This window comes from Anomalospiza imberbis, chromosome 6 (genome assembly GCF_031753505.1).
Source record: "Anomalospiza imberbis isolate Cuckoo-Finch-1a 21T00152 chromosome 6, ASM3175350v1, whole genome shotgun sequence".
In the NCBI taxonomy this organism is placed as follows: Eukaryota; Metazoa; Chordata; class Aves; order Passeriformes; family Viduidae; genus Anomalospiza; species Anomalospiza imberbis.
In genome coordinates, this window is record NC_089686.1 from 25,037,246 (window position 1) to 25,287,885 (window position 250,640).

At 39.6% G+C, this 250,640-nt stretch overlaps 4 protein-coding genes and 1 long non-coding RNA gene across 8 annotated transcripts; 3 read left to right on the forward strand and 2 right to left on the reverse strand.

The window, feature by feature from the left end:
* Window positions 1–23,994: 23,994 nt before the first annotated feature.
* On the reverse strand, window positions 23,995–44,528 carry BRMS1L (BRMS1 like transcriptional repressor). The gene is made up of 10 exons (XM_068192908.1): window positions 44,315–44,528; window positions 39,638–39,728; window positions 36,166–36,293; window positions 33,469–33,548; window positions 30,340–30,436; window positions 29,868–29,951; window positions 28,454–28,518; window positions 26,954–26,993; window positions 26,110–26,236; window positions 23,995–24,458 (listed from the first exon to the last, which is right to left on the reverse strand). Exons 1-10 carry the CDS (start codon window positions 44,448–44,450, stop codon window positions 24,335–24,337), a joined length of 972 nt encoding a protein of 323 aa, XP_068049009.1. The 5' UTR covers window positions 44,451–44,528; the 3' UTR covers window positions 23,995–24,334.
* An 8,714-nt stretch (window positions 44,529–53,242) lies between these two features.
* On the forward strand, window positions 53,243–183,471 carry RALGAPA1 (Ral GTPase activating protein catalytic subunit alpha 1). Of its 4 annotated transcripts, XM_068192910.1 has the most exons (42): window positions 53,243–53,568; window positions 64,561–64,671; window positions 65,156–65,205; window positions 66,591–66,648; window positions 67,307–67,350; window positions 68,231–68,408; window positions 69,951–70,066; window positions 71,273–71,411; window positions 77,499–77,707; window positions 78,054–78,293; window positions 80,454–80,642; window positions 81,110–81,250; window positions 82,606–82,754; window positions 83,953–84,082; window positions 84,793–85,030; window positions 87,258–87,419; window positions 91,546–91,686; window positions 97,875–99,446; window positions 101,357–101,481; window positions 103,577–103,793; window positions 104,950–105,126; window positions 108,373–108,525; window positions 110,030–110,223; window positions 110,345–110,443; window positions 110,599–110,754; window positions 112,171–112,299; window positions 113,287–113,412; window positions 114,603–114,661; window positions 116,663–116,771; window positions 121,957–122,067; window positions 123,023–123,091; window positions 124,345–124,479; window positions 125,211–125,394; window positions 133,094–133,958; window positions 135,337–135,408; window positions 136,361–136,484; window positions 138,164–138,319; window positions 148,623–148,781; window positions 150,671–150,798; window positions 170,273–170,397; window positions 180,430–180,544; window positions 182,121–183,471. In XM_068192910.1, exons 1-42 carry the CDS (start codon window positions 53,463–53,465, stop codon window positions 182,215–182,217), a joined length of 7,857 nt encoding a protein of 2,618 aa, XP_068049011.1. In that variant the 5' UTR covers window positions 53,243–53,462; the 3' UTR covers window positions 182,218–183,471. The 4 variants fall into 4 exon arrangements, with proteins under 4 accessions (XP_068049011.1, XP_068049012.1, XP_068049013.1 ...); XM_068192911.1 differs by lacking the exon at window positions 180,430–180,544 and having other exon boundaries at window positions 53,244–53,568; XM_068192912.1 differs by lacking the exon at window positions 180,430–180,544 and having other exon boundaries at window positions 53,247–53,568; window positions 97,875–98,042.
* Window positions 183,472–183,924: 453 nt separating this feature from the next.
* Window positions 183,925–187,082, reverse strand: INSM2 (INSM transcriptional repressor 2). Its single transcript, XM_068192909.1, has one exon. It carries the CDS (start codon window positions 186,935–186,937, stop codon window positions 185,537–185,539), a length of 1,401 nt encoding a protein of 466 aa, XP_068049010.1. The 5' UTR covers window positions 186,938–187,082; the 3' UTR covers window positions 183,925–185,536.
* Window positions 187,083–220,965: 33,883 nt separating this feature from the next.
* Window positions 220,966–222,304, forward strand: LOC137475536 (uncharacterized). The gene is made up of 2 exons (XR_010999941.1): window positions 220,966–221,269; window positions 221,440–222,304. It is a non-coding gene; the product is annotated as an uncharacterized lncRNA (long non-coding RNA).
* Window positions 222,305–228,785: 6,481 nt separating this feature from the next.
* On the forward strand, window positions 228,786–232,614 carry NFKBIA (NFKB inhibitor alpha). Its single transcript, XM_068192914.1, has 6 exons — window positions 228,786–229,253; window positions 229,571–229,679; window positions 230,193–230,403; window positions 230,891–230,979; window positions 231,120–231,380; window positions 231,870–232,614. The coding sequence occupies exons 1-6, from the start codon at window positions 229,030–229,032 to the stop codon at window positions 231,915–231,917; spliced, it is 942 nt and encodes a 313-aa protein (XP_068049015.1). The 5' UTR covers window positions 228,786–229,029; the 3' UTR covers window positions 231,918–232,614.
* The last annotated feature ends 18,026 nt before the right edge of the window (window positions 232,615–250,640 follow it).

A 250,640-nucleotide genomic window follows, 5' to 3' on the forward strand; every position in this document is an offset into this window, starting at 1 on the left:
CAAAATATCCTACGCAACTTTTATTATTTGCACCTTCAAAACCTGGGCCAAGCTGTGACCATGAGCCACAGCTGAGCTGGAACCCAAACTAGTCAGGCTCACCAAGTCTCCATTTGGAAAAAAACCCTGCAACTACCACACTAAGACATCTGAATCTTTTATGCTCATTCTCTGGGACTCTCCCTACTGGCAGGCTGCCTGTTAAAACCAGCCTTTGTGGGTTACACAAAGCAGCAGTTTGAGGTGACTGGGAAATTTTGTCTTGTGGGTTTGTTAAAAATAATTGCCTTTAGCAGCTATTTAATATTCATAGGGATTTTTGTTTCATGAATTGTGGGGTTTAGTGTTTGAAAAGTTGCTAGTTCAATAACAAATTCATTTGCTGTCTTCCTATTTTAACCAAAATAACTTCTGAGTTAGCCTGCTTCCTGCAGTTTCCACTGTGACAGAACCTGGCATCATAATCTTTCCCCAGTATAGATACATATAGATACTCCTCCCAAATTAATGCAATACTGAGTGCTGCCTGTCCCTCTCTGCAAACCCTCTCTAGTCTTACTTTCATGCTTTCCTCACATTGCTAGTCTTATGCATCCTTCTTCTCTGGAACATTCTACAAATGTCTTCTTTACCATATGTCTGCTCTCACAATGCTAAGTCCCACCTCAACGTGCTCTTAAAGATGAAGTCTTGGCTTGAAACCCTAGAACATATATGTAAAATTACTTCTGGACAGTGCCAGTTCCATACTCAAGATTGATGGTGAGCAACAAAGAGTTGGCACAGTCTAATTTATAAAAACCTTTCATGTAATTGTGTTTGTCTTAATTTCTTTGCTGTGTTTGAACATAGGGTTTCATGTTGCAAGTTAATACATAAACCAACATGTATTGCACCTCCCTCTGAAGCAGAGATCAGTGCTTATTGACAGATAAAAACTCCAGGAAGATGGAGCTGAAGTTAAGATGCCTGATGCAATGACGTGAGGTAAAATCATTACAGGGCTGAATTGTAACCATTCTAAAAACCAGATTTTTAAACCTGGTAAAATCAGGGTAAATCACATTTGAAATAAATCCAAATATGTGAAAATAGCTAGGGTAGTGTTATAAGCCTTTTTTTCATATTGAAGGGCCAGAAGTAACACTAGCTAATGCATGTGATGAGCATTGTTATGAGATTCTGATTTGGCAAATGTGGTTGTTGAGGGCAAGTTAAGAGACCTGCAGCTATTCCATGGAGTTATATTGAAGGTTAGAGTTTTAGCATAGCCTTTTGAGAACTTGTTCTTAAAAGTGTAATAGGAGATGCTATAGCAGACCATGAAAAAATGAAAAACTTCCACAAATGAAAAGGGGCTCGTTGATGATGAGGGATTTAGTGCTTCTATGCCCAGATAAAATCAATTTTTTTAAAAATAATTAATTTTTTATGTCTTCTTGATCTCACAAAAAAAAAAGGGTATTCTTACAGTCATTCACAGAAAAATAAAAGATGCAGGAATTATTTACATTACTAATTTTATAATTATTTTCAAATTAATTTGCATATTGAAATGCAATATTTTTGGGAAGAAAAGTGCAATCCTGAGTCCATCACATTTTCTGAAGAAAAATCTCTGTAGCATTCATATGTGCCAGAGGAATATTTTTCATGTATTAAAGAGCTCTCCAGTGGAGGAGATCTGGGTTGCTACCTCTTTCCTAAATCAAGCAACATGGCGATAGAAATGCAGGTTTCTACATTCTTGGTGCGAGTCCTGGTTACTGATTATAAATAGTTTTAGGAGTTTTCTCCTTATTCTTCCTGTGAATGCCCCCTAACACCTTAAAATTTGTATTCAACCAAAATCAATGGATCAAATTTCACTGGAATGTGCAAAGCTTTTCCTTTCACTTGAAACTTCCTACTGAGAAAATATCCTATTGGGCATATGAATTATTAATCAAATTAGAGACAGCACCGTCATGTTCATTTTCAGCTTTGAGAACCATGGTTAATAACGAAAGAAACATCTTCAGTTAGAAAGAGAGTTCAATGGTTTTATAGGAGGATGCTTTACTGTAGAAAGTACTAAAGGATGAAGAATTCTCCTCCTTAGTCTCCTGTCCTTTTCAGTTATAGCTGAAAATAAAAAAAAAAATAAACTGACTTAAGTCAGTCCCTAGATCCTTCCTTATTCATTGCACAGTTCTAGATTACCAATAACACCATAAGAACAAATACATGCTGGGAATCCCATAGGCCCATTTGATTCTAACTAGGTTTATGGAGTGTCAAGCAGATAAACTGCCCCTCTGGGATTCCAGTAATGTGTGCAGAAGAGATCTCATAACACCCAATACAGAAACCACTTGGCAAGAATAGAAAAAAACCCCATCCTTTATAAAGGACTGGTTTTCCATGTGTCAGGACCCTTATGGAAAAAATCTGTCAGGAAGCAGGGAAAAAATGACCAGAAACATTTTTGACAGGTAATTTTATACCAGAGGGGTTACAAGAGGCAAGAGCGGAACAGAACTAAACCGATACTGCTGCATGCGTAAAACTAGTAATATTTGTAAAGTCACTAGATTTTAAGTAACAAAGTCCTATAATCAATGTATAAAAATAAATTCAAATTATTTATTGTAGGAAGTCTGGTGAAATCAAAGCCAAGTTTTCAGAAGACTTAGCAGTGGAAGCGATGATTCCTCTAAGGTGGTGTGTGCAGTTGAAGTGCTGTAAGATCCAGGCACAGGAGGTGGTAGTGTGCTGCCCCCCAGAGACTGCACTGCTTCTCTTAACATCGACTTTTTTTAGTACAGACAGCAAAATCTTGCGTCCTTGCTTTGCCCTTGGCCCAAACAGCTCTGATCCAGTCAGTTCTGAGCTTTGTATGCTTCAATAGCCATTTGAGGGAAAGAAATAATTTTCTTTATTGCTGCTGCTGAAATTTGATTCTAAAGTCAATAGATAGATGCAGGGTCCTCTGCTTTTGTTATTCTATATCTGAAGGTGCCAATTTACCTACAGTCATAACAAAAAAAAAATTATATTTAACGTTTTCTCATACAGAATCACATGCTACCCATACTTTTCTGTTTGTGTTTAAAATAACAGCACGAGAGATTTGATGGCACTTTATCTTATCTTCTTAGCAATCATCAAAACATACCAAGGTGAGGAAGACTTCCCACTCATTCTTCCAAAGCTTCTCTTGCTAAGTTCTTCTTTGGTCTTGAAAAAGTAGTAAATGTTTTTTGCACAACTGCAATGGCACCAAAAGGTATACAAAGTCGCGAATGTTTATGTAATATAGGAAATAGTTTTATCACTAAAAAAACAGGGCTAGGATGTAAGTCCTCTAGGTTCAAACACTCACAGCTGACATACTGGCTGAGCCATTCCTGCCATTCTACATATATTTGTTTTTTCATTAGATCTCTCTAATTTCCTCTGAGAAAATAAGTCTCAAGTATCTCCTCCTCTGTTTTATCTGTCTCATTCTCTTTATTTTGGTCCCCTTTTCCCTTTGTCTTTTTCAGAATTCTGAAAGGACTTCTATCCAATTCTTGTCTTTTCTTCCTAGAACTCTCTTCTCATATTGCTGATTTCAACTGTACATTTCACAATCTAGAAGCCAAAGTCTATTCAAAGTTAATGAACTGTGGAGTTAAGATGCCCACAGTATTTTTCAACTAGGTTTTACCACTTCAGCATCCTTTTTCCACCTCTATATCCACATTCCTCCCTTTTTCTCTCTGAGGTCTTTAAGGCTAGATCTGTTTTGGTAAAAATTCAAAAGTAGAAGAAAACCCTAGCAGAGAACATTTGGTGTAAGTCATTATAGTATCAAGGAATGAAAATTACTCATTCCTTTCCTGTCCTTCATCTTCAATCCAAATGGAAATTTGATACTTACAGGAGGCTGAGAGCTTGTCCTATTATCTGCTGCTGCAGAAAACTCACATGCACCTTGAAGGCAGAAGTGATCTAGAAAAGGCAAGGTTAGTTCCATGGGAGATGGATTACCAAGGAAACACACATCATCTGGGTAACAGCTCAGTCCTAAGAGCTTTTCCTACAGCAAGTGGGAAATGAGATGCAGGATATGTAACATGAAGTGGCATGTACATGGCTTCCCCTAGCTGCAAGACATACAAATTCTTGAGGGGATATTTTCACAACATTGAAAGCAAAGATACACAGAGATAAATAGTAGAGGTGTATCCCTAACCAGTTCATGAAATGAGCAGATTTGAACTTGCAACCCTACTTGGAGTTCAGGATGTTTCTCACAGCTCTGTTATCTGCTCTAACACAGCTCTGTTAATCTTCAAGGAAAACCATTATCCCTTGTCCAAAGGACAACAGGAAGAGCCCACAAAGATGAAAGGACAGGTGTAGTCTTGCATGCTATCCCTATTCTAAACCAAGGAACAGTTCTCAAGCCACTGATCCAGATCAGACCATCTGAGATGTAGGCCAATACAGAGCTCAGAGCTGCTAACTCCCACCTCCAACTTTTTTCCTTAATTGCTGGATGAAAAGCTCTTGCTACCTGCTGTCCAACTAATTTAACAGAGTAGTTTTAGCTGTTAATTTCAGCAGACATAGGCTAGAAGTAAAACAACCACAAAATTTTTTAAAGCGTGGTTTTTAATCACCAGCAAAATGCAATAAAACCCCTCCTTCAACAGAAGGAATTTTTATATTGAACATATTGTTTATTTAAGGGAGTGAGAGCTACAACACAGTATCTGCCACTTTCCATCTTGAATTCTCCAGTCTTGGGTCAACATTTGAAAAAGATTGCTACCTTTATCAAAATCATATGCAAAAACAGCCAGATGAGAGAAGTTTTGTCCTACACTTAACTCAGCTGCCTCTGACATTCCATGTAAGAACAAGGACGTGTGCGCTGTATAGGTGAACAAACAAGAGGGCTATATGCATGCTTAGAAGCAAACTGCAGCGATAATTACATTGATTGCAAGCTTTAGGAGAATGCAAAGCCTGCTGTGAGCAGAGCAAGAGCTCAGGTAGGTGCCCAGAGCTGCCGTGCCACGGCAGCCCCGAGGCCCAGGTGATGGGCAGAGGGGAGCGCACAGCGCAGCCCCTGCGGGAACGGTGGTCCGTGCTGGTAGGTGTCCCCTTTTAGCGGAGCAATCAAACTGGTTTGATTGTCACTATCTGCTTTTGTCCAGCCCTGACCTACACATTGCGCTGAGGGGCATCTTTGTCTCACTTCTCTTTGGTCACGGAGTTCATGGAGCTCAATGGGCTGCGGCCGGCAGTCCATTAACGGGGGTGCTGGGCTCAGCCCCAGGCCACCCAGGAGCCCCGCTGCATGTTCTCACTGAATGGCTTCACTGGTGGCCCATTCAAATGCGATAATGTCAGAAAAAAGGGTTGAATGGAGGAGCCAATGTACACCATTGCTCAGGCGAAGTGACTGCAGTCTCCAACAAAGCCTCCCCTGTGGCGATGTTAAGCAGAGTTATCAATAGTGCTAAGGCAGAGCAAGAACTAATGCTCCAATCATGTCATCCACAGGTGGCACAGATGGAGCCACTTCAATACAGAAACCACAGGGCAACATTTCCTGGTAATTCTATCCTCTTTCCAGTGCTAACGTACAGACAAATGTGCAGATGTCATGTGGATCTCTTGTAGTCTGTCAGACCCCCTTCAACCAGCTCCAAAGGACTTTTTTGTTTCCTGTTCCTTTTACTATTCACACCAACTGTAGGCAATGTTAAATTCTCATTTGTGGGAAGCAGAAAACTTGGGTTTTAATGTACACATAAATAAATTCCCTTACTTTTTCTGAGCTGCAAGATTGGACCTTGTGAGCAAGAATGGAAACTGCTTTAGTATTCACAACAGTACAGGACACATTATTACACCATTCCACTCATTCTTAGAGGGCACACTAAGTTATTTTGATTATGTAAAAAAAATTAAATCAAAACATAGTTTGACTCACATCCACTATGAGCACGAATATATTTTCTTCTCAGTTGAGTACAATGTTCATCTCTAAAGTTTCAGAGACAAAACAGAAGACAATAAAAACAGGGCTCCTAACAATTCTGAATGCAGCATCTATACAAAGTGAATTTGCAAAGCACATCTGAGGCAAAGAACTGCCACAGTTTCTGCTCAAATTAACAACTCATAACTTTGTCTATGAATTCCCATAAATGTGCAGCAGAAGGGAAGTAAACATCTCCATAAAACACATTACTTCTGAACAAGATAGACACCTTCCTTGCTTAGGCCTAAAGTCTTGCATTCATTTTCAAATCCTTCATATGAGACAGAAGGGGAGAAAACAAAAACACTAAAGAAAATTCCTCTGCCTAGGGAAATTCCATCACTCAAAGAGTCTGAGATAGGATTCATTCCAAAAGGGGTTCCCACAATTACAGACAATCAGTCAGGACAGGCCACAGGTCATGGATGCAGACCATTCACCAGAAAGCTTTGCTCAACTCTGAAACTAACCAAAAACCAAAACCCAGGACCCCGAGTCATACAAAGACACAGAAGAACACACCAGTGTTCTAGGTCTTTATGCTACAGTGAATTGGTGAAGTACAATTCCCAGATAATTTTAGGAAGAGAATTAAGCACAGCACTACAAAGGTGAGAGGAAAACTTCCCTAGCAGTCCAACCTGGGTGAAAAAGAAAATCTCTTATTTAGACTTTGGCTCTTGTTTGAATCCCTTGATTACTTGCAGGGGACATCTTCCACTCTAAAGAGACAGAAGAGAAATTATGGGCCAGAAACATGAAGTAGGGAGTAGATAGTTCTACACAAGAAACAGATTCAACATTTCTCTGCTCCAATGCAAAGCAAATCCACTATAATGACAGAATTGAGAAAGAGTGCTGAGATTAATGAGATACAGGTAAGATATTCCCATTGATATCATGTGGTCTGGTGCATAGATTTACCATCAGAAGGTGGGTTATTTCCTGAGCTGCTGTAACTATTTTCAAAATCTATTATTCTGAACACAGAATTCTTTATATCAATACAATCACTGAACTAATATTTTATTTTAGTTCCATATTTGACAGTCTGGATATGATTTGCATTACTTACTGAATATGTTCTTCACTTATGGATAACTAAGCTATTACAATCTCAGGCAGATAACATTAAAAATTGTGATACAGAGAGATAACATTTTAAAATAATCATTAAATCAACCTGGGTGTGGGGTATATGTTTACCTATTGAAAGCAGTAGGAAGGTATACTGTAGAAAAAGAAGTTTTACTTTAAATTCCAAAAATATATAGAGAAATTACCATAAGACACATATGAGCCCTATATAGACATTTATCCATTTACATCAGGTTTTCTATGGCACTTTGCATGAAACTTTATACATTTGCTTGCTTTCTCTAAGCATTTAAAAGATATAAGGAAATGGAAAATATATCCTGATGAAATTAATGTTTTCCCTAGTACCTTACTGTTAGCTAATTGATAATAATTTTTTTCCACTTCACATCCAGCATACAGAGGTTCCAGAGAATTTAACAGAAATTTTGTCTAAGAAGATGTCTAACCTGCAGACTTCAAGAACACTTAAAGCAGTGTTAATCATCATTACACATTCTGTAATAACTTCCATTACAGTTGGAACTTCTTAGAGGTTTTCAATCCAGATTTTTTTGTGTGTGTGTTTTGACCTTAAATGCTGCTATACAATTTCAAAGGGATGTCATAAAAGATTCTACCAGAATAACACAACAAGAAACTTTTTCAAACTCACTTTCCCCAAGGAAAACTACATTCACTTAGTGCAGAATCACCTGCTTTTCATTATTTCTGACTTATTTTTCTCTCTATGCCTATGACCATGAAGGCTCAGCAGACCTCTGTGGAACTTTAAATCAGGAAAGAAACTCCTGCTGTTTTGTATGACTTAGTCTTCGATGCCTTTATAAATGTGTACAAAACCACAAACTGCAATAATTTACAGCTGGCCTTCTCCTTCCATGTCTCCAATTCAACAGTTCTAAGAATTTCCCTTTCGTGTTGCTGTCCCTCATGGCCAGCAAACTGAGGAACCTGATGCCTCTCCCAGAGGAATGAGCAGGAAGCTTCAGTACTAGCTGGCACAGCAGTTCTTTTCACACAATTTTTGCCCTTAATGTGTATGCCAAAGTGGTTTACAGGACGACATTTATTTTCTTTTTTTTTTAATCTTTCTGAAATTCACAATTAATAGCTCCTACTTGATTTTCAGAACATTAGGATTTACAATCCTGGTTTCTTCGGTTCAGCCAGGTCTTCTCACTACATTATATGGTAATGGAACATAAAGTGAGGACTGGAAGGGTGTATCGTCTCACCTCTACAAACATGCTTAACACTGTCTGTTTACACTTAAAGGAGTAATTAATTTAACTAAAGCAGGCTTTGGCTAGAATAATTTTTCTTACATTTTTTAATATATTTGTTATATATCCAACTATAAAGCAGTATCACTTTCTTCAGTACTGGTGGGTATCGTGAGGAGATGAGAAAAAAAATCAAGATTTAATTCTTTCTATTTTAATGAAAAAGCAAAAAATATCTGTATTTAAAATATTACAGTTGGCTTACAAGTAGTTTCATTCCTACTGGGAAGCAGTATCTTCAGTTCTCCATAGTGTGACATTTATTGCTGTGTAATAAAAAATTCTGTGCCTTACAAATTCTATGATAGGCAGGTCAACCACTTAATATCACATCATTCATGTAAACATACACAGCACTTGAGCTTTACATGGATCTCAGATGTTGTCACTACAAAGGAATTCAGAATAGAAGTAGTAAAAGAAATTAAGCAGTAAGAGAAAATGTGCTCTTTGTTTAATGCAAATGGGCTCCTTTAAAAGATGTGTTTTTAAAAACCATCATATCACATAAAATAAGTTGCATTTTGGCTACTTGAATTAAATGTCTTTACAACTGTCTGATAATTTAAAAATTAAACTCAAAGAGATTGCTCATAAATTGAAAATGATGACTAGTATTGGCGCCGAAACAACTCCATTAGAATAGTTACAGTGACGGAGTTCAGTTCTGTTCCACTGCATTTGCAGGTTGTCTGTGTGTCCTAAGGATTCAGTCAGCCCACCAGAGTTACAGAGCAAGAAAATAAGCCCTGCCCCAGCATTTGACAATGCAATGTACATTGTACAGTGGTGTACAACAATTTCTGCGTTCAATGGGAAAGAAAACAAAACAAAACAAACAATCCCCCTGCTCCAACCATAAAACAGTTGTATCCAACTAGACAGTGCCTGGAACACAGAAGTTTTTTTGGCCTTCCAGGATACAAACATGCTGCAGACTGGGGGGAAGGTGCAGTTATCCCATCAGGATAGATCAGTTAAATCAGGGCTGAGCACATTCTTGAACATTCTGTAATACAAAGGCATGAACAATAACAAAAAAAAATCCCGTTGCAAAGAATGTCTATGGACAACGTGTAGGAAAAACATGTGTGGATTTCTATCATGCACCAATACTTAAGAAAATGAGCAGACTTTTAAATGGTGACAGATCCCATGACCAGAGGACTTTTCCATGTTCTTAATTAACTGTGAACTACTAGTATTTTCAGATTCTAATTCCAGTGCAAACTTGAAACAGAGAGAAGTATTTGACTCCAGCTACTCTGTCCTACAAGAACTAAATCTGGGAGTGAGTAAGAGCTTTTCCACCAATACTAGAAGCAAGCAAGCTCTGCCTTAGCTTAGTAAGCTGTTGACCCAATTTCCAGCCAGGCAAGAGGAGAGAGCCTTTCACTGCCTCTATAATCTACCAACAATTCACATAAAACCAGAGAGTGGGAGAATCCTACAGGGATCAAAATTCAGATCAGCATGTATTAGCAGAGGTCTAAGCCCACAGAGAAGCCACCCTCATCTCTTTTCTCCCACTCGTGCATAAGAGACGCTCAAAATATTCTTCACTAGGCAGGCCAAGAGACAGCCAGTAAAGGGAAGGAAACACTGTGGCTGGGGAACTCTTTTTGCAGTGTGAAGCTTTTTTCTTTTTATTCCACTTCATCCTAAGGCGTCCTGCAACTGCTGTGCTACCTTCTGCTTCGTGTGCAAAATTCCCTCCATCATTTCCTCCCGTAGCGCTCAGTGCAGCATTGGGGTTCTTGGTGATGCTACCTTTTCCTCCTTGTTGGGCAAGGATCTCTTTTTCTGCCACCTCATTCTCCATCCACACCAGACAGGAACACAGATGTGCTCCCATAATCTTTCTTCTTGCAGAGTGCACCAGTAGTCTCTGCTTTTAAGGAAAAGGAACTTGAATCAAACCTCTTTTTCTGTCCTACAATATTTTGTTCTTGACAATATAGAGCAGAGAAAGGAGAAAGACCAGGACTTCAGGTAACAAACAAAATACTGAGAAACTGAAATCATCAAATCAAATAATGAAATCAAATCACTGAAGTCATGAAATCATAAAAATTCTGAGCTGAAATAGTTTTCAAGAGATCATTTATCTCAGTAGGGTACATTAAGGAAGAAATCTCTCTGACAATATTAGTGGTGAGCCGTTAATATTACCATTCCAGCCCTGCAACTTCTCATCAGAGTATTTGGTTCTTCATATTCACTTTTTTCTCTTTCCCCCTTTTAAATCATACATGGTTTGTGCTATCATTCAGCAAAGACCCAGACTAATTCATATCTCAGAACATGCCACTGGCTTCAGACATGCTTTTCCCCCGTGGTGCATTTTGATTGGTTCTGAAGACACCTTTGCTCAAGGAATGTCTTGTTCCTGCAAGTCACTCACTGAAGGGAAAGGTTAAGTGAAAAAGTAGATGTTCTACTAAGCCCATTGAAATTGCATTTGTTACATCCAACTGGACTTTTTTCAAGCAGTGCACTGGGTCGACAAGAAAGCAGTTGCTCTGCAGCAAAAGAGTGAAAATTCATAGGAGACCAAGGCAAAAGAAAGACTGTGGGCTTTGCTCACCACCATCAAATTGATGGGATTTAGAAGAGTACCCTTTGATCTCTCCCAGATTAATTACTGCCCTGAGTTTGACTGCTTAGTACATTAGCTGTCCTTCATAGAAAAATGTAACCATTGTAATACAAATCTGTACTGCAAATAAAAGTGAAAATACAGCATCTGATAACAAAAAATAGCAAAAGTCATCCGTCAGAACACCCAGGTCACACAACTTTTTTCAAGTGTTCCTTTAGCCGAGCAGCAGCACATGCACTGGCTGTTAAAATGAAACAGTTCTAAAAAGGAAAAGCATGTGACTAAGAGCAAAACTGATCAACACATGCAGAGCTCTATCATGCATATTGCATTTCTTCATATTTTCCAATATGAAGTTGCCACATACTGTTGTTCTAAACTATAAATTGCCAATATAAATCCTATGTATGTGGGTTTTTTTCCATGATAAATTAATCTACTGCACCCAGGAGTGGGATGCTCATAGAACACATGACCTTTGCTGCCAACAAATGATGAGTAAATTTCAGATACATAGGCTGTACCTTTAGCTTGTACAGGTAAGGCAAAGGAGGGAGTAAGTTAAAACTTTCTTAAGGTAAGAGGGAATAAAACTGTGAGATCAACACAACATACATAAATACCCTTTACCACATTGTACAGCAATGCTGTTGAAAATAGCCCCTTTCACAGCCTGAGCCTTTGCCTGTGAGTCTAGAGCTGGGCAAGGATGGCTACAGCTGTGTCCAGCTCAGGGTTACTTCCTTTACAAGATCTGGATTTCTGAGCAGTATGTTTACTGTGCACAAGCAGCCTGGTACAATGGTGGCACCTCTAGTGTGGATTCATTTAAGAGCAGCATGTCACCAGCAGGCTCCTGGGTTCCTGCTGTAGCCATTAGCGAGGGCACAGACCTGCTGCCCCCTTGGAGCTGAGCACCATGCCATTCCTCATCTGCCACAGCATCCACTAGCACACCTGTGACAAATTCAGCAGCAAAAAGCTCATCATTCCCATTGCCCATGCTCGAGGTGGGGGCTCAGCAAAGGCCTGTCTGACAGGCCAAGCACCATGAGGCACCTATGGGAAGAGAGCTTGGATTCTGCCATGGAGTCATCAAGAAGCATCCAAGCTTTTGATTCTACAGGCAAGCACATCCTGCACCAAGTAACTCTGCCTATGAAATAGGCTTCAAAATAAGGTACTAAACCATCATGCTCTCACAGAAAGAATTCTTCATTCCTTAAAAAAGATTATTTTTGAGCTGTGATAAATCTGACCAAATAAACATTTTAGGGGATCTGTTACATGGATGTAGCGTAGTAGGTTCGTAGTCTCCCTTTGAGGAGACTGGCTATATTTGCATATAAATGCATATTTACTTGGGTGCGTAAGTCTGTGTGGATATATCGTGAGCTCAATGCCAATTAGACCAAAAAGACTGAGAAGCTTGAATACCACCCCAAAAAGGCTTTTTTTTTTTTTTGTAATAGTACTCAAAACCATGTGTTTATAATAGACATGTATAAACATGTGTTATAATACACATGTACGTTTTCTCTGCTATTAGAAAAAGAAAATCCTGCTATACCATAAAATAATTTGCATAGACAAGAATCACAGCACGTCAAAAGCCATCTCTTCAACTTCTATGGAAACTCAAAGGTAACATCTCTTTGGTGGATTGGGGTTTTTTTCAGCTTTGGTTCTGCAAATACAATGTGCTTTTTATACTTGAGACAAAAATACAGAGGCGTAATTTACAGTTTCTGTGTATAAAATTCCAGAAATACCTGGTGTCACTGTAGTGATGCAAATCTTACACACCTCTGTTTTTTTTAGCTTTCCCTCCCATTAAGACTACACTACACTTACAGCTGCCTTTAAAACAAGGCTGTTACACTGTACTGAACATCTGAGGATTTACTAACAAACACTGGTAGACATTTATCACTTACATAACGCAACAGCACAGCAAGGAAATTACCAACTTTTGGTATTGTTTGCAGCTCAAGGAAATTGCACAATGACAGTATCAGATTTTCTTATATTAACCAAACAATCCTGTGTCCATTTGTGCTCAAAATATTAGAAGTCCACTATTCTTTCTTACCTTAAGGGAGTCCACAGCCACATTTATTCCAAAAATAGCAAAGTTTGTGTTTACATTACAGGTCATTAATATTATGAAGTTAGTGGCAGATAAAAGCTGCTTAAAAGTGGCTATTCACTGAACACAAATTAAGATTGAAAAATAAATACTTTTAAAAGGACAATAAGCAAATGCTAATGTACCAATTGCATGTGTATTCTCACTTTTTATTCAATAATTTAAATGAAGTTGCCGTAACACTTCCATCATTTCACAAAATCAAGAACTTAAAAAGGAGTTGAATCCAACCTAGTATGCAGCTTTTAAAAATGCACCCTCACAGCTTCCTCCAAAATCGTTAGCTAAGGACCACCAAGCTCAGCCACCTCAGGCTGTCCTCTGAGGCACACTGAAGCAAGCATTAGCCACTGAGGAGCTGGCTTCCCATTTCCCTCACTGCACTAATCCAGCATTAACAAGACAGAGACAAACTGCAAAGAGCAATTGATTTAAGAGAAAAATAAATCAGAGAAGGAAATGTGGTCCTGTGGCCACCACGCTGCAGGACTCTGCACTCTTCTAGGTTCTGATAGCCAACCCTGAATTTACAGAAGTGATCTTGAGCACTCTTTATAGCTAATCCAATTGTTCCACATTTTCTGTTTGCATGTGTAAAACTGCATGTATAATACTTTTTGTTTTAATTTGCATACCACTAAGAAAAAATGCCTATAGCTTTCCTACACAGATCTTATGCAAAGCATTAAAATATAAATTATATCTTATAAAGTCAACAGACATTTTGATTTATGCCACAGCTCACACCAGTACCTACCAGCATCCAGGGGATATTACCAATAACACAAAGAGTAGCTTTGGTGTTACAGAAGTACACAAGTTCCAAATATAAAATCAGAGAGATGACAGATTATTCTCCCTCTTTCCTAAACATCAAAAGCCTAATCCTCCAGAACTTGTACATCTACAAAAGCCAGTTTTATACCTCTGCACTTCTACTTCCATGTAAGCAATGCCTTGCAAGAATGCAAAGCTCATGCACAGTATTCTCAGGTATGAAAGAATAGGCCTCCTATTTTGAGAATACCTAATATGTACAGAGCTGAAATAACATCAATAGACTTATCTACAGCATAAAAGAATAAAAGCTAAATGGCTGGAATTTAATACCAGGCATTCAAAACAACTAGAGTAGTACTCTTCTCTTTACATTTACCCTCTGCAAGTCATACCAGCAATACAGACTCGTATCCTTTGGGTTTACATATCTTTCTCAAAATTAGTGTACTGCTGCTCTGCACCAAGAGGTTCTGGTTTCTTATGATCCCAGTAAGAGAAGCACTCGGACACTCTGAATTATCACTTAAAATACCACTCAGTGGAACTAATATCATAAAAAAAAGCTGAGGATAGTATATGGGATTTTACTTCTCTTCAGCTACTGGGAATCCTGAGCTGCACAGCATCACATGGGGATCCAATCAGTGCTCAGCATGCTGCACTGATCTCTACCCCATTTGGGGCTTTTAAGCTTTTATGGGATTTCCCTCAAACACTTCTATTCATTTCTACTGTCAAACAAAAAGAGCATTCACAGGAGAACTTGTTGCCACAGTTTCAGGTAGAGACACGACAAGCAGGTGCTGTGATCACTGGTACCGCCTGGGAGCTGCCTGCACAGTCCATCATCACCGCTCACTGGCAACATTTATCCTGTGGCCAAGCTGTACATGCAGCTCTGAAAGCAAAGCTATAGATGCAGTATATAAGCTGCTAAAGTGCAGCACAGGCCTGCAGCTCCTCAGGCAAACTTCCATCACTTGGTCAAGTATCACTAAACCATATTTATTTTTCTGCTTTATTAAAGAATTATTCACAGCACTCAAAAAAACTCAAAAAGAAAACAATTGTCTATTATACATATTAAAACTTGTTGCACCAACCATAAAAATCAAATTTCTAAATACACTGATATACACAGAAAACCCTAAAATATGGCCATAGTATTCTTTTACTATTCCTTTTGCAATTATATTAGATTATATCCTATCAGTTTAGAAAATAATTGACATATCTGTAGACCATAGGATATCTACAAAATAGCAGTACTATGAGTATTTAGGATTAAATTTATAATTAATGTATAAAGCATTATAAAAGTTATGAAAAAAAAAAAAGTAAAAGGAACAAAATCCTATTCTTCGCTTAGGTTTCCTTGCTCACTATTTTAGATATTAAATACACATATCTAGTGTATCTAACTATACATATCTAGTATAGTTTTCCAAGCAAACGAGACTGATACAGCTATACCAGCTGTTTGTCCATCAGTCCTTCCACTCTAAAATGTTCTTTGTCAGCTTTAATTACATCAGACAAGGCAGAAGGGGATTCAGAGAAAGCACTTTGCTACAGCGAGAGTTTGTGGGTGGGAGGTAACAGCCTGTGTTATTGTTCCCTTTGGAGGGAGTTAGAGGAGACCTGAGGGCTGAGGCTAATGTCATTCTTGCTCCTCTTCCACCAACTACAACATCTTCTACTTCTTGCCTTTAAAGCATCAGGAATGCTTCTGCTGCCCAGTCCTGGCTGGAGGGTTTTAACCTTAAGGCCAGGGAAGTGGCTTTCCACTCACATTGGAATAGCTCCTTCCAAGGAAGGGATGCCAGATCCCAAAAGCTGGTGATGTTGAAAATTTTTCCAAGTTATTATTACCAGATGTGATTGCTAACATTCTGGTTCTGAATGTTTCCAAAGTTAAAACTGAGATAATGAGATTAGCCTGATACTAGGTATTGGGAGATAGCCTTTGCTGTGATAGCCTTCTTCATAAAATATGAGTGGGATATGGTCAGTCCTCTGTGACAAAAATATTTCTTGTATTATAGCGTAAAATAATAAAGCAACCAACACCCTGAATCCTACATAGCAAGGAAAAAAGATTATTCTGTACATTTCCAACAATACTGGGTTATTTATATCCCAGGAAGGGAAAAAAACAACCACCACCACCAACAAACCAATCAACCAACCAGCAGCCCACAAAGAATGAGCATTATTTAAAATGAGAAACAATAAGCTTTCTCCAAGTTTGTGTGTGAAATTTTTATGATAGAACCCCATTCAGATGAAGCCTGATTAAAAATGTTCATTTGTAGGCAAGTTGGAGTTGGCTGACTACTGCCTAATCATTAGGAATATTTATATGCATCTCAAACTATTTAAAATACAAACACTGGAAGAATTAAAAAAAAAAAAATGAAACCAAACCAAAAATGCATTTAATCCCAAAAAGCTTTCCTTTGGTTTCTATTTAGAGATATAATGAATACTCTAGTCATACAAGCAGCAAGACCACACAATCACAGAATAAAAGACCCTGGACAAAGATGAGAATTTAGTAAATGTTGTGCAACTAACAATACATTTTATCACGTGATCTCACAACTTTTTCCATAGGTGCTGAGTTTTAGGCTATTCATCAAAAGTGAGTTTTGGAGACAGAAATTATATACTCACAAAACTGATTTGTGATTTGACTCGTAAAAAACTTGAAAAGGTCAGCTAGTGTTTACATACCATGCACAGATTTTGCCTAACTGCAGTTATTCTTGTTCTTCAATCCAATGATCATTCCAATAAAATAATCCTTTGAATGACTAGAAACTGGATCCTGCTTCACAGTTTTAAATGCAAAATGACTTCTTTATTGTGTCGTGCTCAAAATACATTCTGTGTAACATAACTGCCTAATTTTGTTAGTTCTAGGGTTCCGACAACCAAATAATCTGATAAATCAATGTCAAACACCTTAAACCTTATGGCTTCCCCTCAAGGAAGTGCTATTTTACAAGTGGGGACAGATGAGTTCAGGGATTAAGAGCCAAACTCTCAGTAGTACCTAAGAACCGAGTAGCAAAGCTTTGCCTAATTTTGAGGCAAGAGCAAACACATACAGACATCACCTGCAGCTGGCTACAACTTCTCTGACTCAAACACACATCCATTTCTGGACAGGCACTGAAGCTGTGTATCCCAGACCTGCAGGGAGTGTCCTCAGCACCAAATCTCAGGGACTTGCCCTTTCACTAGTTGAAGTTGTTGCCCATGCTATCATCAATGTTTTCTGGAAGCACTTCAGTATGTGGTTACCACCACCGTGTAGGGCTTTTCCATATTGAATAATTTTGCCACTAGACAGCACCCAATGCCTTCTGCTGGCTGCCTCCAACTTCAGAAAGCCTGGCAACAGATGTAAGAAACAAGCCATGTGGGATTAGGCAGAAAATAAACAAGCAAACAAAAAACCAAACCAACCACACACGTTTCAGGGATCAGGCTCACTCTAAATTTTTCATTTTTAGGGTACCACCAGTATTCAGGCCACTACGCAGGGCAGCAGCCACACTGAGAAAAGATTGAGCTGTTCAACTGCTTGAGGCTTGAAAACCAGGCTGAAAAGAGGCCTGAAAAGGACCTTCAGCTTTGATCCCCCAAGGTTTTGGGCATGTGCCCTTCCCTACCTCTCATTTTATAAGAAAGGCTGGAAACTATTTGGTTGGTTAAAACAAAGTCAGGGATGAAAAGAACATTGAATTGACTCAGCCTTCAGGAAGTTGTAGACGGTTTAGGAGTCAAGAAATTTGTAATAACATTAGTAAGTATAAGAACATCAGCGCAGTGTTAGCTACAGAAAATTAGGAATTTGGTATTTTACAGATCCTGAGCACAGTGTTGGAGCACAGCATGGAGTTAATTTAAGGCAAGAGGTAAATTGTGAGTTTTTTGTTACCGTGAGATAATACAAAATTTCTACTGATAACACTTAAGAAAGAGTTTATTAGTTGCAGTAGGCTTTGTAGTTACAAGAAACTCCAAGCAACTTTGTCTGTTGAAAAATTAAAAATTTGTGTCTTCAGAAGTCTTACCAGTGGCAGGTATCCTAAAATATTGAGGATTTAAATGTGTTTTAACATCCCCGGCCTAATCCTAGCCTTGCTTCCCCCTCCCCCCAAAAGGGGGGGAAATCAATGCACTTTTCTAGGGTTTGAGGGATTTTTTTTTTAAGACACTTACACTGATATAGTTTGTTAGCTAGACTAACGCTTCAGATGCTTTAGAAATCCGTGTAAATACAGCCAAACATAACACACGCAGACACACCTGGGGATGAGGCAACTGGTTGCTTGAGGAATAAAAAGCAGGCAGATCTCAAATTCCTACCTCAGAAAATTCTATGAATCAGTCTTTTTCTCCATTTTCCTTTTAGTTTTGAGTGAGGAGGGATGTTGGACACACTTTGCCTCTGCAGCAGAACTGGTTCTCTGTGTCCATTCAGGGTTTCCTTCAGTTTGTTTCCACCCCAAGGTGCAGAGCCCTAGGATACGTGTTAAATCAAGGCTGCTATGTCCTCAGCAGGACTGTAAGAAATTATTCATTCCACATAGGAGCCTGGCAAGCAAATGCAGATGTGCCACATGAAGTACTTCCAAGGTCAATATTGTCTGCATAAGGTAGATTCTGGTATTTTAGCCATGTTTTGGCATAATCATCTGAACTTGAAGTCACACATTGAACTGAGTGCAGGATTTCTTTTGACTTTTCCTTTACTCTGAAGGAAATAAAGAATCATATACTAGAATTCTTTTTTTTTTTTTTTGAAGAATAATGTTGGTCATGTGATATACAAAGCCAGCCAATTTCCATCCACCTCCCAGGGCCACACACTGAGATGTGCTAAATAAGAGATCTTACCATGGAAATAAGTCTCCTCAATTTATAAATAGCAGAATGTAGTCACCTTCAGGGTTAAGCTAACAAAGAGAAGTAACAATCACTGCTACATTTCTGAACTTTAAGTCGTGAAATTTTATGCCAGAAGAATGAGGAAGAAAAGTCTGAGAACATGACTTAAACTTCTTTAAAAGTAAATAGTGTTTCAAGAGAAACCCCAAAGTGCCCTCTCCTGGCACCTGGCACCAACTGTGGGCTCTGAAACATCCTAAATCCACAGTACTTACTATCTGGTTAAAAAGAAATTCTTTTGACACACATTTTTTGTTAAGTTATTGTCTTTATTAGCTATAGAGCAAGGGTAAGAAACTGTCTGCGTAATTTTACAGATTAAGAAACATTGAAGTGATATGTTAAAAATTATTTTAAATTGCAATTAAACTGTTCATACTGTTTAGCTTTTTTCCAAATAAGGCATGTGCTTAAGATCCATTTAATTGTATTATTAGTATCACATAATATTAATGTTATTAACCTACAACAGTATTGACATAAATTTGCACGGCATTACTTACTGCTGATTATTATTGACACTCCTTTTTATAGATTTACCCTAGGAAGCAAAGCATTTTTGGTTTTAGTTAACCAAGCACAAAAAGTGCAGTAAGTGAAAATTGCATTAGAAAAATAAACCTGAACCCTCCTTTTATTTCTGGGTTTGGTGTTGCAGGTTAAAACACTCATTGCCTTGTCCCACCTTTCCTTAACACTTTCATCAGTGTAAGAGATGTATTTCATTTTGTTTAATTACATATTTTGTTTCTATGGCAACTAGACAGAATCTAATCCATTTCTGTTCCTTCCTAAGCCTTTACATAGTGATTTTCTTTCACAGTATAGTAGCAGAAGATAATCCTCCTTTAGAACTCTGAGTACTGTTCTTTCCAAATATCCCTTAATTAGTATGCATTAGGATTAAAACCAGTAGTTGTACTATAACTAAGAGAAACTGTGAAAAAAAATCTCACAGGATCGAGACAGAAAATTTGAAACTACCATCAAGTAGCTTCAGCATAAATTTACTGCCACCTGCAGGCAGGCTTTCACCGTCATGGATCTCCAGAGCATGGGAGCAGGGGGATGAAGAAAAGCAAATTCAGTGTTCCAACTCTGGCCAATTGATTCAGATTTATTTTACTTATCAGAAAAGCAGAATCCACTTATGTTGCCCTATTTAATCAAATAATGCCGATTATTTTAATTTCTGTTGTCCTATTCCAGCTTGTCTTTGTGAAGACAGTGGTGATGTCTGAAGATATTCCTTCCATAATAAAGGACACAAATTTTACTGCTGCTAACCACCTCTTGAACTGTGTGCTTTCTGTATTCTTCTGTTTTTCAAAGAAATTACTATGTTCTAAAACTTAAGCCAGATTTTTAAAAAATCTAGCAAGTCAAATCTTATAAAAAATACCATGTCTGTGGTTAAAATACCTGTTCTAGGAAAATTTGGAGATTACTGCCTTACTAAAATGGCCTGAGTCCTATACATTCATATTCTTTCATACAGAGAAGCCAAACTGAAAGAGTAACATTGACACTTGTGAAGCTTACAAATACCAAACATAAAGTTTACCTACAAGGCTTTTTTTTGAACCCATTGCCATCTGAAACAATTCTAACTTACAAAATCATACAGTATTTTCTCCCATCAGAAAGTGATACTGTCTCAGTCAGAGCCTAGGGTAACTAAGGCTAAATTAATCTAGCCCTAGACTAGGGCTTAAATTAATCTAGCCCTAGACTAGCCCTAGCTAGTGAATCTGTCAGATTATTTTCAGCCTTCAGACCTTTCATGCAACATCTGGAAAAGTTAAATTTCTGTAAGTGAGGTCTGCAGGGCTGCCAGCACACTGAAATAGGAGTCAGCTCAAAATATCAATTTTCAGCTTCCCACTGGTAGTTCCAGAAAAACACAGTACTGGAGTCTTAAATGGTAGAAGTCACATCTGATCCATCAGGACCATTTTCCATGTAGAGAAACAAAAGCCTACATAATGCCATACAAGTACATTTAGGCTGGCATTTTCAGGAAATGTCAAGTTTACTGAATACATGCTGTGCTTTTGTTGCAATTATAGACTGCAAATTCCATTCCAGAGGTAATATACTGTCTACCTGGTCTTAATTCCAGCAGCAACCGTGTTTCTGCCTGGGAATAGCATATTTAGGATATTTTTTAGGAATGATCACATATCCTCAGAATAGAGCTAACTTTGCCACATGTAAAAGGCTGTGTGGACAGGGCTGTCATCTGCCAATCTCTTATCGTAGATTTATAGAAAGGTTTGGGTTGAAAGGGACCTTAAAGATCATCCAAGTGTCATCCCCTCTGCCATGGGCAGAGACACCTTCCACTAGACCAGGTTGCTTAAAGCCTCACTAAAGCACTGAAGATTTTAGCTATTTAAATGCAAAGTCTATTGGACACACGGTTTCTTTCTCCTTATCTCTCTCCCTTGTCCTCTTAAAAAAGGGGGGAGGAGGGGAAAGGCTGTTCTTTTCCAACAGTAATAATTGAAGAATTTCTCCAGGAGATGGGAAGCTGTATTAGCATGTCTCTCTTTTGATAAAAGCCTATTTTTTTCTTTCTACTTAAAAGACAACAAAACCTCACACAGAACAAATTGAACCTATTGTTGGAAGACAGCACAGGTTTCAAAATGAGTGAAAATGTCAGTATTTAATCATCTCTTACCACTTGATGGGGGTGGTGAGCTACTTACACAGGCCTTGACTTACAAATAGAAAGTAAGATGATCATGGACTATAAATAGCCCATTTTTATAGTTTAAAAACAAACACTACGGTAAAGTGCCAAAATTCAAATGCATTTGGAAAGTTTAAGACCTGCTTATTATGAAATACCCAAGCTAAACTCCACATGATACTTAGTATTTTCAGGTTAAATCAATCACATTCCAACTAAATATATCAGATACTTCATTGTGGGAAAGATGAGCAGATCAATTTACTCTGTGTGTTTGGCAAAAACCAAACTGCATCTCCTCTGAAACATAACTATTGATAAAGAAGCCTTTTCTATACATGTACAGAAAGTTATTTTTGTCACTCAGTGCCTCTTGTTCTTCACTTACTTACTTTTTCCACATTACAGAATTCCTTTCAGCACTTCACAGATCTAAATCCAATTTGTAGGTTAAAACAAGGCTACCAAATCTTGAAAAATTTTAATGTAGGGGTGTAAAAAATAAAACAGATGGACAAGATGCTAACGATGTCTCTACTTCAAAGGACTAAAATCTGAGGAAGACCTCTTTTACCTCTTATGTAGGATCAAGTGAAACATTAACTGTTCAAATATTAAAAAGATACAAAGCATGTACCAAATATGATTCACCTAAGCATGAAACAATTAACCAGTTACAAACAAAAACCAACCTTACAGCTCTCCCATCAGATAGGCAGAAATGGTGACATGTCAAAAAGGAAAGCCGCAGCTCAGTTTCCTGTACTCCTAGAAATGGAACGAGTAGGTCCCAGCTGTCTGATCCCTAATGCACACTGCTATGATTATTACCCCTCACGTTGATATGAAATATGTTTATTCTGACTTAAGAAACCATAGTTACAAATCGTCAGTCCAAAGGCTCATTGCAAGGCTCTATGAAGGAAAGTTTTGCTTTGTAGAAGAGAAGAAGCTATAGGAATAATCAACTGCAGCTAGAGAGATGCAAAATACAGGAGAGGTAAAAGGGGTGAATCACAAAAGCAGTTTAGAGTACCCAGCATGGCCTAAATACAAATGATTTCCAGCATGTCTACAGTTATGAGATTCTTAACAGTGCTTATGTTTGATTTATAAGTGTCACAAAATAAAGCTTCCATAAAATATTTTCTAAAAGTTTGTAAAAACAAACAAAATGCAAACATACAAACTCTCAAAAATGGAAAGAAAAAGGTGCAAGTCAAAAGTTTTTTTAAAAAGCTTTAGGCCTGATGATTTAAAAATATTTCCCTTTGCCATTTGGTAGATCAACAATTCCAACAAGACTAGAAAATCAAAGAGCAAAACAACAGAAAAGATGTCCACTAACACAGATCATTTATTTATATACTAATTTAAAAAATGCAAATATTACAAAACGTTTATCAAACAACTGTATACATACAGTTCATATTGTTAAAAGCCAACATGTCAATTGATACTTTATGTACATTTGATTTATAATGTCATACAATTGTAGAAAAGCATCACTCAGCAGAAACTGATTTGGCATTTGGAAAGTACTTACCACCCTGCACTAAAAGAGACGATTAATTTATATGTTACAATAAAAATATTTATTTGCTGTGATCATTTAAAGCAAACGGATGCTTTATATTCTCCAAGAAGAATCATCATAAGTGGAGATTAAAGTGCACATAACCAATGCATTCACAATTCTTCAACAATCCCATCTATCATTCTAGTTGCTCAAAGCACATCACAGTAACATCAAGGATTTAGGACTTTTCTCTGTGGCTAAAAGAGCAAGATTTTTCAGCTTCCTAAGCTGCATGAAATACTTCTGGTGTACAGTAAGATGAAATGGGGTACAGAAATTTTGAGAATAGTGTTTGGTGAAAAACTCAGTGTAAATTCTCCCAGATATATGACTTCTGGGGAAATATTTTCCTTTCCTAACAAAAATTAATCGTATTTCATACAACTGTGGACCAAACATGCAGGCCATGCAACAGCATTTATGTAACCATCCCCCCAGTTGTTCTTTGTGGGCTACATATAATACAGGTTGGAGCAACACGGTCCACCTTATGCATAAATTTTGCTGGCAATCAAGAAAAACATCACCAATGATTTGTCTGCTATAGAATAGGGTCCTACACGAGAAAAGTGCTCTTCAAAAACATAGTTCAAAATATTGGCTTTGTCTCATTACAAGCAATTAGTAAACCTTACAAAACATAACACAGTTGGTACTAGCAGAGCAGGTGAGGACAATAATTTAAATAAATCAGTACACTTTGGATAAAAGGATGCTTGTGCATGTTACAATCTATTCAAAAGCAACAGCTGAGCAGGCTAAATTTACATCCACAAGACAAGCATGACACAGTCACTGAAAATTAAGTGAGTTGCTGGTAATTATGGTTATCACATTTTTCACACCAACTGGTCACCAATGGAAAAATAATTTTTCTTTTTAAATTACAAATATGTTAAATTTTGAAGCGTTATACTTGAAGAGCATACTTCACATCTTAGGCACCGGACCCAATTTAGAGGCAAAATGTCTGTTAACAGGATTTACCCTCCTCAGGTTTCTGAAGGCCGTCCATATGAAGTTTACATACAGCACGACCAATACACATTAGATACTGCTGTAAATATATAAGGAATACAAAACACTATTAAATACAATTTCACCCCATGGCACATCACGCATGGCAATACCACTTGTTTCATATGCGGTGAGCAACGGTCAATTGTGGTTATGCTTTATTGAATATTTTCCTTTCTGCAGCTGAGAAATATACAGTTTAGACTTGCTTCCATCCGGTCTTTTAAACCAAACTTCATCATGGTTAATTGTTGTAATTATGGCACTACAGAAAATGAGGGAAGAAGGGTCGGGAAAAAAAAAACAAGAAGAATTTAGAAAGCTTATAAGCTAAAAATAACCTCAAAACTGCAGCTGTATTTCCACACAGTAAATGAAAATATGCATTAGTTGTAAATGCTAGGCCCAGAAGATACTAGCACCACTCTAATGATAGTTTTTAGGTAATTCCTTGGGAACTGCATGTGTCTTTAGTGAAGGTAGCTAATATTTCAGCCATCTATTTTTTTCTCTTACAAGAAAACCCTAACAGGTACAAATACTTCAATTGTTTATAAGAACAATAGTCACACAGAGAAAACACAACAATAATAAACTACCCACAGTAAAAAACCAAGAAAAGCCTTGAAATTACATTGAATATGAAGTACTTGAAAAAAAGCCAAACAACCTGAAGCCACGATTTAAAGCACAAAATGTATTAAACTCTTACTCATTAATGCCAAGATGACAAGAAAAAAACTGAAAACTGACTTACTGATTCACTGTTAAGTGAGCCCTGCTTTTATGCTCCTTGTGGTAACCTTTAACACAAATAGTGAACAAAACTCCCTTCTCATACCCACAGAAAAAATATCATTTCAAGTACATTGATGGGGAAAACAGAAAGTACAAAACCAAAGATCAAAACAGTTAACAGAACAAAGATCTATTGCATACTAAATGTGACAACTCCCTCTAGTCTTAGAAGTTGTGAGGGTCTTGAAAGCCCAGGAAAGTTCCACTGCATGACTGCCCTATTAAGCTACAGCTTTTAGCTTTTGTCAGACACTGGATACTAAGATCTTTACTTGGCCCAGTACAAGTGCTGTGTTCTGCTACATTAATCCAGAGGTTTTTTTAATTTCAGACACAATCTGTAGTTTACTAAAATACCTTCCTGTTTCAGCCCTGAAGAAACACCAAAATCACCAAAATTTGTTCCTCTTCACCATACATAAGGAAGAAAAATACCAGCCAGTTCTACAGTAAACTACTGACATATAAAATTAAAGTCAATTTTACTGAGTAAATGTGCATATTTAATCAACACTGGGTTTAGACTTATTTGCCACATTCAGTAAAAGTTAAGATACAAATTTAATTTTAAATACACTCAGACTTTTAGAATTTACAAATATTATCCATAAAGAGAAAACACATTTATAGATCTTAAACATTCAACCAAATTTGCACTCTAATATTTAGACTGTTCCAAGGTAGAACCTTTCTTAAGAGAAGAAAATACCATTAAAAAGTTCCTCTGTTCTTTCAGAGCACTAATCAATGGAAAACAAAGCTTATCCTCAACAGCATATAGTGTTTTTCCACAATTAAGTATTTCTGGGTGGGCCAATAGGTCAAATTCTCAAAGCAACAAACTCCCAAGATACTAGAAAATTACTCCAAGGCTATCAGAAACTAGTAACAGCTGAAATTGTTAAGAGAGATGCTAACTTGACAATCCTTCTGTCAACTCCAACCTTTACTAGCCTCTTTCGCAAGTCAGCACCCATCTTAATACCTGCCTTCCAATGTGAACTAGTAAATGTCACTGAGGTGGCAGTATTTCCTCACAGGCCTTACTCTTCAATGCCATCATCCTAGTTATTGCTTAACATGAATGTACAGAGCTGCATAAACTAAATAATCTTTACCTTGTAGGACATTCATCTTTCTTATCAATGCATATTGTCTGCCCTCGTCCATACCATTCGCCATCATAGTAGAGTCTTCCTTCTTCAGATCTAGCACTATGTAGATGCTTTTCTAATTTGACAGGTGCTAAATTAAGTAATAAAAGTGATTTAATATTAACTTTACAGAAATCAGTTAGGTGGTTAAATACGCTTTCACCAAATTATTTGCACAGAATACACATTTTTTCCAACAGTAGTCTGTCTCTTATAATTACATTGGAAAATTTGAAGCAATATACCTGTTTATTTCCAGTCAGATAATTAAAAGTTATATTTTCATTTTCAAATAGAAGCTATCACCTATATGCCTACTGTCCCGTATCCTCCTCACCTCCAAATATGTAATTTTACTTAGCAAGAACATGCTTCTCACTTCAGTGCCAAATGTGAATACCACTCCTTTCCCACAGACTGCAGCAGGGTTGTAGCTGCAGTCAATGTGAGCAAACTTTGAAATGCACCTGAAAGGTCCAGATGCTCTCAGCTTTCTGCCTAATCTTGTGCAAACACAGACATAGCTTGCTAATATGAACTGCTGTAAACCACTGTTAGAAGCATGATTTTTGTTTTTTATAATTTTCTAGAATTTGTGTCAACAGAAGCAACAGCAATCAAGCTACAGGTATCAGCACCTCAGAGAGGAAAAAGACAAAAGCCACATCTTCCAGCTACTTCACCCATCCTCCATCACTATACCAGTACTATAATAAATACAATTTGCCTGGATGCAGTTTACATCATGCAGTTTACATCACTGGACACAGCAAGTTCTGTCTTGTGAAACTAGACCATGCTTACTTACGTTCTGGCTTTACCCTGTGTGGTCCCAGCGTAGCCATTGCCTTGAAACACAAAAGAAAATTAAAGTTAGTCAGCAGGCAGAGTCATTTTGTCTTAACTGCCAGCTTTAGTTGTGGAGCAGCATGCAGTGGTATTTGCTTTTATATGCAAGTATATACTTGCATTTACGCACAAAAAATACAATGAGAATTCTAAAACAAAAGTGTGTTCAATGGTGACTCAGTAGCTAAATAAAAAAGCATTTTGACAGTGAAAAAGTCACCTTCTTTATTGATTTCAATAACTCAACCTTTTCTAAATTAAGTCCTCAAAATTGCTCTTATGTAATTCTGTCAAGAAAACACAAAATTACATTAACTCATTCTGAAAAACAAAATGCTATATGAACAACCTAGTCTTTTAATTTATATGTTATAAGCTCACAAATATTACTTCATGTAAACTCCAGACCACACATAACCTTGGGAAAAAAAAAAAAAAAGCACTGAAGAGTTTTTGGGGGTTAATTTGTTTGCTTTTTGGGGATTTTAAAAATTATTTCCAGAAAAGGCAAAACCCTAGTAGATCCTGGGTTTGTTGCTATTGTTTAAAACTATGAAAAACAACAGAAAGAGAACTCTAGGGTAAGATATTTTGTGCATGTTTCTCTGATGCGACAGAAAGAGAAAAGTCAGACAAGTTCTCATATAAAGGTCATATTTTACGTCTTGTTCAGGAAAGAGGTACAGGGAAAAAAACAGGCTAGAAAGTGACTCAGAGCCAACTCCCCACCAAGATTACGACTTCACCTAAGTGGATTGCTATTCCATAAGCTGGGATGCACTAGGATACTAAGGGAAGCTTTCTGACAGCAGATGCAAGGCAAGGATAGCATTTCATTACAGCAAGATCCTTCAACTGTCTTACAATCTAAAAAAGGCATTATGCAATTAAAAGCTGGATTTATTTTTTCAAATACATCAATTGACTAAACAAATTTCTCTTCCTATAAACCAGGATTCCCTTGTAATCTGAAAAAAACACAGCTCCCCGTTTTTATGTAAAAAAAGTACAAAGAGAGGTCAAAGCACAGAAATCTTCTTAAAATAAAAACCTTACTATATGAAAACATGCCATATGAGATTTTAAAAAACCTTCACATAAAGCAAAATCCTTTCAGATCATCCTATCATAATTTCTACCCAATTAGCCTAAATTATGAGAAAGCAGATCCACTTAACACAGGTTTTAGGCTCACTTTTACAAGGAAAATTATGGACTTCCCATTTTAGAGATATCCTCTTGCACCCCTTTAAATGATTCCTCTCTATGATTTGGGTAGAATTAAAAGAAATAGCAGTAACAGCTTGAAGTGAAAGGATTAACTGACTACTGAAAAAATAAGAATCTATTTAGTGTTTTGATCATGTAAGAAATCCAGTTTCATATTTTTAAGTAGCAAAAGGACTAGACATGAACCCAACTAAATCCACAGTCATTGGCATTCATCCTTTCATCTTACCTTCCTTATTGTTGTCCAGTCTTCAAGTATATCAAGGTCTTGTAACATATAAACTATATAAGGGCGTGGAAATGTTAGGGAAAACTCTTTTAAACACAAATAATAAAAATATTCTAATGTTTGTAGAAAGATATTAATAGTTCTGTTCTGCAGATCTTCCACAAAAAGTATACAAACACGAAGTAAAAACTCAGTGCAAACACATCCATCTTTGAATTATGCAACCTAGAAGTACACTTTAAGAATTATTAAAAGAGGTAGTAATACTATGTAGATACTCAGGGTACTGGAGTTCAACATAAGGATAGGATAAACAGCTGAGATACAACCATTCCATTCCTAAAAGTTCAAAAATTATTCTCTTTGCAGTAATTCAAATTACAATTAAAATTCATTGCAATTTCAATGTACCACTGCAAAATAGCACTTACACCTAGCACCAGCTTAAATAAAATAATTATTTTTACAATATTCCGCATCATGTATCTTCAAGAGAAAAGCATGGTCAGCATGACATATCTGAATATCAAATATCTAAAAAACAGGAGGCAGAAAGACAAAGCTCCCTTCCTTAAACTATCAACTGCAAATCAAAAAATGTGTATTAGAACAATACATGAACTTCAGAACATAATTCCATATATTACAGCTATTCCTTTACAATAGTCTTCACTTTTTACTTTGTTTCTACCCATTTCATCTCTGAAAAATAAGTTTAGCAAAAGGTGCTATGGATGTTTTAAAAAAAAAATCTCCTAAAATGGAGAGAAAGCTTAAACTTAAAATTCTATTTGAAATTTTAAAAATCTTTAACTACTTTCAAATTTCTTTTTATCTAAATAGCAAAAAATTAAAAATGAAAAGCCGGGTAAAATTTCTAGTATTTCCTTTGCACATATCTGACACGTTCACAACTATTTCCAAACTACAATCAAAAAGAGCAAATTCATTTACTTTAAAACAAAGGATTTTTAGCTTTATAAACAGCCTGAAACTGCTGAGATTTTATACAGAATACTATATTAGTATTTATTGTTTGGAACATACTCTAAAATGGCAAGGTAACTCACAATTCACATATTTATATGGTCAGTTAGTGAAGTTCAAGTGGCCTAACTTGATTCTGCTTTTGCCTTGTAAATCTTTTTCTTTAAGAGTTAGAAAAATCAACTTTTGGAAATATTTTCTACATTAAACTAGTCGCTAGGTAAGAGAATCTTAATTTCAGTTTTCATGATGGGATGGATGTGTCAACATGGCTTCCGTAATCTGAATGAGAACAATGTCTGCTATGCAAAAATCAGTTTTGATAATGCATTATCACTTCAACTTGATATTAATGACACATGTAATAAAATTAGCTATAAAACTGCAAACACTACTAAAAAGAACAATGATTTCAGTAAAAGGATATCTGATACAACAACAGGTTTCTTCTTATCTGGGCTAAATGGATCCTTCCTTTTCTTCCTGGACTGGAGCTCATCATTCCATAATTCTGAAAAAGTATAATAAGAACATGCTATGAATAAGAAACATTTACATGTTTAGCTCTTTTTATAGCAGAAAACATTGCCCAAAACCAAAAAATAACATTTTCAGGCGAGATGCTGTTTCTGAACAAAATAAAGGTGTTTATTCAAGATTCAAAGAATTACAAGATTATGTAGACATAGATTAATACTCTCAAACACACAAGGGATGCTGACAACTATTAAACCAAAGCTGAAGTTTAAATTCAACCCCCTGCCTAAAGTCTACAGCTGAATAGCATTCTACCAGATAATCTAAAACTCATCAGATATATTATGTGTACAGTCAACTAATCAGTACCCAGCAGAAGACTGAAAACAAATAATAAAAAAGCAAACTGAATTTCTATCCACCTGAGGTAATGTCAATGCTATGTCTGTCCTCTTCAAGTCTTCTAATCTTCTCTTCTAGTTCACTTTGTACAGTATCATACAAGAGAAGCTTCTCACTCTGTAAAAGCAAAGTTACAGATTTTTACATTCATGAGTTCAATAACCTAAATATTGACAATTTAAGGCATCAGTGGAAGGAACATAAGAATAGCTTTTTCAGAAGCCACAAAGCATATGACATCTCCCTCTATCAACGTTCTTAGCATGAGATCCTAGCTCCTTAAAGACGGCACACTCACTTAGCACAAGTGAAAATATAACTGTGTACTTATAAACTACTGGTACCAAGAGTAATTAAAAGCATGCAGCTATCCCTCCAGAATAACTCTCTGCATCTTCACACACAGTATTTTTGTGGATAGAAAAGATTTATTCACAATGGGTAACTGTGAAGTAGTAACCTCTAAGCCACCTTTAATTACAAATCACAAAAGCTAATGTTTTCATGGAAAGCTTTTTATAAAGCTACCTCCCACACTAAATTACACAGTTTCTTACAGATTAGTTACTCTTTAGCATGAAAACCCACTAAATTCTCTAAAAGAGTAACTTGGAATTAAGGTGAGTTCCAAGCCTTAAAGAAATAACTGCTCTTTCATAAGCTTGCACATTTCCAAAACTGTGAGTAGAAAATATAGCCAATTGTTCAATTTTAACATTCACCTTCAGTGAGCAATGTCTTCAACAACTCTGGAAAACAGAGAGCTTGGACTTACTGAAAAAACAGTGTAAGCAGCTCAAGTCAACGCATCCAGCTATCTGCTACCATGTCTCTGGAAGAAGCTGCAGTTCCCTACAGCCAAATGAGCAGATGTCTGCACCTCAACTGCTCTTGCCCACTGCACAGCAACAGAAACTTCCCTTTATCAGTGTTCAGTCTAGTTTCCTGGAGTGAAGCAAATCAGTCGACCAATGGACAAAGAACCCTATTCCACTAAATGACTGTCATGCTTACCATTCCCTCAAGTTACAAAGTATTCAAATTCTAAAGACCTCCTTTCACATATTTTTCAACCCATCATTATAAAAAACATTTCCCAGGTAAATTTAAAAGGCAGAAGCCTCTTTACATATATCTGAAGTGACAATTGAGTGTTATCTGTTCTGAGACCATTTTAAAACTGCATTTTAAAATTAAATAGTGTTTGTGTTTAGATATGTGTTCTGCTTCACATAGCTGGTAACAAATAAGGTGTGAAAAGCTATTACAAGCATCAAAGGCATTCTTCGTGAATAGTTATATTCCAGAGCAACAGTAATTCTACAAGCAGCATTTCTGATTTAATAGAGCTTTTCCCCCCAAGAGACTTGTACTGGATGGTGAATTCTGAATGTTTCACATAACAGCAAAACAAGGGACAAAGACCACCTCAAAGAGGAATAATACACAGCCAAAGCAAATCATTCAATCATGGATAAGAGACCTTGCAAGTCTTACAGGACTCTGTCCAGCCTCAGGATTGTTTACAGGAGCAAAGACAGACAGTAATGAGTCATCCTTCATAATACCTAATTCTTTCCCAAGGCATCAAGAAAATGGAAAACTTTTCTAAAGTACACATGCATATTCTTGCTTTATTGGTATACTAGGAATCAGGAAGTCTGGAATATAGTGAACCGCTCAGAAAAAAACACCTTTAAGCAACTGTAAGAGGGCTGAGAAGTACTATGATGAAAAGCTCAGGATCTAAGCAGCTACGTACAGCATTGGACATACATGTACTTCAGTGTTTGTACTACAGTATCCAGTATTTAAATACGCAAACCGGAACCTTTATGTTCAAGGCAATATATTTTTCTTGGAACTGCTTTTGAAATGACAACTCTATCAGTAGCTGTATAATGCATCTCAAAAAGACTTTGGTTTTGTTATTAAAATGTAAGGCATTTTTCGTTAAAATTATGTCAGATATTTTAGTTACTTTCTTGGTAACCTTTTTGTAAAAAAGGTAAAAAATCATGCGGGAACACATATATGCAAAGCCAAACTAATAAAAAGCTCTTTTACATCTTCATTAACAACTCAGACATGGGACTTGAAGGAATAGTAAGTTTGCCAACAACACTAAATTGGGAGGGGCTGCTTACTCCCTCAAGGGCAGAGAGGCCCTGCAGAGAGACTTTGACAAATTAGAAGGCTGGGCAATTGCCAACCAAATGAATTTAAAAAATAACAAGTGCTGGATTCTGCATCTGGGACAGGGTAATCCTGGATGTACAGACAGAATGGGGAATGAGAGGCTGGAGAGCAGCACCATAGAAAGGGACCTGGGGGCTCTGGTTGACAGAAAGCTGAATATGAGCCAGCAGTGCCCTGGCAGCCAGGAGGGACAACTGTGTTCTGGGGTGCATCAGGCACAGCATCACAGCCTGGCAAGGGAGGGGACTGTCCTGCTCTGCACTGCACTGGGGCAGCCTCACCTTGAGTGCTGGGGGCAGGTTGGGTGCCACAATATCAGAAAGCTATTAAGCTAATAGAATGTCCAGAGGAGGGCCAGGAGAATGGCAAAGGTTCTGGAGGGGAAGCCATATGAGGAGTAGCTGAGGTCACTTAGTCTGCTCAGTCTGAGGAGACTGAAGGGAAACCTCATCTTGGTCTTCAATATCCTCACAAGGGGAAGCAGAAGGGCAGGTACCAATTTCTTTACTCTTGTGACCAGAGACAAGATTTGAGGAAAAGGCATGAAGCTGAGCCAGGGCAGATTTAGGTTGAGTATAAGGAAAAGGCTCTTCACCCAGAGGGTGGTTGAGCACTAGAACAGGCTCCCCAGTAAAGTGGTCCCAGCTTGTCCGAGTTCAAGAAGTGTTTGGACAACACTCCTAGGCACATGGTTTGATTCTTCGGTGTCCTGCACAAGGCCAGGAATTGGACTCTAGATGATCTTGATGGGTCCCTTCTAACTCAGCACATTCTATGATTCTAATTTTTAGATGTTTCAAATAACCTCTTGCATGGGCTTAAATATCACACAGCAGTTGCATTCAAATAGCAATTAACAGCAATAATAAAAACATGCACTGAACCTGAAAAGCATGACAGACAGTACAGTTAGAGGAGATTAGCTATCAGTGTGAAACAGCTGGCACAACCTCACAGTGCTGTCGAGAGGCTTGAATTTCACATTCATATTTGTTCTTCACAGATTCCAGACAAAGCTCTCTATAGATACCTGTAATCAGACAAATTACAGCAATATTACTTTTTTTAGCAAATATCCAACTTCAGAATTCTATTTTAAGACTGCTTGCAAGTCCCAACACATGCACACAGTGGAAAACACAGATATATTACATTAGGTGCTTAGAGTGGCTGGCTGCTTAAAAGAGTAAAAATAAGTAAATCCTTAATTCTGAAGATCTGAGAAAAATAAAATGCTATTTTAACTCCTCCTGTCAGTCAATAAATTACATCAGTGGGTCACACTAACTTTAGAAAATATATCTATTTCACATTTCTGATCAAACTATCCTGAATATTATCAGTTTCCAAACTTTAGTACTGAATGGCCTCGTCTATTTTCTAATTAGAGTTTGAAATAAGGTTTTGGGGTTTTAAAACAGCTGGAAAACTGGTTGAAAGAAAAAGGTTTTACAAATTAATATTTGGAATAACACTTACTTTATAATGCATGATCTTATTAAATTACAATAATTAACATGACTGTTCCATTCTTAAAAACAGTCACCTTGTGATTAAGGGTAACCCTTCTAAGTATTAGGAGCATTTTTAGACATTTCTGGAAATGTGTCCACAAAGCAGCTGAAAAAAACTGAGAGGTACCTGAATGTAATATCTGGCAAGCATCTATAGAACCTGATTTAAAATGCAACGCATTCAACAGAAAACACTTATATTGCTTCAGATTAGAAACTTGAGGAGTTACGTTTGCACACACAGTGGTGGTGTCTTGCAACTAAAGAACTTTCAAAATCACCTTCCCTTATACTTCAACTTATTATAAATGAACACTACTAGAGGAACAGAACTACTAGCAGCTATCTCTCTGATAAACAAACCAGTAAGTATTGCGTCAATCATCTTTCCACACTGAAGCTATTCTAGAATTCAAAATGTTCTTTTCTTACATTGCTATGTTATGCTGGCTTTTATTTTCTTAGTATTTATGGCTGACTGGCATAATTAGGTCACTGTTTATTTGCCCAAATTGAAAAATATAGGTATGAACTGTCCTGGAAGAAACAGTTGTTTTTCTGACTTGCTATTTTGTGTGAATAGCACCCTAGAGAGCTGAGGAACACAAGTTTCTTTTCTAACACAGATGCAATTATATCCTAAGTTTAGCTAAATACAGTTTAGTTTAGGGTTTTTTGTCACCACTTCCTCCTCCTTAGGTAACCACAGGTCCTTATGGGTTACTTACTGGAACTCAAGTCCTGCTATTACCCACTTCTGTCAAGGCTCTCAAACAGTAAGAGCAAATAAGGCAGTTCTGCAGTCTCTTGCTTTCTCTGGAATAATTTTAACAAGGTCATTCAGTTGGGGACAAATGGAAAAAAAGTCTATTTTCTATTCTCAGCTTCAAGGAAACTGCTGTTTTTAAGCTGGGCTTTTTTTACATTGAAACATGGCTCTTCAATGGTGCTGAAGACCCATCAGGAGAATGTGCTGCATACCCCATACCTACCTACATGAAAGCACTGATGGACAGCCACATTTAAAACTTAAAGGCCTGGATTAAGGTTGCTTTCATATCAAAGCTTTTGCAAGTTCAACTGAGATCCTCCTGCAAAGCCTAGGACTAGTCATGTACGTAAATTTGGGCTAAGAACTTAAAACCCAGTAATGCTGGGTCAGCAGCTGAGAAAAAGCATGACAGATAAGACCTGGAGGGAGAGAAATGCAATGGATCAAAAGATTTCAAATTCTCAAAGTCAGAAGTACCAATGAAGACATACTGGGTAGTACTGAAACAGCACTAGTGTTATAAAAAATACAAGGTGGCTTGCCATTTTTCAGTTAGCCTGCACCATGTTTCGGCTAAATTTCTTAGAAAAGACACTGGTATAGCTTCTCTGCCTAGAGAGATCACAGGTGTCTGTCTTTTGGCTCTCTGACAGACTATGTTAGGTAACCCTTAGACAGCTGAATCCTCCTAACAGAATCAAGCTGTAACATGAAACAAATTTACAATAGGGAAGTACAGAACTTTGTCTTCCTATAATATTAGCATTTCATATGAATATATGGTTGTATACAAGAAGAAAAACGTTCTTGCTTTCTTCTATGAGCACAAGAACCTGTATAAACATCAGTTCTAAAAACTAAAATTCAGCCTAGAGAAAAGCACCAAGGACATGAGTTTTTCCTTCTTCCCTAGACAGAACAGAAGAACAGGAGCAGAGGAGAAGAGACACAAACTAGAAGAGCAGGAAAAAATATCATATTAGATAGCAAACATTTCATGACATAGCACCAACATATCTCTTCAAAAGTGACCATTGTGTAAACTTGATCCCAAACCTTCTGACTAAAAAAATTATTAGCTTTTACTCAGTAATTTTGTTCTTACTACACAAAGATAGGCAGCTATTAAGTGAAACATTAAAAAAAGCCATATTTTAGTGGGATATTATCAGGCAACTTATGCATGGAGGTAAGCAACATATTCATTTTTACTTAAAAACTACTTCATATTTAAAATTATGCTACAATATTTCTAACTTTAAAACACACTCTTGCAACATGCTAAAGAAAACAGAAGATTGACCTTAAAATGCATAGCAAGTTTATACTTTAAAACAGCAATACTCATTTTACATGCCTACCTGCCACCTTGGTTCGGATTTGCATATTTTCTTGTAAAGCTGCCAATGGTTCTAAATATTCTGGTGCTTTTCCAGCTATGACCTCTTGTAGCTTTGCATCCACTTGGCTTAATCTTTCTTTGTAAAGTCTTAAAGTAATAGAAATAAAAATATATATTTTATTTAAAATAAAACACAAGTTAGAAGAAATATTTTTAAAGTAACTATTTGTCATCCCTTTGTTAATGTTATGGAACACTGAAACAAAATGAGGATTTGCTAGCATTTGAATTTTCCAATATATATTTTCTTTTTGAACAACAGTATCCATGTCTACCAAGCCTTTCTGAAAAGCAAATGCAAACAATCAGAAGTGCAGAAAGGATAAAATTAAATGCATCTCCATCTCTAAGGAAGAAAAAAAATTGCACATATGTTAATAACAGGACATGAATCAATATGGAAGAGAAGATGAAAAGGTAATACAGTGCATAAGAACAAACTGGGTTATGGCATGTCAGAGAAAGAGTTTGTCAACAGAAATATCATTCACATTTGTGTTCACATATCTGTTCCCACACTACCATAAACCAAGGAAAAAGAGCTGCGGGTGTTTAATAAAGCAACCCTCAATTCATCTCCTGTGAAAATCTACATGTTGCGAACTATTAGAAATATCATGAGATAGTTTCTGACTTATTACATTCCTGCCAAAAGAAAGTGTAATTAAAATATTTTTATTTTACCTGAAATTCAGTCATTCCATAAAAGCTGATATTTTCTGGCAGACAATTAATAAATCTGCTTGCACTTTGAAGAATTTATGTAATACCAATTACAAACATTTCAATCTCAATAAAGCTCCACTTACTTGTAACTGTTAGTGTTCCATGTTAGAATCATCAATATAACTAACTTCTCCTGATCTCATTTTTCACCTTGCACCCCACAATCAAAAGGTGTAAAATTAAAGCAAACATGTACAAACTCTCTAAGTGTTACAAACACATCAGGTGCTACTTGTTTACACAGACATAACAGATGTCCCTGGGACAAGGATGCCACTTTTAACTTATTTAAAGCACACAGGTTAAGTAATTAATTAGACAAAATAAAGTTCATGTATACTGATGTATCAAGACCTCTGAGAAATAACTGCCTGCTCACCTTGTCACCAGGATTTGTCCTGCAGTCAGTTAACACAGCCTGCAGCTGATCAAACCCCAGTTTGCTGGGCTTAACCCCTGATGAGCATGCTCTGCACATGGTGGTTAGCCCAGAGCCACAGCAGAATTATTTAGCCAGACCATAAGCCTGGGTGCACAGTGCACCTGACTGGGTCAGTCACTAACATTTGATTACACAGCACCAAGTACCAGCTACATAAGAGCAAGCAGCTATGGACTGGGTGCCGTCAGCACTTGGTACCATGAAATAGTTGATGGACTACAACTATTTATCCAGTACTTTCAAACAATGATTTTTCTAAAATGAATAAATGCTACCGAAGCACTGTAAATGCTACTTATTTCACAACATCAGATTTCAGTTTCCCTGAAATGGATGAGGAGGCAGACCCAATCATTACACCACCTCTGCTGTTGGTTGTTGGACAAAAATCCCCTTGTTTATGCATCTTTTTCTATCTTCCCAATGTCATCATTTCCCTATTCACAGCTGCTTCTCCCTACAATCCCTCTTCCATCATTCTAATGCTCTGTTTCTGGTATTCCCACCATCACTGCTCTTCCAGCCCACACAAATACCTCTATCTCTCAACCAACCAATGTGTCCCTACAATGCCATCCTCCATATAACTCAGCCTTACCACTTCTCAAACCATTTATAAGCCTTACCCCCCAAAAGTACTTGCTTCCTTCCTCTCAGGACCACCCTCTTTTATATCCACTTCTTAAAGATCAATTTCCATAAATTGTTTTCAGTCATCCAAGCTGTTGAACAGATGGAAGAGTAACACTGAACTCAAAAGCTGACAGTTTTCCAAATGCCAAACCAATCAGTACTGACTGGCTCCAGTACTCCTCAGCTGGCTGCATTTCTCAGGTTCTTCCATGCTCAGCCTAAAGTACAGCAGGACAAACAGTCTTCTCTAGACACTGCAGCAAGTAAGTTCCTGTTGGGCAATTCTTTCCAGACCCTGTTATTTCCAGACCTCACAGTGTCCTGTTATGCAAAGAAAGTTGTATGTCTCAGTTCTGTAGCAGAAAGAACTATCTCACAAGATAAATATGCATCTGAACCATAAGAAAAACTGACTAAGTTTTCAATTAAAGCATATGGCCCAAGAACAGACCAGGTCTTCTAAAGTTTCACTTACCAAGTACCTTATTAAGTTAGTTGCCAAAATGCCACCAATTTTAAACTAGAACAGATGCATCTAACTTGAAGTTAAAACAAATTTAACTTAACATACACTGCTGGGGCTTATCCAAAGATAATGAATGAAGCTGGTGAAGAGTCTTGAGCACAAGTCCTGTGAGCAGCAGCTGAGGGACCTGGGGTTATTCAGCTTGGGGAAAAGGAGGCTCAAGGAGATCTTACTGCTGTCTACAACTACCTGAAAGAAGCTTGTAGTGAGATGAAGCTAGCCTGTGCTACCTGATAACAAGAGGCAGAGCTAGAGAAAATGGTTGCAGGGGAGGCTTAGATTGGGTATTAGGAAAAATTTCTTCACTGAGTGTTCAAGCATTGGAACGGGCTGCCAAAGGAAATGGTGGAATCCTTGAAAGTGTTCAAAAATATGCACAGATGTGGTGCTTAGAGACATGGTTTATTAGTGGACCCAGCACTGTCAGGTAAATGGTTGGACTTCATGATTTTAGAGGTCTTTTCCAACTTGAATGATTCTATGATACAAATGATAGGCTGTAATACAAATGACAATCACTTTTGAATAACTGTGGCTATTAAGTTTATCTCCTCTATTAAGTAGGTTTTTACTAGCTATTTATGTAGGTATTATGGCAGACAGAGATAACAGTATTTTCATTTTATCTTGTACTGGTACCTGGTTTGCAGTAATCACAAGAAACTTTCGTTGGTACCAACTATAAAAACTACTGCTGTAAAAAAAACCCCAACCTAATTACTTACTTAGTAAAGACAATGCACTTAGGTCTGCCCCACATATATAAAAGCATGAGAATTATATTGAATGAATAAGTAATTAAACAAAATCTCAAATATCCCTAAAATCCCAATTCCTTGGTTCTACTAGGGAGGTTCAAGCAACAGACCCAGACTAGCCCTTCACAGGAACATTTCAAAGCCATCCTTACAGTAAAACAAAAAAATACATGAATACACAGAAGCATTCTAGAGCAACTGCCTGCAAGTAATTTCAGAATTTCCAGTCCTTACTCTCCTCCAAAAGTAGCATCCACATATATGATAGACAAGAAATACCAGATGCATACAGTATTTTCATGGAATGGATCCCCAAACGAGGCACTTGAAACATTAAAATACTTACTGATCTTTAAGGTCTGTAAATTGTTTTTCAAGATTGGACATTTCATCTAAACATTCCATTCTTCTTCTTTCACAGTCCTCATCATCCATTTCTAAGAATAATAAAAAAATTAACAATGTAATATAAACCAAATAAACGGGATATTTTGTTTCTAGTGAATGGAGCAGAAGGGCGCCTGAATTATAGCCATGAACAGTTTCCCTCCTATATTATTACTGTCATAAAGCAGAATACGAGAAATCACTTGGCATATAAACTACAAAGAAAGAAACCTAGATCTAATTCTAGAATAAATTCAATAAACAACAATTCTTCTTCCTCAAAACAGGAAGTAACAGCACTGTAAGACCTCAGGAGGGTAATTTCATGACTGAAATACAAAGAATACGTAAGAATGCATGAAACAGAAAAACTAAACAATGAATATCACACCAAATGAAAGACAACATTAAGCATGAGCAGTTATAAGCCACCACTGAAAATTCAAGTGTATCTTGGGTTAGTACAAAAAAAAAACAATCCCTGGAATTCAAGCACAGTTCAGTGTTACATTTGTCAGATAAAATTCAAGATTTATTTTATTCATATTCCTAAAAGAAAAAGTAACATATAATTTTGAAACAAGTTTCAACCTGTCCAATTGGAAGAGTTCTTTGAAGTTGAAATATTAATGCAAAAATATCTGCAGTTAATTTTAATGAGCATTTGAAATCACTCCAATGAAACATTTCTTAATCTGAGAAATCTATAACACTGCACTTGACTTTATATGCTTTTATGCAGCAAGAGTAGTTAGTATTAAACACTTTTCACAGATTTTATTTTATATTCCTGATTATTTTTCGCAGTTTACCTAGGGAATATAAAACAACATAAATACAAATTTTTTTGCCAAAACTTTTGACACTGCTAATTGAGACAACCAATGTTACTAAACATCAGTTGTTACCTCCATTGGCCTTTCTTAGACTAGAAAACTGAGAAACTAAGATACAAAATTCTTGACTCTTTCCCAACCTTCCCAGAAAAAAAAAAGAAAAAAGGTTTTGTTAAGGCATATTCAAAAGTCAGATAAGTGAAACTGCTTTATAACAGCAGTATCTGCAGGAATTAGCCCTCTACAGTTACACTACAGCTGACCACTATCAACCAGTAGCAGGCATGCAGAAGGGATGGCCATGCACTCAGGAACTGTAACTGAACTGGCCAGATGCTTGAGGGAAGGCACTGTCCTAAGGAGCCCTTACTTATGTAAGCAGTTACTCTGGCAAGAAAAATCCTACCTCCTGACAGAGAGGAAAAGTAGGATCCTGAACCCAGCAGGGATCACTCTCTTAGGCTATAAACAACTCCGACCTTTTTGCTTCTTCCTCACTTTTCCAACAAACATGTTCAACTGCTTTATGCTGTCTCCTACACAAACTACAGAATGCAGCATTCTTTATTCTTATTGTTTTGCAAACCAGTGTGGCAATTTGTAAAGCTGACGAGGTGAAAAGCAGTAGCTTCAGGGCCACTAGCTACTTAGTAAATCAAATTGTCTACTCAGACCTCTCAGCACTTAACTTCTTCCTGAAATCACCACAAGCTTTTAAGACTAAAAAACTATGCTAACCTTCTCTGCCTGGACATGAAAACCAGCAGTCAGCACAGCAATACCGATCAGTATTACAATGGCAACTAGGAGTCCCAATTAAAGACCTAGTACAGTCTGTCATGCTACTGTTAGTACAGTCAAAAAGGAAGTTTTAAAACACAATATAACCTGAAGTACTTGAAAGCAGAGCAAGAAAATTTGAAGACAGAACTTAAAACAAATGCAATGAATGGGGAGAGTGGGGGAAGAACATATCAGGCTGTTAAGAGATACTATTTATATTAAAACATTGTTCTCAAAAGTAAGGCAAAACCATAATCCCAGAATAAGGCTGAAAATCATATGAAAGAACAAAGTTTTATGTGACTGTTTGGCACAATATCCAAGCCAAAATCGATGTAGCAATTTAAAATTTGGCCAGATTTAAGGAATGAGACAATCATATTACTCAGAGTTGCCCAAAGCATTTCTGTGCTACAAAAATAAAGCGTCTTTAAAATGTGAAGGCACGTCCCAGTGAAACCAAACAGGAACAAGCACTGGGATACCCACAGTTTTCCCCTTTATTCTCAAATATGTTTCAAATGTGTTCTGCTATGCTTTCAATTCTAAGTATGTTTTAGTAAGGAGTTCACTCAGAAGCTCTTCTTAAATTAACATGGATGTTATTGTTTGCGTCTGTTTACAGAATACAAAGCAAAGAAAACTAGAACTGTAATCCTGGCTGAGGATCAGAGCACACCCACTGTTGGAGGGGAAAGGGACTGCATCTTACATTTTAAACTTGTGTTGCAAGGAAATTGCTATTCACTGGTATCTGAGGGTATAGCTGACTTCCTTGTAGATAAAAAAATAACACATAGCTATCTCCAATCTCCTCTCAGCTACAAATACTCTCAAAAATCTTTGACTTTCTGCCTAGAAGTCTTCATTTTCCCTTATCATTCATACTAAATGTCAATTCACATGCCAAGTTGCTCTTCAATTGTTTCATCTGTATTCTTCCTTCAATAAGATTCATAAAATGATGAAGATTTTCAGAGTCCTGAAATATATTTAATTCCCCACTTATGGAATTTCTTCCTCAAGGCCTTTAAACAACACACAGACTATGGAATATGCACTGCTGGAAAAAGTATAATGTAAAATCAAATCTCATGGCTTTCCAATTGAAAATTTACATTACAGAAGGTGGAAGATTGCTCATTCCATATTAAAACAGTTGCTGATAGGCCCATCCTGTCTCAAAACTTCATATTTACCATAGAGTGTCACACTGCAGAAAGTATTTAGGGTACTTTAAAACCCTAAATACTAAAAGTTGTTTTTTCCTACTATACTCAAGCAGTCTAACATAGTAATTAGGACAACTTGGTTTAAAGATAAAAAAATCCACACAGCATTTAAAATGTAACAGCACTTAAAATAGCTTTTTTTAATAAGCTGTGGCCTATATAAAGTGCTTCAAAAAATAGCCAAATTCTCCTCTGGGATAGCAAGCATAACTTGTTGCTTTTTAAATTCATTCCTAACAAACTATTCTATATCCAAGTCAATAAAACACCTGTACTAAATACATAACATCAAAATGAACAAGATAGAAAGAGTGCCAGCTCTCAAGGACGACTCATGCTTCCTCTAACAGCACCTTCTGTATTCTCAGGCATCTAGTGGAGACAGAAAAAAAAAGAAGGCTGAATGCAAGTAAAGCAAATGACAAATTTGACAAAAAATTCATTACTAATTTCAATTGAGACTTATTTCTTGGGGTGCTAATCATTTTAAGTCTGTACGAACAATATGCTTACAAGGAGCATGTTGATATTGGTCAAGACACTGAGGCAAGTATGTAATTTTCTGTAATCACCACACTTTAGGCACTCCCTTAAAAGCACTTCTCTGTGGAATGCAACAAAAATTATCTGGAGACCTTCTTGTATTGTTTTAAAGAAACACAAACAAACTACACTCACTTAAAACATGCTTCCTTCTTCCGAATCCCAGACTCTCAAGCACATGGTGTGATTCTTGGAGTGTCCTGTGCAGAGTCAGGTGTCAGTCTTAATGATCCTTCTGGGTCCCTTTCAACGCAGCATATGCTATGGTTTTAATTTGGTGATATAGGGGCCTCAGCACTAAATCACTTAAGCTGCCAGAACCACATGTCAGGACTAGACCTGGTCCAGGTCCACATCGGCATCCGGACTTTTCTCAATTTACTAACCCTGTCCAACTTCCTTTCCGTCCACTGTCTTGTATCTCATCATTAGTCAAATAAGGCACCGCAAACTCCTATCAGTTATCACCTGGAAACATGTTTTAAAATCAAACACAGAAAGTAGTAATCACAAGGAAACTTCGAACAGATAATAATAACCTTCTTAATGACAACTGTAAATGAAGCATAGAAAAAGCGATCCTTTTAAAGCTAGATTTCAGCTACTAATGTAATTCAAAATCTACAGTCCAGGTGGGAAATATGGAAAAAAGATGGGACCTTCAACTGAGCAGAGGCTGAAGTGATTTGCAAAAGAGGCCAGTGGTATTGACAGGGCTTCCAACATCTCCCCAAAGACAGGTCTTAAAACACCTGGTTGAACTTCATGAGCTTGCATGGAAATACGTACTTACACACGTGTTCATGTATGCACACGTATGAATATAAGCCCTTAAGTGCAGACCTCAGCGAGGAGTCCCTCTGCGAGGACGCGCTCAAGCCCAGCAGGGCACAACCCACGGCTCCTCCACGGAGCGGAGCAGCGCGGCCCAGTCCGCCATAGCCGGGTACCGGCCTGCTCCGGAGCCGGCGGCTCGGGGCTCAGCGGGGCTCCCTGCCCGTGCGCCCCGCCCCTGCGCGCTGGCCGGCGGCCCGAAGAGGAGCCGCTGAGCCGAAGCAGAGGCTGGGCCGGGGCGGGGTCACGGGGGGAGGGGAAGGGGGGGGAACACCGACAGCCACCAGAGCCGGGGCGGGACCGGTGTGTCCCCGGGGCAGCACCGAGCGCTGAGGGGGCAGCACCGAGCGCTGAGGGAGCCGCCGCGGCGCTCTCACAGCGGCGCTGCCTTGCGGGCGGCTGCGCTACCTGAGCTGTCCCCCTCCTCGGAGACGGACGAGCTCTCGGTCTCCTCCTCCTCAGAGCTGCTGCCCTCGTTCTCTCCGTAGTCCACCTCCATCTCATCGTGATTATTCTCCTTCTTCTCCCGGGAATGGACCGGCATCGTCCCCGCCGCTGCTGTGGAGCTCCGAGCCCGCCCTTCCCGCCGCCGCTCCGCCGCTGCCACCGGCCGCTCCGCTCCGCCCCGCCCGGCCCCGCCCGGTGCCTGCGCGCCCGCCCATTGGCCGAGTCCCGCTGCCGTCTAGCGTCACCACGCGCGCGGTGTTCTGGGAATTGTGGTCCGCCCTGAGAGGGCCGGCGGGGCGCTGTGCGGGGCCGGGCGCGTAGCGGCGGCTTTTCGCGTCCCTGTCCTGTCCCGGGACACTCACGGGACTGCTCGGCGCCGAGAGAGGCTTCATCGCGGCCGGGCAGAGTTTCGTACCTGCCCGCGTCTCCCGCAGGACGCCGAGCGAGGCTGTGGCCCTGTGCGGTGGGAGTTCGATCGTGGCCGTTCCCTGCCTCACGTGCGGCCCCACCATCCTCCTGCCGAGGAGTTTTGCATCCTGGCAAGGCGTCCCTTAAGGCTCGGATCTCAGAGGGAGGAGGTCCTCGTGGTTATTGAGAGGAAATTCTTTACTGTGAGAGTGGTGAGGGAACTGGAAAAGGTTGCCCAGAGAGGCTGTGGATGGCTCATCCCTGGAGGTGTTCCAGGAGCTTTTGGAACAAGGTGATCTTTAAGGTCCCTTCCAATTCAAACCATTTTATGATTCTGTGAATAGTGGCCTCCCCAACAGAACTTGCTTCTTTCCTAGTGTCATACGCTGTCCTGTACGTGTGATATGTTTTAATCTAAGTCAGAGTTAACTGAAAGTGGCAGCTGTCCACTGAGACTGGGTATGAGAACTGACTGAAGAGATAATACTGCAATCTGTGCAGGTTTGGGATAATTTTTTTGGCTTTGAGTATCAGTACTTGTCTGTTCAATCACCAATTGCTGTTAATTGTGGTACATAAGATGTACTGAATAGAAGTGACACTTCCTGGAAAAAGCTGTCCGAACTGTCCCCTTGTTCTGAGGGACTGATTAGCTTCACCTCCGGACATACGCGCATACAAGGGAGTCTGGCAGAGATCCTCAAGAGTCCCGAAATACAGAGCTGCTTGTGGCCTGCAGGTCATGTGGGTGGTATCTGTGGGCCGAAGGTGAGCTCACGTGTACTGCACAGGCTCAGTCTTGAAATCTGGGCCAGCTGAAAGAGCAGTAGAAAGGCACAGTGTGTCTCAGTGATGTGATGTGCCACTTCAAAGGAGTTAAAAGTTGTGTGTGCCTGGCAGGAGCAGTTCTTCATATTGAGAACCAAATTTAGTCCCTCTCAGCTTTCTCGATGGATGTTATGGAAGCTATATTGTGAGGCAAATAATAACTTCTGCATTTCCCTATGGATTTCCACCTCCACAATAACCATTGCTGCACATTAGTCACTTCTTTTCTCCCACATCTCTATATCCAGTGCAAGTAATTTCCCTGTATCTCCCCCAAGAGGAGTGTATTAAGGTGTGCCACCTCTTCTCCAAGAGCACTGAGAGAAAAATTAGGCATAACTGACCTCCCACCCTTCAGTGTGCAAACTCCATCCCTTCCCTTCTTGTTGTCTCTGGCTTTGTAGTCACCCAGGGACACAACACAACTTGGCATGCTTTCTCCATACCCATTACAATTTTCATCTTTTCTTCATAGATCCATAGAATGGTTTCAGATGGAAATGGCTTTAAAGATAATCTAGCTCCAACCCCCCTGCCATGGGCAGGGACACTTTCCACTAGTTCCTCAGGGCCCCATCCAACCTGGCCTTGAACACTTCAGGGATGGGGTATCCACAGCTTCTCTGGATAACCCACTCTAGCTCCTCATCACCTTCAGAGTAAAGAATGTCTTCCTAACAGCTAATACAAACCTACGATTTGTAAAAGAACGGGAATCCCGAGCGCTTTCCTAGATCCGCAGCAGTGGGCAGCTGCAGCTGCCGAAGGCACCTCTCTCTTCCTCCTGCCTGCGCTGCCGGCACCGGCCGTGCGGAGGGAAGGGGCGGCCGTGCGGAGGGAAGGGGCGGCCGTGCGGGGTGGGGCACGCTCCGGCCGGCCGGACCTCGGCCTAAGGCACCGGGCTGGCCTGGCCCAGCGTTTTAAAGTGTGGCTCTGGGTGTTTAATGGAGCAACAGCAGCTGCACTTGTCCCCAGGTTTTTCCCAGGAAACTTGTGAATCCCTGAAGCCTGGCCAAGTGCTGGTTCACACAGCTTTAAAAACTGACCGAAGTAGTTACCAAGGTACTTTTTTTTTTTTTTTTTCCAATCTGGTATTCTTTTGAGGTAGCCTGATTAAAGTGTTAGTAGTTATGACTGATAGTCAGATGGCCAAAAGGAGCTAGGAGATGGCCTGAAACAACACCAGGAGGAATCCCAGAAGAATACCTAGAAATTTCACCATCTGGATCTGAATTTTTTTTAAGATATCCATAGGGATTCAGAAAGGAAAAAAAAAAAAAACCCAGAAGTAAAAATGTCTAACAATCCCCAATTCAAGTGTTGCATTTTGGTCTAGCAAGATAAAAAGACTAGAAATCAAACGGTTTGGACTAGGGAAAAAAAGAAAACAAACTAGTGGAAATAGTTGCAGGGAAAGGAATGGCAGGAAAACAGGAAACCTTTGGCTTGATTGTAATTTCCTATTCAAACAGTTGGAACTAGGTCTAAAGGAGCTAAAAATAAACCCCAGAAGAAAATCAAAGTTCTCATGCCCTGGTGGAAATAAGCAACCAAGATGAGGAGTTAAGACAGAAACTTTTTGTAATAACATACAACTCTACATGGTTCTATTCTGTTTATAGCCAGGAGAGGGAGGGATTACCAAGCTAAAGCAGTCTGTTGTGTGGAGAAAAAAAAAAGTAGTGGTTGAAGTTAACTTGACTGTCCAAATGGAGTGCTAGAAAACATAAAGAGCAAAGGGTACTTCTGGGCACTACATATGGGCACAGAGCTTATGGGAGCTTTTAGTTTATTTCCAGACTATAAAGCTAATTTATCTGATCACTTATAAGTCCTTAACATATAAAGTGGCAACACCTATCTTAATCAGCTCTCTAGAGGCAAATGCTAGAAGGAGTGAGGAAAGAAGAAATTCTATCTGGCCTGTTAGAGGACTTGCAAAGATTGTTGTTTAGTGTGTATAAATACACCTATGAATCCAGCCAACTACCAGAGGACCAGTCTCTGGAATGACCATTTCATCAATATAAGCAAATGCAAGTGTTATGTGCCTATAAAGGTGTGATTTTTTTTTCCCGGATCATGACTTATGCCCTTCATTAGAGTAAAATAACTATTAAGAAGGTGATTGTCATCATCCTCATCTGCTCGGCTCTGCATTTAATGGGGAGGTAGGGATTAACAGCTGGGGGTTTTTTTGTGGTATTTTCTAACAATCAGAAAGAGACCATTAGCAGGCACAGTTGGCAACCATGTAAAAATTCAAAACTGGAAAACTGGTATTGAAAAAAATTGGATGCAATAACTATTATTATAAATAAAATGCTGGCTAGTACAGATGTTGGCATCTCCTTTCCCAATTTGAGAAACCTTTAGAAAAAGCTAGGAAGGAAAGCTGTAATTTTACACCTAATTTATGGAATGGAGTCAGTGAGTATGTATCACTTTAGATTGTGAAAAGCAGTTCCTAACTTTCTGATTATAAACCTGATTGCCAGCTTTTGTTGTAGTGAGTAATTGCATAGTGACTGAGTATTTCTGACAAGAAGATTGTAAAGGGAGAAACCAGAAATATATATATATAATGTGAGTCATTAGGATACTGGTATAGATGAAACCTTGAAGGAGAAGCAGGGATGAAAGAACTTTTACCATGTATACAATAAAGTGCACTATATCTTAATGAGATGGAAATAACTTCTCATTAGGACTCTCTCCCATTTCAAAGATGTAGCATGTCTTGGACTGATCATCACAAGTCTGGTTGTTGGGGTGAGGTCCTCCCAAGGTGACAGAAGAGCAACCTATTAGCCAGAAAGAAGTGATTGCCCTGGGGTGTCTGGACTCTAGCAAACAAAATTATTTCACTTTCTATCACTAAAAAATTATACACTGGATACTTTATTAAATCTAATTCTTCACCCTCGGTTTGAAAGTGCAGTATTTGGAGGTAGGTCACAAGAACTCTGAAAAGACTAATTGCATGCAGGTCAAGATCAGCAGCAATTTAAAGTAGCAGTCATGGAGTACTGGTTATGAGCTATGTTTGAAGGCTATTGGATGATGTTCATTCCTCAGATCATGGGTTTTTTTTAGGCAAAATACTTTGATATATGCTGCAAAAGGTGTAAAGTTGTACCAATCAAAATAAACACAGAGAGTTATGACCTATTTCTAAAATACCCATTTTCCTCCTGTGGATGACATAACAGGAGAGATCGGGGCAAAATATTTCCTTTGATAGAAAGGACATAATCTGTACAAAATTCTCTCTCCCCTAGAGGCTGGCAGACATGCACAGGGTTTCTTTTGTGCATTTGTCAATATTGCAAAGCTATTCAGAAGTTGGGAAAGAAAAATAAAATATCTCAGTGGTTGAGTGTTTGAGTATATTTGGTTAAAAGAAAAGTTGTTGCAACTTCCACTGTATCAGAGTATTCACATTTCAAAAGCTCTTTCCTATCAGATATGGGTGCTAGTGCTTACATTAGAACTCAAACATTGTGAGTTGGAGGTGACTTTGCATAGCAAAAGTCTAAGTTCTCTGGCACTGCTGGCCAGGAACTAGTAATGATTACACCAGTTTTAAATAACTTGCACATGTATGAAAGTTTCTGGTCATGACAGACCCTTTACGCCTTCTGTTCTTTGAGCATGGCTGGCACAGTCCTAGTATGCTAAGGAAACAAAATTTAGGTAATGGTTGTCTGTTGGTTCTGGTGGTTTATTTGGTTGGTTTGAGGTTTGTTGTTTTTTTTTTTTTTTCAATTGCACTCTCCCTGCTACTTTTGAAGCCACTGTCTGATTTTGATCTTATATTACATGAAAGCATGAGTATTAAAGATACCAAGTTTCTGCATATCTTGTGAAACAGCATTTGGAACAAAAACCTAGTAATGTCCCAGAGAGGGATATGTGTTCACTTAGCTTTTGTCCAAGGGACAGTGTCTTGTTTTGAAAAGACAGGTGTCTGCTAAGGAAGGCAGGAGCCACTCTTGAAATGGAAAATGTAAACCCCCTCCCTCTGAATTATTATAATTTTGAAATTAAGGGACTCTCGGGCAAAGATATGGGAATAGGAATAACAGTTCTTTACTAGGAAAATTAAAATAAAAATGCAGTAATACAAAAAAACCACTGACAGAGTCAGAATACAACCTGACACCCTATAGGTCAGGGTGTTAGCAGCAGTCCCATTAAATGGTGGCCTGCAGTCCTCCTGGAGTGACAGACATGGTTCTGTTGAAGCAGTGATCCTGTAGAAGGGTGTAGTTTTCCTCTGAAGATCCAGTGCTGGTGTAGATGGGCCTGGTCCTTCTCTGGGAATCCAGTGGAAAAAAGCTCTCCTGGCGTTCCAAATCTCAGATTTTTATCCAGGTAGGAATGCTTGGCTCCTCCCGCTGGGCAGAGCTTCTCACAATGGGATGATGTAATTTCATCGGTCTTGCGGGAGACTCAATGGCCCATTGACAGAAGGTATCTCCCTGGGCTGAGGATGGGATAAACTACACATGTAGTTAAGACTTAACTGCAGTCCAGCCTCTTGCCCATCCCGAACAGGTAGGGGAGGACTAAACAAAGAAAGGCTTATGGTTGTGAAGGGAGGTGACTCATGGCTTTCAGTGGCTAGAATACAAATTTGGAGGAAATCTGGCTTCATGAGTTCTGTAGTTCCTGGAAAAATTTTTTCAAACTTGTGATCTTCAGTGCTTGGAAAGACTGCAGAGTTCTGGCTATGTATAACAGAGCTATTAATGCTGACATACTGCTAACGACACAAAAGCAGAGTATAAATTCTGAAAATCTCCTTCCCTTAAACACAGAAGTATATAAATTACAGATTTTATCTGTGAGCTACAGAGTTCTGCGAATGCAATGGGAAATCATGGGAACCGTCATCTTCATAGGAAGAGGATTTTGTTGAAGGGACAGCTAACTGTTCCATTATTATTATACTAGAAATATATTAGACTATCCTGATATTTGACTGCTTAGGTGAAAGTAGCAAACATCTTTGGTATCAATATGTTACACTAGAGTATTAAATTGTACAGAACTGTGGTTTTGACTACTCAAACTTAAATATCTAGTTTTGGGGGCATTTTTCATAAAGAAAAGAGTTGCCAATTAAATAAAAATTTGTTACTCACAATGAACAGGAATACTGCTGCACGGGCAAAGCCACATACTCAGAGGTCCACAGCACAATTTAAAGAATCTTCTTTCTCAAAAGCAAGACAACACTCATACTGACAATCTGAGTAATTTTAACGCACTTTTAATCACGTACCCTTATGTGATGTAAATATTAGTAAGGCAAGAATTCCAGAAACTTAGATATCTGTAGGTGTATCCAAGAATTCAAAACATAATCTATCCATTTGGCATGTTGAACTGCTGAGTTAGGTCACAACTGAAGGGTGTTTGCTCTCGAGGATATATTAAAAAATATGTATATGTTTTCTGAAGTATTTGGCAACAGCTGAAATCTTAGGAAATCATAAATCCTAGATAAACTGGGAGAAGTTTTTTGATGGTATGAATGTGATCCATTTGCCCCCTACTACTTTAAATGTCCTATGGGGCCCTGTAGAGATCACAGAATCTGCTGAGTTGGAAGGGACCCACCAGGATCATCGAGTCCAACTCCTGGCCCTGCTCAGGACCATTCCCAAGAGGCACACCATGTGCCTGAGAGTATTATCTAAATGCTTTCTGAACTCTGTGAGGCTTGATGACAGCTCATAGAAGGAGGGAATAAAGTTCTGAGCATTTAATTGTCTACAGTACTCCTCTAAAAGTTCAGTTACACTTAGTTATGACAGTCCCCTTGCATCTGGACAGAAATATTTTAAAAGTTCTTTCTTCAGAGTGGAAATGTGAAGAATTGGGCAGAGTAATAGCAGCCTGGAATGCAGCAGAACCTAACCTCTGCCTAACTAATCCTGCTCTTTTCTAAACTTGTCCTTCATGCATATTCAAAGAACCGAAGTCACATGCTTCAAAGTCAAGCCTTTGCAAGATCGTGGCTTTTCCAGTGCACAGAACATGCCCTTCCTGCCCGGTGTGCCTGCACAGGGAGGTTATCTATAGAAGCCATTATTATCTTGGTTAACACTACTCCCTCCTGCCATTTAATATTTTAGTGATGTCTTACTCTATTATTTTTAATCTTCTCTTGAGTTAAAGAGCTACAAATTAATGGAAAAGCAAGCAATTATCCAAAGAAAAGATATCTCAAAGATTTTCAATATGCAGAATTGAGTTTAGAATTAATGAAATTTAGAAAACAAAGCACATAAATCAAGGTATCATTGTCAAATCTTAGCTAAAATGTAGTTACTGTGTTATAGTAAACTAAATAATTGTAATACTAGCTATTACCTAACATTGCTAATCTTCAGATCTCATTTACAGAGATGGTAGAATATTTTAAATGCTTTGGGGCAGACCACATAAGCAGGCAGACAACACTGTCCCTCACTGATGCCCTGCTGACTGTGTTCCCACTGCCCTTGTGCTTATAACATTTACTGTTATTCATCATTATTTTAAACACTTGGGTTATGCTATTTATGTGACAGGTCTGTAAATGTTGACAATTCTTGGATTTTTAAAACAAGTCTCAAATAATGAAATATTTCCAATATTAAAAACTCCAGCTGTTCCAATCAGACTCTTAGCTCACAGAAGTGATCCTCAATCCAAGACAGAGAACCAGTGACTGTTTAAAAATGTCCAAGCAAAGAGATACTGGAAAGAATCTTAAATGATGCTACAGCAGATGTCTTTTGGAAAGTCCAAGAATTCTCTGTCTCTTGAATGCAAACAAACTTTTAGGAGAAACTTGGGACTTTTTCAATGCTACTACCTCAATCCTCAGCAAGAGTTGATATGGCACCTCATCCATTTTCCTGGCTATTGTTGGCCTCGCTGTGAGGTTGTGCATGGTGCAACTGAGCCAAACGTGTTCTTTGAGCTCATATGGCTTTGCTGTAGGAGCAGAAGGGCCATGACCATCCTAACAGAGCGCAGAAGAAATGAGGATGCCTCAGCCCTTCGCGCTGGACCCAGACGTGCCCGATGGTTCGGTCTCGATGCCGGCACTGCAGCTGAAGGCGTAGGCAGCGCAATCGGGGAGAAGCAACCTCGGGCAGGAGCTCGGCATGAAGAGTTGCAGCACTTTGAGGATCAGCGTGGAAAGAGGAACTATGAGACACATCACTGCTGGTTGCACAACTGAGGCTTGAGTAAAAGGTTTGGAGTCGCTGCCGTGGTGAATACGATCCTCACCTGGATTTTGTTTCCTTACTGCCTCCTCACGCTGCAGTGTCTCTGTACAGCCAGAGGTGCTGTGTAATGGGATAACTTCACACTTTACTTCAGCAGAAGTACAGTTTCCTACACCAGTTACTGTTGCCGAGCTGCGCAGAGGATCCTGCAGCGGGTCCCCAGATGTCCTGCTCCGACGCCTGCTCCCATCCTCGTCCAGGGCTGCGGGGCAGCGCGGCCGCTGCGGCCCCGCCCGGCGCGCCTCGGAGGTGCGCGGGGCCGCGCCGCCGTGACGTCGCGACGCGGTTGCCATGGGGACGCCTGGGGTCGTACCTGACGGCTGTCGTGAAGCAGCGGGAGGAAAGCGAGGGAGGAAGAAGGGGGAGTCCAGGCCCAGCCCGGCCCCCGGCCCGCGGGGAGTTGGCTCCGCGCCGCGCCCCGCCGCCCTCGCCGCATCGCAGTCGGAGTCAGGAGGAGGAGGAGGTAGAGGCGGCGCTGCCGCCTCTGGCTATGTAGGGGCCCCAGAGCGGGCAGATCCGGAGGCCGCTGTCCGCCTCTGGAGCTCGGCGCCAGGGCCGGGCCCGAGGCCGGGCCCGGCGGGATGTTTTCCAAGAAGCCGCACGGGGACGTGCGGAAATCCACGCAGAAGGTGTTGGACACCCGCAAGGACCCACTTACCCGACTCAAGCACCTCCGCGTCCTTATCGGTGAGGCGGCCGGGAGGGGGGAAGGGAGCGGGTCAGCGGGGGCCGCGGGTCCCGGCGTGGGAAAGACCGGGAATTTGGAATTCTCAGCTGGGCGCTGGGGCAGGAGGCGGACTCGGGGCTCAGCCCCGGCGAGAGAACCCACCCGGCGAGCGGGGGAAGACCCCTGCCCGGCATGGCGGGGCCGGAGTGCAGCAATGTGCCGGGGGCTGCAGCACCCCGCGGGATGCTTCGCTCGGCGCTTTTGTCCTGAGACGCCGACGTTTCCTTCTGAAGGTGGAATTGCTTTGGGAGCTGTGGAGGGAGGCGAAAAAGTGGTGTTCTTCCCATGTGAATTATGCTGTAGAATACACAAAGTGCTAAGTTGCTGCGCATGAATAAAAGTGGCTGGCGAACGCAAATGGTGCCTGTAACTCCTGAATCCATTTCCTTTACGTTCTTACAGTAACAATTTATATTTGTGTATATTTTCAAGGTAAGAGCTACCGTAGTAAGTGCTCACTAGCGTAGATGTGAATGAGCTTCTATACAGACAGATTTAAAACACTTTTGGTTTGCTAGTTGGTAAAGGAGGACACACAAGCCCTGAAGGGCGGCCGCAGTTCCATGTGAACTGCCATTTAACCTGACCAGTGAATTAGAAATTGTGATTATACGGCATAATTGCCTAATGAAAAAAACCAGGGGGAAACAAAACCAAACCTAGTTAACCATTCCAAGATATCTGTTAGTTGCATGTGTTTGTAAAAATCTAAGTCATTGTCATCAAGCTGTCCTTGAAAAAAGAAGCTTGCTCTGGAGTATCTTTTGGGTGCTTCAGTCCTGTAAATGCGTGTGTTGCTTCTGACAGTTTATCAACACGTGAACAGGGCTGGGTCAAGGGCAACTGCATTCCGTGTTTAGCACAGAATGCTGAATGGATTATTTTGGGTTCTGCGCACAGTCTGGTGGTATTTATGTATCTTGTCCTCCAAAGCTGGATTCTTTCCTTTCAAAGGAAAACGGCTATTGCTCTCTTGTTTTGTATTGGTGTTTAAAGGAACAGGTGTTCCCATGTTGCACCATCTGCTGCTTCATGAGTTATTTTCTGCAACATAGTAATTATCTAGACTTGAAATGGAGAATAGTTGTGTAACTATCTAAGCGACTTCAGAAGTCAGATGCATCCCCTTGCCTCACTCAGAATGTACCACTCTTCCTAACTAGCTGTATTGGGCCAGCTGTGGCTTGCTCTGTGTTGGCTTTTATCTACTTCCTCAGTTGAAACATAAGAGGGAAAAACATTCTAAAGAAACTAAGTACCTCTCTGAATTCAGATTTCCTGGCTAAAGTATGTTGAATATTTCTAGTTTTGCTTTAGTCTGCAGAACATTCTGAATTATTTTGATCTGATCTGTTCTAGATTTTGAATTTATGTTGCTTGCAATTTATTTACAACGTTTTTTTCCTTAAGCTTTCTTAATAATTGGATGACTTCTGTAAGTTGCAAGCCATAAGCTATGTCAAGCAGACATTCTTATCTAATCTAAAATTTCTGTTTACTGGCTGTAGGACAGACTAAATTTGCTGGAGATGTTTTCATGTCGTCGTCCCCTCCTATTGTTTGTATCTCAGCTGTTGAAGCACAGCTCCCACACATCCGTTCTCCAAGTTTGGGAGAACACTGTGTGAGTGACTGTGTAATTAGGGAAAGGTGTAACAATACTCTTCAGCTTGTCTGTTTCGGATACATCCACAAGATTTTGTCATTATGCAGATATTCTTAGGTGCATGAGATACAAAAACAAGGCCCTTTTTTAGGGTAGAAGAATAAGGTATTTCCGCACATATTCCCACTGTAGAGCATGAGGAATATACAGCAGATTATTTGAAGTCTGTCTTCTGGTGTGGTCACCTCCTTGCCTTAATCCTTTTTCTGCTGCCTGAAGTGGCTTCCAAAACATAAGTTCTATGCCCTTTCTTCTGCAGGTCTTTCTTTGACTAATCTTCAGAACCAGATTTGAAAAAATTAAGGTGCCCACGTAAGACAGACTGGTTGCTGAGGTGGCTTCTCATGCAGGCACCAGCCCACAGCTTGAGCAATGAAGTACTGCACATGGTTTTGTCCTCAGTGACCATTCTCCCAGAATAATAATTGCCATATTTCCCATGTGTTCAGGGGAGCTGTGTTAGCTATTGCCAACAAACTATCTGAGGGGATAGGGCAGGAAATCTCAGGTCAGATATGTTCAGCACCTTCCTGAAGGAAAAATTATTTATTTTGTTTATTGCTCTTAGCCTCTGCACTCTGGAGACTGAAAGACTGTCTGGAAGAGAATTTTCTGCAGTTTCACGTCCAGGAGAAGGAGAGAATTTTCTCTTGTTCTTTAGATTAGAGTACTTTCAGTAGGCCTTCAAGGTGTATTGGACCAGGTTTTTTTTTTGTTGGGGTTTTTTTGGTTTTTTTGTGGGGTTTGTTTTTTTGTTGTTTTTTTTTTTTTTCTGTACATTTTAGTCTTTGGTCAACAACATACAGGTATGGCCTTGGTTTCATGCTTACAACTTGAGGCAAGGAAAGGGAGTATTAGTTCATTTTCCTGCTATTTTACCAAGGCATCCAAAGCAGCAGTTCTCCAGTAAGCCAAAATAATAGAATAGTCATGAATAGAGGTGCCTGCTTGTGAAGTATAGACTGCTGGCTGTCTACTAGCCAAAGAGAAATGTCAAAAATTTAATTATGGTACAAGACTGAGAGTTGCATCCTCCAAGGCAATAGTTTAAGTCAGGCACCATATAGTCTAAAAATATTTAAATTAGTATAATGCCGCTTTTAGTAAGGATCAGAAGATACTGAACGATATAAAGCATCTAATATGAAGCTAAATGGATCGATAGCACAAAGGCTTGTGACTTTTATTTTTAACAAATTAAGAGTAGTGTACATTAGATGGAATCTTTTAAATGTATTTTACAAAACAGCTTAGAGTGCAGTGGTTTGTATTCTTTTAGGAAAGTATCCTGCCATTGGTGACAACTCAGGTTAAATTTAGAAAAAAATGCAAATGAGTCTGCATAAGAATATATAAAAAAAATTGTGTCTTTTGTGAAGCAGTGACATACCATTTTATCAAATACCACTGCAGCTTTAGGAGTCTCATTGCTATAGTCATTGTATAGAAGATTTAGATATTGGAATGACTTAGATGAGAGTAAAACTTTAATGTGGAAAGACACTGAAAGCTTTACAATTCCTTTGTATAGGGACAGAGGGTGAAAAAGATGTAAACATATATGAAAAAGTCTAGGAAATAACATCTATTAAGGCCTACCAAATTTGAAGTTACAAGAAATGATTTTTTTCTTGGGAAGCTCATGAATGCTAGGCTAGTGATCAGTTATAGGAATGCTGGGGGGAAATGCATTTCTTGTGGTTTGGGTTTTGTTTTTGGTTTTTCTGTTTTATTTTTTTCTGAAACTCTTTAGTAGATAACTGCTCTTTGCCACTTCAGTCCAGTGTCCTGTCTCTGGTTCTCTGATCTGCTTCAGTTTGGCTCCATTCAGCCTTTTTTTGTAATTCGAGGACCAGAGAAAATTCTGTGAAATTCAGGTGACTAAATCGGAATTGATTACATTATTTGTTAAAGTAAATACAATATATGACACATTTATGCATGTCACAAGTATAAGGTTTTTTAAGTAGAGGTTAAAGCCTTTAGGAGACCTCTAAGTAGTAAGAAATATTATTCTTAATTAGAAATGCTGAGAAGAATTGTAAAGATTGAAGTCTCATATCTTGAGATTTAGCAGTGTGTGAGCAAAGGTAATCTGCTTTTCATCATTATGTTGCTGCAGTATATATCTTGAAGCAAACGTAACTATCTGGTTTCATAGAGTTTATTCTTTTGAGCTGTATTCCTTTCTTCCCCTAGGAAGTGTTTACCCCACCCCGCTCCATTTGGTTTTTTCTTCTCAGTTCTGGGAAGTGCCTGAGAGTCTCATACAATTCCCTGGTGCTAATTTGGTAAATGTCTGAGTTTTTAGCAAACTGCTTTGCTGCCTTGTCTTCCTGTATGCTGGAAATGCTGTGACAGTTGTGTTTAGTGTGTGTGACTGTGGTAGCTGGAGCATCCAAGCCTTGAGCGAACCTTGAGCGGCAGTGTCAAACAGGATTCCCTTGGGGTCTGTGTGGCAGCAGCAGGGCCTTGCTGGAAGGAAGGCTGCAATGGTGCAGGTGTGATCCCTGAGGCTTCTCTAGCTGATGGAAGGGAGGGAGGCACATTGCGTACCTTACAGAGTCAGGTATTGCCTGTACAATGATTTTCCAGAAAAAATACCTGTACACACACACACACATATATATATACATAATCCGTGATTTTTAAATGGTAATTTATAAAAGTTTGTGCTAGTAATCTTTCAAACATCAGATCTTGGTTTATATGTCCTTTTGCTAAAACAGTGCTTTGAGCATTCTATATATAATTAAGACAGCTAAGTATGTTACCCTTCATAATGTCCTACTTTAACAATATTGACTTTTCATTTTTATATTAAATATGTTGGTGTTTGACTAAACCTGTTGAATTTGAAGGTTGAGTCAATTGGTTGAGTCAATATATAGATTTTGAAATGTATATATTTTTTTAAAAGCTAAAATCTCTAAGTATTTAATGATTTCTGTAACATACTGCGGTATGCAAGTAAATCAAATGAATCTATGGGTTCAAAATTTTCTTATAGGGCTGAATTCTTAAGATACTTGCTTTGTTGTTGGGTTGGGTTTTTTTCCTCTCACCATCTTCGCTTTTTTGTAGAGTAGAAGTTACAGGTTTGTAATCTGTTAATCCAGCGTAAAGAAAAAAGGAAATACATTGTTTCTCATGAATTATTTTATTTGCATCTGATATCTAAAACTATACTTCTTTTATCTCTGTAACCATGGAGAGAATACTTGTAAAATGCAAGAAAACAGAGTATCTAAAGTGTAGGGTGCTTATGTTATTATTTTGTTTTGTTATTCTTGGTGATTGGTTAGCATTGGACATCTCATGTAATTAGTCTTAAGGGAAAAGTCAAATTACATGGGACAGAATGAAATGGACTGCATTGGACATCCATTCTGATATATTGTTTAGTATTAAACAATTCACTTAAACAGAGATTGCATTCGTTTAAAGGGATTTTAATTTAAGAAATCTATTTCACTGGCAGTTAGCCCTAATGCCTCAGCTGGATGGCATTCATTGGGGTTGCACATCATCAGCTTCAGTCATAAATGAAAAATGTTTTATCATTGTTAAAGTGACAGCAAATGAAGAGCTACAACAAAAGTAGCCTGGAGTTTTGGTGGATGTGCAACCAAAGATTTTGTTTTGTTTTTTTGGCAAGAGTTGTAGATTTTTTTTTTCTTTCCTGGTTAGTCTAACTGCAGAGAACATGTCATTGCTCATGTAACTCAGGGATCTGGATGTGGATTGCATGCAGTGTAAGGACTCCATGTTCTGTCACTTTTGACTTAACCCTGAACAAGTTATGTTTTGGTCAGGAGCAGAGGGGGAAGATTTACTCTGCTTTAGTATTTTGACTAATGCTACACTCGACTTGCAGAGTTCAGCAGTGGCCAGGGCTGCTGAGTTGCAAGGCTGAGGGCTGGAGCCAGATCAAAGCCCCAGGCTAGACAAAAGGGAGGCTCTGACCACTTGGTTGCAAAGGAATGGTCTGTGTGGGTTTAGTTTTGACAGTTCGGAATGAAAATATGTGCATTACTATGGAAGTGTTTGAAGTTGCTTAAATAAAAGCTTAAGTTCTGGAACACGTGTGAATTGTTGTGGAAGTCTTTCTTAAGAGTTTACGAGTGTAACTCTGAGTCTGCAAGCGCCCATAGAGAATTCCCTTGGAAAGCTGGCAGCTGCTTCTGCTCATTCCTGTAGGGCACTGGTGTTGTCCCAGTCTGTATGCAGATGATGTTCATTGGTTCTGTTAACCTACTTATTCATTATTCATTTGTGATTTTTTTTTCCATTTGTATCTAAAAGATTGTGATCAGGAGTTCAGACTTGTCTGATGCAAAATAGAAGTCCATTAGAAGATTTCTTTAAGTTATAGTCCTTTTTCAGTACCAAAACCTTCAAGAATATTTTCTTTGACAAAATTACCTATTTAAAAAAAAATGGTTTTGCTAAATGGATGTTGATTAGATCTGAAACAGTAAGGGCTAATGTGAAGCCTTTGTGTAAAAGATTTGCATTTGTGGTCTGTTATCAGGGCTCTTTCACTTTGACAGTCTGTTAACTATGCCAGAGCCACCAGTTAATTCCCGAGGTTTTCCACTTAACCTTTCTCAGTTACATTCTTTTCTATTCGAGACAGTCCCTATGTAACCAAAACTCTCTACTGTTTTGCTGTAAAGAAACCCTTAAATTTTTCAGCATGGAGAATTAAGAATTAATAAGTTTGATTATCCCTTGAGGACGTGGAAACCTTTGCTTTCTAGTGGTACCAGTTTGTTACAGGGGTTGATACTTACCGTGTCAGTCCATAGCAGGCCTCTGCTTTACAGAAATAGATCCAGAATTCTGGCCATCTTCCAGGTCATTGTTTGCTGCAGTTGTCGGTTTGGGTTTTGGTAAGGGCGAGGGAAAGTGACTTAAGAGCCAGCAAGTCTTGCAATAAGACAAGGATAATGTTTTCATAAGTGCTCTGACAGTTTTACATATAAACATAGTATTACATTCTAAAACTCTTAAAATAGAACATAAAATTAGCCACAACTTAATCTGTAATGATACAGACTATTTTCTTAAATTTCAGCAATGCAGTATGAACTGATGAAAGTTCTTTTGAGAAGAGTTAAAATATATGTCTAAAATCTGTTTTGGCAGGGGTTTTTTTTGTTTTAAAGAGAAGATGATATGTAAGCACAGAGACACAATACTGTGTGAAATTAAAATATTGTAAAGGAAGTAAGCTAGAACTTTTCTGCAAAGGACAGAACTTTAAAGGTAAACAATCAAACTTAAAACAAACCCCGCCAAAACAAAACAAAATTTAAAAAAGCACCCTTGAACACAGAGTTAGTATGGAGATCAGATTTGTACCAGTTTTTAAATTACAAAAAATTATTAAGGAAAAAACAGCAAAGATCCATGTTTCCTTCTGTTGTAAAGCGTGAAGAAAACTGCATTTTCTTGACAAAACAGCTTTCATGAAGTGCTGAAAATCAGGATTTTAGTGTACTGAAACTATGCTTTGTACAGTAGAAACTTCAGTTTTTACCTCCCTTTGGAATACAGTAGTATTCCGTTTTTCCCTTTCACGTTCTGAGGAACTTTTCCAACTACTTCATATGGTGCCAGATCTATTTCTGAGTCCTTCCCTCCTCCCAGTCTGGACATAGAAGCAAGAACATAAGGAGTACATTAGTTTGTGTTAGTTACATGATCTGTGGTAGAAGAATATAAAGTTCTTCTGTTTAAAATTAAAAAATAGGAATGCACTGGAAGTTGTAGAGGAAAGCCTGTTTCTGTTTAATCCCACTTCACATAACAAAAAGGCTATGTCTTTCTTCTTAAAAAGACAAAATACTTAAGTAGCCAAAGCAGAGGAACAACTTCCTGCAATTCTCAGTTCAGGGCTGTCTGAAAAGGATATGCTGCTTGTAGAGGAAATGACTTTTACCTCCATGCAACATGCATGATACTTTGAGAGAGCATAGAGAAGAGACAGTGAGATGGTGTTGGAGAAAATGGTTATGACATGAAAATTGAGAAGCTGTTTGTTTAGCTGATGACAAGGATAGAGGTAAACTGAATATTTTAGAGACATTAGGAAAAAAACCCAAATCCTTAATTAAGGAAGAAAGCTATTACAGCAGTATATAACTGGAAGTTTTAATGGTACAGCAATTAAGGAGAGCAGTATTCTCTCCGTGCATTACTCGTGTAATTGTGTTCAGCACAGAGGTAGCTGTGAAATGGAATGATGTGTACAGGTGGCCAGATCAAGCCCTCTTAAGGTCTACATAATTATCTCCATGCTGTATCTGCTATTTTTGCCCTTCTCCTTCTTGCCATAATTCATGTCAGGGTATTCCTAATGAATTTCAAACTTCTCAACAAATGCAAGGTTCCATATTTCTGCACCAGCAGCTTTCTGAATCACTATAGGTGTCCTTTGATGATGAGCAGGTGTTCCCTTTTGCTGCAGGTGGCAAACCTGTCAGATGAACAACTGTTTTCCCTCCCTTAGGAGGAAAGCTGGTTTTCAGCATTAACAAAAGGAGTTAGTGGGTTGTAAAAAAAGTATTATTTTCACATAATAAAAGAATAAAATTCCCATTAAATAAAATGTTATATTTTCTTCCATCTGAAGCAATAGTATTTATTACAGAATATAGTAGTTGTTAACTGGTTTCAATTTTAAAAACTTGCTTTTGATTTTGCTATCAAGTGGGATCTTGGAAAGGAATCAGAGTGAAATGCATTTGCTATAGAAATTGCAAAGTCAAGGAATTTTTTATTCTCCTCCTACTCTTGCAAGCTATAACTGTATTTTGAAGGTATGCTTTTAATGTTAATTGGGTGTTAGTGGCAATAATACAGGCCTACCACTGCTCCTTCAAGCATTTTTTGAGATATTTGACACATTTTTCTTAAATAAATACAAAACAAACTAACAAAAAATTTAAAAAAGGACAAACTTCTGAAATTCCGCTTCACCTTCCACTGAAAGGCAGAGTGTCTTTGCCACAATGGCTGTTGTGCATTTGCAATTATGTGGTAAAATGACGGTCACTGTTCAGCTGGTTATGTAGACAAGCCTTCAGTTTGTTGCCTGAAGAATTTAGGAATATTATCTCCAAAAATTACTGACTGTTTGTTAAGATTGAGTGTTTAAAAGAATACATTTGGTTTAGGCATTTGGGGTTTTTTCTGTTGGTCTGCTTCAGAGTTGACCCATGTATGAGGAAAGAATGAGGGCCTGTTTCAGGAAACAAAACATTTAACATGCCTGCAAAAATGCAACATTCCTGTGTTTTGATTGGAAGAGACCCTGTGTAACTGCTTCCTATCCCTTTAGTATTTGGAACTAGTATTTTCTGCACCTTTGCATTGAGTGAACCATTCCACTACAGCCTACATGCAATCCCTATAGAGTCCTATAAACATATGGACTACAAGATATCTTCTGTCATCATTCATTCTCATGAAAGCCTCAATCCCTGCTTTCTTCTTTTTCTTTAATCCTTCCATCTCAAACTCTTGATTTTTCTTCCAGTATTTTCTTGGCCCTAGTCTAGGACTCACTTAGGGCTCTGTCCATGAGTGGAAGTGGTTGTAATGGTTGTGCCTGTGCTCTAGTCACAGCTCCATTTCGTGTGCATTTCCCTGATCAACTGAAAATCATCATTCATCCTGTTTGAAGTGGAATTCGTTTTTGTTGTCCTTTAACATTTGCATTTCTAAACTGTAGCAGTTCAGCTGCTGATCTGTAGGTGGTGTGGCAGTTTCTGCAAACTCGGGGGTTTGGTCAGGCAGATGCTTGCTGCTCTGGACCACTGTTTATTCCTGCTGAGCTGTCTTGCTTAAGTGTTGATACTGGATGCTGATATCGCACTATCTGCTCCAAGAGCACCCTGGCTCTACTACACTCATTATGCAAGATTTTGGCAGAATGCTGTGATACAGCAAAAATTAAATCTGTGTTGGAAACTTTTTTAGCAAAATTTGTGTCAAAATTGAGTTAATAGTCTTCTAGAGCTATATAAGAAAGCATAACTGAAAATACATCATACTTTTGGCCATTCTTTCAGTTCATTGTTTCTGACTTTATACTCTATATGAGTATAAAGTCATGTGAGATGATAAAGATTGATGTCATTCTAAGAAGGGTTAAAACCTCTGGTCCAATACAGAATTAGAAGGAGTTTTTAGAAGATGTATCTATAGTGAAAGAGGGTGTTTCAGTGTATACAGCTGGTGAATGAATGTATAGGTTTTGTTTGCCTCACCTTTCTTCATGTTTTGCTTTTGTTCGTTACACATCAGTATTCTGAAAGTGGAGCGTTTTGTCATTTAAAATGCTGTCTTCCTGTTCCTCTGTGCTTCCATGGTATTGTTTTGTCCACCTAGTTTCTCAAGTCTTATGTAGTTGAATAACAGGACAGGGAGTGTCTAGACAGTGTGTACTAAGGCTTGATTGTTTAAAGTGATCACTTTAAAATTAATCTAAATAAATCACTGTGTATTTCTTAATCGGGAATGTGCAGAAAACCATCTAGAGGGTTGTGGAAAGAGAGTCTGGAAAGCTTCCTGGGGTCCACAAGAAAGCAATTCCGCTATACTTACAGTGATGTTTCTGCCTCAGGGTATCCCTGAGATCCCATCTTCTGATTTCCCTAGACCACACAATCAAAGGAGTGTCAGGGACCGAGCCAGACTAGAAAGTAAAGTGCGTCTTGGAACTTGGAGGGAGTAAGAAGGCAACAGTGGGAATCCAGTGCTGCTGTTTGCATCCTCCCAGCTTATCTATCTACAGAGCAGATGTGTTCCTCACTTAACATCCTTCTTCCACTTTCTTTAGTAAGCTTTGTTGTGCTTAGTAATTACAGTTGGAGATTGTGATGTTCTTTCTGTTATAGGGTTTGGGCAGTGTCACAAGCTTTATTTCTATTAAATAAACGATTGAAACCAGATTAATCTGTACAATGCTAGTCCTGATGGAATTAGGGTTTGTGACTGGCATTTGTTGGCATTACTGTCATGCAAACAATGGGTATGCAAGAAGATGCTGCTTCCCGTTTTAAAATTCACTAGGCACTTATGCATGCCATACTGAATTTCATTAGCCTCAGTGTAAAGAGTGAAAACTTCAGTAGTTTCTTTAATTAGTTATTTATTTAAAAACCAATAATTTTTCTTCTAAATATGTTTAGTTCTTACTGCTGGATAATGGTATGTAGTGGTTGACTCTGAATATTTGAAATAAACATAAACAGTGTTTTGTTCTGTTTTTCAGACAATGCAGAATCAATTGATCTCAAACAGTTTTTCGACCTACATTTTTCACATATATATTATGTGTTCTTTGAAAACTTTGTGACTATTGAAGTGGGCCTTAAACAAAAAGGTAAGTATTTCAGACAGAACTCTTTTTGTCTTAATGCTTGTGCCTTTGTTATGAAATAAAGCAAGGTGCTATAAATAAAGCTCTGTGTGGTAACAAGTGACAGCATTAGCCGTGCAGAAATACGTCTAAGGACTAACTTTGCAAATGAAGGGAGAGCAGTGAGATGCATTCAACTGGAGATGAGGAAAAAGTGTTTGCTCTCCAATGACTGTGTTTGCCCTTTTGCAAAGTGAGGATTCTTAAGGTGTTATACTTTGTATTCTGTAGAATTAGTCTTTAACAAGATACTGTCTCTCCCTGTTGTGGATGCCATAATAGGAAATTATGCGAATTGTAGCTGCTATAAACTGTATTTGTGGAGTATAATTTTTATTTGCAGAAGCAGTGCAAAGTTATGGTTGTATAAAGACATTAAGGATCTTTGTTTTGATAATAAAAGTGCATTTTATATTTAACTGTTTTAACTATTTATTTTTGCAACTAGGTCACAAGTCTCAGAGAGAAGAATTAGATTCTATTCTTTTTATTTTTGAGGTAAGATATTTTCAATTTTTTTTTGCTTTAAGTCCTATTATTCTACAATCATCTGTAAATACACTTTGCATTAAACTGCATTCCGTCTTACTTTTGCATAAAGCTGAATTTATGTGTTTTGTTTTAGAAATAAAAATTTGACTTGTGGTTTTGCAAGAAGATGTCTAAACTGGAAAAGATGTTTCTGTATCTCTAGATAGTTGATTACTCTTTGGTAGTGGTATTTCCCCATCATGTGTTATACACATTGAAATTTGTAGAAAGGTGATCTCTGTTTAGTCATGATATTTTTGACCTTTGGATTGCATGTTATCTCTGATTTTTCTCATAATAGATTGCTACTGCAGATTGTTTTTTATAGATCCTTTTAAAAAAAATTCTTTATTTGAAAATTGCATTTCACAATATTCTTTCCGAAAGCATATCTTGACTTAATTAAAATGAATTAGACACTAATGAAATAATTAAATAAAATCAGAACATTTATAAGCAGATACTATAGTTTAGAAATAGCTTAGAATGTCAAGTTTTTACCTCTCCTTTTTGATGGAGGTTTCTAATTATAGAACAAGGATTGTGTTTCTTAAAAATATGCAAGACCAAAAGCTGATCAATGCTTATCACATGGTTGAATACAAATTCAGTTGTTATTTATTTATTGGTGAGTTATGTTGGTGAATGTGAAAGAGAGTCAGTTTATTTATTCACTAGTTCCAGCATAAAAGAATATTAGGTGATCTGTGCTTTGGAAGCAGTTGCACGTGTGCTGGAGGGCCACAGCCAGGAAAAATCAGTTATTTACAAGTTGCAAATGCCTCTAGTGTAAATGTTGCAAGTCTTACGTGGCAGATTTGGAATTGCTAACTTGTTTCTTGTTTCTGGAGACGATCATGCTATTTGTAGAGGTCTTGTCTTCACTGTTTTGCTATAGTTCATTACCCCTTGGTTGAGAAGGCTGAAGCACATGTTTGCTTGTGCCACAGAGGCAACTTGACAGCTGAACATCCTAACTGAATCCATTAGAAAGGTGGAATAACTTAATGCAATCTGTTGTGAACCAGAGCAACCGAGACAGACACTGGTCCCATTCCATTCCCTATTCTGTGAGCGGCAGTGTCTGTGAGAGAGCTAGTGGAGCCAGATGGCCTGCAGTAACATCTGAAGTCTCCAGTGCAGGACTTAAGACAGGGTCTCAGAGCCTTTGGGCTTCTTAGCATTAGGAGTGGGGTCACCTTGAAAGGACAACAATGCTTCTAAAAGAAAGCATTGTGGGAATTTTCTAAGTTGATACTTCAGCTTCTGATCTGTGGCCTTTGTGAAAGGGCTGTTTGGTCTTTCAAGAGCAATATCTGCAACAAACATCCTTGGGTTCTGGTTTTTTATAGAAAATTTTACAGCTCCTTCCTGAAAGGATTCATCAGAGGTGGCAATTTCATAGTATTGGTAAGTTGATTTTCTTTCCCTCTCCCTTTCCCTTTCCCTCTCCCTTTCATTTTACTTTTTATTAGTAGCTACCAATTAGTGGCTACTATGCCACTCATTTCCTTAAAGTTTAAGTGGCTTAAACTTGGTCTAGAGAATTTTCCAAGCTAGGCAAAGGAAAATAAAAAAGAAAATAAAAGAAACAGACAAAAAGCCCCTCCAACGTAATGAATACTCTTTTGTATAGATTTATATCTGGGATTATAGAAATAGAAGAGTGGCTGAGAAAGAACAAGGACAGATGAAAAGTTTGGAGTTTTAAATATTTTTTCCTTATTTTCTTTCTCCTAGTAATACATTTCAAAACTGACATGAGATATTTGTAAATAGGGAATGCTGATTTTTATGCATTGTGATGACTCGATTTACTTTTAATGTACACACCTCAAAAGGCTTTGGAGAAAAATATTCTGTGAGTAGGCTATGAAAGGTGATATTTGATTTTTTTTTTCCTTCTCGCATTGAGTCAGTTGCTTGAAGGTATCAAGGTCACCAAGATTAAATTGGAGATTGCCAAGGACTTGTTTAAAAGTGGCTATCAAGTCTGACCGAGAACTCTGACATTTTACTTAATATAAAAAGAACAAAAGCAAACAATTTTTTTCTCCTTTTTTTTTAGGGTTGATTTTAAAGAAGCTTCTTCACACTGGAAATTCATTAAAGGTACTGCAAAAAGTTGCATGCAATTTTGTCAACAATACTTAAAAGTACAAATAAGAACATAAGGGCAAATTTTTACAGTAAAAACCCAGGAATGAGAACCAGATTGTGACTTGTGTGTCATAAAAGAATGACTTCAAATCATCAGTTTTATTTCAGTAAAACTACTCACAGTACTAATGTGTTTATGTAGTGTAGCCAGCAGTTTAAAGGATTTTGCATTAACAAAGTAGTAAGCATTAACTGTTCATTGTTAGGGCAAGGAAGCCAATTTTGGGGCTCAGGCTACCTTAGAAGTGGAAGATAATCTGTGCCAGGGAGGCCTGCTGGTGGGTAATTTAAATGGTTGGGACAAAACAGCTGCACCACTCCTCTGTAAACCGCCTGCAGGCTTCTCTGGTACTGAAATTCTCCAGTATGAGAGCTGGGAAGGGAGTGCTCTAGGACTCTATTACCTTTTTTTGAAGGAGAAATAGAAGGTAGAATTGGTCCTCTGATACAGAAAGCTCACTCACTCTGTTGTTATAGTTAATGAACATATTTAGAAATTGTATGTTGATCTTTGTATTTTCTGAAAAATTCATGGGACATCTTGCAGTGGTGTAGTCAAGCAAGTGATTAGACGTGTTGGTTTTCTTCCTCCTCTTTCAGAGAAACCCCTGTGAGAAATTCTTTGAGGCAAACAGCAGTGAAGGTGCCAGGCTTGCCCTTGCATTTCAGCAGGAGCAACAGATGTGTTAGTTTCGCTCTGCTGATTGCTGGGGGTCATACTGTCTGTCCTCTTTTTTATCTCTCCCCTCCTCCTTCTCCCTCCAGGACAAATAGAAATGCTTTTTTGTTTGTTCTGGCACAAGATAACTTATTCCATGTTTTTTCCTTTAAGATACGTCGAGAGGGTGTGCGTCTCTTTCTTTTGTGGCTGCAAGCACTTCAAAATAACTGTAGTAGAGAACAATTATGGATGTTCTCTTGCTTGATTCCTGGATTTTCATCACCACAGTCTGAATATGGCCCCCGAACACTAGATAATCTCATTAATCCTCCCCTTAATGTCCAAGAAAGTAAGTATTTTGGTGATATTACTCAATTCTCGACGTAATTCAAATCTTGTCACAGACAAGGCAAGTAACTGACATACATACATACCCAGGGAGATAATGGAGCTGAGATGAGTTTCTTAGCAGTTTGTCAGGTCTTCTTCTGTAGCAATTTCTGTCTTGTTTTGTTGTTTTTCAGAATTAGTTGTTTTTTGTGGTTGTTGGGGCTTTTCCCTCCAAATAGGTTATTGTAGCTTAATGCATAGGGGTGAAAATAAACTGACCAATTGTGTGTAATTCTTAATAATTGCAAGATGATCCCGCATCTACTGCAAACTTGCACAGGTGAATTCTGCTTGTGTCGAACACTTGCGCTGGCTTTGTTCATAGTCCAGGGAGCCAGCTGTGCAAAGATCTTTCTGGTGTAGCCTTCAAGAGAATGCGTGGTTGTTAGGCTAATGTGTAAGGACAAATGTGACCAGGCAATTAAGGCTGTGGTATTCTTGCAACTTGGAATCTTCAAAAAGAAAGAGACCTTGAAAATTGCAAAACTTGAGATCTTAAAGGTTTGCATGAGCTTGAGCATTCTGAGATGAGGTTTTTGTTTGTTTTTGTTTTTTTTTTTAATGATAAGGTCATTATCTTGGCCCTAATCAATAGAGTGAGGATGATTTTTCTCTTAAGATGATTCTTAGGACAGTTTTTCCTTTGTACACTTTAGTATTAAGTGCCTCTTAACTCAATTTATTCTTGATAGTGGGATTTGAAGCTCATTTATTAATGATTTGCAGTTGGGTGGGGTCTTTGAATGTAAGTGCAAACTGTGCATTCACATAAATGGGACTGAAAACTTGAACACTTTTTCCCCTGAAGGTTGTACTTCTTTCCATCTTCTCTTAGTATTTGAGTATTTTATTGCGTGTAGAGGAGAGCAGTGTCTCCATGGCTAGTAATGAAATTTGCTGGAACACAGCAGATGAATTTCATGGCAGAATAGCTCTGCAAGTAAAATTTTGCTACCTACTTAAACCCTTTTTTGGAGTTATCTTTTGAAATTCAGAGTGCAAAGAAATTCAGAGTGCAAAGACTGACATGTGAACATCTAACTACAGGAACAAGAGAAAAATCAACTCTGATCTAGCTTCACTGTTGAGGCAAAGAAGGATATAGATAGTAAAACTTAAAGGAAATGTAACTGATCAACTGCTAAATGGAAAATGGTGAAAGATATAAATAAAGATTTGGCATTTGTGTAGCGTGTTATACTATTGTTTGCATAAATTCCAAAAGAAATTTAAAAAAATTTGGATTTGGCAGGTAGGTTCCAAAAGTGCATAGAGAAAACCTACTTGCTGTCTCCTGTGCTTTTTATATGTGTAAGAAATTAGCTCTATGGCAGTTTAGAAGTTAAAATTTCCTGATTTTCATTAATCTATGGGTGGACTGTTTAACCTGTAACTGTCTCTGCTTGCTGCAGTGCATTTCTACTTTCATAATTTTTTAGATGTTTACGCATGAGGAGAAATAATCTAAATGTTAGATGTAATTCTGTTTTTCTTTAAATAGCTCAAGTGACTCTAGAAGAAATCACTCCCCTTGTTCCTCCACAATCAGGAGATAAAGGACAAGAAGATTTAACAAGCTATTTTTTAGAAGCACTTTTGAAATACATGGTAATTCAGGTACGTTCCATACTTTTCAAGCAAACAAGTGTGAAACAATTAACACCTCTTTGTCCTTTACAGTAAGTTTTTTATTTGTAGCTCTGCAAATGCATATAAAAATATTTTGAAGAATCCTTCCTTGCCACTCCCTTTTTTGTAAAAAGCAAATTTTTCCAGAAAAATGTTCCCTTGTCTTCTGTGTGAAGATTCCTAAATCTTTTACCACAGGATCTTCCATCAGATTGTGGCAAATGGAGACAAAACAAGACTTGTCAGTCACTTCTAGCAATACTGATTTCAGCTCCCTTCTCATTTTCATCCTCCCTTCCCTGTCCTGTTGTCTTCAACCAGTGGATCAGCTGTGTGCAGAAAATGAAGAGTTGAATGAGTATTTAGTATGTGGTGTGCAACTCAGACACACCATGTTCTTCCCTTTGAAGTTTGATGATTCCATGATCTCAGCCTTTGAGTAAGAAATGGAGAAGTAGAGGGAAAAGAAAAAAAAAAAAAGAGGGGGGAGTCTTCCTTTATGTTATTTATGATAGACTTGGTAGATTACCTAGCTCTGCAGGCAGATGGATTCTCAGGAACAAAGATGGAAACTGCATGTTGTATTTCTGGAGGGGCACTTACCATGCTTGGTACTACTTACCATGTAGGAAAACGTTTCAGAAAGGGGAATGCTTAGCACTCATGATCCATGAAAGTACATTTGCATAACTCACTTCAAAGTTGTATCTTCTGCTGCTTGCAGTTGAAAAATTTGTTTGTTTCGTGTTGCCAATTACACAAATGAATCCAAGTACCTATTATAAAGACTGTATGGACACTTGTTAGTCAAAATGTCTTAAAAGATTTTGTCAAAGAAATATTTTGGGTAGTTACTCTTTTTTTATTAGACATTTTGAAATATAAAAACAGTTTCATTAAAAACAGTCAGTTTGGCCATACTCTGTGAATTGGCAAGATGACTGCAAAATCAAGTGTATTTCAGTTGGTTTCAGTATTTTATGTGTTCAAATTTATTTTGAAACAATATTTTGGAAGAGAACGGTCTTGGTTTCATTGACATTTCCCAGCTAGTTTCTGTTTTGTCTTTTTAAAACTATTTATTAAATTATATATAATTTTGTTTCAAAGGAATAACTTAAAAAGAGGACATTTCATCAGTTACCTGTCTCTTCTACTTGTAGGTATTTACTTTGTCCAAATTCTTGTTTTAAGGTTAAGAGTTTAGAATGGAAGAACAAGGAAAACCAGGAAAAGGGATTTTCATTTTTATTCTCAAATTTTAAGAAATACTACTTACCTTCTATTTTCCCAAACATCTGTAAGGAGACCAGCTTGTATAACCCTATACTTGGTAAGTGTTAAAACAGCTGATAAAATCATTGCATATTATCTAGTAGCAATGTTATGGTCTGATTAGTGAGAGATGCCTCTGCCCAAATTAAGGTGACAGCAAGACCAAATGCTGGTTCAAAAGTACTGACTTTTTTTTGTAGCATTGACTACATGGGGAAAGAAAAGACAGAAGGAGAGGGAGAGGGAGAAGAGGAGAGAGAGAGAGTGGAAGCAGAAGCTGGTCACCACCCGTAGATCCAGTGGTGTCTTGTTGGGTCTTCTTCACCCTGGGCTTGGTGCAGGTCCTAGTTTGTTCGTCTGTTAATAAGTTCTGTGCTGAAAGGGGTGCTGTGTCCACAAGGTCTGCTGCTGACAATAAAATCTTTTCAATATTTATACATTTTAGAAGCAAAGGAATTATTGCTTATTGGTTACAAGTAATATAGTTCTCTTATTAATTAGTATTCCATCTTCTATTGGTTAAAGGCATCATATGCTAATTAGTCTGTTTGTTCAGTCTTTCTCTTCTTTTGGGATGGTGGGTTTCTTAGGTTGGTGATTCAGTGGTCGCAGATCTCCCCTGTGGAATTAACTTTTACCCAGCTGGAACTGATTTCATCAGAATTGCTGAGATGGTTTTAATAATTTCTTCCTTATCTTCTGCCAAATGTTCTTATGGCCCCTAAACTCTGCATTCTTTGTATCCACTATTAGTAATACATCGCTCTTCCTACGTATTGTTAACCTCCCCCTAGGTCCTAACACCTGGACAGCAGTACTGCCTTTAGACTGTCCAGGTTCCAGGTGTCCACAGAGGTGTATTTGGGGGAGCTTTGGTGGCCATTGGTGGCCACAGATGCCACCTGTCCCATAACTTGGGATGTTACTTCTTTGACCGGTGATATGCGTATAAACAGGTGCTTCTTGTCACACAGTCTGTCACAGAGGGAGTGTGATAACCAGGATGTGCTAACCAGATCTTGCCTCTGTCAGGCCTGGAATTAGCACCTTCCTGTCACAAATTCCTCCCTTCTGTGGTCTTAGCAATGTTTGAGACAGGTAATTGTGCTTTCTAACTCTTAACAAGACAATATAGCAAATAAGTTTTTAGCTTGAGTCGTTTTGCTCATGAAGGGCATTCTCCAAAAGTATTTATCATGAAAGAACATGTTAAGATTCCTGTATATGATTTTCACTTCTTTGTTTGTGGAAGCCTCTGACCCTCTCATTAGAGTCAGTCTTGCTCTGTTAACCGGAATGAGGTAAATTAAATGTTCTTGTAAAACATTTCTTCAATGTAACCATTGCTGATCTCAGTTGTGCTCTGAAGAGAAACTACTGTTGCCAAAATAAAAGGTGTTAGTGTGCTGTTCTTTGGGTGTGTTGGTTTTATCTGTACAGAATCACAGCGTTTGGATGATACAGTGCTTGTTCACATTTGACAGGGCAAAGTTAGGTTTTTGTGCCAACTACATTTTATCAAGAGTTTGCAGTAGGAAAAAGGAAGCTAGGGTTTAGCACAGTCTTCAAAGTTGATGGTGCTGGAATGTATCTTTCCATATAGAGAGTGGAATGTTAGGTGTTTTCTAAGTTAACCTGAGTTTTACTCAGAGTTTTTAGCCCATTTTAAACCAGAATGTTGTTTGCAAATTTTGATTTTGTTCTCTCAGGTTTGCATGCACCCATACACATGTTGGTTGTAGGCCAGCAGAGTCCAAGACTCCTCTTTGCAAAGCAATACCTTGTACACAGGCTTTAAGTTACTATTTCATCACTTGAGTCACCATTCCTCTTATCTGTTGATGCAGCATCTTAGAAGGACTCTGCAGAGTAGTAATCTCCAGACACAATTCCATATTCTAAAATTAGACTGTCAGGGAAGTTTGTTGAAAAGGTCTTAGCTTCTTCTGGTCCATTTATATTTATTTAGATTTGAGAGATGGTTGTGTCAAAGCCATGTTCTCTTGGGAAAGACAAACACTGGACTTTCTCATCTACAGGAGAAGAACGAGTATAAATACAGCCATAAGTAAAGTAGAATAAGAGTTATTGTGCAGATGCTGAAGAGATTGAGTGATAAAATAGCTACAAGAGGGACAGTAAGCAGTGCTGAGAAAGCAAACCTACTGTTGCTTGATGCTCCAGAACAAGAAATATGGAAATGCGATTTTTCTCTTTTTGTAAAGATCTTGATTGAGTCTTCCATAGAAGTGTTACTGTAGTCCTCTGTTTTTCTGTGAATGGTAAACAAGAAACATCCAAGGCCTTAGTAAAGAAGAGGACAATGGAAAACAAGAAGAAATGTGCACAGATCCCAAGAATTACTGTGAGTGCCTTAGACTGTGCACAGTGAGCAACGATAATGAGGATTTTTGGAACAATACAGTGATGAAAACAACATAAGCATTGGTAAGTTGAGTAATTTTTTCTCCAGATGTTCTTCTCTGGCATGCATCTTCACAACCTATTTGAAAATAATCCTGTGCTTGTTCTTCATTTACAGCCTTGAGGCAGAAGGCAGGGTAAACTTGGGCACTGAGCCTGCTACTAAGAACAGTTCTCATGCTACTGGTGTAATGTTTAATTTAAGAGAAATCATGAGGTACAAATCAGAGCAGTAGTTTTAGTAAGCCAGCATTGATACAGGGCTTTACTGGAGACAGTATACTGGACTGAGATTTCTTTCCTGATAAGTATGTTGCCTACAGCAACAAGCACCAAGCAGTCCAGTTACGAGAAGGCTAAATATTGTGGCTCCTTCAAATTCTGGCTTTGGTATTACAGACTTAGAAGAGGAATACAGCATTAGAAAAGCCCATGAGATTGTTTTCTTTTTTTTTTTTAGTTTGGTTTGGTTTTGTTTAGAGTAGGTTTTTTTTGGGTTTTTTTTTTTTTTGCTTTTTTATGGTTTGGGTTTTTTTTTTTTGCCTTAGTGTTTATTTTGTTTGTAAAGTCTTTGTTAAATATCTGTTGAGATTGAGTTGGAAGTTGTTTAGTAAGAGCTACAGATACGGCAGCACGGCAGTAATATTCCAGTAGTATTGCTTCTTTCGTCACGGTAATGTGCCTTTCTGTGCCATTTCCAAGCCATTTAGATAGGCTCTTTCATTTACAGGGAAACACTAATGTGGGCTTTTTTACAACTGTCTTTAGCTCTTCATTCCTTATGAACCCTTTATTGTGTTAAAAATTAAGCATGGTCAAAGTTTACAGGTGTGCAAGTGTGTTTTTGCTAGCCTGTTCACTTTCTACCCTATGTATGTCTTCCACCACCTTCAGCTTCCTTTTCTTTTGGTGATCAGCTCACATCAGGTTCCCAGAGGGGGAAGGGCAGGGGGTGGGGAAAGCCCAAAACACAATGGAAAGAAAAAATAGAAAGTTGGGGTAAGGGAATATTTACTCTTGTTCTGTGTGAGTCCATCTAACAAGCTCTGTTTTGCTTTGGTTTCATGTCTGTGTTCGCATATGAAGCCTTGGTATCTTCTTCCAAGATGGACAGAATTTGAAAATACACGAAGCAGCTGGAAGGAGGATACATTTGAGAAGCAGCTGGAAGAAGGATACATTTGAGAAGGCAGCTGCAGCACATAATGCAGTTGAAACAAGTTATAAAATGAGGATGTTCTGAGAGGTTATCATGAAACAAGAAGGACACAGTGTGCTGCAAAAACATATTTACTGCATGTTTAGTCCTTCTGAAAATACTGCCAGTATTGCAGCCTTTGTGCTCTGCTGAATGCTAGTAGATACCAGAGAGAACTGACTTTTCCATCTTTAAATGCTGTACTACCAGGCATTTGCTTCATTTTTCACAGATTGTACTGTTACACATGCTTGTTTAAGATACCTTAATTTTTAATTTTCTTACTAACCTGCTGCTTTCTACAGAATGAAAACAACGTACTGGGGTTTCATTATTTGCAGTAAATAAACCATTTGTAAACTTGTCAAAGAGTATTCTGTGCATTTATTATGTACTTTGGTAGATGGTATGCAAGGATCATGTTTTTTTCCCTCCAAAAATAATGCTTCCATTGAAAAGTGTGGATGTTGTTTTGAAGTTTGTACGGGAAAATATTCCTCAGTTTAGCAGCATCATGATGGCTCTATCACTACTTTTGTTTGTGGCTTTTAAAAAGACACTGAGATACACCAGCATGGATATCCTCAGTGCAGGTGCTGGATTTTGTGTATTTGTAATGATAACTAGGAAATCTTTACATCAGTCTGGCAGACACACTGGTTGCACTTTAGATGCCTTAAAAAGGCTGTCATAATAATAATAATAATAATAATAATAATGTCATACTGCTAAGACAGTAGTTGATTATTTCTTCACTGCTGTCCAGATTTGTCCCTCTTGCATTCTAACATCATAAACTGGCAAAGTTACGCAGGATCCTTTAAAACAACTCTTGACTTTGCTTTAGGAAGATACAATCAGGGAATACCTTCATATTGTTCAGTGTGACTTTAAAATCTTTGACTTTCACCATTAGTATCCTTTAACTGCTTTCTGGTTGGCCTGTAAAACCATGGAAAAATTTCTGTCTTGCTCATGTAATGCAGGCTACAGAAAAGTTAAGGCAGCGCTGACATAACCGTCTCTGTTCAATCTGTCACTCTCTGGATATGGATAGGACCATGATTTTTCCATGCTTCTGTCTTTTTGTTAGTTGTTTTTTTGTTTTGGATTTTTGTTTTATTTTGTGTTTGTTTTGGTTTGAGTTTCCTGGGGTTTTTTTGCTGTCACTAGATGGAAATCATGATACTGAAACACTAGCATCAGGGTGTCCTGACTGCACATATTATAATCAGTCCTCACACAAATATTTGGCTTCTTGTTTTGGAGTATATCTCATAATTGCCCTTATAGGACTAGGACTATGGTGGGTTGGCATACCACTTTCAGATAAATGTCATTTGCACATGGAAGTATCGTTTCTGCTTCATGTTGATGATGGTAATGCAGAAATATTCTGCACCATGTCTTGGGCTGTAAAACCCAGAAATGACATTTTGCAATGTTAAGTCACAGAAAAATGCACAATTAAAAAATGTTTTCCGTGTGTCCCCCATCTTTGTAGTGCTTTAACTGCATATGTTCATTCCATCCGCATTGAGTTAATTACTGTCATGGTTTTTTTCTGAAGCAGATTCAGGAGTACCAATGGCTCTAGCACAATAGAGAACCAGAAAAGCTAAACAGTTCTGAACCATCATGGGATGGCAAAAATGGAATTGTCAGTTCTAGTCCCCAAACAGTCACAGTTCCTGCCAGCTGATGTGTCCCTGAGCATCCTTCATTACATTCCCTACAAGCCAGTATAGAAGCTATTGCCTCAGAGTCATCTTGCAGCTAAGTCATAGGAAAATGTACGTGCCTGTGGTCTGGCAGCAAAGTCCAGCAAAATTAGCCACAGTGAATGGGGCCCTAGGTGAAGCTGCAAAGCTCATGTGGCTTTGGAGCAGGGTTTCTCTGTTCTATTAATCTTTCACCTTTTGCAGGGCCAGAAAAGGCTGTGTTTATTGCATTTGCATTTTGGAATTACATATCTCCCATTGTAGCCATGATTAGATTTCTCAGTATATTAGTTTTATATGAAAATAGTCTTCTTGTATAGGTCAGAGCCTAGTTGACAGTTATTTTGCTACTTGGAACTTTGTAGTTTTCAATGAAAATTTGAAGTAGTGAGTTTGCTGAAGTTTATCTTTAAATATTGAATATATCATAGTTTGAAAGAACCTGAAGATAATGAAATGTGTTTACTTATGTAGAAAAAAAATGTAAGCAAAACTGTAAGGCTATATAAATCACTTTCAGATAAAAAATGAATGGTTCCACATAGCAGAAATAATTTCTGTCTTTTGGGCCAACAGTGTTGTCTCCCTTCAGGAGAAAATTCAAGTGTTTTGATGTCTTACAATTCTTGACATTTTCTCTGTTGCATCCATTCCAGCGCATCTTGGAATGAGCGGTGCAACAGTGAATGCAACAAAACTACACTTCTGAAAGTTCATGTGTGTTGGTTACGGTTCTAGGACTTCTTTCTTATGCAGATCTTTCTCTCTGCATGTATTATTAAGATGTTGTATTTTCATACAGATATACCACAAATGAGACCAAAGCCACACTACGTAATAGTTAAGAAAGATGCTGAAACCAATGAGGCAATCTATTGCACAAAGGAACCTTTCATTAAGGCTCGTGTTATTGTCATTCGATGGTTGGTGTCTTTCTGGCTTGAGCCAAAACCTCATACAGGACCTCATATTCCTGGGATGGAAGGTGAAAATGTGCCAAAGAATATTCAGGTAAAACCAAATACACAAAAATCTATTTTTTACATGTTTTTGGTTTAATTGTTATGTCAGCAGTATGCTCCCCTCCAATAATTATGACTAATGAAAAGTTTTAAAAAAGTAATTTTCTAAACAAATTGTATGTTTATTAATTCAGTTTGAAAGGACCTGCAATGCTACTTTTTTCAAATTGTGTGATTTGTTTTTAATCAACTGGACATTAGAAGCCTTGAAATGCAGAAGTAATTTTATTTGTTTGTTTGTTTCTTGTTTAATTGTTTGTGCTGTTTAAGTTATACTTAAGTTATATTGATTTATTGCTGTACTAAAAATGAATTATCTAAATTTTTTTTTTCAGAGAGCAGCTGCTAGCATGGCTTCAAGGGAGGACAGCAAAAATGAAAGTACTGATAAGCAGGATAGAAATGCAGAACCAGAACAATCTCATTCTAATACAAGTACTCTAACAGAGAGAGAACCAAGTTCTTCCAGCCTCTGCAGTATTGATGAAGAGCATTTAACTGATATTGAAATTGTCCGGAAAGTCTTCTCTTCTAAAAGAAGCAATGTTAACTTTCTAACTGAGATTTTTCGACAGGTAAAAAACTCTCTTTAGAATGCAAGAATCTTGATTATTTTTTTGTATAGTTTCATTATGTCGTGGCTTTCTTTCAAGAGCACTTGTTAAGCAGAACATTATACCAAGTTACAGGTTTTTTCTGTCATCCTGTCTTCAAAAATCAAGAAGCTAACATTCTGAAATACCCCTAGTTCATGATTTTTCTAATTTTATATCTTTAATAACCAGTTTAGCAACATTTAACTTGGACTTCACATTTCCCCATAGACAGGAATATTTAATGTTTTCATACATCAACACTGTAGGTATTAGAACTCACAGCCAACCATATTAACATAAGCCTTCTGTGGGAGTCTGCAGCTGTTACAGAGCTGTTTTAGAAGCATCTGAATATCCTTTCCGTGATAGTGTTCATCAGAAGAGTAGGACAGATGGCTATAAAAGTAGCAGCTTCTGTTTCTGACTTCACTGCAACCAGAAATGTTAGCTGAGCATACTCAGAATAGTATTTCTCTACTGGAAACTAATCAAACAAATTTAAACTGAGAACATATGCCAGAATATGGAGTCTTCATTAATAGTAACTTAGAGTTCAGTGTGGGAGAATAGAATAAGATAAACTTTCTTTATGCCCCATGCTATAGATCAAAAGAGGAATAAAGTTTTCTGAATAATAGTAAAGAAAGATACACTACGTTTCAAGTTAAATGCACAACACTAATTGCTTTAAACAGCAGAAAGCTGAACATCTTAAAACTTACCTGGATGAAGTAAAAATTCTTGAATGAGGCAAATACATGTCAGAAGCTTATCCGCCTCCCTTGTATTCAAGAGCTTGGAGGAGCTCATTACTGAAGGACATAGCAGAGTTACCCAAATTCAGCTGACACTCAAGGGTTTACAGAGTCTGAGAATGTAGAGTATAAATTATCATTGGTCTACTTTTCAATGTCTCCACAGGGAAAAGAAGTAAAGGCAATTTTCTTCATTCTTTTTACAAGTCACTCTGTGAGTTCATGTAGATTATTTGGATTTCATGTGCAAGTATGAAATCTTATTTACATCATTATTTAGCTAGGAGTTTTCAGTGTAAATTAATTTCTAATACACAAGATGTTTGTAATGTTTCTAAAACATGAGGACTAAGTTATTCCTGTCAAGAGGAGGTTTCAGTGGTACTGAGTGGTGGGAAGATTGTCTGTAGAAAATAATTTTTATGCATTTTAGACTTGAGGGTACAAAAAACATATATGGACTTGCAGGAGAATGTTAGACTTGATGAGCAAGTTTATGACTGAACTTGTCAGTTTAATCCTGCAATACACAGCTGAATTCTTTTTAGTGTGATAATGGTATGAAATCTCTGTTTCCAGAGTGAACATACTACCTGTGTTAAGTGGGCCCTCCTTAAAGACATGGGCAACTAGATTTCAACACTCAGAGCACAGACCCTGTAAAACTGTGTGTTAGTGTAGTTTATCTGTTCTTCTGACTATATAATTAAGGCATCATGGTCTTTGGTAAGTGTATTTGTAGTTAAAATCTGACTAATGTTAAAAGTTTCTGGTCTATGACTAATTGTTGCCAACACAGCCAATACAGAAAATCTTCTGAAGAGGTCACTGATCAGCCATCACACCAACTCAAATGCATGATTTTTAGAAACAATAATACTGAAATCTTTTCAGGGAGTAATTCGCTTTAAGGATACTGTTTTGTAGAATCTTAATTAGCTAAAAATAAGATAGAAGACTACCAGTATTGTGTGTCACTTGAATTTTTCTTAGTCATTTAGAGCTGGTTTAACTCCACTTGTCCAAATCCTTTGAATGGAAGATGTTGTAATAGAAACCTCTGCTCATTAGTTTTACATATTTTCATGTGTGTTTGGGTCTTAATTTCAGCAGCCTAGGTGCTAACTAGATATGCCCACATGGATTCTTATGTCTTTTGAAGTATTTCTTGATAAGCTTTTTTGTTTAATTGTGGGTTTTTTTCATGTTTTAAGTTTACATATGAAGAAAGTGAGCAAACATTTAGGTTTGGCAATAGTTTGTGTGCTGGGATCCAACAGTGGCTATCTTTTCCACCTTTATCTCTTAGAACTTGTACATTATGGAGCCCAACTTATTTCAAATATTGTAACAGTGTTTTGTTTCTTTCTTTTTCTACTTGAAGGCATTTCTGTTGCCAATATGTGAAGCAGCTGCCATGAGGAAGGTGGTGAAGGTGTATCAAGAATGGATTCAACAAGAAGACAAACCTTTATTTATGAAAGAACCTGAAGAAGTAATGCAGTGCACAGCTGTAGATTGTGATGAAAATGTTGACCATAATTCATCAGAGAAAGGAAAAGAAAGAGAAGAGGTAAAAATATTATTGGTTAATATTTGTGCGTTAGTCTGCCAATAGACAGAGAAGTTGCTTCCTTGCTAGTTTATTTGTGGTTTTCTTTGGTGTCAGGGCATTTATTGGGGAAAATCAATGGTAAAACACTGTATGGACAAGCTACCAATTTTATCCATTATCTGTAGTTTTTTAATGTGCTTAGTTCAATTTAAAATTTCATATCATTTTATGAACTGTTTTCAAGATGTGAATTATACAACTATCAACTGTGTAAAAATTATATACTAATAAAAGGGTGACAAAAATAGTTACTTCATTCAGGTACTTCAAGATAATTGCTACAAGCCTCATGAAATATTGTTGTGTCTCAGGTGCATTTGCCTGTTGTTGTTTATTATTTAGTACCTATTATATCCTTTTTCCTATAGTATAATGCCAAAATACTTGTCTAAAACTGTGGAATTTTAAGAAAAAATTTATTTCAGGAAAAAGGGATGAACTCCAGTCATGGAGTTAGAAATTCAAACTGGACAAGAAATGGCTGTTATGAAGATGCTTTGCATAAAACATCTGAAATTGATTCTGAAGAACAAAATGTACGAGCTGGAGTGCAATCAGTATTGCAGGTATGAAACAGACTTGGTATTTAATTTTATCAAAATTGTCTATCTGAAATTACCTAAAATTCTTGTTATCAGCACATAAAGAGTGGATTGTAGTGCAATACTTCTGCCAGGGAATCCCATGCATCTCTAGAGCATCTCTAAATTTTAAAATTATTTTATATGCAACAAGTATGATGATAAATGTTAGACAAATGTCACTGGTTCACTATATCTTTATGGACCTGAAGTAGGATAATGTATAGACCCACGTTGGGTAACACAATAAAAAAAAAAATCTTTTAATTTTGCATCAGAACGTGCATTCTCCTGTGCATTTTATTAGAGAAAAAATAATCCTCATGCTACTGCAACATCTTCAAATAATTATAATTAAGTTTTTTATGAGACTATTTAGAGGATTTTTGCTTTTACGTTGTTGGTCACAAAAACCAAAACATCCAATCCTGTAGTTTTTCTAGTTTGATTAATAAAGTGTACAGGGATATTTTTTCATCTTTTTCTGAATTTACATTATGTTTGAAAAGTTTGATGAGGTGCCACAATTCTCTGATGATATCATTAAGGAAAGCAAGAGTTGCAGTTGTACCCTAACAGAAGTTTTTTAATAGCTTCTAGGCAGTTTGACAGGGTAGAAATCATCTTAATTTCAAATGATTAATTTCATGTTAATTTAGCAAAATGCTTCACTGAAGGTGAGGCTGTGGAAAATTGGGAGGGTATAGTTTGAAGGTCTTTGAAATGCTCTTATGGTTATAAAGTGTGTGCATTTTATGAATATGTGTGTGCACATGCATTCATACAGGTGGGTATATGATTAGCCTCCATGGCATTCTTATATCCAGCAGAAAATTGATTCTGAACAAAATAAAATAATGTGCATTTGCCACTTTACTGTGTGCACTTCTACTGTGTGTGACCATGCTAACTAAATAAAACTCATTTTTACTACAGCTTGGATAATTTTATAAATAGGGTTTTCTTTTGTGCTGTACACTGTTATACATATAAATAAACTTTGTAATTGAAATCACTTTTAAATTCAAATACAATAAAATAATTTACGCTTCATGATCTTTGTTTTCAACAACTTTTTAGAATATGAAGTGTTACTGAGAAAACAAATACAAAGTATCTGTATCTGTTTGCAATATACTACTAAGGCTTACACATCTGACAGTGTCTTGAAGACTATTCGTGTTGAAGTCTTTTAGACAAAGGTTCATTTGACTACCAATATATTTTTTTTTTAGCCTGAAACAGAGTCAAGACATCATCATTCCTGGTTCTACCAACTGAATTGCTGAAAACATCAAAAGTGTTTCAGGATCATGACATCCTCTCTTTTCTGCTTACAGGTTTTTATAATAAATTCTTCAAATATATTTTTTCTTGAACCTGCAAATGAATTTAAAGCTCTGCTGGATGAACACACTGATATGTGCAAACGCGTTCTCAATATCTACCGCCACATGGTAGTCCAAGTCACTATGGACAAGAAGACATGGTAAAATGCCAATACTTTTATCTTAGATTATTAGTTCACAACACAGATCTGAAAATTTACTTGGTAGTAAACACTAGAGAGGTATTGGTTATATGAACCAGTTCCTCTAAATCAGTAAATACACAAACTTCAACACTACAGACAAGTTAGCACAGGGGAAGTTAGCTGCTTTCTTAAAGCTTCTAGTAAGCCCCTAGTTAATTAGTGACAGCTTAGACCTCAGTGCAAAAAGGACTGAGCTGGGATGTACAGACTGTTACTAAGGAGCTACTGATGATTTTTTGCAGGGCATTTTGCTCATGTATCAAAGTGTTAAAATATTGAAACATATGAAGCTTCACAGCCTTATTTAAAAATAAACACAAAAGCCCCAGACAAGCATGAATAATTATTAGAGTCAGATGTTTGTTGTTCTTGACCTGTAATTGTATACAGGAGTCTGTGTACTGTGTAACTGTGTTGTGCTTTTCCAGTTCTTACGGTGCCTCGCAGTTACAAGAGGTCCTGCTTTAAAAGAATTTCTATTATTTCCCACTCTTTTAAATAGTAGTCTGTAATCAGGTACTATATTGCCACCATTCTCCATTACAAGGAAGAAGTAGCAAGGGGATTTCAAATGTCTGATTTATTAAATTTTAACTTGACTTGCATTTCATCTGTCCTGAACTCTGGGTAAGTAAAGCTAGCACTACGTGTCATGTGAAGCTTTTCTTCTCTTCTGAGGAGCCAATTTAGCTGGCCACTGGGAAATTTGGGAATGATAATAGTAGATTCTACTAGATTGGTATTTTCTTTCCCACTTTCACATCAATGTAAAGAAGTGACTCTAGACCACAATGGCAAAGATTGTGCCACACAAAATAACTGGTGAAGTATGTTAATGATAATGTAAAATTACCAAAATCTGTAATTCATAGAAAAAGAAAAAGCTCAGATTGAAAATACAGTTAAAACTTTGCCTCTAATTTCAGGCCATTGAAGGTGATAGCAGTTGAATTACTTAGAAGAAGTACTCACTCTTAAGTGTGAAAAAAGACTGGAATAATTTCTTTTGTAATAACAAAGTTAGGTTCTTTGTAATCATTATGACATTTTTGGAATGTGAGCAAATAAGACTCGATTATTACCTTTAAAAATACCTTGGTATATACAGAGGTATAACAAAATTGTAACTCTTAAGTTTAATACTGTTTTGCAGGGAGCAGATGCTACTTGTGCTGCTCAGGGTAACTGAATCTGTGCTGAAAATACCACCCCAAACTTTCTTGCAGTATCAAGGAAGAAAAAACTCCACTTTAGCTGGAAGACTTGCAGGACCTCTTTTCCAGGCAAGTAAACATAAATTCACTGTAATTAATTCAGCCTAATTTTCATTAATAGATTGGATAATAGCAACCACTGTTGGCTAGTTTGTCATCTTATATCACTGGTATGTTACCCAGGTAATGTGAATGGTGTGGGTCAAAGAGCTGGTTACATTTGTTACTTTCTGTCTTATACTTTCTGTCTTCTGTCACTGACACTGTGACAAAAGTATTTCAGGTACTGTAAAATTCAAGAATTTTACAGTGTCAAAGATAACTGGCAGTGTGTGTGGTTTTATCCTGCTGCCATAGCAAAATAAGTTCAAGTCAGCATGAAATCTTCTGTGTTATCCATGACTAACTGATGGATTTTTTTATTTCTTAGAGAATTCTGTAATTACTTACAGAAAGCTGTAGCAAATCCTTTCAAAGTTGATAGCTGCAAAGTGCTGTTGTGGTGAGTTCTCAGTGTCTAGGATCTGTAGAGTCTCCAGTTACTTTAGCAGAACAAAGAAGAATATACAAGATAATGGGTCAATCCAGTTGTTCCTGTATCTAAGTCAGAACTCTGTGTTAACACTTGATAATTCATTAAAAATCTGTATGTATTGGTGAGGGAAAGAATGTCAGGACTACACAGAGATTTCTGTGGCAATTTGAAGTTTTCTTCGGAACAGTAATATTTGAATTTTGTCAGCTTATGCTCACAATGCAACTCTTCTCTGTTCTTTTAGACTCTAATAGTAGCTTGGATCAAAGCAAATCTAAATGTGTACATTTCTCGAGAACTTTGGGATGACTTGTTGTCTGTAATGTCATCACTGACATACTGGGAAGAGCTGGCCACTGAGTGGTCACTGACAATGGAGACACTTACTAAAGTATTAGCTAGAAACTTGTATAGCCTGGACCTCAGTGACTTACCACTGGATAAATTAAGTGAGCAGAAGCAGAAAAAACACAAAGGCAAAGGTAAGACAACACTGTGTTGACATCATTTGAATTTGAACTTCTGTTGGGCACAGGATAATTTTGGTCTCACCTTTTTTTGTATACCTAATTAGGCATCTCTATCACCTGAAATAACCCTGTTTCTTTAAGGTAAATCTGCTTTTTAGAACTGCCACACCATGATCATGTTATTTCTGCAAATAGGCACATATGGAATGTAGTTCTTAAAAGTGTGTTGAATTTCATCTAAAATGTTACAGTGGGTTATGCCTTTCTCCTTTTATCAAAGCAATTAAATAGTTGAGTCCCAATCATAACTTCTTGAAAATAACAAACACTACTCAGCTGGTGAAAACTAAGCTGTTGCAAGCACAATTGGAATATGGATCCTGAAATGTTAAAGGATGAAATGTAAGATGAGCATAGTTTTGTTTGGTACTAATTGATCACTAGCCCATTGTGAATATAGGTTTGGTTACGATGAGACCTTGTGGTCTACTTAAGAGAGAGTATAGTTTAATAATTCATGAGTGCTACCTGGTTTTAAACTGATTTTAAAATGCATAAAATACTCTGTAAGACATATGGGGAGAGGAAGTAGCTGCTTACAATGGCACAGTTCTGGAATTGGTAAGGCACTGGAAGTTTGTCCTCCTGGATAGAAAGTTGCAAAACCTGGATTCTTTTCTCAGTTTGGAGACAGACCTTCTGTGTATGACTATTGGAAATCACTTCATTTCCACTCTTGTAAAACATGGATAATGATAATATTCTCCTTTAAAAAGTGCATTGTGATCTAATAGTGAGAAGCAGGATTATATTTAGGGTGTGTAAGTAACAAAGATGTAAAAACATGTTCTTTTTAGGCTACTTTTTATCTCTTCAGTCAAACCTGAGGGAAGGTCTTCCTAGTACTATCTTAGGGTTTGTCAGTGAGAAGGAGCCTATGTGGGTTCCCTCTCTTAAAGAGGACATTGCTATAGGCTTTTTTCTTTTTTGCTAAAAACATTTCACATGCTTCTGTGCCTTGTCTTAAGCAGAGTCATTATTCACCATTTTGTTTTGGTTTCTGCTGTGTGATAACTGTGCAGAAATACATCTCTCTGTAGTTGCCCTTGAGAGGTCATTCCAGACCATTCATTTTTTGTTTTCTTATACTACATAGCTTTCTTCTTTTTCTTACTAAAAAAAAAACACAGGTTAAACAAAACAAAATAAACAAAAACAAACAACAAGAAAACTCAAAACTAACAAAAAAAAAGCCCCAAACAAAACAAAAACAAAAAACCACCCAAAAAACCAAACAGAGAAAAAAAAAAGAGTATGTAAGAGCTGGTATAGGATGAGAATGTGTACAGTTATCTGAATATATGCTTAAAAAGCATTTTGAATCATCTGAGCAACATGAGGAGAATTTATGTTAACTGTCAGTGACAGAGTTTCAGAGAAAACCTCCATTGCTCAATGTGAGTTGCAGAGTCAAGTCCAGCCTTAGAATTAATAGATATCTTACAAATTATACCAAATTTCTGTGCCCAGTTTGATTGCTAATAATAATGAACATGTTGGACTAGAACTCACTTTTTCCAAAGAGATGGCCCTTTAGTGGTTGTAATTATGTCAGTTTGGATTATTAATGAGCTCAATCTGGATAAGGAAATACATTGCAAATATTCCTTACTTCAATTTTTTTTTTTTTTTTACATCTAGCTCTTTTTGATAGCTCCTCATATGAGCTTTATTTACTTCAATATAAATTTAAATCTGAATTCGTTCCATCTTAATATTACTATAGGATTTTCTGTCAATTTCCAAAGTCCTCTGAGCCCATCCTCCATTTTTTTTTGCTTTTGCATTTTGTGTAAAATTATGTTATCCTTATTTCATATCCCTCAATGTTGCAAAATTATTTGGAAACCTGCCGCCCTAGTATTAATGTTTTGAAATGTATGACTTTGTGTATCTTATCTGGTAGGAGCAGCAAAGGAAAAGCTACATGTAGTGTCAGACTACAACCTGTGTAAGTCCATTTTTTCAGAAAAGAAAATTACAGTACTTTAATAGTACCAACATTTCTGAAAAAGTTTGAGTATCCCTCAGAGTTAGTGCTGGCTGAGCTTTGGAATTCATGATTGCTTTGGTAACTTAATTTGTTCCATCCAGCTTTAAATTTTTTTGAAAGAACACATCTACAGTCATCTGGTGATAACAGAAAGAAGTGAATAGATTTGCAATTTTACTTTTGCAGGAGTTGGGCATGAATTCCCAAAGTCTTCTGTTGATAAGTCCTTTTCTAGAGGCTGGAGCCGTGACCAGCCTGGACAGGCACCCATGAGACAGCGCAGTGCTACAACCACCGGCTCTCCAGGAACAGAAAAGGCAAGAAGCATAGTACGGCAGAAAACAGTGGGTAAGTACCTGTAAAAGCTGATAAAAGTGACATTTGAGAAAGGGTAAGGAATTAATAACTGACTTCTCTAGCAATGTGGATAGCTTCTTTCCACAAAGGTGTACTATCTATAATGATTTACACATTACTTAAAGCATAAATTATGCAGCCTTATGTGCTTTGAGGGTAGCTGAATAGATTGTGTTTACTAGAATTACAGTTATTGCAAATGAAGGTAATGCAGTTGCTATATTAATTCTTAATGAATTTGATCACATGCTTAAGCTGGATTGGAAAATAATACTATGTATATGAAGGAGAAAAAAGCTGGAGTGTTTTGAGCTATGGTGCTGATAGGTGGGTAAGGCAAGATTTCTTAAGTGTGTGTTTTCATACACTGCACAAGATGGGTTGAGTATTTTCAAACAGTACAAAGGGAAGTGGGTAAAAATATTTGAAAGCCTGCATAGTTTATAAAATGTGCTCTCTTTTACTATACCCTGAATATTGCGATAATGAAAGATTGACAGATGTGTGCAATTCTCCATTTCTGGTCACCTATTTCTGAATTTTATTACTTGCAGATACTCTTTGCTGTGTTATAAATGACTTATACTGAACAGTGCTTTAGGCGACCTCCTCACAAGGCTCGTTTGTGTTCATATGATTTTCTTATACTATGTTAACAGGAACTGGACTACAAATTTCTTTACTCTGTTGTCTCATCTTGATGATCTCAGTACTATCGCTTACGTGAAGGAAAGTTAAGCTGGTTCTAATTTTGTATTTAAAGAAGAACCTTTTAAGGAATATCTCTTACTTTTTTTGCTGTCTTTATCGTAGTAATGGCTTTGGTCATTGTGTTTTTTTGCTTCACTGATACTTCTTGGAAGCAGGTACATTCCGGCACAGTTTTAAAAATTTGGGATGCATATCAGCAGTTGAATATATAATTGTGCTAGCTTTTCAAAAATTAACATTTTCTTTCTTTTTCCAAAAATATTTGAAGTTAATTTTTTAAAGTCACAGAGGTAATTTAGAAAAAGTTTCTATTTGACTATTCCTCAAAATTCTCCATTTAAAATTTTTTTCTCTTCTAAGGCTCTTATGTGGGAGAATTAATTGTGCTGTAAGGCATACAGAAATGAGAGAAAATGAAATCCCTACTCCAAAATTTCCTGTCTTTTTTTGCACATTCAAATGCTACACAGCTTTTCCTGTATCTCATGCTGACAGCACCTAGTTTTCCTCATGGATCACAGATACTTAAAATGTAATTTCTGCTTCTCTGTAGTCTGTGATTAAGTGTTATGGTGATTTTGTTTTAAATCTTAATTGTCTTAACAAGATAAAGCTCATGTTAAAATTTCTCCTTCACAAATTGTTAATATTTCAGATATTCTGTCAGAAGCTTATGTTGTTTGGTCAATTTATTAATGCTTTTGTTTTGCTGCAATTTGAAAGATGGCTATTTATATGATGTTAGCCTTGAAATGACTGGAATTTATCCTAATCAAGCTATATATTGACCTGGTTAGCAGCAAAGTAATCTGATTTTTGTTTCACTGCACTTTAGCTTCCATGGTTTTGTTCCTTTCCTCCAATTATCTTACATATTTGATATTAATAAGCCAAGTTTGCATTACTGCAACCAGTCAAAATTTCAACTCTATTCATGATGCAGAATACCAACTGCGGACAAGCATCCCAGCACTGCTAGAATGATTTTAAAAGACGATAAATCCAAAAAGAGTTGCCAGAACCAGAATCCCAAACTCCTCGGTTTTTTTAGATGTTAATGAGGAAAATATTACCAAATGTTACATATATCTGAACTGCCTGAAAATAGTTGTTTGTTACTGCCTTTCTGGTCTGCAAAGAGAGATGTTCAGCTGCTTCTTAACCTGTGCCGTAATTTCAGGGTCAAATAATAAAAAAATAATCACAATAAATAAAATCTAGAACACTTTGCTGGTCAGATCTTCTCCTTCAGTTTATCATTAGGTTTGCAAATTAAGTCTGGAATCGAGTCACCCCATAAATATGTTGCATGATATGTGATTTGTATTACATTCTTGTTGATTGTGAGTAATCTATACTCTTAATATCTGAGTAGGGGGGATGTGCATGTTGAATATTTTATGGTAAGAAAAAGCTGGAGTTTCTTTTTCATCTGTTTTATGTTGTACACATTTTTGTGTACATCTTTGCACCTCTTTTTTGAGCCATCATCATGCCAGCACACATTTATTGCTGCACCAAATATGTGTGTGTGCCTGTTACTCGAGTAAAAATCAATGCTGTTTTGATATGCAGTGTGTACATTTTTAGCTTGAACTTATTTAAAATAATTTTTTGAAAGGGCCTTTAAGCATAGTATGCATATGGGTTGAAAAATCTGTAAGGTTAGATACAGGAGTTTTGGCTTAGGCATCAGGTTCTAGTCCTATAAAAATATCATGTCAGAAAGAATTTGCTTACCTATTGTTCTGCTTTTGTCTAGACAATAGTGGAATGTTATAAACTATCTAATATCTACATGTTCTGATATTGTCTGCCTCCACCTAACTATTTAATTGAATGTAATATGGTGGAAAAAAATCCAGTCAAATTAAAAGGAACACTTTAAGTTAAAATTTGTAATCAACACAGAATCCAATATTAAAAGCTTGATTTATTTAGAGTAATTTAGCCTGGAAAAGATCCTTAATATTTACTGTGTGTTTTTTTTTTCTCTTGCCTACATTCATAGTAGGGTTCACAGTGATGAATGTAATGCATCTAACTATAACTATATCCTGAATTTTATTACTGTATCTCTTAATCAAAATTATACTAAAGCCTTACACATAATCTCCTTTTTGCAAAAAATAGTTTTTGTCGTACAAAGCTTACTAGAGCATTCAGTCTTAAAAGCTCTGTCTTTTAAATTGTTTTCTCAAACTGAATTTAAGACTCCACTTAAGTTGTACTGCATTTGTCAAATATATTTTCTGCTCAATGTGACCTACCCAGGTTATCTGTCTGTTGTTATTAGCGGCAATTCTTTAACCTGGTTTCAAAGTGTGATGTGCTCACCTTTCACTGTACTGCATTCATGTACATTTGATTCCCATGCAGATCAGGAGCACTAAGATCCTAAGTCTGTATTCCAGTTTGTTTTGAAAATACAGATATAGAGAGAAAAGTTCAGACTGATTAAATAGTGTATTGACAATATTTATGCTAGATACTCTGAATTTTCTTTATGAATTTTATCAGCAATAATTATAAAACAAGTTAGCAAATTTACAACAGTATGAAAGGAAGCTATTTGAAGCAATGGATATTACTTTTTTAAGAACTTCCAGAGTACTTTGAGGTTGAATGCTGTATCAGTTCTTGTTGTGTCTTACTCTGACAAAGAAAAGCAAATGTCAAAGATTCTTATGTACTTTTTTTTGTATTCTGTAGGACTGTTGGCAGGATGTGAGATATGAAAAGGTGAATAAACATCAGTTTGGCAAGATTTATCCAGTATCAATTAAAAGCCAGACCCCATAAAAAATGCTTTTCATTGTTAAAACATTTCACTTCAGTAATTTCATTTCTAATATGGAACTATAACAAGCTTTATTGCAAATTTCTCCATACAGAACTGATCGTTTTCTCCTTATGATTTTGAATCTCTTTTGGAGAACATGAGTTCAAGGGTATGGGCATATGTATAACACAGAGATGCATTTTCAGGATAAAATCAAAGGAAGCTAGAAAAATACAAATGTAATATAAGTTACTTTTTCTGTTAAAAACAATCAAATTCAGAGTGCTTGTGGAGTAACTTTAATTTTGATTTTTCAACCCCTGATGCAGTGGGAAAATGTTAATTAGCTTCTTGATTTCAAATGCAAAATCTCTGTAATCGTCATAATAAAGGCATTGTTGCTGCTTTACATAAAAGTTGAAAACTCAGAATGTCTTATGTGTCCACTGATTTTTTTCTTTCTTACAGCTCTGCCAATATCTGCCGTGCTGAAATGTTTTAATTTTTGAACTTTCTTCCTTTTTATCTTTGTTTTCTCTGTTGCTGCTTTTTCTGTGACACAAGCCTTTCATTATAGTCACTCTTCTTTTTTCCTTCCCCACTTCTTTCTTTTCCTTTTTAAAGCCATGAGAAGCCGATCCATTGGTGAATGTGCTCTGCCATCGGCCTATATACGCAGTGCTAAAAGTGCTCCTGTTCTGATCCATACTTCCAAACCCTTCTTGCCTGATATTGTTCTCACTCCCCTTTCTGATGAGCTTTCAGGTAGTGCCACCTCTGCTAATTTCTGCACCCCCTTTATCACTTTTTTAAACCTTCTGCTTTCAAATTCTGCTAAACCATTAAATTTTTCAAAGTAAAAATACTTTGGGGATGGTGGGAGAGGGGAAGAGATTAAGAATTAATATTTTGAGTTTTGTAAGATACCATGCTACTTTACAATTCATTCTGGAACTGTTAGAAGTTAGTGCTGTGCCAATGTTTACTATCATAAAAGAGAAAATTTGAGAAATCTTTTCGCTTTTCCAATTTATTGGTAAGCAGCAATATGATATCTGTCTACCAGAGAGTACAACTAATCTAAAATTTTTATTTTTGATGAGTGAGGGAGGGAAAGGAAGAATTTAATTTTACTTTAATTTGCCATTTACATCTTTCTGTGTAAATTTTTTTAATTCAGTGTCATAGATGTTGTGTGAGCAACCATGATGATACACTTTAGCTCCCATGAAAACAGAATATGGTATCATATAATATCCTTTAGAGTGTGCCTGTTTTTCATTACTATATAAAGACATGAAAACAAATCTGTAGTGTGGATTTCTCAAGTGTGATGTTTTGGTGTTATTTTCCAAATGATCAATTTTTTAGGATTGTGGTTTTCCTCAACATTTTGTTTGATCCAGCAGGGTGGTTGGCTACAAGTTGGACAGTATCTTACTTTGGATACTTTTCTTTGAACAAATAGATTCTAGAACTAGCACAGACTTTTAAAATACATGTTTTCAGATAATGTAATTTTTCCAGATATTACATAGGTATAAATTTGTAATTTGTTAAGGCTGACAATCATGTTATGCCTTTGTATCAATGAGTGGAAAAAAAAAGAAAGCACATTGGTAGGACTATGTATAGTCAAAATGGCATAAAAATATAAGGACTTAGTGACAATAATATTTTTTTTTCTTTTCTGTCTCTTCTTCTCATCTTTGTTACCCGAGAAGTACCAAGAACTTTATCTTCGTAATTGTATTTTATCATGTGTCACATGTCACAAAATTCTTGTTGTGAAACAGAAACTTGAGGCCCTAGTATTCAGCCTCAAAACATTATTGAAAAATCAGGAAAGTTCAAAGAACCCACTCTAGAAAGACCAGAACTTCACAATGAACAATGCAAAGTATTTGAATAACATTCTTGATACCATAAATAAAATCTAATAAAATACAAATTATATGTAATAAATAATAAAAGTATTAGTGTAAAGACTATCTATTCTGAGATACAAATGATTATAACTTAGAAGATAGAGATTTTATAGGAATGATACATAAACAACCTGTTAGAAAATGTGTCCTACCTGGCCATAGTGTTGTGGGAAATAGCCAGTGCTTAATGAAGACCTTAAGAACACCTGCAGAAGGATTATGAGCTTTCATAGTGAAATATTATTTCATCACATAGTCACTGATACTTAATTACCCTTTCTTAAACAAAGCAAAAGTGCTTTTCTGATAAGTCCTGGCTTGCATATGATTTCTAATGTGTCCCAGACCTGCTAGCTGTCTTGCTACTATTCTTTATGTTGATACTCATCCAATCCAAAAACTTCTTGACCAATGCAATTATAAAAGTAAAGCACTTCTGACATAGAAAAAGTCCTAAGCCCTTCCTGGTTCTGATGTCTTCTCAAACGAGTGTTGCAGCAGCTTCATGATGTGCCCAAGAATCTTGAACATTGCCAGAAAACTAAAAAGCTCTAGTGAAAAAAAGCAAGCTATTAGAGTGTTGATGGGGAAGTAGCAGAGAAAGGGAAACACTGTCCACTGGATCAGAGTGCACTTTGCTCTTTTAATTTTCTGCATTTTTAATTGTGCTCTCTTTTCTTCTTCCCTTTTTATTTAAACATGAAGCTTTATCATTTTCCTTGCCTTTTCTTCTTACATTAAGTATATTATTTTCTGAAAGCCTTCTGTTTCCAGGCATACAGCATGTGATTTGGGAAGGAATCAAATTGTTTCTATCGTAAGTGTGTTCTAGGAAATGAATGATGTTTTGCTAGTTGTGACAGCTGTTCATCATATTACAGGATTATATGAATATCCCTGTTATCCAAAATTGCTTTACAATCCAACACAGCATGGGGGAGAGGACATTTCAAATTATTCCAGAATAATAGGCTGCCTAATTATTAAGTTTTTTGAAGTAGTTTTGAGCTTCTTTTTAGCTGTGAAACTCATCATTGAAAGGTGGACCCACTGGTGAATCTGGACAGGTAGTCTAACAGAAAGCATTTATGACCAAACTTTTACCTTATGTACTTTATATTAATTTTCAGATGTAAGGCAGAAAACCTGATTCTAGTTTGTGAGACATAATTTGAAGATAATCACTAGGTTGATAAAATATATTACAGAAGTTCAATATTTGACATCCAGTCATCTAGCATTATAGAGGATGTGTGGAAACCCGGTGCCCTGGGTTTCCACAAGGATGCTTTATCCTAAGATTGTAATTCCTTCTTATAGTTTCAGTTATGCTGTATTTCCATGTGCAGAATATTTGCAACTTTTCAAGTAGTATCTAGAAAGTGGAAGTGATTTATGCTTTAAGGTGTTTAGTTAATAAAGTGATTTGGTATAGTATATCTGTTGCAAATCCGCAATATTTCTAAAAATAACTTTCCTTTAGCCTGTCAGAAAAATAGGAAAACCAGTTTTACACATTTACAAGATAACTAGTGAAATGACCATTCATTCTGTAACCCTTGAGGATTTTCAGATACAGGACCTGAAATAAAGTGTCAGTGAGATGTAGGGAGGATTCCTAGAAGCATTGGGAAAACTAATTAATTGCAGGTGAGAGATTTTTCCTTATCTACTGGGACTAAAAGAGTCAAGTATTAATATGAAAGGGAGATGCATATTATGCCTTTTCAACCTTACTCCCAAATCATTAAGTAATCATTAAGATGAAATAGAAAGAAATCATAATTGTAATATCAGTATGGCTGTAATTATTCTTTAATCCCAGAAACTCACAGAATGCCTGGGATCTCTTAAAAAAAACCCAACTATTGAAAGCTCAGAAGCAAAGCATGTTATTTTTCTCCACTTCCCAAACAGTCCTTGCATGATGAAATATAAACCTGCCCCAGTGTAATGCAGGGATCTCCTATTAGCACTCATGCTGTCTTGTCAGAATGTGTCTCTCCATGAGTTTGTATTTTAGCATATCTATCTCACACTTGATGCTGAAAAGCTGCCTTCTCTTTCTGCCTTCTCTTAGCAAAAGGAGAGGCAAGGTTGATTTAGGACAGTAGTGATTGTGTGAGATTGCCCAGCTGTACCAATTACAATCTTTTCCTTACTGTACCATGTGAGGAATCAGGGCAGTGTTTCTCCTAAGGGTGCTCAGGGTCAGATACACAGGGTCAGCCTGCTGGCACACAAACTCCTTGGGAGTTTTGGGTGTCCCAGTCTGACTCTACACCTGGGTGTAAGGGTGATCCCTGATGGTGAAGGAGCAGTTCATTTGGGTTTTTAAATACTGTCTGTGTTTTCAGTGCTGGTATCGCAATAACATTTTTCATTTCCTTAGTTTCTTCCCATTCTACAAAAAAGAAATCTCTATTGGTGCAAGCACACGTTTGTTTGAAGATGTGTACTTTTGTATGTGCTTGTCATGAATATGTGAACACCTGAAATTAATTCAGGATCAACATTGAAATGAATCTAGCTGAATTTATTTCAATGTGTGGAGCTGCTTTGTGTGCATTGTGATTCTCTGTCCAATTATTTTTGACATGTTAGAAGGTCATGATCACTGCATGCATGCACAGCATGGGATTTCTAGAATGCTGTTTTAGATAAGGTTGAGTTTATAATAGATTTGAAATATGCATACTGAGGGCTCAAGATGAGATCACTGTATCATAGTTGCATGTATTAATCTCATATATATCATTGTGCATACTTTTGACTGAATCCTGTGGTCCCTTCTTTACAGCTGCAAGAAATAGCTTGAGACTATGTTAGCATAACCTCTGTTAATCTCTGCCTAAGTCAATAGGGAGTTTGAAATAACAGTTCCAACGAGAGAGACATGATTCATTTCAGAGGGTGTTAATTCATATAGTTAGTAATAAGGTGAACAAGAACAATAATGGGAATTTTTTTCTTATCAAAGCTGAAGAGAAGGAATAATAGATTGTGTTGTATTCGATGATTTTTTCAGTTCATGTTTATTTTCTGAGATAGCTTGGATGTCTGTTCTCTTTTACAGTATAGATGTCTCAATTTCCTGTCTAATATCTTCTTTACAGTTCAGTAAACTTTGTATGAGGTCAAATTGTTACTCTCAAATTTTAACTTCTTTGAAAACTTGAGCATGGAAATAGCACTTTTTATCTTCTTGGAACACATGTTTAGTTAAGTATAGACATATCTCATTCATCTGGTTTATATGCTTTGTTCAGAAAGAGAATATGAGAAGATTCAGCTCCATCTCAGAAAAGTGTAAGCAGCTCAAAACAGATTTTAAGGGGACATCAGATTATCAATATTCAATATTACTGAAATATATATATAGAGATAAATTAAGTAATCATTTTAAATACTTAGTGATATTTATATATAATATTTAGTAATAATAGACATATTTTTAAATGTAATTACATACATAGTTACTTTATTTTAGCTGTAATACATCAAAGTTAGGGGAGGGAAAGGGGCTTAAATGTTGTTCTGATATTAAGTAAATTCACCATTGCAGTCCTGAAGTTAAATCATCTAGATAAAACAACCAGGTAAGTCTGTTTATTGTAGCAAATAACTCTTGCTGGTGTTCATTTAAGCTATTTACTGTTATTCCTGGATTTGAAAGCATCTCTACAACTTTTTAAGTAGTAGGTAATAAAAGATTCATCTAGGGAATGAGGGCTTCTATCAAAAAGAAAGCAACAGAAAATTGAGTAAACTGGTTTTACCTTGCTGTTTACGTGCTTATCTCATAAAAGGATTGGAAGGGATAGCAGTTAGTTTACTCGTCTGTAAAGGATATTTAGTCTTGCCTACAGTGGTAATTTGATAGTATATAGTAGTATTCCTATGTTATAGGAATAACATAGTAGGAAATCTGAAGAGATGCATGAAGGTTCTTTATTTTTGTGGATGATGTGAAATGAGCTGAAGATACTTCTGTACAATTCCCAGGTGATCCATGTTGGAACTGCAGGTTTCATTACAGTTAACTATGATTTTTACTGACACTAACATATTGAGAGTCTCACCAGAAACAAGGAATCACTAATTTAAATGGTAATAACAAGCTATGAACTTTTCATAAACAAAAGTGGGTTTACTCTAATGTTAACTGTTGTTAGGCTGCAGGATGTTTTTTGGTATCAGAGTACTTAATTCTGTAATTCTCATAAATGTTACATTTGCTGGAGTAAAACTGGAAGAAGAGGGGGAGGTAAGCCTTCATTAGGTATTTAGTTTCATATTTTGAAGATTAGAGACAAAACATTCTTCTGAGGGAAAAGGGTATATCTTTAAATTGTCTGTTATGTATAGTCATATTTTTTGTATAGGGCCAGCTCTTCCTTGTCATTTAAAAGCTTTAGTCCTTAGGTGTACACTATATTATATATCCCAAAATACTTATAGTCATGTCATAGTAGTATTTCAGAAATCTCAGTAATTTATATATATATACACACACATATACATACTTTAATTAATGATTTGCCACTTCAACAGCCAACCCCAGTTTTCCAAAAAACATCCTTGTTCTCTTTGGAGTTGCCCATTTTTCTAAAGATGTAAATTCCACAAAGGGAGTACTGCTGTTGATCTAATTTGTATTCCAATAACCATTTCCTGAACAAGCTAGCTGGAATAATATTGGCTGAATTATTGAACTTATTGGCACAGCTCTAGCTTTAACTGTATTTCCAAACGTTCCATGACCTCACTGTTTGTTCTCATGCATGTTAACATTTAAAATTGTGTTCTGGTGGTCTAACTCATTTATATTGCATTCTGTACTGGATATTATGTCTATGTGTTTTTAACACTCTAGTATTGGAAAAAGTGTTTTTGTTGTACCTAAGAAAACAAGGTTCTGAATTTTTCTGTCTTTTAAAGTCACATCATTAGGATGTAGTGGTAAATATAGATTGTCTCCATATGTAAATTTTTGTGCATATTACATATACTTTTTTCCTACAGACATTGACGATGCTCAAATTCTTCCACGTCCACCTCGAGTCAGACATTTTTCTCAGAGTGAGGATGCTCCAAGTGAAGTTTTTGGTGCATTAAATGAAGAACAGCCACTGCCACGAAGCAGCAGCACCTCTGACATCCTGGAACCATTCGCAGTTGAACGAGCCAAAGGTGCAGTTCCTGTCATTGACAGTTCATCCCATCATGCTCCAAGCTTACAGAATTCCACTGAGACCTCTTCAATGCATAGATCCACTGAAAGCCATATCACTGATACAAATAGCAGAGAGTCCTCCTTGGAAGTTGGGGATAGTATTTATGACCATCTTTGTCATTTAATAGGGCCGGTAGAATTTGCAAACACTGCCTTTGAACAAAGCCAATATGTTGACCTTGAAGGTGAAGATGATCTCCTTTCCTCTCTGAGAGAATATCTTATTAAAGAAAAAGAAGAACTTTGCGGTAACTTTGAGATAGATAAATATGAGGCTTCTGCTCATGAAGTTGATACATCAGTAAGTAGGAACGATAGATTACCACTGGATGGATTAGAAAATAGAGATCAGACTGGTCAATGCACAACTAGCAACACTGTTGCAGAAAGAGCCAATAACACAGAGCTGCAACTAGAACAAAACCCAAGTGGCTTTATAAGCAATATTGCACCTACTCAAGTAGACTTTTTTACAAGAAATCAAGCGCTCAATAAAGCCAGACAGTTAGATATTGATAAACAATATGAAAGCATGTTTGATCATGGGTCAAGTAGTCCTAGCAGCAAAGAAGGGAAGAGATATCTGTACAGGCAAGCAGCCACTGAAACTGATGTAGATTTAGTTGTGGAAGCACCAGTAGCTGAAAAGCATAAAAGTGCCCAGTTTAATGAAAAAGTGACCAACTCACGTATTGTCCATGCAAAGAAAATTCTTCCTAAAGCACAAGTTGATCCTCAAATGCCTCACATCACAGGCACAAGCAAACTGGCACCAACTAAAAGAAGTATATCTGAAACTGTAACTCATAGGGCCAAAATCATGAAAATAACAACTAAAAAAAGAAACAGTGTTCATGTTACTTTTAGGCCATCTACAGAATCGGTTCAATTTTACAATCCTCTTGAGAACAAAGAGGCTGCTTGGAAAGCAAGACTTCGTAAACTTGGTGGCTTCAGTAGTAGCAGTAGTGGTAGCAGCAACAGCAGTACCAGTGCAAGCAGTAGCTCGTCAGCTGCCACAGAGCTGGTTAGACCTGGAATATATAGGCATCTAGATGCAGTCAATGCTGCTTCGGCTGGCAGCAAGCAAGTTAAGGAATCTACAGAAACTCAAGCAGCTGTGTTTCAGAAAGAAGGTCTTGCTGTTAGTCAGTTCCAATGTCGTGGTGCCTTTAGAGCATCAGGTCAGGAGTCAGCACAACAGCAAGGCTCCCTGGGTGGTGTTTATAAAACTGTTGTACATGCTCTTTCGAAGCCGAAGGCAAATGTTTCCCCACAGAGGCAGAGCAGAATGCCAGCAGAGGCTCCACTGAGGGATCTGTACAGTCATGTAATGGGCTATTTTGGAAGGAAAGCTGCAGGTGAGCACTAACAGTGTGCAGAGCGCAAAAGGAGAAAGGCAGCACCAGTTTGGCTTAATGCAACTGAAGCAAGCTCTGATAAGCAATCAAAAGGCTTTGGGATGATCACTGCTTTCCCTGTTTGGTTATGCATGCGCCTATAGCCAGCTGATTTTTCTCCCAGCATAAGTTATGTTTACATACTTTAAATTACTAATTTTTCTTTTCAAGATATTTAGTTGAACCTCTTTTCTGCTGAAGATCATCAGATTAGGGAAGAGGAAGAGACAGTAAATGACCTAATAAAGGATTAAGCCTTGAGACTTTTGAATTTTCATCTACATTGCAAAGCCTTCAAATTAAGCCTACTGAATGATTGGCAATGCATATTTTATCAGAATGTGTTACTCCACTCTGAGTGTAGTTTTTTTTGTCAGAGGGACCTGGGTCCCAACCAACTAGGTTGAACTAATTGTATTTCTGGTTCATTTAGTGTGTTTTCTTCTTCCTCCTCATCCTCTTCCTCCTTTTCCTCCTCCAAAACAAAACCAAAAAAGAGCCCCACAAATTTACACTTGGAGGTCATTTTAGATAGTTTTTAAAAAATAGTCCGAAATAGCAGTCTGCTATTACTGGAATGATTTCATTACAACAGTTCTCTGAGTCTAATCACAAGGTTCTGTTTCAAAAATGTCGTAGGCCTTCCTATATTCATTCATCCAAATGGCTGCAGTTGAATCTTGGCAACATCTTCCATTACTTTATTTTTTTCTTGGAATCTTGGATGTTTGTGAAGGTCTTGTGATAGTCTTTTGCCTGCTAACTATGAGACCTCTGTGGACTGATCAAAAAAGAAGACTGCAACTCTAATATACATTAGAGTTCACATAACCGTAAATGAACAGTAAATTAACTTTCAGCAGTAATGCAGGTTTTCTTTTTTTCCCATTGTTATGCTGGCATGATTAACAGAGGATTCTGCAATGCATCCTGCATCAAGATGTTAATGCCACCTGAGGGCAGTCTCTGTAAGCACAGCACCTGAGAGTGGTACTGTCATGAGTCTCACAAAAATGATTTGCTGCTCTTCAGAAAGTAGACTTCTGAAAAAGACATATTTAGGAAGCACCAATTTTAGAAGTACCTGATATTTAAATTCCAACATTCAACAGAAACTCATTGTTAAAATAAACTGCACTGTGGTCTCATGAGAGATGACACTGAGGGAAAAATTTGAATAAAGAGAACATGAACTGGAATAACTTGAAGATTTTAAAGGCTAATATCATAAGGTCAGGTGTAACACCCACAGCTAAATATGAACAGTATCGTTATATCAAAAAATATAGCACTGATAACAGAATGAACTTCATTAATTGTTCATAACCATTGATCATCTAGAGTTAGAACTTTCATTCCATGTACTAGCATGTAATTTTATTACATAACATTTTCCTTGCACTATTCATACTAACTGTATACAGTGCCACATTGCCATTTGTCATTAGTATCTATTACAACGTAGTTTACTTTTTCCATTACATTGCTTTTCATTAGGAATGCAATGAAGAAGGAGCCTGAAGGAATCAGATAACTTTTTTAGAATTTGTTACTTACTTGTGATATGGAGGAAGAACATATGCTTTATCCTTAAAACAAGCATTAACAACTTTGAGTAGTGCTTACCTATAAGCTTCCTGCTCTTAAAGGTGGAATTGGAAATCAACTAACCCCTGCTAAGTGGGAAGAAGAAGCCATACTAATTCTGAAAGTAGAATCTGCTTTAAAAGAGGAACATTCTTAAAATGCATGTTTGGCAATTTTGATTTTTAAATTTCTTTTAACTAGCAGGTTTTTTTCATTTGTTACATTTTGTTTTGAAAATGTCTTGATGCGTTCTTTACTATAAATGGTTGTTCATTTGCTTTTAGCTAATAGAGAGGACATGAGTCAAAAGCTGCACCCTATTGATAGTGATATTGGAAGTAGCAATACAAATGTTCCTGACCTCATGGATGAATTTATAGCTGAGAGACTCCGCAGCGGTAATGCACTGGTAAGCCTTTAAACTTGCTACATTTCAATACTTAAGTCTCCATATATGTGCGAACTTTTCAATGGCATGATAAATCAGTTCACTGAAAAGTATTTCTGTGGCTTTTATGAATCAGAATTAAGAATATTGCTTAATTATTCCTTGCCTTTGGCATAGATTCTTGCCATTTTATATAATATGTGTTTTCATATCTGTTGAATCTTCATCGTGGAAGCAGTGCAGAAGTTACTGTCAGATGAATAGTCTCATTGAATTAAACAGCCTTAATTGAACCTGCAAAGATACCTGCCTGTACACAGACACTTTCAGAATACTAGTTTAAATGTAAATTTGCAGTCCTCGGCATGGTATGTAATTGAGTAACATGCTGTAGTACAGTACTGTTCTCTACAGGTATACTTAATGCAACTGACTACAAAACTACTCAAATATATTTTTTTTTCTTTATTTTTTTAATTTCACTTCCAAGTATTGAATAATTTCTTGTAAATAGTGCTCTTCTAATCAAATCAACTTTCCACTTGCTTTCTTCTTACACTTTTCCAAAAGCATCATGTTATTTCGAATGGCATTCATAATAAGTTTTAATCAATTTTAAATTAAGAGTTTCTGGTTACTGTTGAATGTTTGCAACTGATTTGAAGAGATAAGTGCTTATTAAGTAGCAACAAAAGGGAAAATATTAAAAAAAGTTGCAAATTAAGAACAGAATGGGTAACAATTTAAAGATAGTGTTTCAAAATTGTTTAGTTCCTTTTTCTTTAAAATCTTCAAGATCATTTGAAGACATACTCCTGTAAGACATACTTCTATAGAAAATTGTCAGTAGAGAAGTTGGTGAAAATAAGGGACAGAAGAAGATTCTTCAAAGTTATTAAAAAACTGTTTATTTATCATCATCTTTTATAAATGGCAAGAGAGAATCTATAGAGTTTGTCCATGTGTATACTTTTTCTTCCTCTTTTGTATTGAACTCATATTTATGAAACTTGATTTTTGGCACAAAGTATTGTTGTTAGTAAGTCTTGAGTTACACAACAAAATGCTAACTTGTAGTCTATGAAAAAGGTTAACTTAGTCTGAAAATCAATAAACCAGAAATCATCACAGTTGGTTCCAGAAGAAAGAAAGGAAGGAATATTGATACTTTCCTCAGATAGTAGAAAAATGCTGAGATAAGTTTGAGTAAATATGGAAACCACCAAAACTACCACTCATTTTTTTCACTTAGCACACAACCGACATGCCTCTTTAAAACACTACCAACTCACTAAGATTAGTTTTAGATTGCTATATCTGTTGAATGCTAAAACCATATCATGCAAAGCTTGTTAGTCTGAGTTAACCTAAAATTGGTGGTACAGTAGTAAAAGAATGCAGAACTGACTGGGCCTGGTGTAAAAGGAAGGCATCTTTAGTCTCATAATACATACAAATTTCTTGCCATTTCATAAAATGGCATTTCTACTTTGTTATCTCTTCCCTCTCAAGCAAACAGTGCTATCTGTGGAAAAACATGCCTTAAAGAAAGAATTCAAATAGCCCACCACCTTATTTGTAAATGAGCAAATCTGCATGCCTTGCTTCTGTTATGTGTGGTCTTTTGTGTTCCAAACCAGTACTGAAGTGGTGTTTTAGTCATAAGAAGATTAATGAATGAATTAGTAAATTAATTTGCTCCTTCTATAAATCAAGTTTTTGATAATAGTATGGCGGCCTATAGGCCATTGTGTCTGAAACCAAGGTTAACAAGTTTTCTTTAGTTATTTAGATGTGATATACTTTTAAATTATTTTTCTCTCTCACGTCATACCTACCATGTGGCCCATGCTACCCTGAATCCTAGCCTTTTACGTTATGCATCCCAAAAATGCACTCTGCAAATAAAATTTGTGTTTATGAAATTCTGTGACTGCATGGGTTCTTCATTTGGGGGTTTGGAAAATCTTGGTATTTAGAATGATGGCAATTTCTTGTTTAGGTACTTAAGAACTGTGTTACATTCTGATTTCACCAAATGTAGGATTTCTTTTTCCCTTTTATGTAAATAAGCTATCCAAGATTGTAAGGTAATTTATGTATCTTCAATGTTTAGAATGTGACAAGAAGAGGAAGCAGCCCTGGCAGCCTGGAAGTTCCTAAAGACCTTCCTGATATATTGAACAAGCAGAACCAAATGCGTCCTGTGGATGACCCAGGCGTGCCTTCCGAGTGGACATCGCCTGCCAGCGCGGGCAGCAGTGACCTCATCAGCTCGGACAGCCACTCCGACTCCTTCAGCGCCTTCCAGTATGAGAGCCGCAAATTTGAAAGCAAGTACATTTTTCCAAAAGTAATAGCATTTTTGATTAATGTAGTGTAAATTTCCTTTGTTTAATTTGTTGTTGTTTTTTTTCTCCCCAGATAAAGTTGTATGCCAGCAGTTTTCAGTAGAGAGAGATTATTTTGATTTTCCGTTGAAATCACTAGCAAGCTAATGGAACAAGAAAGGTTCTTACGAGAGGCTTTTTTATTAGTTGTACCAAAACAAAAGAGCACTGGAGTACTACTTTGCAAAGAGGAGAAAGTAATTGAACAGAAGTTAGAAAGCAATATTGTCTCCTCTGTGAAGCGTATCTGTTTTGCACAAAATATAAATGTTAAAGCTTATTTATTTTGGAAATTATTTTAATTATTTTGAAAGTAATTAGGTAAAATTTAAAGAAAGGCTTCTGTTATTTTTACAGTGATCTTTGTGTAGCTATAGATTAATCAAGATATTAAGTGTAATATCATGGTACAATTGGTGTGCTTTGTTAAAATTAGTGTGCTTTGTTTAATAACGTAATGCTTTACATTAATTTTATTTATCTATTCCCACCCTTGTTTAACAGAAGGGGTCATTATGGCTGCTAGGAATTATGACATCATGTATTATATAAGGTTAAAATAATATTTACATAGTACAATTTTTGGAAGAAATTACAATTTTTATATATGTCTTCATTATGCAAGCAGTCATGGCATTTAAAGTCTATATGTCAGCCTGACCTTTTTTTCGTTAGTATTGATGATAACATTTGTTAGAGTGTCATTTGCTGTAAAAGTTTTAGTTTGAAGTTAGTGCTTTTACAACAAGCTTGAATATTTCTTCCAGCTTGTAAATTTTACAAATAAATTCCTTAGTGTATGATTCCATTATTTTTGTGTTATTTAGGTGCACTTACAGCAACTAAGCAGAATACAGACATGTAACAAGAATGTCTTCTGCAGACATCAAGTCATGGGTTTATGACAGGAAAGAGAATATTCATAATAGTCAATACTTTCTGCTGTTGTATTTTATTTAAATTTTGCAACAGTGTGCTAGTAGCATAGAAGATGCACATTTGAGGTTTCTGTTTAGTTTGGAGGTCCTGAGCCTCTTGGGTTTTTTCGTATTAGTGGTATTTTTATGCTGTAAGTTAATACAGTGCTTTCCTCGTACAGATTTCAGCTTTGGCACTGAGGCAGGAACGCCAGCTTCTACTGACATTGATGCAATTTCAGGACAGCAACAAAGTGCTGAGGAACAAGAAGTAGCCAGTCTAACTACACTCCACATAGATTCAGAAACAAGTAGTCTCAATCAGCAACCATTGTCTGCTGAAGCTGCAACTATTACTGGTAAAGTAGATTTAAAAAAAAAAAGTATTTATTTCAGAAATCTTTCACCCATCCTGAAGAATGCAACTTCCAGCTTCTGCTATTCTATTTAAGATGATTCCTTTATTTCAATTATTTTTTGATTGCTGTCGAAAAGTAATATGTGAAATAACATAAGTGAAAAATCTTTGTCTGACTTAGTTATCTATGGTCCTAAATGTATTTTAAACCCTTCATGAGAAAATCTATACAATTACCAAGGAGAAACTCTTACAACATAATGTATGCTAGATCTCTTACAAATGTCCTATTGCTGGTAGTTAAATAATTAATTTTCATAAATTATTTTTGCTTTGGAAGGTTTTCACTGTGCTCCTTCAAACTAGTGTATAATATTGAAGTTATCTTGGGATTCTTTTATATGCATCCATTTTAATATCTCTTTATATTGTCTGTTGTGTAACTGAGAGGTTTTATTATGCAAAATGTTAGTTATTTGGCCATGTAATATCACTTTGCATTTGTATAACTGAAAAGTGATGCAGTTAACCAAAATTGAATGGGCTCCTGTGTGAAAGAGAAAATGCTTCTCTATGAGGATGATCTGAAAGAATGGTGTCTTAACAGATTTTGTACATGAGAAGTAAAGATGCCCATAGTCATTTTCATACTCCTTGTTCCATAGCTGTTATACGCTACCATTCCTGTTACAACCCTAGTTGTAACAAGTAACAAGTTGCAACAATTATCTATATTTCTGTGAAAGCTTATACCTACATATTGTGTCTTGTTCCCTGTTAGAAATCAAACCCTGCATTTTCAGAGATATGGAAAGACATCTTTACTTCCTCTGCCATAATTTTCAGTTTTTAAAAGTGCCCTTCTGCTGAAAGAACCATGGTATTAGCTTTCATGGACATTGTTCAGCTTGTTCCACAATGTTCAGCTTGACTTGTGTTCTCTTCATTTTTCTATTTGCTGTGTGCTTGTTGAAGGTCCTTGCTGTAGATCTGTTCTTTTTCTGTTTGTATGTTTTAATATGTTAATAACTTCATTACTGTTTGGTATTTTTGTCCAAGTGTGCCCTCTAATTGAATTGATAAGATTGCAATTAGTGACTGAGTTGTCTATTGAGAGATTCTGTGGTTAACTCTTCTTGCTTGAATCACTGTTTTAGAGAGGCAGCTCTTGTGTGTCACATGCATTTAGCTGGGTTTCCTGAGGAAACAATACTTGTGCAATTGTTTTGTCTATCTCTGACTGTTCCATGCACCCAACAATATTGCAGCCTATTGTCTAATTTTTGCTAAATTGACATATAAAAACAAAAGTATGTTATTTTCTTTGATGTTTTATGAAAGATAAGCAGCCATCTAGTGAAAATTGCATGTATGCAGACTCTCATGATGGAAGCTGCAATGTGAATTTCACTATATTAAATGCCAGCAAATCAATGCAGAAACTCAACCTCAAAACACACTTATAATAAACAAGTTTTCAGTGGTTCTGCTGATCAGAAAACTACTCTTCCTAAATCTGAAGGGTTTTGGAAGGATAATTTGGTTTTGGTATATGGACTTTACATCATATTCTAAGTAAATGATTAAGTTGAAATTGTCTGCTGTTTACTAGTCCTAGAACAAGTTGTACCTGTGAAAGTCTCAGTCAAAGTCGGATCCACGTATGCTGGAGTATCTTTTAATGACAGAGTCCTGTAATTCTGCAAAATTTCCATAATTGTTTCTGTCCATTCTTTTCCATCATATGAAGATCTCTTTCCCTCCTTCCTCTGTTCCCTGTCTTCCTTGCCTGCTCTTTCTTTCCATCTTGTCCACTTTCTTGCCCTCTCTATCTCACTCTCTCTCAATTTCTCTCTTCCTCATCACTCTTTCTTGCTCCTTCTTGAACTACTTTCATCTGTCCCCAGCTAATGAGCAGGATGGAAATGAAGTAAGAAAATACTTCTTTGAACATCTTTGAAGGGTGTATTTTAGTTTATGTCTGTAAGCATGTGGAAAACTGGTGGTCAGTAGCAAGTCACGTGAGACAGCAGTCTGTGTGTGAAGCAGTAGTGTCCCTCTATCCTGCCTAGAGGTGTTGATTTAAATTGATAGTAAAAGCTTCACTGTATTAGCCATTTAAAGGAGATAGAGACCTTTTGCAGTTTAACAACGTAATAAAGATGTTTTCTGCAATTTCTGTTCTGATAACAGCAATAACATTTTCTGTCAAATTCTTTAAACAGTTTGTTCTCTTTATAAGAAAGAACACTTCTCTCAAATGAGAAATGTTCTTCAATTATTCCCACAATAATTTGGGAAAATTGCTATTTAAAAGACTCACTTTTCACTTGCTGTCCCTAAAGTTCACTTTATCACTAATACCAAACTTTACACATAATATTTTTGTGTCCCTGCTACATTTATCAAAGAATTAAAATGAATAGGAATTCTTCCATTTTAACATGTGCTGGTGTGTAGAAAAGTCTGTTGTGAATATTCTCATTTTGTCTGTCTGTTTGTGTGACTGTTCAGGCTAAACTCAGCTATTTATAAGGATCTTTAGACTAATTCAGGATGTGAAACATAAGATAGTACAGAAGAAAAATACAACTACTTACTCCCTCTCCACAGATCACACAGTGGAGACCACATAACTGCCTAAAGAGGTTGCTCAGAGACTATCACAGAAAAATGCCTGTGCAGTGCTGTCATTCAGACACTTGTGATTTCCTGTTTTAAAGGAAATAACACCTCTCTAACTATACAGAACTTTCTCGTCCTATGGGTTTTCTCAGCTCAATCAGTAGATAAACACTGAAGATTATCAGTTACTGATTTGAGCTTTTATTTATAAATTAACTTGCATGCATCTATAAAAAGCATTTGTTCCAGGAAATTTTTTGCCTAAACTTTTTGCTAGAGAGAAATCTAGGTGAGGGAATGTGATGAGAAATTTAGCTGGTGAAAAACACTGAAAGTGTTGCAAAACAACTACATTTAGAATTATTTGGACCTAAAATAGAGGTCTGCTAGTCCACTTACCTGTCTGATTTTGATGTTCATCTTTCAGTTTTTCTGCATGTACTTCGTTTCTTTCAGAACACCACTCACAGGGAGATCTGCTTACTGTTTTTATCTTTTCTTGGCCCAATTTGATACATAAAAGCAGCCCAGTTTTCTGTTAACACTGTATTTAGACAACATTTCAATAGCTCAAGAAAATAGAAAAGGCTTTTAAGGTAACTGTTAAAAATTACATTTACAGGCTCTGAAAGTGCTTCTCCAATCCAATCTGCTCTTGGATCCCGATCACAGACACCCTCTCCTGCCACTCTGCATGCAGATCATATTGAGCAGAAGGATCTGCAGCTGGATGAGAAGCTTCACCACTCTGTTTTACAGACGCCAGATGACCTAGGCAATATCTGGGATAGAAAATACAAACTTGTTCTTTCTTTCTTTCTTTCTAATGCAATGTAGTGAAGTAGCTAGTATCACATGAGATGTAAACAGTCCTGTGCAAGGCTATTTCATCAGCACTTCAAAAAATATTTAATTACAGTGATTGCTTTTAAAAGTAAAGAAAAACCTTTTGCATTTTAACCTGCATTTCATTGGAGTTTTTGGCAGTGGATTAATAGTCCACATGTTTATAATTGTTGTTTTAGTTGCTTAGAATTGTGGCAGCTTAATCTAGCATGTGGTCCTGCCATGAACTGTTTTATCACTGATGTATAAATAATAAGACATAATTTCATAATTCTATAATTTCTCCTTGCAAGTTTGGTTTATTTCCCTTTCATATTTAAACCAATTTGTAATTACGTCAACTATTTTAGCTATCGAATTCTAAGATACGTTTTCTTTGTAAATGTGATGTGAATATTTCTCCCGCATTTGGTCTAATGGAAACAAAAGAGTGTCTGCTGTGTGTTTCAGACCCTATTTCCTTAAGTAGCCTACTGATGGACAGAAAGATCATTTTACTTTGTACTTCAAAACCTACAGCCTAGAAACCAATAGTGTCTCTACCACAGTGGCCCAGAAGTTCAAAAGATGAGGCTATGTGATTAGGCTGAATTCAGATTTAATTTTGATTTGGTATGTCTGTGAGGGCTGCAGGACTTTCAGAAGATCCCAATGAATTATCCACCTGAGGGGGTGGAAAGAAGATTCTGAATGCTTGCTGCTCTCAAGCTGGCTCATTATCTAGTATTTTGAGGCTGTTTAGGTAGTTAAGCGTGACCTGAGTAGACTTGAGCCATCATAATCTATTGAAGGTTTCTTTATATGGACAGTCCAGATTAATCATCTTCCACCTAAAAAATAATGTTTATTCATATAGCACTGATGTGTGGTAAGAGCTAGGTGGGTGTTAGGACTGTGGTGCTAAGTTACTCAATGTTGCCTCTCCACTCATACATATTACCTCTTTAAAGGACAATAGCTAGAGACAAGTTTAGTCATGCTTTTCTCTTTGACTTGCAATAACATGCTTTCCTAGTAGATTCTGAAAAAAACAGTCTTTATGTATTACTAGGAAAAATGTAAAGTTTAAAGATAATTTTACTTGAAAGCAGCCAGGTGGGGTTCTGGAGATTCATTGACTTCAAGGAATATAAGAAAATACTTTCAAGAGGAGTGGTATTACTAGGTCCATCAGATCTGTATTAGAGCTTCAGCAGTGACCTTAAATGTTATTTCATGAAAGAATGTAAGAAACAGGACAGTTCTTCCTCTACAGAGTTTATAATAGACAAAGCTTAACTGTACAGTGTTGAGGTGGCTGAATGGGTAAAAAATACCTTATTCCGAAAGCCTGATCATTCAGTTTTATGAGGAGTGTGTATCTAATAGTTGTATCAGAACTTTTCCAGTTCTGGAGAGGTAGATCTCACTATGCTTTTTTTCTTCGATTACAGAAACTAGTGAATTCCCCTCAGAATGTTGCAGTGTGATGGCTGGGGGAACACTTACAGGATGGCACGCAGATGTTGCTACTGTGATGTGGAGGAGGATGCTAGGAATTCTGGGAGATGTCAACAGCATCATGGATCCAGAGATTCATGCCCAGGTTTTTGATTATCTGTGTGAACTGTGGCAGAATCTGGCCAAGGTAAAAGAACTGAAACTTTTCTCCAACCTGACCTGTTCGGGTAGGGTTTTCTAAAAGAAAAAAACACCGCCATATATATTTCCCTTAAACAATTTTCTTTCTGTTTTGTTTTTAATTGCAGATAAGAGACAATCTTGGTATTTCAACAGATAACCTAACTTCACCATCTCCCCCAGTTTTAATTCCACCACTGAGAATTCTAACACCATGGCTCTTCAAGGTAAATTTGAGTACTAAACTGTGAAACAGAAATAAAAGTTAACGTAAGTGTAGAAGAGTGTTTAATGTATTTTTTTATTTATGAATAATAAATATTGTACTAAAACTAATGTATTTTTTTATTTATGAATAATAAATATTGTTCTAAAACTGTAGGCAACAATGCTGACTGATAAATACAAACAAGGAAAGCTACATGCTTATAAGCTTATTTGTAAGACAATGAAACGAAGACAAGATGTTTCTCCAAACAGGGATTTTTTAACTCATTTCTACAATATAATGCACTGTGGACTTCTTCATGTTGATCAAGTAAGTTAATTATGAAATTCAAGATAATATAAATGTCATGACTGAAAATAAAATTCTGTTCTTAAAAATACTCAATGTATTTTCATCCGAGTAATTTAACTTTGTTTTGGAAATTATTGCTGTGACTGATTCTTTTTCTAAAAAGAAAATTTTGATAAATGATCCTCATGTTCTTGGTTGTATTCAGAAATGGTTTTTTATAGTCCGTTTCAAGCAAATATAAGGGCAGAAAAGGTACTCTCTCATTTTTTATTGATTGTATGTTACAGATTGAAGTATGCAAGAAAGAGAAGGAAGCAGATCTCTCTAAAGTCTACTGTTCTTCTTACTTGCTCCCTGATGCAACAGTTTAGCTAGTAAATTGTGCTCACTACATTGGAGGACTTTGTTTCTACAGCAAGTATAGGAACCAGCAAATTGAGATGTACTGAGCGTATCTGATCAGTGGGAGTAGACCATTTTTATAGGTTTTGATATTAAGAAGTCTGAAAATATTGTAGGACTTAAATACTTTTTGAAGGTTGCAGAAGTATAAAAAAGTTGGGTTTGTGAACATTTTTGAGGAATGATTATAGGCATGAGTAGATCAAAGGTTCGAACAACCCAGTTTTCTTTAACTGGAAAGAGCAGAATTAGTCCAAAATTATTCCTCAGATGACTATGGATAGGACAGACCTCCAGTTTCTGTCCTCTAATACCCTTAATGCTGCTTTTCTTGCTGAATTGAAGATCCTCCTATGATGTACTGCCATTTAGTTAGATATTACTACTAGTAGAGAATTATTCAAAGGAGCAAAGGGGGGGGTGTCTACCTGTAGACTTGGGATTTTTTTTACAATTAAAGCATTTTATACTTTTTTTCAAGTACTTTTGAAAAAATTGCAACACGTACAATGATTTTTGTAAGTCTACAAGAACATAATATGCTGTGCTGATTAACTATATACCAGTAATGTTACAAAAAACTTTATTATCTTCCTTCAAATTTTGGTTCCATATGGGTATATGTAAGAGGCTAACCTTTTTAAAGTTAGGCAATACTTGCTGGAGATGATTAAGCAGTTGTTAAGGTATAATAGCTGGTTATCTTACTGTATCTCTTCTGTACCTATTCAAATGAATGGTTAATCAGATACAGAACTCTTAAAAGCTGACTGTAAATTAATATATGAACTATTGTCCAAGCTTAAATTGATCTATAAAGTATACCAAGTTTACTTACATTAATATGAGTATACTTAAGGAATTTCTCTTTTTGTGCTACTCTTCTTTCACTAATGAGTGTCCTACTGGCCACAATGAGTTTTCTTTCTCACATTTTTGCTTTTTAACTTTTATAAATACCTGCCTTTTTTCTTTCATTTTTCATTTGATTTGTGTTGATACTCTTCCTTTTTTCCCTTTTCCTTCTGTGAGGATATTGTCAATACAATCATCAAGCACTGCTCCCCTCAGTTCTTTTCACTTGGTTTACCTGGTGCTACCATGCTTATTATGGATTTCATTGTAGCAGCAGGAAGAGTGGCTGCTTCTTCTTTCCTCAATGTAAGTATTCATCAGTTAATTCTCATTTATGGGTGAGGAAGAATTTGCGAGAATACTGAGCAGTATATTTTTCCTTGACTAGGGTGTTAAATTGATCCCAGAATTCAATGCAGTGTTTATCAAATACAGATAATGATTTATTCTAGAGCACTACCCATGCCTCTCCAGAAAATATGTGAAGAATGCAAAAAATTACTGTTGAAGCAGAGAGTCTTATTTTAGAGTTACAAAAATTGTGACTGCCATTTTTCTGTGTTTGAAGATGTTTTAAAGTAAATGTCCATTTTGACTATGATTTCATTAAAAAAATGTACTTATTCGTCCATATCTTTGCTATGGAATGACTTTTATGATCAGGCTTGAGAACTCAAATGTGCTAGTGTTTGCACTGTTTGGTTTTTTTTCACAGTTCTGATTTTGTTACTCAGGCAAGTTCAGCCTTATGTAGTAATACTGAAGTGATTACCTAGGTGCTGTTACCTGTGCATATTGTATTCTTTCAAATCCCCCATAGTCTCCTTCAACTGTCTGTGAATTTTGACTTTTTCTCCCATCAATCCCTCTCTAACCAGTTATGAAATCCAGTCTCCCTCAAGGTACTGTCTGAAGCCTCTGTCAGCTTCTTACACTGTAGCTTTTCCTGTTCAGCAATGCCTCATATCACATTTAGTAGTTTTCCACATCCTGGTCAATTAGCTGAACCTAAGACCTGAGCCCAGTTAGAAGCTCTGTCATTTGTCTGCAGTCCTAACAATTCTTCTGCCTTCTTTTTACTGTCTTGGAAAATGAGAGCAGGGGTGTGCATGAGTAACAATCCAAGGAGCTGAGGTCTCTGTTTTCTCAGCTTTGCAGGAGCTCAGAATTTCCAGGAGAAAGGAAATAGCTGTAAACAATTTCAGCCATCATTCTCTTTTAAGGCAGCTAGAAATGCCAGCTTCCTGATTGAAGTAAGAATATGTATTTCTTCCCACCTATTTTTTTTTTCAGGCACCAAGAGTTGAAGCACAGGTTCTTTTAGGATCTCTAGTCTGTTTTCCCAATTTATATCGTGAACTACCAGCTCTTCACCCAAATATTCCTGACATTGCTGTGTCTCAGTTTACAGATGTTAAGGTAGGAATTTTAAGATTATTTGGCTAGTATTCTATTACCAAACACATGTTTAATATTGTGCTTTTGCAGAAAATATTAAGAATTTAAGATCCTAAAATTTTGAAAGTAATTTCAAATAGATCATAAGACTCAAGATCCCATAGAGTCTTGTCAAACTTTATACTTCTAAAGATACATTATAATTGCTATTAATTTAATAATAAAGTGTTTTCTTATGTTTGTAGAAGGAAATGCTACATTATCTCACCCTTTCAAGCCTCTTCTCACTAGGGCTATTTGCAGGTATCACAGATTTAATTAGCTGAGACAAGAAGATTGAAAGGTTTAAGATTCATTATTTAATTTATTTGGACAATTTTATTTATTTCACAACTGATGACATCTGCCTGTGTTCCTAGAGGTTTTAAAATATTTTTGTACAGCAGTGTGTTCTGTACAGCAGTGTGTTTTTTCTTCAAAAGGCAAATATTAATGGAGTCCTTACCTTGTCTGTCATGACACAGTTCGGTAGTGTGACACTGAAACTCACAGAGCTCAGTTTGTGTGTCTAAGAAAAGTTTTCCAAACTGTTTCAATTTAGGGAGAAATGATGACTTGAGAGCTGCTTTATACTTTGGTCTCCTTTGGAGACTGATTTTGAATTCCTTCCTTCTCATTTCTATTGTAGAATTGCTGTTTATGTGAATTATATGAAGGGCAGCCTACAGCTTTAGGGACATTTCACTGTAGTTGAGTCAAAGTTCTTCTTGACAGCATTCTTAAGGCACTGTAGGCACTCAGTCTGCTACTAGTTGAAAATATTTTTTAAATAAATTAATTTTTTAAAATGCTTGTTTAAACCTTAAAGATTCTTTCTGTCATACCCTTTAGCACTACTCGAGAGAGCTTCAGGGAGTCTTTTAATAGTTCTATTTTTACCCTTGATATTTTATGGAAATGTTTTGACAAGAATTGGATACATGGCTCATCAGCAGAAATTAGGACAGTAATGTGTAGGATATTCTTGGGGTGGCACAGTAATGAGTATCTGGGACAGGCTAGATATTCGGAGTAGTGGTTAGCAAACAATTCATCTGACCACAATGTAGGGACTCAGCTAAGCAATATGCCTCTGTGCACTATAATAATATTTTGATGCTTTCTGTGATGGAGTTACATGTAAATCAGTGAGTATTTCCTCTTCATTTTAGGAACTCATAATTAAAACTGTGTTAAGTTCGGCAAGAGAGGAGCCATCTGGTCCTGCACGGTAGGCTATACAAAAAGAGCTTCTACATTAATAGATTCTTTTCTTTATTAGACTGTTTTGAGGTGAATATATTAGAGAGCTTAAAGTAAAAATTTGTTGCATTTTATTATTGGTTTTCTTCACCACTGCCAAAACTGTGGTCCATTATGTGAATTTGAAATTGTTTGTAGTAGAGATATTAAATGAGCAAACTGGTTTGGTCTAGTCCAGTATTCTTTCTGTGGTAGTGGCTGGTAGGAAAGGGTGTAAACAGGGTAAGAGAATAAGCTTTCCCAGCCTACTCTGGTGTTCAGGGATTTTCTGGACTAGAAATGCATTCTTTACTTTGATTAGGACAAAATTATTTATGAGGGAAGGGTAGTGTTTTTTTTTATTAGATCACATTATTTAATTTGAAAAACAAAAACAATCCAGTGTACATGAGCCCTTTTTATGGTTTGGACAAGAAGCAGAAAAAACTGAGCTAAGCATTAAACCAGGAATGGTTGCTCTGATGTTTAAACCTAAGCATCTTCATCAAATAAACAACTCTGGAGTGGATTGTTACCAGTTTTCTGTTTCTTAATTTGCTTGGGATTTTATTCCTCTGTACCCATCTTCAGAAGCAATCAGTTACACAGTCCTGTGTATGGTATTGGAACAGGAATCTCTAATGCCTACCAAGGAAGAGTGCATTTGTGTGCCTTATATATTTGGATAGAGTGAATATATATGTCAAACTAATATTTTGTCACTTAAAAATACTAGAAGTACATACCTGAAAAGCTACAAACCCGGAAAAATCAGCTTATTGAACCTTTAAACAGTTTTTTGGAAAGCTAAGAGCAATTTTTTGTCAGCCCATTTACCTCTTTCTTCATGTGAGCTGATAATATTTCTCAACACAGGAAAAAGAGGGAATATCCTGAGATAGCATTAATTTAATTTTTCTTGTTACAAAAAGGCATTTCTAAATGTTAAGCTTTCTAAAAGGCATAACAATCTCCACTTTGCAATTTTTCTTTCAGTTACAATGTACAAATAGGGTAGTTTTACACTATAATGTACAATTAATTATTGTATGTATTTTTGCTGTCTGTAAGCATTTTCATTATTCTGTGTAGCCCTAAAATCCTTTTTCTACAGCACAGGCTTCATAGCCATTTCTGTTTCTATTCTAGCCTACAGTTTTTCCTTCCCAGATGTAATGCATTGCAGGTCACATGACCAGCTTTCTTCTTGTCAGTTTTGGATTTCTGTCTAATTTTATCCAGGATTTTGAATTCTGAAGTTGTTTCCAAATATTTGTAGACTGTGTTCCTAAAGAAAATAACTAATGGCTCAGAGATTGCTTAGGCTAGCTCCTTAACATTTCTGAACAAATTTCATCCATCTGCTGATTTGAACACATATATCTAAATACTCTTTACCTTTACACTTCTTTTCTATTTCCTGATTTTAAATGAAGAAACAACAAAAGTTAATGTACTAATCACAGTATGTATACTGTCTCTAGGATTCATTTACCCCTCCTCTATTCATCCTTGTTTACTGTCCATCTAAAACAATGTGAATGTCTATGAGAGACTAACATTCCCTTCTCATCTCTGTGTCTCAGAAGCTCTAAATATGAGCAACCTCTTGTGTTAGGAAGGAGGAAGCTCCCACCCCAATTTTCACTTTGTCTTAAGAAAATATAATAATTTCTCATACGTTGATTTCAGGTAATATTTTTAATCAAAACACACATAGAAATTCAGGAGTTCTTGATGTCTTTTGGATTTTTAAATTGCTCAGATGGGTGCTTCCTCTGCCCTTTACTCTGCCTTCACCAGCATACTTTGGATTTCTTGCTCATTTTAAAATAAGCTACAGCACTAGAAAGGTTTTTGTGCATTTGTATTGGAAGTATTAAAAACATATTTGTTGTTATATGTCTTTAGCAAAACTTAACAAATCATAAAATTTGCACGTTCCTGTAGAATGTTTCTCAACAACTTGTCCTCCAACATTGTTTTACAGGTGTGTTGCTCTTTGCAGCCTTGGCATTTGGATCTGTGAGGAGCTAGTCCATGAATCACATCATCCTCAGATCAAGGAAGCATTGAATGTGATATGTGTTTCTTTAAAGGTGAGAGAATTAAATTTTTGCAATGTATATTGCCTTTATGTGTAAAGATACTTTGCATTTTCAAAGTCATAAAGACATTTTAGCATCCTTACTTCACAGTCTCATTTGCCATCCTGTTAAAAGACAGAACTCAATTTAATGAGTGAATCTCTGAAATGTCAAACATTCTTTACCCTTCTTTAAGTTTGGAGAGAATCATGTGCTGGGAAGATAAGATAGTGGATCTTTATTTTGATATATATCACTAGCCACTCTAACCTACCACAGTATTCTCACAACATTCTGTGCATGTTCACTCCTGAGTTTGAGTCATTGAATTATGCAATACTGCCTCTTAGCCCTGGCTAGATGTTTAGTGAGAAATGCAGAGTACTTACACTGTATGCATGGAAGCACTAGGAATGTTTAATTTGCTGGGGCAGAGTCCTTTTCTATGATTATTCCAGGAACTGCATATTTTTGGCTTTTTTTCCTTGATGAATGTTTTTGTTTTCCTACTATTTTAAATATTTTTGCATTTGTTCTTATTTTATAGAATAATTAGAATATTAGTAAAAACATCTTGTTTTTAAGCAGTTTTCAAATTTGCATGTTTGTGAGCAAAAACTTCAACTTTTTAAATGTTTTCCAGTTTATCTTCAGAACCTTTCTATGTGTTTTTTGTTTGCATCAAAATTCTATGAATAGTCTAGTCTTTTTGTATATACAGATTAATAAAAATTAGAGTGTACATCTGTTACATATGACTTCTGTCAGATGTTGGGGATTAATATTTTCTTTTAAGAAATGGGAATCTAAAAAATATCTTAGCAGATCAGCTGCTCACATCCTGCGAAGCAGGATTCGAGTCTTTGTATAAGGTAGCTGCAGGGCTTTTAGTATTAGACTCTAAATTGCAATTTCCTGTTTTACAAAATCACATTCGTTCTTTGCAGCTCCACTAAAACCCTCTTCCAAGGTTTTGCCCTTGGTTTTTAATAATACTTAACTTTTGCATTTTATCAAGTTCCTGTGCAAGTTTGGTTTAAGGCAAATGATGTTTTTATCTTGCTGCTTCAATTTATCAATATTTGAACTATTTTTAATCCTGAAATTCATTGTGATTTATGTTCTTTTTCTCTGATGTATTTATTAAACCAATTATTTGTATCTCATTTATATTAAAAATAAATTACTTTTTGAATGAGAACACAGAGATCTTTATATTTCTACTTTGCTTTTGGCAAAGCCATCCAGTGCACATTGCCTTTTTTTCCAGTTCTGAGCAATGGTATACATTCACAATTGAGTTTAATAACGAAATGAAAAGTTCATTAATTTGTCATGGGAGAAATAAATTAGCTCTGATTTGTTACCTTAGCAATCTCCTGGCTACCAAGTAGTCAGAGGTTTGAACTCCCAGAATGGATTATTTTCTTATTTTCAGGAGAAATAAATGGGTAGGGAGCTATAGGCCTAGTCCGACTTACTGATAAGTTCAATTGAACAAATAACATTGAATAGAAATGTTTTTTTAAGCAATTACATGCTTATTTTTGAAATACCAGAAGCATATTCAGAGCTGCAGTTCAGCAGCTCGCTTTGGATATAGCTAGTGCTTCTCCCAGCTGTGTGGCAATACTGCTTTGTCTACATTAACCTCTGCTGGAGCTTGAGCACAAAGGATCCTAATCAGTCATCCAGATCTATGATTTTATTCTGCTTCTCTCAAAAATTTTGCAGATACATCACAAAATTGTGTTGTACAGATTTAGTTGAATGAGTGCTAAACAATAGGTTATTTTCAAGAATGGACAAGGTTAAATTCCTCATTTAACATCCAGAAAGAATGGACCCTTACAAAAATTAACCTTATAGTAAGACTAGCTTTCCAAGAAAAACCCTGAGAGTTAGGAAACAGGCAAAGTGCCAATTCCTTGGCATCTTTTTTCCCCCCCATCAAGTGAGTTCTCAAAAATTGTGTCCACAATTTATGCTACTAAATATAAAAGTGGTGAATTCTTATGCTTTATAACATAGGACATTTTCCAGAGACAAAGAATGGCAGGTGTAATGTTTATGGCATCATACAGGTGTTTCCATGCCCCCTCTGAAGGTTCTTGTACAAGAAGTCAGAACCAAATGACTGCCTTGAAAGGGGTGAATTGTTTCCTTACCTGACACATAGTCAGTGAGGCTGTTTGAGTCCAGGAGAATGTCCTTCCAGAACCCACAGCTCTCAGAGCGGTCTGTTCTAAGGTGCCTGAGTGTTTGTTGTGGTTTAAGCCCAGCTGGAAGTTAAGCGCCATGCAGCCACTAGCTCAGTCTCCTTTCTTCCTACCTCCTGTAGTGAAATGGCAGAGATAATCAAGGCAGAACTTGTATGTTGAGATGACAATAGTTTAATAATCAAAAGCAAAGTAAAACAGCATCATAATGGTAAATGATAGTAATGATAAGCGAAAGGAAAGAAAACCCAAGTGATGCACAATACATTTTCTCACCACCCGCTGACTGATACCGTACTCTTCCCAAGCCAGACTGACCCCCTTTCCAGATAACTCCCCCAGTTTATCTACTGGGCATGATGTCCTGTGGTGTGGAGTATCCCTTTGGTCAGTTTGGGTCACCCATCCCAGCCAGGTTGCCACCCAGTTTCTTTTGCTCACCTTCTCACAGGCGCAGCATGAGACAAGAGAAAAAAAAGTCCTTTACTTCTGATAAACAGAACTTAGCAAAAAACAAAACATTAGTGTGTTATCAACACCATTCTCATTCCGAATCCAAAACACAGCATTGCAAGAGCTGCTGAGAGGAAATTAACTCTACCCTAGCGACAGCATTCTTTTGAAATGCGATATATTGACCATGCTAGGACAGCTTTCTGAAGCACATGAAGGATTTGATCTATTTCAGCCAACCCCCATATTCTTGATCAAAACTTCCTCCCTGATGCTTTTCCCATGAATTAAAAAAATTGTGTGCAAAATTAGATTTTAAATTTATTTATATTCATTATTGTATACACTTTATCCTATATGTGAAATTTATGTCTCTGCTTACTTTTGTTCCTTTATTATTTGTGCACCCCATTTTTCATCTCCAGTGATTTTGGGGTTTTCCTACAAGCTTGTTAGGATGTTTTGAACAATCTGTATTTGATCTCAAGTTCTGTAATCAAATTGTCATGCTTTCAGTTTGGTTTTTGGATTTTTTTTTGTGGGTTTTTTTTGGTTTTTTTTTTTTTTTTTTTTGGTTTTTTATTATTTTGGTTGCCACTCAAGCTTGAGCATTAGAATCTAAACCCTGCTTACTGTGCTCTTACAGAGTACTTTCACAGCATGGAGAGAGGCTGTCTCATGAGGGATATAAAAGTAATGATAGTCTTGTCATAAAGTTTGTGAAGATTTGGAGATGTGAGATGTTTACTGTTTTGAGCTAAAAGTCACCAATAACATGAAACTGCATCCACTGAGAAATAGGGAAATTCAGAAAAAGAACTAACTACCCATTGTGTACTCAGGTTTCCATCTCCCTGGATGACTTGCAAGAGCCATTCATAATCTTTCCTTTTGCTTACATAGATACCACAAATAAAAAATGGTAATTAAAGCTTTGTACTCCAGGCTTTTCCTTCTGCTTGTACCATTGCTTTTCAAGACTTTAAATGTAAAAATTGATAGCTCTGCTTTGATAAGAAGCACTGACCCAGAACAGAGTCTTCTTCCAGTGTATTTTCAGTTTAAGTTTTTGCCATTCAAAAATTTTATTCTAAAATCTTTGTTTTCTACTTAGGCTTCATTGCCCAGGCATTTCAGCTTTCTTAAAGGTTTGGGTTTTTTAGGTTTGTGAAATGCATCTCTCTCTGAAGGGTTAATAGAAGTGATCTGAGTAAGAAAAAAGCCTATGAAGCCATGGAAGTACATCTAAGTGTTTTTACAGCATAATTGCCCTTTTCTGAGTTCAGAAGTAGAGAGCCATTTTGCAGCACATACCTGTGACAGCTTCACTGCTGAATATAGTGAGATTGAAACAAATATGTTCTTAATAATGCAGGAATTCACTTGTAATATTAACTTTGTCCTTGTCATTTGCTGCATATCTTAATGTTTTAAAGCAAGTGCAGTGAAGTTAAAAAAAACTCAATTACATGTCTTGTGCATCAACAATTTAGGGAAGCACATCCCTTTATTTAAATTCTGTTTTTCCACTTAGGAGTGTAGAACAGGGTGTGCATTCCCTCCTAAGACTGGGAATTAGTTGTACAAATTTGTTCCCTTCTGCTTTGGCCAGCACAGTAACTGTGGAAGGCAGGCTGCAGAGCAGAAACCTTCTCCTGCCTTTAAAAGAAGAGCAGAGTTAAGCACAGAAGCCAAGGTGAACTCATTTCCATTCCAACATGCGCTGGCCACAGCAGTCGCTGGCAGATAGCAGAGCAGTTCAGCTCATGTTTAGTACTACAGGCTGTGTTTTGGGCATGTGGCTCTTTGTCGCCCTGATTTTTTAAGATTTTCTAAAGCCTTCTGAGTTTCCATTCTTGTAGAGAACTTTCTCACACAACTTTCTGTAAACAACCTATTGTTTTGCATTCCTTCACAGAGGCGGAGAAATTTGATAGACTGGTAGTTTGTCCAGTGTTGTTGGAGAGGTGGCACGTTCACCCTCCAATCCACTGGCACCTTTTGAAAACTATAAATGATTGGAGTCAGAGGAAATAAATTAGTCTCTTCATCGTGACCAGAGCTGTGGTGCATCGTTTTTCCTTGTGTCCTCTGGTGACAGCTCTTCACCTGCCTTGATTCTCAGCAAAGACCTCTGATTTCAGAATTGGATCCTTGGGGGTCTTTGCAGTAATTCATTAATATTAATAATCATCAAGAAAACAAGAAATTAATCCTTTCTTCCTGACTTCATGATATTGTACTAACCAGTCTGAAGTTAGTTAGGAGACACTTCTTCCCTTCCTAGTGTGCAACTCACTGGATATCTGTCCTAAAACTTTGGTGTTAGCTGCTAACATTTGTTTGTGAATCTAAAGTAGTTCCTTTTGAGTTTTGTAAAATTTAATTCTGTTCCTCTGGTAAATAGATACTTAGGGAACTATATGTTTAAAACTATGAGTGAAATTTGTGACCACCCTACCACCTAGTGTACTCTTACATGAAATAATTTTGTCATTGTTACTGTGCTGTGTTCCCTTTTCCAGTTTCCCAATAAAACAGTAGCCCAAGTTGCCTGCAGTATGCTGAACATGCTGATACATTATGTAAATAGACTTCAACTATATCAAGCTGATTCACCTTTAAGAATTATTCAAGTAAGTAATTTTTTAAATTGAAATTTTCAATTATTTTAAATGAAACACTGCAATGTATTACCCTAAAATTAAACACCTGAATACTGACAATTATGTTTTGCAAAACACTGAATTAGTATAAACATAATTTTACTTAGCACTAGCAGCAGGGAATTGCAGCACACTTAACTTCCTGACTCAAGTATTGACATGTAATGTGTTTATATCATGCCTGTTTTTTCTCAGAGAAAAAGTGTCAAGAGACTGTTGTCAGGAAAGTATAATTTTTTTATTAGTATTAGATATCTTCAAGCATGTTTATTTAAGTTCAGGAAGAAAATGGTTGCTTAAAATATGGATCTGTAACGGTGTTTTGCATATCCATGAAAGACTTCCAGTGTAAAGCAAAAATAATGTTTTGAATACGCCTCCCATAACAAGGAGGTAGACTATTGCCTCTGTGAGTCTGAGCCACAGAGAAAATACAGAGGGCTCCCAGGTTCTTTTCATGTGAAAGCTTCTTAAGAGATACAATAAGCATTTCTGTGCTCCTCTGGAGACTTATTTTTGATCAAATAGAAACAGGGTGTATACAAATTCTAGTTGTTCTCAGAAATAATGTAACTCAAATAGCACCATACACAAACCAGCACCAGATTTCTTCCCGCATCCTACAAGTGTGTTGAGTCATGTTCTTTTTATGCCTGAATATTTGAGGTAGCTGTGTAATTTCATTGTCCTTAATGCACCTACATCAGTCAAACAGAACATACTCCTTCAATGTATTCTTCAAAACTCAATTAGAAATGTTTTTATTTTAAAAAAATTGTCAAGGAATACTGTAACTTGTCTCAAAATCATTTCAATAGAATTTAACCATGAATCTAGTATCGTGTTAGATTTACCTGCTTAAAAAATTATTTTAAACTTAAATATTTAAGTTCTATTTTGAATGAAATATGGTATATTTCCCCAGATTCTGATAGCAACTATTACACATCTGCTACCCAGTACAGAAGCTTCCTCTTATGAGCAGGACAAGAGGGTAAGTATTTTTCATTTCTAGTACTTTCTGCTTCCTGAAAGCTGTGTCTCTTCTGAATTAGCTTTGCCGTGGGGCTTATTAGGCCATTCAAATTCGGGCACTTTGGTGCAGTTTGTTGCTGACAGCTCCATCATTCTGGGCTACCATTCCCACAAGGAGCTGGAGTTCATCTGTTGTTCATTTTGGTCTTCAGAGCTCTGTTTCATCTTCTGTCTCTGTTTGCAAGAAGTCAGGGGCTGTTGTAGTCTACACTCATAGGCCAAGCTACCCACATTTCCCTTGAGGATGTTTTCCATAACTGACCAAGTTTCCCCATGAACTACTGTCAATCATTGTACATGAAATATCAAATTAAAAATTATCTGTTTTGACAAATGTAGTCCTAATGGGTTTCTGAAAAATTGGTTAAAAATAAAAAGACTCAGTGCCCTTCATCATTAGGTTTATTGTACTTTTGAGGGACAAACTTGGAATGTATTATGTGAAATGAGTATATTAGGTAAATGGATTTTTTTAAAGACTTCTATTTACCTTGAGAAATATTTTGGAGAATCTTGCAGATATTTATCTGAATTGTCTTCTCTTCCACAGCTGAGTTTTAAAAATCAAAAACATTTATTTGCTCTGTAAGTTATTGATGATTTGGTGTGGATTTGTGTCTTAATCTAATTCTCTTCCAGAGTCTTTCAAAACATCCCAAGAGGAATTTGATTCTTTTGCTGAGTAACCTACAACACAGAAAGCAGTTGGATTTCTTTCAGATGATACCTAGTGCTGCATAACATTATTGATATGTTGTAAAGTACATTCTGTGTTATTTATAAAGCACTAAATACTGATGAATTAGTTCCATTTTGTGTTATCCTTGATTCACTTTACAGTGAAATTTATGTGCAAAATGGCACATAACCCTTAATTTGGACCTGTGTTATCTGTCATTTTAAAAACAACACCCTACAAATCAATTTTGAAACTGTGGGTATCCTCTTAAGTAGAGTATCTGCTCACAGTCTTACCCTGATGACAAACTGTTGAATGGATGGCTTTTGTTAAATACCTCAGTAGCCAAAGTTTTTACTGATGCCATAGGTTTTGAAGCTACAGTGGTTAACAAGTGGGACCTGCCATTACAGAAGAAGGCTGACTTTACTGAATTGAAAAAAGAAGGCAAAACAGAGAAATCAAGTAAAGGGATAAATATGAAGTAGCAGGTGCTGGCTTAATTGATTTGTAATGGAAAGTGTTTTTTCCAGTTGGTGGTTTCTTTACTTCTGTGCTTATTGGATTGGATAATGGCCTTGCCATTGAAGACTTTGCTGCAGCCTCTTCACACTACAGGAACAGAAAATGATAAGACTGAAAGATCAGTTCTTAATTGTATATATAAGGTACCTGTTTCTTTGCTCACTTATTAAGAATTTCTATGTATGGAAGGTAGTGTCAGTTTCCATGGAAATGAAGGCAAAAGTTTTCTGTAAGCTGACCTCCATTCTACTCCTGAATATAGATTGCTGATTCAGTTCTTGCATGTTTCACTGCAACAGCTTGACCTTTGGTGTATTTGGAGTAGTAGATTTTGTTTTACATTTTGGATGGTTAACCAAGCCCTTTTTTTTGTATGTCATGTAGATTGCAGATGCTTGTATTGTAGAAGGCTAACTATACATTTAATACAAAAAGATATAACTTTGACATATCAAGCAATTTCATTTAGCAATGAGCAAAGCAAAAAGCACTAACTTACAATTACTGTCTTTAGAAACACTGGAGAAAGGGGTTTTTATCCTTTTTGCAAGGGAAGGGGATTAAAACCTCTAGCAGCTTAGACCTAGCATATGTAATTAAAGAAGATAGGAGACCTAAAAATAAAGGTAGCTTAATGCCTTTTTGTAAGTTTTGTTTCATTACTGTTAAATTCCACTTGCGTGGTAATAATTTCTTTGCAGGCCAGAGTTTGTTTCTGTAAACATTAAGCATCTAAAATTTTCCAACATTTTGTCATGCCTGCCTTCTAAGAAATAGATTCTTAAAATGCAAATAAAAATAAACTTCATTTCTTATAAAAGTATAAAGTATAAATTTCTGTAGTTAATGTAATGAAATTCTGCTTTTGTTCTAGGTTCTGCATGGATGTGTCTATGGGTCTCAGTGTTTTAGCAACCCGAAATATTTTCCTCTAAGCCTTTCTGATCTGGCATGTATGGATTATGATCCTTTTATGCATTTAGAGAGCTTAAAGGAACCAGAACCACTGCATTCTCCAGACTCAGAGAGGTCTTCTAAGCTTCAGCCAGTTACTGAAGGTTTGTCTGATTGCCTAAATATATTTTCTTTCAAAAAAATTTTGTCTAGGTTTTCAGTGTTGAAGTGTTGGCCTACAGCACAGGTTTTCAGCTATATGTAGACACTAGGTAAGAACCATTAGTATGGAATGAGCAAATGTAATTTTGAGCAGTTGCCATTTGATTAACTGAAATAAGTATGTTCTGAACAACACCAAGATCAATATGGTATGGATTCTTCTGTACTCTGTGTATCAGCAGAAGTGTTAAGTACTGCAACATGGATAAATGTTGCTTTTCATTTTACTTTCAGTAATTTAATTTGATTTTTTCCTTATTTTGCTCCTTACTCTAGGAGAATTTTGGATTTTTGTTCCTGTTTGACATTGCAGTATTGAATGCTTTCCATGAATTTTTTTTAACCTATCATCATTTGTTGTTGATCTCTTTTTACACTGCTTAAAACAACAGATTTGTTTAAAAAGAGAGAAATTTTCTCTTATCTGGTTAGAACCTTAGGAGACATGGGAATTAACATTTTCTTCTTAACTCAAAAATAAAGAATCAAGAATCTAAGCTACAGAGGACTATCATGTATTATGCAGTGTATCTAGTAAATATCAAATGGCTACGTAGGGAAGAAAATTGAAAAATATGAGATTAAGATATGAGCAACTCTGTGTAGTGCTATTCTGCCTCTGTATTAAGTTGTTCCATTTAGGCTTTTTTAAGGTATTAAGAACCAGATAAATGCAGCAGTTCTTTGTAGCAGCTGTGTGCTAACAGCAGGTGATTTTGTGGTCTGTAGTGACTACGTGCTGTTTTTTATGTAGAGAAAATGACTAATCATTGTGCCCTTGTCTAAGGCATGCTTCATCATCCTCAAGTACTTTTTTGGCCAAAGAATTCTAAACATAGAGCTGTCCCTTAATAAGCTCAGTATTGGATTGAACAAGTCTGATCTGAGAACTACTGGCAGGAGAAGCTGTAATTATTAAATTTACTGAAGAATGAAGCAAGGTGCTATAGTTGGCTTTTCGTCAAATGGCTGTGGCCTTATTAGTAAAAAGTAATCATCTGCAGGGTCAGAATGAAAGAGGCTCCGAAGGATTCATTCTGTCCTAATTACAGTCTCACCTATACATATTATGTAAAGCTAATATTTAAAGCATTTGCCAAAATTTACTTCCACTGCATGTTCTATTACAGTGTAGTGAATTGTAGTAGCTTTTTATGCCTGGCATCTTTTGTATTCCATAATAATCTGTAATTATGGGTTAGAAGCAAATGCTGTGTGGCTTTTTTAATCTGACAATCTGAAAAGACAACCCTGAATAGATTTCTCTTTAAATGAATACAGTTGCACAAAGCCTTAGCATCAATATCTTCATTTTGCATTTCCAACCATGATCTTTTCTTTTATGATTTCTTGTTAAATTTCTTAATAAAAGTAATTTCAGATGTTCCTTTTATCTCTCCAGATAAATTAAGTTTCAGGGCTCTGGAATTGTAAGCTAGACTGTGAAATTTAATTGGCAGACTACAGCATTATAATGCAACCCTGGTTCTGCAACCTTGGCACTTCTAGTCCCCATTGCCAGGCAGAGAATAAAATTGGCAGTGCTTAACCGGTTGCACAGCATCTGTTCTCCCTGGCATTGTTGGAGGAGTGAGAGGAGTAAAACTAGTGGATAACAACCAGTCTGGGTCTCTGTCAAGACAGAGGGTCAATTAGTACAAGCTAGCAGCACAACACTATGCCAATGGGTCAGCATCTTTTAGTAGAGTGAAAGGGCTATCAAAGTATCTTTTTGAAGGAATGGGAATGAGCAGGGCAGAAGTTACAGAGAATTCAGAGAAGTTCTACAAAAACAGGGTAGGAATTGTGAGACTCTATCCTTAGGTCACAAGCAAAGCTGAAAATGCTGAAATGGCAGAATTCTTAAGACAGGGTGCTTTAATGGATGTGATTGATGTACCCTGTTATGTCTCCATTGTTCGAGGTCAGATCCATCACAAGTTTTGTGGATACTTAGCCACAGCATAATGTGGTATGAGACCAAGAAGATACAGGACTTAGAGCAACACAGCTGTGTAGTGGAGACAGGATCTGCCGAGAGGTGTGGAGCAAGCCATGCAATAAACAGCAGGACAAAGACTTCTTAAATCCTCTGGGAACAGGTGTATGTCGAGAGAGGAGATGATTAATGGCTTCTCTTTTTCAGTAACTTTACGAGTTCTGTCACTCACAAGGAAGCTCTTAACCTAGTATTATCTGTAAAATTGTCTTTGTTCTGCTTTCTGTAGCTGGTAAAGTAGTAGATTTTAGTATGAGATATACAAAGAATAACTTTAAAATTAGGTATAAAGTATATTAAACTGTTACATTTAAACCAGAATGAACTTTTAGCAGCACTCAGTAAGGAGATCAGTAGGAAGCTTTCATTGCATCATCAGAACTTGCAGTCAGCAGGTCTGTGATGCTTTCATACATCTAAAGAATCCCTGGGCTTGTCTGTGTGAAGGCTGATGAACTGTTCCTCTAGTTAGTGTTGGCAACAACCTACTCTAGCTACAGTAGAGGCGTACAAATGGTGATGGTGGTGTTTGACCCTGGCTGGATGCCAGCTGCCCACCAGTGCTGCTCCATTATTCTCGTCTTCATCTTTGCAGGGGAGAGAAAATATAAGGAAAGGCTCATGAGTTCAGATAAAGACAGGAAGAGATCACTCACCAATCACTGGCATGGACAAAATAGATTTGACTTAGGGAATTCATTGAATTTATTACCAAGCAAATCAGGATAAGATAATAAGAAATAAGACCAAGTCTTCAAAACATCATACCCCTACCCCTCCCTCCTTCCTGACCTTAACTTCATTGTAAATCTCTACCTCCTCCTTGCCCCTAGTGGTGCAGGGCGATGGGGATTGGGGGACTGCAGTCAGTTCACCACACATTGTCTCTGCTGCTCCTTCCTCCACAGGGAGAGGACTCCTCATACTCTTCCCCTGCTCCTGCATGGGGGCCCTCACACAGGAGATTTCTACAACACAAGTCCTTCCCACAAACTACTGTTCTTCATGAATGCTCCACTGTGGGTCCCCTCCATATGGCTCAGTTCTGTAGGCTCCAGCATGGGTCTTCCATTGAGTCACAAGTCATCCCAGCAAGCCTGCTCCAGCATGGGCTCCTCTCTCCACAGCACCATAGTTCCTGCCAGGAGTCTGGTGCAGTGTGGGCTTTTCACAGGATCACAGCCTCCTTTGGGCATCCACCTGCTCTAGCATGGGATCCCCAGGGGCTGCAGGTGGATATCTGTTCCACTGTGAACCCCCTTGGGCTGCAGGGGCACACCCTGTCTCACCATGGTCTGCACCAGAGGCTGCAGGGACTCTCAGCTCTGGTGTCTGAAGCACCTCCTACTTCCTTCTTCACTCACCTTGGTGTTTGTAGAGTTGTTGCTTTCACATATTCTCACTCTGCTCTTTTCTGGCTGCAATTTCCTTTTGCCCAGTAATTTTTTTTTTCCTTCTTAACTCTGTTATTCCATAGGCATTACTTCCATCACTGATCAGCTCGGCCTTGTTGAGCAGCAGGTCCAGCTTGGAGCTGGCTGTCATTGTCTTCATCAGACACAGGGGAAACTTCTAGCAGCTTTTCAGAGAAGCCACCCCTGTAACCCCCACCCTACCAAAACCATGTCACACAAATCCACTGTTCTAATTAACTGCACCTAACTAGCCAGCTTAGATGTTCCTAAGCCAACCTGGACTGCATAGTGCCACAACCTGCTAACGTACTTCTGAACTTTTCTGTTTCATTTCAGGACCATAAACATATATGACAGAGAATTTTTTTTTTTTTTTGCTATTATAGACAAAAACATTTTGAAAGCTGTTCTTCATAGATCACAGATCTGTTGGAGGTAGTTGTGTTTGGAAGGTTCTAGTAACCTTACATGGATACAGTGGTCTATCAGTTATTGATTTGATTGATTTTTACCCCATTATTCATATTTCTCCAAACATATTTAAAAATCTTTTGCATAGATTGATTTTTTTTGCAATATTTTTCAATTTCTAATGAAAAAGTCTTCCCTGCCTGTTGTCTAGTCTTAGCTTTTGCTTAAAAAGTAGAAATATAAAATACTTTTCATATAAGGCTTTGCTGTTTGCCATTTTACTGAAAGGACACAAAATGCACACTTTTAAAAAAATACTTTGCACAGAGTGCATCTAGATTAACACAGTTTGTGTTTTGTGGGGAATATTCTAGAGATGGGTTCTCCTTTACTGCATGTCTGTGTAGCTGAAGTTTAAAATTAGAAAGGAATGAGGCTAGCTTAAACTAAGGTAAAATACAGGAAACTAAGCTAAGAGGAACACTTTTAGGCTCCCTCTAAACATAATGAAAAAAAAAAAGTGTTTTTAGAGAGCGATTCACCCCATTGAGATTTGAGATTAATCAGTCTGTACAGGTCATCATTCTTTAGACAGCTGAAAGGATAAGGAGAGTTAAATTCCCCCTTCACTCATTACTTTTTACTTCTACTACATAATAATAGTTGTTTAAAGCTGTTCAGCCAAAGTTGAATTAAAAAGTTAGCAGCACATCTTAAGGAAACTCTGGAATCCTTAATTCATGCCACAGATACAAATTAGTAGTGATGGACCTTCAGCCTTTCCACAAAAGAGGTAATTTCAGGATTGAGAAAAATAAATAGTATAACATGCTTCTTGTAAATTACCCAAAGATCATGTACATATTTAAATTACATTGCTCAAGCCAGAGGCAAGTACCATTATAAAGAAAGCAGCATTCTCTCAGGAAGACAGGTCAACAAAGCAGTGAGCTGGACTGTCTTAATGTGTAAAAATGACTTAATTTGTAAAATTTGTGTTAAAGCTGTGATGGCTTGCATTATTACTTATTTTCATTTGCCCTCCAGAAACAAAGAGCATGGTTTAGATACTCATTTTAAGGTTTTAATATATTGAATGTCCAGTTATTCCTGATTGAGGAGATGTGCATCTAGGAATAAATTAAGTTGCAAAATTAATTCTAAATTTTTGTAATTTCAAAATGGCTTGGGATTTTCCCTTTTTTATTCCTGGGGAAACCATCATCAAAATCTGTTTTTCTGTGTGGCAAAAATATTCCAAGATTACTTTATTTTATTTCAACATAACAGGTTGCATCTTACAGTCTACTTTTCAGTATGCTTCTCTTGATACTTCTAATTCAAGTTTCCTGTTGTGTCATTTTTAGATCAACAGCACTGTATTCTGAGAGAAGACTCAGATGTAGTGTTAAAATTTTATAAAAGAAATAATGATAGATTTATGATTTTAATTCAAGTGCAAGGTTTTCAGGGCAAGGCTGTATTAGGACTGAGAATGGATCTTCCAAATTTAAATTAACTGTTCCCCTCTTTGTATCACTGTGTTACCTCTCTTTTCCATATGTCCCTTAGTCTCCTAAGGGAGTAAATTCACATGCACAGGCACAAAACAACTGTGGTCAGTTTGAGATCTTCAGGGCTTGCCACACAACAGTAATAGTAATAACATATGCTAGAAGGTCTTTATGTCTTCAGGTTTCTCAGCAGAACTTAATAGGGGGCATTTAACCTTTATAAAATGGGACTTCAGGTATCTGGAAAGCTTGAGTGTCTCTGCTCCTGGGAACCTGAGAAAAGTATTACCTTATTTATCTCTGCAGTGACAAGTGCTAAATACTTGGTATAAATATCCTGATAAAGATGGGCCACCCTCTGCATTGTCTAGGTGTTTGTAAATAATGTGCTGATAAATGGTTCTTCGAGCACCCAGCTTATTTTCTCTTTGTTTTGTATAAAATCTGCTTCCAGTTTCTTCTTGTGTTTCAGCAGATGGCACTATAACTTAATTTCCTTGTCTGCTGCCAGTATCTGGACATGTAATTCAATGTCACTGAATGTTTTTGTATTTGTAAATTTTAAACCTCAAGAAGCATAGATGATAAAAATATAATCTCTAATTTGCTTGTATTAATTCTCAAGGCATTAATTTATTAAAATACTTGCATAGATATGAGTTTTAGAATTGTGTAAATGCTATGTTGATTTTGCCAGCTATTAACTGGATGAAATGTTTCCCTGTTTGCAGTTCAGATGTAGTTCTTCCTAAAGGAAGAGACTAGCCAGAATCCCAAACATGTCTTACATGCTGTACCCAAACCTTTTGGGAAAAAAAAAAAAAGGCAAATACATACTACCTGTTTAGTTTTGCAGTTGCTGAATGCATCCATCTTCAGAAACTGAAGATCTATAATGGCAGTCAGTATGCATCACAAATTAGCCTTTATTTTTCCAGTTAAACCAATTAAGACATCTCAAACTGAGAAATTTGTTTTTTATACATTAGGTTTTGCAGCTTATGAATATCCAACATAAAGGAAGATGAATTAATTATACTTTACTTCAATGCCCAAGAGGTTACATATTCTCAGTAAATACTGAATGAAAAGTAACGTCATTCAGAACATTCTGGTTTGATGGATTTTGGTGAGAAGGAAGATAGGAAGCGTTTGCAGCAGTTTTCACTGTTTAATGTAATTTAAAAGACATTATGTAATCCTGAGGAGTACAGTTTTTTAATGTTCCCTTTGTAAATCCCAAATTCAGGGCATCCATGCCCAGTTACAAGAGAGAGGATACAGAAAACAAGTATTTTGCCATTTTGATCTTGTTCCCTCTTCTGCCGGTCTTATTCTGCAGTGTAATATTTTTGTGTTGGGTTCTTCAGTGGGTCCCCTGAACCAGCTGACAGTTGTCTGCCTGAGAGAGTCACTTTGTCCTGCTCATGTACTTCATGTACTTCATGTACTGTGGACTTGATAAGAATAATTCAATAACAATATAGTACTGCAATGGCAGGGTGTGAAATAAATATAAAAAATACCTTTTGTGAATTTAGACAACATAATGTGCAAGTGGAAGTTATGCAGCAAAGAAGGAGGTGGCAAAAACCGTATTGAAATACCAGTGCATCTCACAGGATGAATTTCACATAAGATGGGCGCAATTAACTCTTCTTTCTCCCTCCCAAGCTTTTCTAATCTGAAACTTCTTAAAATGCGGTTGTGGCATGAGATTTCATTTTTGAAAATTTTGATAATGTTAGATCATGTTCAATATAGACAGCCTTGTCTTTGATTTTGTACTTTCAAATTATCCAGTGCAATTCTCAAGCTAACCTACATCTATATGCTCCCCAGGGAAATTAAGATGGATTAGACCTTTTGTGCATCTATCTTCCTTTGTATTTCTCAGTGTAATGATGTGTAGAAATATAAAAATACCCTGCAGTTGGAATGGACATCTTGCAACACTGTTAAGATCTCTACTTCAACAGCAATTCAAGATTTATTTTTACTAGATAAGAAATTGTGTATTTTAGAACAGTGCTGATAACAAAGCTGTGGCAAAGGAAGTATAATCTGTAGCCATTGACATGACTGTAAAATAATGGAGGTGCTTCTTTAACTGTTTTAGGATTTTTTATCCTGTTTATATACAAGAGCAATGGTCATCAACATACATATTTTTCCATTACTGAGTTGCATGTATCCTCAGCTTGCCATACTCATTCTCTCAGGAAGAGACCAAAAGAAACACATAAATCTCAGTGTTGTTTTCTGAACTCTTCTTTTAAAACCTGTGCTCTTTGTCTTGCAGTGAAAACTCACATGCAACAAGGATTAATTTCTGTTGCTGCTCGTACTGTGATAACACATCTAGTCAACCACTTAGGCCACTATCCTATGAGCGGAGGTCCTGCTATGCTGACCAGTCAAGTGTGTGAAAACAATGACAATCCATACAGTGAAAGTCCTGAGCTTTCTCCTGAACTTTTTGAGAACCCAAATCTTCAATTCTTTGTGTTAAACAATACTTCCCTGGTGTCTTGCATACAAATCCAGGCAGAAGATGACATGCCTGGGGGAGGACTGTCTGCTGGACTTGCATCAGCTAATTCAAATGTTAGAATTATAGTGCGTGATCTGTCTGGCAAATACTCGTGGGATTCGGCCATTTTGTATGGACCATCGTCTTTATGTGGATCTTCACAACAAGCATCTTTTGCACTTTCATTATCTCAGCAAGATAAACCAGAAGATGCTCTTTCATCTTTTGAGCATGTGGAGGATGTATCTGCAAGAGATGGAATTACACTCCAAGTTAAAAGGAAATTTAGAGACACTGTACCAACATGGGATACAATTAGGGATGAAGAAGATGCTCTTGATGAGCTACTGCAGTATTTAGGTGTTACAAGCCCTGAATGCTTACAGAGAACTGGTGTTTCACTCAACATCCCTGCTCCTCAACCAATCTGCATCTCAGAAAAGCAGGAGAATGATGTCATCAATGCAATTCTGAAACAGCATACAGAAGAGAGAGAGTTTGTTGAAAAGCATTTCAATGATGTAAATATGAGGGCTATGGAGCAGGACGAGCCAACCTCACAAAAGCCACAGTCAGCATTTTACTACTGTAGATTACTTCTCAGTATACTAGGAATGAATTCATGGGATAAAAGGTAAAACGACTCATATTTTAAAAACTTTTTTTAAGGAACTGTGCTGTTCTTACCTTGATAATAGAGTTTGTTAAGCCAAAAATATTCCAGGCCAGCTAACAAAAGAAAGGGAATGTGCATCTGAGGCCTAAATGGCAGCTTTCTTCTGCTTTTCAGCCTGTCATTTAGAGAGACAGAAGGGAGGAATCTGTTGCATTTATTGTGATTCATAGTCTTTCCTTAGAAAGTGTTGGAAGGCAAATTGAAGGAATCATGTATTTTCTTTGCTTTCCATGTATGTTGCTGCAAAAATCATTACATTTCAATGTCAGAATAATACTCAGAAAGTGTCATATTCTCAGCTATTGTGTTGCTGGACAGTGTCCTGCTGCTTTGTCTGCTAAAAGCATGCTTGCGTGCAGCCTCAAAGCCTTGCATGTGTATTAGCTAATGAGAAAGATGTGTCCTCTGCTAGCTATTTCAACATTGGCTGTGCTTGAGAACTGTTTGAATATTGTTTAGAACAGGAGAGAACCATGTTCAATTACAGAAGTAATGTCTCTTAACATTATTATTTTTGTGTGGGTGTGGTTAAGTGCATGTCTGTATATATGTATGCGTATGTATATATGGGGGTATGTACAAATATTAGCATCCTAGAATTTATGGGTCTTTCTGAAATCTGCTGCTGCTGCTTTCAAATTCCATATTAGAATAATTTATATATTTTCCTGCTATGAAGGGAAATGGATATTTGGCAAAACAAATATAATCTGTGTCACTGAGGTATCACTAGAATCAGACAAAACGTTGGTGTTACAACCCTTATTTGGGTCTTTAATTCCTCAAGGCAGTCTGGTTTTTGCTTTTAATTCCACAGTGTTTTGTGGGAAACATCTTAAGCACAGTTGAAAAGACATGAAAACTGCCTTTATTTCTCTAACATACTGGTTTCGTTTTTTGTTTAAATTGTTACAGCTGGCTGAGTTCTGCTCTGCAGTTCAGAGTAGCAAAATTTCTGTGTTGAATGCACCCACTCCTTACAACAGCAGACTAATGGGAGTGTCTTTTGTCAGTAAGCATATATATTTTATGGTTCTTCTGTAGAGAAGAAATAGATCCCAGTCAGATCCAATGGGTTGACAGAAGAAAGTGGAAATAAATAAAGGTTTACTCAGGGCTGTAATGAATGTAGAAGATTTGCTGGAGTAAGAAAAATTGGTTGTATATATTTTTTAAGATATCTTAATTTTTGTATGTTAAGAAAGGAGTGTTGAAAAGGCAGAAGCATTTGTTGACTGTTCCTGAGTGGACCTGGATATGTTGTTGTACCGTTGTTGTACTGTTCTGTATCCATCAGTGAAGAGGTAATAAAAGAGTTACAAATTTCTCTGTTTAGAAGGAGCTTTCATCTCCTGAAGAAAAATGAGAAGTTACTTCGAGAACTCAGAAATTTGGACTCAAGACAATGGTAAATTCTTTTAATGACTGCCTACTTACTTGTTTCAAGTGTGCTTTTACTCAAATGGCTCTAATTGCATAGATGTGAGAGTTGAGCTGACTTTTTTAATAGTTTTTTTAATTATTAATGTATTTTGCATTGTACTGTAGTTTTTTCTGTTATACTGAAGTTACATTGGTTTTATTTGTAGGGTCAAATTCTGCATGTAAAATACCATGAGATAAACAAATTTCAAAACACCTTATAATTATAAGCATTTGTGTATGCATAATGTTTAATTCTTTTAAAACTTTGATATATCAAAGCCTTCATATTTTAAGTTTTGGTTGATTGTTTAGCTGTTTCAAATGGTCCCAGTATTTGAAGATATGGACTTCTAGTTAGAATTGTAGCCCAGAACTGAAAATAGTCTTGTTTTTGTAGACTTTGAAACAAAACCCAGTGGAAGTTGTAGAAGTGTGAGAAACCATCTTCATTTGTTCCAATGTCTTACAATAACCTGTCAACACAAGGCATTTTAATTACTATGATCTTTAAAAAATGTGTAAAGAGTCTTCCTTCAGTTGGACACGCTGCATTTTCACAGTGGTCAGAAGGTACTGTTGTTAATGGGCAGTGCAGTGTGGATAATGCCCACATTACAGGTTTTGCCCATGTCAAAAGCCCACCTATTCCATTAATAATTGATACAGGCAGCACCATCCTGCATCTTAGAAGTGATGAAAGGGGTAAATGCTGCTCATGTATAGCAAAACTTTAGGCTCTAGAGAAGATGACTCTAGAAAGGACAGAATGAGGACATGAAAATATAGGGGATATCCAAAAAGAAGCCATATAATTGTACTGTAATTCCACTATGCATTTTTTGTGCTTTAAAAGCCATGCTCTTTGTGTATTGTTTGCATATTTTGATTTCATATTGGTTAAGGCACTGTCATGCAATGACCATTCTGTTTTACAGCCGAGAGACACACAAGATTGCAGTGTTTTATGTTGCTGAGGGACAGGAGGATAAACACTCCATTCTTACGAATACTGGGGGAAGTCAAGCCTATGAGGATTTTGTAGCTGGTCTTGGCTGGGAGGTATTTATTAAATGTTTTTATCCTAGGATTATTTTCAAAGGCAATTACTGATACCTTCATATATTACAAGTCTTTGGCTCTTCAGCATTTCTCACAAGTACTGAAATACACAGGTTTAAAAATGGGATTTAGAGAAGAATTCCTGTTTTAGTTTCATTAGCATTACTAGCCATTTGAATTCAAGCTCGCAACAACTGAAGAAAATCTGTGCAGGCAAAGAGAATTCTTTAATGTGCAGTCCTGTACCTGGCTTTCATGGACTGATTAGGAGACATCTTGATTTTCCTGTAAGTTTGTAAAGTGTTAAGTCCATTGAAGTCTGAGCTTTGCTCAATTTCGGAACTTCAAAAAGTACAGACAAGCAGCTTCTCATATACTGTCTTCTTCCTGCCTTCCACTGCAGGCATATATCAGTTCACACACTCCACTCTACTTCTCTTCCAGCAGTCAGAAATATTGTGATCTAGCCCATCATCTGTGTGGGCCTGCAGCTCTTTAGTCACTTGTTCAATACTGTCATAAGGATTTCCTTTTTTCCATCTTTCCTTCAGATGCACAGGATTAATTACCACTGTAAAGTTCAATTTGGCACTGTTGCACAGAATACAGGAATGGCTTTTGGTCCTGTTTGGCTGTATAGGAAAATGCAGGTTTTTTGCTCCTCTTGTAACTTGTGCTCATCAGGAGTGTCCACATGGTGTCTATCTTATTTGTTCTTTATGTTTGTTTACTCCTTAAGTATAAAAGGACACTACCTGATTAACTGTGTGGATAATGACTCTGAGTTTCCCACAGGAACAAGGAAAACAGCTACAAGTCTGCTGACTTTCATGAGCATAGATGTTTATTTCCCACATTCAGGAGGAAAAAAAGCAACACTAGTACCATAAAATATCCTTCTTTAGTGGTTTAATTCTTGTAGACAGTATTAGCCTAGTTTAAAGAGTTGCTAGTTTGGATTAATATTCCCTAGTGAGACAACTAATATTTTAACATTTTAACATTAAATTCTGCATCCTTTAGTATCAAGACAACAAATATATCCCATGCAGGCAAAGATTAAATGTATTCACATCTGAAAAACAACTTTTTGTAGTCACTGTTTTAAAGATGAAATCGCACATTTAACATGCTTACTTATTTCAGTGTCAGACTATTTCCCATTGATCTAAGACTTAAAAGCTTATTTACAAATTATCGGTTAGTTTCCTGTGAATTTTTTTTATATTCACAGAATGAAAAACTCTCAAAAAAAAAAAAAAAACATTTGGAAGGTAATAAATTCCCTGGTTGTTACACAGAGTTTTTTTCCAGAGCTCAGGTCAAGGTTGATGTAGTATCAGAAAATTTTAAAAAATAAGAAAGCACATGTAAGTGACTACAGTCAAATGATCAGGGAACACTGCAGTAAATATTATTTACACAATCTTTCCTTTCTTCTAACCTCATCTTTCCAGTAGCTTCTGTGGTGACCATGGGATATAGAGTGCTAGTGCACTGTAGTTGATTTCCAGTCTAGTCAGCAAGTCTGAGCTCTTTTAGAAACAAAGTGTAACTATACTGTTGGGAAAAGGATCTTCACTTTTAAAGTTCAGTTGAAAGTCCATTTTAAAGTATAAAGAGTGTATTTATTACCAGATAATTTTTTTCTTGTAAAATTTCCTGGTCTTTATTTCTAGGTAAATCTCACAAACCATTGTGGCTTTATGGGTGGACTGCAAAAAAACAAAAGCACTGGATTGACCACTCCATATTTTGCTACCTCAACAGTGGAAGTAATGTTCCATGTGTCAACAAGAATGCCTTCTGATTCAGATGACTCTTTAACAAAAAAGGTAGGTGTCTCTAAATAAACAGTGTTCTCTTGGTAATAAACCAAGAGTAATTAGAGTCAAAGAAAATCAAGTAACTTTAAAAAAAATCCACCACAACAAAAAACCACCATAAAATATCATAACATCTTTACCTGCTAAGTCGGTATATTCTCTGCCAATTTCTAATTTTACCATACTGGTGATTTTTACCATCATTGGAATTGTTGGCAAGAACATATGAAAAGTGCAGGAAAGTAATGGTTAGTAGAGAAGAAAAAGTATTACATCTGAATGATATCTTAGTACTTTTGAAACCCTAGATGCCAATTAAGAAATATGTGGTGAGTGTTTTCTGAGATGACTTTTATTCACATAAAATGGGTCATGTGCAGGTTGTTAACATAATTTTCCCTTAAAAAAAAAAAGTTAAAATTATGAAGACGATGTTTATTGTATGTAAGGTGTATTGTCCTGGAGGAGGCATAGATTCTCAACAGTGATATGATCTCTTATAGCTTCATTAAGAAAAAAAAATGGTGTTCTGTATTGGTATTTTTTTCTTTAGAATTTAATAAATTCCACATTAGTGATAATAAGTTACAATCTCGAACATGTGTCCTACTATAAATGAACAATTAGCTATCCTCAGACTGTCCCCCCATCCTGCATACATACATCTTCAGATGTGCTAATCCATTCACTAGACACGTTAATGAGCACTGGTTGAAGTGTAATATTGGAGGAACTGAAGCTGGTTGACCTCAGCATGGACTTTAATACTTGTAATTAAATTAGATGGTAGACAGTTAGTAAAGAGAGAAATAGCCATGCCTCTGGCAAGCTTCAATTATTAATGACTTCTTTTTGTTTGTGTTCAACTTGAAGAAAAAATATTATTGTTCTTATTATAGACTGACTATGAATTCTAACTTCTCACTGTTCCATCTCAGGTTGGTTTGGTGGGGTTTTGTAATTTAAAATGCTTTTGCTTTTGTTCCTATTATGCTGCATCCTTTCTGCTCTTTATTTCCAGAGGAAGAGTCAGGGTAATACTAAGGTTGTGAAATGATTTATAGAAGTGATTAATAGCAAAAATAACTCATTTTAAAATTAGATTGTTGCTACTGTTGTAGTATAGAACAGTGTGGGATGGGGGTGTCTGTTTAAGTTGACTGGCTTCTTTATTTTTTAAACAAAAATCTGGTTTTATAAAAAACAGCTTGTAATTAACCTTACAATGTTTGTTTATAATCTGTTTGAATTAGATCATTACAAAGTGTTGTAAAAGGGGAAGATGTGTCACAGTGAAAAATAATTAATAGTGAATAATTTGAAAATGCTGTGGACTTCAGCTGAACACAGAGGCAAGATCTCATATCTGTTTCCAGGAGCATGTCATGAATGTTTTAGGTAGCTCAAAGAATGACCGGCCAAGGCATTGGCAAAAGCAGGTGTAATATTCAAATAAAAGTGTGACACAGGTCATTGGCAAAGGTTCAGTCTACTGCCTACTAAATGCTTAAAGCACACAGAGAAAAGTCAGACTAAAACGTAAAATCAATCAATCAATCTAAAATCAACCAAATATGATCTATGTGGAGGCGGGGGATGAAAAAAGGGTAAGGATGGGAAGGTGTAAGGATGAATAGCAATGAGGAAGATCCTCCCAATGAGTCACAAGATTCAGAGTGGATCCCCTTGCCAAACTTAGCCCCAGACTTGAATGACAGTTTAGGCTTAAAGCTTTTTCCAGCATGTAAACTTAACAGCACTTAACATTGATAGCTTAATTGAAACAATTTAACAAAAGGTTCTATAGAATTTACTGTAGCACAACAGTAGCTCACTTATAAGGCCTAACTTAGAAATCTAAAGTACTTAATCTGAGAGCAACATTCATAATACAGTTGCTATTGCACGTTTACACTTGCATGCACACACATCTAAAGGACGATGTATGCGGTATATACCTGTAAGAAATTCTCCTTTAGTTCAGTGAACTACTCATGTCAGATGCCTTTGCATCTTCTCAACAAGTGAAGGGGGTTGATCCTTGAGCAGCAGTATCAGCCCAGGCTCCATTGTGGGCATTTGGCAGCAATTTCTAAGTACAGCAAACTTTTGAGAGTTTGCTGCTTCTGAGGTGTGTTCTACTCAGAGGGAGATTGCTGGCTGCAGCCAGGAGAGCTCAAAGGATCTCACTTCCAGCCACTGTTTATAGGGGTGCAAGAGAGTTGAATTTAGTCATAGTAATTTTCCATTCTGTCCACCATTTGGGTTGGTAACTTTCTTTGAGAGTTTGATTACAACTTTGAATACCAGTTCCACTTGGACTGTTATTCATGCAAGAAAAACAAGTTTCCAAGGTTGTTCATTAAAAAACAGGAGCTCATTAGATAGCACAAGCTCCTGGGACCAGACAGTGTTTCTGATACACTAAAGAGGAGCTTAGCCCACGTGCTGTTTGGTTAGGCTAAGGCCTAACCAGGATTTCTAAGCCCAAGGGGGTAGGGAGGGATACACCACCACAGAGCACCCTGCATCTACATATGGCTGTTCTTGCCAGGCTTCAGTGCTGGTCCAGGCTTCCTGTGACTAAGCTTGTGAAAATTGTGTCAGCTGGGCTTCTTCACAATTCCAGCTTGCCCCAGGCCTGTTTCTCTCCTGCTTTACCAACAGTCTCACTCATCAGTGATTTGGAATATTTGAGGTCTGTATGGATATGTAGAGTGTATCAATAGATTGAGATTATATTTGTGGCTCAGCTACTGGTTGACTGTTAAATCAAACTACTTTATTTCTCTGTGGGTTTCTTTTCTGTTCTTCCTCAGTCTGTTGATTTTGTTCTTTTTCAGCATATTTTCCCAAGAACAGAGGCTTGTGAGCCTCTCTCTCTGTTTCTCCTCCCTTCCCACAGTTTTTGTCCCATTCCCATCAAATCTAATAATGTTTAAAAGCTGTTCATTTTGTTTATGTTAATGATAATATGTTAAGTAAAGGAGATAGAGTAGGTGAGACTTTTAGTGCTCCTACTCAGCAAGTAAAGGCTTTGTGGGAAGAAGTATTAGATATCAAGGACCCAGCAGCAAAGAGAGATGTTAAGAAATTCATCCTAAACTTGAAAGAAACATCAGTTGAAGTTTACATCTTGAGATAAATCAGCAAGTGCTATCAGGAGACATGGGTAGGAAAACAGTCTTAATTCATTTACTATTTCTGCAACTACTCATGCTGCTTGGACTGAACATATCAGCAAAAGGATTATGTTTTATGAAATCAGCTCATACACACTTACAAAATTATTTGAGAGCCATGTGAGTGCTAACAGTTCTAATTGCTCTGAGTGCGTGTACTGTTTGTGACCTTCTGAGAAGTTTGGGATTTGAGTTTCTCTACAGGTCTTTCATGGGATTTTTTGTCTGTTTTATTCAATGGGAAAAAAACAAGCAAACTTGCAGTAGTTGTCTTCAAATGGCTGCTGTTTTTTATATTGTAAATGTGCCTAGAGGTACATGATAGGTTCATCTTATAAATGGAAATTAAATTAAATTAAAACAAAACTTCTTCCTGCCAGTTGAGCCACTGTAAAGTCAAGATTCTGCTGTTTCAGGGGCTAAGCCATTTTAAAACCGATTTTCCATCAGTCTTAGAAAGTAGTAAATTAAACTTTTAAGTGTCTTGATACCTCTGAAGCATTTGTTTCTGAAGATATGAACAAGAGCAAAAAAAGACATGAATTCAGGAACTGATAAAAAACTTGTGATTGTGTAATGGAACTTAAGATTGAAATATGTATGTAAAACAACTGTTTAATTTGCAAACACAAAATTAAAGGTTTAATGCTGAAAATGCAATCCATTCTGGTTTTGTTACAATTAAAAGTTAAGAGTAAATAGTATTTACACTAACATTACAAGAACAAGCTTGCAGAAAATATGAGAACTAAATAATGTGAAGACTCAGTTCACAGAATGAGAAAGGTTGTAGAGGCTCATAAATGAGCTATCACCTGTCTAGTTCCTCCTTCCTTAGGAGAAAATTCCTAAAGGATGAAGGCATTGTAGGTGAGAATTTTATACACACAGTATGTAAAAGAAAAAGTAGTAATGTTGTTAGTGATTACAATACTAATTAATCTTGAGCTTTTGGTATATTACACAATTCTAAGTTGTGCATGACATGATCCTAACCACAGCCCCCAGTACTTATGGTTTTTTTATTGTGTTGCTAACATGGATTGGGAACTTGAAGGTTTATAGCTGTGAATTATTAGTATATTTTTCTGAGTTATAATTAGAAACACTTATTGCTAAAAACCCAAACCAAACAAACAAAACCCCCAAACACACCATAGTTGTTGAGACAAAGTTTTGTGAAAGATTCATCTAGAAGGTACATGCACTGTAGACAGTAGTGCTGTTAACATTAAATGGACAAAAGTAGCTGCATAAAACCATTCTTTCATATATCTCTACTCCTTTGTTCTTTTTGTAATAAACACATTTTTGAAGAAGAAAAAAGTTGAGGCTAGCTGTTCTATCAGAAGAAAATATAATAGCTTTTTTCTACCTCCTTTAGGTAAGTGGGTATTAGAAATTACAGTAATTTTGGCAAGAGTTCAAGGGTTAATGTAACAGATAAATAAAAGGAATTTTCAGTAAATTGAGCCCTGCATTATTTCACTTGTCTTGCCTTTCCAAACCTAACTCATTTAATTTTAAAAAGTAAATACTTAAATTCTTCCTGACAGTGTGCTTTGCTTTTACTATCGTTTATTACTTCAATTATACTTGGTATCACTTAGAACAATCTGCCATTTGGAAATTTCAGTATAGCCTGCAGCTTAGTTTAAAGTCTGGCTGCTATTGTAACATGTACAGCATATGACACTAATGTATCAAAATTAGATTTGGTCATCCCTCCTGGTTATATTTATTTCACGTTTCTTTTGTATTCAGTTAACATAAATGTATTAGGAGAGCTGACACATGATGATGGTTATAGAGTAAGAATATTTTAAAGTATTTTGAGTTAAATTTGAAATTTCAGGTAACCTAACAGTCAGTCATTTTTATATATTTGTTCTAATGGAGTAGAGTTTCAAAGCAAGACTTAAAAAAAATCTGTTTGTCTCTTTTATCTCCTCAGGGCTGTCTTCCCGACAGCTCAGGTTTAAAATGGCTAAAACAGAGCTCTTAATCTCTTTCTCATTGCCACCTTTCCGGATCTCCACAGATAACATGACCATTGTGCCTGTCACTTGTGCCCAATAGCCTGAAATCATCTTTAATTTGGTCCACTTTCTGGATTCTTACATTCATTCTGTGCTTATGTCTCTTCTTTTTCCCACCTAATGTTTCTTCTAACATAGCCTTTCCATATGCACGCTTAAAATTTATTGTCTGTATCATAAACTGTTGTTTTGATTGCTAAACCTTCCTTTCTTTGGTCTTGACATTTTCATTCTTGAAGAATGCTGATATAAACAACATTTTTCTAATCTTTAACACCTTTTTACATTTGTAAAACACCTTCTTTGCATTTGTCCATCTCCGTGTTTTATGTCATGTCTTATGCTTAGATAATGAACTCTCTAGGGCAGTGTGATCTGCATTTAGAGTGTTAGAATACTCGTGTGTAAATTATAATTCCAGGTGTTTCCAGTGTATCACCAGCTCAAAGTATAGCATTATTTAAGGACTTTTTTATTATTTATATTATTGCAGTGACTTATGTCTCTGGTACTGATTTGCACTTTGTTAGGCTTACTGTGATGTAAGCACATTAGAAGTTGTAAATTCAGGAAAACAAGGTCAGGAAATAAGTATGAAAACAACTGGTGATGAATTTTGAATAACCATTAACACAGAATTCAGTCGACAGCTGTCCATTCTGTGTGCACCAAATCCCATTCTGTTAGGTAACACTGGGACCACACCTTCTTGGGAAATCATATTTTTGTCTGTCCTTAAGGTTTCAATGAGCAGAGGTAGTTGTAGCTCAGGATGTTTCTCCTACTTGTGTCCAGGACACTGCATTCTGCGACGTTTCCAATTCAATACAAAGAAATAAAGAATCCAGATTAAAGTTGAAAGAAGTCAGTCTCTGGTTCTCCTGTGGTGTACTAATTTCAGTGAATGATGGGTTCTCAAAATGTTTGCTGTGCTTACAGGAGATACTGGTTGTTTAGCACTGCTGAATTTCAAGGTTCTCAAATGAAAAATAGAGAAGAAATCTGAAATTCTTCTTTCTAAAAGGTTTATGCAAAACCTAGCAGATGAAATAAGCCAGGAAAGCTTTTCAAGTCAATGTCAGGTATCAGATCTCTTCCATGAATCAAGTGTTGTTGATGAGTAAAGTTACCACCATTTGTGCTTGTTCAGAAGCTTTTCTTGCTGACCAAGGTGAGGACATCTGAAAGAAGCAATAAGGAGCACTGTGTTAGTAGTGTCAGAGCTTCTTCTGAAAAAACCCTTGTTTTCTTGTCTGTTGTTTCAGACATCTGACCACCTATAATAGAAAGAAAGTTTTGATCCTGAGTACTTCTCTTTTTGTTATATACCACAGTTAATACTTTATACCATCATCCACCTACTTGCATCCTCTGATTTTGACTCTTAATCCATTACATGTCACAGAGATGCCATTCTACATTTCACTCAAACTGGGTCCTTGCCAGATCATTCTTGACAGTAATCATGAGGTGAAATACATTTGACAGGACTTGGAACTCTGAAATAATCCGATACATTTACCTTTTCCTCTGAAGAAGTTTCTGCTTTTAGCCTGGAATATATTCTCACAGATATATATGAGTATTAAGCAAACTTTGAAATTGGAAAGAAAGGTCACTGATGGCTTTGGTACACTTGGTATTCAAAAATATGTGGCCCCTGTCAGTAATCCTGCTGAAATAACCACACAGTACACTTATATCACAGCAAAATCTGTTTCAGTCTAATGTGAAAGCATGCCTCAGTAGTGATGCTCCATCTGGGTAACTTTCATAGAAGTGCAAGAATTCGTATCCTATCTGATTAACTGCAGGTGTCAGTAACAGGTGCACAGGGGCAACCTTTGACAAATGAAATTCAGAGGCAGTTATGCCCTCCAGAAACTGCAATATCTAAACTCTCTATATGTTTTGGATTTTAAAGCTATCCATTTGCCATATACACTGTCGCCATCACTTGTTTCTAACAGTCTATGAGTTTATTGTCTCTGATTCCAAAGATGGCAAGTAAAGGAGGAAAAATTCTTTTAGTAAATAGTTCGATATTGATGAATTGTAAGTGGTGCAGTGCAGTGATGGTGTATCAGCCCCAGTTCTGCTTTTTTGGCAGTTGGTTCAATGAGTTCAGTCAGTGCTCCAGATGGCCATCCCTCAATCTAGGATCATGTGGGTTTTTTACATTCCACAACACTTCATGTCCAAACTGATTTGCCTCATGCTTTCTCTTTGGTTGGGCAGCCTCATTCTCCCTGAACTTTTCACTTCCTTCTAAGTGCAAGCCTGTCAGTCCTTGATACCTTATCATTGTCATATTTCAACAGCTAGTTTGTCACTTCACTAAGGAAGCAAAATGAGAATTTATTCTTTTAATCTGAGGTGCAATTCCTCACTGATTTCTCTGGTGATATAGCCAGTTTAAGATGTGACAACCCTTCTTTCCGCTCCTGTCATGCTTCAAAAAAATGTGCCAACAAGTTGTTTTCTTGGGCTATATTTGAGACCAGTACAATGAAATGAGCTGAATTTAAAACAAGAACCTGGCATATATTTTCCCCCCTCGGATCATGTTTGTGATCCATTTTAAAAATTGTCTGATGCCTGAAGAGAGAAGTTGGTTAACTGTGGCCAAAGGAGAGGAGGCCAAGAATAATGATTTATTAGACAGTGGTGCTAGAGGAGGCTGAAATGAACCTAAGCCTTGTGTGAACTTAAAAGATAGAACTCCGCCCTGATGAAAATCAGTGGATTTCTGGTGCCATAGTGCAAGGTTTCTTTAATTAGTGTTTTGCTGCAAAACTAAAAGGTAAGAAGGAGAAGTTGCTTTACTGGTGATTTTGGGGAGTTGGAGTTTTTTTAGTTGTGTGTTTCGGAGTTTTCTTATCAAGTTCTCCAAGCTATAGCCAGGAAAGAAAAAACAACTAAGTGTGATTCTTATTACTCTCCTACTGCTCTTAGTGATTTTTTTGCGTTCTACAGCTACATGAAAGGAGACTATAACGATGTGGAGGTCAATCTACTCCCCCAGGTAACAAGAGACAGGACAAAGAAATGGCCTCAAGATACATTAGGGGCAGTTTAGACTGGATATTAGGAAAAACTTAACAGAAAGAGATGTCAAGCATTGGAACAGGTTACCCAGAGAAGTGGTGGAGTTTTCATCCCTAAAGGTACTTAAAAGAGGTGTAGATACGGTGCTTAGTAACATGGTTTAACGATGAACTTGGCAGTGTTAGGTTAACAGACGATCTCAGAAGTCTTTTCCAGCCTAAATGATTGTATGATTCTAAGGTAGGAGAGGGTTAATTTGGCAATTAATTGTCTTTTATGATGTTTGTCATAGTAAAAACCCCTGTTATCCAGGGGTCTTTCAGCTGCTGTTTGTTGCACATCAGCCATTCAGGTTGCTGTCTGGCTTTATTCTAACCTAGTAAAATAAAGCTCAGCATAGTGACTGTTGATATAACCAATTCTTTTGCAGGGTTGAGTTTAAGTGTTGGTGCAGGAGTGTCCCTAAGTAAGTGTTGTTCAAAATAATTCAGCCATCTACCCAAGAGGCAAGAACAGCTGGCTTCAAAGACACCACAGCCGTTTTAGAGTACGTGTATGTACAGTCTGGACCAAACAAAACAAATTACATGTTGTGCATCAAAGAAGAGAGAGGATATTGAAGCCACCTGTCCTTTGGCCAGTCCAACACTGAAGAAAATCCTTTTTTTTTAATAGAAATACAACCCTGTTCTTCAGTCTGATACCATTTAAACTTAACAGAGAAGAGCAGACTCAGCTTCTTTTCCCCTTCTTCTTTTTTGCACCTTTTTTTTTACCTTTTTTTTTGAGTCTGCTACTGACTCAACTGGTGTAGGCCTTCAGATAAGACAAAGATAGCGTTCCAGGAGGGTTTGTAAAATAAAGAAGTGAATAATTGCGATTAAATTTCTCTGAAGACTATGCGTGAGTTTTGCTTTTATTTAATGTGCAATTGTGTTCTAAAAGTGCTATGGCAAATTGTTGCTTTTTTATATAGAATAGCTTCTTGTACATGCTCAGAGCGGTATTTGTATGTTACATGTTAAACAGTGCAGTCCTTTGAATAACATCAAGGTGATTGTTTGACGAGTTCCACCTATCTAAAACTGTGGAAACAAGCTGAGAGCGAGGGCGAAGACAATTGTCAATAACTGTTGATGTATTAGGAGATAAAAAAGATATTCCAGTTTGAATTTTCAGAAATAATACTTACTGGAAAGAATCTTGCATTTAATAATCTGAATGTATTTGATCAGTATACATAAAGCCTCTCTACATGATGTGAACATTTGGTATCAGATGATATTGTTTGTCAGAAGAAGTGTTTTGGTTCTTCAATCAGATAATTCCAGAGTGTTCAAGGAATTCCATAATCTGGTTATATGATTACATCTGAGGATACAGCATGGATTTTGAGGAACCCATTTGGCCATTCTGAGCCAGATCAAGAACCATTTCGTAGTTTGCAGGGGAGCAGAGTGTTATTTTTACAAAGATGTCCTGGTTTCATGGAAAATAAGCATTTATCTTAGTTATTCTGGGAGCTGTGGAGAATGCAGTAGCTATTCTCCTTTAAAAGCTTTTGGTTTGTAGTAGGCAATTTGGAATTTGGCAAGAATGATGAGGTTAACTTCTCAGATATGTAACTTTTAAACAGATCTCCATTCATATACTTTAGAAGTTCATACAGTATTTAGTAATTTTCTTCCTATCAGTGATGGCAATCTTGAGCACATTTTAGTAAATCGGGTTGAACCATTCTGCATTCTTGCGATAATATCAACAAAATTTTAGCTTCCAGTAGGAAACAGATATTCATATATATGTTAATTTAAATAGAAATTAACACCAATATATAAAAATCTATAGCACAAACCAGTGCTGTCAACTAATACACTGAAATTTTAAAAGAACTGTTGCGTAATTTGGTTATTTTACTAATTATTCTTCACCTTTTTTTAGTGGATTTGTCATTTTAAATTTATACATTTAATATAGCGGTATGGCTATAGAATATTAATTAAGAATATTCAAACTGATGGCATTTTATTCCTGATTTTCCAGCTAAGACATTTAGGAAATGATGAAGTACACATTGTCTGGTCAGAACATACACGAGATTATAGAAGAGGAATAATTCCAACAGAATTTGGTGATGTTCTTATAGTTATCTATCCCATGAAAAACCATATGTTCAGTATCCAGATCATGAAAAAGCCTGAGGTAAGGATTTGTTTCTTTTGTGTTTCCTTTGTGTTTTTAACATGTTTAGAATCTGAGGTTTGGGTATAATAGATTGATCCAACAAAGTGATGTCTTAAGCATGGACAGTTGCAGTGGTGGTAGGAGGGAAGAGGATAGTGAGTACAGTGCATAGTAAAATAAGTGACTTGAAATTGCAAAGGCCTGATGCTGTAAAGCATATCTGCTAACAGCATAATCTAGAAACAAAGGTAGAATATTCTGCATAGTAATTTAAATATTACAGTAAACATGTTGAACTTTTTTATCAAATTTGATACATAACCGAGGTTGTTAGAATAATGGCCTGTTCCAACTTCTCCATCCATGTCATATTCCCCTTTTTCCTCTCAAACCTGTTTTTTACTTTCTTCTTATCTCTGCACAAGAATTTGGAGTTGAATTCAGTAAAGCAAGATGACTCAGCCCTTAGGCATAAGAACACACATTCTTTTTAATGACTGTTCCTCAAATGTCAGTGCTGGCCCTGTTCTTAAAGAAGTGGTTTAGGGTTGTGAACACTAAACTGACTAAGTAAAAGTGGTCATGAGTTTTTGTACTACCTAACTTCTGTGTGTGATGTCACTTGCCATGAATTTCTATACTTTATTAAAATTATTATTACAAGCAGTCATATTAATAAATAATGTATGGCAGAAATAGGATCTCCTCAATATGATGATTGCCTCTGTCTATTGATAGGAACGAAACAATAATCAGTCTTGTTATTGTTGGATTATTTACATTTTTAACTGATAAGTATATTCTTTTACTATTTTAAATACAAATAGTTGTATTATTGGGAACATGCAGGTTAAGAAGGAAAGCAAAAACTGCTGAAAACAGGGATTGTTGTTAGTCCAAAAAGAAGTCCTTGTATGTGAAAAAATGCCTTCCATCAGATTTCAGTATTCTCAAAACTACAGTAAATGACTAATGGCAAAGATAATACAGGGATCTAAAATTCCTTTGCAGCATTTGTTTCCTTTTAGCAGAAAGAAAATTTAGTGTATGCTCTGCTCCCTTTGCTGAGCTGATGCACAAATTTTGCTGCTTTTCTCCTGCTTTATGTCAGCAGCTTCAGAACTTTATTCACATGTACAGGAAATGAAGATACTTAATACTGAATGTTTGGTTTGTTTTGTTTTAATTGCAAAATGGTAATGGATTCGACAGATATGTAATGCTAAACATAAGATCTATCTGCTCTGTTCACCTTTTGGGGGCTAGCTATACTAAATATTGAGGTTTTCTACTGATCTCACAAATAAGGTTTTACAATTAGGCTCCAAAGAGGTGAAACTTTAACCACAGATTTCTTTGGTATGGGGCTTACAGTGTTTTTGTTCAGATAATGTAAAAAGGAAGAAGAATAGAATAAAAAAAAATAGAAGGTGAAGGTCAGTACACCAGTAACTGTATGACAATTTCACTCTGGGTTGGTCCTTACAGACATGTTAATAACTACAGCCATGATAAAAAATATATTAGAGTTTGAGTAATTATTTCTTTTGCTTATTACCATCTATAATATTATCATCTAGCCTATCAACCTCATAAGCATTATATGCATGACTTCCTAGGATTTTTGCAGCAAATGTTGGAAATTATCTTTGATGAGACATTCAAATAGTTACTTAATTTTTTTCAAATGCTGTGTTATCTGTTGCCAAGGATATCAAGCAGTTATATGGCTGTATATTTCCACAAGAGAAAAGGTCTGACTTGCAACACAATAACTGGTTTGATTATCTAGCAATGAGGAGGGAAAAAGACATATATTTGAGTGCTCTATTGTTAATGTTGATTGCTAATTGTTATAGCTATGATCTTGTCTTGCTTTATATTGAACTTCTTAATTTTTTATTCAGGTTCCATTTTTTGGTCCACTCTTTGATGGTGCTATTGTGAATGGAAAAATCCTGCCTATTATGGTTCGTGCAACAGCTATAAATGCAAGCCGTGCGTTGAAATCATTAATCCCATTATACCAAAACTTGTATCCTTTCACTCAAATGGTTTCCAAGACATACACATTCCCTTGCAGTTCTACAGATATGATATTCATGGGGTTTTTTTTCTTTTTTTCAGATTAGTATAGGGAAATTTATTTTTAATGGTGATGTTGCCTTTAGGGAACTTAAAACCATAGAAGAGCATTCAGATGAAGACCAGATTTTTTAAATTAAATAAACAATAGATGAAGTGCTGAAAAATTGCATGTTACTAATGTTTTGTAGCATAGACTTGTTTTTTTTTTGTTAACAAAATTATTTTAATGACCGTTTTGTGAATAGTCTTTCTAAAATAGCAATATCATGATGTTAATAATCTTTCTTTCCTTAAGATATTAAGTATTTATCCAGTATTAGTGTGACTTAGTTTTATTTTCTAGTTCAAATAATGCTGCTTTCCTTCAAGGTGAGAGGTTTATGAAACTTCCATCACACAGATTTTGTTATTCAGCTCAGAACACAAAGTTGATCTCAAAATCATGTTAGTATTTTTGTAAATGTGTCAGAAAAGGCTGCCTCTTTTCTGGTTTTGTTGTTGGAACTGAAATTGTATGTTTTGGAGAAGCTGCTCTTGGAAGAATAGATCTATCAACCATAAATTAAAAAACATAAGGTAAGTCAGTCACTTACACCCCTTTTCCTTACTTTAGATTGAGTTCTGTTAGTTAGATCAACAAGTTAAAATCAACATGTTAGTTAAATCATTAAGAAATTTCTGAATTTCATAAACTGAAAGATAAGTTTAAATTTTGATCCAAAAGAATTCTGTGCTTAATTTCTAGCCAAACTGTAAATACTAGTTCTTGTCATGTGATAGACTGTTGCTAAAATACTATTTTTTCTGTGACTGGCTGTTAATACTTGCAGAGTTTTGGATTATATATGATGAAATGGATTTAGGGATGAATGATGGATGTGTTTTATGTGATCACATTAAGTGATGTTTGTGCCATTTCTGTAGATGACACATGTTGATTCATTGTATTTTCATGTTTGGAAAGGTCTGATCTTTCTGTCATGACTCAAGTAGCTTAGTCAAAGAATTTAAAATGTATTATCATTATCATCATCAACCATCAAAAGTGATGGTTTAGAGCATTATATTGATGTATAGCCATGAGCAATTGAAAAACAATTTACTTTGAAATAGTAAACTTACAATACCAAAAAGCCCCCACAGACTTGTATGTTTAAACTTTACAGAATATGAAAGGTTTATTACATTCCTTGCCAGCTCAATGTCTAGGAATTGGCCAGTTCCATGGAGTTGTGCCCTGCATTTTTAATTCAGTTTTCCAAATGGTAGTTTTTAATATACATCAAAGCACAGCATGTCCTTTATGACATAATGTGGACTCCATCCATGTGGTGGATGTTTCCTGTAACATGGACATGGTCTGTTATCTAGGAACATTTGAAAGTTGAATCTAATTATGTTCCTGTGACAGCAGAGAGTTGAAGACGTCAAGGACTGTATTGTCTCCTGCTTTTTTTCCTCTGGGATATTTTAGCTATGGCTGCAGCAGTTCACTTCTGGCTTTTAAGTTTGTAATAGACTAAAGGATGTGAGGAACAGACATATTTTATGGTCTGTGGTTAAGTAGCTTTTCTGGAGACACTACTGGAATTAATGTCTCTTGTGGAAGACAGACAGGATTCACTAATCAAGGTGGCCTTTTCCTGTGTTGGAATATTGCTGGAGCAAAGAAAAAGAGGGCTCAGAGTTGTGAAAACAATACATTTGAAGAGGGAGGAAAAAGGGAACAAAATTGCTATTTTTCAGAAAGTACAGGAAATGGAAAAGTGAATCTGATGATCACGGATTTCCACAAGTCCAGGACCATAACAGAGTCAGTGAAAGAGAATCCTGAAATTATGTTCTTGAAACTGATCTTCTTTTACTTACTTACGAATCTCTAATATACTGAGCAGTGTTAGTTTATTAGGAATTTAGATGATGGTTGATAGATAACCAGTTGAATGTGGATATCAAGGGCACAAGAGTACTTGCAACTTGTCAAAGAAAACAGATGTCAGGCACTACATTTCTGTAGTGCCCTTTCTTTTTACAGTAGTAGACCAGCAGAAATAGTTAATTTCAAAGCCAGCATGAGTGTATGGATGTCTCTCTGCCTGCAGATGTGTGCTTTGTTTTCTGGTACTGTGAAATATTTGATGGGCACTTTTTGACTTAGGAGGGAGCTAATGATATATATGTAGGCCTGTGCTTATCCATTTTTGAAGAATGTTTGTAACATCACATTGTCGATCTTGTGGTGATGGATCACTCTAAGCTCTTAATTAAACTAAGACTGTGTTGATTTGCTTGGGTATGGGATGGGGAAAAATTGGCACTGAGTTTGGCCCTCCTGCTTCCAAGGAGAGCTTATCTACCCTCTGAGACAGTGCATTTTCTAAGTGCAGACCTGACTGAAAAAATCAGCTGTCATTTGCAATCAGCAGGGATATTCAGCCCTCTTCACGTAACCTGATTGCAACTTTTTCCTTAATGCGCCGGTCTGTTAATCACAGTGTGGCAATGGCAGTATGTGTGAATGCTATAATAACGGTTGCATGGATACCAGAAATTCTGGTCATCTCACTCTTACAGTCTTCTCCAACTTGGAGTATGTGTTGTACGGTCTGAAGTAGCTTTCTGAGACTGACATATTCTGTCAATCACCTTCCTCTTTCTGACATTATTTTGACATTTCTGATAGGATACTTAGATAGCAAAACACTTCAAAGATTTGATTTGGTTAATGATTTTAAAAGGTTTTATCTGCTCTGTGGTTTTATTCTTTGCTTGGGATACTATATATTTCCATATTGTCATGTTCTAAGATTGAAAATTTACTAAATTTATCAGCAAACATTAGTCATGCATGGCAGGTGTCCTGCTTTTTTTGATTCTTGACACACTCATTGCTGCAGCTGTGTGAAGAGAATATTGCTTTTTTGGGTGGAGTTTTTACAGCGGTGTGTGGAATTTGCTTTAGTTTCTCCTTCAAGGATTCTCTGGTCCCCCAATAATTTTTGGTAGCCTAGCTCTCTTGTATGAGTACCCCTTCAGGAAGAGGTGGCATACATACAGACGGAAGCACGAAATACTCGTGGTGTCCTGCTAATGATGCAGCAGTAACCCCCTCTCTGTCTCATAGCTGATATATTTCTTCTCCTCATTGCATTTGCCATTGTCTTAAGAAATGCATGCTTATCTCCTGAGTATGCTCAAGCTGCACATATGCTGGGAAAACTTCTAAAACTCAAAAATGAAGGTGTAATAATGGAACTAAATGTTGAGAACAGTCGTTTTCACTATAATGTAGAATAAGAAGGACAATTTTAGGGATTGTTAAATACTCTTTTATTTAGTGAATTGCATTGAAATTCTTGATATGAAGAGTTTTATTCATGGCTCATGTCTCAGACCAAGCACTTTGTCACATTCTGAATTCAGAATCAACCATGTGTGGGAAATTGAATAATAAGTATTTGGAACAACAGAAATTGTGGCTTCATATAAATTTTTGTTTGAACTTCCTGAATAAACAGCAGACGTCAGCCAGATGGTAAGAGTTACACCTTGACATAGTAGGCACCTTCAGTGATCCAACTTTTTACAATTATTGCAACAAAGCAGGACAAATACTAGAAACCTTGTAAGAGTGAAATTGCAATTGTGAAGAAAATAAGTGTCACTTTTTTCATTGTACACAAATTCTGAAGTGTTGACAATTATTCCAAACTTCAGATAGTGCAATTCAGAAACTCTGACTTACATATTATTCCCCTGTTGTAGATGCTACCCAAGACACATAGTAAAAAGCTAAATCCTCTTTAACATCTTTTAAATCTGAAATTTATAGATATTTTAGAATACCTGGATATGCATGACTGTTTTATCCTTAATCATCATAGCATAATTTTCACTTCTTTCTAATAATCTGCAAAGTTTTTGACCTAGTGCCAAGAACTGGCATTTCTTTTTTGATTTTTTTTTTGGTCACATGAAACCAATTCATTTAAATAGCAAAAAATAATGCTGCTTTAATTATTCCATCTAAAAATGTTATAGAATAAATCTTAATCAGAATGATTGGATAAATTAATCTTTATTATCAAAACTGAAAATTTGACATCCTCCTAACTTTCTTGATATTGTATGACTAATCAGTTGGTACTTCATGTATTGTAGCTAATCTTTTGACAGTTGTCTTCTAGAGAAAGGGAAGGAATTAACCCCATATGGTGTCTGACAAGGCAGTAACTTATTTATGAATAAAGTAATGTCTATGAGTGGTTTGTTAAAAGTTTGCCCTGTATTAGAAGCTGATCTCTCAGAAAAAGCATTTTTTCTTGAAGTGATACTCAACTGCCCCAATAAAGGGTTTTATTAGAACTGGTAGTGTTGCTGTTTGTTGTTCCTGCTTGACCATCTCCCGCCTGAAGTTAGAATGGCAGGCTCTGGAAAAGTGAAGAAAGTGTTCTTTATTAATGGCATACAGAGAGCAAAGGGTATTCTTCAGACTTCTGGCTACATTTGTTTCACTTAATTAAGAATATTTGTTGTATTTGAATTTTCAAACCGTAACTTGTAAAGATTTTGAAGATTTTTCACTTGTACAGAAACTTAGAAGTTAAAACTGGATAGCACTGATTTTGGCAGTGCCAGTTTCCCTTTCTCCAGGAAGTTTTCTATGTTATACCCGCATGAGCATCTCCAAGGAAAAAAGTGAATAGAGTGGCACTGCATCAGTGACAACTGTGTGTCAAATGGGAGAGCCATAAGGGTTGCTCACTCTCATAGAGTATTGTTGTAGTGAAAGGAATAATGCATGAAATTATAATTGCTCTTCTAATATTTTCTGGTTTAGAATTTTTTTTATCTGGCATATGCCAAGAGTCTGGAAAGTTTGCTGTATTTCTGGCAATACGTTTTTGATACAGGATATTTAATAAGGTTTTAACATACCTCTTACTCTTTTATTTTTTCCTGTCATCACAGGTGAGAAAATACCAGCATTAAAAATAATGCTTGGTACTCTTTTTTAAAACTACTTTATATATTTTATACAAATAATTACTACTTTATATATTTTATACAAATAATTACAGATTCAGAATTTCAGTGGATATTTATTCCATTCCTGATGACTACTGTTGTTGCCTTGTCTGATATGATTTCAAGTAAGAGACATGGATGAGTTTTTCATATGACCCCTGCTGTTTTTTCCAGAAGAAAATGCAGTTATTTCTGAAACCTATTTTACTGTTTAGCAGTGAAAACTGTTTTCTTAGTTCAAGCAAGATTGGTAAGGTACAGAATGTGATGTTTGGACTTTCCTGTACTTTGAATTGCTCTGAGTATTCTCCCAGATCCTAGTTTTCTGACAACTTATTTGATATTTTAATAATTATAAATGTGATTGATTAATTAAATGCCTGCATACAATGATATAACATGAAAAACTGAAGATTTTCAAGATGTGTAGAAGTATGATTGTTTTAATGAACTCTTCAGGTATTTTGGGTTTAAGGAATCATCTAACAGTTTCTCTGCACATTGTAAGAAACTAAATATAAGAGGAAAGTCTTGTATCTCTATATATAGAATTCTGTGTATGTGTGTGTCTGTGTGTGTGTGTCTCACTGTAGGTATGCAATGACTGTAATAGCTATATCTTTACCTTTACTCTACTTTTTCTCTGAAGTAATACATCAAATTAATGTATTTTCTTGTGATTTCACAAGTATTTCTGAACAAAAAGAGGCTGTTGTAAGGAAAATTGCTGGGAAAATACCAGAAAGATGTAATACCAGATTACTTGTATGGTCATGAATGGCTGAAGTGCTCAGAATGACAGACCACTAATGCCAAAAAAAAACCAAAATGTACAGTACTTAAATAACTGCTGCATTTAAGAATGTTCATGTTCAAGATTAATGTTTTAATATGTTATACAGAAAATTAGTACAGTTTCAAATATCTTATGTAAAGGAATTGGCACCGTGGCAATGCAGTGTAATAAAATAATCTAAAATAACTTCTCTATGAATAACATCATGCTGAAGTTTGCCCAATTAAAAAAAAAGGCTAAATGAAAAAAGAGCTAAGATTCCAAAGCATAAATTGTGCTATTTATGTTCGTTAAGTATGGTTTGAAATCCTGTCTTAGGGACATCTTGCCTAACTATATATCTCATGCTGCTCAGTAAATGAGAAGATTATTGATTGGCATATGCTGCTTAAATCGATCACCTTGACAGCCAGAATTACAGTAATCTGTCAGTATTAATGACTATCTTTCAAGCCTTGGTACCTCTCCTTTGCTTGTCTCATCATGCCTCAGTTCTGTTTGAAGTGCATTTTCTTGAAACCTCTGGTTTTGTCAGGATAGGTACTTTTGTAAGGTTTTTTGTCCCCTGAGTCCAATTTATTGGCTTGATCATGCAATTAGGGTTAAAATGCAACACCAGGGAGCAAAAGTAGGCAGTGTTCTGAGTAACAATTGGATCTCAGAGGTAGTGCAAGCCTGTTCTCAGCCATCATTTATTAGTTACCTGTTGAAAGAATAGGATTGTTTTGCAATGAATAATTCCAAAGCATCACTTTAAATGCTTTTGATTTTAGCCACTAGAGACAGCTGATTGAGCCAACATTTGTGATAGGCTTTTAAACTCTTGCTTTAGTGTTTGTCATATAGACACTTCAAATAACTGCTAGTGAAATTCTTGCAGATGTGTGTACCAAGCTGCTGTGTTTGCTACATTTTCATGTAGTGTATATAATTTCACAAAATTTCACTTGGTTTTCATGTATTTTTAATGTGAGGAGTAAGTGGAAGTGTGACATTATGTTGTTGATCACAACTCCTTGAGTGTGATCATCCAGACAATTCCTGATCCACCGAGTGGTCCATCCATCAAATCCATGTCTCTCAAATTTAGGAACAAGGATATCAGTGTCAGGTGCTTTGCACAGATCCAGGTAGATGACATCAGTTACTCTTGGCTCATGTACCACTGCTGTAACACTGTTGTAGAAGGCCAGCAAATTTGTGCATTTGTCCTTAGGACAGCCACGTTGGCTGTCTCAAATCACCACCTTATTTCCCAGAGTGTCTTAGTGTAGTTCCCAGAAAGATCTGCTCCATGACCTTTGCAGGCATTAAAGTGAAACTGCCTGGCATGAAGCACATGTTAAAGGGGTACAGTTTAAGCACATGTGTTAATAGTGCTGTTGTTATCACAAGATATCTACACCATATTTCAGTCAGCAGTACAGCTTTATTTATTAGCTACTTTTCTGTAATGAAATGTATAAGACTCTCTTGAAAGTGGTAAAAACACAAAATATAAAGTTAGCAAAACTGATTGACTGTAGTAATGTTGTTTTCTATTAATAATTGCACTTATAAAGACCTGAGTGCTCTGTTGATGTTGTAGACACTTATGGGGGAGACTCAAATATTTTTGTACTGTTTGGAAAAATATATTCTAGATTCTTTTACTTCTACATTCTTTCGTAAATATAATTTACCCATCTGAAGGAGAAATATTGGTTCTACTGATTTCTCAAAAATATGGGTAGGCTTATGCTGGTGGCATTCTTATTTAGGATAGAAGGAGGGCAGTGAGCTAGCCTGAAAAGCAGTGACCTGCTTTATCAGCCTCTAGAACTTGTGAGTCTGGATATGTCAGTACAGATCCCCCGAGGGAAGGGAATTTTTCTTGTTGCAACATATTTTTAAGGGAGGAAATTTTTGCGTGCTGTTAGCTGAAAGTTAGTAGTGGAATCACTCTTTCATTATAAAATGTGTTTTTAAAGTCTACAAATCCCTTTTTAAAAAATAAATTTTGCAGGGAGAAGGCTACAAGTCCTTAAACTGGAATGAAAAAGATAAACTAATCCAATGTTACGCAGAGTTGATTGCCTTGTGTGTAACACAAAGTGACAGGTTTTTTGTTAATACCTACTTAACCTTATTAATTAATTAAACATTTTGGGTAACAAAAGCCCTTTGTTAAAAATGTTAAGACTCTTGCCCCCTTAAGGTGTTAAAATTCATACAGATTTCTTTGATAGCTCTCAGAAGTCTGTGAATAAAAGCCTAGAAGATAAACAATTTTTCCTGACATTCTAAGATGCAAAGAAATAATTTAAAACTATTTAAGCCCTGGTTTTACATTGCAATAAACAGCATTGTGTATTGGTTTAATCCTTTTCTTTTCATAAATTCACCCTCATAACAGATAAGGGATGTGCAAACAACTTGCAAGGCTTATATTTTAAAACACTAAAAGCCATGTATATATAAAAATAAGTATGTGGCATTCCATATGGTTGATTCTTATATTTAAATTGGTGGGAAGTGTGGGAGATTATTTATAACAACCAAAATTGGCAAAACCGTAATGGTTTTGAGATAGAGTAATGTTTTGGGGTGAGTTGAATAAGTTATTGGCAAACTGTTTCTGCATCATTCTGCATATGGTAATCAAAACAGTTGGGGCATGCTTTTCAGTGCCAACAGAGGGATTAGAAGATCATAGGTACCAAAAAAAATAGATTAATAGAAACTAGCACATTGGCTGGCTTCGTCCTCCTACAGGTCTGTATTTCAGTTACTGGAAAGGGGCTCATATATAACATCTAGCAGTATATGGAAATATCTAGCTGGAGATGGAATGCACTTCATGTAAAAATATTCACCAGTGTCAAAATTATAACAAAAAAGATTGTAGTTTATTTTGTATTTGCCATGTAGTAGAAAAATGGAATAAGCTAACATAAAGCAAGGATTAAAAGTTAGTGTTACAGTAATTGGAGTTACCATATGGCAATCCGAAGGACGTGAGTCCTAATCATAGCCTGGCCAATCAAATTAATCTCAATATACTTTCTAGACATTGAGAAAATAGTTTAATTGCCGATTAGCTGCAGCTGAATAAATCTATGGGTCACAAATACATCTATCTCCTTCTGAATGCTTCTCCTCCCAAAGACAGAAGAATGCATGCTATTAGAAAATCGTTTAATTTCAGCTTGCTAAACCATAGTTACCATCCATCTGTTCATGCCAATTGTGGAAAAAGGTCAGTTTTCAGCAAAGCCATGCACTTCACAGAAGGTATGTGAAGTGAAATTTCACAGGGGACATGATGGATCCTGATTCCTAGTGATAAACCTTAGGGGCCAGGAGGGTTGGCATATGGTTCAGCATGATATGAAGGCTTGGGTTCCCTGGCTTCACTTCTTTGGCGTGGAACTGATAAAACCTGGCTCTTAAGTATTGTTTCACTGGACACCAATCATGGGCAGCAGGAACTGCCCACTTAACTCTCTGTGGGAAGGAAGCCCAGGCTGTGTTCACAATAGTACCATTGTAGTGCTGCAGACTGCTCTCAACAGCTTGACGGCATTAGGGAGGAGAGCGATTAGCTACTTTGCTAATTGCTGTTCAAAATATTAATAAAAAGGGAAATAACTGAAAATTAATATTTGTTTCCTTCATTTAAATAGAAGCCTGACTTTGAGTTTTTAAAATCATTCTTAAAATTGACTTAAGCCCTCCAAAGAGGCTTATAAGTAGATTATCTGCTACTGGTAGTGCAGCAACCCAAGATAAAGAGAAAACATTCTCATCAACTATAAAATTTTTAAAAGGTAAAAAGGTAAATTCATTAAAGTACAGATTGGAATTAATGACAGAATTTCTCATTAGAGAAGTTGCCTTTGTTACTAGTAGTGTGGTATGGAAAATGAATACATACCTGTATGTGTAGTCTTTTTACTGGACAGTATTTAATATTAATATAATTTTTATTTGTAATTTTGCAGTTTGGAGTTATTTCTTCATGAAAATGCATTTGCTGTTTTTCTAATCAATTAATATGTCTGTATATGCAGAGAAGGTATTTAAAGTAGAAATTTAAATACTTGAATGTATGAAAACAGTGAGCTTAAGCATTCATGCTAATACCAGAGAGTAAAGAATTAGTTTTGTTTCTGTATTCTTTACACCTATCAATCTTAATTACTTGAGTTAAAACTGATGTAATGCCGGATTTTAGAATGAGGATGAATTCCTCTCCCAACATCAGGAATTAGTTTGTGGGGTTGCAGTTCCCCTCTGGCCTATGGTATTCCTCATTTGTTGCAGTCATCACTTCAGCCCAAACCTTAGCATCTTTTGTTGGTATGTTTGGTACAACAGCTTTAGTAAATTTCAATCCCATGGCCGGTGGCCCTGTGCCTCCCCTGCTGCCTCCTGCAAACCCACAGCTGCCAGGTGACCGCAGGAGCAGCGCTCCATCACTCCAGAGAGAGCCTAAAGCAGTGGCAGCTGTAATGGGCTTCAAAACAATTAGCACAACATACCTTATGGATTCATTGATTCCCATCTTGGATACATTAGTAAGACAAATCCTCCCTGTAAGTTGGAGTGGGAATTCTGCCTGCATATGGGCTTCAGCAGTGTTTTTTTCACTATTTTGTTTTCATGTCCATAGCCTGTTACTAAAACATGGATGAGTGTAGTATTTTTAAATACTATCATTATTCTTCTAACCACCCAGGCAAAGTTGTGCTGGGGTATTCATCCTTCCATCCTGGTAGCCATTTGATCTTACTTTTTAACTTCATGCTAAAATGTAGTTCAGGGTTTGTAGAACCAGCAATACACTATAAATGGTACCAAAACTGATGCTTTCTGCTATATGTTAGTATTAGTATGCTCCTGCTATATTTCAAGCAGATAATTCATTGAATGCCCATTCTTCCTCTTACTGCAGAGTAGATTATATTTAAGTCAAGATTAATGGATAGATTCTGATGTTAAACCCCAGTCTCTTGAGCCTTTCGTTCCCTAGAGGCATATAGTGCATTAGTTTAAGCCAATGGGCTGCTTATCATAGATACTCTGACACTGTCTTAAATGACAGTTTACTGTACTTTGTAGCTGCTTACTCTGGTAATAAAATCACTATATTGTGTTCTTGATAATTACAATATTAAATAGAAACTTAATTGGATTACTGCACATTTAGATACAGATAGTTCTTAAGTAATTGTCCACTGTAAAATTTCTGATACTTATTTTTTCTCTCATGCAGTGTGTTCTGTCAGAGTCTAAGCTTAATATGTAGTTCAGTCACCTTAGATGAAAAAGTGCTGAAAAGACATCTGCAGTGGGATTTTTTGGTGCAAATGAGTATCTTATCATACAGGATTTCACTTGAACCTTTGTTGGTTTTTGAATCCTTCCATAAGATGTTCCTATTTGCCAAAGTCCTTAAAATAAAATAACTTCTGGGTTCTACGGAGTTGAAGATTTCGATAAGTAGTCTTAATTCAGATATTTTTCCCCTTAATTTTGAAATTCTGTGAAGTCTGTCATTTTTGCTGCCTAAGCAGATGAACAGAATTAGAGTTAATTCAGTAAATATATTTTTCTATTATTATCTTAAAAAGAACCCAAACTTTTTATATAATTAGTTTTTATGTACTTTATATTCTAAAGAATATACTGAAATTAAAATTTATTTTAGGTTCAGTTCACTTGCACTTTAATTCTACGTATCTTTATAAGCTTTCTGTAAAGGACCTTGGTGCAGAGTGGTTACATTTTTCATTTCATAATTGAGTGTTTTAAGTGGTTAAGCGTAGTCCAAATTTTATCCAATTCCAGCTTGTGTTAATGGTGCTCCAATCACACTGCCTTAGCACCTGTTATGGATTTTGAGTCATCTGGCAGCCCATGGGACTTAGATAAAGAAGTACCAGGTGTCCTGCCTGTCTCTTAATTGAGACGCAATGTAAACAATATAGACTTGGCAATATGGTTATAGAAATGGATTAAAGCCCAGCTTTGTCTGCACTGATGAATCACAGCTTTTTCTTCCTAGAAGATGTTATAAACCACTGATGAATTTAGTGAGCTGTAAGATTTTGTGTAACAGCATAAATGTAAACACTGCATCAAGGATTTTCCTAGAAGGACAGTTTTGCAGCATGTTAAATGTGTTGAGTTTTTAAATGAAAATGTAAGCATCAAGTAGAATTTCTTGCAGTAATTTAGCAATTTTGAAACCACCCACACTGTAAAAATTAAGATTCTTACATAAATTCAGATAAAGTCAATGCCTATCAATATGTAGTATGTTGGTAAACTAGGCAGACAGCAATACCATTTACTTGGAAACACTCAGTGGCTGCAACTTTATCTAGCCTACACTTACCTTGCAGGACTTTTAACCATATAACCATGGAGTATATATAATGTAAATTATCTCCTTTAACTGTAAGATAAGCAATCTTAAATTAAAAATGTCCTCCAAATGGCAAAAATGCCTGATAACATTTAACTTATCACAGATTTATTTAACTGTTCAATAGTATAAAAACTTAAAAGCAATTTCTATTATATTTATTCAAAGGATGATGCAACTATGTTTTGGAAACAACTAGCAATATTTGGAATGACAGAATTAGTCTGTATAAATTTATCTATTATATATTCCCTTATTTTCTTCATGAAGAAATATGCCTAAGAAATTGCCTCAAAAAGCCCTTTGCAGTTACAGCTCGAGTTGAAAAAGAATGTCATTAAATATGTTAGATAATACATTTTAGGCTTGCTTAAATTCTAAAGTCTTGGTCTGTTACTTGTTTTTCATATACATTCTCATTTTATTAGTGAGATATCTATATTAATTAGTAGATTGTAACATATACATTACTTATTAAAATTATTTATTTGGGATAATTATAGAGCCCCTTCTGCAGGTTTAAAATGTTTTCACCAAATGCAACATACTAGTTTACTTTTGAAATACATTTTTCATTTCTCTGAGGTTTATAAAGAGCTGTCTTGAAAAAGTGTTTCAGTAGGAAAAAATCACCTTAAAAAACTATAAAATTTTTAATGCTTTCACCTGCTTAGTAGTATCAAGAATAGTAATTTTTTTCTTCTTTTTCACCTAAATAACGTGGGTGAGATATGAAGAGAATGAACTGAATTCTGCCTTATGAATCATTGGTGTTGTGGCTAAGTCCAGTTGTATGTGCAGAAGCTTCTTTCATTTACAGCATAGCTCTGTAAACAGATGCACCTAGCTAAATATTTATTTGCCATTTTCAATATTGAGAGTCTTTGAGAAACACAAAAGAACCCAGACTGACTTTGAGATACCAAGGTGACTTGAGTAAACAGAAGATGCAGCTGGAAGAAAAAAACTCTCTTTATTTGTATACTGTGCAAACTAGATGTGGAAATTACTGAAATGCAGTAAGTAGGGAACACCATGATACCACTTCTACAGAGTCACTTTTCAGAATATAAGAGAACTTTAACTATTCCTCTCAGTTGATACTGATCACCCACTTACATACAAAATGCTGCTACTTGCAGGGCTTCCAGCACTGGATCAATAGCAGCCCAACTTACATCCTTAACTCTAAGAGCCAACAAAGACTACAAATTGCTGTGACTCAGTGTGAGTTCAGCTGGTTTGACAACCACTGCACAGTCTCTTCTTTTAGAGTGAGATTTCCCAGAAAAAAATTCCGTTTCTGTGATGTGTGGGGGTTTTGTCTCGTCTTCCTGTAGAAGTCAAATTCTGCTGGAACTAAGTTTTCCTTTCAGCTTAAAACCTTGATCCTAACCTGTACTTGTTATCTTTATAGGGGAGGCCATTCTTCTTTCACACTTTGATGTAAGGAATTGAAATTTACTAGGAAAAATGTGCCAAATAAAATCAATTCTATCATCATTTTAAGTATCTCAAACTGTAGCCATTCATTCTGTGGGATTTGCACACCTTTTCAGGCCAGAGAGCAAAAAACTTAAAATCTCCTACCAACATATGCTTTTCACTGTGCTTCACTGTGTCTTTTTTACTTTGGTCCCTAATATCCTAGGAACATTTTTGTATGTTGACCATACTACAGATTTGGGGGTTTTTTTTCCTATAAAAAATGATATGTGCTTCTAAATTTGCTGAGGGGGGAAATATAATAAACAAGAGAGTTCCTTATTGTAGGGCTGTTCTTAAAATATTGTTGATGTCTTTTATGTAAATTGTGTATATATGCAATTTAAAACATCTTGCAAGTGTCCATTTATCCTACAAGAAAGTATCTCTGGGCATAGGAGTTTCATTTTCCAGGTAAGGATGGAGCAGCAGTTCAGTTTCTGCTTGTCTTAAATTATTTTCCAAATGCCTGGCAAACAAAGTCATACTCTCCACAATCATATCAATATATATTGACTTCTTAGATGATTTTGCTAACAGTTGGAACTGCCAGGGATGCAGCTGTACATGTATTTCTGAGAGGAGTTTGTAATTTAACCTGAAAAAATCCATCTTGCTATTTGGAAATGCGTGTTCTAGCTTTTTTCCTAAGAGGTATTTCAAGGCAATCATTAAAACCCTGTGTTTTTTGCCTAGCTCTGGAAACAAAGCATCTACATACCAATATACAGTTATATCATGGTATACTGCACATATATACAAATACACAAGTATGAGGAGGGAAGATTTATGAATAAAGCTTTCATAGAAGTGTCTTACTTTGACACTGCTGAAATTTTTCTTTGTTTCATAAAGTAAGATTTCTTCTTATTCACAGGAAACACACATGCTCATCTATATAGTCTAATCATTATGGTACTTTCTTGGGAGAGGAGAGTCCCTGGATAGGAACTTTCCAGTCCGTGCTCAGGAAACATTTGTTATCAAATGGTTTTTGGAGCATGTGGTAGAATTTCTTCTCCAACCCGTTTGAGAATCTAACACTTGGTTGTTCTCGTAGTAGGTAGAATACATAGTTGTGAAGTGCTATATCCTTAAATAAAGTTTTGGAAATCTGATTCCATGTTTAAACTTTCTTTTTTTTTTTTTTTTCCAGCTTCAGGTTAATGTCATTTTAGGATTGGTATTCTGCCAATGACTGTAGCAGTAATCATGCCTCCACTCCTTAACTAAAAAATACTTGATATATTTATTGTAATGCATTTTAGTCAGCTGTAAAACTGAGAAGTGTGAAGAAGGATGGAAAGCAAAAGTCATAGCAAAGGGAGAGTTGGGGGGGATGGGAGGGGGGTGGAATTGTTTGTGGACACTTGTGGAGACCTGATGCTACACATAAGCCACATAGAAGAAAGTACAAAAGTGCCTTTCCAAAAAGGTCAAGATTAGTGAGAGTGACTGCATTAACTGACTGGAGGTGAGTGGTTTTGGTAAAATGGATGGAATAGGTATGGACTATAAGGTTCAAATTAGTAGCCTGCATTTGCACTAGGGAGTGACAGACTGATGGCAGTATCTGAGAGAATGCACCATCTGAGTAGTATATCCAGAAAGTGGATTCTGCAGTGCTCTGAGTAGATTATGAAAGGATTAAAAATGCATTTATTTAGGCCAGAGAAAAGGATATGGCAGTAACTGAGATGTGAGGTAAGAGCCTAGGTAATTTGTTCAGATAGATGGCTAGAAAAAGTTTTAGCTTAGATTATGTATAAAGAGTCTGCAAGATGTAGATGTATTTTGCCATAGGAATCTAAACTTGGAAGTGATACAATCAACAGAGATGGAGAGCTATTAGGTGAAGACATGAAATGATGTTTTTCAGAAAGATTGGGCATAAGTAGGTGATCTGACAGCCAGGCTTTCAGTGCTTGTTCCCAAGTGCAAACCAACAGGTCTAATAATGGAAAGTACAGTATTTTCAAGTAATAGCTCTTTTCAGATAACTATTAATAGAAATAATTATGGATTTAGAGAATAAGTTAAAGGGAGCCTAATGTAAATGAAATATTAGCTGGAGTGACTACAACCTGAGTGGCCAATAAAGATATTATTCCTAAATTTTTCTGGTACTGATTCTATTTTTTAGAAATTCTGAAAAAGTATAATGAAGTAATTAGATTTTTTTGTTATGCTTTTTGCAGTTATGCATCTGCAAGTTTTTAGCTGACACATTTGGGCAAGTGCCTGCATAATTAATGTATATCGTACATTTTTATTCATTCTGTTTTGTTCCAGTTAGCACCTTGTTCAGAAGCAAACAGCTCACAATACTGTTGTTTAAGTGTTTTGTCACTCTCTGTGCCAGTCTTTCTCCATTGGTTTGTCTGTGCATCCTTCCCATTCCATCTTAATTGCTGATGCCAGTGGCAACATCCACTCGAAGTAAGAATACAGCTTGCATTGCCCTATTATTAGTAGCCATTGAGTTTGTATGTGCCACTCAATCTGTAAGTGCTAATAAGTCTTTCCTAGAGAGCAGTGTTTTAAGGAAATAAATGTCTAGCCTATTAGAAGTGATGTAGAAATCAGCTGCCATGGGTTTATGGTCACTCTTGCAGACAGTTGCATTCAAATACAGTGTAGAACTAGATTATCTTAGCCACAAAAGCATATAGAATTGGAGTTTCAAAATTACTAATTGGAGTTTCAAAATTGAGAACATACTCTGTTCTCAAAATATAAATGAATAGAAGATAAAAGTATCCCATCTATGCAGTCTCTAATACAGAAACAGAGTTCTTCTGGGGAGAGTGTATAATTTCTTAGTGTGGAGTAGAGCAAGCTTTGGATTTGGTGTTCACCTGAGATTTTTGTTTTGTTTTGTTTTGTTTTTAAGGTGGGTTATGTTTTTAGCAAGCTGCAGATGGTTTTATGGATTGTTAGGATGAGCAGCAACCCAGCTAGCTGAATTACTTTTCTCTTGGTGTACTAAGTGTGCATTTGAATTAGACTTCGAGAACTGATATAAGCATATCCTCTTCACGGTGTAACAAAAACATCATTATCGTCCTCAATCAGCATCTATCTCAAGACTTCTGTATTTGATTAGGAGATTGTACCAAGACTAGAGAAAAAGAATGTCCTTGTCATGTTCAAAGCAGTAACTTTCCTTCATTTTGCCTTATTTGTGTATAAGCTTTGGATATAATAGGATAAACTAAAAGGTTTCCTTTAGAGACCTCTGAAAGTAGAGCATTTTAAAAGCAAGTAGGTGTCTCTACCCTACTTTTTCATGAAACATTTTACCCATTCAAACAGACTTTCAAAAACAGCTTGTTTTGATAGCAGCCTGCTCTCCTGTGGGCCTTCAGCCTTTGCTTCCTGGCAGCACCTTTGGTGCGAAAAGAGAGTGATCAATTGGGAGACTATCAGTGCCAGCATGCATAGAGTGATAAGTTAACACACCACTGGGAATTTCTAGGGCCCACCAAGATACTTCACTTCTAATGTGCTAACAAGCTCATTTTTCTACCTCTTGCCTCTTCAGTTATTTTTTTTTTCTCAGAAGAGCTTAGAAGTTGAGTGCATCAGGCATAATGAAAAGCTCTGTAGGAGGGAGAAGCAATAACCCCATTTTTCCCTTTTCAGCCAAATAGAAAATTAGTTTCTGGTAATACACAAAGGCCAGTATTTTTTGTGCAAGGGGCACTGCTGTGAATCAAAGGACTCTATTAACTGCAGAAAATTCAGCAGCTGTGAATCTCCCCCAATGAAAAAAGTGCTTTTCAACAAGTTGTGAGATACGTAGTATTATTTAGACTTCAACCATCAGTTTCATCCTCTACCACTTATACATAGCCTCTTAAAAACTGTGCTATATTACTGTCCTCTGTTCAGGTTCAATACTGTGTTTATCCCCCAACCTAAGAATCGTTACAATGGGAGATTTTGTATTTTCTCTTGTCCCAGTGCTTCTATTTTAGCTTCACCAAACTGAGGCTTCTGCTGTGGTTCAGCTGTCTCTGGATTCAGAAAGAATTCAGAGTACAGATTTTGGAGGGAAAACTGTTTCCCAGTTTCACTATGTAACCAAGTTGTGGTCTAAGGCAATATGATAGAAATAATTTTATTCACTGAAACTTGTTTCTAGATAATATATTCCCTATATTTTTTCATATTTAGATAGATTGTAAAATTACAGTAAGTATTGTAGAGAAAAAATGGCAAAAAAATGAGTAGGAAGAGTTCTGTAATTGTAGAAATACAGTTTTGTAAGATAACATGAAGATTATTGTTTCTAACTTTCATTGGATGTCAGGAATTTTATTGCTTATCATAACTGAAAATAGTATCATTATTTTAAATGTTATCACTAGTAATTAAAAATGCTTATCACGTAATACAGTTTTTATGTTTCGATTGCTAAAAAATATGTGCAATGTGAGTATTATCTCCATTTCACAGGTGGTGAAATTGAGTCAGAAAGATGGTTTTCTTCACTGTCCCTGATTCCCCCAAAAAGAGCAGCAGACCTGAAATAAGACCCCAGAATTTTAAAGAAACCTATTTTGAGTGCATTCCTCCAACTCAGCATGCTGATTTGTTTGGGGTATTTTTTTGGAAAACAGAACTATGCAAGGAGAAAATTATTTCACTATCTGCAAATAAAATATGAAAAAAAAAAAAGGGCACAAGCGTGAATGCCAGGGAAAAATTCTGATTGTTCTGCGTTTGTGTAAGATAGCTGGAGAAGGTTTCCCTCATTCAATAAACTGAGTCCAGCTGGAGGACTCTGAAAGTTGTGTGAGAAAAGGTTAACTGATTTCTCAGTTCAGCAACTATACAACATGAAGTCAGCATGGTGGTTTTTCTTGATAATTGTATGTTGCTGCCTGCTGCTCTAGATTTTGACAGCCATTTCCATAGTTGCTTTCATGAACAGCAGAAATATTCTCTCTTTTTCTCGCTCTCTCTGTGCTAACAGCACAATCGGGCCTGCTGGAACAAGAAGCATGGAGAGGTTTCTTCAAAAACAACAACACTTCAAGATACCAGTCTCTTGTCAGTAATATTGGAGGGGGAGAACACAGGAAAAAATAAGAAGTACAGTATTTTACTGTCAGTGCCCTGTCAACACCCTGTTAACCAGTATTTAAGGGTCCTGTGGATTCTTTACAGATATTCTTGCTTGTTTTAATGACATAATAGAGAAGGTGTTTTTCCCAATACTGAAATTTCTTTATATATGTCTTAAATGCGTGTGTGTTTAGGGATTATGAAAGCAGTTTATTATGGAAAAGTGCAAAGTAATTTATTTTGTTAATGCCAAGGTATGTTTCATGCTACATGTCCTGAAAATTGAAATGTTTTTATATTTAATTGTGACTGGAATACAGGCAAATTAGTTACTTAAGAGAGTACTTAAGTTGTTGCTATTTGTAAACAATTTCAGGAAGTTCTGCATCAAACATGAAAAGAATACAGTTGAACCATAAGGTTTACATTAATCTTATGTATCTTACACTTAATATTATGTCAATGCATCACACAATAGCACAGTCATATAAAGAATTAAAAATAAGTGTGTACACTGAAATACATGATATGTATTTAACAAAAACAATAATTCTGAATTACTAGGCAATGATATTTAGCAGTTACAGTGTATGATATAAATTCATCCTTAATTCTTGGCTAACTCAGTTATGAGGAGAGAGCACGATACCTGCAAACAATTGTTCAACATCATCTAGAGCCTACAACATTTGAAGATTTTGCTGCTCAGGTTTTCTGTCCAGCACCTTATCACCATTTGCCCTCAGAGACGGGTAAGAAGAAACAAACAGTTCTTATAAAATCTTAAATTTGAAATGCAGTATCCTTACTTATAAAGACTAAAAATTCAGACCTTTGCACATCATGAAAAGTTACCATTAACTGGAAAGAACATACATGCTTGAGAACACAGGCAAAGTTGACTTTAAATCTTCATTCTGTTTTCTGGCATCATAAGCCAATACCTGGCATTAAGATTTGGCAAGATGCTTTAATATAGCAACCAGACTCTGTATTTTTATCACAATCCCCTATATAAAGTCTGCTTGGAAACGTTGGTACTGTCATCTAGGCTGGTTCAGGTAGAAACATTTTTAAGTGCACCTTCCTCATAAGAAAGTTTCAAGGCTCGCTACATGTTTAGAATGTAAAGTTTTAAACTGAAAGTCTGGGCCTTGCAATCTTAATTTTGTTTCCATGTTATTAGTCATAAAGTTGGTTTTAAGGTAGTTTTTACTTTCCAGTAAAATACCTGTTTTATAAGAGGATGCTGCATTTTTTTGTTACTAATAAGAAAATCGGTAAAAGAAAATGAGTAACTCAAGGCCTTCCTGTTCTGACATTTCTTGAACTCCTTATGATTATTTCATTATTTTATTTCCCCTCTTTTTAGATCATTAAATATCAGTTCTGTTTATCTGAAGGTAAGACAAAGTGTCCAAAAAAACCCTTTGTTCCTCTTACTTTTACTAGAGCACTAAGCTTGTAACCAAATTGTATGCAAACTTTCCTTGTTGCCCTTGTTCACACTAAAAAGAATTTCACACTGATTGAGAAATGACCACTACATCTTCTAAAAGTGTTAGTCTTTTACTAACCTCAGGTCTGCATGAAGCACTAACACTGGTTCTGGGATTAAGGTAACTAATGATAGAGACAGTTGTTGAATGAGTAACACTTTATTGTGTTGACCTTTGTTTCTCAGCATGAACAAGTAGTACTGGATGGCAGTGGTGTGTTTTGTACCCTGTACTGTCTTTCATTGATGTTGTAAGACTTTTTGCAGTGATAACCTAGGAGAAGAGGAGAATATGTAACACTTGAAATCCCCTGTTCAGAAAAACATTATTTAATGATAATCAAAGTGCTTCCATGGAAAAACTGTAAATATAAATGAAATAAATTTTGTAAGAATAGTTTGGCAAGTTGTTATCTGAAAATTTGTTTCTCAATTCCAAAATATATACAGAAATCAATTCTGAATTATACAAGAATTATGATATGACTACAGAAAGAACAACTGAGATATGTTAAAATGTTGAGGCTCCTTTACTTTAAAATACAAACAATAACTAGAAATGAGGTGCAGTTTCAAAGTATAATAAGTGGTATAATTATGCTAATGGAAATAGTTGAGACCAAAGGTAAACAAAATTAAAAGTAAGTAATTTAATTAATGCAGTATAAAAATTAGTAATATAATTTAAAGTATGAAAACATTTGAACAGGAAAAACTGTAACTAGAAACATTAAAAACAAACAAACATTAAAAACAATAACCAGGGATACCAGTCCTTTCCACATTTCCTGTCAAGGGACCTAGTGAATATTCAGCACCAGACACTTTGTATAGCTAGTATATATTCTACATTCTAGTGCACTTGTTGAAGTTCTGCCCATTCCTTTTAAGAAGTCTCATTCCAAGCTAAGTTGTTCTGCTCTCTTCCTCTAATTCATTCTTTCAGGGTGAAGCAAGGCTGCTTTTCTGTGCTAGTTCGGTGCATCAGAGTACACTTCTCTACAGTGGCAATTCTAAACTGTGTTCTTTTTAAATTGGTATTCTCTAGCATGATCTGAAAGGAGGTTATTATTTTTTAGAAACTTGATTTTAACTTAACCTTTCTATCAAAGTTAATAATTTTCTGTAGGAATCTCATTAATAGGAGCTTGTGATGTGTTTCACATCTGCACACATGCATTTGTGTGTCTGCATACCACCTGTCCTGGGTGCCACATTCTTCTGGACCTTGCACTGTGCAGTGGGAGTGATCAAGACATCAGTGTCAGGAGCAGGCAGCAGCTTCCTAGGACAGACATGCAGCACAGTGTGACCCAGCATCAGAGTCAATCAGCCTGCCCCCACGTCTGCCTGACTCTGAGCTTGCATTTCAGCCAAGGGAAGCTGGGGATGCTCTGGCAGTCCTGCTTGCAGCCTGATCCCTGTTCCATCCAGGGCTCCTGGAACTCGATACACTGCTCCAGCACAGGTGCCTGGAGTAGCACCAAACCATCTGCCTCCAACCTGACTCTAGAGGGCACAAATCCTAAAGCCTGAGAATATAAAATATTCTCAGGGGGTATAAAATAACACTGCAGTCACCTGCCAGAAAGGTCACCCCAGGGCTTGGGGTTAGCCTGGAAACCACTGGTTTCCTGTTCTAGCAGAGGCAGGCCTGTGAGCTATGTTGCTGCAGATGACCCAAATTTCTGAGGGACTGTGATCCCAAAGAAGAGTTTATCAGCAATGCTATTGAAAAAATAGATACCCCTAAATTTCCAGCGGCCCTGCAACAGGTGAATTTCTTAAAAGAGCTACAGAGCACTGAACTGTACCAGGATTACACACAGGAGTGGTGCTGGAGTCCTGCCTGGCAATCCACATGCATTCATCACCTTCAAGGTGACTCAGAAAAAATCTTATGGGCTCCCAGCCAGATGTGTCCATGTCATCTGAAAATTTCTAACCAGCCTCTAAGAATACATCACATTTTTAAAATACAAAATATTTCATTCATGTATGGAGCTTCTTTTAATAAAAAATTACCAGAAGAGACTAAGAAAAAAAATCCACATTTTAGATATTATAGACATAATTATTTTATTGGATCATGATCTCCATGATTACAACTTCTGAATATGTTTAATTTATAAAATGCTCTTTTTTATAAAAAATATAATTTTTCATCTAAGAAAGATGTTAGAAATCATGAGTCTGCTACAGCCCATCACCAGGTGTTATATTTTGTTGTTGTTTTAATCCTTGGCCATTTTATTCATTTGAGCTATGAGAATCAGAGCAAACAGAGAACATGCCATTCAGTTCATGTGTTTTCTCAGATGGACTTATTTTATCAAAGGCTCAGACATCAGCAAAAGCTGTTTCCTTTTTTATTGTGACTGCTCTTCAGTACAATGTGATTGTGGCAGCTGCTGTTATATCTAGAAGTTTAGTTTGCCCTGTCAAAATATCTGACAAGTCCACCTTTCTATGTGTAGGAACCTGACTAGTATAGTGAATGCGTACATTTAAAGAAATTGAGATTTACCTGTACTTAATCACAGAATGCAATTCAGTTGCCTCTGTGTTTTTTACCTTGTGCTGTTTCTGTTACACTGAGTAAGTGCAAATACTCCGCTAAATAGGGTAACACGTCCTATGCAGATATTGAGTGAACCAGATCTCTGTGACAACAGAATAGGTTGAGGGAACTGTCAATGATAAGCTCAATTATATTGAAGGCCATATTGACCTCATGATGCAAAGATTCTGATCTTTAAAATGTACTCATGTCTTAGGTTCATTTTTTCTGGCTTCTTTTGTTCCCTTTCTTCCTACTAAGACTGGTACCTTATTTACAGTAAATTTTTAAAGAGACCTCTCTACATTCATCGCAGTATATTCCTTGTGACAAAAACTTGTGACAAATCAAGCCTTTTGGTCCCAAAAATCATTCTGGTATTTTCAAGCCTGCATTCAAAACAGTTCTGCTGCCCCACTCCCAGAGTATGAGTAAGTGGGGTTGCCACTGTACAGTCAAGGAATCAGGGAAATGTAGAGGTAATGATGCTTTCAGCCTTGCACAATTAAAAATCTAGTTCAGCAGCTTGTATTTTCATCTGCTGACTCCTTGGGGTGAAACGTTGAAAATAATAATCTTTTTGGCCCTGTACCACCCCTTCACAGATGAGAATGATGGTGCTTTTGTCAATCTAAAAGGATCTGAGTCACACTTGGTGGTGGTGGTGGTGGTTTGTGACTGGAAGTGAAGCTGAAATACAGAAGTGAGGGCTCTGTGTCTTGAAGAGCTGGAAGAATTTATCATTATCCTTCTTCCAGTAGAAACTTAGGACTCTTTTTTTAAATTCCAAATCAGAGCAAAACTTCAAAACTTAGTGACTTTTTCCAAAGAATTTTCATATTGGAGTGGCTGGAGCGGAAACCTTATGCATTTCTGAACTATTGTCCTAAAGTCAACCACTTGTGTGAAGGTACACTCAGCACTTTGAAACGGTAAATTCAGTGTGGACTGCTAGAGACCCAAACAGATCAACTTTATACATTTAATGAAATGGTTCTACTGAAAAAAATAGTATGATTGTCAATTAAAAAGCATCCCATACATACAAACAAGGGGACAAAAAACTTTAATCCTGACATTTCCTTGTTTTTTAATTTTTGACTTTATTTTCTTGTGACATTTGCCTTGTGTAATTACTTCCATTTTTGTTTTAAAGTATAGGGCAAAGCAGAATTTCTATAACACTGATTAACAGCCCCAGGATACATAAGCAAACTGCAACCTCTAGAACCACCACCTCCTGCAGACTGAGATAGGACAGTAGTTTGTAGGAATGGTAAGGTTTCTTAGCTCTGCCTCAGTCTCCACTAGTGAAAATACTGGGAATTTTGCCAGTGGTAGGCTTACCTTACACACATGGTTCCAGCTAGGTTCTGAAGAGCGTTCTTCACTGGACATGGTCTTTGCTCCTGTTTAGCCATAAACTTAATTTTTTTTTGCTGTCTTCTTTCTCATGCCTCTTAGTTCTTTCTCTTCTACCCAGTTCTGGTCTCCCAGGTCTTTAGATCATCTCTTCCTCACCTTTTTGCCTTGCTTTGTAGCTGCTTTTGCAGTCTTTTTACATCTGCTTCTCACTTCCTTTCCTCATTTCACAAAATTAGTGAGAGACTTAATTGACTTGATTTTAGCAAGGCTGCTGAGCATGATGGACAACTTGGCCAAATTTGGACTGAAATATACAAGAGTGGCAAAGAGTACAAGCTGTATAAAAATGATTGCCCTCTTCCCTGAAGGTCAAGCGGGACATGCTGAAATATCTCAGAAGACCATCAAAATGTACCAACATGCACAAATTATTTTCCCCTGTGGTCATTCACAGACATAGAACTCGGGGCAGTGCTGATCCAGACAACAAAGTGTGATAAAGGCAGAAGAACTGAGAGTAGTCTTACCATGCAGCACTCTTTCAGGCTTCTCCTTGGTAAATTCTTCACCTTTGAAAGTCAGAACTGATGTGCAAGATTAGTCATGGCAGTGCATATGTTCTGATAGCTCCAGATTCCTCCATCTCGCCTCACTTCTAATTTAGTCTGTGTGTAGTTAGGATTCCATTTTAGATTTAAATAGTTGATTTCTGAGTCAAACAACCAACATACTATCATTAGAAGAAACTAAATTTTTCAAATGGAGTGGGAAAACATCACATTTCAACTTTGTTGACCCACCTCCTTGTTCAGAAGCAATTGAAGTGGCTTAGCATTATGGCCCCAAAATATCAGGCTATGGTACTTGTCACTTGTCAAATCTGAGAGGAGAAAAATATGGATCACTTCCTGATGTTTTCTGCCTCTTAAAAATCCAGACATCTACTTTGTTTATTTTATAGAACTTTCTGACTTCACAGCATTTGTCCATAAAGCCTTCATATACAACCCTATTTTTATATTTTGGATAACTAAATATTTTGTTGTTGTGGTTTAAGAATTGTATTTTCCAATTCAGTGTTCCCACTGAAACCACTCCAAACCATATGCTGGTTGATCACTCCCCCTTCCCTCGGCAGGCTGGAGAGGAGAACTGGAGACATTAAAGGCACAGGTTGAGATAACAACAATTTACTGGAAACAGCAAAAAGATAAGAAAATTAACAGCAGCGACAACAGCATCAATACTAATGACAGAAGGTACAAGAAAGAGGCAAACAATTCATGTGGACACAGACACACTCCATCCCTAACAATATCCAACTGCTCCTTCTGCCATGCTACACTGATCTGGAAGTGAGCCCTTCCCCCACGCCTGGAAAATGACACAAAGTTGCATAGAATAGCCTATGTGTCCTGGCCATGCTGCCTCCTGGCTACTGCAAAAACCAACCCTGTCCTGCCCAGAGCCAGGACATTTTCCACCCCTTAGTCTATACCATCCCCATCATGCCCAGATCCTACACCTTCCAACTATATACATGTATCTTCACATATACATAAACATGAGTATCACTTCCATAGACAGTGACCATCCCTCCAAGGTGTTTGTTGACTTCCTTTAGTCAATGACTGTGGGTTCAGTCCATCCTGGATATCTTCCAGGGCAGGAGGGCTGGTGTGCTGTCAGGTGTTGGCAAGCTGCACCAGGAGCTTGCAATTGGAGCAGTTCATACTCATTGTCTGTGGTAGTTCTGGCATACGGTGTCAGTGTCATTCGGCAACCACTTTTGTGCAATTCAACATCATAGACTGTTCTAACCCAAAAATCAAATTCCCTGGAGGTACACATTGTGTTTCCCTGTCCCAACTGCACCCATGTCCTTGAGCAAAAACAATCCCATGGATGGGTTTCCCTTGCTTGAGGCGGGATTATGCCAAACTGTCTTCCCTAACACATTTCTCATATGCTCCACAGGGACTTTATATCTTTCTGCAGTACACTGAGGTTTTGATTGGGCAGGGCAAGCAAGGTAGATCGTCTAGTGTTAACTAACCTGTGCTAAATGCAGATCCAGTGTTGAAGGTCTCACCACCCATTGCTTTCAATGTGGTTTTTAACAGTCCACCGTACCGTTCCTGTTTCCCAGAGACTGGTGCAAGATAGGGAATATGTTGCACCCACTCAGTATCATGCTGGCCCAAGTGTCTATGAGGATATTTTTGAAATGAGTGCCATTGTCCAGCTCTATTCTTTTGGGGGTGCTATGCCACCACATGAGCCGCTTTTCCACGATGGTGTTCTGGGCAGTGATGTGAGGCACAGGGTGCATCTCCAGCCATCCAGTGGCTGTCTCCACCATTGTCAGCACACAGCGCTTGCCTAGGCAGATTTGTGGGAGTGCGATGTAATCAAACTGCCAGACCTCCTCACATTTTTATTTCAGCCCTCGTCCCCCACACCAAAGAGGCTTTACCCATTTAGCCTGACTGATTGCAGTGCATGTTTCACAGTTAACCTGGGATATAGTGTCCACTCCTCAATCACAAGCCCATCTGGATGTTGCATCTCTTCCCTGTTGACCTGAGGTGTTATGGGCCCACCAAGTCAAAAATAATTCACCCTTATGTTCCAGTCCAGATCCACCTGAGATACTTTAATCTTGGCAGCCTGATCCACCTGTCCATTCTTGCAATGTTCTTCAGTACCCCAACTCCAACCCCCCCATATAATCAGCTACCAGAAAATGAAAAAGGGTATGCTCTCTTCACTGATGGTTCCTAGCATTTTGTAGGGATACATCAAAAATGGAAGGATGATGTATGGAGTCCTACATGGCTAGTCGCAGAAGCTATTGAGGGACAAGGTGGATCAAGTCAGGGTGCAGAGCTGAAAGCCATACAGCTGGCCTCATTCCTCACTGAATGAGAGGAATGGCCTCTATATTGACTCATGCATGGTGGCAAATACTCTGTGGGTGTACAACTGTGTAAAAAGGGTGATTGGCAGTGCAGAAGGAAACCATCTGGGCCACTGAACTGTGGCAAGACATCACTGCCTGGGTAGAGAAGTTGGCTGTAAAAGTACATCATGTAAATGCACACACATCTTCTGTATTGCTCCTCTCTGGAGCTGCCACAGCATTCTCCTTGCAAATATTCTGTCACTTTATCAGGGTTGTGTAGGTGAACTGCTAAACCATTGGAGCAGAGAATTTCCCCAAAAGCTGGCCCATTTTCTCCCATATTCTATGCTACTCATGACCATCCACCCTCAGGGTAGATCTCTGAATTACCTCCTTAGAAATCTCTGTCCTGACTCTAAATATGGTGTAGACTGCACTAAGGAGACATGGCAGGATTAGCAACAAGAATATGCTTTCCTTAACATCCAGCAGGAATTAAGAATTCTCAAAAGCTGTTTTAACAGGTCTGAAGGAGGAAAAGGGGGTGGAAAGCTGGGGAAAATCATCTTCCCATTTCCCCCCAATGACTGTGGGTGATTATTAATGGACTCCTAGAGCTAGTGCCTGAGTAAGGATAGGAGCAAAACACTGAATACACGTCCCAAATTACCTTCATTGCCTTTTATCTTACCATGTCATAAACTGATACTCCATAGTACAGCAACAGAGCAATCCTAATCCCTCTCCCTGCTCTGAAAAAGAGCACCATTATGAGCACATAGTGGATATAGAAAAAACATGTACAGGGTTAGGTACCACACCCACGTGAGTGAGCAGACCAAGCAACATTGCGACTAGTAGGTCTGGACCTAATGCAAAAAATCAAATCAGATTACATCAAACCTGTTTTCAACTCATTCTGGGCAGAGCTGTTGTTGTCTCAACCCTTTGTGCCTCACATTGGGCACCAAAGAAGGCTGTTGTGTTTTAAGAATGGTACTCTCCAATTCTGGTTCCCACTGTAACCATGTGCTGCTCCAAACCATGTGCTGCTCTATCACTCCCCTTCTCCTCAGCAGGCTGGAGAGGAGAATTGGAGGCATAAAAGGTAAAGCTCAGGGGATAAGAACAATTTTTACTGGCAACAGCATTGAGATCAGAAACATACAGTAACAACAACAGTGCTAATCACAGAGGGTACAAGAAAGAGGTGAGCAGTTTGATGTAGGAGGTGAACCCCCTACAAAATACCAACCACTCCCTCCACCACACTACCCTGACCCACAAGTGAGCCTTTACCCAGAAAATGACACAAGATGGTATAGAATAACCTCCAGGTCCTAGCCATACCTCCTCCTGGCTGCTGCAAAAATTACCCCATCCTGACCAGAACCAGGACAATTGTGGAGAGCGATAAAGATAATAGCATTTTATACTGAAAATTTTAAAACTCTGAAGGGGAAGCAAAACCTGCAAATTTTTTATATACCATATTTAATATCCACATGTGTGTATGAGCGTATGTATGTATATATATGCTTATCTAAAATCCAAAGAAATTTAGTTACTAATTAATCTCTTAATTTCTGTCAGATTTTAAATATATTTTAAGTGCTGTTGTTCTTCACTCTTCTGGTGTGATATGTTCAGATGTGAAAATCACTTTACATGACTTCTGTTCTTCAATAGCTCTTAAACTTCTTTTAAAAAAAATGTTGTTATATGTGAATTTGTGCTTTTGTCCACAGGAATCAGAAGCAAAATTTTAAGCTACAACTGGAATAATACTTTAATTGAAATAATGGGGCAGACTGAGGTTTTCTTTATCCAACAACCCATGATAAAATTTCACACTAGGGTTTAACCCTTCAGTGCAGGCCAACTAGCTTAAAACTAGCTGCTTTTGCTTCTTTAGGTGATTTCAGGAGTCTCCTGTTAAGACTGGCTATAATTTAAACATATTCGGTACTGTGAAACAGCTGGAGAACAGAAGCCATATATCAAGTTGCCATTTGTTTTTCCTTATCAGTTGTGTGTATGTGTGTGAGTATTTACCTGTTTTCACCAATGTTAAACAAGCATTTCAGACAGTGTTTAGGATGTATCTCAGTTGCTATTAATAAGGTTGTTGCATCTGGATAATGTTATAGAATTCTTTTCTTTCTCTCTCCCTTCCTTTTTTTTCTTGTAATGCTTAGTTGGTAAGTATGATGCCGTATTTCAGAACTGTTGCTTCATTGCCCATAACTAACTCATCACTCTCTTTAACCTATAGCATGAGCAGCAATTGCATAATGAAATTCGAAATTCTGTTTTCTGTGCTCATCTGTTAATACCCTTCAATCTCTGCGGTTCGTGTCTCATGTCTCACACCTGTTATCTTTTATCTTTTCTCCTCCCCCTTCCTCACTTCTTTCCACTCCTCCTTCCTCATCACTTCTTCATTCTCAACAAAGAAAGAAATGCTGTGATATTTCTTCTCCTTCCAAAACCTCCACTAGAAAGCATTGGCCACATCAAGGTAAAGGGCAAAGGCTTGAAACGGAAGGTCTTTCACGCTAGCTGTGAATGGTATGCTGTGCAAAACAACAACGGTTATTTTCTATTCTCTAATCTCCACCATTTGAAATGCTTAATTTCTTGTAAAATCAGAACAAGATAGAATTTCAGAAAATTCAAATGCATGTTTCCCTGCTTGCCTTTTTCTATAAGGCACAGTGAGTCAGGCATTATCATGCTTTTCCAGATTGTTTGGCAGTGAAATACCTAGTTCATGAACAAAACTACTGTCACCAGCTGGGGAACAAATAACAGCTCTTTCTCTCCCCTGTCACTCTGATGGGTCATGTTAGTTTGAAGATAGAAAGTACGGTTCTCTTGCTCTGGAGCAGGCAGGTGAGGTACCAGGCAAGAACAGCCAGGTTGCTAAATCCCACAGGTTTATGACAGTCTTCTAAATTTGCTCCTAGATTTCTTACTTTATGACCTCATTTGATTTTAGAGGAATCTTTCAGGACAAATCATGACTAGTTTTGAATAATTTTTGCACCCTTTATATGTGAAATGTATACTGAGGCAGAGAGATCTTCATTTCTGATTATTGCATTATTATTTTAAAGAATTACCAGTAATAGCATGGTGTGGAAGAAACAGCAAGTGATTTCTGGCTTACTGCAGTCTGCAGGGGTTTCCCCATTGACACCTGGACCAGGCTTCTGTCTCTAAATTATATGGGTTAGAAGCCTTCAGAGGCAACTGAGGTAGTTGAGTTCAATCACACTGTCAGTGGCTGTAAATGGCTAATGAAAATGCTGTTTAGTTTTATGGATGGGAGTTCATAGTATTAATTTTCTATAGTATGGGAAGGAGAATGTAATTTTGATTTCATATTTTCTCCTTTTCATTTTGTACCTCTGTGGAAGAAGATTTGGAGACAGGCTGTTTGTGGGAAAGAGCTTTGTCCCCTTGCAGTGAGGACTCTGAGGCCACTGGAGCATAGCTCTGGGCACTGGGCTAATGAATTACATGTCATTGTCTCAAATTCATCTTGTTCCTTTTACAAAGAAATGTTAACATATAGTGCATCCAGTTAGTACAATCTGTTCAAGCTTCTGCCTTGTGGGCCCTGTAGGAATTTGCCTTTTGAAGCACAAACTAAAGTTGGTGTGGGAGAAGATGTTTTGCTCTCTCAGTCGGCCCCCAATTCACTCCACATCTTCAGCAGCATTCCTAGAACTCCCTTCATCTGCAATGAGCTGTTAACCTTCATGTTCTCATTAAAGACAGGATTCTTCTGGGTTGTGATTTGATTAATGATTCCCCATCCCTGCAAGGGAACTGGAGCTATTTGTTTTCCTGGTTAGCGGGAGAACATTGCCCACTTCAGTGCTGCCTCAATTGCTCAGAGTGAGGGAGTTCTGCAGTCCCATAGCTCAGTGGTTTCTGGAATCATCTTTTCTGTTGGGGTGGATTTTGTGGCAGTTGCTAATTCCGTGAGCAATACCATCACCCACAGCTGTTAAAGGGCTAGGAGATGCTGTGGCAGTGACAGCAGCACTGAAATTCCTCTCTGCCCCTTGCTATGAGATCCCGTGCTGCGAGTGCGGAAGGCGGCACTGACCCGTCTGGTTCTTGCTGTCCTCTGCAGGCTTCTGCCCAGAGACTCAGCCGGGAGAAGCTCCAGCAGCAGCAACAGCACAGGTGGATGGAACAGACTTAGCCTCTCCAATGTCTCCTCGGACTAGCAAGAGCCGCATGTCCATGAAACTGCGCCGCTCCTCTGGCTCAGCCAACAAGTCCTAAGTGGCAAGATGCCTGCAGCTTTCTAGTGAAGAGCACTGGCCACCCTTCCTGCAGCGACTCACCGCGTTTTGGGTTTTTCACTGCTCACGCCTTTCATTCAAGGATAATGTCTCTCATGTGTGTGCACCCATGCCCTGCATACTCCTTTTCTGTATGTTTATTTTAAACAGTGACACTGGAATTTACTTTAATATTTTAGCTTTGGTTTTTTTATCAAACTCCAGTCTGCCTTTTTTTTTTCTTTGCAGTGCAGTTTGTACTCTGCACCTTTTACCTACTTGTATGATTATGGATGATTAACTTTGGGTTTTAACTCTGGTTGATCTTGAGTCAACATGGAATTGGAGACTGCAGTTGGATTACACTATATTTATTGTGCCCCATTGCAATTTTCTCTGTAACAAAGAAATATGTACAATTTGAAAATGAATGTACAATTTTAAATTGAAGTTGCATTTGTAAAGTCTTTGTCAGATGTCACAATGTTAATGCACAAGATGTGTACAGATTATTTATGTTGAGAATAAAATAGTTCAATGGCGTTTCAAGTATCACAGAATCCAAATTAAATAATTTGCTCATAGCACCCTTTCATCATAAAGTGATGTATCATTTCATAATTCTGCAGATAATCTATGCCAGAAAAAAAAATCACTGTCCTGAAATTCTATTTATGCTCGGCTTCCAAATATTTTTATAATGTTTGCTTTTCCAAGTGGTATCAATAATAAATGCCATTGAATTTCATGAGTTTTATCCATTACCATTATGCTATTTCATCTAGATGTATATTCTTTTTTCTTACATTAAAAAAAAAATTAAAAACAAACAAACACTTTCCTGATAGAAATTCATTGCTGTGATGATGGGTACTAGGGAAGAAAAGGGAACATGCTCCGGGAGCCTGGCCTGAAATGCTAATAATTTCAACCTTGTGAGCGCAGATTAGTACACAAGTTCCACCCACTTAGAGGTATTTTCCTGCAGAAAATTAAATGCTCACATTTTGAGTCTAGTAAACAACAAAATGCTGTTAACAAAATGTAGCATGGCATCGGTACTAACTGCATGTGTAAATATATGGGCAACAGTAAAAAAAGAAATTATGTATTGTCATTCATGTAGTATCTACAAATTTGTAATGGTTTAAGAGAAGACATGCTATTTAATAATCCAATAAAATTATTCTTACCACCTTTTGTATATTAGTTATTCACCTCACTGATTAGGTTCTTAGTCTAATTTATAGAAGAATTGTGTATTACATGCACATGAGCAGTTAAATGCAATACACAGCTCAGTTTTCCTTTGTATTAAAAAGTACACACAAGTTCTCAAGAATGCCCTACTGAAAACTTTTCCCCAGATCTAGTAAATACATTGCTTGTAGCTCTGCAAGTAATACAAAGCATAGGCTGTTCCCTCTGGCAGGCTGGTTGTTCAAGTGCTAATTGTAGGATGAGTTAATAATCATCACGTTTGTGTGATCTGGAGCCCTTCATCTTTGACTACACAAGGAGAGAGGAACCATGATTTTAAAAAAACCCAAAAAACTAGTGACTTTCTCCAGAGGCAAACTCATTTAATTGCATAAACACGCATTTTTACCTAAGTCTCAGTTGCCAACAAATGACAGAAAAATGCACAACTTAAATTAACATGCTTTATTTTTGGCATATTAGTGAGTTGCAAGTTTAGCCTCCTTTGTCAGAAAGCAAATCTTGGCTGCATTAGGTTATATTTTATTAATTCACTTGTCCAGGTTCTGGAACTAAAATGACAAAATCCGTGAAGCACATTTAACGTAAAGCACTTATCGCTTGCTTGCAGCCTTTGGGCATGATACATCTAGCAAAATATAAAACTACAGAAATAATTGCTGTAGAGGATGCTAATTGAGAGATTGAAATATTTTGCATGCTCATGTCAGAGAGAGTGTTAGAACAAAGACTACGACTGGATCAGTTTGGTTCTTCAGAAGTCACCAGCTGACCCACTTTGCCCTGCTGAATTCAAGAAGGGCATGAGCTTTCTTTTAAATCTTTTATTGAATTTTCTTGCCCTTATTTTTAGCCTCATGTGCTATCACATTTAGAAATATGCACTCATAGAAAAAATAAATAAGTAAATAAATAAACAAACAAACAAATACTGGCTGAAGTGTCAGTAGCTGGTAAATTCAACAGCATTTCAAAGCATTTGGCCAGAGCACTGTCAAAGCCAGGGAATACACACCGCAGGTTGCTTTGCTAAAGGTAGGTGTCGTTAGGGAGAAGGAAGGTGGCCTATCACCTGCACTTTAGCAACATGTCTAAAGACTGCTTCATGTCCTAATTTCAGCTGTTCACAAGACTCGGAGGAGCTCACATCAAAAGCGCGGCTCACAGAGGAGAGGGGTCGGAGGCCGCCTGAAGAGGCGAGCCGCACACAGGGCGCTTTCCACCTGCCTGCGAGGCAGGGGCCGGCAGGGCCGCACGCTGCCCACCCAGCCTAGTGAGACCAAACTGCCCTTCTGGCTACTGACCGTGCCGCACTGACAAGCCACTAACGGAGCGGAGCAGCTTTTGGAACGGGCAGCTGCCAGAGACGCGTGTTTTGCCTACCACACAGTTGCTAGAGTACAGAGACACAGAGTAAGCAGGGATGCGTACTTAGCTATAGAAGATCAACACCTCGTATTTCCATTAAGCAGACAGCACGATTAATTTCCCATACGTTTTGCTAGCTATTATGTGACTTGACACTGACATAATATGAACATTTACCTTCTCAGCTACCTTAGTACAGAGTACACCACGAATGTTGAAGTCAGGGGGCTAAGGCTATTGAAACAAGGTCACTAGATCAGGCTCCTTTTCTCACGAAAAATAATTCCTCTTTAGATACCCTATATACAGCCGTATTTCTCTCCGTCGCTACGGAAGATGTACTGGCGGCGGGCCGCCACCCGACGCCTTGGCTCTGCCCGCCTCCCGGCAGACGCTGGCGGGGCTTCTCGCCTGTTGCCGCCGGCCCAGGGCCGCCCCGGCGGCTGGGGAGCTGCGCGGCGCTCCCTCCTCCACTGCGGGGCTCGGCGTGAGCGCTGCCGGCAGTGCGGCCCGCGGGCTGAACACGCCGCTACCCACCGGCCGGGAGTCAGCGGGCGGCTCCTCCGACGTCGTAGCCGTGAGAGCCGCGACTTTCCATAGGAATTACAGCGTGGCCGGGGCTCGCTCGGCTAGCCCGGGCTCTCGGAGCAGTCCCACCGGGGCGGCCGCGGGCCTAGCAGCCCGGCCGGACGGGCACCTGGAGCAGCAGGACCTGCCTGCTCTCCGGCGGGTGGCACTTGCTGGCGTGCCGCGCCAGCCCGGGCGCGCTGAAGAAGGTGGCGGGGCAGTGTTTGCAGGGGAAGCCCTGCCGCTCGCCGCCCGCCGCGCCGCTCTCGGGGACCCCGGCGGGCGGCGGCAGCAGCAGCTCCTCCCGCACGGCGTGCCACAGCCGGTGCTTGTCCCTGATGTCCGCCGAGGGGAAGCGGGCGCCGCAGAGGTGGCAGGCGAAGGTGAGGGGTCCGCGCTCCGGCGGGCCGAAGGCGGCAGGCCGCGCTGCCCCGTGGGTGCCCAGGTGCTTGCGGAGGTAAGCCTGCCGCCGGAACCGCTTCTGGCAGCAGGGGCAGGCGAACGCCTCCCCGCCGGGGCCGCCGCCCGGACCGGGAGCGCCGCCGTGAGCTGGGCCGGGGCTGGAGCCGGGGGCGGCCGGGGCGCCGCCGGCGCTGTCCGCGCTGCCGCGGTGCTGACGGGTCCCCGGCGGTGGCTGGGGCGCGGCGGGGCCGCGGGGCCGCCGCTCGGGGCTGTTCTCCTTGCCCGGCGGGGCGGAGGCGGCGCCTTCGGCGCTGGGGCCGGGACGTGGCTTGTGCCAGCGGCGGTGCGAGGCCAGGTTGGCGGGACAACTGAAGATCTTGTGGCACTCAGGGCAGCGGTACTCGACGCGCACGATGCGGGAGCAGCGGTGCTGGGCCAGCGCCAGCGGGTCCGCGTACTGCTCTTTGCACAGCTGGCAGATGAACTCGCCCAGCGGTGTGCGCCCAGCCGGCGGCCCCGGCCGGCCCTCGGGCCCCTCCTCTTTGATGCGCAGCCCCAGCACGGGCGAGGTGGTCACCTCATCGGCGAAGCTCAGCTTCCGCGTGGCCTTACCCCTCTTGGCCGGCGCCTTGGCCCGAGACGGCCGCTTCAGCGTGGGCACCGACGGCAGCGGCGGGGCGGGCAGCGGCGTGCGCGGCTGCAGCAGCAGCTTCTCGGCGGGCGGGAAGGAGGCGGCCAGGGGGAAGGACTCGGCGGAGGCGGGGGAGCTGAGGCACCGCTCGAAAAGAGCCGCCCGCGGCCCCGCCGCGCTGCACGGCCCCGTCGCCCCCCAGGCGGCGGGAGCCTCCGGCGAGGTGAGCCCGGGGCCGCCGCAGCCGCCACCGGAGGGCCACGTCGCGGGGCAAGCGGCGACGGCTCCCTCCTCCTCCTCCTCGCCCTTCTCCTCCTCCACTCCCCGTCTAGCGGCGGGGCTGTACCCGCCGGCGGGCGGCGGGGGCGGCGGCGGGGTGGGCGGAGGGTCCCGGTCAGGGTCCCGCTCCCGCGGGCGTGCCCGGTAGGAGCCGCCGGGTCTCCGGCTGCGCTTGACGAGGAAGCCGCGCGGCATCGCGGGGCAGCGGGAGCGCGGCACGGCCAGCCCGCCCGGCCTTTATACCCCCGGCGCCCGCTCCCGCCCGGGCGTCATCCTCCCTCCGGCGGCGGCGGCCAATGAGGAGTTGGGGCCGGCGCTGGCGGCGGGGGGCGGCGGCGGCCGGAGCGGGCCGGGGCTCCCGCCGCCGGGGCGGGCGCGCTCGGGCTGCGGGAACAGGCGGAGTATCTCCGGGAGCGCACCCCGGCGCCCTGCGAGACTGACTGAGGAGTGGGGCCGGGAATGGTTCCGAGATGGGAGAGACCCCGAGCTGGGTCACGGGCGCTGCCGTCTCGGCCGAGAGGCCGGACGGCGCTCGAGCATGAGCGTCCGTCGTGGGTGTCCGTGCCGGTGCCTTCATCCTCTGCTGGGGCCGCACGGACCGCCCCGCACATCCTTCCGTTGAAGGGAGCCAGAGCTGGGAACCGGCTCCGTCCTTCTGCACAGCCACATCAGGAGTTTTCCCAGAAGTAGCCAGAAAGCTCCGGTATTGCGGTGAGCTCCCAATGCAAGAGCAGGGCTGCCGAGCTGCCACCGCAGCGTAAAATGCTAAATCACGGCTCTGCGTAGTGGCCATGACTGATCCCTTGGCACCCTCACCCGCGGGCAGCCTCCGGAGCCCAGGGGAGGCGAGACTGAGCTGTGGTACAGTAAACTGCAAAAGCTCCCGAACCTTCCCCCATCCCGCTCCGATGCAACTCCCGGCCCGTTCGCGGGTGCCGTGAGCCTGGTGGCAGCTGGTGCGCCGCTGGAGAAAGGCAGGAGTCGGGTTTGCTAAAGCACCAATCGCCTTTTTAGGGGAACCAAGCGCACTGGCAGCGAGGTCTCAGCAGCCCCTCCGGCCTCACCGCGCGGTACCAGCATCTCCTGTTGGACCGCCCATGTCCCCGAGCCTGGGTTTGGCGGCAGGACGGTGCTGTCCCGCCCGCAGACCTGCTGCCCGCAGCATACACGAGATGGCGTGCCATTGGAAATGACCGCGCTAGAGCCTCGCTCCCTCCCTGACCGGGGCCACACAGCCCTTGCCAGGGTAGGACGGTCGGACTCACTCTGCTGGAAGCATCGCCTAGCCGGAGGAAGTAGAGAGCACCAGGAGAAAGGGAGAAACAGCGCCTCTGGTTCGAGGGGTTTTCCAGAAGTGGAAGAAAGATGTGAAGCCTTCATGCAAGACCAGAATTCCTCCGACCTGCTCTAAACACTCTCTCAAACCACTTCTCTGTGTAAGTGCTTCAATTATATTTGCCTAGCAAAGCCTTAATCATGTTTTACATTACTCTCCTCTCCCATTTTCCTCCATTTTCATGGTTGCACTGAATCTCAGATTAGATTATATACTCCACAGGCTAGAGATCACCCTTTGTTAGTACAAACCGCTGTAATTCGGACCAGTAAGCCATGCTTTCATGCAGTTAGGTCATTCCACTGACTGGCTGCTTGATTTTTACCCAAAATTTTTTACCCTTGTAGCTGGAACTTCCCAGATACATTTCTCACTGAATAACTGGATCACTGGTTACAGATCCACTGCTCCTCCAAGCGATATGTAAATAGTTTTTTCAGTCTCCCCTTGTAAACAATATTCCCATTAATGGTTCATTTGCTTTTTTCACATTGCAAAAATAGTCTGTGGTAGGAATGTGCAGTTCTGGAATGTGCAGTTCAGTTTTCAGTCCTAAGAGGTGAGGAATCCAACAATGCCTTTTCCAGCACAGAAGTAGCTGGAGATAGAGCACCAGTTGGAAAGCACATGTATCGAGTGGTTACTGAATCTCCAAACATTTTTCCAGTAAAAGCTGTAGATTGGAGTTGCATCAGGGAGTTTCTCCATCTGATGTGGCCAAGACATCATGGGAAGGCTTGGGGAGTAACCTACAGTCACAGATGTGGAATCGCTGCTCAATCTCCCCGGGTGATGTCCCTCCTGCGGTGCTTCTTGCCTCATCCCTGTGATCTGGTGCCCGTCTGTGCCTCATCTGTGCCTCCCCCTAGCTCACAGTGTCCTCCAGCACAGCCCTCTTGTAGCTTTCTAAATTTGCCTCCAGTTTAGGATCAGTTTCCAAGGTGGGACCCAAAACTGTAGAACCCATCACTCCACCTTGCTCCTGCTGCAGCATGTGCCAATGACTGCAGTTGTCTGACAAATGCACCAGCAAAATTACTTGGGGATTCAAGCTGGTTCAGCCACCATGTGACTTATTTCTCTCAATAAATATACTGGTTTGCCCAGGCTGTCTCTGCTCCAGTACAACTCCCAGTGCCCTGGCTCCCACTTGGAAGGGTCACAATTATTCTGTGATTACAGATTATTTCCCCTCCCACATTTACAAGAAAATGTAACCATAGCGGCATTGCACCCAATTCTCAAAGCTTCTAATCTTTCCAAACTGTTACATGGGTTTATCTTCTTGCCATCCTCCTTTACTCCTAGCAAAAATTTTACAGTTAGAAAATTCAGATAATTTATTATAATAGTAGTTAACAATCTTGTGGACACACCTCCAAATCCTGTGTAAATTTGCTGGATTTTGACTTTTTCACTTTCTTATTACATTTCATTAGTCCCATCACCTAGCTGAGAGCGCAGCACTACACCCTCCTGAACATGCTACTACAGGGAAACTTTTTTTAAGGTCAAAGCTTTTCTAAGCAAGGAGCTGAATGATGTTATTGCTCCTGTCCTTACACTCTGTTCTCTACAGTCTGCTAAAATCAGGTTGACCTTGATTAAACATGTTGACTGTTTACAGATGAGAGTCATCCTTATATGATCTGAGATTAACCAAAGGGTTAATCCCACAGTAAAAAGGAAATCAAACTTCTAGTGGAAAAATGCAGTAGCTAGTGGGGAATTGGTAGGACGAAAACAAGAGGAACCTGCTCCTTGTCTTGCATCCTTTGCTTCCTCAGTCCATTCCCTCCTCCCTGGTTGAGGCTGAATGCTGGTGTGCTAGGGAATGGAAACAAGAGTAGTACATCACTGCTCTGCCTCCTTTTTGCCAAAGTTTCTCATTTTGTGTGAGGGGACTTTTAGCCTTGTTCATAACTGTGCTGCTAACATAAGCTTGAGGGACCCATTCAAGCCTTGCCAAGACTCAGCAATCAGATTCAGTGATGGCTGGGCCAGCCTCTTGGGGACCTTCCAAAGTGAGGATAATCTTCAGATTCCTCTAGATACCTTTCCCTGTTGCTGCTTTCTTTTAGGGACATGGCTTAGTGCAGGGCTTGTCAGTGCTGGGTTAATGGTTGAACTCTTAACAGTCTTTTTCAATTCCACAATTATGTGACTCTGGAGGATTCTCCATCTGATTGGCCCAGGGTGCTCCAGAGTTTGGCACTAGAAGCTCATCATCCAGATCCTTGTACATCCCAGCTGTCCAGAGACTGTCATGTCTGCCTGTGAAGCAGGGATACCATTGCTTTCAGACCCAGCCATGTCTCCAGCAGCTCCAGGACACCTGGAAACTTGTGCAGACATTGAAGAAGAGTTCTACACCTCCATGGTCCACGAATAAAACATTGCCAAGCAAGCGGGCAGCTGCATTTATATTTCTGAACAGTCTTGGGGCATAAACAACAAGAGGAATGTATGACAGAAATGCCAGCTGGCAGAGAGGTCTTAAGTGAGGTCTGGTTCCCAGAGAAAACCCTAAAAACTCTTCTGGGGGCTAAGGGGACAGAAAGAAAAAGAGAAATTCCTTTTGCCACTCAGTAAAAGAAAAAATAACCACAACTTTAAAAAAAATAAGAGTTAAAAATAAAATAGAGAATAACTATAAGCAAAAGATTAAAAACATTTCTGTCCTTCATGTTTCCCCTCCCCACCACAAAAAAAAATTGTTGTGGTTGAGTTTTTTATATTGCAGGATTTCAAATAAAGTTGACTTTTAAATCTTGCCCTGACATCTGGTTTGTAATTAATGGAGCAGTAAATAGGAGGGAGACAGAAACTGCCTCAGAAGCCTGTCCTTGATACATGACTCCAGCAATATAGCTAGATGAGCGATACCACCCCCAGGCTCCAGCACTTAAACAAAATCCAGGCTGGTTTTGGTGGCAACACAAGCCATTTCATCTTCCCCCTAGAACAGGGCTGCCAATTATCCTGCTGCAGTTGGGGATTTGATGCTGGTGACAGACATTGAAGGAAATATCTGCATTATGAGGATACAGATTGTCTAATATAACTGACCTTGCTAGTATCTTAATTGTGTTTTGTTTTACCTGAGGACAATCTGCTTCAAGAGGAAAATGATGCTAACAGCTGCTATGTTTTCTTCATTGCTCAAATATTAACAAAAAGCTTTCTGTAAGGGAAGGTAGAAAACACTGTTCTGTGAAGGTACTTGGGTTAGAGGGATTTGAAGGGTTTTGAAGACACTATGAAAACATTTAACCTTCCTCTTTTCCCACAAATGAAGTGGTGCTGTGAACTGGTCACATCATTTCACCCATCACTAAGGTGATACTGGGAGGACACTGGTGCCACGGCTCCTGTCCCTACTCCATGAGTGAGCAGCTGCATGAGGGCCAAAGGAGCAATCTCACGTTTTGGTTCTTCCCCACCTCCATCTGCATTAGCCCATTGCAGGGAAACCAGGTCCTCTCCAGGGGGCAGACTGATGTTCCCAAACTTATAAAAGTTATAGGAGACTCGATGGGACCATTATGACTTTCATTACTGCATTACAGATTTCAGCTGGATTTCAGCTCATACCCCACAGGCTGAAGCCATTTGCCATTGGCCAAATTTGCCTGCAGGAGTTATTTATTGATCTCACCATGTCATAAATAGGAAGATTTGGCTTCCTTTGGCATGAGATTCTCAGCAGTCTGTTCCCCATAAACATCACTATATGTTGCAGCTCACTGAAAAAAAGATCTCCTAGTACAGAAGGCCATGGTTATCAATTATATGGATAGCAGTGGTGGCTCTCAGGGAGGCTGAGTCCCAGCTGTGCTTGGTGCAGGTGTGTATGCAGTCAGCTGGATGGTTCTGTGTGCAGAGAGAGCAACAACTGAAGAGACCAGCAGACAAGGCAGCAGGAGAGTGGGGGAAATGAAGTGTCTGAGGGATGCCTCTGCTGCATGCCGGTCTGGGAAACTCCATGCCTGCCTCCAGTAAAGTTTAGGCAGGACGGAGAAACATGCTGGTTGTCTAATTTCCCAAAAGGACTCAATCTAGGAGGCTTTCAGAGAGCAGAGACCAGGAGCAGATGAATCACAGCAACAAATACTTGATTCTGTAATGGTCACACTTCATCCTGCTCTTGTGCTGGCACTGGAGCATATTCAGTTCTGCAGGGATGTGGTGCAGGGAGCTGAGCCCACAGGGAAATATTTACATTTTTTTTGCTTCCCCCCCAGTCCCAATAATTCTTTCATGCCCCTGTTCTAAGGCCATGTTCTTCAATAAAATTCCTCTGACTCAGAGGTGCAACAGGAAATTCTCCAGGGCTGTTGCCCAAGACCTTTCTGCCACCCCTACTCCATGATACCCTCTCTATTTCTCCCTCCATTTTCCTAGGTCAAACCAAATTCCAAGGTCCTTTTCCTGCCAGAACTGGATGCACTTCCTGACAGAAGTATGCTACTGCATTTTTGCTTGCCTATGCAAAGGAATGGCAGGATTTACTGTGGAATGAGGGGCAGGCATGGCCTGGCCACTGCAAAGCAGATGGCAGATGGCACTGCAGGAGCCACCACTGCTAGCAACAGTTGCAAGGGGGCAGATGGAGCATAGGAGATGCTGATAAGGAAAACCAGTGGCAGGAGGTGGGAGAAGACAAGCAAACCAACATGGCAAGCTGGCTAGAAACAGCTTGTTTGTTAGGAACAAGATGGAAAATTGCATTACAAGGAAATAAACCACATCTGAGCTGGATGCCTGCATCTCAGAAAAGCAACAAGGAGGATGGTAGCTCCCAAAAGGAAACAGTGGTTGATCTCTTTTGGGAATGTGACAGAGGAAGGCAAAGGAAAGGCAGCACTGAGCCAGAGAGCTGCTGCTCTTTTCTGACAATGCACCTCCAGCTTCTGAGCCCACCCACCTTGTTCTTTCACAAAAGAGACCTGGCAAATGCCCATTGTGCAGGAAGCTTCAGACAGGTGAGGTTGCAGTGCCAGCTCTTGGCAGGTGTGTCAGGATGGAGACTCTCTCCTTTATTTATTTTGTGGGTGAACAGCCATGTGCAACCCTGAAGGGCAATGACAAAATGTTTTGCTAGCTGATGAGGTAGGAAAAGGGAAAATGTGTCACTGCTTCAGGAGGATCTAAAACCAGAGCTCCTTTTCAGCTTCCTTCCCCTCTCCAGGTGCCAATGCCTCCATAGAAGGCAAGGGGCAGTGGCAACTGGAGGATGTCTCCAGCAGAACCCAGGGGAAAAGCAGCACCAAGCCAAAATCTCATAAAAGCATATATCTCATCAAAAGCATATATCTCATTTTGAAAAATTTTGAAAATATTTTTTCCACTTAGGATTTAGCCCTCTTTACTTCAAAGCCAGGAGAGGGGACCCAAAACCAGCATCATGCTCCAGGTACTGCTAACATAATGATCCCTAGCAGCTGCCATGCAGGATTCTCCACTTACATTTGTTTTGCTTCTTTTGTGACATTTAATCAAAGTCTTGCTATCCTAAATATTAATTAAAGTGCTCGGAGACAAGGCCTAAATTTCATTTTGCCTCCCAAGTTCACCAGCTTCATCCTCCTCCTCCTCCTCCAAATATGTTTTGCTATAAATTACTGGCACTGTTTCTGTTGATAGTCAACATAATCAAACATTTGTAAGCATGCAGTCTCTCCAATCTGTTCAGTTGATGCACTTTACCTGATCTTTCATTAAAGTAATCAAAACACTTGCTGTGCCACGTCTAATGAATGTTGCATGTATGATTAAGTACTTTCATTCATATTGCAAGTTTGATTTAATGTAATCTGCCTTTCAGACAGCCATTAGCCTAGCTCCTGCGTGAATTCGATTAATTGGCTGAATTCTTCCAGATGTCCTTTAAGTATTACAGGAATTTCTATGTAAAAACAGCAGGGACCATCTAGCAGAGAAGCAAACAATGATATGTTATATTGCTGCCATGACTTACAAAAAGCTGGATTCATTTTCATTAATAAAACATCTGTACTGCTGCACAGCTATGCATCAAGATGCATTTATTTTATATGTTTATTTCTTTTATGACTATAAATAGACAGTTAAACACAAGCACGGTATGTTCAGTTGGAAGATACACAAACAGAACTGTATCAGAAATGAAAATCGAAATAAAGAATGTCAGAGTTAGGACTTACAAAACAAGCATCATGTGTTGTAACAAACATGGCAGCAGCTCCTATGGATATCTTAGGATAAAGGCATTTTTCTCAGAGCATGATGAATTTGAAAGCAGTTGGTTCCTGGGTTGAAATATCCTATGGTTCATGTTTATATGGCTCATTGTACCTTTAAGTGGGAGGAAAAAAATGCAGTTTGGCATTTTTAAATGGTATGCAGTAAAGAGAAAAAGTGTTATTAAAATAAATAGTTTTTCTTAATTCTCAAAAATGGAAATTGTTTGGGTTTTTTTGTGTTTTTTTTTTTCCCACAAAGTTACACTTCAGAAAGGAATCACTTTTTTCTAAAAAGCAAAGTCCCCAAAAGCCAGTTTGTGTTTCAGTGCCTACTAGATCCAGCCTGTGCAGGACATGATGCTGTTTCAGGGCATGGGGAGGATGCTCCACAACTCAAAGTAGCTGCTTTCACTTTCTGCTGACCTTGCTGAATCTGATAGCACCTTTTGAAGAAGGATGTGAGATCGCAGAAGCTTCTTGCCCCTTTGTCCTCTCACCTCCTGCCTACCCTTCTCATCCTTGGGAATAAGCCCATGGGGCAGACTGGAGAAGTCTGGCAGGAGTTTGACCCTGCAGCCCTGAGCTCAGCACAGCTTAATTTTCCTGAATGTGTGGCACTTCTCATCCAAGTCAGACAGCTGCAGGGCTCTGCCTGTCACCACTCAGTTTCACTGGGCTCTGCCAAGTCAGGAACTGAGGAAGGGAGAGGAGCAGCAGCACTGCAGCACTGGTGCAGCTCTCCGCAGCAGTGCTCCGTCAAGTGGCTCCATCTCACCTGGGGAACAGCCAGGTCACATTCTTCCCTGTCCTCTCTGGTCCCCCCTTCCCAGCTGCTGCACAGCCTTATAAGTGTGTTTGATCCTTGAGGTACCTCTCCTGTGCTAGGCAAATTATTGCCAATTTGCACCGCGTCAGGACTTTACTGACTGCCCTGTCAAAATGAGCAGGAGCTTGTACCAGCCAGTTCATTTTCAAGGGCTGTTTTAATAGATGATGGATTTACAGGAGACATCTGAAATAATATTGTTCTGCAAAAGTTAAGTGGTACAATGAAAGGGATTGAGACTTGCTAAACAGTATCTCCCTTTCTTTTCCCAACATAGTCACTGCACTGGCCAACTTGCCAGCTTGCTTTTTTGTGTACACATTCTCCTCTGCTTTCACTTCTTTCTCTGATTCTTGCTTTTGTTCCTATGTTGTCTATTATCCTCCTATAGCAAAGGTACCCATAAAAATTCTGATATTATATTATATTATATTATATTATATTATATTATATTATCAATATTATCTGTATCCTACTATGCAAAACACTTTAAGACCAATTTTCTACCACAGCTGTGCTGTGACACCTTGCTCCAGTATCCACATAACCTCATAAAAGCCTGGCCCTGCTGTATTGTGCCCAAATCAATGTTACACTAACCCATTGCAAGGGTCTCCTGCCCATGACAGGGAAAGAAAAGCACAGAGAGCTGATTGACTCCCTTGATCTCTGTTCCAGAGGGATTTTCTTAGCAGGGAGAGCAGTGGGCTGGCTGGAGAGGGGGAGCGAGTGGTGAGCAGGAGGTGAGGCAGGCTTTCCTTGGCAAGCCGCAGGAGCCTCAGCAGCAGCAGCAGCATCAGGAGAAGCACTTTCCCCTTTGAGACGTATCAGAAACTTGACTCTCAATGCAACAAAAACAGTTTCTAGATTTTTGCAGAGTAGAAAATGGTGTAAATTTCACCTATAGGTAACCAATCTAAAAATTAAATGTAGTAAAGCAAAGCAAGCCTTTTCTAGTTTCCAGTACTGTGTGATTTTCAAGGCAGATGTGGAAAAGTTACATCTTCTTTTGAAGCCCATGAGACTGAAAAATTAAATCAGGGGGCTTTGTTATTGATGTTTTTCTAATACAAATATTTTGAAATCCCTGCCTTTCATGTGTCCCTTACAAATAAGCAGAAATGTGTGATGAGTCATCTTTGCTTTTAATTCCTTTAATAGATTCTTACCTCACCCGCTAACATCTAAACAATTCTCGTTTCTGTAACAATCCCTTCCTCAGTGGTAAATATTGCTCTCAGACAACATATTTTTTGGAGGTTCATTATGTTCATTCTGTAGCTGAGACTCATTATACTCAGTTATTTATTTAAAAGAACAAAATGACAGCAAATGCCTGCATGTATCATGTCTCCTTTTATACATATATTAAATATATTTCAGTAACAAGGCCCAGCACTCTCACAGTTTTGAAAAAAACAGCTGGCTTTCCTTCCTAGCCATCACTCCTCGAGAAAGGAATACTGGGAGGTGATGGTGGAGTCTAACCTTGCCTGCTAAATGAGATTCCGCTGACACTAATGGGAAATTTGGCAAAGATAGGAAAATAATTTATTAACTATTTGAATATTTTCAATTATAAAATAAAATTTAAAAAAACGTTGTAGAATTATTAAGAAGGAAGAAGCAAATGAAAATGCCACTATAAGGCGTGGTGAAATTGTATATGTGGAATCAGTCCAAGAAATAATTTTGATACCTAATGACAGGTTTGAGTCTTCCTGAAGTACCAAAGTATCACCCATCTCACTGAAGAGCTTGACAAAAAAAATCTCACAACCTTTACACGGGAAAAAGTCCTCAGCCATTTAAACTGACATTTCACTAATCCATCATTCCTGGCTTCTGTTCATGTTCTTCTAAGCCAAACCCCAAGCCTAAAAGCAGCACCCACTTCTGTTCACACCCAACTGCCTCTGGCCCTCAATAGAGAGGTTCTAACTGGTGCACAGTCATAGCAAAATATTTTTGAGATTATGGTCAGCATAATTATAAAAATGGAGTGAGGTTTGGCCTCAGTGAGCTGTAAAATACATTTTTAACTAGGCCATTGATACAGCAGAGACAAGATGAAAAACAAGAGAGGAGGGCAAAGGTTCGGCTGTGTGGCCATTCTGGGAAATGACTGGAAAACAAGAACAAAGGTATTCAGAGCAGGTCATTAAAGAAAGAAAATATCTTAAACAAGCCTAAAAGATAGGAAATAGAAATATGGCATGGTCGCTTACAAAGCAGAGGTCAAAAAGACATCAGTAATTAATGATGAAAAGATAAAGAACCAAGCACTTAATTTCAAAGAAATAGTTGGGAAAAGCATAATGGCACTGTGAACAGGAAAAAAGACTTTGCAGAAGTAAATGGAAATGAATAAGATCTCAATAGGGGGAAAATGGATAATTGAAAAAGTAGAACTGCAAATTGCAGCAGAAATTCACCTGAAACATAAACCAGTTATTTAGGACTAAGGGTGGAATATAGTTTTGAATTGGTCAATTTTTTTTTAAAAGGACCTCCAGGCACACACTGCCAATTTTGCTCTGATATTTTTCCATTGCATTTTTTGTGCATGGAAAACATAGGTGAAAATGTCTACCATGTTTGAAAATTTAAAGACTACTTTCTGAAATGCAGACCAGTGGATTTTACTTCTGTTTCATCATGAGATTCTAAAATTAAAGGGGTGGGAAGCTGAAGCCAAGAAAAATGGAGAACAGCAGATGTTTTCAAACAGCAGTTTCAACCCTGTTAGCATCTTTCCTTGTTTTCTCTATTGTTTTCTGAGCTTCAGCTCAGATGAGCAAAACTTGATAATTATGGAATCCTAGAATGGTCTAGATTGGAAGTGACCATAAATATCATCTCGTTCCAAACCTCCTGCCATGGGCAGGGGCACCTTCCACTATGCCAGCTTGCCCATTCAGCCTGGCCTTGAACGCTTCTAGAGATGAGGCACCCACCATTTCTTAGGGCAGTGTGTTCCAGTGCCTCACCACTCTCACAGTACAGAATTATTGCCTAATATCTAATCTAAGCCCGCCCTCATATAGTTTGAAGTCATTCCTTCTTGACCTGTCATCACATGCCCTTGTATAAAGTCTCTCTCCATCTTTCTTGTAGGCTCCCATCACATACTGGAAGGCCACAACTAGGTCACCCCAAAGCCTTCTCTTTTCCAGGCTGAACAACCCCAATTTTCTCAGCCTTTCCTCATAGGAGAGGTGTTCCATCCCTGCAACCATCTTGGTGACTTCCTCTGGAGTCACTCCAGCAGCTCCATGTCCTTCCTGTGCTGGCACCCCAGAGCTGATGCAGCCCTGCAGGTGGGCTCTCACCAGAGCAGAGCAGAGGGGCAGAATCCCCTCCCTGGCCCTGCTGCCCACACTGCTTTGGATGCAGCCCAGGACACGTTTGGCTCTCTGGGCTGGGAGTGCCCATGGCTGGGGCATGTCCAGCCTCCCAGCCAGCAGCACCCCCAAGTCCTTTCTGGGCAGGGCTGCTCTGGGTCTGTTCATCCCCAGCCTGTGCTGGTCCTGGGGGTTGCCCTGACCCAGGTGCAGCACCAGCACCTGGTCTTGTTAAAACTCAGGAGATTCCTGTGGCACACTTCTCGAGCTTGTCCAGGTCCCTCTGGATGGCACCTTGTTCTTCAGGTGTTTCAATACTCGGCTTGGTGTCATCTGCAAACTTGCTGGGGGTGCACTTGAACCCTTTATCAATGTAATTAATGAAGTTATTAAATAGCACTGGTCCCAGTACAGACCCTTGAGAGACACAACTTGTCACTAATGTCCATTGTGTCTCTGAGCTGTTGAATGCAGACTGTAAAACAGCAGTGGACAGTCAAGACTCTACAGACTCAGCTGCACACTGGAGATGTAACAAAAGGAGTTCATCTCAATAAAAAAAAGATAAAGTGAAGGCATAACTTTCTCACAGTCACTGATGCAGGAGGTTGTGCCAGTACTTCCACCTGAAGATGAGGAAGAGGAAATAATCTATATTACAGAATTGTTTCAGTTAATTTCCCAGTTAAGCTCTTATATTTTTTTTCTCCAGACTATATGAGAAAATTCCTTCCAAAAGCTTACAGCTGTATTAAGCAGGTCACATGTTTCAGAATAACCAAGCCTAACCTTCTCCACCCTTGGTTGAGTCCCCTGATGCTGGTAAGGAGATCCCTGGTGTGTGGAATGACAGAGCCCTGCACACAGGCACATGAGGCACTGAAAAATTTATCTCCTCTTCTGAAGAAGCTGCTGCACCAGAGGTTTGATGTATTATGTAGTAATGCACAAGCCCTCCCACCAGTCAGTGGCTGCTCCAGCCCTATCAGAAGGATTGATAACCACATCACCCCTGTACTGCACAGCCAGCTCAGACACTAATTCCCAAGGGCTGAACCACAACACTGAAGTTTTACATGAAGAAATAATCTGAAATGCTGTGGGCTGTAAAATACAGCGAGGCTGTTGTGGGAGAGGATTGGTGACACATCTACCTGGAATAGCTGTGGGTCTCAGGCAGTGAAGCAGGACACAGATGGTAGCTGCTCTGCATAACGGTGACCAAGTTTAGCAGAGAAGACATGATGACATGTCTCAAATACTGCTTTTTATTAGCACATCTGTGTGTGAATCTAGGGAAAGACAGCTCATGATGATCAGCATTTCAAAGGAAAAGTTAGAGTATCTGTCCTGACATTTCCAGAAGCCAGGGAAAAGAAATCGTAACAGTTGTAGGTGTTCAGTGAAGGCATAAACCCCTTAAACACCCTAAGTCAGTCTGGGTGCATCCCTCTCTGGATGCTGAACCATAATCCCTAAGTGCCCAGCACTCGAAGAGGCTTAATCCTTTTCAACAATGGGATGAGCTGGAGGCTATATCCTTTCAAGATTTGCATAACACCCCAGCACACATGTCTTTTGGGAGGATAAGAGCTGCTTAGTATGTTCTGCATTCACATTTTTAAAGCCATTTGGTTTATATCCACGTCTCTCTCCCCAGTGGGAAATCCCAAGCTCATGACATTGCCCTCAACACACCACTGTGCTGGTTATGAGCTTCCCAGCTGGCTCAGCCCAGCAGAAAGCACTTCTGCACTCATGTCCTGGGTGCAGCCCTTGCCCTGTCACACAATGCATCTTGTTGGGGCCACCCCATTGTGACCGCCCCAAACACACACAGGTTCTGTGTCCTCTAAAGATACAGCAGCAGAAACGTGCAAGATGAGAACTGGGGCAGTTGTGTGGGGAAGGAAAATGGCTGACTGATATCTCATGGAAACCAAGCCACAGCATCCTGGTGTGAGCCTGGCTCACCATGTTATGAACCTTGCCTCACCCTTTATTGGTCTTTCTATGTGCTGCATCCTTACCTTAAGGGTGATCACCACAGACCTCCACAGTCAATGCTCCATTGCTGCAGCACTACACCATGCCATGTTTCAATTGGGTCAACTGGATGCTGCATCCACTGGAATGAAGTTTACTTTGAAACAAAACTGTTTTCTAGTGAAGTTCATAGTTCCTTTGAAAGGGAGACGCAATCCTGACATCAGCCTTCCTCACTTTAATTACTGTCAGTGTTTTCTTCATGCCAGCAATCTCCCATGGATGCAACAATCAATTCTCAGGACAAGGACAGGTGAACAACTAACACATCTGAACTGAAAAAAGGAAAAAAAAAGTATGATGTAAAGAAAAAACCTTCAATGAAAATTAGCCCAAGCTTTAGTTGTCAGCTGACATCCTTGCATCTTTCTTTTCCCATCAGCTGTTTCCTTGGCCTTCTTTCGCAAGCCCTATCACAGCTTTGTCTGCAAACTCGCAGATCCACAGAATTCCCTTGGCTCTTCTTCAGCAGTACAAGGCACTTGTGTCCAGCTGCAAGGACTTTCATTTTGCCAGAGACACATTCCAACATTATTAACTGAGGTGTTTTCAACATAACTTTTAGTCTCATGACACTTTTACAAATCTACAATAGAAACACTGTAAAGCCCACACACTTTACATGATGATATGGATCATCCCCTAACCCCCTACTTGGGAGAATAGGGTTATAACAAGGAAGTGAAGAAGAAACTTGGAAATGTAACAACGTTCATGTCAGACTGGACATTATTAAAGTCTGTCCCAAAAACATAATTATTTTGTCTTGCCCATTTCTTCCTACAATGTGCATATAATATTATCCCTTGCATCACAATGTACAAAAATCTGTAAGAATTACATATTAAGGAGTGGCTTGTTGTCTTTCTCTGCCTGCTTTAGTTACTGTTTAAGCAATTCTGCCTCTGAGAATGGTGCTAGAAATACAAAGCTGGCACTTCCATGATAAATATCCAATACTGCAATGATGAAAGTCCCCTGGATCTATCATCCGAGCCATTGCATAAAACTCATTCAACCAACAGAGGCAGAGTGCAGGCACACCTTAGCAGCTAGACTTGGCCACTTACTGTGTTTATGCAAACCTGGTAAATGGGGTGGAGTAAAAATCAGCAATATTGTAATCTTACAGGAAAACACAAAATGTCCTCATCTCATTTAACTGCTGCATCAGTTAAGCAAGCCACTGTGTGCTTGAGGATGTGTCTGTGCTAAAAGTGATGTTGATTTTCCATCCCTTGTCCAGTTACAAGTTTCACCACAATCTGCAAACACCTGGAGTACTAAAACCATGCAGAGGCTTACAATGGGTTTGTTTATCATTTAAAAATGCTGCCATAGAAAAAGACACCCAAAAGAAGACAGATATTATTTGTTCCCATCATGCCCTCCTGTCAAAGAAAAGGGAAGTGTTGGCAGTCGAACAGTATCTTTCAGATTTAGATTAATTTTTTTTTGGTTGGGGGGAGCCAGGTAAGCGAACCAAAACACAAATAAATACAAATTTGTATTCGCTTGTCTATCTAGTTTTGTGTTCCACAAGACTTTCCATTAACCTCAAAAAAAAAAAAAAAAAAAAACCAAAAAAAAACCAAAAAAAAACAAAACAAAAAAAACCCCACTCCAACACTGATAAAATAAGAGCTGCTGGGATTAGTAGGAAGAATTTTGTGACAGGAAACTTCCTGCTAATAGCCCCTTGCGCACAATATTGTGGAAGAGAGAGACGTGAAAAAACACTGCTATAAGCACTAAGGCCATTTAATCCTTAACATGGGAATGTATTTCTGCTCTTTTTCCCTCCCTAGATTCATTTTATGTTCCCATCAGAAGGTTAATTGTGTTAACAGGAGTTACAGCCACAGGGGAAAGATGTGATTGAATGCTGAGTGCAGTTTTAGCTGATAACCTCCGAGTGAGTGAAAGGGCACAAAGAGGGGTTGATCTCCTCTAAAGGGGTTGTCAGTCATTCAGGAAAAAGTGCAGCTCTGGGAGAAACAGCCTTATCTCCCAGAACACGAAGAAGAGAAGCTATCAAAATAATCACGAAGCTACACTCATCCCAGGCTCTGTGGCTGTGGCTCTGACCCTGGAGTTAAGTGAGAATAACTGGCTCTTTTGTGTATTTGAACAAGCAGACCCTGACTTGATGCGCATTCTTGAAGACTGATTAGATTGCACGAATATGTATAATTAACAACAGACCCCAAATAATTATACCTCTAAAAAGGTGGCATGAAATCTTGACATATTTTAGCTTGATAGCACAAGTCTTGTTTGCTGGATTGAAGATATGATTGCATGCCAAGGTTTTAGGTAAGACTACCTGGGAAATCTTTCACACAGATTTACACTTCATCAAAAAGGTCCATAAGAGGGTCTTAATGAAAAGCAAGGCATTCTCTCCATGCCCATGTCTGAACTCATCCTGCAAAATTGCTAGGATTTACAGCAAGCAGCTTGCAGAAGAAGGGCTAGTGGTTTTTGAGATTAAATATTTGCATAAGCTGTAGTCAATGTGAGTGGGCATTTGTGGAAATGTTTGCACTCATAGAGACAGGACAAAGGACCAAGGTATATTTCAGCGCTAGAATACAAGAAGTGAAATTTGTGTCTGATTTCTCAAAGGTGCATTGGAAATTCCAGAAACAGAAAGCTTTCTATTCCTTTGCACTCCTGGTCTACCTTAGGAATATCTTATGAGCACTCTAGAAATTGTTTTACTGCTGTTACCAGCTGAATTGCCGTTGTCCTTTTCTACTTTGTCAAAAATACAGCTGCTTGTCCAGTTAAAGCCGAAATATAACAATGCAATCCTGCAAGAGAGAAATAAGCAGATAGGAAAAAATGCTTGGATTTTTGTTTAAAATGCCCAAGTATAAACCTGGCAATCTTTTCCCCCAAAGTATTTAAGTGCAAAAAAGTTCTGTAATATTAACATCCACAGTGCAACTTGAACAAAACAACTAAAAGGCTTATTGACTTGGTAGCAGGGAAAGCCAGTTTGAAATATTTGATCCTATCACCAGCTAAGCAAGTATGTGTAAAGTGTAAAGCCTGCACTTGTTGATTTCTGAGATAAAAATCAATAAAACTGTCCATAACCTATAACTCTTTGGTTTACCTCTCCATAGAGATCAAAAGAGAGTAATTAGATTTCTGCCTGACTAGCAGGGGTAGAAAACTGTTTCATTTTGGATCAAAACCTTCCCAGTGGATTACACCTTCTATCCACTGCCTATCAACACTTAACAATTGCTTCTGTATTTGACTTTGACAGAACTACCAGAATGTTACTATCTAATTTTCAGTATAGTTGATAGAGGGCTTGGATGCTTTATTCTAGTGTCAGATTATAAAATTAATTCTTCTCACTTTGTATTTTACATTTTTACTCTGCCTGGTGCTTTGTAAAAGCCAGCCTTGCTAATGTGATTAATAATTTAAAAATAAAACTACAATACCCATCCTACCTCTAATTTACAACAAGCAAAAAACCCTTTATCTATTATTGATGATCCAGCCTTTGTATTCAGATATCACTCTAAACAAGCAGTTGTCTGCCTTGGATTGTCTTTGCATTTCATATTCAAATGAGGTGGACGCTATTGCATATATTTTCATTTGATGACATTTTAATATCACCAGATGTTATTGCCTGCCCAGGAGATAACTGTTCCAAATACAGCCTTCTTCCCCCTCTAAGTACAGTGATATTAGGTGATGAGCAGGAAGCAGGTCATGCTTTAAAATAACATTTTATAACACTTTTACTATCATGGTGTTCTTGCATTTTAACAGTCCGACAGTCTCTGTATTAATGTTTTTTTAAAGAGAAATGTCACTCTGCATTTTGATCTTTCCTAACTAAGCAGCTTTTTGAACAGGCTGAGAGCATGAAATATCAAATAACAAATAGCACTCACAACTTCATGTCCTAGATAGAGATATAATGTGCTGGAAAATATGTGACAGTTGATGTTCCATATAATGAGCTGTGGTGATGGACAAATGCAATAAATTCATGCCCTGATGCAGAGGGCCTTGTCAGATGAATTCCAGACCACAGACAGTCACCTGAAGCCTTCCAATACCTCCAAGTCTACTCAGAGTAAGCTTTTGAGGGCATTTGCTTACTTATTTGTTTACAAGATTAACAAACCTCCCCATTCTCACAGCTCTGAACCTTAAGAAAATAAAAACTAACCTCATATTTAAAGAACAGCTGAAGCTTGCAGTATTTAAACCTGGCTACAACATATACTTGTACAAAAGTATTACAAAGTTGACCTTACCCTAAGTGTACGAATTTAGACTGAAACTCCCAGGAGCTGGAACATTTTTTACTATATCTTGAGCAGGAAAAAGCACCCTAACCTCTAAAAAGGTAGGTATGACTAATGGTTTGGGGTTTTTTTTTTGTTTTTTTTTTTTTTGCTACCTGTGGTTTATGTGTCCCTACACAATGCTGGGACATAGAGAGAGTTGTGTGCAGTCTTGGAGGGATTTTTTGTGGCACTACGTCCTGACACCAAGAAAATCTTTAAATGGTGGCAGAAGCTGGAGTTAAGGTGGGTGCATTCTGCCACTCTTCTTCCAGTGACCACTATAGAGAAATCTATGACAACTTCTATGGAAACAGATTGCCTGACCCCTCCAAGAGTAGGACTCCTCCAAGCTGCAGGACCCCTCTCTCCTCTGTGAAGGGAATGGAGGAGGGTGGTGGGGTCATCTAGCTAGTCCAGAATATGTCTTGACATGACCCAAGACCTTCTGAATGATGAAATCTCCTCTTGCTTGATCAAAGCAGTTAAAAAGAGCAAATGTCCCATCAGGGTTCACCCAGACCAGAGCACAAGGGCAGACACATCCCAAGCTCCAGACCTTACATCCACACTGCATGACAGGCTGGCATTGTGTTCATGTTCAGAAGCAAAACAGACCCTTTCCTCTCCCTGGAAGATACACGAACTAGAGCACAGACTCCTGCTGATATAACTGCACCACTGCACTTCAGCTCAGTCACACGGCCTGGGCTCAGGCACATTTGGCACTGTACCCCCCAGTGTGAGACTAATAGATCCAGGACAGACACAGCATCTCCACTGAAGGAGTTCTTTCCACTGCAGAAGTTTTGGGTGTTTCCACAGAGAGCATGTATGCTCTCTGCCATGCCTGAAATGGGGACAAATGTCATTGCTGATCCCCAAAGGCAGAAAAAGGGCTACACTCTGTGCTTGGTGATAATTGTGCTCAGCATGCTGCATAACACCACCAAGCAGCAGGGAAATACTCCAGGTTTGCAAATTCATATACAAGATGGCACAAATTGCCCCATTTGCTTTGTCCCTGCCCAGAATCACATCTGATCTCCAAATCCCAGCAGTTTTCACTGCAGAGGCCAGACAACACCACGTCTGCCAAAGTGCTGCTCATACACACCTGAGCAGTGGGTTCTGGTGGCTTTGAATAGAGATGTGATTGTTTGTGAAATGTGGCAGTAAATATTGCTAACTTAAACAGTTTTGAGAGCCTTTTTTCTAACCTCAGTATTGTCAACTGCTTTCCCTTCACCCTTCTCCATTTTAAATCAGATTCAGTTCTATCCATGGTTTTTCTTTTTCTTTTAGCAAAATACCTCTTTATCCAATCTTTATCCTTCATCAGTTTCTATTAAATCCTGATGATATGCATTATGAAATGCCATGCTATTTCTGTGCCATTGAAGAGTTACACAGTAGAAACAACATTATATGCAGGCCCACAGAACAATTCCCAAGTGATAAAGCTGATTTTTGGTAGTCCTACCCTTCATGATGCAATTCCCCTCTAGAGGTGAAGAGTTGACTACTCCACCAGTTTGACCCACTGGAATGACAAAACTACCAAAAGAAATGTGCATTAAATATGAAAAAAATTACATAGGTCTCAAAAAATAATATGTTTAGAGAGATATTGCTTTATCTTAAATTATGTACTATCAGAATAGGTCAGGAGGTTAAACTGAACAAGGAATTCTTTGTCTATGTTCGCCACTTAAGAAATCATTACACAAAACAAAGCTGCATTTTGCTGCAATGTAGATGTGCCAGAGGGATCCAGTCCTCAACTGCACCCAAAACCCAAGCCTTCATTCTGATCTTTTGAAGGGCATAAAATAGATACTTGATGGGGGAAAGACAAAGCACTTGTCCTCATGCCTAGTTTTAAGCAGTAGTTTCCATGTTTTGCTGAATTGGGAGCAGTGACTTAATTGTGAAATTATTTGTATTTGAAGGCAGTAATTTCATTAGGTAACCTTAGCACCTGAGGAGGACAGCTAAGTTAGAAGTGGCACTATATTAGCACAAACCCATTGTTCACCTGACATCTCTGGAAAGATGTTTGGGCACTTCATGTTCTCTCCATTGATTCCAATTTTGCTGGTGAGAGGACTGTTCTGGGTCCTTATCAGTGCCCCCTGTTTTTCCCCTGCCTCATTCTGCTTTCTGCTCTAGGAAGGAGGCACCTTTCTGTCTTTAATAAAGTCACACCAGTCAAGAAGTACTCCCTTGACATAACAGGCTGCAACACAACAGACTTGGAAGAGTTAGCAATTGCACCTTGTTGTGCAGTGCACCTTGCTCTCTGCTGTCCCTCTGGCCAGCGGCTCATTGTGTGGTAGGGACACACTGTTCCTTTTCCATGGGTACCTGGCCTGGTGCTGCCGTCTGTCTGCCTCAGCCTCGCAGGCATAGGAATTGCACACAAGCTATTTCCAGGCTGGCAGTGTTCTTAGACCTTTCTCTACAGATGCCAATTAGAAGATTAGCGTCTTTTCTCTCCTCCTCTTTGCTATTAAATAGTCACACAAAAGCTGAGCTGACAAATTGCTCTCTCTATGGTGTGGGACAAAGACAGACAATAGATCAACATCATTTACTATACTCAAATCCTATTAATCACAGATTAATGAGAACATGTCTGGGGGGGAGAAATTACCCGAATGCGGGCATATTGTCTTGTTACTCATGTAACATCTGCTGTGGCTTTACCTTTAGTGTCACGTCATCCTTTATCACATTGAAATAATGTTTGTTCCAGAAACATAATTATGATAATGGGTCCTTCCTTTAACAATTACTGAGGTACAGTAGGATTATATTTCTTAGCCACTTGCTTTAAAAAATAGATATCTCTTAACTATTTTCTGAATCTTTCTATTAGTCATTGTCTGATAAAGGAAGATATGTTTATAGGCATTAATAGAAACTTGCTATTATTTTTATTAATTATAACTTTATTCATTACTTCTCTGAAAAATCATGCGTGCAGAAGTAAAGCTAGAGTTTAGCTTTTAGTTTTTATGCTTAGAGAATTATTTCTCTTTTGGCCATCTCTTAAACCACTGCTAATTTTTCATTAATTCACATTACAATAGTATTGGACTACGATGTTTGTTTTGAAAAACGAGCTCTTTTCTAGCTATCTTCTTAAAATAATGCTATAGCTGAATTGCTTATCAATTTGTTCCCATATTTTCTCATCTACTGTTGCCATTGATAAGGAATACTGTTCAGGGCAGCAGCTTAGCATGTATAATTGCCTCAGAGCATTTCACTGCTCAGCGTGGATGCAAATTCAAAGTTTTGGGTTTGATTAGTTAGAATTCTTTGCACGATCCCTAATGTTATCCGCAACATGGATAAATAGCAAAGCAACTACAGCTATAATCAGCTGGCAAATAAAGAGGAACTGCAGTCTACACGTGTGACCGTGAACTGCAAAAAATATTTGGCCCTTGTTCACCACGTCCCGAGCACTTGCTGGTCCCTGCTGGGCAGCCGCGCTGAGCAGGGCGGGGGCCGGCGCGGGATGAGCCGGCACTGCGGCGCTTGCGGCCGTTTCAGCACCGCGGGGCGGGACAGCTCCGCAGGGCAGCCGCGGGCCGCGCCGCCGCCCCGCCCGGACGCGCGCCCGGCATCGGCCCCGCTCCCGGCATGGGCACGGGCACGGGCACGGGCACGGGCACGGGCATGGGCATGGGCACGGGCATGGGCATGGGCATGGGCATGGGCATGGGCATGGGCATAGCATGAGCATGGCATGGGCATGGGCATGGGCATGGCATGGCATGGCAGGGCATGGGCATTGCATGGAGAACGGGCATGGGCACGAGCACGGTGCAGCCATGGCAGGGCATGGGCATGGGCATGGCATGGGCATGAGCATGGGCATAGTATGGGCATGGGCATGGGCACGGGCATGGGCATGGCATGGGCATGGAGAATGGGCATGGGCATGGGCAAGGGCACAGGCACGGCACGGGCATGGCAGGGCATGAGCATGGGCATGGCAGGGCATGGGCATGGGCACAGCACGGGCATGGCAGGGCATGGGCACGGGCACGGGCATGGGCATGGCATGGGCATAGGCATGGCATGAGCATGGCATGGGCGTGGACATGGCATGGGCATGGGTACGGGCATGGGCGTGGGCATGGCATGGCATGGCAAGGCATGGGCATGAGCATGAGTACGGGCATGGCAGGGCATGGGCATGGTATGGGCATGGGCTTTGGCATGGGCATGAAGAATGGCCATGGGCATGGGCACAGGCACGGGCTTCGGCATGTCATGGGCATGGGCATGGCATGGACATGGCATGGGCATGGGCATGGGCCTCGCTGCCCCGGTCCCGCCCCACCCTGCCCCGAGCTCCTCTCGCCTCCCGCCACGGCCGCGGCGCAGGTCCCACCACCTTGGCTGTTTCCCCTCCAGAGGTGAGGAGTTGACCAGAGTGGGCAGACACGGCGGGTGGGCCCGCCAGCCTGCTAGATAGACACGATCTATGTCTTGCAGTGCCGAAATGCCTTTTAAATGTGCTTTTTAATTAATTCCAGGATCTGCTGGTGCCACCACTGGGCTGGCTGCTTGCTGCAGCACTCAGCTCACAGGCACCAGGTTCCCCTGGCAGGTGCCAGAGCTGTTGCCTGAGCGCCCAGCATCACCTGCAGAGCCGAGGACCATTCGCAGCTGGGATCACAGCTGCTGTCACAGGGAGCAGGGAAACACCTCAGGGAACCAATGAACATTGTTAGGGCTGCTAAATGGTAACCTCCAACCTTCCCCAGGACTTGGGAATTCTGGTGCAGCATTGCATATAACTGTCATTGCTCACCTGAGATTCAGAGACCTGCACCCTCTTCCTAAGGTAGGCTTGTTAGCCATGTGTTTAGAAAAACAAAAAAGGGATTATGAGCTTCTGTAATGCATTACACCATACTTTACACCCTCATACAACAGTTTATCACACGCACTCAAGACACACAAAAAACCCCCAAATGCTTATATCTGTCCAAGGAGAGTCCACTCATCCCCCTTTTAAGTATCCCTCACCATCTGATGAGAGTTAGTTGTATTGGGGTACTCTCCAATCCTTCTGAAGGAATGAGGTCATGTTCTTGAATTATTAAAATACTCACAGAGAAAGGGGAAGAGAGTGATCAACTTTGTTGCCTGGTGTCTAAGACAACCAGAGGAAAATCTAACCACCTGTTCCAGTCCCTGTGCCAAGAGCGGCTCACACAACTTCATTCAACAGTTGTTCTGTACAGTACCCTGTAGCTTGGCAGCCTAGAGGAATATTTTACCCAGACAACAAGGAATCTAGCATGAATGATTCGTACCCATCTCTGAGGAAAAAAGCTCAGCAGAGTGGCCTGGTTCTATCAAAGTGGATGGCATGTGGAAACAGAGAAGAAGCACTGCATCTTCACCAGGCCTCAGTGAAATTAGTGGATCTTAGTAAATTGGGACAGCCTACTTTTTAGCTCTTGGCATGGGCAATTAACTGAAAGCAGGCACAGAGAGATCTGAATCCTCCCAAATCCTCCTCGCTCACCTACATCCTGCATGACTCATCTATTCATTCAATCACCAAATATAAAACCAGTGATAAGGCTGCCAGAGCTTTCTGTATCTGACTAAAGAAAAAAAAAGTGACTCCAGTGGTGTTAAATGTAAAATCTGCCTTGAGGATTTCAGCAGACTCTAAGTACATGGTGGCAGATTCACCATCCTGTGGAGAGAATCCTGCTGAGGCCACCTTTCTGACAGAGCAAAGCTTAGAATAGGTAGATAGTATGACCCGACAAGATCAGGGTCCTTCAAGGTATGGTAAAAAAAAAATCTTCAGGTATGTGGGATCCAGAGCCACTTTCAAAGTAGGGAGACTTTGGGTAGCAGATGCTGAAAATGGTCTTAAGGATTACACTGGGATTTAGGCACCTTAGTTCTGTCCAAATTCTGCTTCTTTTTGTGGCTTTGGCCTGTAAAATGTGGATATACAGCCTTTCCAAGCGACTGTGAGGATAAAAGTATTCATGGTTTTGAGGTAATGGTGCTAAAATTCTGGTAATGGGGATCCGGAGATAGTTGAGGGCTGCTTACTCACACTGTGCTTCCTTTCTCAATAACTAATAGCATGTCTAGGCTTTGATGTTGATGGGTAGGCAGAAGAGTGGTCTTGATTAAAAGCATTAATTTACCTCTCGCAGATAACAGATTCATATACACAGGTCTAAATCAGGAGTAACTGCATCAAAATAAACAGCCCTTGGGTAAAACAGGTGTAAAAGAGAAGAGAACCAGACCCTGCATCTAGCAGATATATGACAAGGTAAATGGGCAAACACAAGAAAAGTGAATTATTGTTATTATATGTGCACGTTACATTCAGTACCATTAAAATCTAATGCTACAAAGAAAATACCTTTCAAGTCTGCAAAGTATAGGCAATAGGGGCTGTCAAGAACTCATCAGAACCTGTGAATGTTTCCTTTGTATATGTTGCTTTCATTGCAGCACTGATATAAATCAGGAGTAGCTTCAGTCGCTGAAAACTGGCAGAAAAAAAAATCAGACCCTTTAGCTTTAAAGAAATTAACTGAGACCCATTGACTCAAGAAAACCTTTAAAATTTTTGAATTACATCTTAAATGAACATTTAATTTTATAATTTGTCAACTTAGATAATAATATTAAGCGATCTATCCTGATACAAACAATTGTGTTAATTACAGTAAAAGCCATCAAATTAAATTCAGTTCCTGGAATCGATAGCATTTCTTCAAGTACCATTTCTAATTATGGCCATACCTTCCATTTGGGCTTTTATTAATGCATATGTTATATCTGTCACCTTCTTCAGCTGTGAGCAAACTCACTGTATGTTAATTCACACCTGATAACAATCGTTTTTCTGGTACTTATCTTCTAAACCTGATGATAGGATGTGTCAACACCTATAGGATTTTTTGTTTTCTTTGAGGACTTTGTGAAAGTTATGTTCTTTTTATTTTAAATTTGCTGCTAAATGACAATTTCCAATTCTAATTATAAAAATGGACAATAAAAATGAAGAGTAAAAGACTTTACTCTCTTTGATGCAGTCTCTAACTTCTAGACATGCCAGGAAATAACAAAATCTGAGCAGATTATATTTTAGAAACTGTTACTTTAGAAATTTCTCTTCTCACTTCAAGGAGAAGTTCTCTTATGCTTCTACACAGATAAAGGATGCCAGTAGATATTTAGTTGCACTTTCCCCTGCCCCAAATAATCTGTTTATATTAAGTTTAGACCAGATACTCTAGAAAACTCCTCATCACACCTGCCTTCCTGTTCAGCACACATTTTCACATTGTGTATCACAGTCAAAGCATCACCATTCAATAGCCTCTCTCATGACAAACTCCCAGGACACACTAAAGATTGATGTGAGTACATAATACTCATGCTAATTTCCAGCACATTTCATCTCCACAGGTTTGCCTCCTTTCACCTCCCATGTCACCAGTGAACTCCTCCAAAGTGACATAACCTTAATTACATTTTAACTTGATTCCAGAGGAAAGTGATATCTTGGTTAACTGTTGGGAGGCAATTTTCAGGCTGAGCTGCAGGTGTATTTTTTCACAGACTGGTGCTCTCAGGCAAGGCACAACTATGACAACATTAGAAAAATGTATACAGTCTTCTCTTTAGCTCTCAGTCATCTTTTAATAGATTATGAAAACAGTGAGGTTTTTATTGTTTGGAGGTTTTTTGGGGGATAAAATCACCTTTCATGAGACAATAACTTTCAGGGGCAACTCACCATAGCCTGAATGAGACATTTTGGACAGCTTTTTTTGGTCTTTCTGTGGCCCTTGAAAGACTCAGCCCCAAGCATGACAAACCCACTCTCAGTCTCCATGGTTTTTTCCACATCATCGGTGTCCCTAGGGAAACTCTTAGTTTTACTGTGGGCCAAGAATTCTGTACAGGCATAGTGACATTTGGCATTCCTAACACACCCCTAAGCCCTAACATCACCCCAAAAAACAACAGTGCCACTAGTGGGAAAACTACACGAGAATAAGAGATGGAGATGGGAAATGTTGACAAATGTGATCATTAAAAAATGTTACATTTGAGGCAGAAAGGCGACCACTAAGGTAAGTGGAAGTGTTACCAGAGTCAAACAACTGAAAAAGTTATGAGAGGCAACAGAAGTAAAAAAAAACATTGTGGCTCATGAAAATTTGGAGGTTAAGGAAGAGCAGATTCCATTTTCAAGTGCCAAATCTGCCAGAACATCTGCCCAGCAGGCTGGGGAGGTCCTGGGCAGAGGGATTACACATCACTGCTCATCGTTGCAGTATTACACACCACAAATAGTGCTCATTTGTTAGACAACAGACCATTTTTGTATCAGTTGCTGTCTGCTCACGTTTATCAGGTCACCAGCATGAAAGCTATCTGTATATGCATATCTGATCACAGTGGAAAAGTTATTATACCAAAACATCCAATTTTCAGCCTTTACATGTACTTGCATGTAAAGCATTAGATAACTTTCTGGTTATCGATGCTGTTGTCATCAAAACACTTGCTCTCATGTTATTTTTACAGTAAAATACCTAACTACAAATGTCTGCATGGACACTGCCTTAAGCAGAAAGATACATTCTTCAAAGTATGTGCTTATGTATACTATGAGCTAATCCTGCTTCCAGTGAAAAAGAAAAATTTAGAAGTAGGCCCTGACATAGAAATTTCTCTAGCAATTAGTGAAGCTGTTGGACATGCACAGCTTTAGCTCACTCGAGGTGAGGTGGGAGAAACACTTCTACAGTGAAGCACCAGGTGACCTCAGTCAGCATCCAGAATGAGCAGCCATCTGAACTCTCTGTTGAAAAATGTGATTTCACTGAAGACATCCAACATCACACTGGCAGGTTCTCAGGGGCACTGGGTGACCATCTCACAGCACTTGGCCATCACCAGTGTTCACCAGCAGCTCCTCTCTCTGCTCATGAGCTTCTGCAGGGGGGAGGAGGAGGTAGGACTCTGCAGGCTGCTCTCTCCTTTACTCTGTGCCCTTATTCAACACTAGTCACTCTCCACACTGTGATATAAACCAGGGACGGAGCCTATGTTAAAAACAGAGTATTATTGTGTGGAGCAATTCTACCTCCTGGTACACACAGCAGGACATCAGACTGGAAATTTTCAACTACAATCCTAAGAGTACGAGTCCCTTTATTTTGGTATTTTCTTCCTTCTAAGTGCTTAACTTTGCAACCTTAATGTTACTCTCATTTTCATTATTTTATTACTGGTTAATTTTAAGCTTTCTCATACAGCTAGAATCACCACCCAAAATTCATTCACAACAAAACTTGGGATTTTGTAAAATGCTACCAAGAAGACAGTACAGAAAGGCCTGTGTAGCTTTGTAAATATATATGCGCTTTATATTTTATATTTCTTATTTTATAGATATATTTTTATAAAAATATCCTGCTTATTTGATGAAAGTCAATCTAATCTTGTATTTTGTCTCCTGCAATGGCCAAAAGCAGGTGCTTGGAGAAAAATGTAGGAACAGGAAAACATAAAGTGGTACTGTCTCTAAATATTCTCTCAACAGCTCCCTTTGGTTCAGGCAATTTCTGAGTGGTGTCATTTTATTTAATAGATTTAATAGATTGGCCTTTCCATCCATTCACTTTTGAACTCTTGCAAACAATCACCATCTTCAGGAGATTGTGAAAGATGATAAAGGAATGGGAGTACTTGTCTGGAGAGCAGGACATCCAGGGCTTCAGGCCATGCTCCAATGAGAGCTTATTTTTCCCATGAAATAACCACTGAGTAGTTGTGTCCAAGGACTAGAGCTGACACCACCTCTTCTGCAGAAATCTTTCCCCAGTTGCTCCTTTTTCTGCAACAAAAGAAATTTTGAAGAGTCTACATGAAGCAGCATCTTGCCAAAGATGTGTGATGAGCAGCTTACTGGCCTAGGTGCTTCCAAGACACACTGAGAGGAGGGACACAACCCAGGTCCTCAGTGCAATAACCACCGACCTGCTGAAAAAATGAGCAGAGGTTATTTCCAAGGAAAGCACCAGCACACCAGGCCCACTCCAGGCAGGCCCTGGAGGATGATGGGCTGAGGATCCCCAGGTCCATGGGTCTGCATGGGGGCTGAAACACTGAAGGACTCAGTGGTAATGAAGTCCTTCACCACATGGCAGTGTGGCATCCACAGCCTTCAGGCCTGGGTCAATCATTGAGGGGCAGCTCTCATTGTCACAGCTTTGAACTGAAGTGTCTGTGTTCTGCCCAAGCCCCATGATTGCATCTCATCCAGAGCTGGATGCACACCCACAGTCATTGCTCTGCTGTTCCCGCTGCTGGTGCTTTGCCTTAACTAAAAGCCCATGAAGAGCCTTTAAAGCTGTTCCGACAAGACAATATAATAATAATAATATTTAAAAGATATAATATTACTGAGCATGAATTAACTATTAACATTACTACTTCAACACACTAATAACATTTTAAAGTACCCTTAATAGCTTATTCATTTTAAGGGCAATATTCAGAAGAATCACCTGCTTCCCCTACCAGACATCAAGGAAAAAAACGTTTCCTTTTCTCATTACAAGACCCACTTAGGATGAGAAGAGGGCAGCCCTGTAATGGCTTCTAGCAGCTGCTGCTGAAGGGACTGAGAGGGAGGAAGATAACAGGCTAGCAGGAAAATACATGGAGGAAGCAAAGCCAATGGAAGTGCTGGAGAATCCATGTGGTATTGACAGCATGCAGGTGCTAAGATGATCACATGTGGGTCAACAACAGGTGGCACTGCCTCAACAGTCTTGCCTGTCTCAAAAGAGAATGTGCAGTCAGACTGAGCAAGGGGAGAGAGGTTTACTCTGAAACACAGTGACAAAAGGGCACAAGGCAATAATGCAATGCGGACTGGAGGCTTGGGTCAGCAGGTCCTGCACCTTACTCCTCTCAAGTGTTTGGTTTGGTTAATTGTGCACAGGACAGGTTAAAAATATCTGCATCGAGCTTTCTAGCATTCACAGACAATAGGCAGTGAGGAGCAGGCATGATGTTTGCTCAGAGTAGCTCCAGGAAGGTGGGCACAGGGTACCCCATCCTTGGGCAGGACACCCTGCAGGCAGGATGCCCCACCTTTGGGCTCAAGCCAGCATGCTCCATATTGCTCTGAGCTGTTGCCATTAAGGATCTCTTTAATTCACTCACTGATGCCATTTATACTAGGTCTAAGAGGAGCTGGAGGATTTAGCTACCCACTTGCAACTGCCTTGAGACATGGGATACTTTTCAAAGAATGTGAAAATCCCATACCCTGCCCAGGATATCTTGAGAAAACTTGAAGGTTCTGCAAGTAGCTGTGGAGAAGGAGACTACTATATGTTTATGCATGGCTAAAGATTAAGAGTTGGACTCGACGATCCTTGTGGGTCACTTCCAACTCAGAATATTCTGTGATAAACTGTGAATATCTCTGGTCACTATTTGTGAAGAGTTTCTTATCAATACAAGGGTTTTTACTTCAGTTTTCATATGTTTAATGCTTTGTTTTCTGAAGACCTATAGTATGGCTGTTTTCAACAATTCTACTGTTATTTTTACCAATTTCTGCCCGTTGCTTGTAATACCAAATAGCAGCAAATCAGTGAGAAAGTCACACAGCCTGACATGGACTTCCCCAAAGAAGCATCACGTGACCAGGAGCAAGCTTGATGCTTCAGCATCCTAACTCATCCAGATACCGATTCCTGGAAACAAGCTTTCAAACTGTGCCACGAATGCTGTGCCAAATGTCGCCAGACTTGGGCTGCACCAAACAGTGTCGTTATTGAACAAGAATGCAACAAGAACACTGACTCCGCGTGGTCAAGGAGAGGAGAGGAGTCCTTCGTAAAGACATACCTTGGGAGCCTAAGGGAGGAAAGACGGCTGTACTGTTTTTGTTGTAAAGCCAGAGCAGCTCGTCTGGAGACACATCGCCGTCTCCGTGGACCGGGTACCGCTGGAAAGCTGAGCTCGGCGGGCTCCGAACCCAGCCATTCTTGCCAAGCAGCGACGGCCCCTTGGAGGGGACACTGCGTCCTTCTGCAGGGCTCAGGCACCACTAGAGGGAAACCCAGCACCGCCCTCAGCCCTGCCCAGAGCTCCGCACGGGAAGGGGCGGCCGGCGGGGACAGAGGCGGCGGGGCCGCGCTGCGCCGGCCGGGCGGGCAGGCGGGCTCGTCCCGCCGGGCTGCGGGGACGGGGACGGGCACGGGGACGGGGACGGGGACGGGGACGGGGAGCTTTTTCCTTCCCCTTCTCCTGCCCACTTCCCTTCTCCCCCTCCCCTTCGCCTTCCTCTTTTCCTCTGCTCCACCATCGCGGAAGGATTGGGACGGAGAGGGGTGTCGCACTACAACCCTGGGGGGAGTAAACAGGAAAGGAAGAGGGGGAAGTAATCATAAACTAAATTAAACTAAACTAAAATTTGTTCATTGAAATGAAATACCGTCATAGTAAATTGAGGAGCGGCTGCTGGGAGGGATGGTGGAGTTTCTGAGGGTCCCTCATCTTTCTCAGACCAGTAGGCACAACTCCTAATTTTAATTTAATATTAGCCAAAAATTGCTTCCTCTTGCTTCTCTTCATTCTACCAGTACAGACATCTCTCCCATTTAGCTCCTAAGGAGATAGTACTCCAAACAGCTACTGAATTGTTTGTTGGCAACAAGATAACTATCAAAGGACAGAGCAATGACAAAAAAGTTTATGAGAATTATCGTTACTGTAATCATCATTGTAACATACTTCACTAACTTGTGTAACAAGCATGTTTCCTCCCCCAGATCTTAAAAGAAAATAATGCCAAGTCTTTTACCACATGATCTAAGTAAACAAAGTGAAGGGCAAAGTAGCAAAGCCTGCAGTTGATGAAGAATTATTCAGAAAAGATTAAAGTATAGCTAAATATACAGAAATATTTCCTAATGTGACATAGCACAGCAATAAAAAATTTAGATTTTGCATTAAATTCCACATGAAAAAATGCACTATACAGCACCTGAGGGGCAAAATCTATACGTGCCACAGACTTTAAATAAACTGGTTTTACTAGGAAATGAATTTCAAAGCTATAATGGATACTTGAGATCAGGGCTCCATTTGGGCAAAACACTCACAATTAACAGAATAACCAGAATTAATAGGATTAAACAGGGGGGAAAAACGCAGAAAACATCACTTTACCTTTCTATAAATCCTTAACTACAGTTTGCACTCTGTATTAAAAAGATAGGAAAAAAATAGGTTTTGTAAAAGGTTACCAGGTATGGAAATGTTCTCATTTGAAAAAAAAAAAAAAATAACCAAGATAGAAGCAGGACTAGCTGAAGCTTGGAAAGGAGACAGCAGAGGGGGGTGACAGCTCAGTCACATCACAGGTGCCCTAAAAAGGTGAAAAACAAAATCTCATTCCCTGTTTCTCTGAGCAGAAGTATTGATTTTTGTCAATTGAAATACCACCTAGTAGTCTTAAAACAAACACCACGGATTTTTGGTGCAGTTTTCTGTTCAGCATCATTGTCACAGGATGTCATGGAGATCAAAGATGTGGCAAAGTCCAGCAAGGGATTAGGGAAATCCACTGCAGCTTCTAAACAAAGGTGCATGGAAAGCTCCTAAAGCTCTGGAAGCTGGATGCACAGTCCAGGAGTGGGACCATTACATATTTATCTACTTAAATTTTTCTTCTCTAAGTGTCTTCTCTCAGTGTCAGGGAGGGAGTGCTGGACTGCGTGGCCCAGCATGGTGTAGAAAAGTAGGAAAGGTGGACCACAGCAAGGCTGTGATTTTCTGAAGTTCATATGAAATTTAGGTTGGAGCTGGGAACTGACTTCACGCCTACAAACCATCATACCAGGAATACAGCAATGTATAACCACAGGGGCAGTATCCCCACACAATTGTGTGCCAGAGTTTCACTTGCTGGTCTGGAAATGAACCAGGCAGTAAAAGTGATTAGCAGTGGAAAGACACTAGACAGCTATAATTATCTAAATGCCTTCCTATTAACCATGTGAGAAACTAAATCCTCACAATCACATTCATTAGTAAATGCTAAGGACAAACTAACTGCATGAAGTTTTATTTGATTAGGCAGAAGAATTCTACTCCAATATGATTATGTTACACAGAATGACCTAAAAAAAAATAAACCAAGTCTGTTTCAGAGAGCAAATGAATGTTAATACTAGCAGACAAGCAAAGAAGCCTAGTCTTTGTGGTACAAGGGCTGCTCCTTCCAACAGCATGGCCAGGCTCCCTCAGCTGATGGCAAAGGCTCCCAGCTCCCTGGCATGGCTCTGGCTCCTGTTCCCTCTGCTGGACCTGTGGATGGTGAGTGCAGGAGGGACAGAGCCAGACCTGCTGCAGCACACTGTAGCGACTCACCTGCATGTTAGCCCCACTTGGAAACCCTTCAATGCCATAGCAAGAACAGACAGGCAGGAGGAGAAATTCACCTTCTTGATGCCTGCACTGTTTTTCACCTGAGGCAAAAATGTGGTTCAGTGGACAGAGCATCAGTGTGAGTGCCATGAGTGCAGCCTGACGGCTGCTCACCTCAGAGGTGCTGGGTTTTAGCCACCCCTGGCACACCATGTTGTAAAAGTGTGTCACTGGTCCCTGTGCTGGACACATTCACTCCTTCCTGTGTTAGCAGAGAATGAGGAGAGCTAAACATAACAATTTCTACAGACATGTGAAAATAGTATGGCAGGCATCCATTTTCAGGGCAGGCTGTTTTTTTTTTGGTATCTTTGCTGATTTCTTTCTTGAAATACTGATAAAGAACAAACTTTTCTTAAGAATAAACCTCTTCCAAGAACTCACAAGTATGGACTAAGAAGGGTTGGTGTGCTGGCAGCGGGGATGGAGGAGCTCATTGCACCTTTAAGGGAAGTGTGAGGGTAATTCCAGCACCAAGCTGAATCCCACTGGATCCATAACACCCATAATTTCTAGATATTGAGGTGGCAAGCATCTTACCAATGTCTAGACACAACAAAACAACATCCATGCATAAAAAAATGAACAATGATCACAGTCCATCCAGAGCGTGAAGCACTCCAGGGAACACCGGTGTCTCCAGAGCCTAGGTACCAGTGATAGGAACAGGAGAGAGTAAAAACCTGAGCCAGAGGGTCAGTTTCCAACATGAATTACAAGTGTGACTTGTTCTTGACTGAAACTGTAATTGTCAGTTTTAAGCCTGAGTTCCCTCCATACCCCTTTACTCCCAGGCAGACGACAGGGATACCTGGTGTTCTTGTGACTTTATCCAGTCATCCAGTTTAGGAGATTCAGAGCCCTGTGAGACCCTTCAGGTAAGGAGGCAGAAAGGAGAACGTAGCCTCTCCTGAGAGGCTTCCCCACATTTCTGTGTGGGCATAAGTCTCTCTGAAGTCCATGAAAGCTGCCCACCCAGATGAAGGATACCTAGACATCATCTAAGCACTCTTCTACTGCTCCACAGACTATGGAGAGGACACTGCTGTGTGCTGCTGGCAGGTTAGGGATCACCCATTCACAGAGTCCACAGGACAGGTAGGTCACCAAGCATCTCGCTGGTCTGCCACCTCATCCTGTCCAAGCACTGCAGGTGAATTCTTTATACATAATCAAATAAACCAGAAAGTTATTCGATTTGAATTAGCATTCATTAACACAATTGATTGTGTTGATTTAGTCATCTAAATGGTCAATGCTAGGACATTTGGATAATTATTACTGTTTAGTGATATTTCCTCAGCTAATTGTTTTTATTGAATGACTCACTTTGATGATGCAGCTGAAACTAATGTGCAGCTGAGCTCCCAAGGAGAAGGCTTTTATCTGCCCAATCCACCTCCCAGGGGCTCCATCCTTCCTGTAAGACAATGCATTTTGGTGCCTCTGGATGGTCCTTAGGGGAAAAAACATTTGGGAAATGTTCCTGCCTTTGCCAATGCATGCTTGATCATATGTGGTGTGATTTCTCACAGCAATTCGCCCTAACAGGATTTTAAAAACCTGAGCTAAACTAAGCTGAAATGGGTTCTTTCCAAACTCTGCTTGAGTGGGTGCCACCTGTGAGGGCAGCAGGGCAACAGCCCAGTAAGCTATTTCCTACTCCACCCTCTCAAGCACACCCCACCCTTGCCCCATGAGCTAAGACCCTGCTGATGCTGCCCTCCTGCACAGAGAGGGTCACCCCACTCCCCCAAAGCCAGGCTGAGCCCCTGCCCTGCAGCAGTGCCTGCCTACATGGGAGGGCTCATGCAGTGGTCAAGCTCTGGGCTTGACCACAGGTGTCTTCCCACAGGTGTCCTTCACCACATTCAGAAGGTCCCAAGTAAGGCTCTGCCTGCACAGCTCCATGACAATGTAGAGAGACCAGAGCTGATGTGAAAGTTTTCCCACCTGGAGCTCTCTGGAGAAGCCCAAATGGGCAGACCACTGCTGCAGCAGCAAGAATTCCTGGGACACAAGGACATGTTGACTGGGATGGCTTCTGTCTCCCAGGTCTGCAGGGCCAAAGAACTGCCAGCTGGTGAGGATACAGGAGGTAGCTGCAATGGCCACAGTGGGGTGCTGGGCTTTGGGAGGCAGAGGATGCAGCCAAGAAAAGGATTTGTGTCTGTGAATGCAGACAGAAGAATTAAATAGTGTGACAGTCAAACAGTTGTTTCAAAAAGGGGTTGATAGAGATTTTCTTTATTGCTCTGGGGAAAATCACTCCCTCCCACCTCACTTTCCTTGCTGGCTTTCCCACAAATGTGTTTCAGAGCCTCCATGAATCTTCCTGACTTAAACATAAAACCAAGCCTGTGACCCTAAGCCTGTTCCCAGAGGTCAGTGTTTTCCCAAGCAAGTTATATTTTTGCCTGCTTAGAAATTTGATCTGGGAAGAACTCAAGGACTAGTTTCCACCATTTGTACAGGATTCCTGAACATCTAGGGATGGCCTGCAACATGTGCCCTCAGGGCTACGCCATGGGCAGGCCTTCCAGACATCACCACAGCATGCGCACAGGATGGGGAGCTCACAGAAGAACTGAATTTACTGCCACGCATGAACTGTGTATCCAAGAAAGGCAGGAGCTGATCCTGGAGAGATATTTCTGTCTAGGAAACACCACAACCATAAGTTAGTACATAACTTCCATGAAATCCAAAGAAATCAAAGCCCTAAAAGGCGTATGCTAAATGAAAAGTTACCCCAGGAATGGATATAGCCTTGGAGAGAGATAAATTTAAACTCCTTAGAGGCTAGAAAATCTCCATTGCAATCTCCATCTGCTCCCTCTTCCTTCCCAATACAGCTTTAATAATGAACCACTGATCCCAGCCCACTCTGTAAGATGCAGTGTTATTTCCAATTCCCATTTTCTACATGCAGCTCGGGTACCTCAGGACCGGCAGGAACAGCCACCTTCTGACCACCGGCTGGGCAGCAGAGCTGAAGCCGCACCACAGGATGGCACTGCTCATTTCCTAGCTCCCACATGTGGTGGTGGCCCTGAACTTACCGCCAGTCATCACCTGGGAGAGATCATGCTCAGAGTAAACAGTTGAAAATAACATTGCATGAAAATAAGAAAGAATGAGAGCTGTGTGATAAAATGAGGATTTTATTATAACCTGTGTCCTGGGACTGCCTGCAATACTCGGAGCACGCAGAACATGGCATGTATTTAACCTCTCTCAGCCTGCCTTTAGCCCCTCTGTGTGTAAATCAGAATTCACCTAACACTCCTCTAAATGCAGTCTAGCTCTTTGCTGTCCCTTGGAGATTTTCTCCCAGCTTACTCTCCTGCAAAGAATAACTGTGATACCCCAGGTGCTGCAGCCCCACTTCCATCAACTTCCATTTGTTTACCTAGAAGAAGGATGGGCTGGACCAGGACATGGCACCAGAAGCACATCCAGCCCTTGGACAATGCTGCATGCTCCCTGCTGACACAGCCAACGATCCAGCTCTGAGCACAGCTCACAACTATGCCAGAAAAAACTCAGGTTAAAACCCTGGGAACTTTCCGAGCAGAGCACCAGAACACCCAGATGGGTGTTTTGCACTGAGGTATCTAAAAGCCAAGCTCCTCCTGAGAGCGATATTACCAGCAGCTGCTGCCGACACCCCTTGCCAGCCTCGGGCAAATTGTGGATGGCAGATTGGGTTTACCACACCCGGAGCCACGCAGTCTGCCGGGCTTTGTGACTCCAGAGGACTTTCAGCAGCAGGAGCAGAGAGCAAAGAGCACGCCTTCCTCCAAAGAGGGTGTGCACAGGAGGAGCTGACCTCGCAGTCCCTTGGCTGGCAGTCCCTGGGTTTTTTCAGGAAGAACATAGCCCAAAGTTCATCTTCTGTTGTTGCGGGTTTTTCCTCTCAGGGCTTTGCCGTTAGTATTGTCTAGTATTTCCTGCTTCCACTCCTGGCAGCTCCCCTGCTAGCTCAGACACACAGCTACAGCACTCAGTTCATTAGTCCCTGGGTTTGCCACATCCGTCCCCAGGGAAATCCCTGGGCCCGAATGCAGTTGAGCTTCTAATTGAGGTTTGCTGTGCGCCTGTCTGCTGCACTGGGCTCCCACTGTGCACACAGGAGCAGTGCGCTGGCTTTTTGTGTTTATCCAGGATTATTCACACCCACCAACTTTAGGCACAGAGGTTGCACGGGAGCATTAGAGGTTCAGAGCAAACTGTGTGCTGAAACAGACATCTCTCACTGCTCACAGGCAGCCAGGCTCTGACAGCCCCAGAGTAACTCAGTTAAGGTCGCTAGTTTGCACAAAATACCATCTAGTACCACAGAGAAATTTATATCCAGATCCAGTTTTGCTTCCTCTGTAATCCAAACAGAAATAAAAGTAGCTCCCTGCTTTGCACAGCCCTGTCCACTCTGCCAGGCTTAGCTATCTCTCCCAAATGGTCACCAGCTCAGTTTTTCTTCATGGTCCCACTGTTCTGCCCTCTCCAACTCTGTAATATCCCTACTTGCTGGGAAGAACTAGAGACTGCAACATTACCAAATGTCACAGCTGTCTGGAGGGGGAAAGTCCCTTTTTAATTATTAGTATGCTCACAGTTCATATTTTCCCCATTAGGTGCTTCCACTCTGACTGCAACCACATAGGGGGCTGTACTGATGGAGAGCGACTTTATTGCTGGAGGGAAAGTAGTAAAACAAGCTCAAGAGACCTGCCCTCTCCCTCCCCAAGATTCTTTTTTCCTACATGAAACAAGTGTGGCAGCAAGCTTTGCTGCATCAGGCAGTGAGCATCAGCTTAAAGCTTTTTGAGCAACATGCTTTAACAAAGCTTCCGCATGAAAAACAGGAATGACACCAGAGAAAACTTGTCTTCCAAGTGGTAGCAAATTTCAAATTACTTGACTTATGTTTACCCTTAAGGCATAACAATAAAAGCAGTTTAAATTGATATAGTACATCTCATCCCTAAGGATCCCCAGAAATGCAACCAATTGATAAACAGCCCACAGTTCATGCAGAGAAATACAGACCCTCCCAGGGATGCAATGCGTCAGTTTAAGACTTGCCAAAAATAAGCTGAAGTCAAAAAATAAAAGCAGACTAGTAGACTAGACTAAAAGCCAACCAGAACTCTAGATCCATTAAACTCTGGTCAGGACACTGCAGCTAATTATATTTTTGTGTCCGTGGCACATGGGTAGGACTTTAAATGCCCTAATTTGGACCTTGGCTTTATGTGCCAAAAATTACCCTGCAGACTATTTGCTTGGATATCATACCAGCTGAAATAAGGGGCAGAAATGCTTCCTACTGCATCCACCATTCTGCTCTTTGGAGTCTATGACCAACCCAAAATAACCTCTGATGAAAAGGTTTGAGAAGGTAGGAATACAAGCCACATGGCACATGTGACTACCTTTGGCCTTCATCCTGGTGGACAAAAATGGACTTTGCATAACTTTCCTTTCTCTCATTTGGCTGGTTTTTTTTAAGCTTTCAAATTAGTTACTTATATTATTATTAGAAAGAAAGAGGGAAATACGTTTTCCTTGTTTACCACTGGACTAATTGTTTGGAGCTGCCTGGTTCTTATCTCTGTAGCAGCTGTAAATGGGAAACTGAAATATGTGGCTTTTATTTATAAATATGTGGATTTGCCATTTTTGACAATGGCAAGTGTCCCCTGGCTTCCCTTGCACCAGCAAAGTCCGTAGATTTTTGAAGCAACAAACCAGAGTCCTATTCCAAGGGGTATCTGCACATGCACATACAAGTACAGACAGCAGGTCTACTTCACTGATTTGTTTTGCTTTTGGCTTTAACATCCTGGGCCAAGATCTTGCTGGATGTTGTTAACTGATGCATTTCCTGATATGTTTCCTGGGAGCCACATACGGCCTTTGCCATTAAATGAGAGGAAACAGTTAATGGGTATCTGCAGCAGCAGTCACAAAAGGATGAAGTTGTGGGACCAACTCTGGTAAATCAACAGCACTAGATGGTTGTCATGATTAGTGTGGCAATCAGGAAATTACAATTTAATGTGTTTGCTGGAGGAAGCAGCAAGAATTCTTCACGTACTTTTAAAACTGATTAAAACCCTACTACCCCTTCTCAGTATTCAGACACTTGAGGCTGCTTCTCAGAGCTCTGCCAGTTCCTTTCTGCAAGGTAGAATAAAAACAAACATCACATCCCTACAGCACCACAGCCTTGCCAATTGAGTGCTCAGGGCGCCTAAAGTGCCGGAGGCTTTTGCAAAACCTAGCTCTTAGGTATGAGGTGCAAAACCACCTCCCGTGGTTACAGTTTTTACATTGTTAAAGTAACTTTTAGGTACTTCTTTGGCATTGAAGTGCCTGCTGGACCAAGCAGCAGAGATTGAGAACATAATCCCAAATTAGAAATGCGGAGAATGTTAATCTCCTCTCAAAATGACAAGCATAGAAAACACTTCTCTGGAATTAATGCAGATATAGCAGAGGTATTAAACCAGAATACACAAGCAAAGAAGGTTCAGGTTGACACCGATGACTGCAGCGTTCATGAAGTTTTGCTTTTTCAATAGGGTTCATGAAGTTTTGCTACTGTTTCAGCAGGGCCAACCCCTGTTCCTGCATAGGTACAGCTGCTCCATCCCCTGGGAGCCTGTCTGAGCTCCCCAGAACTGCAACACTTGGGTGAGAGGCCACACAGGAAATTAGGGTTTTGATAGGCTCCACCCTATATCCAAAAAGCTGAGCTTGTTTCTTTCTATTCTTTTTCTCTTGTGGACCATATAGAAAATTGCATAGAAAAACTGCTTGAATGTGATAATTTAAAAAAATAAATAAATAAAAGAAAAAGGATGGTACTTCAACAGCACAAAGCAGCACCAATGACCTTCACCACTCCAAGACCTTTGCTTTATGCTATCTTCTATTATGTCATCCCTTCAGGCAAGTATTGTACGACTGTGCTAACTGTGAGGAGTTACAGCAGACAATAGCCTTATTTGCTTAATTGATAATGAGGGCTCCACTGGCCCCTGCATCTGAAGCTAGCTGCTGCTTTGCATATGGGTTTAGGGCTAAGTCCCTTCTCCAGCGGTGCTTTTCGTTGCCTAATACCCAGGTTACTGGCCCATGTGTTGGCCTCCCCATGATGTCTAGGGCCAGGCTGCAGAGCGGCAGCATCTCCCTGAGGCAGGAAGTGGGCTGGCCTCAGCATGACTTTCCATCCAGAAAACATTTTCCATCACCTTTCTGCCACCTACAAATGGCTGCAGTGCTGCCAAGTTGAAACACACACAAAATAAAAGCATCTCGTGTGCCTCTGAAAAGAGGCTGCTTGCAAATGCTTGCTAAAAATAGTCCTGTGATGGCCTGTGAGGGCAGCTGGAGGTCTCTTATAGAAGGAGGCAAAGAATTCCCTTTGCTGAAGTCAGTTTACAGCCATCACAGCTTGGACAGGAGTTTTCAAGTTTAATGTCTGTGTAGTTCTAGCAAAATCCCAACTGCAGAGAGCAAGGTCCTTGCTGGGCTCAATTCCCCTGCTAGTCAGAGCAGGAGCTTGCTTTTCAGCTCCCTTCTTCCTTTTTTGAAGAGATGCCGATAGGAGGAGATTCATTTGTTAATTAAATTTCCCCTGCCAATTTACATTAAATAGGGGGAACTGTTTCAAAAAGCTCGCGAAACTTACATAACCTTTAACTTAAAAAAGAAAGAGTTTTACAGCTTTTTTCTAAACCTGCCCAAAAGCACCACTGGATTGTCCCAGGCCAAGTGATGAATACTGAAAAGAAGTCTAGGAATGGCACAGCTGGGCTGAAAATTAGAAACATTTGCTCACAGAAAGACAGGCATTCTTCCTCTCCTCTGGCTCTTTGTTTTATCTTTGGATTTTCCCATAAGTTCTTGTTCAAAGGGATGCCATCCCATGGGAAAATGACAAAAGGAAAAAAAGTACAGACACTGTTACTCAGTGAAGCCAGCAATAGTTGCAAGAGAAGAAAAATTCGTCATGGGAATCCCCTACATCTGAGAAGCAGAAGCAAAAATTCACCAGGAAAAAATTCACTGCTTTCAGCTCTGCAGATAGAAAATGCCTTTTATCCATGTGGGATCCTGCATTTATCCAGTTTTTATTACCCACAGATGCCATGACAGCAGTAGTAAAATAGCAGAGAAGAGTCACTAGGAATGGCCAGAGAAAGTAAGAAGAGTGGCTGAAAATATAATTTCTTCTTTAAAAGGTTTGTTCTGTTGTGGAGTGAAAACTTACACAGCAGAGATGCAAAATCCTCTAAATGCTGAGGCAACACCTGCACACTTGCAGGCATGGCAGCGTAACACCCATCATGTGCAGTACTGCCTGAATCTCTCCAAGAAGTGACACTCCTCACCAAGCAGGGCAGATGCAGTAGCAGCCTCAGCATTGCTCCGGTGGTGTTTGATTCTCTGACATTTTACCATGACTTTGCTGCCCTGGGTTTGCTAAAAAGCTTGTTCCTAACAGGTAAGTGCTGGTTAATGACTCTGAAGGTGGTCCCTCTCATCAGACTTCAAAACGATCCTCACAGGCTCAGGGATGTCATTGTGCAGACTGTGCAAAAACGAGGTGCTGTGCTACATTGCACCTTGTGGGTGATGGAGCTTCCAAGAGTAATGCTGTACAGAGAGACTCCTGGGAGGACCACGCTGCAGCCTTGCAGTGCTTGAGGGCAGCCTAGAAAAAGATAGGGACAGGCTTTGTAGCCGGGCCTGCTGCTATAGGACAAAGGGTAAGGGATTAAAACAGAAGGAAGGTCAATTTAGATTAGATATAAGGAAGAAGATTTTTTTACAATGAGGGTGGTGAACCCTCTGGGCAACCTCTTACTGCTAGAGGTTGCCCAGAAAGGTGGCGGATGCCCATCTCTGGAAAAATTAAAGGTCAAGTTGGATGGGGGTCTTATGCAGCTGAAGATGTCCCTGCTCATGGCAGAGGCGTTGGTCTAGATGGGCCTTTATTTTCTCCTAAGTTGTTGTTCGAAGAAATGGCATCCCATGGGAAAATGACAAAATGAAAAAGAAAACACAGCCACTCAGTGAGGCCAGAAATAGTTGCAAGACAAGGGAAAAACCCCTTTTTTATAGAACCCTTCCAACCCAAATTACTCTGATTCTATGATCCCGCGGCCCCTCTTTCCAAGGTGGCGGAACGTCAGGGGGGATGCGGGGCGCACTCGGGGCCAGCAGCGCCCGGCACCGAGGCGGGACCCGGCCGGGGAGGAGGCACCGGGAGCGCCAGGATCGGGCAGGGTAGGGCAGGGAAATCCCCGCGGGGCGCGGCAGGGAAGTACCGACGGGGACGCCGGAGAGGCAAGTACTTCCCCCCTGGAAAAACGCCAAGTTCCCTTTCGGCCCGGCCTCTTCCCTCCCCTCCCCTCCCCTCCGACGCCCCTTCTGGGCGGCCCGAGCGGCTCCGCCCGCCGTGCCAGCGCCGGCGGCAGCGAGCAGGACCAGACCCGTCGGTCGGGCTTTGAGTGGCTGGAAATTCCCGTCCTCCGCGGCTCCTCCCCCGCAGAAATCCCCCGGCCGCGCTGTATATGCGAGCCGCCGCCGCCGCCGCCGCTCACTCGCAGCGCCCGCAGCTCCGCCGCCATGATCGCCGCTCGCCGCGCCGCCGAGCCGCCCGCCATGGATGGCTACGAGCACCCCAAGAAGGAGCGTCAGGGCGCCTTCCCGCTCGACGACCGCCACGACAGTGGCCTGGACTCCATGAAGGAGGAGGAGTACCGGCAGCTGGTGAAGGAGCTGGAGGACATACGGCTGCAGCCCCGCGAGCCGCCCGCCTGGGCACAGCAGCTGACGGAGGACGGGGACACGTAAGTGGGGGTCGAAGCCGGGGCAGGGGTGGCTCGGACGCGGCGGGGAACTCGGCACGACCAGGCCGGGACAGGATGTGCTTGCCGGCGGGGCGGCGCCGCGCTGGGCCGCGCCGGGAGGGAAGGGAGGGGGTGCGGAAAGTCCCTGGAGCGGCGCCAGGGAGAGGCGGCTCCCGCGGCCGCGGAAAGCCCCGGCCGCGCCGAAAGCCCGGGCTTGCGACACCCGCGCGTGACCCGGCCCGCCGGGCGCGGGGCTTAGCCTGGCGTCGGGGGGGTTAACGCGGCTCGCTTAATTAGTCCTTTTTGTCCCCCTGCAGTTTTCTCCACTTGGCCATTATTCACGAGGAAAAAGCCCTGAGCCTGGAGGTGATCCAGCAGGCAGCCGGTGACCGGGCTTTCCTGAACTTCCAGAACAACCTCAGCCAGGTACTTTCACCTCGATAGCCCCAAATCCGGATCAGCCCCTGCCACACCCACACACTCCTTCTGGGGAATTCCCCCCAAAAAGTCCCTTTAATTTTTTTTTTTTTTTGTTTTAATTGATGGAATCAATTGAATCAAAGCCTACGTTCAGGAAAGTCCCCAGCTGGCTCCAGCCGGTGTTGGTACAGTGCTTCCTCTCCCCTGAGAGAGTGGCATTTAACGCCCACATTTTTCAAATATGATGCCATGGGTTGCATCCTTCTTTATGGAGATGTTAATGATACCCTTCATACCAGCTGGCGGTTGGTTTATCCAGAGAGCCCAAAGTTAATCACTTCCAGATGAATGGGCAACTATACAACAACTTGGGAAGCATAAAGAACTGAGTTCTGGGTGTGCTTTCATGCTTTTATTTGTTGGCACAAATCACAAAGTGAACAAGAGGTCTGCTTGTCTAGGTGTTGGTGCCAAGTTTGTGGTGTAACTCACAATCTGCTTTTGCTCTTATGCTTGCAGACGCCTCTTCACCTGGCAGTGATAACTGATCAGCCTGAAATTGCTGAGCATCTTCTGAAGTCCGGATGCGACCTGGAAATCAGGGACTTCCGAGGAAACACCCCCCTGCACATCGCCTGCCAGCAGGGCTCCCTCAGGAGCGTCAGCGTGCTCACGCAGTACTGCCAGGCACACCACCTCCTCGCTGTCCTGCAGGCAGCCAACTACAACGGTACGGCCACACTCCTGAACACTTCGGCTTGGTGTGCTGCCCTGAGGGTAGGGTCAGTCTCCTGTGGTCTCAAAGATCACTGGAGAGGTGGAGAAGGATTGTTATATCCCATTTGAGAGTTGAGGAGCCCAAAGCATACAGCAGTGTCTGACTTTTTTGAAATGCATGGTCTTAGAGGCCTTCTCACTGTTGATTATAGTCTCATGGCTTTGAACTTTTAATTTTTAGTGAGTGCCTTTGCCATGCTCCTCCTTTTTTGTTTGTAATAAGTTGCACTCAAACACTGGAATAATGCCTCCAAGAAATCTTTTCAAAATCCAACCCTTTTATTTATACTGGAAGCTAGAAAGCTCTTCTGGAAAACACCCTTTTGTCATGAATGAATTGCAAATTTAGATATCATCCTGGCCTATCATCTTGACTTTTAAGTAATGATGAGGCATTGAGTTAGACTTACTCAAGTTTTCCCTTTGTTTGTGTCTTCCAGGACATACGTGCCTCCATTTAGCATCTATCCAAGGATACCTGGCTATTGTCGAGTATCTGCTGTCCTTGGGAGCAGATGTAAATGCACAGGTATGTAATGTGTACCATGATTTGAACTGAGTGGGGCTCTTAATCAGTAGAGTGGAATCAACAGTAGTCTTAAGGAACAGCAGATCTGACAAGGGCTCTGCATCTCCTAACATGCCAAACCTTACTCTGTTTTCACACAGGAGCCATGCAATGGCAGAACAGCACTACATTTGGCAGTAGATCTGCAGAATTCAGAACTCGTGTCGCTTTTGGTGAAACATGGGGCAGACGTGAACAAAGTGACCTATCAGGGCTATTCCCCCTATCAACTCACATGGGGCAGAGACAACTCGAGCATACAGGAACAGCTGAAGCAGCTGACCACAGCTGACCTGCAGATGTTGCCAGAAAGTGAGGATGAAGAGAGCAGTGAATCGGAGCCTGAGTTCACGGAGGATGAAGTAAGTAGCTGTTTTCATTTTTACAAGAGAAAGGGGAAAATCCTGTTCTGTGCAGGGTATTTTTTGGTGTCACTCTGATAGCCTGCCCCAGTGACCTCTTGCTGTGTAACAGATAGCTATACTGAAGGTTATGCAATTAGCAAAATGGCAGATGAGGCAAGTATCTAAACAGAGTAAGAAAAAAATGTGAAAAATAGCATGAGGGAATGGAGGTTAACTTATGCAACAGTTCTCTGAACACAGTTCTGTTGCTGACACAGAACTTCATGAGAGAAAATTCAAGTTAGTGGGTGGTTTTCTCCTCCCTAGGAGTTGTTGTTCTGACATTCTGAGTGCTGCATTAAATGGCGTGTGTAACCATTTTGGTGTAGAAATTTTATACACTGCTGAAGAATTCAAGTGTAGAATTTGGCTGTTAACCCAGAGTGGATATGATACTTTAAGTAAGATTTTTGCATTAACAGCATTTTGGGGTTTTTTTTCTTGCAGCTTATATATGATGACTGCCTTATTGGAGGACGACAGCTGGCATTTTAAAGCAGAGCTTTCTCTGAAAAGAAGTGACTGTATACATATGTGTAGAAAAAGGACTGATTTTCTTCACCAAAAAAGAAAGTCACAATGTGGAGGGAAAAAAGAGGAGGGAACTACTACACTGCCCAGCAAGGAGAAGGAGCACATAATTGTAACAGGACAGTTCCAGGATCTCCCTTGTGTTTAAATACAGGAGTGGGATGTGTAATATCAGTACAGATCTGTGATTATTCACACCACCTGGTAAAGAGCCACATAGCCAATCTTCTCAGCCCTGCAAAGGTAACAGACTGCACATCCAGCCTGCTCGTTACAGGGAGCTTTCTTGTGGCATCAGGTACTACAGGGAGCAAGTGACCTTTCGTGGAAAGTTGGACTCAAGCCAACAACCCCTTTTCAGAGACTCTACGTTCATTTGTGCTGGGCTGGTGGCAGTCCCTGTCCTTTCTGACTGACCTCAGCTGCTCTCAGTGAGGCTTCCTGAGTGGAGGAGTCAGACCAAGGGACTGGTGCCGTCTTGGCTCTTAGGCAAGAGTAGCAATAATGTTAACTGTGGGCATTGGAAAAGTGTGTTTCACACTGTGTGTGTCATAATTGCTACACTTTTTAGCAACTGTATATTGTGTAAATACTGTACATTTTTGTTTATAATTATTTTGGTACATGTGAGATACGTATTTATTAAAAAAAGATTACTGTACCTAGTCTGCAAAATGGTTCATTGCCCACCTCCCTGAGATTGTGGGAATCTACCTGGTTTGCTTTTTAATAAACATTTAACACCTAGTAACCCATTTGGGGTCACATTCTCAGGGGTTTTAGGTGGTTCATCTCAGCAGTGGTAAGACATCTAAGCAGCTTGCAGCTCTCAGCCCTTGTGCTGCAGCTAATTTTGGAAGCAGACGTAGGTGGTGTTTCCTGTACCCGCTGCAGCAGGCGGATCGCGGGGCTGGGATTCCCCCTTTCTTCCAGCACCAGGCTGCCGGCCCACTAGAAGAGGGGGTTTTAGGCTGGTTTTGGCAGCGCCCGCCCACCTGCCCTCATGGCACTTTTGTTCCAGCTGAAATACTTTGCAGCTCTTGCCAGGGGAAGCTGGAGGTTTGCAGCACAACCCTCTGTCTGTTCACCTCTTGTTTATCACCTGGCCCAGCTTCAGTTTGAACTCTGACTGCTTTGGAATTTCCAAAGGGGATTTCCGTGGGAAGAGGGAACATGTCCTGTGCAGCTGCCTTGCACCCCTGAAATTCAGGTGGGGCGCCCTCACATCCCCAGTGCAGGAGCTACAGCTCTTGTCCAGTTCATAGCACTGAAGGATGTGGCTTTAACTGCTTCAGTTATTCCTCAAGTTTTGCTCCAGCATTTAGGCAGACAGAATCACTTTGCCCAAATCCTCTGCTCCACCTCATTATCTGCTGGCAGTGCATCACAATACTGAACTACTTTCAGCAACAGACTTTCAGCCTCTTGTATGTCCCTGTAAAGGATGGGTTGTGTAAAAGGTGACCGTGCCCTGTTTGTGCTGTACCCCCTGGATGTAAACAGGGAGCAGCAAGGCTGCTGACGCAGAACGATGGAGCTCTGCCAAGAGCTGGCCAGGGGAATTCTGTGCTGCTGGCACCTGGCCCTGCTCAGGCTGTTGGAGAATGCTATGGCCCCGGGTTGCACAGGGATACCCATACCTTTTTCTGTCCTGCTCTTCCCAAAGGGTTCCTGACACACAACCTGCTCTAAGGAGAGTTTGCTGGTATGAGGAAGAGCACCACAGCTGGCTGTGTGCTTCCTAATTTGCGTGGGAGCCAAAGGCCACTGTGGAAAGGATTGTAAAAAATTGTCATCCTGAGTCATTTTTATTTCACTTCCACTCTCATTGCACAAGCATAACCCAGGTATATGCACTGAAACTTCCTTCTGGCAGACATGGCTACATCTGCACTGCAAACATGCATTTTCCAGGTGTGGGGCTTCATAAGAATCTGCCAAAACTTTTTTCTTGTTGGGAACACACGCTGCACTCTGACCAACAATTAACTCTGAGCTGGAAGTGTTGACTGTGGGAGTTTGCTCACTTGCTGCTACAGGATTTTCACTAGCAAAGAACCCTGAGTGAGTCCATGCTGGAAATAGAAACAGCAGTGTTCCACTTGCTACATTTCAATTTCCCTTTGCAAAGTAGGAGTTAAAAATGCTGTCAAGGCCCTGCAGAGGCATTCACCAGCTATAGCTATCAATGGTCTAAAAATCCTTGGGTGCATGGCTGGACCCGGTATGCAAATATTTAAATAGATACCATCTGAAGGCAAATACTTCTCATTTGAAGGCCAGAGGGATGGAGAAAAATGCAGTTATCAGTAGTACCAGGCTGGCTGAGTAGTTTCGGAGGCAGTGGTACATTCTCGGCTGCCCATTGCAATATTTAGACAAAGAATATCAAGAAAGGCACTGCTATAATCTTACAATAATTCTGCAATGACTTAATAAATTAAGCAAATGTTTTACTGTACAAGGAAGTTTTGCAGCTAAACAAATAATTGTTGAAATACCACATGCTGGTTTTGCTAATGTTTACCTCCACCTGTCATGCAAAAGTAACCATGCAACATATGCAGAGGAACCTTGGGTAAAGTAAGTAGGACAGAAAATAATGTGAGAACATGTGCTTGTTAGCAAAATAGGTTGGGACATGTTGTGTATTTGTGCATTGCTAATGCAGGATTACTCATTGGAGAGCTTTGCCTGTTCACTTGATGATATGGGAAGATTGTCCACTGCAGGACATCCCCCTGGCACCCCCAGTTTTGAATATATGCCCTTTAACTGCTGCATGTCCACCCTGTCTCTGCCCTTTCCACACCTATGCCTTTAGAAAGAACTTCTGAGAGAGGTTTTGGTGATGAGCTGCCTTAATGCTGTCTTCTTGGCTTTCTGGCAGATGTGTGGCATGGTCCCATTTGTAGGATATAGAGCAAGAACTCCTTATGCATTTATTCTTCCAGCATCTTTTTTTCCTTATTCAGACAGCGTGGCTGCTATTTGCAGAGCACACTAGCTTGTTCTTGCTTCTACGGCCAGTGCCTCCCCACAATAGTCTAGGGTCCAAAAGTCTGTCCCAGCACCTTTTCCACATGCCCTGTGTGGCTCTGCAAGATTCAAGAGCATCCGTGCCGCTGCAGATCGATATCCTGTGAAGTTCAGATTTGGTTTCCTAACTGGCCCTTTCTCCATTAGCCTCCTCAGTTTCCTCAGCCCGTGACCTACCTGTGTCCTCTGCTTTTATTGCCTTTGGCACTCATATCTGCCTCTGCCTGTTCTTTTTTCCCTTCCTCCCTTTCTGCATGACCCCCCCCTTTTCACCTGCAACACCAGCTCATTCACCCGTCATTACATTACACAGCATGAGGTTACATTTTTATTTCCAGCCTTTCCCTGCTGCCTATTCTTGTAAATCTCTTTGATAATCCTACAGGGATATTCCCATACTTCCTTATATTCCACACAAAGAACAAAACTCATTTCCTCCCACACCCTCCTCTTCCTCCTTGCATTCCTGCTCACTGTAGGCCTTTCTCACCCCAACCACAACCAAGATGCCTCCTTCAGTGCCTTTCAGCTTTCTCAGCATCAGCCCTGGACTTCTCAAGAATTTTACGGTGGTGACAAATAAAGTACAGACTGCCAGGGTGGTGACGTTGGACAGCAGAGCCCAAGGCCTGATTTTTCCACCAGTACTTTAGAGCCCTTTTCTTCCATTCCATGCAGCTTTGGAAAGCAAAAAAAAGCAAGGGCAAAAGGCAACCTTGCACCTAGAGACATGCACAGGGAGGCTTTGTGCTCCCCATGGCTCCAGCACCAGCCTGACATCTGCAGTCATGAGCAGACCCCTCTCACCATCCCCCCACCTGCTTGTTCTGCCACTCTCGTGTTTTGGTGCAGCACACTCCTTGCATGCAGCTTGGGCTGTGTGAGCTGGCTGACACGAAGATGTGGGTGTCTCTGCTCCCCAAACAGAGAGAGGTCTAACTTAGAGGCTTTAGCCTTACTGTCTTCTCCTCCTTCAACCTTTTGACATTAGGAAGGGGTCCCTATTGGCTGCTTAGCATTTTACACACCAAGAACTACAGGTTGAAGCAGGGCCAATAGTGTTTACCAACCATGTGTCCTGCATGCAGCTGGTGGACACATCTACCTGCCTTCCTGGCAAGGACTTGATGCACCAGAAGGCAGTGAGGCCACCAGGACTTAACCCATCCCAAATAGTGGCAGCCTCACTGCTGCTGGCCTTGCCCCACAGCTTCAGTTCAGATTTGGATGAGCAAGATGGTTGAGTGAGTAAAGGAAAAGGTGAAACCAGAAAAAAAACCCAAGGAAAGACACTGTGTGATCTCCAAGGGGAGGACAAGTATCATTTGTGATTTGTTTTAATGGGAAATCTTCAATGATGGTGGACTCTTGGGCCAGGCACGTATCGTTTTTCTGTGGAAGCTGAGCTGTGAAAATAATTAAGCATCTGGTCGTTCCTAGAAGTAAAAATTGCAAAACAGAGTGCAGTGGTGGCAGGGAAGAATCTCTCCCTGGACAAATGGCTACCCTCATTTCAGGGGGTGGAGGAAGGGCTTTTTCCAGCATTGCTGTGCCCCCAGCACCAGTGCTTTGCTGAAGAGTGGGAGCTGCACAGTATCCCGAGGGATGAGGGAACAGGAAAGTCCTGTCCCCTCATGCCAACCTGGACAGCTGCTGCACAGCCTCTCCCCTTCTCCAGCAGCTGTCTGTCACAGCTCTGACATCTCTCACCTCCTTGTCCCTTCTCTGAAGCATTAACAGGAACAAAAGGTTTCCTTTAAATGCTGGCATACTTATCAGGTCATCATCCAAGAAGTTTAAATCCAGAGAGATCAGAACAGAAATTCCCCCTGATACCCTGGAGGTTTGACTGCCTGCCCTCGCCATGATCCAGTGCTCAGATTTTCCCAGGACTGCCTCCTCATCCAATTTTCCAAACAGGACTTTCCAGTCCTGTCAGAAGAGAGCTGGGATTTTCCCTGCTCACTCCTTTCTGCAATTCTGCCCTGTTACAGCGGCCATGAACCACGGCACCAGGCTCCATTGCCTCTCCAGCTGCAGAAGTGCAGCCTCTTACCTGTCCTCCACCAGCCCCAGGGGCTTCCTTGCTCTGAAAGAACAAGCCTGCACCCCTTTAATTTAAATTCTTTTCTCATTCATAGTTTTAGCTAGTTCAGATTAATATTCCTGTGCATCTTTCAAGGTAAGATTTTCATCTCTCAAGCTGAAAGCACAATGTGAGCAAATGTATGGGTAAAGAAAGAGCCTTAAAACACAAATATCTTTAACATGCATGCACACCTTGAAGGGCACACAGCTACAATTACGGTGCAACACTTAGCTCGGTTAATTATTATTCCTGGATTTCAGTAGCTTGAAGGAGAGGGAGTTTCCCAAGGCCCTGTAGAGGACTCTGAGTGCTGCTGCTCTGCTTCATCCACGCTCTGATCCCACCGGGGAGTGCCCAGGGGTCAAGTGAGAGGCAGCCCCCTGAGGAGCACAGAGCAGTGGGAAAAGAAACCGGGCCGTGGTGTTTGCTCCTGCAGCGTGGGAGGACCTGTGTGGTGGTTTTCCTCTCTGCATGGGAAAAGGGCATGCCACGTCTCAGTCAAAGCTCATGCATACTGAGCTGAGGAGGACTGAAAGTCAGTAAGGATGGCTGCCCAGCCTGTGAATGAAACCACCCTTTTCTTTCAATTTTTTCTAAGTGGATGGGTTTCCATTCCAGCATGCGTCGAGGCTGATGTTTCTGGGTTTCTTCCAAAAACTTAGATCTGTCCCCTGGCAGCACCTTCTCCGAGATGTTTTGCCCTAGCAAACGAACAAACAAGCTGCATGGAGGCTCCCCAGGCTGCATGGAGGCTCCTTACACCAGGCTGTGCCAAGCCTAGCTTGGGGAAAACACTCCCTGGGTGGGGGATTCAAATCCCCCTCACCCTTGTGTACACTTGATCCCCACCTCCTCTCTAACAGTGTATGAACTGGGCTGCTGGAATTAAAAAAAATTACTAGACCACCCAACATCTTCCATCTGTCCATCCACCCCAGACCTCTTAATGCTCCTGCCTGTGCAGCCCTGTCCCCTGGCAGTAGCAAGCTGAAGCACCTGGTGTTGGGCTGCTGGACTACCCCAGCGAGGCAGGGGCTAGCTCTCAAACTGCCGAGTCTCCTGCCGTGATAACCACTCCTGCAGGGCAGCACCCAAACCTATGGAAACTGAAATAATGAGGTGGAAACAGGGCTGGCCCTATAGCTGTGTGGGAGGCTGGCAGGCTTCAGCTGCAGTCAGCCGGGTGCAAACAGGGGATAAAACAGAACAAGGGCATGTTCAGCAACTGAAATGGCAAAAAGGCAACAGTGCCACCAGGATGGAAAAGCTGGGTGGGAACCCGCCAGCAACAGCAGATAAGGTCCACTGCTGAGGTGGTCTCCTCCCCTTCACAGTTCAGCCCAGCTGTAGCACTTTTCATGCAGAAATGCTTAAGGTTTGCCCTCAGCATCCTCTCCTCTGACTCTGTCCCAGAGGAAGGGAGGTGAGCAGGCCCAGGGAAGGCCAGGATTCCAGGATGTCAGCCTTCCTGCCCTGGGTGATGACACAAAAAGCCAGCTTCTCTTCTCCACACAGCTGGACTGCCAAGGTGATCCCATCACCCACTTCCCTCCACAAGACACCCGTGTATCTGAGGGACCCAAAAAGTAAGGAACTGATAATTCTGTTTCCTTTTTCAGAGAAGCCCACGCAAAGCAGAAAAGGGAAACTGCTGTCTTTTTAATGTCTTTTTTTTATTGTGGCACCCCAAACTGCCCCCAGCACTTGAGGTGAGGCTGCCCCAGTGCAGAACATAGAGGGACAATCCCCTCCCTTGGCTGGCTGGTGATGCTGTGCCTGATGCACCCCAGGACAGGGTTGGCCCTCCTGGCTGCCAGGGCACTGCTGGCCCATATTGAACTTGCCCTTTCCAGGTCCCTTTCCATGGCACTGCTGGAGAGCAGCCTCTCATTCCCCAGTCTATACACACACACAGAGTCGCCCTGTCCCAGGTGCAGAATCCAGCACTTTCCCTCGCTGAACTTCATACAGTTGGTGATTACCCAGCCCTCTAATTTGTCAAGGTCTCTCTGAAGGGCCTCCCTGCCTTCAAGGGGGTTCAACAGCCCCTCCCAGTTTTGTATTATCTGCAAACTTGCTCTGTATCCCTTCCTGTCCTGTATCCAAGTCACTTACGAAGATGTTGAAGAGCACAAGGCTGAGGATGGAGCCCTATGGAACCCCACTGGTGACAGGTCACCAGTCTGATGTCATCCCTTTCACTGTCACCCTTTGTGCCTGACCCATGAGCCAGTTGCTCACCCATCCCATGATGTGTTTATCCAGCTGTGAGCTGGACATTTTGTCCAGAAGGCTCCTGTGAGAGACAGTATTGAAAGCTCTACTGAAATCTGAAAGAATTACATCAACTGGCTTCCCTTAATCAACTGGGTGGGTTACCTTGTCATAAAAGGAAGTCAGCTGTGACAAGCAGGACTTTCCTCTCATGAAGCCATGCTGGCTGTGACCAATGACTGCATTGTCTTTCAGGTGTTTTCCAGTGGCTCCCAGAATAATCTCCATAACTTTGCCAGGCACTGAAGTGAGACTGACAGGCCTGTTTCTTACAGGGTCCTCCATCTTGCCCTCCAAAATCAGGACAACATTCACCAGATTCCAGTCAGCTGGGACCTCTCCAGATTCCCAAGGCTGCTCAAAAATATTTGAGAGAGGTTTTGTGATTATATCAGCCAGCTCTTTGAGGATTCCCAGATGAATCCCATCAGGCCCCATAGATTTGTAGGGATCCAGCCAGAGCAGCAGAGCCCACACAATTTCAGGATTGACTTGGAGTTGATAATTTTCACAGCCATGGCTCCTCAGCTCAGGGCACTGAGACCCCCTTTAATCTGTCATCTGTTTTGAAAACAGAGGCAAAGAATGCGTTAAACACCCCTGCTGTGTCCATGTCCCTGCGCACGAGGTGACCATCTTCATCCTGGAAGGGGCTGATGTTATTTCTATGCTGCCTTTTGCCATTAACGTATTTTTAAAAACTCTTTTTATTGTTCCCCACAGTTCTGGATTCAGCTCCAGCTGAGCTTTGTCTGCATGAGTTTTCTCCCTATGGTGGCAATCAATATCTCTGTATTCGTCCCATGTCACTGGACCTTGCTTCCACTGGGCATACACCCTCCTTTTTTGCCTTATTTTCACGGGAAGATTCCTGTTCAGCCAAGATGGACTTCTGCCTTACCTCCTTAACTTCTGACATTTCCTGCTCCTGTGCCCTGAGGAGGTGATGTTTAAAAAGTGACCAGAACTTATGGACCCCAGCTTCTACAGAAACATTTTCCCAGGGGACTTTACTTGCTAGTTCCCTGAGCAGCCTGAAGTCTGCTCTGCTCATGCTGAGGTTTTGCTGGCACTTTTCCTCCTGTCAGATGTTTTGCTCTGCTTTGTTTCAGTTAGAAACAATTAAATTTTTAAAAAATATGCAAGACTAAAACCATATTGAGAACTTCCCAAGTGAAACAGATTACTTCTTTACTCAGAAAACAAGAATCTATTTCAGTTTTTTTTTCTTACTCATTGGAAACTTCAGATGTTTGTTTTCTCACTCACCTGAAAAATGTTTTCTCCTAAGCTTTTGTGATTGCGACACAGTAGAATTTCCTTCCTCTCCCACTCTTTTCCTGAGTCATGTGCACTAGGCATACCTCCATCCTGGGGCTTAACATGCCATCTCTGAAAAGCCAGCCCTCAAATTTACATCCAATTACCATCCATATAATATTAAGCTGTTAAACTCCTCATGCTTGCATAGGGGCAGGTCTTCATTTAGCCTTAGAGCCAGCAGCCTTCCATCAGGTCTGCTTGGCTCTGCTTTCTCTCACCCTCACAGCATCTAGCTCCCTTCACACACACATCCTATTCCCTCTAACCATTGACTCTATCTTTTGGCTGCTCTAAATATACCAGGAAAAAAACCCAGCTCATTGGAGGTGATATTTTCAAAATTGATCCTGAGGACACTTTCATGCTGAAGGTTTTGAGGCTGCAAAGCAATCTGTGTCAAGTGTACAGCTTTTGGATGGCAAACGGATGCTGATTCTGACACCAACCCGTGTCCTGCCACTGGATATTTTGCCCATGACTTAGACCATATCTGGAGACTGATTCAACCCACGGTGTGATGCCAAGGTACATCACCCAGGGAGTGTTAGGTATTTCCCATGTGGATGCTTTCATTCAGCAACAAAGCAAACACAGCTCAGTGTGTCCTCTTCCCAGAGGCAAGTCCCTGGTGTTGTGAGCACATTCATCATGAAACACCACCACAGACGGCTTCTCAACATCACCATAAGAAAAATGTTATCTCTGTAGCTATTCTGTTTCACTGAATTTACAGCTGGGCCCTTGAACACTGTCAGTAGAAACTGAATGTTCCTTCTAAGCACAGGATAAAGGCATGTCTGTATTATTAATAATTTTGCTAAATGGCACATGAAATATCATCTTCATCTCCAGTCCCAGAGGTTCTGAGTCCTGTCTCTGAGGACACCAAGAAAACAACTTGGGAACAGTCTCCCTTTAGGCCGTGGTTGGTCTTCCACCTGAGCTGAGGTGTGCAGGTGAATCAGTGAGGATGCTGCTGCTTGGCAGGGTGCTGGCAGTGGCACAAATGGTCCTGTCTCTCAGTGTCCCCTCTCTCCCACATGCCTGCCCACTGGGAGATGGGGAGCTTTTAACTCGGGCTGGGTATGACCCTGTACCAGCCAGAGGCGAAGATGGATGCATGCTGCTGTGTGCCATCACAAAGGGGTCTTTTCAGAGTGAACTGAGAAGCAAGTATGCCCTAGTGACCAGACAGACTTTTTTACCACATTTCAATTGCTACTTAGCCCAAAGAGCAGTGCTGTGACACATGCTTCACTGAACTTACAGCTGGGCCCAGTTGCTCCTTGCTCAGCTGACCTGGTGGCAGCTGAGTCTTCGTAGAGGACCAGCCATTGGATACAAGTGCTCCTGCCATCAAAGCCTGTGGTCTGGCCAGGATATGTCCCCTCTAGTGCCTGGCATTCCAAGCCCTATTCCAATAGCTGTATAGGAGCAGCCTCAGTAAACCACAGTAGGAAGTCAAAAACAAGATGTGTGAGATCAGTGAAATTTGCAGAATATGGTCCCACTTAACCTCATCAGTCTGTCACTGGAATGTGGAAATCCAGAGGTCAGGGCACGATGCACCTACAGTGGATGTAAACAGTCATGACGTTCAGAAGCAAGTAAGCTACATAATGAGAACAAGCCCTGCCAAAACATCCCTCTTTAAAGGGTTAAAGCAGAGAGGCTCCTTGTGCTTTTAACCTCCAGTCAATGGAGTAGCTCACCTCCCCTGAACTGAGCCTCCAAGAACGCCAAGACAAGAAAGTGCAAGCTGGTGCAGTGATGGAGCTGCTTTGCATGAATTTAATTTTTTTTTTTTTTTTTTTTAATGAAGTAGAGGTTAGAAAAAGAAACGGTGGTGATACATGCAAATATCTGCAAGGCATCAAAGCTTCAGTGGGGAACATGCTTCCCTGTGGTCCCTGAAATGTATGGCTGTGACTTATAATTGACATAAATTTTGCTGCAATGACTGACTGCTCCTCTGGATGCAAAGGTAAGTGCCTTTGAAGATCTGTCCTTGAAAGTGAGAGCTCGACACGCCTGGCTACCTTACAAGAAGTAAGTAGAAGCAAGAGGAAATTGTTTGAACTCTGTGTGTGTGGCATGAGCTGCATCAAGCTGCAGATGATAGGATGATTCTTCTCATATGTGGTGCAGCAGCTACATCAGTGTCTCTCTCCCTCTTACAGCTGATAGCTAAATCATTTCATGCAGAGCTGTAATCATGTACCTAATGAACTGGCTCCTGCATAAACCCAGAGCATCTCCCTTTTGCTAACTAGCAACCTGCTGTACCCTCTGTCCATACACAGCACCTCACAGAACTCATGTAGAATGCCAGACGTGCTGCTGCTGGTACAGTTTTGAGAGTCCCCAGAAGGGGCCTCTGTGAGAGCTGTATGCCTCCAGCATCTGCCAGCTGGGGCTGCACATGTCTCCAGAGAAAACCTCCCTTTGAGAAGCCAGGACAGAACAGGCTGATCAATACCAGAGGAATGAGGGAGAGGGAAAGAAATGTTTTTGCTAGCAAACAGCCAGTAATTTAAATTAGGAATTGCAGTAACAGCAGTGAGTCTGACCGAATGTGGTACTAGCCACTTAAAAAACTCACAGTACAAATGTCCCAAGTCCCCAGTGGGAAAAATGAGATACAGATAGTCAGTGATTTATGCTGCAGCATAGGAGGATTCAGTCTGCTCCTTAACACCACTGAGGACAACAAGAAAGTAAAACATAACCTGTCTACTGAAGCACCTTCTAGTAACAAGTGGCACAAACCAGAGTGGCAAAGACCAGAGTGGCAACAAGTGGCAGAGACCAGGTCTGGCTCCATCTCTGCTGTTCATCACGTGTGTGACTGGGGCAAAGCCACTGCCACCCCACTCAGCTCTGCTGCTCATCACCCAGGCAGGCTGCATGTGCATCTTAGGGCACAACAAACCAGCAGACACAAAACGTTGCTGTAGGACATGGAGTCACAGCCCACACAGGCTTCTGGCCTGCAGCTTCTCTGCCCCAGCTTTGGGCTGCAAACTCCCCAGGGCAGGGACTGCCTTTAAATAGGTGTTTGCAGAGGAGGTATTTCCCAGGGCAGGCTACCTGTCCTCTCCTCTGCAGAGCCATGAGGAACATGAACTGGTAAAACCATCAGCTACAGCATTAAAGCAGCTGCAAACATACTCACTCTGATTTCTGCTGGGATTGGCAAGATTTGGGCTGCTGTCTGTGCACTGGGCCTCCCTCGCGTGCTCTAGGCTCTACTAAACTAGCAGACTTCCTCCAGCAGTGTGCAATAAGGCAAGGTGAAAGGCTGTGAACACCAGTAACTAGAGCTATGTGGAAATTCAGGAGGATTTCTTGCTGGCAGGGGCCCTGTGGTAAGATGGGTTTCACCTTTGCTCAGCTTTGCTGGCAGAGGCACCCCTTGCAAATGCTGTTCTTTAAGCTTTCACACACGGGGCTTTCAAAGGGTTCATGCTCTTCAGAAAAAAATGTATAGGATCAGATTTTCCTATGGCCCCCCAAGTAATTTTATTAATCACTGGGACAAATCTCAAATGTCTTTCAACATTAAGAAATTCCACTTAATCACAACCTGCCCTGCTACGACCTTCTCGGCATCAGATGGAGAAAGAAATGATGCAGCAAGGACCTTAGTCACACTAATGCTGCTTCAAGGCTGAGTTGGGGAACGGGACATGAATCATCTTTGCCTTTTCTTTTTTTTAAGGGAAGTACAGAAGACGGCTGCTGCTCTGAGAGTAAAACACATAAAGCGGTGGCAGGTCTTCCTGTTTCCTTTCCATCTCAGGTCCCTGCTGTGCTCTCCTTCCCTGCACTGAGCTGTATCTACTGAAAAAGCCCATCTCTCTTTCAAGCTACTCCTTGGAGATTTGTTTACCACATCTTAGCAAGTGCAGAGCCACACAGAGCAGCTGTTCAGAACCTGCTGGCAGAGTGAATTGCAGGATATTTTCCAGACAATCCAGTTCCTCCTTACAGAGAACTTTTCTGTGTGTACAGAGGCAAAAGGGCAGTGGGATGTGGACCTGGGAGATAAAAGCCCAGTTCCTTGGAAAGGTGTAAGCATGGCAATGATAAGCATTGCATCACCTCACTTTTGTGTGCCTGCCAGCTTGCAGGAGTCCACTGGGCACATCTGCTGCCCAGAAAATAGAGCGAAGGGCTGCCTACACAAGCAAAGGGATATGTCAAGGCCAGAGTTGCATGCTCAGCCTCAGGCTGGCCAGCTCAGCAGGGCGAAAGAGGTGATCAGAGGTCATGACAGATCTATTCTGTGAAAAATGTTTTCTGTGGCCTCTGCTTTTGTCCCCCTGATCTGAGGCATGCAGAAAGAAGCACACCCTAGGACAGCAGTCTGTCCCTTTCCCATAACAGAGAAACTGAGCAAGGCTTGCTCCAAGGTACTGTAATACAGGGAGCAGAAACCCATACTGCATAGAAGGACAGAGAGCAGGGGGAAGCAGCTGGAATACTCTCTCATCTATTGGAAAATGCATAACCACAATTCCCCATGGGTGCAGCCCCTTAGGAGAGGAATATATGTCTTGCTAGAAGAATCCAGTATTTTTAATCTAGATACGCTTGGAGCAAGACTTAGGTGACACTCGGATGAAGAGCTGGAGCTGAACTCGACACTAACACTCCCCCCACCACTTCAGCCTGCTCCTGCCTGATGAAACAAGAAGATCTTGCAGGGCAGGCAGCCCAGCAGTCAGCCATGGCGCCCTGCCGAAGCATGCGGGAGCTGCAGCCCTTGCCCCCGCAGCTGGCAGCCAGGCACGCTGCTGGGCCCGCCTCTGCAGGCTGCCTGAAAAGCTGGCTCCAGCTCAAGGCTTGGGCTCCTTGGCCAAGAAAAGCATGTGACTTGTTGCAAGCAAGCTGGGCCATGGTTTGCTGCAAAAAGCCCACAGTGCATTGCTATGGAGAAATCCCAGCAAGCTGCTTGGGCAGGCAGGGGTTGCCCTATTTCTGTTTGGGGTTCCCTGGCCTGACATAAAGGTTCCTGTGCTGAGAGAAGCTGCATGCATGCAGTAAGTCTGGCAGGTTATACTCTTGGGATCCTGGCACCTGAGGGGACAGTCTGCCCGGTACAGCCAGGGCACACCAGCTGCACTTTGTGCAATCCAGAGTCCAGGATTTCCAAACACTCAGGTGACTGGACACAGCTGCTGTTTTGCTGGGGTTGCTTGGTGTCAGCTCAGGGTTACTGGACTGTGCTCAGCGGATCTCATGCAGGGAAAAGGTCAGAGGAATCCTTCCCTGCAGATTGCCTGCCAAGGATGGACTGAGCCCAGGTTTGGATAGAAACTTGCAACTAATTCAGCAGCACGGTCTGCATGTGGAATAGCTTGTCATTAATTTTGGCACAGCTTTCCTTTTCAAAAATTTGTAGCCATCCAAACTCAAATGACATGAAAAGCTGGGAATTCCCCTGCCCCAAAACCTTTCTATCACCAGAATAAAGCCACCTCCCTACACCACAGACCATCAGGCTACTTTCAGCTCTTGAAGGACACCTATAGGGACACACTCCAGTCACAGAGTAATGCCAGTTCTTGGAGACAGGCGTCCATCCAGCCTGCAGAGTTACCTACAAGGAGACATAGCTTCCAGGGTGTGCTTTTGCTGTTTCAATCCCAATGATCTCCCTCTTTCTCGCAGCTCACTACCACCTGGAGCAGCCAGTCATGTCCAGTCCTGGCTTCTGACAGCTGGCACTCCAATCAAACAAGTTCCTGTGCAAAGCAGGTTTCTCAGCTCACTGAACTCTTGTGTGTTGTTTGATTAGATTTAACAACTTGGAGGTGATAAACTGGTCTGTGCCTTGAAGCCTTGCCACAGGAGCTGGCAGCCTCTACTGCCACCAGAGACAGCTCTGCAGGAAGGGGCTGCCAGAAGTTACCTGAGCAGGGGAGCCCCTGGCAGGAGGTAGTGCAACAACAGCCTCAGCACCCAGGATGTGGTGACAGGTTCCAAGGTCACTCACCACGTCAGCCCAGCACGTTTACCTGTCAGGCACTGCAGCAGCCACACGTGTTCTCCCAGCGCTTGCTCCATGTGAGAATCAAAGCTGTGCTTGGGGCCATCTGAGCTCATGTGATTATACTGAAAAACAGAGGCCTCATCCTCGGAGTTGAGCAAACCCATAATTAATGTCAGGAATGATCAACCTTGGGCACACATGGAGCCACTGAAGGTGCTGCTCACATTGCTCTCTGTGCTGCAATTGATTTTCCAGCCAGGCTATTGCAAGGTGTGTCAGGGTTACATGAAGAAAATGCTGGGTTACATAAAGAAAACAGCTCGTTGAGGAACAGGCTGAGTTTGACACTTAATAAGGCCACCCCAATCACCAGCCCAGAGGTCTTTTCAGTCTGGTGTGTTGTCTTCAGCCATGACCAGTGCTGGAAAGGCTGGGATATAAATAACCTCACCATCACTTGGGCTCTTAGCAATTAGTAGTTCAGGCCAGTGCAGGGTGATGCTTCTGCCCATGCTGGTGTCTATTAAATACCCAACAGCAGGACAACTAAGAGCAATATAATCCAGTCCCAGCTGGGGCTCATGCTGCAGGGCCTACAAAAGGGCATTCTAAAGTGCCACAGGAATACAGCAACTATTTCATCCCAGCTTCAGGAAAAAATACTTTCTGTCCAGCAGTGGAAATCACTTGGGCATGGATCCCAAAAGAGATTTCAAGCCCTAAATCAGGATGCTGATAGTCTGTGAAAGCCTGTATCCAAAGCTGCTGTGCTCAGCAGCTCTGTACCTCCTGCAGTGTGTACAACCCACTGGTGGCTTCCCTCTTGGCTTGGAAGCACCTGAACAGCCAGGCGTCTGCATGGGTGCATGCCTCTCCCAAGTGGGACCTTTCAGTGGGCCCACTTGAGGACTGCTAGATCTTTACTCCCTCCTGGCCAAGCAACCTAATCCCATAGTCTCACACTCTGTTCATGACCCTGTGCCACTGTCCTGAATCTCTGGCATTAGGGAAGAAAAGGAGACAGCATGGCCCCTCTTCTCACTCTCTCTCCTACATGGAGGTCAGGCCTCATTTCCATGGAAATGTGCCTGCTGGCCTTTGCACTGCAGGACAAGACACCCCTTTCTCATGTGGATTCCCTAGCTGGAAGTTTATTATATTCACCTGGAAGAGTGTTAACTTTGGCATATTTCAGGAGGAAAAGAGGAAGGCTTTGAGAGCCAGTGCTGTTCACACCAGAGCTGAGGAAACAGCCAGCACCAGCCTCTCAGGAGTCTGGATGTTAGGATAGGCAGGTCTTCTAGCAGAACCTGCGACTAGTGCTCCCAGCTAACCTCCTTGGCTAACCAGCTAAGCACCTCTGCTTAACACAGAGCTGGTTTGGTTTTGGCCCCTTGTAGAGAAGTGCAGCACAGCACATGTCTTGCTGAGCCCCAGCTTTGCAGGTGGAAGAGCTGACGACCCTGGTCTGCCTGGCTGCCACAGCACTTATATCACAGCTGGCAGAGAGGATTGCAGGAGTTTTCCCCTAGTTCAGTTCAGGCAGAACCAGCCAGGGTACCTTAATTTAAATTAACCTGTGTAATTTTGCCCAAAGCAAGCAGAGAAAACTGCACTCTAATTACTCCACCGGCCATCCAAGGGGAATCAACCTCCAGTGGGAGGGGTAAGGGAGAGCAGGGAGACCCTGCTCTAGAAGAATGGAAGTCCTTGTGGCCCAAACCATGCAGGAAAACCCTCCTGGAAATCCCCCAAATTGCCAGGACAGGAAGGAGCAGCAAGTCTTCCTAGCAGCAGCCAGAGGCTTTTGCTGAGCCTGGAAGAAAGAAGAGGTGGAGTTTGTGCACTTTCCATATAAAAATACAGAGAGAGCCTTGAAGACTTATTATGGGAATGAGCAAGAGAAGCCAGTAGGAGAACTTGGGAGCACAGAGCAGGTTGGAAGTAGGACAGGGGCCCCCTCAGATGAGCAATCAAGGTCAGGAGGACATGAAGGAAATAGATGTTGGCCAAGCTGTGAGATGGGGATGCCACGAGAAACTGTCAGGGCTACTTGCACAACCAAGTGTATGCCCTACTGAAATAGAGGAAATCCAAAAAATGAGAAGAGTCTGCTGGCTCTCAGTGCTTTACCATAGCAAACAGAAGCATCATTTTTCAGTTCCCTGCAGGCCCTGGGGCCACCCAGCAGAAGGGAGGAGTGAAGCAGCAAAGCTGTCCCAGTGCACGGGTGCAGCTTCTGCTCATGTACAAAGGCTCACCTTGCAAACAGACATGGCTCCAGGTAGGCAGGCACTGAGCTCCAGGGCTGGCCCTGAGCCACAGGAGCCACAGCTGCCCTCAGCCTGCAAGCAAGCAAGGCTGGACAGGAGGAGGTGGGGCGCTGGAAAGAATGCCAGCTGCTTGATGGAAATGCAGTCACTTCAACCTGCTGTTCTTACCTTGGGAAATTCCATGTTCCTTCCACAAATGAAATGTTCCTTTTGTAAGTTTGTTTTGGTGGGGTTCCTGCCTCCACCCAAGCTGTATAAACAAAACCAGCACTGAAAGTAAAAGTACCTGTCCTGCACTGTGTGCAGGGCTCCCTTCACTTCTTATGTTAACTATGGTGTGACAGCCACCTTCCATTTCCCCGGTAACACGCCCAGCTAAACCTTTCTGAGCAGCACGTGCTGTGCCGCGTGGGTCCTCTGAGAGATGGCTGACATGTCCCAGATCACCTGCTGACAGGTAGGTGTCTTGGTGACTCAGCTCCTGAGACTTGTTGCTGCTCATGAAGGAGAGCTTCACCACTTGCACTGTTTTGAAGCCAGCAAGGCAGGTGTTCAAGCTGATCTTTCTTCTCTGCTTCATGGACACTTTGTGTCATAGCTGAACTGCCAGTGCCCTTCTTTATTCCATTTCCTTTGGACGCAGAGAGCTACAGGGTGGATTTGCCATGAAGTCACTGTAAATGTTAACATGCTGAACTGAACACAGGCATGGCAGACGAGCGGTGAGGAGAAAGAGCCGAATACTGAAATGGGAGAGGATCCCACTTTGAAGGACCAAAATCAGATGCCAGTGTGGAATTGCCCACAACAGCTATGAGAACCCAAGAAAGCTTCCCAGTGAGGGTCAGGGCTGGGGGCAGAAACACAGAAACTGGCAGAAACTGAGCATGGAAAAGGCAATTGTCAGGCAGCCAAAGCAGAGCAGGGCAGAGAGGTACAGAGAGGTACAGCTGAAGACTTTGCCTGAATTGGCTATCACACAGTAAAATTACACCTGGATCAAGCTGATGCAATTTCTAGCTGGATGTACTGGATTTCAGTGTAAATGTGTGTGATACACACATAATGTTTTTGTTTGTTTGGGGGTTTTTTGGTTTTTCTTCCTTAGGTTTTTTTTTGTTTTGTTTTTGGTGGTTTTATTTTGTTTGTTTGTTTGTTTGCTTGCTTTTAGGTGTTTGGTTTTTCCTCAGAGAGTGGAGTGTTTCCTATGGTCACTTGCAACTCCTGCTCTTGGGTTTGGAAGGAAGAGACTAGGGATAAGGCAGGACTTTCTCTTGGGCTTGGGAACAGCCAGAAGGATCATCTTTGTGTCTTCACTCTCTTTTTCTTTTTCTTTTTTTTTTTTTTTTTTTTTTTTGCTTTGTGTGTGCCTGGCTGCTGCAGCAGCCGCTCTTGCAGCTCCCATGGAAGACTCCAGCAGGGGAGCTGTGCCAAGCCACTCCTTCGGCCTGGACTGTGGTTTTCTGGGGAATCACCCAGACCAAAGAAAACACAGTGCACCTGACAGCTCTTATTAAAGGTTTCTCACTTCCCTAGTGCAGGCAGGCAGTGTCCTCCGTGCTCTCAGTCCGAGCTGGGACCAAGCTGCCTGGCCAGAAGGAGGATGTTCCCGTGCCCACCACACTGAGGTGTCTCCAGGCGGGTGAGAGGAAAATCACTCACTGCTTAATAAGGCATGTAAGATGCCTTGT

Bases quoted from the DNA above. Each gene is read 5' to 3' on its own strand.
- RALGAPA1 (XM_068192910.1), top strand. From the start codon at position 53,463: ATGTTTTCCAAGAAGCCGCACGGGGACGTGCGGAAATCCACGCAGAAG. The intron at 113,413-114,602 runs GTAGGAATTTTA...TCTTCATTTTAG, and splicing joins CTCAGTTTACAGATGTTAAG to GAACTCATAATTAAAACTGT. The intron at 125,395-133,093 runs GTTTGTCTGATT...TTTGTCTTGCAG, and splicing joins GCTTCAGCCAGTTACTGAAG to TGAAAACTCACATGCAACAA.
- NFKBIA (XM_068192914.1), top strand. From the start codon at position 229,030: ATGATCGCCGCTCGCCGCGCCGCCGAGCCGCCCGCCATGGATGGCTAC. The intron at 230,404-230,890 runs GTACGGCCACAC...TGTGTCTTCCAG, and splicing joins GCAGGCAGCCAACTACAACG to GACATACGTGCCTCCATTTA. The intron at 230,980-231,119 runs GTATGTAATGTG...GTTTTCACACAG, and splicing joins GAGCAGATGTAAATGCACAG to GAGCCATGCAATGGCAGAAC.
- INSM2 (XM_068192909.1), bottom strand. From the start codon at position 186,937: ATGCCGCGCGGCTTCCTCGTCAAGCGCAGCCGGAGACCCGGCGGCTCC.
- BRMS1L (XM_068192908.1), bottom strand. From the start codon at position 44,450: ATGCCGGTCCATTCCCGGGAGAAGAAGGAGAATAATCACGATGAGATG. The intron at 30,437-33,468 runs GTTGTGCCAGCT...TTGCTTTTACAG, and splicing joins CCTCTCGACAGCACTGTGAG to AGTGAGAAGCTTCTCTTGTA. The intron at 29,952-30,339 runs GTGGATAGAAAT...ATACTTTTTCAG, and splicing joins TAGCATTGACATTACCTCAG to AATTATGGAATGATGAGCTC.